General features: G+C 41.5%; 4 protein-coding genes and 1 long non-coding RNA gene across 18 annotated transcripts; 2 read left to right on the top strand and 3 right to left on the bottom strand.

Annotated features, from left to right (window-relative positions):
• Positions 1 to 63848: 63848 nt before the first annotated feature.
• MAEL (maelstrom spermatogenic transposon silencer) lies at positions 63849 to 184843 on the bottom strand. Of its 5 annotated transcripts, none has more exons than XM_032614130.1 (14): positions 184796 to 184843; positions 153371 to 153455; positions 118769 to 118852; positions 118429 to 118521; positions 116536 to 116635; positions 115461 to 115616; positions 114191 to 114232; positions 94805 to 94929; positions 93992 to 94046; positions 93731 to 93872; positions 68944 to 69006; positions 67960 to 68092; positions 64917 to 64992; positions 63849 to 64387 (listed from the first exon to the last, which is right to left on the bottom strand). In XM_032614130.1, exons 2-14 carry the CDS (start codon positions 153416 to 153418, stop codon positions 64200 to 64202), a joined length of 1305 nt encoding a protein of 434 aa, XP_032470021.1. In that variant the 5' UTR covers positions 153419 to 153455; positions 184796 to 184843; the 3' UTR covers positions 63849 to 64199. The 5 variants fall into 5 exon arrangements, with proteins under 5 accessions (XP_032470021.1, XP_032470053.1, XP_032470043.1 ...); XM_032614141.1 differs by having other exon boundaries at positions 63981 to 64387; positions 64917 to 64989; XM_032614162.1 differs by lacking the exons at positions 153371 to 153455; positions 184796 to 184843 and adding an exon at positions 131687 to 131706.
• ILDR2 (immunoglobulin like domain containing receptor 2) lies at positions 131401 to 187704 on the top strand. Of its 4 annotated transcripts, XM_032614116.1 has the most exons (10): positions 131401 to 131800; positions 147683 to 148015; positions 148880 to 148999; positions 166183 to 166239; positions 169217 to 169363; positions 170494 to 170670; positions 178795 to 178908; positions 183473 to 183689; positions 184827 to 185499; positions 186774 to 187704. In XM_032614116.1, exons 1-10 carry the CDS (start codon positions 131755 to 131757, stop codon positions 186807 to 186809), a joined length of 1920 nt encoding a protein of 639 aa, XP_032470007.1. In that variant the 5' UTR covers positions 131401 to 131754; the 3' UTR covers positions 186810 to 187704. The 4 variants fall into 4 exon arrangements, with proteins under 4 accessions (XP_032470007.1, XP_032469978.1, XP_032469987.1 ...); XM_032614087.1 differs by lacking the exon at positions 166183 to 166239; XM_032614096.1 differs by lacking the exons at positions 166183 to 166239; positions 170494 to 170670.
• A 34757-nt stretch (positions 187705 to 222461) lies between these two features.
• On the bottom strand, positions 222462 to 223397 carry LOC116756592. The gene is made up of 2 exons (XR_004350693.1): positions 223145 to 223397; positions 222462 to 222942 (listed from the first exon to the last, which is right to left on the bottom strand). It is a non-coding gene; the product is annotated as an uncharacterized LOC116756592 (long non-coding RNA).
• Positions 222747 to 241148, top strand: TADA1 (transcriptional adaptor 1). Of its 2 annotated transcripts, none has more exons than XM_032637246.1 (8): positions 222747 to 222962; positions 227342 to 227433; positions 227696 to 227761; positions 232041 to 232138; positions 233613 to 233822; positions 235103 to 235254; positions 237104 to 237266; positions 237711 to 238050. In XM_032637246.1, exons 1-8 carry the CDS (start codon positions 222889 to 222891, stop codon positions 237861 to 237863), a joined length of 1008 nt encoding a protein of 335 aa, XP_032493137.1. In that variant the 5' UTR covers positions 222747 to 222888; the 3' UTR covers positions 237864 to 238050. The 2 variants fall into 2 exon arrangements, with proteins under 2 accessions (XP_032493137.1, XP_032493146.1); XM_032637255.1 differs by lacking the exon at positions 237711 to 238050 and adding an exon at positions 239950 to 241148 and having other exon boundaries at positions 222827 to 222962.
• On the bottom strand, positions 240765 to 256144 carry POGK (pogo transposable element derived with KRAB domain). Of its 6 annotated transcripts, XR_004350691.1 has the most exons (7): positions 255840 to 256144; positions 254234 to 254367; positions 248608 to 248734; positions 247723 to 247821; positions 244883 to 246366; positions 243528 to 243607; positions 241825 to 242649 (listed from the first exon to the last, which is right to left on the bottom strand). XR_004350691.1 is itself a non-coding variant. In XM_032637201.1 (6 exons), the coding sequence occupies exons 2-5, from the start codon at positions 254363 to 254365 to the stop codon at positions 244895 to 244897; spliced, it is 1830 nt and encodes a 609-aa protein (XP_032493092.1). In that variant the 5' UTR covers positions 254366 to 254367; positions 255652 to 255697; the 3' UTR covers positions 240765 to 242649; positions 244883 to 244894. The 6 variants fall into 6 exon arrangements, 5 of the variants coding, with proteins under 5 accessions (XP_032493092.1, XP_032493081.1, XP_032493102.1 ...); XM_032637201.1 differs by lacking the exons at positions 243528 to 243607; positions 255840 to 256144 and adding an exon at positions 255652 to 255697 and having other exon boundaries at positions 240765 to 242649; XM_032637190.1 differs by lacking the exon at positions 243528 to 243607 and having other exon boundaries at positions 240768 to 242649; positions 255840 to 256143.
• Between the last annotated feature and the right edge of the window lie 32214 nt (positions 256145 to 288358).

Below are 288358 nucleotides of genomic sequence, written 5' to 3'. Positions count from 1 at the left end.
ACCTTATGGGGATTGCCTTGTATGATATTTGTTGTGTTTCTCTTGTCGATTTCAATACTTTCTTTGTGTTTAATTTTTGTCAGTTTGATTACTATCTCAGCATGTTCCTCCTTGGGTGTATCCTGCCTGGGATTCTCTGCACTTCCTGGACTTGGTTGACTGTTTCCTTTCCCGTTTTTTTTTTAATTAATTTATTTATTTAGTCTGCGTTGGGTCTTCATTTCTGTGTGAGGGCTTTCTCTAGTTGTGGCAAGCGGGGGCCACTGTTCATCACGGTGCGTGGGCCTCTCATTGTTGCGGCCTCTCGTGTTGTGGAACACAAGCTCCAGACATGCAGGCTCAGTAGCTGTGGCTCATGGGCCCAGTTGCTCCTCAGCACGTGGGATCTTCCCAGACCAGGGCTCGAACCCATGTCCCCTGCATTGGCAGGCAGATTCTCAACCACTGTGCCACCAGGGAAGCCCTCCTTTCCCATTTTAGGAAAATTTTCAGCTATTATCACTTCAAATATTTTCTCTGGCCCTTTCTCTTTCTCTTCTCCTTCTGGGACCCCTATAATGTACATGTTGGTGCACTAAATGTTGTCCCAGAAGCTCTTAAACTGTCCTCATTTTTTTTCATCCTTTATTCTGTTCCATGACAATGATTTCCACTATTCTGTCTTGTCTGTTTTTCTGCCTCGTTTATTCTGTTATTATTTCCTTCTATTGTATTTTTCATTTCAGTTATTTTATTGCTCATCTCTCCTCTGTTCTTTATACCTTCTAGCTCTTTATTAACCATTTCTTGTATCTTCTTGGTCTGTGCTTCCATTCTTTTTCCGAGATTTTAGATCATCCTTACTCTCATTACTCTGAATTCTTTTTTGGGTAGATTGCCTATCTGCACTTCACTTTCTTGTTTTTCTGGGGTTTTGTCTTGTTCCTTCTTCTGAAACATATTCCTTTGCCTTCTCATTTTGTCTAACTTTCTGTGATTGCGGTTTCCACTCTCTAGGCTGCAAGGTGTCTGTCTCCAGTGGGTGAAAATGTTCTAGAGGCTTGTGCAAGCTTCCTGGTGGGAGGGACTTGTTCCTGCCCACTGGTGAGTGGAACTGTGTCTTGTCCCTCTGGTGAACAAGGCTGTGTCACAGGGTGTGTTTAGAAGTGGCTGTGGGTTCAGGAAGACTTTAGGCAGCTTGTCCACTGGTGGCTGGGGCCGTGTTCCTGCCCTGTTGGTTGTTTGGTCTGAGGTGTCCCAGCGCTGGAGCCTACAGGCTGTTGGGTGGGGCTGGGTCTTGGTGACAAAATGGCAACCTCCAGGAGAACTCACACCAATGAGTACTCCCTTGTACCACTGCCACCAGTGCTTGTCCCCACAAGTGACCCATAGCCATGCCCCACCTCCCCAGGAGACCTTCCAAGACCAGCAGTTATGTCTGGCCCAGGCGCCTACGAAGTCACTGGTTTTTCCCTGGGCACTGGTGTACATGAGACTTTGTGTGTGGCCTTTCTGTTTTCCCCAGTCGTATGGAGTTCCTGTGATCACCCCTCACTGACTTACAAAGCCAAATGCTCTGGGCACTCCTCCTCCTGATGCCATACCCCCAGGCTGGGTAGCCTGATGTGGGGCTCAGAACTCTCACTCCTGAGGGAGAATTTCTGTGATATAATTATTTTCCAGTTTGTGGGTCGCCCACCCAGCAGGTATGGGATTTGATTATATCATGAATGCACCCCTCCTAACCTCTTGTTGTGGCTTCTTCTTTGTTTTGGATGTAGAATATTTTTTTGGTAGTTTCCAGTCTTTTGTGTTGATGGTTATTCAGCCATTACTTGTGATTTTGGTGTTTTCATGAGAGGAGGTGAGCTCAGTTCCTTCTACTCTGCCGGCTTGTCTCCAACCCCTTATAGATTCTTCTTTCAAGTATTTTAAACAAACCCATCATGTTTCTATTTCACATTTTCCTCATTAAATCTACACAAAGTATTCCACAGTTGAAAGTCTTAACTGAGCATTGTTTACTCAGTGTGACAATCTTCTATGATTTTTTTTTTCCTCAATCAAAACAAGGCTACCCATGGAAAGATAAGCCATTCTGTTTCCACCTAAAGTTCACTTCCCAGGTTCCCAGAGGCCTTGACAGACACCTGTCAGCCTGGTCTGCTGCCAGGTTAAGGAACCTTTCACACTTTCAGGCTGGCAGCATGCCCCGACTACATGCAGACCTCCCAGGGAGCCAGAACGTGGAGCTCAGCAAACACATGCGGCAGAAAGTGATGTCAGCATCTCAGAGAGGCAGAAGTGTATTTCTGTAGAGACACCTGGACTCATAATTTAGGCCACTTTCACTCCCTCCCCCACTTGGCAATCAAAACAGGAGATGCTTTTGAGCTTTCTTTTGTGCTGCCTAGAGAGAAGGTGGGCTCACTCTGTTAAAGGGCAGTTATCTCATATGGCTCTGAAAAGAGCACACACTGCAGCCGCCTGGGAGCAGGAGCCTTGTGAGATGGATTCAAAGTGTCTCATCTCACCCAGGATCCAGAAGCAGGCTTCCAAGACCATGCTGAAATGCTAAATGAGCCACTTTCTAGAAAAATCCACCTCAGTGAACCACAGCTACTCAGTCTCCCTATCCAAATATCTTGCAGTGTATATTCATGTGCTTGAGGGTATGGGGGAAGGGAGCTGATATATCAGAAGTTCTTGAATAGCCAGTTCAGGAATGCAAGAAGCATTGAATTTTAGAAAGCATATTCAAAGACATGACCCATTTTCATCCTCACATCCACACTCTCAGTCAGACAGCCACACTCTGTTTATAGATAAAGAAACTGAGGCTCAGAAGGTTGATGTGACTTAAGGAGGATTCAGGCAGCTGGTTAGTGACAGAGCTAGAGTCCAAACAGTCTAACTATTTAAGTCCTGGGCTTTATTGCAGAACTTTCTCTTTCAGAGAGATCAAGAACCCCTAAAGAAAGGTTAGTTGCTTAAATACAAGTCTACATGTCATGAGCTTTACTCCTTCCCTTTGGGAAAAATCTATATGGTTTATCAGTTCAGAGCAGCCTTCCTCCTCTCTCAGCATGTTACTTTTATCTTCCTGCTCCCACGTTTCTCTAACTGGCTTTTATTGTCTCCCTCATGTAATTAAAAACATCCTGCAGTCCCTTTGAACCAGTTCCATGACCCAGGAGAGCTCTATGGCTTGGCACATAAGGGTGGGACATGCTAGGGAACAGCCTGGCAGAAGCAACGCCACCACCAAATATTGCCCAGGTCCCCATTAATAGGAATTATTCTCTAGACTAGATGCAGACCAAAGGGTAGGTTGTGTTTGTGTTATTTTTGCTCCTTTAACTTCTCTACAAGGTTGATGCTGTGAAAATAACCTAGTAAGACATAAAAACCAGGGGCCCTGGCGCTGTGTGACTTTGAGGAGTGTTAAGATCTCTGGATCTTTTTTCCTTCCTCAATAGAAGAAGCAAATGAGACAAGATGAGGTCGAAGTTCCTCTTCCAGCACTGAAAGTCATCTTTATGGCAGACACTAGGGATTTTACCACTGATATTTATCCACTAGTGGGGCTGATCCCCAATTTCTTGATACCACAAATGGAAACATGGGGAAAATCACATGAAAGAAGAATATATTCTTTAGGGGTGATATTTCAGCCTGAATCAAGAGAATAATATCATTCTCTCTCCATTAGCTCCCTGAGGTAGGAGAATAAATTCATCATATCTCCAGTGCCTGAAACAGTGTTTGGACATAGCATGTCCTCAAGAAATGCCAGCTGAATTAATGAGTAAAGGAAATTAACTTAATTACCTAAGAAATATTGGATTTCTTATCTCATAATATAAAACCTTAACCAGTATTTGAAAATATCTGTACTTTTGTCCATATACTTGTACGTCATCTGTGATTCTTCATGGTCCCTATACCACTCTTCAATTGTAGTTACACCAGGACCTGAGGGTTCTTTGGTGTATACTGTTCTTGCTAGAATTTGAGGCTGTTAGCAGAAAGATAAGATAATAATATGAAATATAAGGAAAATCCTGACAAGAACATCGTCAGAGATGAACAGAAAATGCACTGAAAAAACCTGAAAATTACCGTTAACCTGTGAAAAGATGCTCAACATCACTGATAAATGTAAATTAAAATTACACTGAGATACCATTTCCCACCTGTAAGTTCAACAAAAATCCAAAATGTGGACCACATACTCTTTTGGCAAGGCGATGGTGAAACAAGCACCTGAATACATAACTGGTAGGAATGCACAATGGCAGAATAACTCTGATAGAGGGGAAATTGGTAACATTTAGCAAAATTATATATGCATTTATCATTTGACCCAGCAATCACATTGGAAATTTATATTTTAAGAATCTAGATTTTAGAATACTATCCTGAAAACGTACTACAAAAATATGATGAGATGTACAAACAAGGTACTATTACAGCACTATTTGTGATAACAAAAGATTGGCAACAACCTGAATCAACAAGAAAACAGTTAAATAAACAGCTTCAGCTGCACAATGAAATACAATACAGTGAAAAAGGGAAGGCTACAATGCAGTGATCTCTAGGGTATATTGTTTTGTTTTGTTTTCTGTTGAACATACGTATTTTTTTTATTGGCATATAGTTGATTTTCAATGCTGTGTTAGTTTCTGCTGTACAGCAAGGTGATTCAGTTATACATATGTATACATTCTTTTTTTATATTCTTTTCCATTATGGTTTATCTTAGGGATTGAATATAGTTCCCTGAGCTATATAATCAGACCTTGTTGTTCATCCATTCTATATGTAATAGCTTGCATCTGCTAACCCCAAACTCCAAGTCTATCCTCCCCCACCTCTCTCCCCCTTGGCAACCACAAGTCTATTCTATGTCTGCAAATCTGTTTCTCTTTTGTAAATAGGTTCATTTGTGTCATGTTTTAGATTCCACAAGTAAGTGATATCATATGGTATTTGTCTTTCTTTTTCTGACTTACTTCACTTAGTATGATAATCTCTAAGTCCATCCACATTGCTGCAAATGGCATTATTTCATTCTTTTTTATTGCTGTGTAGTAGTCCATTGTATATATGTACCACATCTTCTTCATCCACTCCTCTGTCAATGGACATTTGGGTTGTTTCCATGTCTTGGCTCTTGTGAAAAGTGCTGCTATGAACATAAGGGTTCATGTATCTTTTTTTTTAAATGTATCTTTTTGAATTATAGTTTTGTCCAGATACATGCCCAGGAGTAGGATTGCTGGATCATATGATACCTCTATTTTTAGTTTTTTGAGGAAGCTCCATATTGTTTTCCATAGTGGCTGCACCAACTTTCATTCCCACCAACAGTGTAGGAGGGTTCTTTAGGGTATATTGTTAAGTAGAAAAAAACAAGGTGAAGAAAAACACATATAGTATGTTACCATTTCTATAAGAAAGGGAAGATGTGAATATATTTATATATCTATATCTATATATCTACAGATAGAGATATAGATAATATATAGATATACATGTATGTATTTGCTTAAGTTATAAAAACCAATAAAAGATTAATAAAAAATTTTAAATCATTATATACAAAGGGGAAAGGGGAGGAGCTTTTTTGGAATATCCCAAAGATTTGTCTTTAGAAACATACATATTTTTTAAAATTAAATAAAATGTAATCCCTAAAAAAGCAAAAATAAGTGATTATATCTGTGTATCCAGTTAACAGCATAATTGCACAGAAAGGAACTATCTAAAATGACTGTAAAAACAGTAATTTGATCATATATTTCCACTGGAATTAACCCTAAGGACAAAAACAACAGCAAAAACAAAGCCTTACATTGTTCTCAATAATCATATTGTTGGTGGTAGATTTGGTATTGCTATTCTCAGATTTTTGTATTGTAGGATTAAAGAAATGTGATTATTTGGTATCATTAAGAACCAGATATTTTTGGTGTGGTTTAAAGGAGATATAAATGCAAGATTAGTGAGTTTAAGTAAGAGCCTGTAGACCTGTACTTCATCAGCATGAAATCATGATGTATTTAGATTTTAAAAATACATATTTTCTAGTTCTATCTACTTAAGAGGCCCAGACACAGTTCCCGACTATAGGCAGGGGTCCCCAAAACCAACCTGAGGTTCAATGATTCTCCAAAAGAACTCACAGAACTCAGCAAAGTTCTTATACTCACGATTACAGTTTATGACAATGAAAGGATACAGACTAAAATCAGCAAGGGAAAAAGGCACATAGGGCAGACCAGAGACAAGCCTCCAGTTTTCCCCTCCCAGGGAGTCATACAGACAAACTTAATTTTACCAGCAGTGATGTATAGCAACTTGCACAAAGTATTGCCAACCACAGAAACTTGCTCTAGCATTGATGTCAGGATTTTTACTTTAGAGGTCAGTTATGTAGGCATGTCCTCCAGAGGTCAACTGATATATATTGTGTGGCCCAAGGCCCCCACCATAAGTCACATTGTTAGCACAGGCTACCTGGTGTGTCCCAAAGTACTCAATAAACAGACATTCTTATCAGGCAGGATATTCCAAGGGATTAGTCAGAGGTTATCTCCTAGGAGTCAGTCAAGAGCCAAACCTTTCTTTGGAATACGTGGGGTTTGGATAACCTAATTCTGCTTAGTTAGTTCTGTACTGCACACTGACCTAGTACCAGTGAGGCACCACTAGTGGTCAGATTGCATCTTTAAATAAATACTGTTGCCCGCAAAAGAAAATAGGGCTCTTTGGAGAAAGGGCTGTATCCAGGTCTAGGGCACGAAAGGTACAAGGTTAAGTTTAGAACATTTTGTCATACCAGAGAGTAAGGAAGTTATCATAGACCACTGGAATTGTGTTAATAGGATTCAGAAGTCAATCTAAAGTTCCCACTGGCTAAAGATAGCACAAGTTGAGCAACAATAAAGATAATTACTATAATAGATTAAAACACATAAAAATACTTATATCTGTCGTTCATAATGACGCTAAAATAACCACAACAACTCGTCACCTCTGGAAGATGCTAGGAACAGCTCACATCATTAATTTGAAAATAGGTAAATGAAACATTTGCCCTCTCTTTCCTAAATGATCAGGGAAACCAGATAGTTGATGTGGGGTGAATGTGGAGGAGCTTCTCTTTGTAGAAGTATTTCGGCTAAAAAATGGGGGAGGGAATGATAGAATACAGCTATTTTTCAAACACTACTAACCTGGTAGATTCCTGCAATGATCATCACCCCTTAAAAAGAGAGAAAACAAGAGACTGCTCCTCCTATTTGAAGTACAAACACCACCAGTAAAGCAGACTTGAGAAAAAGAATCAAAATGTGCCAAGTGTCTAAATCTAATTACCAGTTCATAGGTGATACAGGGGACAGAGGAACATGTTAAATGACGCCTAGGAATGCAGCCATGCAGTCAGCAAAATCCAGACTATGAGAAACTACAGTACAATTATGGGAAGTGAACTATGGGAAAATACAGAGCTGGCTTTTTCAACCAAAAATTTATAAAAATAAAAAATAAAGAAGGAACTTATAGAATAAAAGAGCCATATCAACAAATCAGAATGTATGATACTTATTTGTGTCCCAATTCAAACTATCAAAGTGAAAAACAAAATGCAAAAGAGAAAATATTTATAAGACAACTGGGGAAGTATGAACACTGATATTATGAAATTATTAATTTTAGGTGTGATGATATTGTGTATTTTTTAAAGACCCTATATCTTTCAGAAATACATATTAATATTTACACATTAAAATGATTCGATATTTGGGATTTGCTTCAAAATCATCTCTTGAGAGGTATGGGGAATGGGTGGGGATATAGATAAAATGAAACTGTTCACGTTTTATTAATAATTGTTCAATCAGGGTGGGAGTTACATTATATATTCTCTCTACTTTTATATGTTTGAAAATTTCTATAATTAAGAGTAAAAAGACCACAAAAACAATAGCCCTGTATCAAATAGTAAGATGGCCCCATTATTTTGACTGAAAAAAGGGAATAATAGGTAAACTCATTCATTCATTTGTTCATTCAACAAATATTTATTGATCACCTACTCTGTGTCAGGCAACATGAAAACAGCAGTGAACAAAGAGGAAGAAAAATTCCCTGCTCCCTTGGAGCTTACATTCTAACGATGGGAAAAGGCAATCATGAAAAATTGAGTTAGTGAAACAAAGTATGTCAGATGCCTTTTTTTTTTTTTTTTTGGCCTTGTGCAGCTTGCAGGATCTTAGTTCCCCCATCAGGGATCAAATCTGTGCCCTTGACAGTGAATGCACGGCAGAGTCCTGACCACTGGACCACCAGGGAATTCCCAAAGTATGCCAAATGCTTCTAAATGCAATAGTGAATGGTAATAAATCTGGATGGGGGCTGGGGAATGTGGGGGGACTTTTATTTTGAAGAAGAGGTCGCTGGGAAGATGACATCTGAGCAAACACTTAAAGGAGATGAGGAGAGAGCTACACAGATTATCTACGGAAGAGCATCGCAGGCAGATGGACCACCAAGGGCGCAGGCCCCATGCAGGAGTGTTCCTGCAGTGCTTACGGAACAGCAAGGAAAAGAGTGAGGCTAGAGCAAAGGTGAGGGTAGAAAGCAAGGTCAAAGAGGTAGTGCAGGGTCTGGGTAGCTAAAGAAAGAATTTTGACTTGTTCGTGACTTGAGATGGAAAGCCGTCAAAGGTCTGTTTGCTTGTTTTTTTTTGTTTTTTGGGGTTTTTTTTTTGCGATACGCAGGCCTCTCACTGTTGTGGCCTCTCCCGTTGCGGCGCACAGGCTCCGGACTCGCAGGCCCAGCGGCCATGGCTCACGGGCCCAGCTGCTCCGCGGCATGTGGGATCTTCCCGGACCGGGGCACGAACCCGTGTCCCCTGCATTGACAGGCGGACTCTCAACCACTGCGCCACCAGGGAAGCCCTGTTTGCTTGTTTTTAAGTAGCTTTATTGAAATATGTATTAATTTCCTAGGGCTGCCATCCAAAATACCACAAACTGGGTGGCTTAAAACAATAGAAATTATTTTCTCGCAGTTCTGGAGTCCAGAAGTTTGCAATCAGGGTGTCAGTGGGGTTGATACTTTCTGGAGGCTGAGCCTCGAGGAAGTGTAAAATTTTGAGGAAGGTGGGCAATGCAGCTAAGACTGAAGAGCAATCAGTAAGACAGGAGAGAGCTAAGACAATGTGGTATCCTGGAAGCCAAGTGAAGAACCTGTTTCAATTGTGTCTAAGACATGTTGCTGGTTAATTAAGAGGAGGAGGGCTGAGACTTTGACCATTCAGTTTAGCAGTATGAAAGTCACTGGTGACCTTGATAGGAAAAGTCACTGTTGACTGAGAGGGACAAATGCCTGATTGGGTTCAAGAAACAATGGGAGGAGAGGAATTGAGGCAAGGAAGAAAAGCTTTGCCCTAAAAGGGAGCCACTAATGGAGCAGTAGAGGAGTACAAGGATTGTTTTATATTTTTAATGGGAGAAATAATATCAAGTGTGTACAGTAATGAGTATGATTGAATAGGGTGGGAAGCATTAAGGGTACCAAAGGAAGAAGGAGAATTACAGGTGCAATGCCCTGAGTGAAAGGGACGAGCTGTAGCCTGGAGGAGTGGTGCTGGCCTTAAGGAGGGTCATGAGCAAGTCGTCCACTCAAACAGGCTGGGGTTGGGAGGACACAAGTATGGGACAGATGCCAGTAACTGGGTAGATGTGGCGCAGGGAGCTTGTTGGAGATCTAGGAGTATAAAGCTAGGAGTGAGGATGGGGAAGGGGGTTTGGAGTTTTAAGGAAAGAAGAAAATGTATAGTCATCTAGAACAGTGGGAGAGTGAGGGACTAGGGACATACAGCAACACTAAGGGCCCCCCGGAGGTGGGGGTCATGAATTTAGAGTGAGACTGGGCAGCATGGCTGTGTGTCTTTCTCCTGCCGTATTCAGATGTGTGGGTGTGGACATAGAGTAGGCACAGAATTGGGTTTAGCAAAGATTTGAACTGTGCCAAAAAAAAGAGGAAGAGATGAGTGAAGGAGGTGAGAATGTATTCAAGGGAGTGATTATAACACTTGATTGTGGTCTTTGTTTGGTAAAAAGCAAAGTGAAGACAAAGCATGGTAAGAGATGGGGGAAATGGTGACTGAATCAACAGGTTGTAGGTTCCATGTGCAATAGAAGAATTGCTGAACTTGGGGTGCCAGAAGGTGCGAGCTAAAAATGTGAGGTGGTGAGTAGAGCACAGAACACTTGAGATGGAATGTATGGTAGGGTTGTGTTATTGGGAGTGCTAAGGACTAGGATATGACTAGGGGCGGGGTAGTTGAAGAGAGATAAAGGACAAGTTCACTGGGGAGAGGATGTCAAAGAACTGAGACATCAGGATTTGAAAAGATCATTTCCGTGGAGACTGAAATCACCTAGAACCATGGCAGAAGTGGCATTGGAGAGTGCGACAGTGAGCCCAGAGCTGAAATTGGCAAGGAATGAGTGGGAGTTCTCCGGTGGGGTAGATGACAGCAGCAAGGAGGGATAGTGAGTGACAATCTGTCAACGGGACATTCAAGCCCAGAGGTCCTTAGGGTTTAGCTTTTAGGGAGGAGGAAGAGAGTGGGAAAATGGTGTTTAAAGAACAATGAGGAGACAGGGAACACCCACCTCGCCTCTAGGCCTCGGGGTATGAGGAAGGTGGGAGAGAAGCAGCTGGCAGTGGAGGGGACTACAGAGCATGACGGGGACGGGACGGAGTGTTCTGAGGAGAGGTGGTGTATATACAGGAGGGTGTGCCCACAACTGCCCTTGAGCTCCAGAGGGCCCAGTGGAAGGGTTTTATGAGATGGGGAGGGCTGAGAGATCAGGTCAGGGAAGAAACGTACAGAGCTGCAGGGGACTTCCGTTGTGCGGGAAGAGGGATGACCTGAGTCTGGTGTTTGGGGCCAGGGTTTGGGGGAAAGGTGGATGATGCAAACAGGAATAAACAGCACAGTGAGATTCGCCCAATAGTCTCAAGGCAGATGGTGGTAAAGCCACCATGTGCATGGGGGGTGGGGTGGGGTCTTGGACCATGGTGACATTTCTGCCAACCAGTACGGAGGAGCCTTGGGGGAAGACATCAGAGCATTCAGAGACCCCTGAAGGCCCTGGGGCGTCAAGGTGAGATGGTCTTACCTAGAATTTACGTGGTGCCAAGGATTTTCGAAGTACATTAACTCTTTTAATCCTCGTAACAACTCCATAAGGTAGGTGTTATTATCACCACTTTTAGAAGAGAAGCACAGAGTCAAATAATTTGCCCAAGGCCATACGGCCAGTAAGTGGTGGAGCCCGGATGTGAATGGAGACTATCTGCCCAGGGCCCATACTCTTAACCACTAATACTGCACATATTTGACATTCATTGAACATTGATTGGGTACCATCTATATGCCCACTTCTCTGTGAATTCCCTAAGAGTGAGGACTGCTGTTAATCTTTTTCTCTCCTGCACCTGGCATAATGCCAGGCACTTAGAAGGTGTTTGAATAGTAAATAAATGAATTAATAAGTAGAAAAATGAAATAAAGGGTAGAGGTTGGATTAAAAATGAATAAAACTCTTCCTTTGCCATATCAGATGTAAACACTTGTTGTAAAGCTATAATAAATAAAATGGAGCCTAAGAACACATGAATAGAGTAGAACAGAGAGTCAGGCATTAGACCTAAATATACATAGGAATTTATGAAAAATCTGTATTTTGAAATTAGTGTGGAAATATGGATTATTTAATAAATGATGCAGGGAAATCAGCTAACCATCTGGAAGAAATACAATCTGAATCCATATCTCACACTGTCACCAGGATACAGTTTAGATTAAAATATAAAACAATGAAATTCTGGAAGTCTGAGAAGTAAGTATGGTGTATATACATTTATTTTTCACCTCAATATGGCGAAGGCATTTCTAAACATAATATAAAGCTCCAAACAAAAAAGACTGATAAATCTGACCAACATAAAAATAAGAATTTCAGCATGGCAAAAACAACAAAGAAGATTTAAAAATATAAGCTGTGGGTTTCCCTGGTGGCGCAGTGGTTGAGAGTCCGCCTGCCGATGCAGGGGACACGGGTTCGTGCCCCGGCCTGGGAAGATCCCACATGCCACGGAGCAGCTCTGCCCGTGAGCCATGGCCGCTGAGCCTGCGCGTCCGGAGCCTGTGCTCCGCAACGGGAGAGGCCACAACAGTGAGAGGCCCGCAGACCGCAAAAAGAAAAAAATATATAAGCTGTGATAAAATATTTGCAATTTATGTCATAAAGGGCTTCTGCAAATCAAAATCAAACTCAGTAGCATAGTGGACAAAGGATAGGAATGCTTAGTTAGCAGAAAAGGAAATATAAATTGCTCTTAAGCATATAAAATATCCTCGGCCTCACTCACATTAAGACAAATGGAACTTAAATTATGCTGCTGTACCATAGTTAAACATAGTTAAACCCTATCACACTGGAGAAAATCAAAGTTTGGGAACATACTATGTGGTGAGTGTGGGGAAACAGGGACTCTTACGTACTTGCATATGTGCAAAATTACATATGTACATACAAGGATATTCAATGCAGCTTTTGTGACAGTAAAAGATAAGAAGTGACTTAACTGTACCTGAGTAGGGATAAGCCACGCCATACAGCGGTGTGTTGCTACATACATGTGCAAATACAGGCACCTGTTAAAAAGCATGAAGAAACTCTGTAGAATGATATGGAATGAGTTCACAGATGCACCAGGTAGAAAAAAACAAGATGCAGGACAGTATGCTATCATTTCTAGTTTTTGAAAGCGAGGATAAAGAATATATGAATGCATGCACGTTTAGTATGTTTCTGTAAGTGTAAAGTATTTCGGAAGGACACCCAAGAAACTGGCCATATTGGGTGCCCCTGGGGAACAGAATTGGGTACATGGTTACATTGGGCACAAGTGGTGTCACGCACTTCATGCGTGGGGATTACCATGTACCCTTTGTATCTTCTGAATTTGTACGCAAATATAGTACCTATTCCAAATAATAGTAGTGATGATAGCTAAAAAGGATGTCTTTTTGTCCTCAAGTTGAGGAGACAAAATATACATTCACTGCTTTACTACAAGATGGAAAGTGTTTGGTGTCCTAAGAGAGGCAAGGATGAGATTATGTTCTGGCTGGGCTGGAAAGACAGGGCTCGTGGAAATTTAGGCAGGAGTAGCTTGTATTTTATTTAAGTATACTTAAATGGAATTGGAACTAGTACCCTAATCTCCAAGTTCAAGTCATGTTCAGCAGCATTTTGGCCTCCAATGAGTCTTTTTTCTGGTTAAAAGCAGGTGCCTGAAAATTTGAAGAGTTCCCAAAGAGCCCTGATAGCATCTGGTAAAAGTCAAGGGTCTAATGTCACTAGTTAAAGCCTTTTTAAGCGCTCATCACCCTCCATTGTAATCTGTTCCGGTGTTAAAGTAGCTGTGCTTAACACTATTGTATGCCATCAGGAGACAGAAAATGTATGTTATTTTTAGCAAATTCCAGTGGTAGATGCTCTTTAGACTCTGCTGGCAGACTTGCCTCTCAGCTCCTGGGAAGCCAAATTTATTTAAATTGCCATCCTTGTCTGTCATCGCAAGTGGAGAAATGAACTTTTTAGAGTCCTCAAACTGTGATGTGCTGTGTGGATAAATTCCCAAGGTGGCATCCAACTGCAGCTGGACTGACAGTTTTGAGATTTTTCTTTTTCCCTAAAGCTAAGTAAGGACACAAAGTTTCAGCTCAGCAGCTGATAAAGACATCTGATTTACTGAGATAGCACACAGAGCTCTCCTGCCTTTATTTTCTAAAATAGAAGTCCATTAACTCTAGCCCGTTCCATAACAACTAGTGTAAACTGTCTTAAAGATTAAGATATCATAATTTGAGAGAAAGTAACTTGCTATTTTACTATTGCTTTAGTCACCAAAAGGCCTCTATTAAAATTGGCTCCTTATTGTCCCTTTAAATGTAATATTTGACACATGCATTCCTCTGCTTTCTCACTCCCATTCCCCAGAGGCAGTTGCTGTCTTGATTCTGTGCTTATAATTTCCAGTTTGTGGCTTGTCTTTTCACATTCTCTGTAGTTTTTTTTTTTTGGAATGAACACAATTTCTTAAATTAATGAAGTCATATTTAGCAATAGTTTATTTTATAGTCCACTCTTTCTGTATTGTGTGTTCAAACAATCCTTATAACCTCAGATATTATTATACATTTTCTTCTAAAATTTAAAAGATTTCCTTTTCATATTTAAATTCTTAGACCAAGTGGAATTGCTTTTTATGAATAAGGTGGGGAAGGGTTTCAACTTTTCCCTTTATGCGTTTATCAGTCAATTTTTCCTGGACAATTTTCTAAATAGTCCCATTGGTCAGAAATGTTACCTTGGTCATATACCGGTTTCGTAAATGCATGGGTCTTGTGATTCTGTACCATTCGTTAATTTGGCTATTACTTTAGTATCTCACAACACTAATTATCATTATAATAAGTTTTATAATCAAATATCTGGCAGAGCAACTCCCATCCTGCTTACCATATTATTCTTCCATAGGTGTGTCCAGGGTTTTCTTCGTCTCTATCTTCCTAGAATTAGCTGTGAAGTCCCACGAAAACAAGGTTGGGACTTTAATTGAAATTGCATGAATCTACAGATCAGTCCAGGAAGAATGAAAATCTTTACAATATTGAGTCTTTCTATAGATAGAAAAACTAGGTCTTGGTTAGTTTTTTGGTCAGATTTATTCTTAGGTACCTCACAGTTTTGTTTTTGTTTTTTTTTTGCTGCTGTAAATGCTGTCTTTTCCCCCCTTTTTATTTTTTTCCCACATCTTTATTGGAGTATGAATGCTTTACAATGTTGTGTTAGTTTCTGCTGTACAACAAAGTGAATCAGCTATATGTATACATGTATCCCCATATCCCCTCCCTCTGGAGCCTTCCTCCCACCCTCCCTATCCCACCCCTCTGGGTCGTCACAAAGCACCGAGCTGATCTCCCTGTGCTATGCAGCAACTTCCCACTAGCTAGCTATTTTACATTTGGTAGTGTATATACGTCAGTGCTACTCTCTCACTTCATCCCAGCTTCTGCTTCCCCACCCCTGTGCCCTCAAGTCTGTTCTCTATCTCTGCTTTTTTACTCCTGCCCTGCCACTAGGTTCCTCAGTACTGCTTTTTAAAATTCCATATATATGCGTTAGCATATGGTATTTGTTTTTCTCTTTCTGACTTACTTTACTCTGTATGACAGATTCTGGGTCCATCCAGCTCACTACAAATAACTCAGTTTCATTTCTTTTCATGGCTGAGTAATAGTCCATTGAATATATGTGTCACATCTTCTTTATCCAGTCATCTATTGATGGACATTTAGGTTGCTTCCATGTCCTGGAGATTGTAAATAGTGCTGCAGTGAACATTGTGGTTCATGTCTCTTTTTGAATTATGGTTTTCTCAGGGTATATGCCCAGTAGTGGGATTTCTGGGTCGTATGGTAGTTCTATTTTTAGTTTTTTAAGAAACCTCCATACTGTTCTCCATAGGGGCTGTATCAATTTACATTCTCACTAAGAGTGCAGGAGGGTTCCCTTTTCTCCACACCCTCTCCAGCATTTATTGTTTGTAGATTTATTTATTTATTTATTTTTTGCGGTACTCGGGCCTCTCACTGTTGTGGCCTCTCCCATTGCGGAGCACAGGCTCCAGACGCACAGGCTCAGTGGCCATGGCTCACGGGCCCAGCCGCTCTGTGGCATGTGGGATCTTCCTGGACCAGGGCCCGAACCCGTGTTCCCTGCATCGGCAGGTGGACTCTCAACCACTGCACCACCAGGGAAGCCCTGTTTGTAGATTTTTTGATGATGGCCATTCTGAACAGTGTAAGGTGATACCTCATTGTGGTTTTGATTTACACTTCTCTAATGATTAGTGATGTTGAGCATCTTTTCATGCATTTGTATATCTTCTTTGGAGAAATGTCTATTTAGCTCTTCTGCCCATTTTTGGACTGGGTTGCTTGTTTTTGGGATATTGAGCTGCATGAGCTGCTTGTATATTTTGGAGATCAATCCTTTGTCAGTTGCTTCGTTTGTAAATATTTTACCCCATTGTGAGTATTGTCTTTTCATCTTGTTTATGGCTTCCTTTGCTGTGCAAAAGCTTTAAGTTTCACTAGGTCCCATTTGTTTGTTTTTATTTCCATTTCTCTAGGAGGTGGGTCAAAAAGGATCTTGCTGTGATTTATGTCATAGAGTGTTCTGCCTATGTTTTCCTCTAAGAGTTTTATAGTGTCTAGCCTTATGTTTAGGTCTTTAATCCATTTTGAGTTTATTTTTGTGTTTGGTGTTAGGGTATGTTCTAATTTCATTCTTTTACGTGTAGCTGTCCGTTTTTCCCAGCACCACTTATTGAAGAGGCTGTCCTTTCTCCATTATGTATTCTTGCTTCCTTTGTCAAAGATAAGGTGACCATATGTGCGTGGGTTTATCTCTGGGCTTTCTATCTTGTACTATTGATCTATATTTCTGTTTTTGTGCCAGTACCATACTGTCTTGCTTACTGAAGCTTTGTAGTATAGTCTGATGTCTGGGAGCCTGATTTCTCCAGCTCTGTTTCTCTTTCTCAAGATTGCTTTGGCTAGTCGGGGTCTTTTGTGGTTCCATACAAATTGTGAAAGATTTTGTTCTAGTTCTGTGAAAAATGCCATTGGTAGTTTGATAGGGATTGCACTGAACCTGTAGATTGCTTTGTGTAATATAGTCATTTTCACAATATTGATTCTTCCAATCCAGGAGCATGGTATATCTCTCCATCTGTTTATGTTATCTTTGATTTCTTTCATCACTGTTTTATAGTTTTCTGAGTACAGGTCTCTTGCCTCCTTAGGTAGGTTTATTCCTAGGTATTTTATTCATTTTTTTGCAATGGTAAATGGGATTGTTTCCTTAATTTCTCTTTCTGATCTTTCATTGTTAGTGTATAGGAATGGAAGAGATTTCTGTGCATTAATTTTGTATCCTGCAACCTTACCAAATTTATTGATTAGTACTAGTAGTATTCTGGTGGCATCTTTAGGATATTCTGTCTGTAGTATCATGTCATTGGCAAACAGTGACAGTTTTACTTTGTTTCCAATTTGTTTTCCTTTTATTTCTTTTTTTCCTCTGGTTGCTGTGGCTAGGACTTCCAATACTGTGTTGAATAACAGTGGTGAGAGTGGACATCCTTGTCTTGTTCCTGATCTTAGAGGAAATGCTTTCAGTTTTTCACCATTGAGAATGATGTTTGCTGTGGTTTGTCTTAAATGGCCTTTATTATGTTGAGGTAAGTTCCCTCTATGCCCACTTTCTGGAGAGTTTTTATCATAAATGGGTGTTGAATTTTGTCGAAAGCTTTCTCTGCATCTATGGAGATGATCGTATGGTTTTTCTCCTTTAATTTGTTAATATGGTTTATCACATTGATAGATTTGCGTATATTGAAGAATCCTTGCATTCCTGGAATAAACCCCACTTGATCATGGTGTATGATCCTTTTAATGTGCTGTTGGATTCTGTTTGTTAGTATTTTGTTGAGGATTTTTGCATCTATGTTCATCAGTGATATTGGTCTATAATTTTCTTTTTTTGTGATATCTTTGTCTGGTTTTGGTATCAGGGTGATGGCGGTCTTATAGAAAGAGTTTGGGAGTGTTCCTCCCTCACAATTTTTTGGAAGAGTTTGAGAAGGATAGGTGTTAACTCTTCTCTACATTATTGATAGAATTCACCTGTGAAGCCATCTGGTCCTGGACTTTTATTTGTTGGAAGATTTTTAATTACAGTTTCAGCTTCATTACCTGTGATTGGTGTGTTTATATTTTCTAATGCTTCCTGGTTCAATCTTGGAAGGTTGTACTTTCCCAAGAATTTGTCCATTCCTTTCAGGTTGTCCATTTTATTGGCATATTGTTGCTTGTTGTAGTCTCTTATGATCTTTTGTATCTCTGCTGTGTCAGTTGTAATCTCTCCTTTTTCATTTCTAATTTTATTGATTTGCGTCCTCTCCCTTTTTTTCTTGTTGAGTCTGGCTACAGGTTTATCAATTTTGTTTTTCTCAAAGAACCAGCTTTTAATTTTATTGATCTTTGCTATTATTTTCTTTGTTTCTATTTCATGTATTTCTGCTCTGATCTTTATATCTTTCCTTCTACTAATTTTGGGTTTTCTTTGTTCTTCATTTTCTAGTTGCTTTAGGTGTAAGGTTAGATTGTTTGAGATTTTTCTTGTTTCTTGAGGCAAGCTTGAATTGCTATGAACTTCCTTCTTACAACTGCTTTTGCTGCCTCCCATAGGTTTTGGATCATCGTGTTTTCATTGTCACGTGTTTCTAGGTATTTTTTTGATTTCCTCTTTGATTTCTTCAGTGATCTCTTGGTTATTTAGCAGTGTACTGTTTAGCGTCCGTGTATTTGTTTTTTACTGTTTTCCCCTGTAATTGGTCTCTAATTTCATAGCGTTGTGGTTGGAAAAGATGCTTGATACGATTTCAGTTTTCTTAAATTTTCCAAGGTTTGATTTGTGACCCAAAATGTGATTTATTCTGGAGAACGTTCCATGTGCTCTTGAGAAGAAAGTGTATTCTTGCGCTTTCGGGTGGAATGTCCTAAAAATATCAATTAAGTCTATCTGGTCTGTTGTGTCATTTAAAGCTTGTGTATCCTTATTTATTTTCTGTCTGGATGATCTATTGGTGTAAGTGGGGGTGTTAATGTCCCCCACTATTATTGTCTTACTGTCAATTTCTCCTTTTATGGCTGTTAGTATTTGCCTTACGTACTGAGGTGCTCCTATGTTGGGTGCATAAATATTTATAATTGTTATGTTTTCTTCTTGGATTGATCCCTTGATCATTATGTAGTGTCCTTCTTTATCTCTTGTAACAGTCTTTATTTTAAAGTCTAATTTTACCTGATATGAGTATTGCTACTCCAGCTTTCTTGTGATATCCATTTGCATGGAATATTTTTCCACCCCCTCACTTTCAGTCTGTATGTGTCACTAGGTCTGAAGTGGGTCTCTTGTAGACAGCATATATAAGGGTGTTGTTTTTGTATCCATTAGCCAGTCTGTGTCTTTTGGTGAGCATTTAATCCATTTATATTCAAGGTGATTATCGATACGTATGTTCCTATTACCATTTTCTTAATCGATTTGGGTTTGTTTTTGTGAGTCTTTTTCCTCTCTTGTATTTCCCACTTAGAGAAGTTTCTTTAGCGTTTGTTGTAAATCTGGTTTGGTGGTGCTGAATTCTCATAGCTTTTGCTTGTCTGTAAAGCTTTTGATTTCTCCATCAAATCTGAATGAGATCCTTGCTGGGCAGAGTAATCTTGGTTGTAGGTTTTTCCCTTCCATCACTTTAAATATGTCCTGCCATTCCCTTCTGACTTGCCGAGTTTCTGCTGAAAGATCAGCTGTTAACCTTATTAAGATTCCCTTGTATGTTATTTGTTGCTTTTCCCTTGCTGTTTTTAATATTTTTTCTTTGTATTTAATTTTTGATAGTTTGATTAATAAGTGTCTTGGCGTGTTTCTCTTTGGGTTTATCCTGTGTGGGACTCTGCACTTCCTGGTTGACTATTTCCTTTCCCATGTTAGGGAAGTTTTTGACTGTAATCTCTTCAAATATTTTCTCTGACCCTTTCTTTTTTTCTTCTTCTGGGACCCTTATAATTCAAATGTTGGTATGTTTAATGTTGTCCCAGAAGTCTCTGAGACTGTGCTCAATTCTTTTCATTCTTTTTTCTTTATTCTGCTCCCTGGTAGTTATTTCCACCATTTTATCTTCCAGCTCACTTATCCATTCTTCTGCCTCAGTTATTCTGCTATTGATTCCTTCTAGAGTATTTTTAATTTCAGTTATTGTGTTGTTCATTGGTGTTTGTTTGCTCTTTAGTTCTTCTAGATCCTTGTTAAATGTTTTTTTGTATTTTCTCCATTCTGTTTCTGAGATTTTTGGATCATCTTTACTATCATTACTCTGAATTCTTTTTCAGGTAGGTTGCCTATTTCATCTTCATTTATTTGGTCTTGTAAGTTTTTATCTTGCTCCTTCATTGTAACATTTTTTTTGTCATTTCAACTTTTTTTTTTTTTTTTTTTGATATGTGGTGCTGTGCTCCTGTCTTACTGGTTGTTTGGCCTGAGGCATCCAGCACTGGAGTTTGCAGGCAGTTGGATAGAGCCAGGTCTTGGTGCTGAGATAAGGACCTCCAGGAGGCCTCACTCTGATTAATATTCCCTGGGGTCTGAGGTTCTCTGTTAGGCCAGCGGTTTGGACTCAGAACTCCCACCACAGGAGCTTGGGTCTGACCTCCAGTCTGGGAACCAAGATCCTGCAAGCTGTGGTGCAGCAAAAAAAAAAAAAGAAAAAAAAAAAAAGGAGCGATACAATAACAAAGGCTAAAAAACAAAATAAAATTAGAAAGATAAAAATATATTAGGAAAAATATAATTGAAACAACTGCAACAAGGTAAAATAAAATCACAACAGAAAAAAAAAATAACAAGGGGGGGGGAACAAGCCAAAAGGAGCAGAGCAATAACAAAGTATAAAGCATAAAGTAAAATTAGAAAAATAAAAGCTTTATTAGAAAAAATAAAAATATAAATGAATCAACAAGGTAAAACAGAACCCCAATCTGAAAGAGGAGGAAAAAAAAAGCCTTGGCTATGGGGGGTGGAGTTTAGGCAGGGGTGGAACTTAGGCAGGGGCGAGGTTTAGGGTGGGATGGAACCTAGGTGGGTGGGTGGTGACATTTGAGCATGGGGTAGGGCCTAGGCGGGGCAACGTTCAAGTGTGGGGTGGGACATCTGCTTAGGACCTTCTGTGGAAGGAGACAGGCAGCACCTCCAAAGGAGGGCCTCTGGAGTGTGGAGTTGGGAGTTTGGAGGTAAGGTCCTTGGTGAGGGTGTGTGGGTGGGGTTTAGGCCCAGTGCAGTTGGAGGGGTTCTCAGAGGGGGTCTCCAAGTGTAGAGGTGGGGGTCTCCAAGTGTAGAGGTAGGGCCCTGGGTGGGGGTGTAGGGGCAGGGCTTGGGCCCTGCGCCACAGGAGGGAGACCCTGAGGGCAGAGGATTAGGCCTGGGAGACCAACAGGCTCCCTGGCGCCTAAGTGGACAGGGAAAGCTCTGGCCACCTTCTGTTCCGTCCCTCCACACACACACACCCCGTCTCCCCAGGGTCTCCCCCATCCCGGCTGGACCCCAAACTGTCGGTGGGTCCCGCCGGGTGTAGGAATGCCTCCCCTCCCCCAGCCACCCTCAGGGGTCCGGGTCCCGGAGGTCCGGCCTTTACTTTTGCTCTCCCTTCCCTCCTTCCCACTCCCTCAGGACCCGCATGGCTGGAGGGGGCCTAGGTGGGCAGAGGATCAGTCCTGGGATCTCAACAGGCTCCCAGGGGCCCAAGTGGGCAGCAGAAAACTGGCCATGCTCCCTTTTGATCCTCTGCCCTCCCAGTGGTCCCCCAATTTCCCCCTTTTGGGCGTGAGATCCCTTCTCCTCCCCTAGCCACCCCTCAGGGGTGCCAGTCCCGTCCCACCTCCACTTCTCCTCCCCACTCACTCCCCCCAATGCCCCACATCCTACACAGTTGCTAGGGGTTCCTCCCGTCCCCTTAGGTGTCCGTGGTCACCCACCAGTGCCTGGTAGGTGTCCTAGTTGTGCAGAGTTGCAAATTCCGTGTCCTCCTAGTCCGCCATGTTGACTCCACCCCCTCCCGTGTTTTTAAAAATGTTTTTCAAACTATTTGTTGCTGATATATAGAAATGTATTTGATTTTTTTATATTGACCTTATAGCCAACTAAACTCTTCTATTTTTTCTACTTTTTCTTTTTTTTCGGCCACACCACATGGCTTGTGGGATCTTAGTTCCTTGACCAGGGATTGAACCTGGGCCCACTGTAGTGAAAGCATGGAGTCCTGATCACTGGACAGCCAGGGAATTCCCTATTTTTTCTACTTTTTATCTGCAGATTCCTTTGAGCTATGTAGACAATCATATTGTGACTAATGACAATTTTATTTATTCCTTTCCAAACTTTGTGCTTTTATTTTCTTTCTTATATTGTGCTTGCTAGAAACTCCAGAACAATGATGAATAGAAGTAACCTAGTACATTTTTTTTGTCTTGTTCCTGAGTTTAAAGGAAAAGCTTTTAAAGTTTCCCCATTGAGAATAGTACTTGCTTTAGAATTTTTGTAGATGCTTTTCATCAGGCTAAGGAAGTTCTAATTCTATTTCTAGTTTGCTTAGAGGTTTTATCATGAGTGGATGTTGAATTTTGTCAAATACTTCTTTGTCCATCTATTCTAATGATAATATGCTTCTCTCCCTTGAACATATTAATGTGATGAATGACATTTATAGATTTGTCTAATGCTAAATCACTTTTGCTCTCCTGAATAAACCTAACTTGGACACAGACTATATATTTTTGTATATATTTGGAATGACATATTCCTCGAAAATTTAGTAGGATTCACCTGTTAAACTATGTGGCCCTGGCATTTTATTCTTAAGAATGTTTTAAATTAATGTTTCAATTTCTCCATTACAGGAAGTGTAGGCTTTCTATGTCTTCTTAAAGCACTTATAGTGAATTACATTTTTCTAGGAATTTGTTTCCAGTTCATCTAGGATTTCAAATTTATTGGTATGAAATGTTCCAGTATTATTTCACATCTTAACCTCTGCTGGTCTGGATTTATGCCTCCTTTTATATTCCTAATTATTGTTTGTGCCTTCTTTTTTGCTTGATTCATCTCATCAGAGTTTTTCATCTATTTTAATAATCTTTTCAAAGAGCCAGCTTGGGCTTTGTTGAACCTCACGGTTGTATCTTTGTTTTCTATTTCACTGATGTTTACTCTTTATTTTCTCCTTTCTCCTACTTTTCATGGGTATATTGTTCATTTTCTAACTTCTTAAGTTAGTTACTTAGGTGCTTAATTTTCAGCCCTTCTTTCCTTCCAATATATTTAAAGCCATGTTTTTTCCTCTCTCTTAATGTAATATGTAGTATTTAATAGAATTGTTATGCAGATTTTTTACTATCAATTTAGTCATAAGTTTTTGGATTTCATTATGACTTCCAAATGTATGAGATACAAAAAAATTTTTTTAATATATACTGATAATTGAGAAAGAACATGACTTGTCAATTCCTTGAAATTTATTGAGACTTGTTTTACAGTTTGGTCCATTACCATTGAAGAAAATTCCATGTGTGTTTGAAATAAATGTAGTTAACAAATTGTCTGTTAGTTCAAGTTTAATTAAAAATTTCAAATATTCTATATATTTACTGGTTTTTAGTATGCTTGACTTACCAAAGACACGTTTAAATCTTACAGCATGATGGTAGATTTGTCAATTTCTCCATTTGTTCTATTACTTTTAATTTTGCATTTTTGGAAACTATTAATGAAGAAAAAATTACTGAATTAATCAGGAAATATAAAAAATCTAACTGAATGATTTTTGCTAAACCCTCCTTTGATAGTAATAACACATTTTTTGGGGGTTGGTATTTCTCTGGTACATATGTACTTGATTATCCTTTTTCATTTTTTCTGCCAATTTGCTTCTACTGTATAGCCTGTAAACAGCATATAACCGGGTTTTTAAAAATCCAGGTTGGCAAACTTTTGACTGGTGAGTTTAGTTCTTTTACATTTATGGTAATTATTGACGTATTGCACTTGATTCTACCATTTCACTTTTTGCTATTTATCCTTTCCCACAACTCCATGCTTTTTCTTTCTTTTCTCCTCTCCTGCTTCCCCCAGGGAGTGAGTTTATTTATTTCTTTATTTTTTAAAACATCTTTATTGGGGTATAATTGCTTTACACTGGTGTGTTAGTTTCTGCTTTATAACAAAGTTAATCAGTTATACGTATCCATATGTTCCCATATCTCTTCCCTCTTGCGTCTCCCTCCCTCCCACCCTCCCTATCCCACCCCTCCAGTTGGTCATAAAGCACTGAGCTGATCTCCCTGTGCTATGCGGCTGCATCCCACTAGCTATCTACCTTACGTTTGGTAGTGTATATATGTCCATGCCTCTCTCTTGCTTTGTCACAGCTCACCCCTTCCCCTCCCCATATCCTCAAGTCCGTTCTCTAGTAGGTCTGTGTCTTTATTCCTGTCTTACCCCTAGGTTCTTCATGACATTTTTTAAAAATTCCATATATATGTGTTAGCATACGGTATTTGTTTTTCTCTTTCTGACTTACTTCACTCTCTGTGACAGACTCTAGGTCTATCCACCTCATTATAAATAGCTCAATTTCGTTTCTTTTTATGGCTGAGTAATATTCCATTGTATATATGTGCCACATCTTCTTTATCCATTCATCCGTTGATGGGCACTTAGGGTGTTTCCATCTCCGGGCTATTGTAAATAGAGCTGCAATGAACATTTTGGTACATGACTCTTTTTGAATTTTGGTTTTCTCAGGGTATATGCCCAGTAGTTGGATTGCTGGGTCATATGGTAGTTCTATTTGTAGTTTTTTAAGGAACCTCCATACTGTTCTCCATAGTGGCTGTACCTATTCACATTCCCATCAGCAGTGCAGGAGTGTCCCCTTTTCTACACATCCTCTCCAGCATTTATTGTTTCTAGATTTTTTGATGATGGCCATTCTGACTGGTGTGAGATGATATCTCATTGTAGTTTTGATTTGCATTTCCCTAATGATTAATGCTGTTGAGCATTCTTTCATGTGTTCGCTGGCAGTCTGTATATCTTCTTTGGAGAAATGTCTATTTAGATCTTCTGCCCATTTTTGGATTGGGTTGTTTGTATTTTTGTTATTGAGCTGTAGGAGCTGCTTCTAAATTTTGGTAATTAATCTTTTGTGAGTTGCTTCATTTGCAAATATTTTCTCCCACTCTGAGGAGTGTCTTTTGGTCTTGTTGATGGTTTCCTTTGCTGTGCAAAAGCTTTGAAGTTTCATTAGGTCCCATTTGTTTATTTTTGTTTTTATTTCCATTTCTCTAGGAGGTGGGTCAAAAAGGATCTTGCTGTGATTTATGTCATAGAGTGTTCTGCCTATGTTTTCCTCTAAGAGTTTGATAGTTTCTGGCCTTACATTTAGGTCTTTAATTCATTTTGAGCTTATTTTTGTGTATGGTGTTAGGGAGTGATCTAATCTTGTACTTTTACATGTACCTGTCCAGTTTTCACAGCAGCACTTATTGAAGAGGCTGTCCTTTCTCCACTGTACATTCCTGCCTCCTTTATCAAAGATGAGGTGACCATATGTGCGTGGGTTTATCTCTGGGCTTTCTATCCTGTTCCACTGATCTGTATTTCTGTGTTTGTGCCAGTACCATACTGTCTTGATTACTGTAGCTTTGTAGTATAGTCTGAAGTCAGGGAGCCTGATTCCTCCAGCTCCGTTTTTCGTTCTCAAGATTGCTTTGGCTATTCGGGGTCTTTTGTGTTTCCATACATATTGTGAAAATTTTTGTTCTAGTTCTGTGAAGAATGCCAGTGGTAGTTTGATAGGGATTGCATTGAATCTGTAGATTGCTTTGGGTAGTAGAGTCATTTTCACAATGTTGATTCTTCCAATCCAAAAACATGTATATCTCTCCATCTGTTTGTATCATCTTTTTTTTTTTATTTAATCTGTTGTTTTTTTTTTTTAAACATCTTTATTGGGGTATAATTGCTTTACAATGGTGTGTTAGTTTCTGCTTTATAACAAAGTGAATCAGCTATACATATACATATGTTCCCATATGTCTTCCCTCTTGCGTCTCCCTCCCTCCCACTCTCCCCATCCCACCCTTCCAGGCTGTCACAAAGCACCGAGCTAATATCCCTGTGCCTTGCGGCTGCTTCCCCCCAGCTATCTACCTTACTACGTTTGTTAGTGTGTATATGTCCATGACTCTCTCTCGCCCTGTCAAAACTCACCCTTCCCCCTCCCCATACCCTCAAGTCCGTTCTCCAGTAGGTCTGCGTCTTTATTCCTATCTTACCCCTAGGTTCTTCATGACATTTTTTTCCCTTAAATTCCATATATATGTGTTAGCATACGGTATTTGTCTTTTTCTTTCTGACTTACTTCACTCTGTATGACAGACTCTAGGTCTATCCATCTCATTACAAATAGCTCAATTTCATTTCTTTTTAAGGCTGAGTAATATTCCATTGTGTATATGTGCCACATCTTCTTTATCCATTCATCCGATGATGGGCGCTTAGGTTGTTTCCATCTCCGGGCTATTGTAAATAGAGCTGCAATGAACATTTTGGTACATGACTCTTTTTGAATTTTGGTTTTCTCAGGGTATATGCCCAGTAGTGGGATTGCTGGGTCATATGGTAATTCTATTTGTAGCTTTTTAAGGAACCTCCATACTGTTCTCCATAGTGGCTGAACCAATTCACATTCCCACCAGCAGTACAAGAGTGTCCCCTTTTCTCCACACCCTCTCCAGCATTTATTGTTTCTAGATTTTTTGATGACGGCCATTCTGACTGGTGTGAGATGATATCTCATTGTAGTTTTGATTTGCATTTCTCTAACGATTAATGATGTTGAGCATTCTTTCATGTGTTTGCTGGCATTCTGTATATCTTCTTTGGAGAAATGTCTATTTAGGTCTTTGCCCATTTTTGGATGGGGTTGTTTGTTTTTTTGTTATTGAGCTGCATGAGCTGCTTGTAAATTTTGGAGATTAATCCTTTGTCAGTTGCTTCATTTGCAAATGTTTTCTCCCATTCTGAGGGTTGTCTTTTGGTCTTGGTTATGGTTTCCTTTGCTGTGCAAAAGCTTTGAAGTTTCATTAGGTCCCATTTGTTTATTTTTGTTTTTATTTCCATTCCTCTAGGAGGTGGGTCAGAAAGGATCTTGCTGTGATTTATGTCATAGAATGTTCTTCCTATGTTTTCCTCTAAGAGTTTGATAGTTTCTGGCCTTACATTTAGGTCTTTAATCCATTTTGAGCTTATTTTTGTGTATGGTGTTAGGGAGTGATCTAATCTCATACTTTTACATGTACCTGTCCAGTTTTCCCAGCACCATTTATTGAAGAGGCTGTCCTTTCTCCACTGTACATTCCTGCCTCCTTTATCAAAGATAAGGTGTCTGTATGTGCATGGGTTTATCTCTGGGCTTTCTATCCTGTTCCACTGATCTATCTTTCTGTTTTTGTGCCAGTACCATACTGTCTTGATTACTGTTGCTTTGTAATATAGTCTGAAGTCAGGGAGCCTTATTCCTCCAGCTCCTTTTTTCGTTCTCAAGATTGCTTTGGCTATTCGGGGTCTTTTGTGTTTCCATACAAATTGTGAAATTTTTTGTTCTAGTTCTGTGAAAAATGCCAGTGGTAGTTTGATAGGGATTGCATTGAATCTGTAGATTGCTTTGGGTAGTAGAGTCATTTTCACAATGTTGATTCTTCCCATCCAAGAACATGGTATATCTCTCCATCTATTTGTATCATCTTTAATTTCTTTCATCAGTGTCTTATAATTTTCTGCATACAGGTCTTTCGTCTCCTTAGGTAGGTTTATTCCTAGATATTTTATTCTTTTTGTTGCAATGGTAAATGGGAGTGTTTTCTTGATTTCACTTTCAGATTTTTCATCATTAGTATATAGGAATGCCAGAGATTTCTGTGCATTAATTTTGTATCCTGCTACTTTACCAAATTCATTGATTAGCTCTAGTAGTTTTCTGGTAGCATCTTTAGGATTCTCTATGTATAGTATCATGTCATCTGCAAACAGTGACAGCTTTACTTCTTCTTTTCCGATTTGGATTCCTTTTATTTCCTTTTCTTCTCTGATTGCTGTGGCTAAAACTTCCAAAACTATGTTGAATAAGAGTGGTGAGAGTGGGCAACCTTGTCTTGTTTCTGATCTTAGTGGAAATGCTTTCAGTTTTTCACCATTGAGGATGATGTTTGCTGTGGGCTTCTCATATATGGCCCTTATAATGTTGAGGAAAGTTCCCTTTATGCCTACTTTCTGGAGGGTTTTTATCATAAATGGGTGTTGAATTTTGTCGAAAGCTTTCTCTGCATCTATTGAGATGATCATATGGTTTTTCTCCTTCAATTTGTTAATATGGTTTATCACATTGATAGATTTGCGTATATTGAAGAATCCTTGCATTCCTGGAATAAACCCCACTTGATCATGGTGTATGATCCTTTTAATGTGCTGTTGGATTCTGTTTGCTAGTATTTTGTTGAGGATTTTTGCATCTACGTTCATCAGTGATATTGGCCTGTAGTTTTCTTTCTTTATGACATCCTTGTCTGGTTTTGGTATCAAGGTGATGGTGGCCTCGTAGAAGGAATTTGGGAGTGTTCCTCCCTCTGCTATATTTTGGAAGAGTTCGAGAAGGATAGGTGTTAGCTCTTCTCTAAACGTTTGATAGAATTCACCTGTGAAGCCATCTGGTCCTGGGCTTTTGTTTGTTGGAAGATTTTTAATCACAGTTTCAATTTCAGTGCTTGTGATTGGTCTGTTCATATTTTCTATTTCTTCCTGATTCAGTCTTGGCAGGTTATGCATTTCTAAGAATTTGTCCATTTCTTCCAGATTGTCCATTTTATTGGCATAGAGTTGCTTGTAGTAATCTCTCATGATTTTTTTTATTTCTGCCGTGTCAGTTGTTACTTCTCCTTTTTCATTTCTAATTCTATTGATTTGAGTCTTCTCCCTTTTTTTCTTGATGAGTCTGGCTAGTGGTTTATCTATTTTGTTTATCTTCTCAAAGAACCAGCTTTTAGTTTTATTGATCTTTGCTATCGTTTCCTTCATTTCTTTTTTAGTTATTTCTGATCTGATTTTTATGATTTCTTTCCTTCTGCTAGCTTTGGGGTTTCTTTGTTCTTCTTTCTCTAATTGCTTGAGGTGCAAGGTTATGTTGTTTATTCGAGATGTTTCCTGCTTCTTAAGGTGGGCTTGTATTGCTATAAACTTCCCCCTTAGAACTGCTTTTGCTGCATCCCATAGGTTTTGGGTCGTTGTGTCTCCTTTGTCATTTGTTTCTAAGTATTTTTTAATTTCCTCTTTGATTTCTTCAGTGATCACTTCATTATTAAGTAGTGTATTGTTTAGCCTCCACGTGTTTGTATTTTTTACAGATCTTTTCCTGTAATTGATATCTAGTCTCATGGCGTTGTGGTCAGAAAAGATACTTGATACAATTTCAGTTTTCTTAAATTTACCAAGGCTTGATTTGTGACCCAAGATATGATCTATCCTGGAGAATGTTCCATGAGCACTTGAGAAAAATGTGTATTCTGTTGTTTTTGGATGGAGTGTCCTATAAATATCAATTAAGTCCATCTTGTTTAATGTATCATTTAAAGCTTGTGTTTCCTTATTTATTTTCATTTTGGATGATCTGTCCATGGGTGAAAGTGGGGTGTTAAAGTCCCCTACTATGAATGTGTTACTGTCGATCTCCCCTTTTATGGCTGTTAATATTTCCCTTATGTATTGAGGTGTTCCTATGTTGGGTGCATAAATATTTACAATTGTTATATCTTCTTCTTGGATCGATCCCTTGATCATTATGTAGTGTCCTTCTTTGTCCCTTTTAATAGTCTTTATTTTAAAGTCTATTTTGTCTGATATGAGAATTGCTACTCCAACTTTCTTTTGGTTTCCATTTGCATGGAATATCTTTTTCCATCCCCTTACTTTCAGTCTGTATGTGTCTCTAGGTCTGAAGTGGGTCTCTTGTAGACAGCATATATAAGGGTCTTGTTTTTGTATCCATTCAGCCAATCTGTGTCTTTTGGTGGGAGCATTTAGTCCATTTACATTTAAGGTAATTATTGATATGTATGTTCCTATTCCCATTTTCTTAATCGTTTTGGGTTTGTTATTGTAAGTCTTTTCCTTCTCTTGTGTTTCTTGCCTAGAGAAGTTCCTTTAGCATTTGTTGTAAAGCTGGTTTAGTGGTGCTGAACTCTCTCAGCTTTTGCTTGTCTGTAAAGGTTTTAATTTCTCCATCAAATCTGAATGAGATCCTTGCTGGGTAGAGTAGTCTTGGCTGCAGGTTCTTCTCCTTCATCACTTTCAGTATGTCCTGCCACTCCCTTCTGGCTTGTAGGGTTTCTGCTGAGAGATCAGCTGTTAACCTTATGGGGATTCCCTTGTGTGTTATTTTCCCCTTGCTGCTTTTAATATGCTTTCTGTGTATTTAATTTTTGACAGTTTGATTAATATGTGTCTTGGCGTATTTCTCCTTGGATTTATCCTGTATGGGACTCTCTGTGCTTCCTGGACTTGATTAACTATTTCCTTTCCCATATTAGGGAAGTTTTCAACTATAATCTCTTCAAATATTTTCTCAGTCCCTTTCTTTCTTTCTTCTTCTTCTGGAACCCCTATAATTCGAATGTTGGTGCGTTTCATGTTGTCCCAGAGGTCTCTGAGACTGTCCTCAGTTCTTTTCATTCTTTTTTCTTTATTCTGCTCTGCAGTAGTTATTTCCACTACTTTATCTTCCAGGTCACTTATCCGTTCTTCTGCCTCAGTTATTCTGCTATTGATCCCATCTAGGGTACTTTTAATTTCATTTATTGCATTGTTCATCGTTGCTTGTTTCATCTTTATTTCTTCTAGGTCCTTGTTAACTGTTTCTTGCATTTTGTCCATTCTACTTCCAAGATTTCGGATCATCCTTACTATCATTATTCTGAATTCTTTTTCAGGTAGATTGCCTATTTCCTCTTCATTTGTTAGGTCTGGTGGGTTTTTATCTTGCTCCTTCATCTGCTGTGTGTTTTTCTGTCTTCTCATTTTGCTTATGTTACTGTGTTTGGGGTCTCCTTTTTGCCGGCTGCAGGTTCGTAGTACCCGCTGTTTTTGATGTCTGTCTCCAGTGGCTAAGGTTGGTTCAGTGGGTTGTGTAGGCTTCCTGGTGGAGGGGACTAGTGCCTGTGTTGTGCTGGATGCGGCTGGATCTTGTCTGTCTAGTGGGCAGGTTCACGTCTGGTGGTGTGTTTTGGGGTGTCTGTGGCCTTATTATGATTTTAGGCAGCCTCTCTGCTAATGGGTGGGGTTGTGTTCCTGTTTTGCTAGTTGTTTGGCATAGGTTGTCCAGCACTGTGGCTTGCTGGTCGTTGAGTGAAGCTGGGTGCTGGTGTTAAGATGGAGGTCTCTGGGAGATTTTCGCCGTTTAATATTATGTGGAGCTGGGAGGTCTCTTGTTGACCAGTGTCCTGAAGTTGGCTCTCCTACCTCAGAGGCAGAGCCCTGACTCCTGGGCTGGAGCACCAAGAGCCTTTCATCCACACGGCTCAGAATAAAAGGGAGAAAAAGTAGAGAGAATTGGTAGAAGTATGAGGAAAGAAAGAGGGAAAGGAGGAAAGGAAGGAAGGAAGAAAGAAGCAAAGAAGGAAAGAAAGGAGGGAGGGTGGGAGGAAGGAAGGAAGGAGGGAAAGAAGGAAAAAAGACAGAAAGAAAGAAGATACAGTAAAAATAAAATAAAGTATAATATAGTTATTGAATTAAAAAATATTTAGAAAAAAAAAAGGGACGGATAGAACCTTAGGACAAATGTTGGGAGCAAAGCTATACAGAGAAAATCTTACACAGAAGCATACACATACACCTTCACAAAAGAGGTAAAGGGGGAAAAATCATAAATCTTGCTCTCAGAGACCACCTCCTCAATTTGGGGTGATTCGTTGTCTAAAGGAGGGAAGGAAGGAAGGAAAGAAAGAAAGAAAGAAAGAACGAAGGTAAAGTATAATAAATATATTACAATTAAAATTAATTATTAAGAAAAAAAATTTAAAAGAAAAACCATGGCCGGATAGGGCCCTAGGACAAATGGTGGAAGCAAGAGTATACAGACAAGATCTCACACAGAAGCATACACGTACACATTCACAAAAAGAGGAAAAGGGGAAAAAAATCATAGATCTCGCTCCTAAATTCCCCCTCTTCAATTTGGGATCATTCCTTGTCTATTCAGGTATTCCACAGATGCAGGGTACATCAAGTTGGTTGTGGAGCTTTAATCCGCTGCTTCTGTGGCTGCTGGGAGAGATTTCCCTTTCTCTTCTTTGTTCTCACAGCTCACAGGAGCTCAGCTTTGGATTTGGCCCTGCCTCTTGCGTGTAGGTCGCTGGAGGGCGTCTGTTTTTTCGCTCAGACAGGACGGGGTTAAAGGAGCCGCTGATTCGGGGCCTCCGGCTCACTCAGGCCGGGGGTTGGGGGATGGGGGAAGGAGGGGCACTGCGTGCGGGGCGGGCCTGCGGCGGCAGAGGCGACGTAACGTTGCGGCAGAGGCCGGCGTGACGTTGCACCAGCCTGAGGCCCGCCGTGCGTTGTCCCGGGGAAGTTGACCCTGGATCCCGGGAACCTGGCAGTGGCGGGCTGCACAGGCTCCGCGGAAGAGGGGTTTGGAGAGTGACCTGTGCTCGCACACAGGCCCCTTGGTGGCGGCAGCAGCAGCCCCAGCGTCTCCCGCCCGTCTCTGGGGTCCGCGGTCTCAGCCGCGGCTCGCACCCGTCTCTGGGGTTTGCGCTTTCAGCCGCGGCTCGCGCCCGCCTCTGGGGTTCGCGCTTTTAGCCGTGGCTCGCGCCCGTCTTTGGGGTTCGCGCTTTTAGCCGCAGCTTGCGCCCGTCTCTGGAGATCCTTTAAGCAGCGCTCTTAAACCCCTCTCCTCGCGCACCAGGAAACAAAGAGGGAAGAAAAAGTCTCTTGCCTCTTCGGCAGGTGCAGGCTTTTCCCCGAACTCCCTCCCGGCTAGTCGTGGTGCACTAACCCCTTCAGGCTATGTTCAAGCCGCCAACCCCAGTCCTCTCCCTGAGCTCCGTCCAAAACCAAAACCTGAGCCTCAGCTCGCAGCCCCGCCCGCCCCGGCGGGTGAGCAGACAAGCCACTCGGGCTGGTGAGTGCCGGTCAGCACCGATCGTCTGTGCAGGAATCTCCCCGCTTTGCCCTCCGCACCCGTCGCTGTGCACTACTCCGCGGTCCCGAAACTGCCCCCTCCGCCTCCCGCAGTCTCCGCCCGCGGAGGGGCTTCCTAGTGTGTGGAAACTTTTCCTCCTTCACAGCTCCCTCCCACTGGTGCAGGTGCCGTCCTTATTCTTTTGTCTCTGTTTTTTCTTTTGCCCTACCCAGGTACGTGGGGAGTTTCTTGCCTTTTGGGAGGTCTGAGGTCTTCTGCCAGCCTTCAGTAGGTGTTCTGTAGGAGTTGTTCCACGTGTGGATGTATTTCTGATGTATCCGTGGGGAAGAAGGCGATCTCCGCGTCTTACTCTTCCGCCATCTTCAAGGTCCCCCCTGTTTGTATCATCTTTAATTTCTTTCACCAGTGTTTTATTTGCATACAGGTCTTTTGTCTCCTTAGGTAGGTTTATTCCTACATATTTTATTCTTTTTGTTGCAATGGTAAATGGGAGTGTTTTCTTGATTTCACGTTCAGATTTTTCATCATTAGTGTATAGGAATGCCAGAGATTTCTGTGCATTAATTTTGTATCCTGCTACTTTACCAAATTCATTGATTAGCTCTAGTAGTTTTCTGGTAGCATCTTTAGGATTTTCTATGTATAGTATCATGTTATTTGCAAACAGTGACAGCTTTACTTCTTTTCCGATTTGGATTCCTTTTATTTCCTTTTCTTCTCTAATTGCTTCCAAAATTGTGTAGAATAAGAGTGATGAGAGTGGGCAACCTTGTCTTGTTCCTGATCTTAGTGGAAATGCTTTCAGTTTTTCACCATTGAGGATGATGTTGGTTGTGGGTGTGTCATATATGGCCTTTGTAATGTTGAGGAAAGTTCCCTCTATGCCTACTTTCTGGAGGGTTTTTATCATAAATGGGTGTTGAATTTTGTCGAAAGCTTTCTCTGCATCTATTGAGATGATCATATGGTTTTTCTCCTTCAATTTGTTAATATGGTTTATCACATTAATTGTTTTGCGTATATTGAAGAATCCTTGCATTCCTGGAATAAACCCCACTTGATCATGGTGTACGATCTTTTTAATGTGCTGTTGGATTCTGTTTGCTAGTATTTTGTTGAGGATTTTTGCATCTATGTTCATCAGTGATATTGGCCTGTAGTTTTCTTTCTTTGTCACATCCTTGTCTTTTGGTATCGAGGTGATGTTGGCCTTGTAGATTGAGTTTGGGAGTGCTCCTCCCTCTGCTATATTTTGGAAGAGTTTGAGCAGGATAGGTGTTATCTCTTCTCTAAATGTTTGATAGAATTCGCCTGTGAAGCCGTCTGGTCCTGGGCTTTTGTTTGTTGGAAGCTTTTTAATGACAGTTTCAATTTCAGTGCTTGTGATTGGTCTGTTCATAGTTTCTATTTCTTCCTGATTCAGTCTCAGCAGGTTGTGCCTTTCTAAGAATTTGTCCATTTCTTCCAGGTTGTCCATTTTATTGGCATAGAGTTGCTTGTAGTAATCTCTCATGATCTTTTGTATTTCTGCAGTGTCAGTTGTTACTTCTCCTTTTTCATTTCTAATTCTATTGATTTGAGTCTTCTCCCTTTTTTTCTTGATGAGTCTGGCTAATGGTTTATCTATTTTGTTTATCTTCTCAAAGAACCAGCTTTTAGTTTTATTGATCTTTGCTATCATTTTCTTCATTTCTTTTTCATTTATTTCTGATCTGACTTTTATGATTTCTTTCCTTCTGCTAACTTTGGGGTTGTTTTGTTCTTCTTTCTCTAATTGCTTTAGGTGTAAGGTTAGGTTATTTATTCAAGATGTTTCCTGTGTCTTAAGGTGGGCTTGTATTGCTATAAACTTCCCTCTTAGAACTGCTTTTGCTGCATCCCATAGGATTTGGGTCGTCGTGTCTCCATTGTCATTTGTTTCTATGTATTTTTAAATTTCCCCTTTGATTTCTTCAGTGATCACTTCATTATTAAGTAGTGTATTGTTTAGCCTCCATGTGTTTGTATTTTTTACAGATCTTTTCCTGTCATTGATATCTAGTCTCATAGCATTGTTGTCAGAAAAGATACCTGATACAATTTCAATTTTCTTAAATTTACCAAGGCTTCATTTGTGACCCAAGATATGATCTATCCTGGAGAATGTTCCATGAGCACTTGAGAAAAATGTGTATTCTGTTGTTTTTGGATGGAGTGTCCTATAAATATCAATTAAGTCATCTTGTTTAATGTATCATTTAAAGCTTGTGTTTCCTTATTTATTTTCATTTTGGATGATCTGTCCATTGGTGAAAGTGGGGTGTTAAAGTCCCCTACTATGAATGTGTTACTGTCCATTTCCCCTTTTATGGCTGTTAGTATTTGCCTTATGTATTGAGGTGCTCCTATGTTGGGTGCATAAATATTGACAATTGTTATATCTTCTTGTTGGATCTATCCCTTGATCATTATGTAGTGTCCTTCTTTGTCTCTTTTAATAGTCCTTATTTTAAAGTCTATTTTGTCTGATATGAGAGTTGCTACTCCAGCTTTCTTTTGGTTTCCATTTGCATGGAATATCTTTTTCCATCCTCTTACTTTCAGTCTGTATGTGTCTCTAGGTCTGAAGTGGGTCTCTTGTAGACAGCATATGTATAGGTCTTGTTTTTGTATCCATTCAGCCAATCTGTGTCTTTTGTTGGGAGCATTTAGTCCATTTACATTTAAGGTAATTATCGATATGTATGTTCCTATTCCCATTTTCTAAATTGTTTTGGGTTCATTATTGTAGGTCTTTTCCTTCTCTTGTGTTTCTTGCCTAGAGAAGTTCCTTTAGCATTTGTTGTGAAGCTGGTTTAGTGGTGCTGAACTCTCTCAGCTTTTGCTTGTCTGTAAAGGTTTTAATTTCTCCATCAAATCTGAATGAGATACTTGCTGGGTAGAGTAAACTTGGTTGCAGGTTTTTCTCCTTCTCACTTTAAATATGTCCTGCCAGTCCCTTCTGGCTTGCAGAGTTTCTGCTGAAAGATCAGCTGTTAACCTTATGGGGATTCCCTTGTGTGTTGTTAGTTATTTTCCCCTTGCTGCTTTTAATATGCTTTCTGTGTATTTAATTTTTGACAGTTTGATTAATATGTGTCTTGGCGTATTTCTCCTTGGATTTATCCTGTATGGGACTCTCTGTGCTTCCTGGACTTGATTAACGATTTCATTTCCCATATTAGGGAAGTTTTCAACTATAATCTCTTCAAATATTTTCTCAGTCCCTTTCTTTTTCTCTTCTTCTTCTGGAACCCCTATAATTCGAATGTTGGTGTGTTTAATGTTGTCCCAGAGATCTCTGAAATTCTCCTCAGTTCTTTTCATTCTGTTTTCTTTATTCTGCTCTGCAGTAGTTATTTCCACTATTTTATCTTCCAGGTCACTTATCCGTTCTTCTGCCTCAGATATTCTGCTATTGATCCCATCTAGAGTACTTTTCATTTCTTTATTGTGTTTTTCATTGTTGTTTGTTTCATCTTTAGTTCTTCTAGGTCCTTGTTAAATGTTTTTTGCATTTTGTCTATTCTATTTCCAAGATTTTGGATCATCTTTACTATCATTATTCTAAATTCTTTTTCAGGTAGACTGCCTATTTTCTCTTCATTTGTTAGGTCTGGTGGGTTTTTATCTTGCTCCTTCATCTGCTGTGTGTTTTTCTGTCTTCTCATTTTGCTTATCTTACTGTGTTTGGGGTCTCCTTTTTGCAGGCTGCAGGTTTGTAGTTCCCGTTGTTTTTGGTGTCTGTCCCCAATGGCTAAGGTTGGTTCAGTGGGTTGTGTAGGCTTCCTGGTTGAAGGGACTAGTGCCTGTGTTGTGGTGGATGAGGCTGGATCTTGTCTCTCTGGTGGGCAGTTCCACGTCTGGTGGTGTGTTTTGGGGTGTCTGTGGCCTTATTATGATTTTAGGCAGCCTCTCTGCTAATGGGTGGGGTTGTGTTCCTGTTTTGCTAGTTGTTTGGCATAGGGTGTCCAGCACTGTAGCTTGCTGGTTGTTGAGTGAAGCTGGGTGCTGTTGTTGAGATGGAGATCTCTGGGAGATTTTCGCCATTTGATATTATGTGGAGATATTATGTGAGAGCATTCTTGTTGACCAGTGTCCTGAAGTTGGCTCTCCCACCTCAGAGGCACAGCACTTACTCCTGGCTGCAGCACCAAGAGCCTTTTGGGAGGTCTGAGGTCTTCTGCCAGCGTTCAGTAGGTGTTCTGTAGGAGTTGTTCCACGTGTAGATGTATTTCTGGTGTATCTGTGGGGAGGAAGGTGATCTCCGCCTCTTACTCTTCCGCCATCTTCCTTACGCCTATTTTTTTATTGATCATATTTTTCCGTATTCCAATTGTTTTCTCTTTATAAATTTAGAAATTATTCACTCTGTTTGTGTTCTCTCAGTGGTTACCCTGGACATTTTGCCAAACCTATTTGATAAGATCTAGTGTCAAATAATATATTAACCTTTTAGTGAACAATTCTAGGAACTTAGAACACTTTAACTTCAACATACTCCCTGTCTGACTTACATGTTATTATAGACCCAGTATTTTAGTGCTGTCCATTTATAAACACCCTGGATTAAACAATATACTTATAATTTTTTATATGAACAATATTTGCTTGGGTTTACATACATGTCTGCTATTTTATATCCTCGCCATTTCTTCTTGTGTCTTTAGACTGTCTAGGATCATTTTCTTTCAGAAGTCCTTTATTGCAGTTCTCTTGATGTTTTCTTTTCTTTTTTTTAATCTATAAATGTGTTTTTCTTTTTTTTTTAATAGTACAGACTGCAAGAGACTGAGTGATTTATTTATTTATTTTTAAATTTACTTATTTATTTATGGCGGCGTTGGGTCTTCGTTTCTGTGCGAGGGCTTTCTCCAGTTGCGGTGAGCGGGGGCCACTCTTCATCGCGGTGCACGGGCCTCTCACTATCGCGGCCTCCCTTGTTGCAGAGCACAGACTCCAGACGCGCAGGCTCAGTAGTCATGGCACATGGGCTTAGTTGCTCCATGGCATGTTGGATCCTCCCAGACCAGGGCTCGAACCCGCGTCCTCTGCACTGGCAGGCAGATTCTCAACCACTGCACCACCAGGGAAGCCCTAAATGTGTTTATCTTATCCTCTTTCTTCAAAGATAGTTTTACTGGGTTAACAATTGTTTCTTTGCTCTCAACGTTTTGAAGATACTATTTCACACCTTCTGATTGCCATTACTGCTTTAGAAGTTTGCTGTCATTGTCCTTTTGAAGGCAATGTTTTTCTCTGGCTGGTTTTGAAGTTTATTTTGGTGTTCATGAATTTCCCTTCAATATCTCTAGGATAGTTTTTGTTTTTTAATTTATCCTGGGGATTCATGTTTTTCATCATTTCTGAAAATTTTCAGCCATTACCTCGCTAAAAACCACCTCTCCTTTATTCTCTCTATTCTTTCTTCCATGGAAATTCTAATTAGACAAATATTAGACTCCCTTTTTCCTCCAAATCTCCTACCTTTCTCTCCTTTTCCATTGTATTGTCTCTTTTTGCTGCATTCTAGGTAATTTCTTAGACCTATCTTCCAGATTTCTTTTTTTTTTCAGCTGTAGTCTTCCACTGAGTTTTTTTTTCACTTCAACAATTTATATTTTTTCACTTCTATAACTTCCCTTTGTTTTTTGTTCTTCAAATATGCCTGTTCATTCAAATAATTATTACTTTCTCTTTGTGAATGAATCTTAAACATTTCATGCATAGCTGTTCTATATTCCATATCTAACCATTCCAGTATCTGCAGTACCTGAATGAGTAATTCCATTATTTGCTGTTTCTGCTGTCATAATGTTTCACCTTTTCCTAGGCTTCATGTGCTTAATGAGCTTACTGCTTGACCTTAATCTGAGGGAATCTTGGAGGACTAAATTGGACAAACATTTCTTAAGAAAGGATTGCCATTTGTTTCTGACAGTGTCCAGGGGGTTTCACCAACCTGGTACTATTTCAGACCCCTGAGACGTGAAAGGCCCAGGCTCAGACTCTCCACCTTGCTCCTGGTCTCAGACCCAGACAAATGATAGCAGTCCTGCTACCTGCATTAAGCTTTGTGCCCATCTTCTACCCCCAGGCCTTCCACAACTTCCTCAGAATTCCCACCATGCAGGAATGAGGCAGACGTGTTTTGAGTGACCACCCTTCCTTTAACAGAGGTCTAGTGTACTGGGTCTAGGAGCATACCTCCCATAGCCCTTTACTCTTATCATCATGAATGAAAAGTCACAGAAACTCACTCATCCTGATCTGCTAACAATGATAGTCTTAGCATCACTATCTGCTTTGAATCCACAAGGACCAACTTTCTCATGCCCTTTAGAGCCCTGTTTATGTCAGTTATCACAAGAACCACCAGATTCCTAGGTCAAATCCCACACTCAAGATTTCTCCAAGGTTCCTGACATCCCTTATTCTGCCCCTTCTACCACTCTTCTCCAATTCCTGAACCTTTCCATCATTCCCCCTAAAATTCATGGTTCAGCAAAACTGCTTTAATTTCAATGTCTTTTTCTGAAGACTCCCTTCATCTTCTTACTATAACTGAAATGTGGATTGCCCCTGAAAGCACAGTTTCCCCTGCAGTCTTCTCAAATGCTGGCCGTTTTTCTCTCACACCCCTGTTGCCACTGGGCTTAGAAGTTGGGGTAGTGTCTCCTTGTTCCTCACTGCTTCTTTCAGACCTATCTTCTTTCTCCCAAAAACCTCTACCTTTGACACTCATGTCATCAGAAAGATTACTTATTACCTCATATTTTGATGTCAATAAGATATGAAAAGGAAATTAAAGGTAGAAAGGCCAGGAAGGAAGAAATAAAATTGATTTTGTTCACAGATGACATAATAATCTATGTAGAAAATCCAAAAGAATTGACCAAAGAAACCCCTGTGAGTTTAATTATAAATTCACAATTATAACAAAGTTGCAGGATACAAGACTAATATACAAAAGTCAATCACTTTCCTATATATCCGTAATGAACAAGCAGAATTTGAAATTAAAAACACATTAGCAGAGCACAGAGAATTTTTAGGGTAGTGAAAATACTCTGTATTATAACGATGGATATATAATGTATCATGTCATTTTACATATGTCCAAACACATAGATTGTACACCATTAAGAGTGAACCCTCAGGTAAACTATGGACTTTGAATGATTATGATGTGTCAATGTAGTTTCATTAATTGTAAACAATGTACCACTCTGATGGGGGATGTTGCTAACAGGGGAGAAGCTATGCATGTGTGGAGGCACAAGGTATATGGGAAACCTCTGTAGCTTCCTCTGAATTTTGCTGTGAATCTAAAACTCCTGTAAAGATGTAGAAAACAAACTTATGGTTACCAGGGGGTAAGCGGGGAGGGATAACTTGGGAGATTGGAATTGATATATACACACCATTATATATAAAATAGATAACTAATAAGGATCTACCATATAGCACAGGAAACTCTACTTAATACTCTGCAATAACCTATATGAGAAAAGAATTTAAAAAGAGTTGATATTCATATATGTATAACTGATTCACTTTGCTGTACAGCAGAAACTAACACAACAGTTTCTAACTATAGGAATTATACAATAAAAAATTAAAACTATAATCAACTATACAGTAAAAAATAAAAAAATAAAGCTACTTTAAAAATTGTCTTTAGGGCTTCCATGGTGGCACAGTGGTTGAGAGTCCGCCTGCCGATGCAGGGGACGTGGGTTCGTGCCCTGGTCCGGGAGGATCCCGCATGCCGCAGAGCAGCTGAGCCCGTGAGCCGTGGCCACTGGGCCTGTGCGTCCGGAGTCTATGCTCCACAACGGGAGAGGCCACAACAGTGAGAGGCCCACGTACTACCAAAAAAAAAAAATTGTCTTTAAATATTAAAAAAATTATTTCCATCAGTACCCCCTAAAAATAAAATACCTTAGATATAAGTCTAACAAAATATGTATATGATATATATGAGGAAAACTATAAAATTCTGATGGAAGATATCAAAGAACTAAATTAATGTAGAGATATTCCATTTTCATGGATAGGAGGACTCAATATTGTCAAGAGGTCAGTTCTTACCAACATTGATTTATAAATTCAGAGTGATCCCTATCAAAATCCCAGTAAGGTATTTTGTAGATATCAACAAACTGATTTTAATGTATATATGGAGAAGTAAAAGACCCAGAACAGCCAACCCGGTACTGAAGGAGAACAAAGTTGGAAGACACACTATCCTACTTCAAGATTTACTATAAAGCTACAGTAATCAAGAGTGTGTAGTATTGAAATAATAGACAATTAGATCAGTGGAACAGAACAGAACCACATAAATAGACCCAGATAAATACAGTGCACTGATCTTCAACAAAGGAGCAAAGGCAACACAATGCAGAAGAGATGTTTTTTTTCAGCAAATGGTGCTAGAACAACTGGACATCCACAAGCAAAAAAGTGAAATCTAGTCACAAACCTTAGATTTTTCACAAAAATTAACTCAAGATGGAGCATATATCTAAATGCAAAACACAAAATGATAAAAACCCTTAAAAAATAACAAAGGAGAAAACCTAGATGTCCTTGGGTATGGTGATGACCTTTTAGATACAATACTAAAGGCACAATCCATGAAAGAAATCATTAAGCCAGACTTCATTAAAATTAAGAATTCTGCTCTGCAAAAAAAAATATGAAAAGAGTCAGAAGCCAGACTGAGAAAATATTTGCAAAAGACACATCTGATAAAGGACTCATATATTTTTAAAAATTTTATTGGAGTATAGTTGATTTATAATGTTGGTTTAAGGTGTACAGCAAGGTGATTCCGTTTTATATATATATGCACATATATATTCATTCTTTTTCAGATTCTTTTCCCATATAGATTATTACAGAATATTAAGTAGAGTTCCCTATGTTATACAGTAAGTCCTTATTCGTTACCTGTTTTATATATAGTACTGTCTGTATGTTAATCCCAAGCTCCTGATTCCCGCCCCCTCTGCCCCTTTCCCTTTGGTAACCATAAGTTTGTTTTCCATATCTGTGAGTCTGCCTCTGTTTTGTAAATAAGTTCATTTGTATCACTTTTAAAAAATTAGATTCCACATATGAGTGATATCATATGATATTTGTCTTTCTGTCTGGCTTACTTCACTTAGTGTGGTAATCTCTAGGTCCATCCATGTTGCTGCAAATGGCATTATTTCATTCTTCGTGGATGAGTAAAATTCCATTCTATATCTGTACCACATCTTCCTTATCCATTGCTCTGTCGATGGACATTTAGGTTGCTTCCATGTCTTGGCTATTGGAAATAGTGTTGCAATGGACACTGGGGTGCATGTGTCTTTTTGAATTATGGTTTTCTCTGGATATATGCCCAGGAGTGCGATTGCTGGATCATATGGTAGTTCTGTTTTTAGTTTTTTAAGGAACATCCATACTCTTCTCCATAATGGTTGTACCCGTTTACATTCCCAGCAACAGTGTAGGAGGGTTCCCTTTTCTCCACACTCTCTCCAACATTTATTGTTTGTAAACTTTTTGATGATGGCCACCTCACCAGTGAGAGGTGATACCTCATTGTAGTTTTGATTTGCATTTCTCTAATGGTTAGCAGTGTTGAGCATCTTTTCATGTGCCTTTTGGCCATCAGCATGTCTTCTTTAGAGAAATGTCTATTTAGATCGTCTGCCCAATTTTTGATTGGGTTGTTTGTTTTCTTACATAGAGCTGCATTAGCTGTTTGTATATTTTGGAGATTAATTCCTTGTCAGTTGCTTCTTTTGCATATATTTTCTCCCATTCTGTGGGTTGTCTTTTTGATTTGTTTATGGTTTCCTTTGCTGTGTATAAGCTTTTAAGTTTAAGTCCTATTTGTTTATTTTTGTTTTTATTTTCATTACTCTAGGAGATGGATCCAAAAAGATATTGCTGTGACTTATGTCAAAGAGTGTTCTGCCTATGTTTTCCTCTAAGAGTTTTATAGTGTCTGGCCTTACATTTAGGTCTTTGATCCATTTTTTTAAAAAAACATCTTTATTGGGGTATAATTGCTTTACAATGGTGTGTTAGTTTCTGCCCCATAACAAAGTGAATCAGTTATACATATACATATGTTCCCATATGTCTTCCCTCTTGCGTCTCCCTCCCTCCCACCCTCCCTATCCCACCCCTCCAGGCTGCCACAAAGCACCGAGCCAATATCCCTGTGCCATGCGGCTGCTGCCCACTAGCTATCTACTTTACTACGTTTGTTAGTGTGTACATGTCCATGACTCTCTCTCGCCCTGTCACAGCTCACCCTTCCCCCTCCCCATATCCTCAAGTCCGTTCTCCAGTAGGTCTGCGTCTTTATTCCTCTCTTACCCCTAGGTTCTTCATGACATTTTTTTCGCCCTAAATTCCATATATATGTGTTAGCATACGGTATTTGTCTTTTTCTTTCTGACTTACTTCACTCTGTATGACAGACTCTGGGTCTATCCATCTCATTACAAATAGCTCAATTTCGTTTCTTTTTAAGGCTGAGTAATATTCCATTGTATATATGGGCCACATCTTCTTTATCCATTCATCCGATGATGGGCACTTAGGTTCTTTCCATCTCCAGGAAATTGTAAATAGAGCTGCAATGAACATTTTGGTACATGACTCTTTTTGAATTTTGGTTTTCTCAGGGTATATGCCCAGTAGTGGGATTGCTGGGTCATATGGTAATTCTATTTATAGTTTTCTAAGGAACCTCCATACAGTTCTCCATAGTGGCTGTACCTATTCACATTCCCATCAGCAGTGCAGGAGTGTTCCCTTTTCTACACATCCTCTCCAGCATTTATTGTTTCTAGATTTTTTAATGATGGCCATTCTGACTGGTGTGAGATGATATCTCATTGTAGTTTTGATTTGCATTTCTCTAATGATTAATGATGTTGAGCATTCTTTCTTGTGTTTGTTGGCATTCTGTATATCTTCTTTGGAGAAACGTCTATTTAGGTCTTCTGCCCATTTTTGGACTGGGTTGTTTGTTTTTTTGTTATTGAGCTGCATGAGCTGCTTGTAAATTTTGGAGATTAATCCTTTGTCAGTTGCTTCATTTGCAAATATTTTCTCCCATTCTGAGGGTTGTCTTTTGGTATTGTTTATGGTTTCCTTTGCTGTGCAAAAGCTTTGAAGTTTCATTAGGTCCCATTTGTTTACTGTTGTTTTTATTTCCATTACTCTAGGAGGTGGGTCAGAAAGGATCTTGCTGTGATTTATGTCATAGAGTGTTCTGCCTATGTTTTCCTCTAAGAGTTTGAGAGTTTCTGGCCTTACATTTAGGTCTTTAATCCATTTTGAGCTTAGTTTTGTGTATGGTGTTAGGGAGTGATCTAATCTCATACTTTTACATGTACCTGTCCAGTTTTCCCAGCACCATTTATTGAAGAGGCTGTCCTTTCTCCACTGTACATTCCTGCCACCTTTATCAAAGATAAGGTGTCCATATGTGCGTGGGTTTATCTCTGGGCTTTCTATCCTGTTCCATTGATCTTTCTTTCTGTTTTTGTGCCAGTACCATACTGATTGATTACTGTAGCTCTGTAGTATAGTCTGAAGTCAGGGAGCCTGATTCCTCCAGCTCCTTTTTTCGTTCTCAAGATTGCTTTGGCTATTCGGGGTCTTTTGTGTTTCCATACAAATTGCGAAATTTTTTGTTCTAGTTCTGTGAAAAATGCCAGTGGTAGTTTGATAGGGATTGCATTGAATCTATAGATTGCTTTTGGTAGTAGAGTCATTTTCACAATGTTGATTTTTCCAATCCAAGAACATGGTATATCTCTCCATCTATTTGTATCATCATTAATTTCTTTCATCAGTGTCTTATAATTTTCTGCATACAGGTCTTTTGTCTCCTTAGGTAGGTTTATTCCTAGATATTTTATTCTTTTTGTTGCAATGGTAAATGGGAATGTATTCTTGATTTCACTTTCAGATTTTTCATCGTTAGTGTGTAGGAATGCCAGAGATTTCTGTGCATTAATTTTGTATCCTGCTACTTTACCAAATTCATTGATTAGCTCTAGTAGTTTTCTGGTAGCATCTTTAGGATTCTCTATGTATAGTATCATGTTATCTGCAAACAGTGACAGCTTTACTTCTTCTTTTCCGATTTGGATTCCTTTTATTTCCTTTTCTTCTCTGATTGCTGTGGCTAAAACTTCCAAAACTATGTTGAATAAAAGTGGTGAGAATGGGCAACCTTGTCTTGTTCCTGATCTTAGTGGAAATGCTTTCAGTTTTTCACCGTTGAGGATGATGTTTGCTGTGGGTTTGTCATATATGGCCTTTATTATGTTGAGGAAAGTTCCCTCTATGCCTACTTTCTACAGGGTTTTTATCATAAATGGGTGTTGAATTTGGTCGAAAGCTTTCTCTGCATCTATTGAGATGACCATATGGTTTTTCTCCTTCAAATTGTTAATATGGTTTATCACATTGATAGATTTGCGTATATTGAAGAATCCTTGCATTCCTGGAATAAACCCCACTTGATCATGGTGTATGATCCTTTTAATGTGCTGTTGGATTCTGTTTGCATTTTGTTGAGGATTTTTGCATCTATGTTCATAAGGATATTGGCCTGTAGTTTTCTTTCTTTGTCACATCCTTGTCTGGTTTTGGTATCAAGGTGATGGTGGCCTCGTAGAAGGAATTTGGGAGTGTTCCTCCCTCTACTATATTTTGGAAGAGTTTGAGAAGGATAGGTGTTATCTCTTCTCTAAATGTTTGATAGAATTCGCCTGTGAAGCCATCTGGTCCTGGGCTTTTGTTTGTTGGAAGATTTTTAATGACAGTTTCAATTTCAGTGCCTGTGATTGGTCTTTTCATATTTTCTATTTCTTCCTGATTCAGTCTTGGCAGGTTGTGCATTTCTAAGAATTTGTCCATTTCTTCCAGATTGTCCATTTTATTGGCATAGAGTTGCTTGTAGTAATCTCTCATGATCTTTTTTATTTCTGCAGTGTCAGTTGTTAGTTCTCCTTTTTCATTTCTAATTCTATTGATTTGAGTCTTCTCCCTTTTTTTCTTGATGAGTCTGGCTAATGGTTTATCTATTTTGTTTATCTTCTCAAAGAACCAGCTTTTAGTTTTATTGATCTTTGCTATCGTTTCCTTCATTTCTTTTTCATTTATTTCTGATCTGATTTTTATGATTTCTTTCCTTCTGCTAGCTTTGGGGCTTTTTTGTTCTTCTTTCTCTAATTGCTTGAGGTGCAAGGTTAGGTTGTTTATTCGAGATGTTTCCTGCTTCTTAAGGTGGGCTTGTATTGCTATAAACATCCCCCTTAGAACTGCTTTTGCTGCATCCCATAGGTTTTGGGTCATTGTGTCTCCACTGTCATTTGTTTCTAGGTATTTTTTTATTTCCTCTTTGATTTTTTCAGTGATCACTTCATTATTAAGTAGTGTATTGTTTAGCCTCCACGTGTTTGCATTTTTTACAGATCTTTTCCTGTTATTGATATCTAGTCTCATGGCGTTGTGGTCAGAAAAGATACTTGATACAATATCAATTTTCTTAAATTTACCAAGGCTTGATTTGTGACTCGAGATATGATCTATCCAGGAGAGTGTTCCATGGGCACTTGAGAAAAATGTGTATTCTGTTGTTTTCGGATGGAGTGTCCTATAAATATCAATTAAGTCCATCTTGTTTAATGTATCATTTAAAGCTTGTGTTTCCTTATTTATTTTCATTTTGGATGATCTGTCCATGGGTGAAAGTGGGGTGTTAAAGTCCCTTACTATGAATGTGTTACTGTCCATTTCCCCTTTTATGGCTGTTAGCATTTGCCTTATGTATTGAGATGCTCCTATTGGGTGCATAAATATTTACAATTGTTACATCTTCTTGTTGGATCTATCCCTTGATCATTATGTAGTGTCCTTCTTTGTCTCTTTTAATAGTCCTTATTTTAAAGTCTATTTTGTCTGATATGAGAGTTGCTACTCCAGCTTTCTTTTGGTTTCCATTTGCATGGAATATCTTTTTCCATCCCCTTACTTTCAGTCTGTATGTGTCTCTAGGTCTGAAGTGGGTCTCTTGTAGACAGCATATATAAGGGTCTTGTTTTTGTATCCATTCAGCCAATCTGTGTCTTTTGTTGGGAGCATTTAGTCCATTTACATTTAAGGTAATTATTGATAGGTATGTTCCTATTCCCGTTTTCTTATTTGTTTTGTGTTCGTTATTGTAGGTCTTTTCCTTCTCTTGTGTTTCTTGTCTAGAGAAGTTCCTTTAGCATTTGTTGTAAAGCTGGTTTAGTGGTGCTGAACTCTCTAAGCTTTGGCTTGTCTGTAAAGATTTTAATTTCTCCATCAAATCTGAATGAGATCCTTGCTGGGTAGAGTAGTCTTGGTTGCAGGTTTTTCTCCTTCATCACTTTCAGTATGTCCTGCCACTCCCTTCTGGCTTGTAGGGTTTCTACTGAGAGATCAACTGTTAACCTTATGGGGATTCCCTTGTGTGTTATTTGTTGTTTTTCCCTTGCTGCTTTTAATATGCTTTCTTTGTATTTAATTTTTGACAGTTTGATTAATATGTGTCTTGGCATATTTCTCCTTGTATTTATCCTGTATGGGACTCTCTGTGCTTCCTGGACTTGATTAACTATTTCCTTTCCTATATTAGGGAAGTTTTCAACTATAATCTCCTCAAATATTTTCTCAGTCCCTTTCTTTTTCTCTTCTTCTTCTGGAACCCCTATAATTTGAATGTTGGTGCGTTTAATATTGTCCCAGAGGTCTCTGAGACTGTCCTCAGTTCTTTTCATTCTTTTTTCTTTATTCTGCTCTGCAGTAGTTATTTCCACTACTTTATCTTCCAGGTCACTTATCCGTTCTTCTGCCTCAGTTATTCTGCTATTGATCCCATCTAGAGTACTTTTAATTTCATTTATTGTGTTGTTCATCGTTGCTTGTTTCATCTTTATTTCTTCTAGGTCTTTGTTAACTGTTTCTTGCATTTTGTCCATTCTGTTTCCAAGATTTCGGATCATCCTTACTATCATTATTCTGAATTCTTTTTCAGGTAGACTGCCTATTTCCTCTTCATTTGTTAGGTCTGGTGGGTTTTTATCTTGCTCCTTTATCTGCTGTGTGTTTTTCTGTCTTCTCATTTTGCTTATGTTACTGTGTTTGGGGTCTCCTTTTTGCCGGCTGCAGGTTCGTAGTACCTGCTGTTTTTGATGTCTGTCTCCAGTGGCTAAGGTTGGTTCAGTGGGTTGTGTAGGCTTCCTGGTGGAGGGGACTAGTGCCTGTGTTGTGGTGGATGAGGCTGGATCTTGTCTCTCTAGTGGGCAGGTTCACGTCTGGTGGTGTGTTTTGGGGTGTCTGTGTCCTTATTATGATTTTAGGCAGCCTCTCTGCTAATGGGTGGGGTTGTGTTCCTGTTTTGCTAGTTGTTTGGCATAGGTTTTCCAGCACTGTGGCTTGCTGGTCGTTGAGTGAAGCTGGGTGCTGGTGTTAAGATGGAGGTCTCTGGGAGATTTTCGCCATTTAATATTATGTGGAGCTGGGAGGTCTCTTGTTGACCAGTGTCCTGAAGTTGGCTCTCCTACCTCAGAGGCAGAGCCCTGACTCCTGGCTGGAGCACCAAGAGCCTTTTATCCCCACGGCTCAGAATAAAAGGGAGAAAAAGTAGAGAGAATTAGTAGAAGTATGAGGAAAGAAAGAAGGAAAGGAGGGAAGGAAGGAAGGAAGAGAGAAGCAAAGAAGGAAAGAAAGGAGTGAGGGAGGGAGAGAGGAAGGAAGGAAGGAAGGAGGGAAGAAGGAAAAAAGACAGAAAGAAAGAAGATACAGTAAAAATAAAATAAAGTATAATAAAGTTATTGAATTAAAAATATTTAGAAAAAGAAAGGGACGGATAGAACCTTAGGACAAATGTGGAAGCAAAGCTATACAGAGAAAATCTTACATAGAAGCGTACACATACACCCTCACAAAAAGAGGTAAAGTGGGAAAAATCATAAATCTTGCTCTCTGAGACCACCTCCTCAATTTGGGGTGATTCGTTGTCTAAAGGAGGGAAGGAAGGAAGGAAAGAAAGAAAGAAAGAAAGGAAGAAAGGAAGAAAAGAAGAAAGGAAGAAAGGAAGAAAGGAAGAAAGAAGGTAAAGTATAATAAAGTTATTAAAATTAATTAAGAAAAATTTTTTAAAAAACCACGGACGGATAGAACCCTAGGACAAATGGTGGAAGCAAGAGTATACAGACAAGATCTCACACAGAAGCGTACACATTCACAAAAAGAGGAAAAGGGGAAAAAATCATAGATCTCGCTCCTAAATGCCCCCTCTTCAATTTGGGATCATTCCTTGTCTATTCAGGTATTCCACAGATGCAGGGTATGTCAAGTTGATTGTGGAGCTTTAATCCGCTGCTTCTGAGGCTGCTGGGAGAGATTTCCCTTTCTCTTCTTTGTTCTCACAGCTCACAGGAGCTCAGCTTTGGATTTGGCCCTGCCTCTGCGTGTAGGTCGCTGGAGGGCGTCTGTTTTTTGCTCAGACAGGACGGGGTTAAAGGCTCCGCTGATTCGGGGGCTCTGGCGCACTCAGGCCGGGTGGGGGGGGGGGGAGGGAGGGGCACTGCGTGCGGGGCGGGCCTGCGGCGGCAGAGGCCGGCGTGACGTTGCTCCAGCTTGAGGGTCGCCGTGCGTTGTCCCGGGGAAGTTGTCCCTGGATCCCGGGAACCAGGCAGTGGCGGGCTGCACAGGCTCCGCGGAAGAGGGGTGTGGAGAGTGACCTGTGCTCGCACACAGGCCCCTTGGTGGCGGCAGCAGCAGCCTTAGCGTCTTCCGCCCGTCTCTGGGGTTCGCGCTTTTAGCCGCGGCTCACGCCCGTCTCTGGGGTTCGCGCTTTTAGCCGCGGCTCGTGCCCGTCTCTGGAGTACCTTTAAGCAGCGCTTAAACCCCTCTCCTCACGCACCAGGAAACAAAGAGGGAAGAAAAAGTCTCTTGCCTCTTCGGCAGGTGCAGACTTTTCCCGGGACTCCCTCCCGGCTAGCCGTGGTGCACTAACCCCTTCAGGCTATGTTCAAGCCGCCAACCCCAGTCCTCTCCATGCGCTCTGTCCGGAAACCGAAACCCGAGCCTCAGCTCGCAGCCCCGCCCGCCCCGGCGGGTGAGCAGACAAGCCTCTCGGGCTGGTGAGTGCCGGTCGGCACCGATCCTCTATGCGGGAATCTCCCCGCTTTGCCCTCCGCACCCGTCGCTGTGCACTCCTCCGCGGTCCCGAAGCTCTCCTCTCCGCCTCCCGCAGTCTCCGCCCGCGAAGGGGGCTTCCTAGTGTGTGGAAACTTTTCCTCCTTCACAGCTCCCTCCCACTGGTGCAGGTGCCGTCCCTATTCTTTTGTCTCTGTTTTTTCTTTTTCCCTACCCAGGTACATGGGGAGTTTCTTGCCTTTTGGGGGGTCTGAGGTCTTCTGCCAGCCTTCAGTAGGTGTTCTGTAGGAGTTGTTCCACGTGTAGATGTATTTCTGGTGTGTATCTGTGGGGAGGAAGGTGATCTCCGCGTCTTACTCTTCCGCCATCTTCAAGGTCCCCTGTGATCCATTTTGAGTTTATTTCTGTGAATGGTATTAGAGAATGTTCTAATTTCATTCCTTTACATGTAGCTGTCCAGTTTTCCCAGCACCACTTGTTGAAGAGACTGTCTTTTCTCCATTGTATATTCTTGCCTCCTTTGTCATAGATTAATTAAGCAAAAGTGTGTGGGGTTATCTCTGGGCTTTCTATCCTGTTCCATTGATCTACTTTTCTGTTTTTGTGCCAGTACCATACTGTCTTGATTACTGTAGCTTTTTAGTATAGTCTGAAGTCAGAGAGCCTGATTCCTCCAGCTCCGTATTTCTTTCTCAAGATTGCTTTGGCTATTCAGGGTCTTTTGTGTTTCTATACAAATTTTAGAATGTTTCGTTCTAGTTGAGAAATGCCATTGGTAATTTGATAGGGATTGCATTGAATCTGTGGATTAACTTGGGTAGCATAGTCATTTTGACAATATTGATTCTTTCAGTCCAAGAACATGGTATATCTTTCCATCTGTTTGTCATCTTTGATTTCTTTCATCAGTGTCTTACAGTTTTCAGAGCATGTCTTTTGCCTCCTTAGGTAGGTTTATTCCTAGGTATTTTATTATTTTTGATGTGACGGTAAATGGGGTTGTTTCCTTAATTTCTTTCTGATTTTTCATTGTTAGTATATAGAAACGCAACAGATTTCTGTGTGTTATATTTGTATCCTGCAACTTTATCGAATTCATTGATGAGCTCTAGTAGTTTTCTGATAGCATCTTTAGAATTTTCTATGTATAATATGTCATCTACAAACAGTGACAGTTTTACTTCTTTTCCAATTTGGATTCCTTTTCTTTTTCTTCTCTGATTGCCATGGTTAGGGCTTCCAATCTATGTTGAATAAAAGGGGAGACAGTGGACAGCCTTGTCTTGTTCCCGATCTTGGAATGCTTTCTGCTTTTCACCATTGAGAATGATGTTAGCTGTGAGTTTGTCATATGTGGCCTCTTATGTTGAGGTATGTTCCGTCTAGGCCCACTTTCTGGAGAGTTTTTTATCATAAATGGGAGTTGAATTTTGTCATAAGCTTTTTCTGCATTGATTGAGATGATCATATGGTTTTTATTCTTCAGTTTGTTAATGTGGTGTATCACACTGATTGATTTGTGGATATTGAAGAATCCTTGCATCCCTGGGATAAACCCCACTTGATCATGGTGTATGATCCTTTTAATGTATTGTTGGATTCAATTTGCTGGCATTTTGTTGAGGATTTTTGCATCTATGTTCATCAGTGATATTGGCCTGTAATTTTCTTTTTTTGTGATCTTTGTCTGGTTTTGGTATCAGGGTGATGGTGGCCTCATAGAATGAGCTTGGAAGTGTTCCTTACTCTGCCATTTTTTGGAAGTTTCAGAAAGTTGTTAACTCTTCTCTAAATGTTTGACAGAATTCACCTGTGAAGCCATCTGGTCCTGGACTTTTGTTTGTTGGCAGTTTTTAAATCACAGTTTCAATTTCAGTGCTTGTGATTGGTCTGGTCATATTTTCCGTTTCTTCCTGGTTCAGTCTTGGAAGGTTGTACCTTTCTAAGAATTTGTCCCTTTCTTCTAGGTTGTCCATTTTACTGGCATGTAGTTGCTTATGATCCTTTGTATTTCTGTGATGTCCACTGTAACTTCTCCTTTTTCATTTCTAATTTTATTGATTTGAGCCCTCTCCCTTTTGATGAGTCTGGCTGAAGGTTTATCAATTCTGTTTACTTTTTCAAAGAACAAGTTTTTAGTTTCATTGACCTTTTCTATTGTTTTCTTCCTATTTCTGCTCTGATTTTTAAGATTTCTTTCCTTCTACTCACTTTGGACTTTGTTCTTTCTCTAGTTGCTTTAGGTGTAAGATTAGGTTGTTTATTTAAAGGACTGTTATCTTACTTGTACAAAGAACTCTCAAAACTCAGCAATAAAAAAATGAACCCAATTTAAAATATGTTCAAAAGACCTTGAGAGACACCTAACACACTTTATTTTTTTATTTTTTAACATCTTTATTGGGGTATAATTGCTTTACAATGGTGTGTTAGTTTCTGATTTATAACAAAGTGAATCAGCTATACATATACATGTGCTCCCATGTGTCTTCCCTCTTGCGTCTCCCTCCCTCCCACTCTCCCCCTCCCACCCCTCCAGGCTGTCCCAAAGCCCCGAGCTTATATCCCTGTGCCTTGCGGCTGCTTCCCCCCAGCTATCTACCTTACTACGTTTGTTAGTGTGTATATGTCCATGACTCTCTCTCGCCCTGTCAAAACTCACCCTTCCCCCTCCCCATATCCTCAAGTCCGTTCTCCAGTAGGTCTGCGCCTCTATTCCTGTCTTATCCCTAGGTTCTTCATGACATTTTTTCCCCTTAAATTCCATATATATGTGTTAGCATACGGTATTTGTCTTTGTCTTTCTGACTTACTTCACTCTGTATGACAGACTCTAGGTCTATCCATCTCATTACAAATAGCTCAATTTCATTTCTTTTTAAGGCTGAGTAATATTCCATTGTGTATATGTGCCACATCTTCTTTATCCATTCGTCCGATGATGGGCGCTTAGGTTGTTTCCATCTCCGGGCTATTGTAAATAGAGCTGCAATGAACATTTTGGTACATGACTCTCTTTGAATTTTGGTTTTCTCAGGGTATATGCCCAGTAGTGGGATTGCTGGGTCATATGGTAATTCCTTTTGTAGTTTTGTAAGGAACCTCCATACTGTTCTCCATAGTGGCTGAACCAATTCACATTCCCACCAGCAGTGCAAGAGTGTCCCCTTTTCTCCACACCCTCTCCAGCATTTATTGTTTCTAGATTTTTTGATGATGGCCATTCTGACTGGTGTGAGATGATATCTCATTGTAGTTTTGATTTGCATTTCTCTAATGATTAATGATGTTGAGCATTCTTTCATGTGTTTGTTGGCATTCTGTATATCTTCTTTGGAGAAATGTCTGTTTAGGTCTTCTGCCCATTTTTGGATGGGGTTGTTTGTTTTTTTGTTATTGAGCTGCATGAGCTGCTTGTAAATTTTGGAGATTAATCCTTTGTCAGTTGCTACATTTGCAAATGTTTTCTCCCATTCTGAGGGTTGTCTTTTGGTCTTGATTATGGTTTCCTTTGCTGTGCAAAAGCTTTGAAGTTTCATTAGGTCCCATTTGTTTATTTTTATTTCCATTACTCTAGGAGGTGGGTCAGAAAGGATCTTGCTGTGATTTATGTCATAGAGTGTTCTGCCTATGTTTTCCTGTAAGAGTTTGAGAGTTTCTGGCCTTACATTTAGGTCTTTAATCCATTCTGAGCTTATTTTTGTGTATGGTGTTAGGGAGTGATCTAATCCCATACTTTTACATGTACCTGTCCAGTTTTCCCAGCACCATTTATTGAAGAGGCTGTCCTTTCTCCACTGTACATTCCTGCCTCCTTTATCAAAGATAAGGTGTCCATATGTGCGTGGGTTTATCTCTGGGCTTTCTATCCTGTTCCACTGATCTATCTTTCTGTTTTTGTGCCAGTACCATACTGTCTTGATTACTGTTGCTTTGTAGTATAGTCTGAAGTCAGGGAGCCTGATTCCTCCAGCTCCTTTTTTCGTTCTCAAGATTGCTTTGGCTATTTGGGGTCTTTTGTGTTTCCATACAAATTGCAAAATTTTTTGTTCTAGTTCTGTGAAAAATGCCAGTGGTAGTTTGATAGGGGTTGCATTGAATCTGTAGATTGCTTTGGGTAGTAGAGTCATTTTCACAATGTTGATTCTTCCCATCCAAGAACATGGTATATCTCTCCATCTATTTGTATCATCTTTAATTTCTTTCATCGGTGTCTTATAATTTTCTGCATACAGGTCTTTCGTATCCTTAGGTAGGTTTATTCCTAGATATTTTATTCTTTTTGTTGCAATGGTAAATGGGAGTGTTTTCTTGATTTCACTTTCAGATTTTTCATCATTAGTATATAGGAATGCCAGAGATTTCTGTGCATTAATTTTGTATCCTGCTACTTTACCAAATTCATTGATTAGCTCTAGTAGTTTTCTGGTAGCATCTTTAGGCTTCTCTTTGTATAGTATCATGTCATCTGCAAACAGTGACAGCTTTACTTCTTCTTTTCCGATGTGGATTCCTTTTATTTCCTTTTCTTCTCTGATTGCTGTGGCTAAAACTTCCAAAACTATGTTGAATAAGAGTGGTGAGAGTGGGCAACCTTGTCTTGTTCCTGATCTTAGTGGAAATGCCCTCAGTTTTTCACCATTGAGGATGATGTTTGCTGTGGGCTTGTCATATGTGGCCTTTATTATGTTGAGGAAAGTTCCCTCTATGCCTACTTTCTACAGGGTTTTTATCATAAATGGGTGTTGAATTTTGTCGAAAGCTTTCTCTGCATCTATTGAGATGATCATATGGTTTTTCTCCTTCAATTTGTTAATATGGTTTATCACATTGATAGATTTGCGTATATTGAAGAATCCTTGCATTCCTGGAATAAACCCCACTTGATCATGGTGTATGATCCTTTTAATGTGCTGTTGGATTCTGTTTGCTAGTATTTTGTTGAGGATTTTTGCATCTATGTTCATCAGTGATATTGGCCTGTAGTTTTCTTTCTTTGTGACATCCTTGTCTGGTTTTGGTATCAAGGTGATGGTGGCCTCGTAGAAGGAATTTGGGAGTGTTCCTCCCTCTGCTATATTTTGGAAGAGTTCGAGAAGGATAGGTGTTAGCTCTTCTCTAAACGTTTGATAGAATTCACCTGTGAAGCCATCTGGTCCTGGGCTTTTGTTTGTTGGAAGGTTTTTAATCACAGTTTCAATTTCAGTGCTTGTGATTGGTCTGTTCATATTTTCTATTTCTTCCTGATTCAGTCTTGGCAGGTTGTGCATTTCTAAGAATTTGTCCATTTCTTCCAGATTGTCCATTTTATTGGCATAGAGTTGCTTGTAGTAATCTCTCATGATTTTTTTTATTTCTGCAGTGTCAGTTGTTATTTCTCCTTTCTCATTTCTAATTCTATTGATTTGAGTCTTCTCCCTTTTTTTCTTGATGAGTCTGGCTAGTGGTTTATCTATTTTGTTTATCTTCTCAAAGAACCAGCTTTTAGTTTTATTGATCTTTGCTATCGTTTCCTTCATTTCTTTTTCATTTATTTCTGATCTGATTTTTATGATTTCTTTCCTTCTGCTAGCTTTGGGGCTTTTTTGTTCTTCTTTCTCTAATTGCTTGAGGTGCAAGGTTAGGTTGTTTATTCGAGATGTTTCCTGCTTCTTAAGGTGGGCTTGTATTGCTATAAACTTCCCCCTTAGAACTGCTTTTGCTGCATCCCATAGGTTTTGGGTCGTTGTGTCTCCATTGTCATTTGTTTCTAGGTATTTTTTTATTTCCTCTTTGATTTCTTCAGTGATCACTTCATTATTAAGTAGTGTATTGTTTAGCCTCCATGTGTTTGTATATTTTACAGATCTTTTCCTGTAATTGATATCTAGTCTCATGGCGTTGTGGTCAGAAAAGATACTTGATACAATTTCAATTTTCTTAAATTTACCAAGGCTTGATTTGTGACCCAAGATATGATCTATCCTGGAGAATGTTCCATGAGCACTTGAGAAAAATGTGTATTCTGTTGTTTTTGGATGGAGTGTCCTATAAATATCAATTAAGTCCATCTTGTTTAATGTATCATTTAAAACTTGTGTTTCCTTATTTATTTTCATTTTGGATGATCTGTCCATGGGTGAAAGTGGGGTGTTAAAGTCCCCTACTATGAATGTGTTACTGTCAATTTCCCCTTTTATGGCTGTTAGTATTTGCCTTACGTATTGAGGTGCTCCTATGTTGGGTGCATAAATATTTACAATTGTTATATCTTCTTCTTGGATCGATCCCTTGATCATTATGTAGTGTCCTTCTTTATCCCTTTTAATAGTCCTTATTTTAAAGTCTATTTTGTCTGATATGAGAATTGCTACTCCAGCTTTCTTTTGGTTTCCATTTGCATGGAATATCTTTTTCCATCCCCTTACTTTCAGTCTGTATGTGTCTCTAGGTCTGAGGTGGGTCTCTTGTAGACAGCATATATAAGGGTCTTGTTTTTGTATCCATTCAGCCAATCTGTGTCTTTTGGTGGGAGCATTTAGTCCATTTACATTTAAGGTAATTATCGATATGTATGTTCCTATTCCCATTTTCTATATTGTTTTGGGTTCGTTATTATAGGTCGTTTCCTTCTTTTGCATTTCTTATCTAGAGAAGTTCCTTTAGCATTTGTTGTAAAGCTGGTTTGGTGGTGCTGAACTCTCTCAGCTTTTGCTTGTCTGTAAAGATTTTAATTTCTCCATCAAATCTGAATGAGATCCTTGCTGGGTAGAGTAGTCTTGGTTGCAGGTTTTTCTCCTTCATCACTTTCAGTATGTCCTGCCACTCCCTTCTGGCTTGTAGGGTTTCTGCTGAGAGATCAGCTGTTAACCTTATGGGGATTCCCTTGTGTGTTATTTGTTGTTTTTCCCTTGCTGCTTTTAATATGCTTTCTTTGTATTTAATTTTTGATAGTTTGATTAATATGTGTCTTGGCGTATTTCTCCTTGTATTTATCCTGTATGGGACCCTCTGTGCTTCCTGGACTTGATTAACTATTTCCTTTCCCATATTAGGGAAGTTTTCAACTATAATCTCTTCAAATATTTTCTCAGTCCCTTTCTTTTTTTCTTCTTCTTCTGGAACCCCTATAATTCGAATGTTGGTGCGTTTAATGTTGTCCCAGAGGTCTCTGAGACTGTCCTCAGTTCTTTTCATTCTTTTTTCTTTATTCTGCTCTGCAGTAGTTATTTCCACTACTTTATCTTCCAGGTCACTTATCCTTTCTTCTGCCTCAGTTATTCTGCTATTGATCCTATCTAGAGTACTTTTAATTTCATTTATTGCGTTGTTCATCGTTGCTTGTTTCATCTTTAGTTCTTGTAGGTCCTTGTTAACTGTTTCTTGCATTTTGTCCATTCTACTTCCAAGATTTCGGATCATCCTTACTATCATTATTCTGAATTCTTTTTCAGGTAGATTGCCTATTTCCTCTTCATTTGTTAGGTCTGGTGGGTTTTTATCTTGCTCCTTCATCTGCTGTGTGTTTTTCTGTCTTCTCATTTTGCTTATCTTACTGTGTTTGGGGTCTCCTTTTTCAGGCTGCACGTTCGTAGTTCCCGTTGTTTTTGATGTCTGTCTCCAGTGGCTAAGGTTGTTTCAGCGGGTTGTGTAGGCTTCCTGGTGGAGGGGACTAGTGCCTGTGTTGTGCTGGATGAGGCTGGATCTTGTCTCTCTAGTGGGCAGGTTCACGTCTGGTGGTGTGTTTTGGGGTGTCTGTGGCCTTGTTATGATTTTAGGCAGCCTCTCTGCTAATGGGTGGGGTTGTGTTCCTGTTTTGCTAGTTGTTTGGCATAGGTTGTCCAGCACTGTGGCTTGCTGGTCATTGAGTGAAGCTGGGTGCTGGTGTTAAGATGGAGGTCTCTGGGAGATTTCCACCGTTTAATATTATGTGGAGCTGGGAGGTCTCTTGTTGATCAGTGTCCTGAAGTTGGCTCTCCTACCTCAGAGGCAGAGCCCTGCCTCCTGGGCTGGAGCACCAAGAGCCTTTCATCCACACGGCTCAGAATAAAAGGGAGGAAAAGTAGAGAGAATTATTAGAAGTATGAGGAAAGAAAGAAGGAAAGGAGGAAAGGAAGGAAGGAAGAAAGAAGCAAAGAAGGAAAGAAAGGAGGGAGGGAGGGAGGAAGGAAGGAAGGAAGGAGGGAAAGAAGGAGAAAATGTAGAGAGAATTAGTAGAAGTATGAGGAAAGAAAGAGGGAAAGGAGGAAAGGAAGGAAGGAAGAAAGAAGCAAAGAAGGAAAGAAAGGAGGGAGGGAGGGGGAAGGAAGGAAAGAAGGAGGGAAAGAAGGAGAAAATGTAGAGAGAATTAGTAGAAGTTTGAGGAAAGAGAGAAGGAAAGGAGGAAAGGAAGGAAGGAAGAAAGAAGCAAAGAAGGAAAGAAAGGAGGGAGGGAGGGAGGAAGGAAGGAAGGTAGGAGGGAAAGAAGGAGAAAATGTAGAGAGAATTAGTAGAAGTATGAGGAAAGAAAGAAGGGAAGGAGGAAAGGAAGGAAGGAAGAAAGAAGCAAAGAAGGAAAGAAAGGGAGGGAGGGGAGAAGGAAGGAAGGAAGGAGGGAAAGAAGGAGAAAATGTAGAGAGAATTAGTAGAAGTTTGAGGAAAGAAAGAAGGAAAGGAGGAAAGGAGGAAAGGAAGGAAGGAAGAAAGAAGCAAAGAAGGAAAGAAAGGAGGGAGGGAGGGAGGAAGGGAGGAAGGAAGGAGGGAAAGAAGGAAAAAAGACAGAAAGAAAGAAGATACAGTAGAAATAAAATAAAGTATAATATAGTTATTGTACTAAAAAATATTTAGAAAGAAAGAAAAAAAAAAAAAAGAACAGATAGAACCCTAGGACAAATGTTGGAAACAAAGCTATACAGAGAAAATCTTACACAGAAGCATACACTTACGTGTTCACAAAGAGAGGCAAAGGGGGAAAAATCATAAATCCTGCTCCCAGAGACCACCTCCTCAACCTGGGATGATTCGCTGTCTAAAGGAGGGAAGGAAGGAAGGAAGGAAAGAACGAACGAAGGTAAAGTACAATAAAGTTATTACAATTAAAATTAATTATTAAGAAAAAAAAATTTTTTTTTAAAAAAAACCATGGATGGATAGAGCCCTAGGACAAATGTTGGAAGCAAAGCTATACAGAGAAAATCTTACACAGAAGCATACACATACACGTTCACAAAGAGAGGCAAAGGGGGAAAAATCATAAATCCTGCTCCCAGAGACCACCTCCTCAACCTGGGGTGATTCGCTGTCTAAAAGAGGGAAGGAAGGAAGGAAAGAAAGAAAGAAAGAACGAAGGTAAAGTACAATAAAGTTATTACAATTAAAATTAATTATTAAGAAAAAAAAATTTTTTTTTAAAAAAACCATGGACGGATAGAGCCCTAGGACAAATGTTGGAAGCAAAGCTATACAGAGAAAATCTTACACAGAAGCATACACATACACGTTCACAAAGAGAGGCAAAGGGGGAAAAATCATAAATCCTGCTCCCAGAGACCACCTCCTCAATTTGGGGTGATTTGTTGTCTAAAGGAGGGAAGGAAGGAAGGAAAGAAAGAAAGAAAGAACGAAGGTAAAGTACAATAACGTTATTACAATTAAAATTAACTATTAAGAAAAAAAAAATTTTTTTTTTTAAAAAAACCATGGACGGATAGAGCCCTAGGACAACTGTTGGGAGCAAAGCTATACAGAGAAAATCTTACACAGAAGCATACACATACACGTTCACAAAGAGGGGCAAAGGGGGAAAAATCATAAATCCTGCTCCCAGAGACCACCCCCTCAACCTGGGGTGATTCGCTGTCTAAAGGAGGGAAGGAGGGAAGGAAAGAAAGAAAGAAAGAACGAAGGTAAAGTTCAATAAAGTTATTACAATTAAAATTAATTATTAAAAAAAAATTTAAAAAAAAAAACCATGGACGGATAGAGCCCTAGGACAAATGGTGGAAGCAAGAGTATACAGACAAGATCTCACACAGAAGCATACACGCACACATTCACAAAAAGAGGAAAAGGGAAAAAAATCACAGATCTCGCTCCTAAATTCCCCCTCTTCAATTTGGGATCACTCCCTGTCTATTCAGGTATTCCACAATGCAGGGCACATCAAGTTGATCGTGGAGCTTCAATCCGCCGCCTCCGCGGCTGCCGGGAGAGACCTCCCCCTCTCCTCCCTGCTCTCACAGCTCACAGGAGCTCAGCTTTGTACCCGGCCCTGCCCCTGCGCGCAGATCGCTGGAGGGCGTCTGTTTTTTCGCTCAGACAGGACGGGGTTAAAGGAGCCGCTGATTCGGGAGCTCCGGCTCACTCAGGCCGGGGGTTGGGGGATGGGGGAAGGAGGGGCACTGCGTGCGGGGCGGGCCTGCGGCGGCAGAGGCGGCGTGACTCTGCGGCAGAGGCCGGCGTGACTCTGCGGCAGAGGCCGGCGTGACGCTGCACCAGCCTGAGACCCGCCGTGCGTACTCCTGGGGAAGTTGTCCCTGGATCCCGGGAACCTGGCAGTGGCGGCCTGCACAGGCTCCGCGGAAGAGGGGCGCGGAGAGTGACCTGTGCTCGCACACAGCCCCCCTGGTGGCGGCAGCAGCAGCCCCAGCGTCTCCCGCCCGTCTCTGGGGTCCGCGGTTTCAGCCGCGGCTCGCGCCCGTCTCTGGGGCTCGCGCTTCCCGCCGCGGCTCGCGCCCGTCTCGGGGGCTCGCGCCCTCAGCCGCGGCTCGCGCCCGTCTCTGGGGTTCGCGCTTTTAGCCGCGGCTCACGCCCGTCTCTGGAGTTCCTTTAAGCAGCGCTCTTAAACCCCTCTCCTCGCGCACCAGGAAACAAAGAGGGAAGAAAAAGTCTCTTGCCTCTTCGGCCGGTGCAGGCTTTTCCCCGAACTCCCTCCCGGCTAGTCGTGGCGCACCAACCCCTTCAGGCCCTAACACACTTTAAAATTAGATTGTCTCTTTATTGTTGAGTTGTAAAAGTTCTTTATATATTCTGTACACTAGACCTTGCTAGATAAATGATTTGTAAATGTTGGGTTGGCCAAAAAGTTTGGGTTTTCTGGTAACATCTCATGGAAAAACCCAAATGAACTTTTTGGCCAACCCAATATTTTCTTCCATTCTGTGGGTTGTCCTTTTACTTTATTAATAATGTCCTTTAACACACACAAGGACACTTTTTCTGGACTTAATTTTGATGAAGTCCAATTTATATAATTTTCTTTGGTTACTTGTGTTTTCGGTGTCCTATTAAGAAACCATCGCCTCATCCGAAGTCATGAAGATTTACGCATATTTTCTTCTAGGAATTGTATATAGTTTTAGCTCTTACATTTAGGTCTTTCATCCATTTTGAGTTAATTTTTGTGAATGGTTAAGGTCCAAATTCACTCTTTTGAATGTAGATATCCAGTTGTCCCAGTACCATTTGTTGACAAGACTATCATTTCCCCCATTGAATGGTTTTGGCACAATTGTTAAAAATCAATTGATATAGATTATTTCTGGATTTTCAATTCTATTCCATTGATCTATGTGTCTACTAATTTTAGTACTGCATTAATTGTTTACTGCTTCTATGAAACTGAGTTTCTCGAAGGCAGGGGCAACATCTTTATTCTTCTTAGTATTTTTAACCCAGCTGTTAGTAAAGCCTTAAAACATGCTCACTAAACAAAGTTAATCACTTAGTTTTGAGGAAAGGAATGGGAATGAAGTTCATAAGACAGGTGGGCTCCTTTACTCATGGAATACTTTATCATTTGATGTGGAAATGAAATTCTGGCATACCTTCTCCATTACTTCCAATGATTCTAACATGTACTGAACACCTTTCTCATACAGAAATATGGGCACCGCAAAGTTTGTAATTGGGTAAAAGATAGGTCTTGAACTCAACAGTAATTAAAAGCTGTAAGTATTGTCAGATAACACAAAGAAAATGCTACTGGAGTTGCAGCAGAAATCACCTTCAACCAGGATATGTTATCATTCATCAGGTCTTCTTGAAGGGTAGTTAATACTTTTGAATTTACTGCCAAAAGAATTTTGAAAATAGAGGACAGGAGTTTGAGAAAAACAGCCATTTGAATTTTACTACTAATATAGTTTAGAGTTTTAATTATCTCTGAAGGGAAAGACCAGTTATTCTCCTAAAATAAAGACGTGGGGCCTACTGAATTGTTTTGGTTTGACATATTATAATATACCTCAAAAGTACAGCACAACCAGAAAAAATTTTAAAATACAAGTTGAATGATTGATTAACACGGGATTAAAGTCATATGGCACAGAACAAGTCTTAGGTACCTAAGGCCATAGCTCTGAATTATAATTTTAGGCTTTCCCTCCACATTTTAAAAAAATTTATTTTATTCATTTATTTTTGGCTGCATTGGGTCTTCGCTGCTGCACGTGGGCTTTCTCCAGTTGCAGCAAGCAGGGGCTACTCTTCCTTGCAGTGCGCAGGCTTCTCATTGCAGTGGCTTCTCTTGCTGCTGAGCACGGGCTCTAGGTGCACGGGCTTCAGTGGTTGTAGCATACAGGCTCAGTAGTTGTGGCTCACGGGCTTAGCTGCTCCCCAGCATATGGGATCTTCCTGGACCAGGACTTGAACCCATGTCCCCTGCATGGGCAGGCGGATTCTTTACCACTGCACCACCAGGGAAGCCCCTTCCCTCCACTTTTGAAGCCAACCCAATTACTGTCATGGTGATTTTGAAGAAAGAATGGTCTCAAAGCTTATATGTAAGATTTAAAAACCAATCTGCTAGTAGAAAATGTAGTATATAAACTTACATTCAATGACCTATTCTTTGTTTAAAGATCTGATTATCAGAAATAGATGAACAGGAGGTGAAAGTGTGGATATGGGTAACATGGTCTTTGGAGTCAGACCTGGTTAACAATTCCTCCATAAAGTAACTATACGACCTGAATCCGAGTTGTGTGTGTGTCTGTAAAATGGAGGTACCTCCTTCCTCAGAGTGGTTATTAAGGATTTTACAAGATGATATGTGTGTGTGTGTGTATATGTGTGCATATATACATCCACAAAGTAGGTACTCAGTAGTTAGTAAAGGAGAATATGGGTATTAAGATAAACCAGAGTCCTACGACAGACACCAAGTGATTCTCTAGGGTTTTGAGCCAAACAGACCTAAATTAGAATGCGATCTCTGCCACTGCCATGTATGGTCTTACTGTGGTTCCAAGTAAAAAGGGTTACTACATCTCTTCTCCTACTCCAAGGCTATATAACAGCCTGAGTAGCGAACCTGAGCCAGTTTAAGCCAGTCACAAACAGGGCACATACTTGACTTCATATACATCTACTTAGTATATGCAAAGAGATTTGTGGTCAAGTGGACCTGGAATCTGGTCACTATCTAGCCATGTTATTTGGGGAAAATTACATAATCTCTTTTTGGCTTCTCATCCTTCAAATGACTTTTGCCAAAGTCAGCATATTTCAAAGACTAAGTAGCAAAACTTTATTTTTGTTAAAGGCTGATTTTTCTTAGGTATTTGCAATGAAAACAGCTGCAGGTCTCAAGGGTACAGTTCCACATTTCCATAATGGAAAGAAATAGATTAAAACTATTTAAAAACCTTTCATAACAGATACTTAATACTTTTATGGTAGAGAAAAGATACCAAAATATAATATTCCCAAAAGCACAACTCTGTAAAAGCTAGTTTTATTCTTATAGGACTCAAAACTTTAATGGCATTCCCATAATACAGTCAGAAAGTAGAACAAGCCCTCAAGAAAAAAGCAAAAATGCCAAGATCTTCTCCAACCACAATTATTTTTAATCTATGAAACAGAATTTCCTTACAAATTAAGTAGTTTTTAGAGTAGTGACATTTATTGTTGATGTGGTCTGTTTAATATGACTGTAGTCAGAACGGAAGTCGGGTCCGTTGTTCTTCCAGAAATTGAAAAAAGTATCATCATTAAGATAAGGAAGAGAAAGATTTGGATTCATCTTTTTGGGACATGTAAGGTGAGAGTGAAGTCTCACAGTTGCAGAATTTGTGGATATTGCTGGAGGAATTGGAGATGCTCTCTAGTAAGCGGGTAATCCCTCTTCCCCGAACACTGCTGTTTTGGCCAGATGTTTTCACCCCAGAAGGGGAGTCACCTAGGATATTAAAAATACAAGAAAAGAAATACAGCAGTTTTATAGTCTTAGAGATCCCTCAATTGACTCATCCTACTGCAGGCCTTTTCACTAAGCCATGATTAAATGGATCGTCAATAGGGGAGATAGTTCTTAGAGTAAAGGCAAAAAGGCTGAACAAGAATATTCTTTTTAAGTCCTGGAAACCTTAATTGAAGTTCTTCAGGGACCATTTGAAATTTCATGTCACTAGCTCTTTTAAACTTTACCATTTCCCCAAAAGACGCCCTCATATCAAAACTATAAAACTACAGCTGCTACAAAAGTAACAGGTTTTATTTTAAAGGCCCTGAACAAAATTCTGAATAAATTAAATTTTATCAAAGTGATACAAAAATCTACATATCCAAATTAAGTGCTTATGCCAAGTAAAACTCCCAATTCAACAAGATTCTTATACCCTAAAGCCAACTTAGATCATCTGTTTTCAGGATCATAAAAAGACCCTAAACTCTTTGAGGTGCCTTCTTATTAAATATAAGATGCTTACCAGTGGGTGTGTTTGATCTCTGTTCCTGATTAGAAGAGCTGAAATGAGAGAATCCTGGACTCTGAACCCTTAGCTTCTATAAGTAACAACAACAACAACAAAAAAAAAAACAGGGGAAAACATGTTTATTATCGGATCATCTACTTCAAATTACTCTTTAAATACAAATTAACACCCACTTTTCCAATGTCTGATCAACTTTTGAAGAGTACTGCTGTGAAGGGGAACAGAGGGCAATCTTTGAGGGGGAAATTACAGGGCCAAAAAAGGGTGTTTTTTTTTTAATATGAGATTATAGCAGGTTTCCTGATAAGAATGACTCAGAACAGAGAGAAACCCTGATGAAATTATTAGAGCCATGTCCTTAGGTAGGTAAGAGAATGAGAACAGAGAAATAAAAGGATTGGTCTTAGATAGAAACACAGACAATTCATGCATTAGAGTATATGGTAGATGCAATGGTAGGAATATGGAAAACCTCGATTGCTTCTATCTTCTCAGAGAAGGAGGGGATACGAGCATCAGCTAGAACAAGGATGAAGGAAGAGGTGATGGAAGTTTGAAGTGAGAGAAGATGAGAAATAACTGTCTAGGAGAGTGGGAGATTAATCAAACTAGAGAAATGGACAACTGCCAGGCAAGGTTAAGGGCTCACTTGAGGTTGGTGGTGATGAATATTTAATAACACCAGTCAGTATGGTAGTTTCTTTTCAGCCTTGGTTAGCTTCAAATATATAACAGAGTAGGTGAAGAGTTGATTTAATGAGGGTTAGTGTTTGTCAACCAACTATGATGAAGAATGAAGGGCCAGTGGAGTTCATAGTGCAAGTGAGTGAAAATAATGGAGCAAGGAATCTAAGCTGGGAAGGAAGGAGGTGAAGGGCAAGGTGGGGAGAGGAGACGCAAGGCTGAAGCACCTGTCTATGTGTGAATGGTACCCCTGGAGTTGTGCCATGCAGTGACCCTGCAAAGGAGGGCAGAACAGTGGAGGCATACAATGAATTGAAGGTCCCAGGAGAGATCAAAGAACTGTTGGCACTGATGTACCAGAGAAAGACAGTGGTAGTCAGAGAGTAGGATGCCTGAAAATGAGATTATGGGGAGATGCCATTGGGGCCTAGAATATGATCACGGGAGTGGATACTTGATGTATGGCAGGGGACAGGATCACTGGAGAAGGGCAAATCAAGGAACTGAAATGTCAGGCAGCTGGAAGGATCATCTATAGGGAAACTGAAATCAAGAATTCTGCCAGGAATATTGTTTGATCTCCTGGCTCAGTGTTGCTCTAAGAATGAGGATGACCAACTCAGGGGCCTATTGAGTCCAAGAAGGGGTTATCAGGTACTACAGCCTGAATGGCATGTGATTCAAAGCCTAGGGATTTTAGGGAGAAGGCAGAAAGAAGTCTAGAGGCCATAAAGTTAAACAAGGACAACTACTTCAAATCTAAGCCTGTGATAAATGAGAGAGAAAAAAAAAGTGTCGCTAACAGGGAAGCAGTATCTTTAGAGGACAGCCAAGTTTTAGTTACAACCAAGGAGGAAAACAGACCTTCCCAAGAGGAGGTTGAAGACATGAGATTTTGCTGATAACTGAGATTGAGAAGACCCACAAAGTTTTTCAGGAGTTGGGGAAGGATTAAAAACAGAATCAGCCTAACAAGATGAGTGTGGCAGATGAGCAAGGATCTAGGTATCCTGAGCTTCCTTCCACTAGTGACTGATGTGAACCATGAAAAGAGGGGTAATGAGACAAAATCTGGTAGTCTCAACACAGATGGTGATGATGGGGCTAAGGCAGTGTTTCTCATCCTGGGTACTACTGACATTTTAGGCTAAATAATACTTTGCTCAGGAGGCTGTCCGTACATAGTCAGGTGTTTAGCAGACTTACTGGTATCTAACTACCCGCTGTATGCCAGTAGCACCCCCTCCCCAGCTGTGACAACCAAAAATGTATCCAAGTGTTGCCAAATGTCCCCTGAAGGACACGAAATAGGTCCTAGTGGAGAACCACTGGGTTAAGGGTTAACAGTAGACAGGAGAGAGAAGAGTCTTGCCCAGAGATTATATGGAGAGCTCTTTTTTATTTTTAAAATTATCATGGAGTAAGACAGACTTCTTTGGTGTGTACAAGAGATTCGTGAAACCACCATTGCAATCAGGATACAGAACCATTCTATCACCTCAAAAATTTCCTATCCCTTTACAGTCATACCCCCTGGGAACCACTGGTACGTTCTTCGTCATTATCATTTGTATTTAACAATGTCATATAAACGGAATCATACATTACATAACCTTTTGAGACTGCTGCTTTTGCTAAGCGTAAGTAATGCCTTTGAGATTGATCCTAATAGTTGTTTTATCAATAGTTCATTCCATTTTGGGGTTCCCTTTTCACTATTTTATTAACTATTTAAAAATAGAACATAGTAGATAATAAATGTTACTAAGTCAGAGGTCTTAGTACTTTCATATACTGCTGCATTTAATCCTACAACGACTACTAGCCCTTATTATTATTCTTGTTCTACAGATACGGAATCAGCACAGAAAGTTCAAATAACTTGCAGAGTCACACAGCCTAGGTGTAGCAGAGCCTGAAGTGAAATTTAGGAATTCTAACTTGAAAGAGCCCATACTCTTAATTGCTATGCTCTTGGTAGTGTAGAGAGGCCTACTAGTAAGTAAATACCAAGGAGGGAAGAGGGGTGGTAGGGAAATTAGATAGCCTCTAATCAAATCCTGAAGTAGATATTTAAAATATCTACTTCAAAAATGTGTGTCACATAATTTTTGGAATAATTGTTTGGAATAATTGTTTGGATGTGTTTTGTATAAACACTAATGCTAATTTTAATTTTCTTTGTTAAGTACAGTAGGAGAATATACAAGGAAGAAAAAGGATTTTTTGTAAGATCCAACTGGATTAAAAACTGACATTCCATGAAGGATCAAAAAAAATTTTCAACAGAAGAGAGAACCAAACAAAGGCCTGATCTTGAGAGACTAGCAGCCCCGAAAAGTGAGCTCCTTACCTGGTAACGCCCTGCATCCAATACAACCATTTTGGGTGTCACACTATTGCCGGCCTCATAATCTTGAAGTGGTACATGAGCCTCTGTGAGCTGGATTCCAAAGAGAGTGGCCAGAGAATTACTGATGCAGTATCTTTAAAAAGGAATTTAAAATGTTTATTATCAGAATCTTATCTAATTCATTCTAAAAGCATTCACATTTAAAAAATTTCTGACAAAGCATGTGAGATATTGTTGTAAATTGGGAAAAAAGAAATTTAGAGATTTGGAGAAAAAATGGGAATAGGTAGCAGTACGTATCATAAAACCGGTCATTACTGGTAAGCAATACTTTGATTACCAAATAAAATTTCAGATCCATTATAAGTGAATGGGAATGAGGGGGAAGAGCACCAGAATTCTCAAATATTTAAGGCAGGGAGAGGCAACAACAGCAACAGGGCAAAAACTTAGAAACACTTATTCATCCTCAGATCAACTATCATCAGCTGTGTAAAGGGATTACCAGAGCTTCCACAGAACTGAGGCTGCAGGTACTTTCCCTACAAAATGAGGAGAAAAGGGTCTATATGTTTTCAACACCTTCACAAGGAAGTGCTGTTCTTAGAGCTTCCACAGAACTGAGGCTGCAGGTACTTTCCCTACAAAATGAGGAGAAAAGGGTCTATATGTTTTCAACACCTTCACAAGGAAGTGCTGTTCTTAATGACAGTAGGGAACTTCACTTTCCTACAGGAATCCTAGAAGAAAAAAATTTCAATAGGTGCTTCTGAAGGCTCAAATTGCTCAGGTGGTAACCACCAGACAAGTAGTGACATGGGCAGAAGAATACAACATAACTAAAAAAACCTTTGTTTTAAAAGACAGTTATGGAAATAGAGGTAAACAGTGATGCACCCTGAATGCCAAAGCAACAACAAGCAAAGTTGCAAAGAAGTCAGTGCAGAATAGAGCATTAGGAAGAAACTCCTTTCTCCAACTTACGCAATTTTCTTGCAAACAGCTAAAGCACAGAGGACAATATCATTGTCTTCATGCCACTTGCACCTGTACAGAAAAAAAAAAGACTTTAATATCCTCATCTAACTGAAGCAGCACTGCTTATGGGTTTTTATGTGCCAGATTTCTACCTTAGTGTCAGTTTCTTAACTATTACTCAAAGATTAAGGTCTCTAATTTAACATATAAAAAGTAGACTTTTTTAAAAACAAGTTTTTAATGTTACCTCCTCTGATGCAAATTCACGACACATTACAAACATGCAGCTATAACAGATTTTACCTTGAAAATCTATATATGTATTTATATATATATAGAAAATCTATATATAGAGTGTAGTTAACATATACTCATTAAACACACATTTACTGAGGACATACTACTTACCAGGCATTGTCCTAAGCACTAGAGATACAGTACAGAATGAAACACTCTCTCTTATGCACACAAAACTTACTTTTTAATGGGGAAGTCAGATCAAAAGATATGTAGGTATAATAACATAGTAAGTTAGATGAGTTCTAAGAAGGAGAAAAACAAGAAAAAGACATGAAATGCAAGAGAAGGGTGACATTTTAGATAAGGTAGGCAGGAAAGGTGTCACTGAGGAGTGGATGTTGGAGTGAAGACGTCAAGAGGGGATGTTGGAGAGGAAATGACCAACAACATACTTTCATGACAAGAGCCACTATAAACCTGTATATCTTTCCCCTGAGTGCATAAGTTATTCGAGACTCAACAGTACTACCTGTATAATAGAAACCTTCTCTGAACTTAGCAAAAATCTTCACTTAGAAATTATAAACACGCTAAACAATAAGTGTAAAAAGTCCATTATCTGCACATGTTATTTAACTGAATGGAAGGCTATCTAAAAATAAGATTAAGAATTCCCCACTGCTTTTACAAAAAGTGATTCAATAAATATGATTCATAAAACTAACTCTAAAATGAAGGCTTAAGTTAAAACTAAATCTAAATCAAGGCACCAGTCCCTCCCACTGGGAGGCCTGCACAAGCCTCTTAGACCAGCCTCACCCACCAGGGGGCAGACACTAGAAGCAAGAGGAACTACAATCCTACAGCCTGTGGGACTACAAACACAGAAAGTTACACAAAATGAGACGGCAAAGAAATATGTTCCAGAGGAAGGAACAAGATAAAACCCCAGAACAACAACTAAGTGAAGTGGAAATAGGCAGTCTACCTGAAAAAGAATTCAGAATAATGATAGTAAAGACCAAGATCTCAGAAAAAAAATGGAGGCACAGACCAAGAAGATACAAGAAATGTTTTAACAAAGAGCTAAAAGATAAACAGAGCTGAACAATAACTGAAATGAAAAATACACTAGATGAAATAAATAGCAGAATAAATGAAGTAGAATGGATAAGTGAGCAGGAAGACAGAATGATGGAAATCACTGCTGTGGAACAGGATAAAGAATAAAAAGAAATGAGGACAGTTTAAGAGACCTCTGGGACAACATTAAATGCACCAACTTTTACATTATAGGAGTCCAGAATGAGAACAAATTTGAAGAGATAATAATTGAAAACTTCCTTAACATGGGAAAGGAAACAGTCACCTAGTCCAGGAAGTGCAGAGAGTCCCAGGCAGGATAAACCCAAGGAGGAGCATGCTGAGACACATAGTAATAGAACTGACAAAAATTAAAGACAAAAAGAAAATATTAAAAGAAACAAGGAGACAAAAAAACAAACAACCCAATCAAAAAATGGGCAGAAGACCTAAAGAGACATTTCTCCAAAGAAGAAATACAGATGGCCAGTAGGTACATGAAAAGATGCTCAACACTGCAAATCAAAGAAATGCAAATAAAAACTACAATGAGGTACCACCTCATGCCACTCAGAATGGCCACCATTAAAATGTCTACAAACAGTTAAATGCTGGAGATGGTGTGGAGAAAAGGGAACCTTCCTACAGTTGGTGGTAATGTAAGTTGGTGTAGCCACAGTGGAAAACAGTATAGGATGTTCCTCACAAAACTAAAAATAGAATTACCATATGATCCAGCAATCTGACTCCTGGGCATATATCCAGACAAAATTACAATTTCAAAAGATACATGTACCCCTATGTTAATAGCAGCACTATTCACAACAGCCAAGACATTTAAACAACCTAAACGTCCATCAACAGATGAATGGATAAAGAAGATATGGTACATAAATACAATGGAATACTACTCAGCTATAAAAAAGAACGAAATAATGTCATTTGCAGCAACATGGATGGACCTAGAGGTTATCACTCTAAGTGAAGTAAGTCAGAAAGATAAAGACAAATACTATATGATACTATATGATATCCCTTATAGGTAGAATCTAAAATATGACACAAATGAACTTATCTATGAAACAGAACAAACATCAGGGACATAGAGAATAGACTGGTGGTTGCCAAGGGAGAGGAGGGTTGGAGAAGGTAGGAGTGGGAGTTTGGGATTAGCAAATGCAAACTGGTGTATACACAGAATGGATAAACAACAAGGTCCTACTGGATAGCACAGGGAACTATATTCAACATCCTGTGATAAACCATAATGGAAAAGAATGCGAAAAAGAAGGGGTGTGTGTGTGTGTGTGTGTGTGTGTGTGTGTGTGTGTGTGTGTGTGAAGCTCAGTCACTGCTGCACAGCAGTAATTGACACAACATTGTTATTCAACTGTACTTCAATGAAAAATAAATTACAATGCTTAAAAAAAAAGAGCAACAAGGGCAAAGCAACAAATAACATCCAAGAGAATCCCCATAAGGTTATCAACTGATTTTTCAGCAGAACTCTGCAGGTCAGAAGGCAGTGGCATGATATATTTAAAGTGTTGAAAGGGAAAAGCCTGCAACCAAGAATACTCTACCCAGCAAGGCTCTCATTCAGATTTGATGGCAAAATCAAAAGCTTTACAGATAAGCAAGATCTAATAAGAGAATTCAGCACTACCAAACTAGCTTTACAAATAAATGCTAAAGGAACTTCTCTAGGCAGAAAAGAAAAGACCACAACTGGAAACAAGAAAAGTACAAATGGGAAAGCTCACCAGTAAAGGTAAACAAACATACAGTAAAGGTAGGAAATCATTCACACACAAATATGATATCAAAACCAGCAACTGTGAGAAGAGTACAAATGTAGGATATTGAAAATGCATTTGAAATAAGGGACGAGCAACTTAAAACAATTGTGTATATATATACATAGTGCTATTTCAAAACCTCACAGTAACCACAAACCAAAAGTCTACAATAGATATACACACAAAAAAGAAAAAGGAATCCAAACATGACACTAAAGATAGTCATCAAATCACAAGAGAACAAAAAGAGGAAGGGAAGAGAAAAGACCTACAAACACAAATCCAAAACAACTAACAAAATGGCAACAAAAACATATCAGTTATTACGTTAAATATAAATGGATTAAATGCTCCAACCAAAAGACAGACTGGATGAATGGATATAAAAACAAGACCTATATATATGCTGTCTACAAGAGACCCACTTCAGATCTAGGGACACATACAGACTGAAAGTGAGAGGATGGGAAAAGGTATCCCATGCAAATGGAAATCAAAAGAAATCTGGAGTAGCAATACTCATATCAGACAAAATAGACTTTAAAGACCGTTACAACAGACAAAGGAGGACACTACATGATGATCAAAGGATCAATCCAAGAAGAGGATTTAACAACTGTAAAAATATACATAGCCAACATAGGAGAACCTTGATGTAGCAGCCATAAAAGATGAAATTGACAGTAACACAATTAACAGTGGGGGATTTTAACACCTCACTTACATCAATGGACGGATCATCCAGACAGAAAAATCAATAACAGAAGACAGGCCTTAAATGTCACATTAGGCCAAATGAATTTAACTGATATTTATAGAGCATTCCATCCAAAAGCAGCAGAACACATTCTTCTCAAGTGCACATGGAACATTCTCCAGGACAGATCACATGCTGGGCCACAAAGCAAGCTTGGGTAAAGTTAAGAAAACTGAAATCATATCATCTTTTCTGACCACAACACTAGGAGATTAGAAATCAACTATAAGAAAAAAACCTGTAAAACAACAAAAACACACAGAGGCTAAACAATACGCTACTGAACAACCCATGGATCACTGAAGAAATCAAAGAGGAAATCAAAAAATACCTACAAATGAAAACAAAAACAGGATGATCAAAAATCTATGGGACACCGCAAAAGCAGTTCTAAGAGGGAAGTTTATAGCAATACAATCTTACCTCACGAAACGAGAAATCTCAAACAACCTTAACTTAAACCTAAAGCAACTAGAGAAAGAAGAACAAACAAAAGCCAAAGTTAGTAGAAGGAAAGAAATAAAGATCAGAGCAGAAATAAATGAAATAGAGACCCCCCCCAAAAAAAACCCAGAAAAGATCAATGAAACTAAAAGTTGGTTCTTTGAAAAGATAAACAGAATTGATAAGTCTTTAGCTAGACTCAAAAAGAAAAAAAGGGAGAGGGCTCAAATCAATAAAATTAGAAATGAAAAAGGAAAAGTTATGGTGGACACCACAGAAATACAAAGGATCATAAGAGACTACTACAAGCAACAGTATGCCAATAAAATGGACAACCGAGAAGAAATGGACAAATTCTTAAGATATAACCTTCCAAGACTAAGTAGAATAGAAAATACAAACAGACCAATCACAAGCACTGAAATTGAAACTGTGATTTAAAAACTGCCAACAAACAAAAGTCCAGGACCAGACGGCTTCACAGGTGAATTCTATCTAACATTTAGAGAAGAGTTAACACCTATCCTTCTGAAACTGTTCCAAAAAATGGCAGAGTAAGGAACACTCCTAAACTCATTCTGAGGCCACCATCACCCTTATACCAAAACCAGACAAAGATACCACAAAAAAAGAAAATTACAGGCCAATATCATTGATGAACATAGATGCAAAAATCCTCAACAAAATACTAGCAAACTGAATCCAACAATACATTAAAGGGATCATACACCATGATCAAGTGGGGTTTATCTCAGGGGCACAAAGATTCTTCAATATCCACAAATCAGTAAGTGTGATACACCACATTAACAAACTGAAGAAAAAACATGATTATCTCAGTAGATGCAGAAAAAGCTTTTGACAAAATTCAACACCCATTTATGATAAAAACTTTCTAGAAAGTGGGCATAGAGGGAACATACCTCAACATAATAAAGTCCATATATGACAAACTCACAGCTAACATCATTCTCAATGGTGACAAACTGAAAGCATTCCCTCTAAGATCAGGAACAGAACAAGGCTGTCCACTGTCTCCACTTTTATTCAACATAGATTTGGAAGTCCTAACCACAGCAGAGAAGAAATAAAAGGAATCCAAAAATGGATTAATTATAAAATTAATACACAGAAATCTGTTGCACTTCTATATACAAACAATGAAAAATCAGAAAGAGAAATTAAGGAAACAATCCCATTTTCCATCACATCAAAAAAGAATAAAATATCTAGGAATACATCTACCTAAGGAGGCAAAAGACCTGTACTCTGAAAACTGTAAGACACTGATGAAAGAAATCGAAGATGACATGAACAGATGGAAAGATATACCATGTTCTTGGATTGGAAGAATCAATATTGTCAAAATGACTACACTACCCAAGGTAGTCTACAGATTCAATGCAATCCCTATCAAATTACTAATGGCAGATCTAGAACAAAAGATTTAAAATTTGTACAGAAACACAAAAGACCCTGAATAGCCAAAGTAATCTTGAGAAATGAAACGGAGCTGGAGGAATCAGGCTCTCTGACCTCAGACTATACTACAAAGCTACAGTCAACAAAACACTGCTGGCAAAAAGACAGACTTATAGATCAATGGAACAGGATAGAAAGCTCAGAAATAAACCCACACACCTATGATCTATTAACCTACGACAAAGAAAGCAAGAACATATAATGGAGAAAAGACAGTCTATTCAATAAGTGGTGCTGGGAAAACTGGACAACTACATGTAAAGGAATGAAATTAGAACATTCTCTAACACCATACACAAAAATAAACTCAGATTAAAGACCTCAACGTAAGACTATATACTATAAAAGTCTTAAGAGGAAAACATAGGCAGAACACTCTTTGACATAAGTTGCAGCAATATTTTTATGGATCCATCTCCTAGAGTAATGAAAATAGAAACAAAATAAACAAATGGGACCTAGTTAAACTTAAAAGGTTTTGCACAGCAAAGGAAACCATAAACAAAACAAAAAGACAACCCACAGCATGGGAGAAAATATTTGAAAATGAAGTGATCAACAAGGGATTAATCTCCAAAATATACAAACAGCTCATGCAGCTCTGTCAAAAAAGCAAACAACCCAATCAAAAAATGGACAGAAGATCTAAAGAGACATTTCTCTAAAGAAGACATATAGATGGCCAAAAAGCACATGAAAAGATGCTCAACACCACTAATTATTAGAGAAATGCAAATCAAAACTATGAGGCATCACCTCACCCTGGTCAGAATGGTCATCATCAGAAAGTTTACAAACAATAAATGCTGGAGAGGGTGTGGAGAAAAGGGAACCCTCCTACACTGTTGGTGGGAATGTAAATTGGTACAACCACTATTGAGAAGAATATGGAGATTCCTTAAAAAACTAAAATTAGAGCTCTCATATGATCCAGCAATACCACTCCTGGGCATATATCCAGAGAAAACCATATTTTGAAAAGATACATGCACCCCAATGTTCACTGCAGCACTATTTCCAATACCCAAGACATGGAAGCCATCTCAATGTCCACTGACAGAGGAATGGATAAAGAGGATGTGATACATATACAGAATGGAATATTAGCCATAAAGAATGAATCAATGCCATTTGCAGCCACATGGATGGACCTAGAGATTATCATACTAAGTAAATAAGCCCAGCAGAAAGACAAAAATCATATGATATTGCTTATATGTGGAATCTAAAAAAATTGATACAAATGAACTTATTTACAAAACAGAAACAGACTCACAGACTTAGAAAACAAACTTATGGTTACCAAAGGGCAGAGGTGGCAGGGGGGATAAATTAGGAGGCTGGGATTAACATATATACACTACTACATGTAAAATATATAATCAACAAGGACATACTGTATAACACAAGGAACTCTATTCAGTACTCTGTAATAACCTATATGAGAAATAGAATCTGAAAAAGAATAGAGGCTTCTGGGAAGATGGCAGTAAGACGCGGAGACCACCTTCCTCCCCACAGATACACCAGAAATACATCTACACGTGGAACAACTCCTACAGAACACCTACTGAACGCTGGCAGAAGACCTCAGCCCTCCCAAAAGGCAAGAAACCCCCCATGTACCTGGATAAGGCAAAAGAAAAAAGAATAAACATAGACAAAAGGATAGGGACGGGACCTACACCAGTGGGAGGGAGCTGTGAAGGAGGAAAGGCTTCCACACACTAGGAAGCCTCTTTGCGGGTGGAGACTGCGGGTGGCGGAGAGGGAAAGCTTCGGAGCCGTGGAGGAGAGCACAGCCACAGGGGTGCGGAGAGCAAAGCGGGGAGATTCCCGCACAGAGGATCAGGGCCGACCAGCACTCACCAGCCCAAGAGGCTTGTCTGCTCACCAGCCGGGGCGGGCGGGGCCTGGAGTTGAGGCTCCAGCTTTGGTCGGAGCACCGGGAGAGTTGGCGGCGTGAACACAGCCTGCAGGGGGTTAGTGCGCCATGGCTAGCCGGAAGGGAGTCCGGGGAAAAGTCTGGACCTGCCGAAGAGTCAAAAGACTTCTTCTTCCCTCTTTGTTTCCTGGTGCGTGAGGAGAGGGGATTAAGAGCGCTGCTTAAAGGAGCTCCAGAGATGGGCGCGAGCCGCGGCTAAAAGCATGGACCCCAGAGACGGGCACGAGACGCTAAGGCTGCTGCTGCCGCCACCAAGAAGCCTGTGTGCGAGCACAGGTCACTATCCACACCCCCCTTCCGGGGAACCTGTGCAGCCCGCCACTGCCAGGGTCCCGGGACAACTTCCCCAGAAGAACACACAGCGTGCCTCAGGCTGGTGCAACATCACGCCGGCCTCTACCACCCCAGGCTTGCCCCGCACTGCGTGCCCCTCCCTCCCCCCGGCCTGAGTGAGCCAGAGCCCCCGAATCAGCGGCTCCTTTAACTCCGTACTGTCTGAGCAAATATCCGGCGACCTACACGCTGAGGCAGGGCCAAATCCAAAGCTGAACCCCTGGGAGCTGTGAGAACAAAGAAGAGAAAGGGAAATCTCTCCCAGCAGCCTCAGAAGCAGCAGATTAAAGCTCCACAATCAACTTGATGTACCCTGCATCTGCGGAATACCTGAATAAACAACGAATCATCCCAAATTGTGGAGCCGTGTGGATGAAAGGCTCTTGGTGCTGCAGCCAGGAGTCAGTGCTGTGCCTCTGAGGTGGGAGAGCCAACTTCAGGACACTGGTCCACAAGAGACCTCCCAGCACCACATAATATCAAATGGCGAAAATCTCCCAGAGATCCCCATCTCAATGCTAAGACCCAGCTTCACTCAATGACCAGCAAGCTACAGTGCTGGACATCCTATACTAAACAACTAGCAAGACAGGAACACAACCCCACCCATTAGCAGAAAGGCTGCCTAAAATCATAAGTGCACAGACACCCCAAAACACACCACCAGACGTGGACCTGCCCACCAGAAAGACAAGATCCAGCCTCATCCACCAGAACACAGGCACTAGTCCCCTCCCCCAGGAAGCCTACACAGCCCACTGAACCAACCTTAGCCACTGGGGACAGACACCAAAAACGATGGGAACTACGAACCTGCAGCCTGCAGAAAGTAGAACCCAAACACAGTAAGATAAGCAAAATGAGAAGACAGAAAAACACACAGCAGATGAAGGGGCAAGATAAAAACCCAACAGAACTAATGAAGAAGAAATAGGCAGTCTACCTGAAAAAGAATTCAGAATGATAATAAACATGATCCAAAATCTTGGAAATAGGATAGACAAAATGCAAGAAACATTTAACAAGGACCTAGAAGAACTAAAGATGAAACAAACAACGATGAACAATGCAATAAATGAAATTAAAAATACCCTAGATGGGATCAATAGCAGAATAACTGAGGCACAAAAACAGATAAGTGACCTGGAAGATAAAATAGTGGAAATAACTACTGCAGAGCAGAATAAAGAAAAAAGAATGAAAAGAATTGAGGACAGTCTCAGAGACCTCTGGGACAACATTAAACGCACCAATATTCGAATTATAGGGGTTCCAGAAGAAGAAGAGAAAAAGAAAGGGACTGAGAAAATATTTGAAGAGATTATAGTTGAAAACTTCCCTAATATGGGAAAGGAAATAGTTAATCAAGCCCAGGAAGCACAGAGAGTCCCATACAGGATAAATCCAAGGAGAAATATGCCAAGACACATATTAATCAAACAGTCAAAAGTTAAATACACAGAAATCATATTAAAACAGCAAAAGAAAAACAACAAACAACACACAAGGGAATCCCCATAAGGTTAACAGCTGATCTTTCAGCAGAAACTCTGCAAGCCAGAAGGGACTGGCAGGACATATTTAAAGTGACGAAGGAGAAAAACCTGCAACCAAGATTACTCTACCCAGCAAGTATCTCATTCAGATTTGATGGAGAAATTAAAACCTTTACAAACAAGCAAAAGGTGAGAGAGTTCAGCACCACCAAACCAGCTTTACAACAACTGCTAAAGGAACTTCTCTAGGCAAGAAACACAAGAGAAGGAAAAGACTTACAATAACAAACCCAAAACGATTAAGAAAATGGGAATAGGAACATACATATCAATAATTACCTTAAATGTAAATGGACTAAATGCTCCCACCAAAAGACACAGATTGGCTGAATGGATACAAAAACAAGACCCATATATTTGCTGTCTACATGAGACCCACTTCAGACCTAGAGACACATACAGACTGAAAGTAAGGGGATGGAAAAAGATATTCCATGCAAATGGAAACCAAAAGAAAGCTGGAGTAGCAATTCTCCTATTAGAAAAAATAGACTTTAAAATAAAGACTATTAGAAGAGACAAAGAAGGACACTACATAATGATCAAAGAATCGATCCAACAAGAAGATATAACACTTGTAAATATTTATGCACCCAACACAGGAGCACCTCAATACATAAGGCAAATACTAACAGCCATAAAAGGGGAAATGGACAGTAACACATTCATAGTAGGGGACTTTAACACCCCACTTTCACCCATGGACAGATCATCCAAAATGAAAATAAATAAGGAAACACAAGCTTTAAATGATACATTAAACAAGATGGACTTAATTGATATTTATAGGACACTCCATCCGAAAACAACAGAATACACATTTTTCTCAAGTGCCCATGGAACACTCTCCTGGATAGATCATATCTCGAGTCACAAATCAAGCCTTGGTAAATTTAAGAAAATTGAAATTGTATCAAGTATCTTTTCTGACCACAACGCTAAGAGAGTAGATATCAATTACAGGAAAAGATCTGTAAAAAATACAAACACATGGAGGCTAAACAATACACTACTTAATAATGAAGTGATCACTGAAGAAATCAAAGAGGAAATCAAAAAATACCTAGAAACAGATGACAATGGAGACACGACGACCCAAAACCTATGGGATGCAGCAAAAGCAGTTCTAAGAGGGAAGTGTATAGCAATACAATCCTACCTTAAGAAACAGAAAACATCTCAAATAAACCACATAACCTTGCACCTAAAGCAATTAGAGAAGGAAGAACAAAAAAACCCCCAAAGTTAACAGAAGGAAGGAAATCATTATAATCAGATCTGAAATAAATGAAAAAGAAATGAAGGAAACAATAGCAAAGATCAATAAAACTAAAAGCTGGTTCTTTGAGAAGATAAACAAAATAGATAAACCATTAGCCAGACTCATCAAGAAAAAAAGGGAGAAGACTCAAATCAATAGAATTAGAAATGAAAAAGGAGAAGTAACAACTGACACTGAAGAAATACAAAAGATAATGAGAGATTACTATAAGCAACTTTATACCGATAAAATTCTTAGAAAGGTATTACCTTCAAAGACTGAACCAGAAAGAAACTATGAACAGACCAATCACAAGCACTGAAATTGAAACTGTGATTAAAAATCTTCCAACAAACAAAAGCCCAGGACCAGATGGCTTCACAGGCGAATTCTATCAAACATTTAGAGAAGAGATAACACCTATCCTGCTCAAACTCTTCCAAAATATAGCAGAGGGAGGAACACTCCTAAATTCATTCTATGAGGCCACCATCACCTTGATACCAAAACCAGACAAGGATGTCACAAAGAAAACGACAGGCCAATATCACTGATGAATATATATGCAAAAATCCTCAACAAAATGCTAGCAAACAGAATCCAACAGCACCCAACAGCACATTACAAGGATCATACACCATGATCAAATGAGGTTTCTTCCAGGAATGCAAGGATTCTTCAATATAAGCAAAACAATAAATGTGATAAACCATATTAACGAATTGAAGGAGAAAAACCATATGATCATCTCAATAAATGCAGAAAAAGCTTTCGACAAAATTCAACACCCATTTATGATAAAAAAAAACACCCTGCAGAAAGTAGGCATAGAGGGAACTTTCCTCAACATAATAAAGGCCATATATGACAAATCCACAGCCAACATCATCCTCAATGGTGAAAAACTGAAAGCATTGCCACTACTATTAGGAACAGGACAAGGTTGCCCACTCTCACCACTCTTATTCAACATAGTTTTGGAAGTTTTAGCCACAGCATTCAGAGAAGAAAAGGAAATAAAAGGCATCCAAATCGGAAAAGAAGTAAAGCTGTCACTGTCTGCAGATGACATGATAGTATACATAGAGAATCCTAAGATGGTACCAGAAAACCAGTAAAGCTAATCAATGAATTTGGTAAAGTAGCAGGATACAAAATTAATGCACAGAAATCTCTGGCAGTCCTATACACTAATGATGAAAAATCTGAACGAGAAATCAAGAAAACACTCCCATTTACCATGGCAACAAAAAAAAATAAAATATCTAGGAATAAACCTACCTAAGGAGACAAAACACCTGTGTGAAGAAAATTATAACACACTGTTGAAAGAAATTAAAGATGATACAAATAGATGGAGAGATATACCATGTTTTTGGATTGGAAGAATCAACATTGTGAAAATGACTCTACTACCCAAAGCAATCTACAGATTCAATGCAATCCCTATCAAACTACCGTTGGTATTTTTCACAAAACTAGAGCGAAAAGTTTCACAATTTATATGGAAACACAAAAGACCCCGAATAGCCAAAGCTATCTTGAGAACGAAAAACGGAGCTGGAGGAATCAGGCTCCCTGACTTCACACTATACTACAAAGCTACAGTAATCAAGACAGTATGGTACTGGCACAAAAACAGAAACAGATCAATGGAACAGGATAGAAAGCCCAGAGATAAACCCACGCACATATGGTCACCTCATCTTTGATAAAGGAGGCAGAAATGTACAGTGGAGAAAGGACAGCCTCTTCAATAAGTAGTGCTGGGAAAACTGGACAGGTACGTGTAAAAGTACAAGATTAGATCACTCCCTAACACCATACACAAAAATAAGCTCAAAATGGATTCAAGACCTAAATGTAAGGTCAGAAACTATCAAACTCTCAGAGGAAAGAAAACATAGGCAGAACACTCTATGACATAAATCACAGCAAGATCCTTTTTGCCCCACCTCCTAGAGAAATGGAAATAAAAACAAAAATAAACAAATAGGAACTAACGAAACTTCAAAGCTTTTGCACAGCAAAGGAAACCATCAACAAGACCAAAAGACAACCCTCAGAGTGGGAGGAAATATTTGCAAATGAAGCAACTGACAAAGGATTAATCTCCAGAATTTACAAGCAGCTCATGCAGCTCAATAACAAAAAAACAAACAACCCAATCCAAAAATGGGCAGAAGACCTAAATAGACATTTCTCCAAAGAAGATATACAGACTGCCAACAAACACATGAAAGAACGCTCAACATCATTAATCATTAGGGAAATGCAAATCAAAACTACAATGAGATATCACCTCACACCAGTCAGAATGCCCATCATCAAAAAATCTAGAAACAATACATCCTGGAGAGGGTGTGGAGAAAAGGGAACACTCCTGCACTGCTGGTGGGAATGTGAATTGGTACAGCCACTGTGGAGAACAGTATGGAGGTTCCTTAAAAAACTACAAATAGAACTACCACATGACCCAGCAATCCCACTACTGGGCGTATACCCTGAGAAAACCATAATTCAAAAAGGATCATGTACCAAAATGTTCATTGCAGCTCTATTTACAACAGCCAGGACGTGGAAGCAACCTAAGTGTCCATCAACAGATGAGTGGATACAGAAGACGTGGCACATATATACAATGGAGTATTACTCAGCCATAAAAAGAAACGAAATTGAGTAATTTGTAGTGAGGTGTACGGAAGCAGAGTCTGTCACAGAGCGTGAAGTAAGTCAGAAAGAGAAAGACAAATACCGTATGCTAACACATATATATGGAATTTAAGAAAACAAAAATATCATGAAGAACCTAGGGGTAAGACAGGAATAGAGACACAGACCTACTGGATAACGGACTTGAGGATATGGGGAGGGGGAAGGGTGAGCTGTGACAAAGTGAGAGAGAGGCATGGACATATATACACTACCAAACGTAAGGTAGATAGCTAGTGGGAAGCAGCCGCATAGCACAGGGAGATCAGCTTGGTGCTTTGTGACCGCCTGGAGGGGTGGGATAGGGAGGGTGGGAGGGAGGGAGACGTAAGAGGGAAGAGATATGGAAACACATGTATATGTATAACTGATTCACTTTGTTGTAGAGCAGAAACTAACACACCATTGTAAAGCAATTATACCCCAATAAAGATGTTAAAAAAAAAAATCTTCCAACAAACAAAAGCCCAGGACCAGACGGCTTCACAGGCGAATTCTATCATACATTTAGAGAAGAGCTAACACCTATCCTTCTCAAACTCTTCCAAAATATAGCAGAGGGAGGAACATTCCCAAACTCATTCTACGAGGCCAACACCACCTCGATACCAAAACCAGACAAGGATGTCACAAACAAACAAAACTACAGGCCAATATCACTGATGAACATAGATGGAAAAAACCTCAACAAAATACTAGCAAACAGAATCCAACAGCACGTTAAAAGGATCATACACCATGATCAAGTGAGGTTTCTTCCAGGAATGCAAGGATTCTTCAATGTACACAGAAGAATTAATGTGATAAACCATACTAACAAATTGAAGGAGAAAAACCATATGATCATCTCGATAGATGCAGTGAAAGCTTTCGACCAAATTCAACACCCATTTATGATAAAAACCCTGCAGAAAGTAGGCATAGAGGGAACTGTCCTCAACATTGTAAAGGCCATATATGACAAACCCACAGCCAACTTCGTCCTCAATGGTGAAAAACTGAAAGCATTTCCACTAAGATCAGGAACAAGACAAGGTTGCCCACTCTCACCACTCTTATTCAACATAGGTGTGGAAGTTTTAGCCACAGCAATCAGAGAAGAAAAGGAAATAAAAGGCATCCAAATCGGAAAAGAAGTAAAGCTGTCACTGTTTGCAGATGACATTATACTATACATAGAGAATCCTAAAGATGCTACCAGAAAACTACTAGAGCTAATCAATGAATTTGGTAAAGTAGCAGGATACAAAATTAATGCACAGAAATCTCTGGCATTCCTATACACTAATGATGAAAAATCTGAACGTGAAATCAAGAAAACACTCCCATTTACCATGGCAACAAAAAGAATAAAATATCTAAGAATAAACCTACTTAAGGAGACAGAAGACCTGTATGCAGAAAATTATAAGACACTGATGAAAGAAATTAAAGATGATACAAATAGATGGAGAGATATACCATGTTTTTGGATTGGAAGAATCAACATTGTGAAAATGATTCTACTACCCAAAGCAATCTACAGATTCAATGCAATCCCTATCAAACTACCGTTGGTATTTTTCACAAAACTAGAGCGAAAAGTTTCACAATTTATATGGAAACACAAAAGACCCCGAATAGCCAAAGCAATCTTGAGAACAAAAAACGGAGCTGGAGGAATCAGGCTCCCTGACTTCAGACTATACTACAAAGCTACAGTAATCAAGACAGTATGGTACTGGCACAAAAACAGAAACATAGATCAATGGAACAGGATAGAAAGCCCAGAGATAAACCCACGCACATATGGTCACCTCATCTTTGATAAAGGAGGCAGAAATGTACAGTGGAGAAAGGACAGCCTCTTCAATAAGTGGTGCTGGGAAAACTGGACAGGTACGTGTAAAAGTACAAGGTTAGATCACTCCCTAACACCATACACAAAAATAAGCTCAAAATGGATTCAAGACCTAAATGTAAGGCCAGAAACTATCAAACTCTCAGAGGAAAGAAAACATAGGCAGAACACTCTATGACATAAATCACAGCAAGATCCTTTTTGCCCCACCTCCTAGAGAAATGGAAATAAAAACAAAAATAAACAAATGGGACCTAATGAAACTTCAAAGCTTTTGCACAGCAAAGGAAACCATCAACAAGACCAAAAGACAACCCTCAGAGTGGGAGGAAATATTTGCAAATGAAGCAACTGACAAAGGATTAATCTCCAGAATTTACAAGCAGCTCATGCAGCTCAATAACAAAAAAACAAACAACCCAATCCAAAAATGGGCAGAAGACCTAAATAGACATTTCTCCAAAGAAGATATACAGACTGCCAACAAACACATGAAAGAACGCTCAACATCATTAATCATTAGGGAAATGCAAATCAAAACTACAATGAGATATCACCTCACACCAGTCAGAATGCCCATCATCAAAAAATCTAGAAACAATACATCCTGGAGAGGGTGTGGAGAAAAGGGAACACTCCTGCACTGCTGGTGGGAATGTGAATTGGTACAGCCACTGTGGAGAACAGTATGGAGGTTCCTTAAAAAACTACAAATAGAACTACCACATGACCCAGCAATCCCACTACTGGGCATATACCCTGAGAAAACCATAATTCAAAAAGGGTCATGTACCAAAATGTTCATTGCAGCTCTATTTACAATAGCCAGGACGTGGAAGCAACCTAAGTGTCCATCAACAGATAAGTGGATAAAGAAGACGTGGCACATATATACAATGGAGTATTACTCAGCCATAAAAAGAAATGAAACTGAGTTATTTGTTGTGAGGTGGATGGAACTAGAGTCTGTCATAGAGCGTGAAGTAAGTCAGAAAGAGAAAGACAAATACCGTATGCTAACACATATATATGGAATTTAAGAAAAAAAATGTCATGAAGAACCTAGGGGTAAGACAGGAATAAAGACACAGACCTACTGGATAACGGACTTGAGGATATGGGGAGGGGGAAGGGTGAGCTGTGACAAAGTGAGAGAGAGGCATGGACATATATACACTACCATACGTAAGGTAGATAGCTAGTGGGAAGCAGCTGCATAGCACAGAGATATCAGCTTGGTGCTTTGTGACCGCCTGGAGGGGTGGGATAGGGAGGGTGGGAGGGAGGGAGACGTAAGAGGGAAGAGATAATGGGAACATATGTATATGTATAACTGGTTCACTTTGTTATAAAGCAGAAAATAACACCACTGTAAAGCAGTTATACTCCAATAAAGATGTTAAAAAAATAGATATATGTATATGTATAACTGAATCACTTTGCTGTACATCTGAAACTAACTCAACATTTTAAGTCAACTGTACTCCAATAAGAAAACAAAAAAACTAAATCTAAGTCCTTACGTGCCCATGTGGAATCAAGTAATTTTAAATTTCCAGTTAGTTTTGCCCGTTGTTCAGAACTTAATCCCCAGAGTACCTACTTCATATACACATGTTCCATTGGAGATCATATTTTAAATGAAAGCAGTTAAAAAACTAACAATGTATCACAGTATTAAAACAAACTACAACAAACCCATTAAAGTCTGACTCCAGGGAAAAACGTCTCCAAATCTAGTTATACTATTAAAAATGACATTATTTGGATGTGTTTTTATTTATACTTATTGGTCCTCTTCCTCCAAATCTTCCCAAAATGAGTGAATTTTCTAGCAAAGGAAGATTCATATTCTAAAAATCTAACGGTTATCAGAACAGCTCTGTAAACTCTGTTACACTATTAATATTCATTATGCAGCCTGAAATATAGCTTCAATTTGAATGATGTCCAACGTTTCTTTTATGAAATTCCATTCCAAAGTAGTAACATAAGGTTGTAAGTGAATATGTCTGCTAAGTTCGCAACTTACTCCCAAAGTTTCACCACCACGTCATTCACTAAAATAATGTGCAGCATAAAGGCCTTTTTTACACGCTTTTCCTCTTGATTTCCAATAGTCTCAGTGATCTCTTTTCCTCTTATTTCACGGTTAAGTTTCTTCTCCTTTTCAAGGATAACCCTGCCTTTCCCTTTCTCAGGAACCACTGTCATCTGACAGTTACAGATGCTCTTTGCTCTAGTCAAACTGACTCACTGTTTTTTTCTTAAACGGTCTCTATGCTTTCATTCCCGAGTCACTGTTTTGGCCATTTTCTTCTCTTGGAAAGGTCCTTCCTTCAACCCAAATCTCTGCTCACAGGGACAGAGGAGATGCTCAATAAATATTCGTTGATTAAATAAAAGCTGCCTTGTTTCAGTCAGCAGGTCACAGTGAATTAATCCAAGGACAATTATGACAGGAAGCAACAAGGAGAATGGGGTATCTATAAAGGTTATATACTCTAGCCTTCAAAGTAACATGACAGTCATTAACAGCCTGCTTATTTAAGATTCTGATACTTTTTGTGTAACTGTATTCTATTTCACCAATATAAAACCCACCCATTTCTCCTAGAGCTAGAGACAACATTTATCAAAAATTTATTACAAACTTTAATGTCCTTTAAGTACAAGTTTAAGAGCAGTGTTTGAAAAGAGTCCTATCTGCTTATATTAACTAACAGATTCTAACAATAGTTCCTATTGTCTGCTACAACCAAAATTCCCTTGTAAAATACTATATATTGGAATCTTACAATATTATGAAGCTCAGGAAAAGGTAGACCCATCCTTTCCAAAGCAGTTATTATTAAAGTTCTTAAAGTACTATGTAACAGGTTCTATCTTTAATAAAATCCCATGGCACAGACCTCCAAAAATGTCTTACACCAAAGCTACTCTATTTTTTTTTTGGCAGTACGTGGGCCTCTCACTGTTGTGGTGTCTCGCGTTGCGGAGCACAGGCTCTGGACGCGCAGGCTCAGTGGCCACGGCTCACGGGCCCAACCGCTCTGCGGCCCAGACCGGGGCATGAACCCATGTCCCCTGCATCGGGAGGTGGACTCTCAACCACTGCGCCACCAGGGAACGCCCTGCTACTCTACTCTTGTTGCAGCCTATACGTACTCTGAGACTCAACACCATTTCTTCTATTCTAAAACATGATTTTTTCACATTTTAACTGAATGCATTTATTGGACTGCATCATACAATTTAAGGTATTCTACAACTGCTACTGCCTAAACATGTACAAATTTATTATTTTTTAAAGCAGTAGTATGTAGTACTTTATTTTTATTTTTGTTTTTACTGCAGTATAGCTGATTTAAAATATTATGTTAGTTTCAGGTATACAGCTTAGTGATTCAGTATTTTTGCAGATTATATTCCATTACAGGTTATTACTAGATAATGGTATAATTCCCTGTGCTATACAGTATATCCTTGTTGTTCATCTATTGCATATATATTAGTTTGTATCTGTTAATCTCATATCCCTAAATTTGTCCCTCCCTCCACCCTCGTCCTTTTGGTAACCACTAGTTTGTTTTCTATATCTGTGAATCTGCTTCTGTTCTGCATATATCTTTGAGTATTATTCTGGATAACCAAACAACTGTAATCCTTCAACATTTTAGTCAATAAACCATTGAGAAAGTATTGGTTTGTCTCTGAAACCTTCTACTGGTATCATCTGATAAGATCAAGAAAGAACCAGCATCAAAACTTGCAGAAAAGGTGTCTGTGAGTGGCTCGGGAGAAAATCCGGAGACAAAAGTACAATTCCCTTTTAAGAAATGCCATATCACCACCCTGGATGGCACAGAGACAACAATGTATGAAAACATGGACAATGAATGATTCTGAATGTGAAATTTTAGGAATACTTTAGCCAGTAGCTGAGGCAATGGTACATAAATCCAAATATCCTAACACATCATCCATAAACTTTTAAGCCTAACAAGACTAAACAAAACAAAGTATATACCTGCAGCATAACTAAGAGAAGCATAACTACAAGACTACAAGACTCAATTACCAAAAGAAAATCCTTACTTTCCAATGGAGTCATTTCTCAAGTTCACACCCAAGCCTCTATATAGCTTTATAGAGAGGGTGGAGCCCAGAAAACATGGGGGAAGAGAGAGAAGGGAAATTGAGAGCCCAAGATTAAATTATAACCATTCCCACAATGAGACGGTTGATAAATATTCAGAATCCTGGTAGATCAGAGCACTGGCTACAGGAAACTGACTTAAAAGTGCCTGAAGACTCTAGAAGGCAGCCTGGAAGGCACTGTTTCTTGGCAGCAGAGGGCAAGAGGAAGGGAAGGAGTCCTTTAGAGACTGTGTGAAGGGGGAAAAAAAGCACAGAGGGGGAAACTTAGGATTTTCCAGGACAAAGAAAGCAGGAAAAAAATGGAAAGACCCACAACGACACTGCCACCACCCTGAAAGCATTCTAAGAAACCCTACTTTGCTACACTGACAGAAGAGGAAGCACTTGAACTACAAATCTCAAACCAATGTAAAGGAACAACAGAAAGCCACTGCAAGAGGTAAACAGAAAATGAGAATCACTATAGTTGATAACTCTCCCCATCCCCAACCCCTCAAAAAACCATGAAGAAGACGAAAACTATAAAACAACAGTATAACATAACATTCTACATTGTTATTAATATATGACTCAAATATCCTTAAACAAAAATTTTGAAGATACAAAAACATGGCCTGAATAAGAAACTTCAAAACTAAGAACAGAAAGAAGAAGAGTTGACAAAACTCAGGAAAGAAATAAAAATCATATAGGAAAAGAACTGAATTACAAACTGCCTAAGGAAGAACAGATTCAAATGAGACGTTAGTAAGGGAAACTGAAGAAAACAGAAAACTACCATGAGAATAAGAGACTAAAGAAAGAAGAAATAAGGGTCAGAAAAACCATAATGAAAGGTAAAGAAGACCAATCATACATAATTGGACATCCTTAAGAAAAATTAAATGGAATAGAATATTAAACTACAATCTAAGAAAAATCTCCAGAAATTAGACCTGATTCTGCATACTAAAAGGGCCTGCCAAACACCTGGGAAGACTGACCTGCAGTAATATACTCAGAGAAACAGTCCAGTAAAACTATTAGACTTTAAAGATGAAAAACCATTCTTAAGGTCTCCAGGCAAAAAGAGCAAAATAACTTAAAAGATCAAGAGAATTAAATTAACAAACTTCTAAGAAGCAACATAAAGCAATACAACAATGCAGCTGTACTTTCTAGAAACTCAAGGAAATAAAATGTAAACCAACAGAAAAAATTTTAAACATGCAAGAACAGAGTTACTGCCATTCCCAAGAGCCCTTGATCAATCTACTAGATCAAGATTCAGCAAACTTTTTCTGTAAAGGCATCAAATAACACAGGCACTTATAGCTATAGGAGATATAATGAGACATACACGGAAACAGTAGTAATGAGACTTCACAGCACTCTCAATATAACACAGATCAAGTAGACAAAATATAAAGAGATAAGGCAATTTAAACATAATAATGTAGAGCTTATGGATACTTGTCAAATGTTGCACCCAGATAAACACATATTCTTCTCACATACCCACAAAACATTCACAAAAATTGATTATATATTTAGTCACCAAAAAAACTGCAAAACACTAGTAACTTCCATAAGGTAGAAATATTACAAACAATACTTTGATCACAATGCAAAGACGCTAGAATTTACTAACAAAAACCAAAAAAGCTTTCCATCTGGACATTTAAAAGCCTCATATTAACTCCTGGGTTAAAGAGAGCTGAAACTACAGAATTTTTTTAAAAAATGACAAAATACTACGTCAACAACTTATGGGATGCACTGCAAGACATGTTTAAGAGAAAATTAACTCTACTGAACACTTAACAATTTAAAGAAAACCCAAAATTAACTAAATAACGAGCCCAAAAATCTAAAAAAAAGAACCACAAAGTACCAAGAATATAGAAGCAGAAATAAATGAGGAAGAGAACAGAAAATTAGCAGATCTAATAAACTGTTGTTTTGAAAAAAACAGACAATGCACTACGCTAGCATGATTTAGGGGAAAAAGGTAGAAGCACAAATATATAAGAAACAATGAGATAAATAACCAGTGAAACAAGGAATTTTAAAAATTATAAAAGACTAGTTTGCAGACTTAATTTTAAACAAATTTGGAAAACGTATATAAAATGCATAATTTCCTAAGGAATTACAGATTACCAAAATTGATCCCATTAAAGTTAGAAAGCCTAATCAAATCAATTTTCATAGAAGAAACAGAGAAATTTTTGTGGGAACTGCCCCACAAAAATTCACCAGTCCCAGATAGGCACAATCTGTGTGAGAAAAATTTTAAAACAGACTTGAAAGACCCAAAAGTAGATCTGAACAATGGAAAGACACCTCTTGCCTTTGAACAGAATTCAACATTATATAAAGGTTTCAGTTTTCCAAGTTAATTTATAAAGTTAATGCAATCCAAGGAACTTTATGGAGCTAGACTGAAGAGTGATACTTCTGAATATACTTTGTTTCAACTATGCTAATACATTCCACATTCAAAATATAATAAAACCAACAAATATGGGCAAAACCAAAAATGGAATAAAACGAGGAAACAGACTTAACTATATTTCAAATGAATAATTTAACCACATTGAAGGAGAAAAAAAGAACCAACTCCAATAACTTCTGAACAAAGTATTTTGACTACCTTCAGACTAAAACAACTGAAAGAAGATTCTAAACTGTTAATATGCCTTTTTTTAAAATAGTGGTATCACTTAATTCTAAAACAACTTAATGCATTCTAGGACTGGACAAACAAAAATGTTGAGCACCAGGTTTTTCCACTCAGAAGGGCAACACAAAAATGGAAAACTGGAAAATTCTATGGTTTTATATTGGAATTGTAGGTTCAGCATGAACTCATGGTGAGATAAAGACAGAGGGAGAGAGAGAGGAAGGAGCAAGCAGGTGAGCCTAGCTGCATAAAAATGTTTATGAAAGGTATGTATACACATATATTTACTAGCTCTTTCCACTAAGGGGAACTAGAATCAATGACAGTCTAATAGGAATGAACACCCAGCACCCAGATTCTATCTCCTAAATGCACACTCTTCCACTAAAAGGAATCAAGGCTCCTTGGAGAAATGGCTAATTCAAAGCTGAGGCAGGGAAAAGTACAAGATGAACCTGAAATATATGGAGCTGGAAAGCAAAGAAGCACTCAAAGAATGAGGCAGCAATGTAAACAACAACAACAACAACAAAACCCAAACAAAGAGACCACTGCTTTGAAGGGACTTCCACTGGCCATAAAGGAAACAATCTGAGCATAAAAATAAGTTAATAAGAGATTATGGCCGACTGAATAAGATATAGGAATACATGAGTCCATACTCATAAATAAATGAAAAAAAGTCAGCAAAGAGGAAAAGCTCCTTACAGTAGAATGCTAACTAATAAATGTAGAAGCAAAAATCAGATTAGAAGTACTTCCCTGGTGGCACAGTGGTTAAGAATCCACCTGCCAGTGCAGGGGACATGGGTTCGAGCCCTGGTCCGGGAAGATCCCACATGCCGTGGAGCAACTAAGCCTGTACGCCTCAACTACAGAGCCTGCACTCTAGAGCCCGTGAACTACAACTACTGAGCCCGAGTGCCACAACTACTGAGCCCAAGTGCCTCAACTACTGAAGCCCACGTGCCTAAAGCCCATGCTCTGCAACAAGAGAAGCCACCCAATGAGAAGCCCGCAAACCACAACGAAGAGTAGCCCCCGCTTGCCGCAACTAGAGAAAGCCTGCGTGCAGCAACAAAGACCTAAGGCAGCCAAAAATAAAAATAAATTTTAAAAAATCAGATTAGAAAGCCATCATTTCACAAAAATAGTAATAATCGACCCAGGCAAAAATCATCAATGGATGTTAAAACTAGCAGAGTAAAGTTTGAGGAATAGATTATCTACCAAATCTCAAAGAATCTCCCAACAGAATATTAATTATAAGGTAAAAAAGAGTAAATTTTCAATAGAGAAATTTGGCAGACAATATCTTAAGCAAATGATCAAAGCTGTCAGTAGTGAGACTGACATCAGATGCCTCCAGATATGACACACTGAGAAGACACATCACTTTTGTGGTACTCCTGCTAAAAATATATAATCTCAATCTAATCATGTGGAAATACAGGCAAACTCAAACTGAGAAACATTTTGCAAAGTAATGGGCCTGTACTCTTCAAAAAGGTCAAGATCATGAGAGTCAAAGACTGAGGAACTATTCCAGATTAAAGGGCCTAAAGAGACATAATAACTAAATGCAACATGTCGTCCTGGCTTGGATCCTAAATTTTTTTTTTTTTGGCTATAGAAGACATTATTAGAACAACTAGCAAAATATGAATATAGCTTTTAGATTAGACAGTAGTACTGTATCAATGGCAATATCCTGTTTTGATAACTGTATTGTGGCAATATACATGACCTTGTTCTTAGGAACAACACATTGATACTCAGGGGTGAAAAGGCATCATGATAGCAACTTGCTCTCAAGAGGCTGAGAAAAAGAAACAGTGTATGTATATTTAGAGAAAAAGTTATAAATATATAAAAATATTAAGTTAGAGAATCTGAGAATGGTACATACAACTTCCCTGTACTAGAGTCTTGCAACTTTTCTGTAAGCCTAAAATTATTTCAAAGTAAAAAATATACTTTCAATTTATTTCACTTTTTTTTTTTTTTTGCGGTATGCGGGCCTCTCACTGTCGTGGCCTCTCCCGTTGCGGAGCACAGGCTCCAGACGCGCAGGCTCAGTGGCCATGGCTCATGGGCCTAGCCGCTCTGCGGCATGTGGGATCTTCCCAGACCGGGGCCCGAACCTGTGTCCCCTGCATCAGCAGGCGGACTCTCAACCATTGCGCCACCACGAAAGCCCTATTTCACATCTATATTTCTTATAACTACAAGAATTCTATGTAATAAAGTGTCTATACAAATAAATACAAAATATTCTTTCATTAGTACAGAAATTCTAAGTGATAAAGCACTGTCAGTTTATTTGGTAGTTTTTTTGTTTTTATTGATAGACGAAGTAACAATGTACCTTACAATCAATTAAATCTTATATTCAAGGAAATACAATGATTCCAAAGTTTCATAGGAAAATATTGTTTAAAAAGGCAAAAACTAATCATACCATATTTTTTCAGTTCAGAAAACAGTATCACTATCACAAAATCACTATAAATACCTTGTGTTGCTAGAATAATCCCACATGGCCACATCTAGGAAGCTCCGAACCCAGGTCTTAGAGGGCTCCTTGAGAAATTTTTGCTGGTAGATCCCTACTACAAGATCCTCTACAGTGAGAAGTTCTAGATCTTGCCTGATTTCTTCCATTGGTAAACAGAAACATACATACAATTAGTAAGTTTAGGTACACAGAACATGTACATCAAAATGGAAACACAGATATTAAAATGCATTTGAGCAGTGACCCAGTTTAACTAACCTGATGACTTCTCCATATGCTTCAAACACCAGTTGACTCTGGCTCTATCATCAGACTGGAGAAGGGAAAAAAATTTTAACTTATTTTCTCCTATCTTCTGTTACTTTTAATTAATGTGGTCCTTTCAAACTGGGGGAAGGGGAAGGAGGAGGGGTAATGATGGTGAGAAGGGAGAGACTGAACAGTCTGTGACAACTAAACAAGAACTGTAAAACAGAGCAACATATTCTAGAAAATACTGCTAATAATAACCAGTTATGCTCATAAAGCAATGTTAATATACTTTATGAACAGCAAGTGAGACTTAGGGTAAACAAATGAAGAAACCAATGTTCAGAAAAAGATAAATAAGGTGATTTGTGTTCATGGTGACACTAATAAACAGTAAGGTTAAAACCCAATTCTATGACACCCAGCCTAGAAGAACTTAGACAAAACAAAGAATAAAGATTACAAAAGGAAGATCAAGGGACTGCTACAAAAACAATTTTGAACAAACAATTCTCTTGCGTAGGAGAATAGGTGTACAGACTAGAAATCCATCCTTCAGAGTAAAAACAATTGAAGATATTTCAGAAGGAGGAACTAAAAACATGAGATTGACCGAAGCTGAAATACATTCAGTTTTTGCAGTCTTCAAAATCCCTCCAATACCAGAGATTTAGAAGAAAAAGCATTATACCTAATTACATTCAAAATAAGAATGAACATATATATTTTAATACACAGGCAAAAGTTATTTCTTTGGGTATCTTTCATGGATCTTTTGGTTTCTAAGTAATGACTTAAAAGAAATTCTTATGTTGAAATTACCTTGCAGTAGACAGGTGGCCAGTTCCCTGGATTTGGATGAATGAATCTATAAAGGTTTTGTAACACCATTGCTTGGTCATGCCCGGATTCAAAGTTTGAAATAGGAATCTTGTGACTAGAATCACCTGAAGGAAATAAAAAGTAGGTAGGAGTTAAAAATTTGACTAAGACAAATATTATGGAGTAGGTATAGAAGTAAGGGTACAGGAAGGGAGTAGTGGATAACTCATATTTAAGCACTTGTACCAAGCCTGCTTATGGTTAGGTACTTTACATATTTTATCCCATAATCTTATGAGGTAGACAATATACACATATTAGAAAAGAGATAACTGAGAAACATAGAAGTTAGCAGTAAGTTAACTGAGAAACACAAAAGTTAGCAGTAAGTTAATAGCTGGTGAACAGTGGAGTCAGGACTCAAACCGAGGTTAAGCGAAAGAGCCTATATAGTGTTTTCACTATTCCTACGTGGCCTTTCATGAATGTGGTTTATTAATAAGGCTGGAGACCTTGATAGTAATGACTGCTTTTTAAAAGACTGTACGATGAATACTTCTACTTCCAGTAAAATATGGACCAAGTAATTCAGACCAAACTTCCCACAAAAATTTAGGATGTCAATAGCACCTGCAGTAGCAAGGAATTATTAGATCAAGATGCAAAATATAAAATCCAGAGAGGTGAGTCTAGCTCTGGGGGCAGTTTTCCCCCTGGAGTAAGTTGCTAATTCCAGAAGAGGAAGTTTAATGGCTGAGATAAAAAAAACTAACAGGGCAGGAACACAACTCCTCCCACCAACAGACAAGCTGCTTAAAGTCTTCCTGAGCCCTGAGCTGCCTCTAAACACACCCCTTGACACAGCCCTGCCCACCAGAGGGACAAGACCCAGCTCCACACACAGTGGAGCTGGCACCAATCCCTCCCACCAGGAAGCCTGTACAGGACTCTTAGACTAGCCTCACCTACCACAGGGAAGACACCAGAAGAGGAACCACAAACCTAAAGCCTATGGGGCCGTAAACACAGAAAGTTAGACAAAATGAGATGGCAGAAGAATATGTTCCAGATGAAGGAACAAGATAAAAACTCGAGAAGCACAACTAAGTGAAGTGGAGATAGGCAATCTACCTGAAAAAGAATTGAGTGTAATGATAGTAAAAATGACCCAAGATCTCAGAAAAAGAATGGAGACACAGACCAAGAAGACAGAAGAAATGCTCAACAAAGAGCTAGAAAATATAAAGAACAAACAGAGTGGAACAATACAATACCTGAAATTAAAAATACACTGGGAAGAATAAACAGCAGAATAAATGAGGCAGAATAATAGATAAGTGAGCTGGAAGACAGAATAGTAGAAATCAATGCCACGGAACAGAATAAAGAAAAAAAGAATGAAAAGAAATGAAAACAGTTTAAGAGACCTCTGGGACAACATTAAATGCACAAACATTTGCATGATTGGGGTCCCAGAAGGAGAAGAGAGAGAAAAAGGACCTGAGAAAACATTTGAAGAGACAGTAGCTGAAAAATTCCCTAACATGGGAAAGGAAACAGTCACCCAAGTCCAGGAAGTGCAGCGAGTACCATATAGCATAAATCCAAGGAGGAATGTGCCGAGACACATGTTAATCAATTTGACAAAAATTAAGGACAAAAAGAAAATATTAAAAGCAACAAGGGAAAAGCAACAAATAACATACAAGAAAATCCCCATAAGGTTATCATCTGATTGTTCAGCTGAAACTCTGCAAGCCAGAAGGGAGTGACATAATATACTTAAAGTGATGAAAGGGAAAAACCTACAACCAAAAATACTCTACCCAGCAAGGTTCTCATTTAGATTTGACATAGAAATCAAAAGCTTTACAGACAAGCAAAAGTTGATAGAATTCAGCACCACCAAACCTGCTGTACAACAAATGCTAAAGGAAATTCTCTAGGTGGAAAAGACCACCAGAATACAAGAAAATTACAAACAGGTAATCTCACCAGTAAAGGTAAATATACAATAAAGGTAGGAAATCATCCACCTACAAACATGGTATCAAAACCAGCAATCCTGACATGAGGAGAGTACAAATGCAGGACACTGGAAATGCATTTGAAACTGAGAGACCAGCAGCTTAAAACAAACTTGTATGTATATAGACTGCTATATCAAAACCTCATAGTAACCTCAAACCAAAAATCTACAATAGATATATACACAAAAAAGAAAAAATCAAACACTAAAGATAGTCATCAAATCACAAGAGAACAAGAGAAAGGTTAGAAAGAAGACCTACAGAAACAAATCCAAAACAACCAACAAAATGGCAGTAAGACCATACATATGGGTAATTACCTTAAATGTAAATGGATCAAATGTTCCAACCAAAAGACACACCCTGGCTGAATGGATACAAAAACAAAACCTATATATATATATATATATATATATATATATATATATATATATCCTACAAGAGACCCAATTCGGATCTAGGGACACATACAGACTGAAAGTGGTGAGAGGATGGAAAAAGGTATTCCATGCAAAAGGAAATCAAAGGAAAGCTAGAGTAACAATACTCATATCAGACAAAGTAGACTTCAAAATAAAGACTGTTACAAGAGACAAAGAAGGACACTACATAATGATCAAAGGATCAATCCAAGATGATTTAACAATTATAAATATATATGCAGCCAACACAGGAGTGCTTTGATACATAAGGCAAATGCTAACAGCCATAAAAGGAGAAATCGACAGTAACACAATTAAGAGTAAAGAACTTTAACTCCCCACTTAAATCTATGAATAGATTATCCAGACTGAAAATCAGTAAGGAAACACAGGCCTTAAATTACACGTTAGACCAGAAAGACTTAATTGATGTTTATAGAGCATTCCATCCAAAAGCAGCACAATACTCATTCTTCTCAAGTGCACATGGAACATTCTCCAGGAGAGATCACATGCTGGGCCACAAAGCAAGCTTGGGTAAAGTTAAGAAAACTGAAATCATATCAAGCATCTTTTCCAACCACAACACTAGGATGTTAAAAAAAATCAACTATAAGAAAAAAAAATGTAAAAACCAAAAACACTCAGAGGCTAAACAATATGCTAGTAAACAACCAATGGATCACCAAAGAAATCAAAGAGGAAATCAAAATATACCTAGAAGCAAATGAAAATGAAAGCATGACTATCCAAAACCTATAGGACTCAGCAAAAGCAGTTCTAAGAGGTAAGTTGACAGCAATACAATCTTACATCAGGAAACAAGAAAAATCTTAAATAAGCAACCCAACCTTATACCTAAAACAACTAAAAGAAAAAGAACAAACAAAACCCAAAGTTAGCAGAAGGAAAGAAATCATAAAGATGAGAGCAGAAATAAATGAAAGAGAGGCAAAGCAAACAACAGAAAAGATCAATGAAACCAAAAGCTGGTTCTTTGAAAAGGTAAACAAAATTGATAAACCTTTAGCCAGACTCAAAAAGAAAAATAAGGAGAGGGTTCAAATCAATAAAATTAGAAATGAAAAAGAAGTTACAACAGACACCAAGGAAATACAAAGGATCATAAGAGACTACTACAAGCAAGTGTATGCCAATAAAATGGACAACCTAGAAGAAAAGGACAAATTCTTAGAAAGGTACAATCTCCCAAAACTGAACCAGGAAAAATAGAAAATATGAACAGACCAATCACAAGTATTGAAATTGAAACTGTGATTTAAAAACTCACAACAAACAAAAGTGCAGGACCAGATGGCTTCACAGGTGAATTCTATCAAACATTTAGGGAAGAGTTAACACCTATCCTTCTGAAACTCTTCCAAAAAATGGCAGGGGAAGGCATACTTCCAAACACATTCTATGAGGCCACCATCACCCTGATACCAAAATCAGACAAAGATACCACAAAAAAAGAAAATTAGAGGCCAAAATCACTGATGAACATAGACACAAAAATCCTCAACAAAATACTAGCAAACCAAATCCAACAATACATTAAAAGGATAATACACCACGATCAAGTGGGATTTATCCCAGGGATGCAAGGGTTTTTCAATATCCACAAATCAATCAGTGTGATACACCACATTAACAAATTGAAGAAGAAAAACCACATGATTATCTCAATAGATGTAGAAAAAACTTCTGATAAAATCCAACACCCTTTATGATAAAAACTCTCCTGCAAGTGGGCATAGAGGGAACATAACAAACCCAACATCATAATGGTGAAAACATGAAATCATTTCCTCTAAGATCAGGTACAAGACGAGGAGGTTGACTCTCCCCACTTTTATTCAACATAATTTGGAAGTCCTAGTCACAGCAATCAGAGAAGAAAAAGAAAGGAATCCAAGTTGGAAAAGAAGTAGTACAACTGTCACTGTTCACAGATGACATGATACTATACATAAGAAATCATAAAGATGCTATGAGAAAACTACTAGTGCTCATCAATTCGGTAAAGTTGCAGGATACAAAATTAATACACAAAATCTTTTGCATTTCTATACACTAACAACAAAAGATCAGAAAGTGAAATTAAGGAAACAACCCCATTTACCATTACATCAAAAAGAATAAAATACCTAGGAATAAATCTACCTAAGGAGGCAAAAGGCCTTTACTCTGAAAACTATAAGACACTGATGAAAGAAATCGAAGATGAAAAACAAACAGATGGAAAGATATACTGTGTTCTTGGACTGGAAGAATCAATATTGTCAAAATGACTATACTACCAAAGGTAGTCTACAGATTCAGTGCAATCCCTATCAAATTACTAATGGCAGATCAAGAACAAAAGATTTAAAATTTGTACAGAAACACAAAAGACCCTGAATAGCCAAAGCAATCTTGAGAAAGAAAAACAGAGTTGGAGGAATCAGGCTCCCTGACTTCAGACTACACTACAAAGCTATAGTCATCAAAACACTATGGTGCTGGCAAAAAGACAGACTTATAGCTCAATGGAATAGGACAGAAAGCCCAGAAATAAACCCATGCACTGATGGTCAATTAATCTACGACAAAGAAGGCAAGAATATATAATGGAGAAAAGACAGTCTCTTCAATAAGTGGTGCTGGGAAAACTACACAGCTACATGTAAAGGAATGAAATTAGAACATTCTCTAACACCATACACAAAAATAAATTCAAAATGGATTAAAGACCTCAATGTAAGACTGGATACTATAAAAGTCTTAGAGGAAAACATAGGCAGAACACTCTTTGACATAAGTTGCAGCAATATCTTTTTGGATTCACCTCCTAGAGTAATGAAAACAAAAATAATAAATAAATTAGACTGAATTAAACTTAAAAGCTTTTGCACAGCAAAGGAAACCATAAACAAAAAGACAACCCACAGAATGGGAGAAAACATTTCCAAATGAGGTGACCAACAATGCATTAATCTCCCAAATCTACAAACAGCTCATGCAGCTCAGTATCAAAAAATTAACAACCCAATCAAAAAATGGGTAGAACCCTGAATAGCCAAAGCAATCTTGAGAACGAAAAATGGAGCTGGAGGAATCAGGCTCCCTGACTTCAGACTATACTACAAAGCTACAGTAATCAAGACAGTATGGTACTGGCACAAACACAGAAATACAGATCAGTGGAACAGGATAGAAAGCCCAGACATAAAACCATGCACGTATAGACACTTTATCTTTGATAAAGGAGGCAAGAATATACAGTGGAGAAAAGACAGCCTCTTCAATAAGTGGTGCTGGGAAAACTGGACAGCTACATGTAAAAGTATGAAATTAGAACACTCCCTAACATCATACACAAAAATAAACTCAAAATGGATTAAAGACCTAAATGTAAGGCCAGACACTATCAAACTCTTAGAGGAAAATATCGGCAGAACACTCTATGACATAAATCACAGCAAGATCCTTTTTGACCCACCTCGTAGAGAAATGGAAATAAAAACAAAAATCAACAAATGGGACCTAATGAATCTTCAAAGCTTTTGCACAGCAAAGGAAACCATAAACAGGACCAAAAGACAACCCTCAGAATGGGAGAAAATATTTGCAAATTAAGTAACTGACAAAGGATTAATCTCCATAATTCACAAGCAGTTCATGCACTCAATAACAAAAAGACAAACAAAAACCCAATCCAAAAATGGGCAGAAGACCGAAATAGACATTTCTCCAAAGAAGATATACAGATTGCCCACAAACACATGAAAGAACGCTCAACATCATTAATCATTAGAGAAATGAAAATCAAAACTACAATGAGATATCATCTCACACCAGTCAGAATGGCCATCATCAAAAAAAATCTAGAAACAATAAATCCTGGAGAGGGTGTGGAGAAAAGGGAACACTCTTGCACTGTTGGTGGGAATGCAAAGTGATACAGCCACTATGGAGAACAGTATGGAGGTTCCTTAAAAAACTACAAATAGAATTACCATACGACCCAGCAATCCCACTACTGGGCATATACCCTGAGAAAACCATAATTCAAAAAGAGTCATGTACCAAAATGTTCATTTCACCACTATTTACAATAGCCAGGACATGGAAGCAACCTAAGTGTCCATCAACAGATGAGTGGATAAAGAAGATGTGGCACATATATACAATGGAGTATTACTCAGCCATAAAAAGAAACGAAATTGAGTTATTTGTAGTGAGGTGGATGGAACTAGAGTCTGTCATAGAGCATGAAGTAAGTCAGAAGGAGAAAAACAAATACCGTATGCCACCACATATATATGGAATCTAAGAAAAAAAAAAGTTCATGAAGAACCTAGGGGTAAGATGGGAATAAAGACACAGACCTACTAGAGAATGGACTTGAGGATATGGGGAGGGGGAAGGGTAAGCTCTGACAAAGTGAGAGAGTGGCATGGGCATATATACACTACCAAACGTAAAATAGATAGCAAGTAGGAAGCAGCTGCATAGCACAGGGAGATCAGGTCGGTGGTTTGTGACCACCTAGAGGGGTGGGAGAGGGAGGGTGGGAAGAGATATGGGAACATATGTATAACTGATTCACTTTGTTTTAAAGCAGAAACTAACACACCATTGTAAAGCAATTATACTCCAATAAAGATGTTAAAAAAAATGGATAGGTTGTTTGGCCTGAGGCAACCGAACACTGGAGCCTACCTGTGCTGTTTTGTGGGGCTAATGGCAGACTCTGGGAGGGCTCACACCAAGGAGTACTTCCCAGAACTTCTGCTGCCAGTGTCCTTGTCCCCATGGTGAGCCACAGCCACCCCCCACCTCTGCAGGAGACCCTCCAACACTAGCAGAGATAAAGCTGTCCATGAATCATCTTTGGAGAGGATGTGCAGATGCCAGTGTCTATTGGTGCTGGTGACTACAGCAAGAAGAGTTTCAGAATCTCCCTCAGTTCCTGACTTAAAAGGGCTTAGGATCACAGAAGCTTCTCCAGAAAAGACTCTTGCAATCTCCTTCCTGGAGGGTAAAAACCCAACAACCAATATTTGGAAGCTAAGTAGAGGAAGCAAACTAGAGTATGCAATGTGATAAAACTGAAAAAATTCAACAACTTGGGGTAAACAAGATTTGGTATCTGGATCCCAGCTCAGAGGCAGGCCTGCCAAGCTTGCAGCGTTGCTCTTGGGGTAAATGTGTTAACCATCTAAAGAGCATACACAGAGCTTTGAGACTAGGGCAGTGCGAAAGTACCACTGGATAACTTCTCCATCGGTGAAGGAACCATCCAAAGCTGCTACACAGAAAAAGAGAACTACAATTTTGGGAAGTGGTCGAAAAGTAAAAGTTACTATTAGAATTGCCATGTGGATGAAAGGCTCTTGGTGCTGCAGCCAGGAGTCAGTGCTGTGCCTCTGAGGTGGGAGAGCCAACTTCAGGACACTGGTCAACAAGAGAGCTCCCAGCTCCACATAATATCAAACGGCGAAAATCTCCCAGAGATCTCCATCTCAACGACAGCACCCAGCTTCACTCAACAACCAGCAAGCTACAGTGCTGGACAGCCTATGCCAAACAACTAGCAAAACAGGAACACAACCCCACCCATTAGCCGAAAGGCTGCCTAAAATCATAATAAGTCCACAGACACCCCAAAACACACCACCAGATGTGGACCTGCCCACCAGAGAGACAAGAATCAGCCTTGTCCACCAGAACACAGGCACTAGTCCCTTCCACCAGGAAGCCTACACAACCCACGGAACCAACCTTAGCCACTGGGGACAGACACCAAAAACAACGGGAACTACGAACCTGCAGCCTACAAAACGGAGACCCAAACACAGTAAGATAAACAAAATGAGAAGACAGAAAAACATACAGCAGATGAAGGAGCAAGATAAAAACCCACCAGACCTAACAAATGAAGAGGAAATAGGCAGTCTACCTGAAAAAGAATTCAGAATAATGATAGTAAAGATCATCCAAAATCTTGGAAATAGAATACAGAAAATGCAAGAAACATTTAACAAGGACCTAGAAGAACTATAGATGAAACAAACAATGATGAACAACACAATAAATGAAATGAAAAACACTCCAGATGGGATCAATAGCAGAATAACTGAGGCAGAAGAACGGATAAGTGACCTGGAAGATAAAATAGTGGAAATAACTACTGCAGAGCAGAATAAAGAAAAAAGAATGAAAAGAATTGAGGATAGTCTCAGAGACCTCTGGGACAACATTAAACGCACTAACATTCGAATTATAGGGGTTCCAGAAGAAGAGAAAAAGAAAGGGACTGAGAAAATATTTGAAGAGATTATAGTTGAAAACTTCCCTAATATGGGAAAGGAAATAGTTAATCAAGTCCAGGAAGCACAGAGAGTCACATACAGGATAAATCCAAGGAGAAATATGCCAAGACACATATTAATCAAACTGTCAAAAATTAAATACACAGAAAGCATATTAAAAGCAGCAAGGGGAAAACAACAGATAACACACAGGGGAATCCCCATAAGGTTAACAGTTGATCTTTCAGCAGAAACTGCAAGCCAGAAGGGACTGGCAGGACATATTTAAAGTGATGAAGGAGAAAAACCTGCAACCAAGATTACTCTACCCAGCAAGGATCTCATTCAGATTTGATGGAGAAATTAAAACCTTTACAGACAAGCAAAAGCTGAGAGAGTTCAGCAACACCAAACCAGCTTTAAAACAAATGATAAAGGAACCTCTCTAGGCAAGAAACACAAGAGAAGGAAAAGACCTACAATAACGAACCCAAAACAATTTACAAAATGGGAATAGGAACATACATATCGATAATTACCTTAAATGTAAATGGACTACATGCTCCCACCAAAAGACACAGATTGGCTGAATGGATACAACAACAAGACCCATATATTTGCTGTCTACACGAGACCCACTTCAGACCTAGAGACACATACAGACTGAAAGTAAGGGGATGGAAAAAGATATTCCATGCAAATGGAAACCAAAAGAAAGTTGGAGTAGCAATTCTCATATCAGACAAAATAGACTTTAAAATAAAGACTATTAGAAAAGACAAAGAAGGACACTACATAATGATCAAGGGATCGACCCAAGAAGAAGACATAACACTTGTAAATATTTATGCACCCAACACAGGAGCACCTCAATACATAAGGCAAATACTAGCAGCCATAAAAGGGGAAATGGACAGTAACACATTCATAGTAGGGGACTTTAACACCCCACTTTTACCAATGGACAGATCATCCAAAATGAAAATAAATAAGGAAACACAAGCTTTAAATGATACATTAAACAAGATAGACTTAATTGATACTTATAGGACACTCCATCCAAAAACAACAGAATACACATTTTTCTCAAGTGCTCATGGAACATTCTCCAAGATAGATCGTATCTTGGGTCACAAATGAAGCCTTGGTAAATTTAAGAAAATTGAAATTGTATCAAGTATCTTTTCTGACAACAATGCTATGAGACTAGATATCAATTACAGGAAAAGATCTGTAAAAAATACAAACACATGGAGGCTGAACAATACACTACTTAATAACAAAGTGATCACTGAAGAAATCAAAGAGGGAAGAAATACCTAGAAACAAATGACAATGGAGACACAACAACCCCAAACCTATGGGATACAGCAAAAGCAGTTCTAAGAGGGAAGTTTATAGCAATACAAGCCTACCTTAAGACACAGGAAACATCTCGAATAAACAACCTAACCTTGCACCTAAAGCAATTAAAGAAAGAAGAACAAAAAACCCCAAAGTTAGCAGAAGAAAAGAAATCATAAAAATCAGATCAGAAATAAATGAAAAAGAAATGAAGGAAATGATAGCAAAGATCAATAAAACTAAAAGCTGGCTCTTTGAGAAGATAAACAAAATAGATAAACCATTAGCCAGACTCATCAAGAAAAAAAGGGAGAAGACTCAAATCAACAGAATTAGAAATGAAAAAGGAGAACAATTGACACTGCAGAAATAAAAAAGATCATGAGAGATTACTACAAGCAACTCTATGCCAATAAAATGGACAACCTGGAAGAAATGGACAAATTCTTAGAAATGCACAACCTGCCTGCCAAGACTGAACCAGGAAGAAATAGAAACTATGAACAGACCAATCACAAGCACTGAAATTGAAACTGTGATTAAAAAGCTTCCAACAAACAAAAGCCCAGGACCAGATGGCTTCACAGGCGAATTCTATCAAACATTTAGAGAAGAGGTAACACCTATCCTGCTCAAACTCTTCCAAAATATAGCAGAGGGAGGAACACTCCCAAACTCATTCTACGAGGCCACCATCACCCTGATACCAAAACCAGACAAGGATGTCACAAAGAAAGAAAACTACAGGCCAATATCACTGATGAACATAGATGCAAAAATCCTCAACAAAATACTAGCAAACAGAATCCAACAACACATTAAAAGGATCATACACCATGATCAAGTGGGGTTTATTCCAGGAATGCAAGGATTCTTCAATATACGCAAATCTATCAATGTGATAAACCATATTAACAAATTGAAGGAGAAAAACCATACGATCATCTCCATAGATGCAGAGAAAGCTTTCGACAAAATTCAACACCCACTTATGATAAAAACCCTGCAGAAAGTAGGCATAGAGGGAACTGTCCTCAACGCTATAAAGGCCATATATGACAAACCCACAGCCAACATCGTCCTCAATGGTGAAAAAGTGAAAGCATTTCCACTAAGATCAGGAACAAGACAAGGTTGCCCACTCTCACCACTCTTATTCAACATAGTTTTGGAAGTTTTAGCCACAGCCATCAGAGAAGAAAAGGAAATAAAAGGAATCCAAATCGGAAAAGAAGAAGTAAAGCTGTCACTGTTTGCAGATGACATGATACTATACATAGAGAATCCTAAAGATGCTACCAGAAAACTACTAGAGCTAATCAACGAATTTGGTAAAGTTGCAGGATGCAAAATTAATGCACAGAAATCTGGCATTCCTAGACACTAATGATGAAAAATCTGAACATGAAATCAAGAAAACACTCCCATTTACCACTGCAACACAAAGAATAAAATATCTAGGAATAAACCTACCTAAGGAGACAAAAGACCTGTATGCAGAAAATTATAAGACACTGATGAAGAAATTAAAGATGATACAAATAGATGGAGAGATACACCATGTTCTTGGATTGGAAGAATCAACATTGTGAAAATGACTCTAGTACCCAAAGCAATCTACAGATTCAATGCAATCTCTATTAAACTACCACTGGCATTTTTCACAGAACTGGAACAAAAAATTTCACAATTTGTATGGAAACACAAAAGCCCCCAAATAGCCAAAGCAATCTTGAGAACGAAAAACGGAGCTGGAGGAATCAGGCTCCCTGACTTCAGACTATACTACAAAGCTACAATAATCAAGAGAGTATGGTACTAGCACAAAAACAGAAAGATAGATCAATGGAACAGGATTGAAAGCCCAGAGATATGCCCACCCACATATGGTCACCTTATCTTTGATAAAGGAGGCAGGAATGTACAGTGGAGAAAGGACAGCCTCTTCAATAAGTGGTGCTGGGAAAACTGGACAGGCACATGTAAAGTATAAGATTAGATTACTCCCTAACACCATGCACAAAAATAAGCTCAAAATGGATTCAAGACCTAAATGTAAGGCCAGAAACTATCAAACTCTCAGAGGAAAACATAGGCAGAACACTCTATGACATAAATCACAGCAAGTTCCTTTTTGCCCCACCTCCTAGAGAAATGGAAATAAAAACAAAAATAAACAAATGAGACCTAATGAAACTTCAAAGCTTTTGCAGAGCAAAGGAAACCATCAACAAGACCAAAAGACAACCCTCAGAGTGGGAGAAAATATTTGCAAATGAAGCAACTGACAAAGGATTAATTTCCTAAATTTACAAGCAGCTCATACAGCTCAATAACAAAAAACAACCAAATCCAAAAATGGGCAGAAGACCTAAATAGACATTTCTCCAAAGAAGATATACAGACTGCCAACAAACACATGAAAGAACGCTCAGCATCATCAATCATTAGAGAAATGCAAATTGAAACTACAATGAGATATCATCTCACACCAGTCAGAATGGCCATCATCAAAAAACCTAGAAACAATAAATGCTGGAGAGGATGTGGAGAAAAGGGAACACTCCTGCACTGCTGGTGGGAATGTGAATTGGTACAGCCACTACGGAGAACAGTATGGAGGTTCCTTAAAAAACTACAAATAAAACTACCATATGACCCAGCAATCCCCACTACTGGGCACATACCCTGAGAAAACCATAATTCAAAAAGAGTCACGTACCAGAATGTTCATTGCAGCTCTATTTACAATAGCCCGGAGATGGAAGGAACCTAAGTGCCCATCATCGGATGAATGGATAAAGAAGTTGTGGCACATATATACAATGGAATATTACTCAGCCATAAAAAGAAATGAAATTAACTATTTGTAATGAGGTGGATAGACCTAGAGTCTGTCATACAGAGTGAAGTCAGAAAGAGAAAGACAGATACCATATGCTAACACATATATATGGAATTTAAGAAAAAAAATGTCATGAAGAACGTAGGAGTAAGACAGGAGTAAAGACACAGACCTACTAGAGAACAGACTTGAGGATATGGGGAGCGGGAAGAGTGAGCTGTGACAAAGCGAGAGAGAGGCATGGACATATATACACTACCAAACGTAAGGTAGATAGCTAGTGGGAAGCAGCCGCACAGCACAGGGAGATCAGCTCGGTGCTTTGTGACCACCTAGAGGGGTGGGATAGGGAGGGTGGGAGGGAGGGAGACACAAGAGGGAAGAGATATGGGGACATAAGTATATGTATAGCTGATTCACTTTGTTATAAAGCAGAAACTAACACACCATTGTAAAGCAATTTTACCCCAATAAAGATGTTAAAAAAAAATGGATAGAAGGCCTAAAGATGTATTTCTCCAAAGAAGACATACAGATGGCCAAAAAGCACGTGAAAAGATGCTCAACGTCACTAATTATTAGAGAAATGTAAACCAAAACTACAGTGAGTTATTACCTCACACTCGTTAGAATGGCTATCATCAAAAAGTTTACAAACCGTAAATGCTGGAGAGGGTGTGGAGAAAAGGGAACCCTCCTAAACTCTTGCTGGGAATGTAAACTGGTACAACCATTATGGAGAAGAGTATGGAGGTTTCTTAAAAAACTAAAAATAGAGCTGCCATATGATCTAGCAATCGCACTCCTGGGCATATACCCAGAGAAAACCATATTTCAAAAAGATACATGCACCCCAGTGTTCACTGCAGCACTATTTCAAATAGCTAAGACACGGAAGCAACCTAAATATCCATCGAAAGAGCAATGGATAAAGATGTGGTACACATATACAATGGAATATACTCAGCCATAAGAAAGAATAATATAATGCCATTTGCAGCAACATGGATGGACGCAGAGAATATTATATTCAGTGAAGTAAGCCAAAGACAAATATCATATGATATTCCTTATATGTTGAATCTAAAAAAGAAAAATGATACAAATGAACTTACTTACAAAAAGATTCATAGACTCAGAAAACAAATTTATGGTTACCAAAGGGGAAAGGTGGGGGGGGGAGGGATAAATTAGGAGTTTGGGATTAACATATACACACTACTATACATAAAATTGATAATTAACAAGGATCTACTGTATAGCACAGGGAACTCTACTCAATACTCTGTAATAACCTATATGGGGAAAGAATCTGAAGAAGAATAGACATATGTATAACTATATCAGTTTTCTGTATACCTGAAACTAACACAATGTTGTAAATCAACTATATTCTAATATAAAATAAAAATTAAAGAAGCAGCTGTGGTATATATATATGCATAGGACTACTACTCAGCCACAGAAAAGAACACAATTCTGCCATGTGCAGCAACGTGGATGGACTTGGAGGGCACTATGCTAAGTGAAGAAGCCAGACAGAGAGAGATCAATACTGCATGACATCGCTTATATGTGGTTCTAAAAAAACAAACTAGTGAATATAGCATAAAAGAAGCAAACTCACACATATAAACAACTAACCAGTGGCTACCAGTGGGAGAGGTGCAATATAGGAGTGGGGGAGTAGGAGGTACAAAGTACTGGCTGTAAGACAGGATCAAGAATGTATTGTACAACATAGAGAATGTAGCCAATATTCTGTAGTATCTGTAAGTAGAAAGTGATCTTTAAAATTGCATAACATTTGGGGCTTCCCTGGTGGCGCAGTGGTTGAGAGTCCGCCTGCCGATGCAGGGGACACGGGTTCGTGCCCCGGTCCGGGAAGATCCCACATGCCGCGGAGCGGCTGGGCCCGTGAGCCATGGCCGCTGGGCCTGCGCGTCCGGAGCCTGTGCTCCGCAACGGGAGAGGCCACAACAGTGAGAAGCCCACGTACCGCAAAAAAAAAAAAAAAAAAAAAAAAAATTGCATAACATTTAAAAATTTAAAAATATAAAAATACATAAACACCCCCTCAAGAAAAACCCAAATCCTGAGATTAGAATCCTGTGGTTCCAAATCCTGAGATTCTAAATCTCAACAAGCTTTTTGTGAAGCATGATAAACTGATTCTGAATTGTATGTGGAAAAGCAAAAAGTCAAGAATAACCACAATATTCCAAAAGAACACAGTCAAGTAAATATGATCAAAATATCACGTTTAACATATGACATGGGCACCAAAAAACAAGCAGGTCTATAAAACAGAAGATATCAGAAAGACTCATGCATAAAATGAAACGTGATATGATACAGGTGGCACGACATATGGGGAAAAATTGATTATTCAATAAAATACGCTGAGACAACTGATTATCCACATGTGAAAAAAACGGAACCGAATCTTTTCCTCACATCATACATAAGTCAATTCCAGGTGGAATAAGAACTTGGAACTATAGAAGAAAATAAATATATCTTCATGGCCTTCAAGTAGAAGGGAAATCTTAAATAAGACCAAAAAACCCCACAACCATGATGGAAAAGATACATTTACTGAACTAAAAATAAAAACTTCTGTTCACTAAAATACACCATAAAGAGAGTTAAAAAAATGCAAGGCACCAACTGCAAACAGGTATCTGCACACAATTAAAACAATCAATAAAAACATATTATAAACTTCCATAAACCAAAAAAAGATGAAAAACAATCCAATGAAAAAATGGGGAAAAGACACTGTTGAGTTAAAAAAAAATACAAGTAAAGAAATATACACAATATGTTAAATCAAAGTTCAAGCAGAATTAAATACACCATTTAAATATGTATTTATCATAAAATTATTCATAAAACAAAGGAACAAACACAAAATTCAGAACAGTGGTTCTCTTAAGAGGGAGGATGAAATCAGGGAAAAATACAGGGGTCTTCAATGATAACAGCAATGTGCTATTTCTTCAGCTGACTGATCAGCAGGTGCACTGCTGATCATTAATACTCTTTCCACCTTCAGTGAATGTTATGATGTTTTTGTGTATGAAGCTTCATTTTAAAAGCTGACAGACCTTTTGTACAGGAAGCTAAAAGCAGTTTCTAAGGCTTTGCTCCTTTTAAAGCAGAGCTTCTCTCTCAAAAATCATTAATTAGTGAAATAAATAGAAGCAGAGTTGCTCTGGGGAAGTGTGGGAGAATGAGATGGGCCCAAACCTCCTACCTCCTCCTCCCCACTCCAACACACACATACAGAACCTGCACTCCCCTTCAGAGGAACATACGGGTTGTGGGGGGGGAGTCTGTATCAAAATCTCTTCCAATCTTGAAATTCTTCGATATTATGTGCTAAACCATAATGCCCATGAAGCCTTCGCTTGATTTCACTTGTAACTACTTCTTAAAAGGTCAGATAGCACAGGAGCATTTGAAACATCTACATGCACATTCCTTAACTTCTAATCAAATTGTAACCACGTCAAATTTTAATTGCTTCAGTGTGTTACTGTATGAAACACGGTCTTTTCCTAAATATCAGCTTGATTACACTAGCCTGGGCATTTTTAGTTATTATGTCGACATAGCTGTCACTCTAATACACTCATTTGTCTTATTTAACTGGCACATTTCTCAGGGTTATCAAATTGGCAATTTAAGACACGCTTAAATTTGTGAGCTCCAAGGATCTTAGGTTTCCTGAATGAAAAACATTGTGCTCAGTTTTAATTAGTCTGAAAAAAAACTCAAGAAAACATTCCTAGAGTCCTTAATAGGTTTGTTTCTAAGAACCACACTTTCTCTACGAATTGTGAAATTTTTTGCTCTAGTTGTGTGAAAAATGCCATTGGTAGTTTGATAGGGAATGCACTGAATCTGTAGATTGCTTTGGGTAGTATAGTCATTTTCACAATGTTGATTCTTCCAATCCAAGAACATGGTATATCTCTCCATCTGTTTGTATCATCCTTAATTTCTTTCATCAGTGTCTTACAGTTTTCTATAAGACCTTTCTATACAGGTCTTTTGTCTTCTTAGGTAGGTTTATTCCTAGGTATTTTATTCTTTTTGTTCCAATGGTAAATGGGAGGATGCTCAACATCACTAACCATTAGAGAAATGCAAATCAAAACTACAATGAGGTATCACCTCACACCAGTCAGAATAGTCATCATCAAAAAATCTACAAACAGTAAATGCTGGAGAGGGTGTGGAGAAAAGGGAACCCTCTTGCACTGCTGGTGGGAATGTAAATTGATACAGCCACTATGGAGAACAGTATGGAGGTTCCTTAAAAAAACTAAAAATGGAACTACCATACGACCCAGCAATGCCACTACTGGGCATATACCCTTAGAAAACCATAATTCAAAAAGAGTCATGTACCACAATGTTCATTGGAGCTCTATTTACAATATCCAGGACATGGAAGCAACCTAAGTGTCCATTGACAGATGAATGGATAAAGAAGATGTGGCACATATATACAATGGAATATTACTCAGCCATAAAAAGAAATGAAATTATTTGTAGTGAGGTGGATGGACCTAGAGTCTGTCATACAGAGTGAAGTAAGTCAGAAACAGAAAAACAAATACCATGTGCTAACACATATATATGGAATCTAAAAAAAAAAAAAGGTTCTGAAGGACCTAGCAGGACAGGAATAAAGATGCAGATGTAGAGAATGGACTTGAGGACACGGGGAGGGGGAAGGGTAAGCTGAGATGAAGTGAGACAGTGGCATGGACATATATACACTACCAAATGTAAAACAGATAGCTAGTGGGAAGCAGCCAGATAGCACAGGGAGATCAGCTCGGTGCTTTGTGACCACCTAGAGGGGTGGGATAGGGAGGGAGGGAGGGAGACACAAGAGGGAGGAGATATGGGGATATATGTATATGTATAGCTGATTCACTTTATTATAAAGCAGAAACTAACACACCATTGTAAAGCAATTATACCCCAATAAAAATGTTAGAAAAAAAAGAACCACACTTTCTGTTAATCAGTTAATTTGGAAAGACTGTAAAAATAAGCCTTTAAAAATAATTTTTTTAAAAATTTAATCAGAAACAAAATAAACAGTAAAGGGACATTCTCACAAATGAGTGTCTGGCACATAGAGATTCCAATGCACTCATCAGATGAACAAACCAGAAAAGGAACTTAAGTAAAAATGTGAAATTAATTCACCAGCTAAGTTTCTATTTTTGGTTTTACCACTGCCTATTTTGTCAAATAACCTCAGACAATGTAACACTTGAGATTAGCTAGGTTCACACCTCAAAGTTACAACAGAATTTTTTTCAAAGCTACAAACTTACTAAAAAAAATTGCCTTAAACTCTTTGTTCCAAGGCCTACAGCCCTGATCCCAGGCAAACAAAAAAAGGACTAGGACATATTTTTCACTAAGACTGGAAAAAACTCAAAGGACATAACCAAAAATGAGTCTAAAATATTCTTTTCACTTATAAAGAACAATATAAGTATTACAAAACAGCTGCTTGTTATGGCAGATTTGAAAAACTTATTTCTAATTTCAAACACTTCTACTGGCTAATTGCCTACATTTTTAAGAAAAAAACTGACATTTTGAATAAAACTTAAAAAGCAAACCTATTATCATGATTTTCATTTGAATCAAATAAGAAACTGGTTAAAATCTAGTTTCTAGAAAAGAGTACAAGAGCTTAGATATACAGTCACATCCTTTGGTTGCAAAATACTTAAAATAGAAACCCGTTTTCCTCATCTGAAAAATTAATTCATAGCTGTTTTGCTGTATAACATTCTGTTATTTTTGAAGTATCAACTTTTTTTTTTTTTTTTTTTGCGGTACTCAGGCCTCTCACTGTTGTGGCCTCTCCCGTTGCAGACCACAGGCTCCGGATGCGCAGGCTCAGCGGCCATGGCTCACGGGCCCAGCTGCTCCGCGGCATGTGGGATCCTCCCAGACCGGGGCACGAACCCATGTCCACTGCATTGGCAGGCGGACTCTCAACCACTGCGCCACCAGGGAGGCCCAGTATCGACTTTTTATCCCTTAATTTTGAATGGATATTCCTGTGAATGGCCCTAAATCTAGGTAACCTGATACCTGTTAAAAGACCTACCTATGCACCTGGCGGGTAAAAGCCGCTGATCTTTAAGCCAAACGATATAAGCAGAAAAAAAGAAGAAAGTAAAAACACAATCTCCATAAAGGGAAAAGGATATTATCCTTTCATTCTATATAATTATAAAGTTTTTGAGGATTACATACACCATCTACCACTTCTATGAAGATTCTCCAACAATAATTTAGGTTATTCTTCCCCCCAATCAATGTTTTATGTGTCTGTTTAAAGCAGCATCTTAACCAGGTACACACAATGCCTATATTCTACCCCATTACTTTATACTTACTTGCAGCCTGACAATGAAACCGAAATCCTCGTGGAATTTCACCTGTAATACAAAATATTTTATTGAGAGAAGCAGAAATCTGGAAGCTCTCCGGTTGTGCTACAGTAATATTCCACAGGATAACCAAATCATAACATAGGTACTTGTTACTGCTATGTGAAATTACAGAAGATTAAACCCTCCTAGGGGACTTTTTTCCTAACCAAAGCTATTATGACTATCAAAGAATCTTGGTATATTGTCTAAGCTACTTTAAAAAGCAGGTTATTCCTCACAGAGAAAGAAATACTAGGTAAAGAAAATTTGTGCTAAAGGAATCTTAGCCAGGGGTCCACGAAGAGGCCACAGGGATTCATGAGGCCCTTGATATAGCAAGGTATTTACGTATTTCTTGGAGGAAAAAAGTCTCCAAATTCTATTTTTTAATGTCTTACACCCGTACAGAAAAAAGTAGTTTTTTGATGTGTCCTAAGCAGCAACTCTCCTAAGTGTTAAGTAGGAAAATTTTTCTTGTTATCTCAAAACAAGGAAAAGTACTGGACTGTCCTAATGAATTTTAAAGCAATTGATAAAACTGAAGATGAAATTCTTCTTTTCCCAACCTCTTCTCCTTTACTCTTCCCCCTACACATTCCACCCACTTACCTTTAAAGGTATAGTACTCCCTTAACTACTCTTTACCAACTTGGGAACTGAATCAATTCCTATGTCTTCATTACTAATTGCTTTTGATGGGGTGGAGTAGGAGGAAGAAAAAATAGTGAGAATACCCGAGAGCCTATTAAATACTACGCTATTTCCATACCTTCTCATGTCTTCCTTAGAACAGGCCTCCAATAGGCATTATCCCCAATTTATAGAGCTAATAGGTTCAGAAAGGATAAGTACTTTGCTCAAGGTTATAAAGCAATAGCAAGTTAAAAACTGGTGACTGTGGAGGTGAAGGATGGGGTAAAGAAAAGAGCAAAGGTATAAGAAGCTTTCAGGAAATTCTAAGATGTAAGACTGCAAATAAGCAAATAGCAGTCTACACATTTTTCAAGCATTCTATCCACCCAACTCTAATGCTTACTTGAGGTTAAAAGACTAAACCAAAAACTCTGTGTCAACACTTAGTTCTAAAGTTTTTCATCCAATTATTATGAAGTCCTGTGTTACACTTTAAGAACTTACCTACACAACTGCTTTTAATAAAAATACTATTATCAAATAAGGTCAATATAAAAAACAACTTTTAAAGATCTAGCATCTACTCTAACTGGCCACTTACCAGGATTTATAAAGCTGTGGAAATCTGCCATAATACCTTCTTGGAGAGAATATTTAACACAGCCTATTTCACAAGGGAGGAAGCGCTGTTCACAGTGAGGAGGTAGCTCGCCATGGCTAAAAATGTTCAAAAAATAAAAAATGCCTCCAAGGACAGCTTAAAAAAAAAAAAAAGAAAACACGAAAAGATGAGCATTTCGCATTTACCCCTTTGACAAAACCAAAAGTTTTAGAACCTTTCTCCTTGTGTTCCTATATCCCTAAATGAGCTGGAAAAGAGAAAATAAATCAGCTATACCAGGTAAATTAATCAATTTTTATAATTACACTTATCAAGGATTAAAGTAGTAACCACTCTTTGCATGAAGTAACAAAATTATTCAAACTTGCAGCCAGCTCTACGTAATTTAGCTGTACATAAGCCCTGAATCTCAGGAATGACTTAAGAAAAGCTGTGACCCATACTCAAGAAATATAAGGGCTAGGGAAATAAAACCAAGTACAATCAGTGTAGAAAAACTGATATAAACTATGGACAATTTAGTTCACTCTTTACTTTTTACCAATATACACAAGACCACTTAGATTCTCTAAAGAAAGAAAGAAATGTGAGAATGTAAGGAGGTCTTATTTACCAGGATTGGCCACACTTAAGATGCTGAAGATTAAATTTTTAACAAAGAACATATTTAATAAAAAACAGCCAGAAGGAATAGGAAGGACTCTGATTAGCTATGTTTTTATCTAGGCTAGCTCAATTTATCTTTACTTTTATAACAAGTGTATGTAAGTGTCTAGCTATAAACACTTAAATCCAAAAAGTATGTTTAATAACATATGAAGTGGTAGAAAACAAGAGACCAGATTTTTGCAAAAAAAAAAAATCTCCCGTGTTACTTCAACGAAAGCACATTACCCGATCTTTTACAACTTTAGTGCCATCGTGTTCAAACACCTGTAGTCAATTACTTTGAAAGGCAGAATCAAAATGAACAGAACACACGTTTACTGATCAATATATCATAGTATTTTAAGCACCCAAATTTATCTAAGCAAACATTTTAGGATTACTCTACCTTGATCACTTTTTAGAGACAAGCCTGACATATCCAGGGGTGAAACATTCTGCTTTGGTACAAGCATGCCCGGACTCCTCAGTGGGGTGGAAACAGGTTTCTAAAGAAAAAGGTAATCATTGGCCACATACTTAAACTCTTGCTGGGCACTTTATACCATACATTTAAATTTAGTAAAATAACTGCAAAACAACCCACAGATTACTTTGGTAACCTCTCCAGGCCAATAAACCCAATGAGTATATAAATAAATAATCGTCAACAAAACCAACACCCAAAGGCAGACAATGGCAAAAATCTATAAATATTTTGTATCAAAAGGCTGAGTGGTAAATAACCACTCCAATTACTGCTGAAAGCCATTTGCCCACTACTGATAATCTAAACTAATCCTACTGGGTCACACAATACATGCCTGTCCAGTGGCCAAAAAAATATTTCCCAGGACTTCCCTGGTGGCGCAGTGGTTAAGAATCCACCTGCCAATGCAGGGGGACACGGGTTCGAGCCCTAGTCTGGGAAGACCCCACATGCTGCGGAGCAACTGAGCCTGTGCGCCACAACTAGAGCCCACGAGCCACGACTACTGCAGCCCGCGTGCCTAGAGCCCGTGCTCCGAAACAAGAGAAGCCACCGCAATGGGAAGCCTGCGCACCGCAACAAAGAGTAGGCCCCACTCACTGCAACTAGAGAAAGCCCGCGCACAGCAACAAAGACCCAATGCAGCCAAAAAATAAATTTATTAAAAAAAAACATTTCCCAAAGTACTCTAATATTATTTGTTCTTCACTCAAAGTAAAAACCAGATTGTGCTGACTCCAAGTCTCAATGACGTATACATACAACGTGGCTTTCATTTTGAGGGGAGATGTCTTAAGACACTGTAGTGAGAAGTAAAAAAAAAAAATTATGGTTCGCAAGTACATATTCAACTTATTAGAGCGTCTACTCAAACACAAAGCCATAAAATAAAAATCAAACCTAAAACAAGCAAAACTCTCTCGAATTTCAATCCAATATTAACAGTTTATAATAAGGAATAGAATTTTTGCTATGTAAGAATGGGAAGAACACAGAGGGAGGAGGGAAATTCCACAATTACCTTGCCTTTTCTTGATATGAATCAGCAACAAATTTTATTTAGTGCTTTAACATCCTGCTACACACAAATTAACCCAAATAAACTTTATACAACTCTCACCTGTAAGACACAAACATTCACAAACATCCATAAATCTTGTTATTTCCATACTTTAAACACAGAAACTGGCCTTGTTCCAGGTGTCATTCAAAAAAAGAGAGGGGGTCTTCCCTGGTGGCGCAGTGGTTGAGAGTCCACCTGCCGATGCAGGGGACACGGGTTCGTGCCCCTGTCCGGGAAGATTCCCACACGCCGCGGAGCGGCTGGGCCCGTGAGCCATGGCCGCTGAGCCTGCGCGTCTGGAGCCTGTGCTCCGCAGCAGGAGAGGCCACAGCAGTGAGAGGCCCGCATACCGCAAAGAAAGAAAAAAAACAGAGAGGGGAGCAAACTACTTTCAAACATTTGAAAAAGGGTTCTTAAATCATAAAGGAGTTGAAAGAGACCCTTAGAGGTCATCTAGTACAAACCCTAAATATCAACGCTCCCTTTGCTAATCACGGTCAACTGGGTGCAGGTTTTCTAAGGGGATTTTCCCTGGCCTTCACCATCAAATGATACCCAGGTGTGCCCTAGTACCGGAGCCTGCTATTTTTTTTTACCAGGCATTCTCTTACGTGAGGAAAAAAATGAAAAACTCTTCTTTGCATTCACCCAAATCACCCAGTCATCTACCATTGCCATTCACTCATCCAGCATTTACTGAGCATGCCTACGTGCAAGGCAGGTGACTGCTCTTCTCTGGCTAACTTTACCTGCTTCTCCGAAGGCCCAGAGTTTTTTCCCTGGGCAGCCCTCCACTCTCGAGCCATTTCTGCATATTTCTTCTTTTCCTCCTCCCTCAGGAGCTTGAGGAGATAGAAGGGGGAGACAAGCAGCAGCAGTGAGGGCCTACTGCCCAGGGCCCAGCCTGTAGACGCCTGCACATTACAGGGAGGCGGAAGCGGCGTCGGTTGCCCTGAGCCGCGGAAGGGTGGGGGTGGGAGTGTCCCTCCTCCTCCAGGAGGGGCCCAGGGGTCACTGGCCTCCTCGAGTCTTGTTTCCCTCCCATTTGCTCAACCGCCCGACCCTGGGCTCACTGGCCTCCAGCCTTACCGCCCAGTCAGCGGAACAGTAGGGGATGGCATCAGCGACGTGAGCCACGGGCAGGCCTCTCCGCCGTAGTTCGGGGATCTTCTCCTGCACGAAGAAATAGTAGGAATTGCGACTGGCCCTGCGGTTAGGCATGGTGGGCGTGGTACAGGCCTCAAAGGGGGCCAGAGACAGTGCCACCCCCACCCGCCCTCGTTCGGCTCACGCTCTTAGTAACCGAGGTGGAGGCCTGCGCGCGCAGGTCCGCAGCTCTCAGCCAATCAGGGCACGATGCGCAGGCGCATTGGCCTCGCCAGGAGAAAAACAGCCCGAGACTGTAAGATTCCCCCTCTTGCGGCCTTGGGGGAGGGTGGGGGCGGGGAGAGGTCACAGGTGAGGAGTATTCTGATTGTCTGGGATGAGTCGTTGGCGGAGGTCTTATCACGTGGAAGGCTTGGAGCAATTTCGGTATATTATTGCGTAACATCCATCAAAATAGGTAGAGAGAAAGAGGACCAGCAAGTGCTTCAGGTTCTTCGATGTTTTACAGCTGTAAGGGGCCAAATCTGTGCTGAGAATTGTGAAAGGTATTGGGTGGGGGGACAGAGTGAGGAACACGACTAACGATCTTTTCCCTCAATAAGTTTACAATCTAAGGATGAGGGAGGCGGGTAAAATGATGAAAACCACCAGTATGATTTGATTTGGGTTTTCCCCATTCTTAAATGACATTATTGTTTCAAAGAACATGGTTCTTAAAAACGCAGTTTTTCTTAAGTGTTCGGAAGGAAACATACAGTAAGAGGCTGAGATTTTAAATAATGTCTTTGAATAAAGTTTTATAGATTTCCTCATAAAGGTCTGGTTTCTTTATTTTTTGGTTGTTTTATTCCTAGAATATATTTGGAACTATTACATGTATTTCTTTTTTCCATTATATTTTCTAATTAGTTAACGCTGGTGTGTAGAGAAGGTATTGATCTTAGTGTTAATCTTGTGTATTTAGTCACCCTGCTGAACTCTCAAATTGGTTCAAATAGTGCCAATCGATTTTCTTGGATTTTCTAGTAATATGTGCTTCCCGCAGAAATTCCTATCTGTGTTCAGTTTATTGAGTATGTGTATACGTGTTGTATGTATATGTTTTAAAATCAAGAACAGGAGTTGAAATTTTATTAAATGCTTTTTGTGCATCTTTTCAGATGACCATATGGTTTTATCCTTTAATTGGTTAGCTCAATAAATGATATTGCTAGATTTTTCTAACGTTAAAGCATCCTACCATTCCTACTACTATAACCTCTTATTGATCATGCTTGGCATTGCTTATTTTTTAAAGCATACTTAATGTGGGACTTTTGCTTCCTTGATTGAAGTGATATTAAATTACAGATGTTTTTTCATGATATCCTTACAAAATGTTGGTATCAGCGTTGTAATAGCCTCATAAAATGAACTGCTATCTTTTTCTCTGTTCACTTTGAACAACAGATGGAATTATCTATTCCTGGACACTTTGGTAGAACTTCACTAGTAAAACTCTTTGATCATAGTATATCTTTGGAGGGTGGGGTTGACCTTTGATTACCATTTCAATACTTTGCATGGTTATTAGTCTTTTCAGGTTTCCTACTTTTCCTTCAACCAATTTTGGTAATTCATTACTTTTTATAAAATTGTCTATTTCATTTAGGTTTTCATTTATATTGCTGTAAAATGTTGGCAAGAATATGACACAACTAGAATTTTCATACAGTGGCAGTTTCTTACAAAGTTACACATACATTTATCATAGGACCAAGAACTTCCACTCATTTAGGAGAAATGAAAAAATATATCCCTTTGGAAATGAATTTCATAGCAGCTCTATTTATAAGAGCCCCAAACTGGACAACCCAAGTGTTCACCAAGAGATGAACTGATTTAAAAATTGTGGTATATCCATAGTAAACTGCTATTCAGGAATGAAATGCAATGAACTATTGATATTCAACATGGATGAATTTCAAGATAATTTTGCTGAATGAAAAAAGGCATACATAAAAGGATAGATACTGTATGATTCCACTTATACAAAACTCAAGAAAAGGCAAAACTATCATTTGGAAATCAGATCAGCAGTTACCTAGGGCCAAGAGGTAGACAAAGGGGATTGACTGAGAACTGACAAGAGAACTCCTGGGTTGTCAGAAATACCTTGATTGTGGTGGTAGTCATTACAGGTGGCATATAGTTGTCAAAACTCCTCAAATAATACATTTAAAAGGTGTGCATTTTATTGTGTGTAAATTATACTTCAATAAAGTTGATTTAAAAAACAAAATTTATTGGCATAAACTATTTGCTTGTAATTTAAAATAAATATAATTCCTAATGTTATTTATACCTTGTCTTTTTTCCTCTTAATACTTGCCAAAGTTATTTTATTGATCTTAAAAATAAACAACTTTGGGTTTTATTGATGAACTTTACAGTTTTCCTATTTCTTTTTATTTCTGCTTTTAAGTTTACAGAGTCCCTCTTTCTATTACTTCAGGCTAGTTTGTGGTTCTTTTTCTAGTTTCTTGAATAAAAAACTTCAAGTATTTTCAATTTCTGTTTACTATCTTTCTAGTTTTCTTATTTTTCCTTTTTCTGCTTTAGTTGAATTGATCAGTTATTTTTTGCTCTACTTTCTCTTACATTGGTTTCAAGTTATGCATTCTATTTTGCTTCATTCAGTAGCTACCCATATTTTTAAGACACTTGTTTTATTTTATTTTTTTAAGATACTTGTTTTAAAACATATTTTTATAACAACTTATACAGTTAATAGGTACCTATTACCTATTAGACAAATAGACCCATTCTTCCCAAATAGACAAGAAGCTTAGAAAGCTATTGCTTCCCCTCACTTAGTATCCCAACCCACTGCTCCACCACCCCATTGCCATCTCCCACGTTATTATCTGGGATTTTAGTTCCAGACTGCTTTTTTATACCAATGTTGAGACATGATGGAAGTACAGTAAGTTAAATACGTATATCTAAAGCATACAACTTGATGAGCTTTAACATATGTGTACGGCTGTGAAACCATCACCACCATCAAGATAATGAACATATCCGCCCCCAAAAGTTTCCTCACTACCCCCCTTGGGCTGCTTAAAGTTGCCCCATAGTTCACTAATATTCTTTTCATTTTTTTCCCTTCAGTCTTTGTTCTTTGCATTTTATTTTGCATTTTCTACTGCTATTTCTTCATGTTTGCTAATCTTTTCATCTGTAGTGTCTAATTTGTTACTAATCCCATCTAGTGTATTTTTTGTATCAAATCATTTAGTTTTCATCTTCAGATTTGATTTAAATCTTTTTTATATCTTCTATATTTCTACTTAACATGGTCTATCTGTCCTCTGCCTTTAACATGGAATGTAGTTATAATAAGGAATATAGTTATAATAAGTACTAAATGTCTTTGCCTACTCACTTCATCATCTGTCATTTCTGGGTCTGTTTCTACTGGTTGATTTTTTTTCCTTATTATGGGTTGTATTTTGTCCTGCTTCTCTGTAAGCTTGGCAATGCTTGGTTGGATGATGGTTGTAAATTTTACCCTGTTGAATGCTGCATATTTTTGTATTCTTATAAATATTCTTGTGCTTTGTGTTATGTTATTTGGAAACAATTTTAGTCTAGTTTTTCCTCCTTTTGAGGTTTGCTTTTATGCTTTGTTATTCGGAATCAGAGCAACCTTTAGGACTAATTTTCTCCTCTGCTGATATAACACCCTTCTGAGTACTCTTCCTGACAACCCATGAATTTGGAGGTTTTTCCACTTTGGCTAATGGAAACACAGACTATTTCTAGCCCTGTGTGAATTTCAAGGATTGTTCCTTCTAATCCTTTCACGTTGTTCTTTCCCTGGCACTGTATAGTTTCCTCCCACACATGCACTGATCAGTATTCAGCTGGAGCTCCAAGGGAGATCCTCAGCAGATTTCCAGAGCTTTTTCTTCGTGCTGCTCTCTCTGTCTGGTACTCTGCCCTGTGAACTCTAGCCACCCTGGCCTACCAGACACCCAACACCATCTCCTTAACCCAGGGAGACCACAGGACTCTGCCTAGGTTACCCCTCTCGATGCTGCATTCTGGATCCTCTCTCTGGGCAACAACCTGGGGCAATCACAGGGCTAACCCTGTTTCTGTTCTTTCAAGGATTACTCATCTCTGCTTCCTGATGTCCAGTATCTGAAAACATTGTTTCATATATTTTAACCAGTTTTTTAGCTGTTTCAGGCTGCTGGATAAATTCATTTCCTGTTACTCCATCTTGGCCAAGATCGCTTTATCTTATTTTAAAAATTCAAAATAACATTTGGATTTAACTGTTAAATGTTTAAATAGGTGATCGGAGGCAAACCTCTCCGAGGAGGTGCCATTTAAAATGAGCAAGGATGCAAAGGTACAGAGCTAGTCATGCAAAGAGCTGAAAGAAGAGCATTCCAGACAGAGGGAACAGCACATGAAAAGGCCTCATGCAATAAAGAATCTGTTGAATCCTCAGAACAGATGGAAGACTGGTTGGCGCTGCTGAAGTGTATCCAGTCAGGTGGAGAGTGGTGCATGCTGAGGATAGAGTGACCAGCAGAGATTTGGGCATGGCCAGTGTCAGGGGTTCAAGTATTACTCTAATGACGTGGGTGGTCATTTAAGGGATTTTTTAAAAGTGTCATTATATAGTTTACAGTTTAAGAAGGTCACTCTTGATGCTACTCGGAGAACAGGTTCAAATCAGCAAGAAGGGTCACGAGGAGATGAGTTAGGAGGCTTCTTCAGGAGTCCACGTGAAATGATGATGACCTAGAACAGAGACATGGAGCAGAAATGGAGAGGTGAGGACGGTTTCAATTGTACTTTGTGGAAAAACAGAACTAGCTGATGGATTGGCTGCAGAAGTAAGAGAAAGGGAGGAATCCTAGGGTTTCGACTCGGGTAACCCAGTGGCAAGTGGTGTCTTTTCGTAAAATAGCGAGGACTGTGCTAGTGCCAAAGAGGGTCCAAAGCTCCTCATAATTCTATTACCTCCTCCTCTCCTTCTTTGATACAATTGATTTTTTTTCCAGTTTTACTTAAGTCCTACGTAAACAGAACAGTTTTTCCCTTTTTCCAACCACATTGATCTTCCTATTCAGAAATTCTAGAGGGGGACAGGTTTTTGCTGGGGCCGGGGGGATCAAGAATCCAGTTATGGACATGTTACTTTTGAAATGCCTATTATATAGTCAAGTGGAGATGTCAAGCAGGCAATCGGCTAAGTCTGGAGTTCTGGGCTAGAGATAGAATTTGGAAGTAAGCCACATAAAGCTGGTACTTAAATTCATGGAAATAGATGCGACTGCTTAGGCTGAGAGTGAAGAGAGAAAAAACGGATCCAGGATGGAGTCCTGAGGAACACCAGCATTTAGAAGTCAGTTAGAAAAAGAACACCCAGGAAAGGTAAGGAAGAAGGAATGTCTGAGGAAGCAGGGAGAAAACCACGGAAACTAAGAGAAGAGTTGCTGAGAGGAAGTGCTTCATTCATTTAATAAATATTAAGAGTCTGCTGAGTGCTAGGCTCTATTTCAGGCACGATAATAAGTTGAACAGAACAAACCTAATAATGAGGAAGGCAGACAATAAAGAAATAAACAGCTATGTATATAATAAGATGTCTGAACATCTTATTGGACAGTAAGTCCAATGAAGAAAGATAATACAGGGTAAGGGAATAGGAACTGATGGAGGGGACAATTTTAGGGTGGTCAGAAGAGCCTCTATTTGAAGAAATGAAATTTAAGCAAACACTGGAAGTGAGGAAGCAAACCATGAAGATGTCAGGCAAAGAGCGTTCCAGACCAAGGGAGTAGAAAGTGCAAAAACTCCAAGGTGGGCACACATCAGGGGTGTTTAAGGAATAGCAAAGTAAGTCTGTGGTTGGAGTGAAGTGAGCAAGGGGGAGAGCAGAGAGGATATTGCAGAGGGAGCTTGGGCCAAATCATACAGGGCTTAGAAGATCCCTGTGAGGATTTTCGATTTCAGTCTAAAGGGGTGAGAAGCCATTGGAAATTTGGATGGCTTCTACTTTTTTTTTTTTTAAATATTAAGTATGAGGTGTGATTTTCAGCTGAGCATTATGAAACCACCCCAAAAGAAACAGCATTTTAGGAAAATGTTTTTCCTCATGCTATTTTTGTCCTGATGCTAGTTTAAATTAAGGCCCTGGCAGTACGGTTAACATGCATCCTCCAACCCGTGCTAATAATAATAGTAATAATAGCTAACATTCACTGAAAGCTACCGTGTCAGACTCCCTGCTAAACACTGCACAGCGTCATCTCGTCTCTCCTCTTCATAACAACCCCATGAAATAGATTCAATGATCATCCCCATTTTGCAGAGTGAGAAATTGAGGCTCAGAGTGGTAAAGTGCCTTCCCCAGGCCACACAGCCCATGAGCGGCTCTGACCTCTGTGAGATCCCTTCTTCTTTAACATAAGTATTCCAAGTTGTTCATTATAGGTGCTCAAGGATGTTTATTACACGGTGCTTTGCCAAAGCAAAAAAAGGGAATTTCCAAGTTCCCCATCATCTCTAGATATTGCCTGAATGCACACCACATTCTTGAATAACGCCCCCTGAAGTCTGGTGATTCCTTGGCTTGCTCAGGCTATACACACGCAACCTGTTGTCAGGTCATGTGGATTCTACTTCTTGTGTCTCCCTGTAATGTCTCTCTTACATACTATTTGCTTCTCATTCCTGCCACGCTATAGCTTAGTTCTGGTACTTGTTCCTTCTTGGGCTCTTGTGATGAGCTCTCCCATGGAAGAGGCCTCTGCCTGTTGTCTCTCTTTCCACCAATACATCCTACATCCTGTGGCCACAATAACTTGGCTGACATACAGGTCTGATCTTGTTCTTCTGCTTAGATATCCTTATGGGTGGTCCATTGCCTGCAGAGTTCAGTCCAGACCTGATAGCCTGGATCACCTTGGTCCGACCTCAGCCAACTTTTCCAGCCTCATTGCTGACTCATATTCCTGGCAGCTGGCCCCACTCTCATCTCGGCCCATTGCTTATGCATCTGCACTACCTCCTGCTCCATTTCTGCTTTTAGAAATTCTGCCCAGATCATGTTTAAGACTTAGCTCAGAGGTCACCTTTTCATGAAGACATCTCTGACCAGCACTCCAGACAGGTAACTGACCCCTCTCCCTTTGTTCCCAAACCATACCTAGAACATGTCCTAATATGGGCCCTGTCACACTATCACATTTAAAGGCCATGTGTCTGTCTCTCCCCCACCCCAACACACACACACACACACACACACACACACACACACACACACACACGGCTACAACTCAACTGTAAGCTCTTTGACAGAAGAGGCTGTGACTCATCCATCTTTGAATTCCTACTCATCTTGAATTTCTAGACAGCATAGTATCTAAAATACAGTAGGTGCTCAGTGAATGTGTATGGAATAAATAAATGAATGAATTCAAGAGAGAAGAGAAGATGAGGAAAAGGGAAGAAGGCCCTGGAACAGGTTGTAATTAATTAGACAGAAATACATATTGATCATCTCTGTGTATAGGGCACCCACTCAGAATCGGGTAGGTGTACGGAATTAACGATTCAAGAGAGAGCCTCACCCCACAACTCCAACACAAAGGTCAAGCTTTCTGTTCTTTAACACTAGCTTTCCAGGGTCCGCAAATGACCCTTCCGTTGCTAGAGCTGCTTCCCTTCGCGCTGTTCAGTGTTCTAACTCTGTTGTTCCAGCTGCCTTACCTGCCTGTTTTCTGGGGGTGAGGTCATTGGATGACATACTTATTCTGGCTCACTTCCCTCTCTTGGGCTCTGTCTTTGACCTGTGCCAGGGGAGAAGGCCTCTAGGAGAATGCTTAGGGCTGAGAAGCAATCTTCTGGCTTAATCGCCAAGACCTAGAATCCAAAGCCTGGATAAAATACAGAAAGACAGGCCCCCTTCATCATTCCCCCTTTGGGCTAAAGGATGCTGCTTGATCACTGGAATCTGCTCTGCTGCTAATCTGGGGGGCTGTTGATGCTGTGCTGGTTTCCTAAGGAGGCTAACACTGAAACAAAAACAAAAGCAGAAACTGGAGATAGGGCTCCTAAAAGAGAAGCAGCCTTACTTCATCTTTGGCTCTGTAACTCACAGAGAAATTATAGGATGAACTGTCAGTCACTAAGGGCTCCCAGGGCTTCAACTGCTCATAATTAACTTGATTAACAGCTCATGATTGAGACAGAATGAGTGCAGGTGTACATTTGGGGGCTTTGTATCTGGCTAAAGATACAGGCCTGATAAAACACCCGTCACACCTTCCTGTTGACTCTCTCCTTCCTCCAGGGATGTCCTAGAGACTGAGTAGATTGTAGCACAGCTGTATCTTTTGTCCAAGCAACTCTTTCTTCATTGTAGAACTATTAGAGCATGTAGAAAATCTAAAGAAGAAAATATAAATGAATGACTATCCTATCTGAGATAACCATTATTACTCTTTTGTTGTTTCCATTATTTCTTTTAAATACATTTTCCATATTTGAGACCATGCCCTAAATGTAGTTTGATGTTCTGCTCTTTTTGTCTGCACATTATCCTTGGATAGACCTCTGTGGGGATAGCATAGAGAGCTAGCTCAGGTGGGAGGCGCCCACCGTTGGTGGGGTCTGGCCTCAGCACGGGGCAAGCAGACATCATGGAATTCTGCCCCCACTGCACCACCGCAGTTTGATTTGAAGCCTGAGACAGCACGCTCTTGGGTTAAATCTGCTTCCAGTATGTGAAATTTTCAGTACATGCTCCCAATCTTTTACTTATTATATACTTACCACTGTTCTTGGCAGTAGAGCTTTTTAAAATTCTTTGGCATCATGCGCTTTATATTTGCATTTCCTTTCTTTAAAGCATTTTCTTAATGAAACAATTTATCCTGCAATATGAAACGGCTTCCAGATTGAAAATGTTTCCAGTTTCCAGTACAGGGTGCCTAGAGTCTCCAGTATTTGTTTATTTATTTTAGTTTATCACTTTAATTTAGATTTTTTTAAAAAAATTATAATTCATTGCAGGTGGTTTTGAAGATATGGGGGATGGGGAACATTAACAAACTGAAAAGGTAGCACAAGGGAAGGAAAGAGGGACAAAACTCAGGTAAGAAACATGGTATCTGTTTTAAAGTCACACCTCATAGATTCCTCCTGGAAGAACAGATCAGAGAGAAGTAGAAACGTGATATTATCTGTGTGCTTTAAAAAGATCTACGTTCAGCAGAATTCATGCGCATGCATGCCTATGTGCCTGCAATGAAATCATGTTTTAAAGAGGATTCAGCTGCATTATATTTATAACTATGTGGTTGCTACCAGCTACCAGCCTGTCTCCTTGCGGTGGTTCACTTCTCTTTTCTCCATGTCCTAATTCTGTTCTAAAGGGTGCAACTTTGGCAAAGCCGCCTGTCAGTCCACACCCACTCCCCATCATATACAATTCCAGCTGTGGCTTCCTGGGAATCCTGATCTGGTCCCACACAGGACTATATTCTGACATTTTGTCTCTGGTTGCAGCAGAACGTTTGAAGTGTTGGGGATCCGGACCCTTCCCTTGGCGGTGAAAAATTCATCTCTATGGGGGTCCTGTCCCATTTGGCCAGGATAAACGGACCACTGGAGCTTAACCAGATCTGAATCTGAGGCTCATTTGCAAACATCAACTCAACAGCCTCCCAGAAAAACAAAAAAGTGATTAAGTAATGCTTCTTAAACATTAGCGAGCTTCAGAAGAATGTGAGGAAGGCAGTTAAAATGCAGATTTCCAGGTCCCACCCAGAATTTCTGATCTCATAGTTTTTAGTAGAGACTGGTAATCTGCATTTAAGCAAACACTTTTATGTGATTCTGATGCCGAAGTTCAAACACCACACTTGGAAGAGCACCAGGGTTCTGCTGTCATATCCTGCTACCTCCACCAATACAGCAAAATCATACCATTGTCCCACCCTCCTCCTACCTCCATCCTTTAGGCTGCATGTTTTGGATCATCAGGTGTACCCTTAAAGTTCCTCTTAACCCTCCGTCACCTTGGTAATAACATGCATTAGGGAGGGGTACACACCATGATTTAGTCCAGTTTAGCATCTCCTTAGGGATGGCCCAGGCTCCACCCACTCAGGAAGATGCTGATCAACTGTATCTCTCTAGCTAGAAGATAGACATGCAGGGTGCTACACAGAAAATACATTCCCTGGAGGGTGGACAAGGCCCCTGCCTTCTATGATTCACTCTGGCACAAACTTTTCCCCAAGTGCCCTGACTCCTTGCTGACAAACAAACTCCAAGCACACATTCAAAGCTCACTTCTGTGGGCTCTCACTTTCCACTTTCCATGCACATCCAGGTTCCCTTAGCTCAGTCCATCCCCCATTTCCAATTTCTCAACTCTAATGTCCAAGTTTTGCATAAAATACCATCGTTATGTATGCTTAAATACTAAACACTATTCAAACTCTTATGCTCTGTGTTCATGGGCACATATGCATATACACACACACACACAGTAAATGTGTGTAAATAATCTGTAGATGATACAAATACATCATCATATCAATCCTCTGGTCTAGAGGTCAGTTTTATAGTGCAAAGGGAATATGCTTTGAGCCACAAGATCTCAGTTCAAATCCTACCCTTGCCACCTGCTAGCTACCTGATCTTAAGAAGATAATTAAATTCTCTGGGCCTGAGTTTCCTCATTAGGATTAACCGAGAGAGCTTGTGAAACATCTAGGACTGTGTCTAGAACCTAATAGGAAACCCACAAATGTTAGGTATCTCCTTTATTTCGATTTTCCCCTTCCTTCCTTCCTTCCTTTCTTCCTTCCTCCCTCCCTTCCTTCCTTCCCTCCCTCCTTCCTTCCTTCTTTTGTATATGAAAGAAAATAATCCTCCAAATTTCTCTCACACAGCATATTAGTCAGGGTTCTTAATTGCAAGCTTCAGAAATCATCTCTGGCCAAAATAAGCAAAGAGAGAATTTACAAGAGGATATGGGGTGGCTCACAGAATTGCCAGGAAGTCTGAAGAGCCAGGTGTAGAAAGTGAGCTGGAACTCAGAGAGGCTACACAACCAAGAGCACAGCCAAAAACCACACATCACAGTAGTCTGATGGCCTGACCTCTGCCATGGCTGGCCTGTGAACACTGGACGCCAGCTGCCCACCTCAGCAGCAAAACTGATTCTCCGCTGACTCTGCTTCTTGCCTCATGTGCTCCAGGTTCAAAAAGCTCTGAGTGAGAGGGTCCCCAGTTGGGCAGACTGCTCTAGACTTTTTGGCTTCCATAGTTGGGATTCCTTGAAAATAAGAAGGGAATTGTGATGTCAGGCAGCCATGAAAGACCAGAGTCAATTCTCACCATTTCTGATGTTCACATCTCATCCCCGTCTCACATATACATTCATTCATTCCTAAGCATCTAGAGTCTCTCTCCAGGAACTCTCCTCAAGCCTAGAACCACTCTGTTTTCAGAGGAATTTTCTACCTTTCTGCCTTGTCTCCTTTCTTTCCTCTGCCCAGAATTCCCCCTGCCCTGTCCCCTTTCCACCCCCAATCCCTCAATAGCACAAACCTTGCCCATTCTGCAAATACCAATTGGGAGGTTACCCCTTCTTTACTGTGGTGTTGCCCACTCTCCCCCACTCCCCACTAAACTGCTCCTTCCTTCATGTTCTGAGGGCCCTTTCTCCAGATCTCCATCATAGCATTTGCTCTGTTTTACTACCAGTATGTATTTTGTGTTCAATGTGCTGATCTACCTCCCTCTCCGGGCCCCAAGATGAGGCCCCTTAATGGCAGGAAGTCTCTCTTCCTCATCTTTGTAGCCTTGGTTCTTAGCACCTAGTAGATGCTTAATATGTTCGTTAACATACACATTTCTCGGTTGTCTCGAAACACATACATTTAGAATCCTTTCCTACACACACAAGATCCTTTTAAGAAACGGAGTAATCCATGATAATGCGCCCTGCAAACTGTAAAGTGTTGTACAAATGCGCCTGATTTTAGCCAAAAGGCCGAGAAGCGATTAAAGGTTGTACAAATGTGAGCCGTATAATTGTTCATTTCATTCTGGTTTTACATATTTTCTGTTAAAGAGCTGCACGCCCTTATCTCATAATGCTTTAACCTCATAATGTTTTAACGGGAGAAAGTTTCGACGAGGGATTCCCGCCTACCTTTTCCAATTCTGCTGAGCCCCTCGGTTCCTTGCACTGTCAAAAAGGGAACCGAACGGAGGGGCAGGACAGGGGGGTCAGCGAAAGCGCACACCCTTGCCAACAAGTTATGCCAAGTCCCCGCAGGTCCCTCTGTCCCAGTTCAGAATGTCCCTGGCCACGTGCGTACCCAGACTCCCCCTCCTCGAGTCCCCAACCCCGCTTCTGGCTCGGGTTCCGAACGCTGGCTTCGCTGGGAGCAGCCGCACTGATCGCTCCCGGCTCCGCGCAGCCCGCCCTGCCGCCTCCCCCGCGCCCCCTCTCCCCCCTGTACTTTGTCACTCAGCGCTGACCTGCGGCCCGCAGGGGCGTGCACGTGACCGAGAAACTTTGGTAGCCCCGGGGCGGCTGGCGGCGGGGCCAGGAGCCGGCGGCTGAGCTTCCCCGCGCGGCGCGCTCTGTGGCCGGAAGGCGCTCGGTGGGCCGAGCTGCCTGGGCGTGCGGGTGCGCCAGCCCGCGGGGAAGGCGCAGCCGAGCGCCGCGCGGACCCCGGGAGCCCGCGGCAGCGCGCGTGCCGCCGGCGGCGCGGTCAGCCCGGGGCCCCGCCTGCGCGGCCCGGGCGGCGGCGCTCAGGGACGCCGGGGGTCCGCTCGCGCCCGCCGTCGCCTCCGCCACTCGGTTACCTCGATCCTCCCGTCTCTGTCGCTTCCCACTTCCTTCACTCCTTAATCTGGATGGGAAGTTGGGGAAAATGGACAGGGGCTTGCTGGCGTGGGTTGCTCTCTTCTGGCTAACAGGTAAGAGGCGTTTTCTACCGAGACGGATAACTTTATATGTATTCCGGTACTGGTACTGTTCTAACCCTAGCCCACCGCACCGCACCCCCAGTTACCCACCATTGTGCTTAAAGCTGCTTAGCAGGCTGGTGGTAAGTGGGGGGAGGGGTGTGTGTGTGTGTGTGTGTGTGTGTTAGAATGATGGGGGAGGCGGGGAGAAACCCCATATCAAGTGAGCTGGATCGAGATGCAGGTGTTTTGACTCATTCGAGATATGAGATTGTTCTTTCCAGTGTGCATTTCTCCTTTCATACAACGGTTCTTCCTCGGTCTTATCTTGACTTTGTAATGCTGTGAGTCCTGGGGAAAGCCTGGTTGGGAAAAAAAAATGAAAGCTCGGAGGAAACTGATTAATTAAGAGAACTGGTTTTCTGGGGGTTGTAAGTAAAGGAGTGTCTTCTTAATTCCTTCCCTAGAGAAGCCGGGAGCCCCAGGGGCATTCTTCAGTGGCTCCCAGGTGTGCAGGGGAGCGGGGATGAGGAAGGACATGGGGATGGAGGCTTCATTGGTTGTGGAGTTGAGGGTCCCACTCGCATTTGGTACCATTTGGGGAGTGGTCCCATAGAAGAGAAGAGCCTTCCTCCCTCCATAAACAGGTGGGAACACCCTCTAATAAAGATAATTTGCAGAGATATTCAGAAGGTAGGGCCTTGCCTTACCATTAGAGTCACTTCCTCTAGCTGAGACCTCTGTGTTTCCCCCTCCCTTTTGGTGAACTTTCTCCCCACCCTCCTGGGGTCTGGTACGGCTCTGGTTCCTAACACGCGTTCCCACAGGATGATCTGTGAGTTTGAGAGATAGGTGGCCGGGCTGAATGGGCAGCCCTGAGAGATTCACAGAGCAGCCCTGCCTTGGGTGGAGGTGGAGGGGTTAGGAAGGCTTGGGTAGTCTGGACTGGGTCTGAGGCAACAACTCAAAGCAAGGTGGAACCAAGTGATGGAGGAGAGGAACAAGGGAGCAGAAAAGTGGTGAAGACAAGATGGGGTAGTGAAGGGCAGGAGAGAAAATGGAAAATAGCACCAAGAACAAAGTTGTGCCCCCTCTGGGAGCACTGAAGACTGGGAAAAATCAAGTCAGTAGGAAAAGAGGAACAAGATAAAAATATCTAAGGCAAGTGACTAAAAGAGGGTAAAATACATTTAAGAAGAAAGACAAAACCACTATGTCACTTAGCTTCAGAATAAGATTATAGATTGCCTCAGTTTTTCTTTCTATTCCTAATGAAGGGTCCCTAACACTGGCTTTTGCCCCCTGCGGGGCTTAGGTTTGGGGAGGGGTCCCTCAGCAGAGTTAGCCTCTTCTCTTGGCTGCTGTGAGTTCATCCCTCCCACATTATTCAAATATGAATCATCTCTAATTTCAGGGATTGCCTGATCCATGTCTCCCCACTCCCCTGGCCTCCTAGTGCCTTCTACTTCCACCCTCACTGATTCTGAACGTCCTTAATTTGCCTCTACTTCTCAATTATCATATTTGAGGGGAACTTTGGCCTCAAACCTTTATCACCGCCTCCCTGAAGTCCGCTAGGCATCTGGGGAGGGGTCCCCAAGTCAGAAGTGCTCTTCCAGACACCCTGGGGTATACCCAAACAGAGCTCTCTAGGGATTTGCAGGGCATGGGGCAGAAGGGGAACATATAGCCCTTGCTAGATGGCTGACAGCTTTTCATGAAATGGTCCCTGGGACCATCGAATTCAGTCCTCTCAGTTTATACACATGGAGGCCCAGAGAGGCAATGTGCACACAGCAAGTGTGTGTTGGATCGGGCGCTAGACCCAGTCCTCCCAAACCCCGGGCCAGTCCTGTTTGCACTCTCTGAGCTTTGTGGTGTGTGTGTGGGGGGGGGGTTTGTTTTTGTCTTGAGGGGAGGTGCTGCTTCATCTGGTCTGTGCTTTCTCCCATCCGCACCTGGAGAGGTTGCTCCTGCCTGGAAGCAGGCAACAGGTTAGTTATCAGGGCCATCCCAGCTGTCAGAGGGCTGGGACTTCCAGCCTCTGCAAGTAAGCCTGGCTCCAGAGATCCCACTGGCATCCCCTGGTCCCAGTTTCCCCTTCCCCCCGCATCCCACTGTGGACAAGCCTCAGCCTCAGCAAAATGAAGCAGCTAACAATGGCGGCTGGGGAGAGGGAGGGAGGGAAGAGAGAGGAGCAGCAAGGATGAGATGGATTCAGACTCATTGTTCACAGAGCAAAGGTAAGACATTTCAGTCCAGCCCAATCAATGAATCCTCTCTTGAGTGGGTGGTGGAAGGGGAGGGAGAAAGGAAAGGACAGATTAAAAATGAGTCAGAGAGCCAGGAAAAAAACCACATTCATTCTCCCTCTCCCTCCCTTTCTCTCTCTTCTCTCTTTATCTCTTCCTCTCCTCCCCCCCCCCTCCCCGGCCCTTAGTTTTCTCTCTTTTCATGCAGGCTGAGCAATTTCTAATCAACACTTCAAGCTTTTTTCCTCAGACTCTAGCAGCTCCTTCCTCGTCCTTCATTACAAAAATTCTGTATTTTTTTCTGCTGTATATTTAGCCTCGTGATTTCTCATTGTCATTGTGATGCCGCTTCCTGTAATAAATTGTTTTGTTGTTGTCTTTGTCGTTTTGCACAAAACAAAATGCTTACCAGCTGCTGTTTTAGCAACAGGTGCCATCTAGCAATAGGACTTGAGGAGGGTTCACTCTGTCTTTGTTCTTGAATACGGATGGCGTTTCAGCCCTTCCTGGCAGCAAGAAACGCCAGAGCTGTGGCGACACTCTGGGAGCGGGCAATTCGTCTTCCTGGAGACTCTTTTGGGTCTCTCTGTGACGAAGAATGCTTGTTCTATTAGCATTTCTTTTGGTACCCTTTTGGTTGTATTCATTCATTTATTCATCCTTTCTCCAAGTCTGTATTGAATTCCTGTGGTTTCTAAGTATTATGATAGGTGCTGAGAATAAAGAGAGAAAAGACACAGTCCTTGCCCTCAAAGAGTTGTCAGTCTAGTCAGTGAGTCAAATGAGTTTTCAGGTATCTTGATATGGAGGTAAGAGGTCCTATGATAAGAGCCATGAGAGCCGCACAGGTGCTACGAGAGCACGGATGAGGCATAGGTGCCTGAAACCTGGGGTGGGAGTGGAGCAGCTCGGAAACAAACTCCCAAAGAGGTGATGGCTGAGTAAATACATTTATTCACGCACAGTCAGCTGCTGAGTTACTGTCACATCCAGGCATTGTGCTGGGGTTAATAAGACAGCCCTGCCTTCAAGGAGCTTACAGTTTGATGGTGGAGACTCCGGTGATGGAACTGTGATCACACAGTTATGGAATACCCTGTACAAAGGCCATGATAGAGATCTGCACTAACTGTTGTGGGTGCCTCATGGTGGCTTCTAACCCAGCCTGCAGCAGGCAGGGAGGTATCCAGACACAGTGGCTGGTTTGGTTTGCATTCAGGTAGACGCGTGGTGACCATGAGAGGATGGGCTTGGGTATGGAGGGTTAAAGTGTAATTAGCCCTGGAGAAGGAAGAGTTGCTTTTAGAGATTCCTGACACCTTAATTTCCATCATCTCCTTTCCGATCCTGTATACTTTTCAATTTTTCTCCCTCCTCTGTTCTACTTTCCTCCACGGAAGAGACCTTTTTCATACCGGAGCATCTTCTTCCAGCATCTTGTCACAGCCCTCTCCATGTCCCACCATGCTCAGCCTGGGTGCTTCTCTCTAGACTAGGAGAGGGGGGTTGTTTCAGTATCCCCATTACTCTTTAGATTCATGATTCTGCTGAATGTCTAGTTTATACAGATTTGGGTATTAGTTCTAGCAACACTATGCTAGAACCATGCTGTGGTCTTAGTTCAAGTACCTAGTGCTTAGTACAGCATTAGTAGCATTAGTACCAGGACTTGGTTAGTGGAAAGAACCCTGACCTGGGATTTGAGGATTGGGTTCCAGTCCCATCTTCTTCACAAATTAACTGTATATCCATAGGATCGGGGTCTTATGATCCGTTTTTTTTCTTTTTGGCATGTAATTTAATTTTTCATTGAGATATAATTGACATGTAACATTAGTTTCAGGTGTACAACATGAATTCATGTTTGTATATATTATGAAATGATCACAACAATAAGTCTAGTTAACATCCATCACCATATAGAGTTACAGATTTTTTTCTTGGGATAACTTTCAACATTTATTCTGTTAGCCACTTTCAAATATTCAACACAGTATTATTAACTATAGTCATCGTGCTGTGCATTATATCCTCAGGACTTATTTATTTTATAACTGGAAGCTTGTACACTTTGACCCCCTTCACCCACCCACCACCTCTGGCAACCACCAATCTGTTCTCTGTATCTATGAGCTCGTTTTTTTGTTTTTAAAGTTTACATGTATAAGTGAGATCATACAGTATTTGTCTTTCTGACTTATTTCACTTAACATAATGACCTCAGGGTCCATCCATGTTGTCACAAATGGCAAGATTTTATTCTTTTTTATGACTGAACAATATTCCATTGTGTGTACATGTATATAAATATAAATTTTATATATATATATACACACATATAAAAAATATACATGGCACCTTCTTTATCCATTCATGAAGCGACGGACACTTAGGTTGTTTCCATATCTTGTCTATTGTAAATAAAGCTGCAGTGAACATGGGGTTGCATGTATTGTAATCTTTTGAATGAGGTCACATATTAGGTCACTTTCAGCTCTAAGATTCTATGGTTCTGAACTTTTCTCCACTTAATTTTGATGAGTTGGAAATCAAACTTACAAAGCAGTAGATCCTTAGTGAGGAGCCATGGAGGGAGCCCCATTTGTCTTCAGCCTTTCCCTGACCACTAATGATTGGAATGAAAAATGGCAGCTGGAAAGGGAGAGCTCTTGTTACCATCTTCAGAGGAACAAGTGGAGTAGCACTGAGTGCTTGGTGGACAGGATAGGGTCCACTCTGAACAATTAAATGTAGTCATACTGGGGACTGCTGAAGCAAGGCAAGTGCTTTGGGCTAGATGAGATGAATCCTACTCTAGCCAACATGGCCCTAGAACGTCCCTTCTAGTCTCAACTTCTTGTTCCAGGACACACTCACCTCTTCACCCCTTCCAACTATTTTAGCTCTTATATCAAGTTATCGCCAATCAGGAATATAAAGAAAAGTATGATCTGATTGTTGCTCTTGCTTATTTAGATACTGTAATTCTTTTCTATGTGTTAAATAGCTTTCATGGACATTATCCCTTTTGATCCTTCTAAGTAAGTAAGGCTGATATTACCTACCTGTACATAAAAGGGAGTAAATGACTTGTCTAAGTCTATGGTATCTTACTGATTACCATAAGAAATAGTGTCACTGACTTACATATGACTTGGTTGTTTCAAATGCCTGAATCCAAGAGAAACATTATTTTCTGGTTAAGGTGGGTAAAACTGGAACTCCTGATTTAAGGGAACATACATGGTATCTGTTATGGGGCATTGGGTAGTGAGGCTCAGAGTTCATAGAACTCAGGGAAATATTACAGGGAGAAGTGATAAAGAATAGCATTTAGTATTTCTAATTAAATCCTAAGATCTACAGGAAAAGAGTGAATGAGGAGTGCTCTAGTGAGGCTCAGGAGAGCAGTGGATGTGACCCTGTGACAGCAGAGACTGCTGGCATGTCAGAGCCCCTCTGGGACTAGGGGCTGGTACTGTGCACCCAGGAGCTACACAGGATGTCACTGTGGCATATATATGCTTAAAATCTTGGTCTTCAAGATGGCTTTTGGCTTCCTGAGAATGAAAGAAGGCATTTTAGATAACTAGAGCTCTTTATGGGCCACGAAACAAGGAAGAACTCAGAAGAACATGCTGCTTCCCTGTTCTCCTACAGCAGCTAGAGCCCTGCAGGACGTGGTTCTCTAAAATAGGAGTAGAACCTTCACATTCAACTGGGATCCTGCATCGTTACTCCTCCTTTGCCCTTGGCTCGTCAGGGGGCTGTTGGGGGAGAGGCATGAGGCTCAAACTGACCTGGATTTGAACACTAACCTTATTTTCTTTAGCTTTAAAGTGGGGAAGCTAACTTACCTTATAGGGTTGTTGTGATAATTAAAATAATTATGTACAACTCGTAGCACAATATTTGGCAAATAGTAAGCTCTCGATACTTATTATGAACCCCAAATAGGAATATTAGTCAGCATTTTGATGCAGCAACAAGCAACCCCATAATCTCAACAGCTCACAACACCAAACATTTAGTCGCTCGTGTTATATGAGAGCTGCAGTCAGTTGCAGGTCAACTGTAGCCAATTGGTGGACTTGGCTCAGTTCCAAATGTCTTCTTATTCCAAGGCCCAGGATGAAGGAGAAGCCACTATCTAGGCATGCTGTTCTCATGGTGGAGGACTCAAGGTGGGTAGGGGGAGGGCACAGAGCCAAACCACACAAATGCCTTTTAAGCTTCTGCTTGGACAAGTCTTATGGCACATGTACTCATATTCCATTGACCAAAGCATGTCATATGGCCAAGCCTCTAGTCATTGGAGTAGTAAGTGTACTCTACCTCCAGGGAACAATCTAAGAGTGAGGAGGGAAAACTAACTGGGAGCAAATAATACAATCTATCAACTGAGTTAAATCATTCAACAAATGTGTTGAGTACCTACTACGTAGCAGACTTTTTAAAAGCCTGAAGGAGAGAGCTTGTTATTAATGGCAGAGACAGATGACTAAATAGGAACTTCTCAGGCAAGGTGATGTGATTCTCTAGGGTAATATGACTGTAATAAGAGCAAGAAGAAGCATATACAGGAAGTGCTAGCTGAGGAAGTCTGGAAAGATAGGTAGGAGTTACTAGAGAAAGAGTGGGACGGAGGGAAGGGAAATTTACAGAGGAAACAGCATGTGCAAAAGCCAACAATCAAAAGAGGGCATGATGTTTTTCAAAAAGTACAAATATTTTAGTATGGCTGGAGAATTTAGTGGTGCAGGAGAAATGGAAGAGAGTGGCCCCATCTGAAATGAGCCCTTGTACCTCTGAATGCCTAGAGGGAGTCTTTAAAAGGGTGAGAGTAAAGGAGTGCTGTGATCAGATGTGCATTTTCGAAATATCATTTGCACCTCAGTGTGAAGGGTAGATTAGACATAGGCAGACTTGCAGCAAAAACCAGCTAGAAGACCCTTACAGAAAGAGGGGCAAGATATGATGAGATCCTGAAGTCTTGTGGTGCAGTGGAGATGACAGAAGTGGACAGAGTGACCAGAGATGGAGGAAGTAGTCCATAGTCCTGGGTTGGTTGGATGTGGAGGCTGAAAGACAGGAGTATCAAAGATGCCTCCAGGTACCTGGCTTGGGTCTGCTGGGGATGCCATTTGTGGACGTGAACTAATACAGGAGGAGAAACGTGTAAGGGAGGGAGAGACAGGTTCAGTTTTTTTCATTAGATTAGTTAGAGTATAGCCTAAGATGCTATAACAAAAAGACCCTAAAATATAGTAACTCATACAAAATTGTTCCTTTTTTTCTCTCTCCTGTAACAGTAGAGATCTAGTGGGACTGAGTCTACCATTCCCAACATGTGGCTCCCAAGACTGCTCCAGTGATAGTTACTCTTCAGCAAGTAGAAGCAAGGAAAGCAGAGGGTCAGGGCAAGTAGTTTATTTTTAGAGAGGTGACATGGAAATTACACGCATCACTTCTCCTCACATACCTTTGTCCTGAATCTAGTCCCATGGCCACAATTAGCTGAAAGGGAGGCTAGGAAATGTAGTATGTGGCTGGCTTGGCTGGCCAGATTAAAACCTGGGAAGTTCTGTTACTAAAAGAAGGGGGCAGTTAGCATCTCCATCTATAGAATGATGAGTTTGGGGTGCTTGTATAACATCCAGATGGAGAATGAAGTTATATATTTGGGTCTGGAGCTTGGGTGAGAGATCCAAACTGGAAATACAGGTAACAAGTTGATAAAAGTGCAGAAGAGCTTTCATACAGGAGCTTTCTCCGTCCAAATGGCTGATCCATCCTAGAAGTCTGACCCACCTGAATGAATCAGGACAGCTTCCAAAGCACCTTGGCCCTGCAGGGTAGAGACTGACCTCTTTTAGTACTGCTTTAGTCATATTGGAACAGCATGTGGGCCAGCTAGACGTTACCCACGAGCTCATTTCAGATCTCTGGAAGACGAGGCAATCAGACAGAAAGGAGATATGCTTCTTGCTTTCATCTGCACAGTGGTGGCAGAGAATGGGAAAGCATGGCTCCATGGGACACACAGAACATATGCTTAATGAATGGCAAGCTCGGTGTGCACAAGCGCTAGAGTTATTGGCAGCAAATAATAACTAGGCCATGAGCAATGCCCACCTGGGCGAGGGCAGCACCAGTGTCTACTTTAGCCCCATGGAGAGGGGGGAGATACTGATGCCTTTTAGGAGTCTTGGGGAGAAAACATGCAAGAATGCTGTCATATTTTTTATTATCTCAAGATAGTACATCTGGTCACCCTAACCCTAAAATGGATCAAGCCATTAGGTACTATGGTAGCAAACAAGAGAAACTGATTCTGTCCAATTTAAGCAGGAAAGAAATTTATTGAAAGGAAATAGAGTAACTTACAGGACTAATAGGCAATCTGGAGAACTAGGCTTAGAGAATAGGCAAACAGCAAGGAAATGTCTACTCTTCTTGGTAAAGGCTTTTTTTTGTTTTTTTTTTTTGCGGTACGCGGGCCTCTCACTGTTGTGGCCTCTCCCGTTGCGGAGCACAGGCTCCGGACGCCACGCAGGCTCAGCGGCCATGGTTCACGGGCCCAGCCGCTCCGCGGCATGTGGGATCTTCCCAGACCGGGGCACGAACCCACATCCCCTGCATCGGCAGGCAGACTCCCAACCACTGCACCAGCAGGGAAGCCCGGTAAAGGCTTTTTTATTTTATTATTTAACCCAACTATATCAAGAAGATGAATGGTTTCTACTTCTGGGGGAAAAAAGGTTCAAGCTGTGTTTTGTCTTTAAAAATTGAGCCTGTGGGTCATCATTTCCCAAAATGCTTTGCTTCCCATGCTGACATTGCTACTAAGGGATGGACACGCCACGGACCAAACCCTAGTGGAGATGCTCGGACACTCCTTATTCATCTCTTACACTTAGAAAACCTGCCCATTAATTGTTCCTAAAACAATGTCCTAGGAAATTGGGACAGTATGTTAAAAACGTGAGGACAAAAAGATGAATTTCTTAAAGATCTAGCTTAAAGGCAGGAAAAGGAAGATGTGTATTGTCATACTGAATGAAGAAAAAACTTAGGAGTCTGAAAGCCAAGATATGCTGGTGAATGGGCAATTCTGAGGTCAAATCCCACTTCTGGGAGTTCAAGAGTTAAGGGATGGGTGAGCTTGATACAAAATTTCTAAAGATGCCTGTCTGTGGTGATGATAATTTTCCATGATCTTTAGCAGCAATCTTTGTTTCTCTAAAATGGGGCTGTGCTTATAGATCTGCCTCTCAAAGATGCTGGCAGGAATAGCTTACAACTAGTGGGGAAAAGGAACTTGCTTTGAAAAAAATGAAAGTACTAAAATAAGAACGGCATTTCTGTAGATACTGCTTTTGTTATCCTTGCAAGAACACAATTCGTCATGTATAGAATCCTTTTCTTTACGTGAGAATTGGGGCAGGAACTTATTTTGCCACATGCAGTGAGACATTGTCTGCACTTGGAGCTGATCCTCCCTGGCCTGGTGACTTGGTACCCCTGGTGACTAGCTGAGATGGGAGCTGATGCTCTGAGCTGTCACTCATCACTCTACTTTTAGGCAGCTTTCCTAGTTATTGACCAGAATCCATTCTCAGCACTGAGGACCACCTGCTAAGAAAGGCCCTTCAGATTCACTTGTTCATTTGCTCATTCCACATATTCATTCCATAAAATAGAGCTTGCTGTATACTGAGGGTACAGAATCAACCAATCCTGGTCCTTGCCCTCAGGGACCTTAGAGTTAGAAACCAAGTTTATATTGAATTTCTCAAGCTCAGAGACTGGTCTTTTAAATCTATGTTCCCAGAATGTAACATTGTATTTTAAAACATGTTTTTGAATGAACTTGTATTAGATAGCCAAGGGCGGTTTTCCTGAGGATCAGGGGAACAATAAAAACAGAAGGAATGGTCTGGTGGTCTAAGAATGATGACTCCCTCCTCTGCAAATGTAGAAAACCACCTGTGATCTTCAACCTTCAATATGTCTTCTGGTGCTTCTTTCAGTCAGGAATCCTAATTTTTACAGATGTGTTCTATATAGTATGATATAGGACATACTTCACTTACTTCACTCTTTCCAGTTTTTTGGGATACTTGCTTTATTTTGTAGGATGAAACATGGATTCTTTCCATATTCCTGTATATGTTCTTATAAGAGCTTAAAAACACAAGTCCCTTATGGTGTCACCCCTGCCTGGACTCAGAGTCCCAGCCTTCCCATTGTGCCAGCACGTGTTTGTTCATGTGTGTGCATGACACACACTCAGTGCTTCTTTCAGTCTACCTCCCAGAAACTCCTCAGTTACATGCCCTGATGTTTCCCCAGGATGGGAGAATAACATATTTATAGTCAAAGAATGGAAAACATCTCAGTATGCCTGGAACTTGCATGGGCCCAAATCATGGAGAAGACCTTACATGCCGTGTCAAGGCATTTGGGTTTTATCCTAAAAGGAATGGGAAATCATTGGAGGCCTTATAGCCTGACATGATTCGATCTGTCTTTTAAAAAAAAGAATATTCTAGATAGAAAAAATGTGGAGAGTACATTGGGCTGGAAGTAGGGAGACCACTGAAGAGGCTATTATAAGACCAAAAATGTAATGAGGACTTGTGTAAAGTGATAGTAAGAGCTTTGGGGCCAGTCAGCCTGGGTTCAAATCTGTCACTTGCTAACCCTGAGGTGTTTGGCAAGATACATACAGTTTCTGAGGATCAGTTTCTTCACCTGTAAATTGGGTGTAATGATAATACCTACTTTACAGGATTTTTGGAGAGAATTTATTAAGATACTCCATGAATGGCACTTAATACAATTTCTAACATACAGTAAGTGTTTCATAATCACTTCCTGGTAGAAGGAATAGAAACTTGATTTATTCCCACTAGGAGTGACCATGGGAAAAGAGAAGGGTCAAATTTGAGAGAGATTTAGAATTAGTGGCCACTGAATATGGTTAGAGCCAAAGAGGAGATGATCAAAGCTATGAGTTCTATCTACGATGATAGGACAGCGAGTATACTGGCAAAAGAGCTAGGGAGACAAGAAAGACTGGTTTATAAGCAAGAGTTGAGGTGGGAAAAGAGAAGATGATGAACAAAGTTTAGATATGTTTAATTTGAAGTATCTGTTAAACATGAAGATGAGGTCTCATGGAGTTGAGGGTCTGAGACATAACGGGTAGTTGGAACCATGGGAGAATAAGATTTCTTAGATCAAATGCACAGGTGAACATTACAAAGAGGCTGAAAATTTTTAATTTATTTACCTGGCATTCAAAGGTATTCTTATTAGCCTGTATAGACTCCAGCATAAGAAGTACTAGGTTTTTGGCATCTGACAGGTGGTAACATAGAAAAACAAAAAAACATCTATAAGAGGTGGGACCCAAGTTCAGGATACTAACCTAGCCCCAGGGCAGATCTGTTGGGAATTGGAGTCAGAGGGAGGGTGTTCCCAGGCCAAATCTCAGTGTCCCTGGGGAACTGTCAATCTTGGTCCTCATCCAAATTAGCTACTATCTCTGAAGGGCCCGATCTGGGGTAGGAGTGGGTGTCCCATGAGAGGTAGTTTTTGAAGTTGGGTGGATAGCAAGGTTACAGTTTCAGATATGGATCAGTCATGTGTGAGGATATAGGGAACAAAACCTAATCCTCAGGAGAAGGGCTTATATCAGAGCCCAGGCAAGCAGAATGGAACTCTGGGCAAGGCTTTGGTACCAGTGGATTGCAAATCAGGTGGAAACACAGTCTCACATAAACACGGGCTGAGGGAAAGACATGTGGCTCAGTGGGTGTAGAAACACCTGCCCTCGCCCAGAACCCAGGGTTAGGGCCAGAAGAGCATTCTAGACCTTACCCTCCAGTGGGAATGGGGTTCCTAATAGGTTTGGCCTGGGCAGGCTTGGGACCTGCGTGGCATTCATCCTACATTTTGATGCTTCTAGAGCTAACACAGGGATTGGCATCTTCAGCTTTCTCTCTAACTCTTCACTTTTATGGTCCTCAAAGATCCAATAAACTGACATTTCCTTGAAATTCCTAGATCCGTCCTCTCCAGCTATCCAGATCTATCCTTAGCTTAGATTCCCAAGGTTTCCATTATACCTGCATATGTATACATCTCTGTGTATGTGTACACACACTCAGGGTACCCTCGGTTTCCAGCTTCCAGGAGCAGCAACAGCTACATTTATTGAGTGCTTACTGTATACCAGTGTTATCCTAAGTGCTTAGGACAAAATCTTTTTTTTTTTTTTTTTTTTTTTTTTTGTGGTACGTGGCCTCTCCCGTTGCGGAGCACAGGCTCTGGACGCGCAGGCTCAGCGGCATGTGGGATCTTCCCGGACCGGGGCACGAACCCGCGCCCCCTTCATCGGCAGGTGGACTCCCAACCACTGCGCCACCAGGGAAGCCCAGGATAAAATCTTATTTAACCCTCAAACAGCTCCATAAGATAGTTACTATTATTCTGGTTTTACCAGTAAGGAAACTGAAAGTCCTAAGACTTAAGTAATTTGCCTTATGTCATGCAGCTAGGAAGTGGTAGGGCTTGGATTCTGACTTAGGACTCACTCTAAAATCCATGCCTTTAATTATCATGCCGTAAAGAGGCAGATGTTTCTGAAAACATATTCTTTATTCTTTGGAACATGAACTTATGTGTGTGTCATAGAAGCTGTGAATTGACTAACCTCTATTAATAATTAAGGGAGTGCACAATTTTAAAAAATAATAATTAAGGGAGCTGAATGGCTTGGTCAAGTAGCTAATCCATTAACAGAGAACAGAGCTGAGGAGGAGGTTATTCTTAGTAATCATCTAATGAAGAAAACCCCATACTTAACTCTCTCAAAAAAACCAAAAACAACCCTCCCCCCCAACACTTTTGTCTGCACCTGCCTCCTTTGCTGGTTTCATTTATCTTGGAGTGCTAAGGAAATGTGATTTCCCAAGAAGAGCCTGAACAGGTAGCAGAGAAGAAAGGTGGTTGGTCAACTACCGAGCATTGTGCTGGGAACAATGCCTGTGATTGGTTATCCAGTCTCAACCACTGCTAACTGAAGACACTTCAACTCTCTGTCCCATTTTGTTACCTGGAAAACTGGAGCGTGAATAAGGTTTTGAAGAAGAACTACAAGGTTAAAAATTAATGCAATAGAATTTAAGGAGAAACTGTTAAAAAAAAAAAAAAAAGCCTTTTCCTCATCCAGGTGTGTGAGTTGGAAAGAGTGGAATCAGCCACACCAACATTTGGAGGTGGTGAAGGGAAGCAGTGGAGCCTGGGAACTAGGGTTCTTTTCTGAGCTGGGATTCTTTTCTAGGAATTATTTGCCCCTCAGTGGGGCTGATCTACATAATTTGGCTGTAATCAAACCTATTAGTGGTGGATGTTCATCGAGATTCAGGAGCCTTAGAATGGGAGGTGAGGCAAAAGGCAGGAAAGGTGAGGTAGGATTTGCATTTGAGATCTCCCCTCTACTGGTCATGGTCAAGGTTCTCTGTTACAGAGTTCACTCTCTGCAGGCGCCCAGAGAGAGAGAGAAGGTTTGTTAACAACTGTTGAGTAAGGAATATGTGGGTCATTTTATAGGTGAGTATTGCTTAAGAGGCTTCATTAAGGTCTCACCATTAGTACAATGGCCAGATGAGATTCAAAGCCCTATCTTTTGATGCCAATGCTCTCTTACTATACTATGCTGTTTATAAGTCATTTAACCCGTTTTCTCTGCAAAGTCCTAGAAATTCCCATGTTAATAGTCATTCATTTGCTCACCCATTCCTTCATTTATTCCATAGTAGCTATCGAGCACTTAGGTTCGAAACACTAAATCTCAAATATTCTGTTGCATTCTCTTCCCAATTCCATAGAATGCAGAAACCTTTTCTTCCTAACAGGAATTAGAACCTAGTTTTCACAGTGCTTTCATGGAAGAGAGGCACTGGTCTGGAACTCAGAAGTAGGTACAAATATGGTATCTTGCCCTGTTAAGAGAGCTTCTATAAAGACGGTTTCATGAATAAGTGCATGTTTGAGCTGTGAGAGTGAGTTTGCTTTGTGGGATGTCATTGGGACCATGGGCAATAGTGAAGAACAGTAGGCTTCCCCTGGAAACGAGCCCTTTCTTGTATGTCTCAAGTCCACCTGCAATTCTAGGGTGAAACTCTTTGCCTCAAGCTACCTGAAGCTGGCTTGGCAGGCTCCTGGATTCAACTCTGAACCTCTTTATCATGTCTTTCTATTCATATTCCATTTTTCTGCCTCTCATCGTGATTCTACTTCTGCTTCTAACCTCAGATCAAGCTAGAAACTCTTAACTCTCCCATTCACCTGAAGAAGTTATGTTCTCTTTGCCTGGAATTTCTAGATCTTACCATTGAGTTCATAGAAGCCCTTTGCCTCTCAAACACTCCCCTGGGCTTTCATTCACTGAAATTTCCCTCTCTTTCTTGGACCAAACCTCAAACTGATCTTTTTAAACACTTAAACTTCTCATCTACTTTCTAGTCTCCCCCAACCCTTTTTTGGATTACCCTTCAAAGCTTTTGAACTTAGTCTACTGCTTTTGATCCAAAATTCTCCATTCCTCTCAAAGCCTTCTTTTCCCCTTAATCTCTGTCTTGTTTGCTGGGTCACCAGCTGGAGGGGAAGTCACTTCCTCCTGAAGTCATATGTCCTGGCTTCACTGTCCTCATTTATCAAATAGCTGTTGAGTATCTATGGGTTTCACCCAGGACAGCAAGATAAGACACATTCCTTACCTGACCCGACAAGTCTGATGGAGGCATGAAAATAAGTACAAAATTATTACAAAATTATTATAGTAAATGTCTAGAGGAGAATGCTGGGGATACTGATGGCACAAAGGAGGAAGTGACAAATGGATTGACTGGTCACAGAAGACTTGACAAGAAGCCTTTGAGTTGGTTTTGACAGATGGAAAAGAGTTTCTCAGGAAGAGAAGTGAGGAAAAAGCATTCCATAAACAAGAAATATCACATGCCAAGATCTAGAGGTGTGATATACCACGTCCCACTTGGGGGAACCGTTAGTTTGGTATCATCGGAGGTTGGTGCTCAAATGGAGGTGCTGCGAGATGTGAGGCAGAGGAGGAATAGTTGATGGGGCACCTTAAATGCCTTGCCAAGAACTTTGGGTTTTATCCTGAAGGCCATGGAGGATGAGTGAAGGGTTTTAAGAAGGAGAGCCATAACAGTCAGATTTAGAAAGATAACCTGAACTTATAGCAAGGAGAATGGACTGCATGTGGGCAACTGCCTGCAGGGAGACCAGACGAGAGATTATTGCAAAATTATCAGCAAGAAATGAGGAGAGCGTACACACAAGTAATGGTAGTGGGGTTAAAGAAGGGGAAGGAAATATTAAAGATGTTAAGAGGTCAAGTTGACACGACTTTGTGACCAGTTGGACACTGGGAGTGAAGGCAGGTTTCTGGACAAGGCAACCAGGTAGATATTGATGCTCTTCATTGTGATGGAGAAAACAAGGGGAGAGACAGGTTAGGGAGGTAAGGTGGAAAGGCACACCTATGATATGTGAGGTGAGGTCCAGGACACTGATACCATTTGGACATGTTCATTCTATTTTGCAGCCATAGCTGGAGGCCTTCAGGTCACAGTGCCCGACAAGAAGAAGGTGGCCATGCTCTTCCAGCCCACTGTGCTTCGCTGCCACTTCTCCACGTCTTCCCATCAGCCTGCAGTCGTGCAGTGGAAATTCAAGTCTTACTGCCAGGATCGCATGGGGGAATCCTTGGGCATGTCTTCTCCCCGGGCCCAATCTCTCAGCAAAAGAAACCTGGAATGGGACCCCTACTTGGATTGTTTAGACAGTAGGAGGACTGTTCGAGTGGTAGCTTCCAAACAGGGCTCAACCGTGACCCTGGGAGATTTCTACAGGGGCAGAGAGATCACAATTGTTCATGGTAATAATGTCTCTGTTTTGAATCTAGGGAAGATTGGTTCCATTCTTCCCAGATACAAGAGGATGTCAGCCTTGCGCCCTTTCAATCCCTCAAGACTTTGATTTTATGGGGGATGGGAGTATCAAGAAACCTAGCAAATTGCTTTAATGGGATGGCGTGGAGAGGAAGGATGGAGGCTTGTAATATCAAGAGAAGACAGAGATGAGCTTTGGAAATAGTCTTTCATGAGCCTGACCTCCAGCCTGAGGAATTTATTATCAGAACTGAATTGAAATGGGTTCTAGTGAAAGCTTTCTCAGTCAAATACCTCACACCTTGACACCAGCCTTTATTGCCCTTTCCTTAACTCAGAAAGCAGACTTCCCTAAGAAGTTCCTCTGCTGGGAGATGGGATGTATGTGTACAAGTTTCAGAGCCAGGTAGATGCCATGGCCCAAGCCTCAGGTAGTTTTACATCAGTTCCACCCTTTTTCCTGCCCCCTACAGCTTTGGGCAAGGAAAAGTTCCAAATTTTGAAGAACTCCTGTGAACCCAGCTCATTTCCAGGAGTCCAGGTTAATTCTGGAATTTACTTGGCTTTCAAGGGCCTCTGCAGACCTGGTTGAAAGCAGTCTTCTATTCCAGAAACCAGACTGGAACTAAACCAGTTTCTGGGGGCGCTCTAATTCTCACCCCTTAGGGATGCTAGCTTTTATTACTGTTTCGTTGTTTGTTTTAAATAAAGCAAACATCTCGTCAAACACCATCCGGGTAAAGAAATATAACAGTACAGACACCCAGAAGGGCTGCCCCCCCCCCCCATTGTTTAGTGTTTTTCTTCAGAGGACAGAGTTTAGGACCCGGTCCTTCTCTTTGTGATAACAGATGCAGATCTTCAAATTGGAAAACTCATGTGGGGAGACAGCGGACTCTATTACTGTATCATCACCACCCCTGATGACCTGGAGGGCAAGAACGAGGACTCGGTGGAACTGCTGGTGTTGGGTAAGTGACAACCCTCAGTAACATTTTCATCTTAGACTGCTTGCACTGTTCCCTCTTCTCGCTTCTCCTCCCTGCATGTGTTAGCAGGTTGCACGTACAGGCTTTACCTTTGGTGCACAGACAAACCAGTTTTAGAATATGTTCTTTATGAGCAGTAGTTGTATTTATTATATTTTGTTTCTTGGTGTCTATGGCCCACATTTTACCATTTTCCTGAATGTTTCTTCTGCTTTCTTAGTTTTTTCCCCTCCTTTCCACTTGCACCTTTAACCCTGATTTCTCTCTGCTCTTATTCTTTACATATGCTAATGATTGAGAAAAATGCCAGAGGCCTTTGAAGCAGGGTAGAGGCAGCTGAGAGATAAGAATTCGCTGGTGTGCTAGGCTCTCCTGAGACAAAGGAATCTTTTCCCATTCAATTATCTCCACTTAAGACAATCCTAAGGAAAGATGGCTGTAAACTTTTAATAATAAAAGGTGCTCAGTGAAAAGAGCTATGGGGGAGACGTAATAGTGTTTAATTGGAAGGCAAATTTCTTGAAACCTAAAAGTGTCCAAGTTATTCGCAAAGCAACTATAATCTAATCCTTATTAATATTAATTTCTTCATAAATGAAAACTCATTACTTTTGGGTACTTTTCTCTTTTGTGGATTGGAGGAATATCAGTGGGAGATGACCTCCTTGTATGAAACTGAAAATTGAGCACATATTTCGTGCTCTATAAATGTTGGCTGGACAAAAAACTTAGAATAAAACATACAGAAATTAAGAAAAGGAACAACATTAATTGTAGGATAAAAGGTAAATCCTTGAAGCCATTTTACATTTTTTTGTAGCTTCCAAGAAACCAGGTCTTAACAATTTGGGGGGAATATTTAAGGTGCTTTCTTTTAGAAGCAAATGAGGTTGAAGGTTAATTTTTACCCTCTGTGGGAAACACAGTGCCCCAGGAGAAAATGGAATTTGCTTAAGATTTTTAGTTTTACTCTATCATGACTTTGACAAATCAACTGTACTGCTTGCCTTAATTTTATAGTTTACAAAATGGATTAAGGTAATAATTATTTATTAATGATTAACCCTTTAATTAATAAAAATTAGCCCTTTTTAGACAGTTAGATTAATTTCAAATACATGTTTACTCAAATACATGAGTCCAGTATATGAAGCTTAACTGCTGTGATCTGTAAAAGAATGGGAAATACGACATATATTCCAAAGGAAATAAAAATGTAAAAGGTTTATATTGACATTGTAGAAGACTACAGGGCAATCAGATTCGGGATCTGCTGTGACTCTGTAGGGAATAAAAAGATAAATTTCTGCCTAATAACACAACTCTAATGGCTAAGTTTGAAGGAACAAGTGGCTCATTGAGCCTGCAATTAGCTAATTGTGAACACAGTTATTTGGCCAGTGCAACCATTTGCAGCAAAGTAATTGCCTGTGCAGGAAAAGGAGGCCAGGTAAAAGCCACTTTAAATAATTTGGTCCCAGATCTGCAAATGTGGGGAAATAAATAGAGTGAAAGCCTTGTCGTCTGAGGATGTGCTGAAGTGTATGAAGGGCATTGCTCTGGATCAAAACATACAAAGCAACTTGGGCAAAGATGCTGTCCTCAGCACCACAGGGTGGGTGAAAGGAAGACTCAGATGAAAATGGTCAACAATGATGGAAGAAAAGATAAGAACAGAAATCAGTGTTACCCTAAAAAGAACCATAAAGGGAAAGTGGGGATGCTGCAAATCAGCTCATCACAGTAGAAGCAGCATATCTGTGAGATAAACAGATACATACTAGGGTTCTTGGGGAGGAGAAACACGTAATTCTGCTATATTCCACATTAATTAGAAATTTATTCTAAATAATTAGAAATGTTCAAAGCATGGTAAATTTGCCATGCTAGTTGTGTTAGTTAATTAAAGGGGTTAGTTTGAAATCTATGAGAATTTTCTGGGTGCAGGAAGTACTGTATTTACTTCCAAATGCAACATTCTGAGTCTTCTTGGTCTTGACACCCCTTTATGGAATTTTTCAAAGTACCCTCACAGTTTAAAAAATGCTAATTATTTGGTGGTTATATCCTGCAGGCCCATTTGTTAGGTATTCTTTTTACGTGAGACTGGGAGAGCAACCTGATTTCTGAAGTCATCCTCAAGGAGATTAAGACCTCAGTGGGAAGATAACGGAGTCCACAGTTTGCTAATTACAACCTCCATAAGCCACTGAACTTAATATGAGGAATGGTAGGAGGAATTGGGAGGGTTTTGGTCTAGTGAAAGAGGACTTGGGAAAGGGAACATGGGATATCTCCAGATATCTGAAGTGAAATTGTATAGAAGAGAGATTGGAAACCTACTCTGTCTGTGTGGCTAGGAAGTTACAAAGGGAGTGAGTCCATCTCAGAATAAAGAAAGAACTGTTAACAATCAGAGAGACATCTAAAGATACAATCAGTGTTCTTAGGAGTAGTAATTTCTATATCCTTAAGAAGGTGGAAGATTTTTTATGAGTTATTATATCAGGCATTTATGTATAGGAAAAGGTGTTCAACTCAGTTATTTTTGAGTTTTATTTCAATTTGAAAATTCTTGGTTTAAAAAGTAGATGAATGTGAGTGATGTGCCTACCTTGATAAATGAGAAAATGACCTCCCAGTAATTCGGTCCTCATGACAGAGATAAAAGAGTTACAGGTTGGTTACAAGAACATACAGGGTGGTGCTCACTCACAAGGAAGCCAGCAGGAATAAACTGTGGTCTTTTGCAGTAGGTCAGGGTTAAAAGGACTAATTCCACAAGAATGAGGATAAACTATTTTTTTTTTTTTTTCCCGGTATGCGGGCCTCTCACTGTTGTGGCCTCTCCCGTTGCGGAGCACAGGCTCCGGACGCACAGGCTCAGCGGCCATGGCTCACGGGCCCAGCCGCTCTGCGGCATGTGGGATCTTCCCGGACCGGGGCACGAACTCGTGTCCGCTGCATCGGCAGGCGGACTCTCAACCACTGCGCCACCAGGGAAGCCCGAGGGTAAACTATTGATGGAGGCTTGAAGGAGCTGAAACTTGAGCTCTTCTTCAAGGATGATCAGGACAGAGGAATGAAATTAGATCTCAGGGTCAAAACAATAATTAGCAGCAGGGTGGACAATGCCTTAGAGAGGAGTGCTAGAACAGAGGGATGGGTTATGGGGAGGTACAGCAGCACGGGTGAAAGGGTATGAGATTCTGAAGCAGAGTAATGAATTGAGAACAAACAACACAGAAACATTTCTAAGATGGAATTGATCTTGATGGATCTTGGTGACTAATGCATTAAAAAAAATGAGACAGAGGGATGAGTCAAAAGGACACCATGGTTTCTAGCTAGCTGGGTAGCCAACTGTTCCGTCAACCGAGAGAGAGGCCACAGTATGGAAAGCAGGTTGGAGAGGCAGGAGAATGAGTTTGGTTTAAAAAAAAAAAAAATGGTATAAATGAACTTATTTACAAAACAGAAATAGTCACAGATGTAGAAAACATGTGGAATTTGAGAGGCCTGTGGGACACCAAGGTGTAGATGTCTTGCTGACAATTAGAAATACAGGTCTGGAACTCAGTGGAGAAACTAGGATTAGAGATAATAGATTTGAGAGTCATGAATGATAGTCACAACCATGAAAGGCTAGATGAGTCACTCAAGAAGATTATATAAAATGGAAAGGGTCAAGGACAGAACCTTATCAGTCTTATATTCTAGTCTGACTTCATGTGAGTGGCCACACGGGTACTGCATGTATATTTGTCTTGATTTCCCCTACGACATCGGACGCTTCTCAATAGCCCTAGAACATGAGCTCTTCAGAGACAAGAACCAGTTCTCATTCACCTTTCTATCTGCAATGCTTAGCAGAGTGTCTAGAATAAAGAAGCTTGAATGAATGTTTTTTTAAAATGATAAATGGGCAGAATCTGTAACCAGTATTTACTTTGTGACCCTTAAATGTTAATCAGTGCTGAGTATATATTTGTTGACTTATGAAGTATTTATATAATAAATGTCTACAGTCTCAAGTGATATATAACATGGTTTAATCTCATCGGTCATGATTCTTTATCTGGGTATTTTAATTTTTACTAGTGACAGAACCATCTGGGACTATGGTTGAAAGCAACAGAAGTAGACTTTGGCTAACCTAGGCAGGAAAGGAATTCATTGGAAGGATATCAAAATTGAAAGAAAGGCTGGAAAATCAGTCTCCAAAAAGGATAATATATTAGGGTAACACTTACTAGCTTCTGTAAAAACAACCCCCGAATCTCAGTGACTTGCCACCATAGAAGTTCATTACATCATCTTGTCATAGTCAGATGTGGGTTAGGAGGCTTTTACCTGGGCAGCTCCCTTCCAAGTATGGCGTAGGGGTCTAGGCTTCTCCATTGTTTTAGTTTGCTGTATTGGAGAACTTTGCTCCCGGCTGCACAGAAAGAAAAAGTAAGGAAGGTCATTCATGGGGGACTTTTTAGGGGTCAGTTCTGTCAGTGACATGGGTTACTTCTCCTGTTATTTTGTTTGTGTCCAGGAAGAAAGTAAAAATGTTTTGATGAACACAGCACCATTCCTGCCCCGCCAGAGACGCTCCAGGGTCTATGTAGCAAGAATTAATAGACAACGTGTTTAGGGCTCCATGGACATTAAAAAAATCAACTCATCTCTTTTTTTCTGATCTTGCATTTCCTCACTCAAGAATCAGTCTCAGGAGAGAGAGTCCAGCTGGTCCAGTTGGGTAGGTGTCCACTGCTTAGCATTAGGAGATTAGAGGCTCTTGGTGGCTAGTCCATCAAGATACACAGAAGAATTAATTCCCCAAAGTAAATTGGGGCACTGTTACAAAAAAAAGGGAGAATGTATGTGAGATGCCCCAAAAAGCAATAAATATCCACCAAAGTGATGCCATTACTACATCTACTACTAACATTAATGTACACTGATAATAATTTGACTTCGCAAAAATTTTCTATTATAACCTTGTAATGTACGAGAGCAGGCATTATTTCCCTTGTTTTCCAAATGCAGAAATTAATGTTCAGGTTTTATAATTATTATCCCCTTCCAAAAGAGTGTCTTTGATCAAACCCAAGTGTTTTGATTCCCAGCCTCATCTCTTTCCACGATACCACACGACCTGTCTATATTAAGAAGCTATAGAATGCTCCCCTGCATAAGTCATGTTTTTAAAAATGTTGTTGCTGCTTTAGGCCATAGGTAAAGATTTTTACTTGTCCTAGATCTGCTTTAGTATCTCATTTCATTTCTCAGTGAAACCTATAACCAATGCCTATAACCACTAACCTGGGCCCTCACTTCCGAGACATAGCTGTTTTTGTCCAGATTGTGTACCTCCCCACTGAGCATGACCCACCTTCTTTTCCCCATACATCTGAACCATCTACAGATCGCTTCAGATGCTTCTTTCAGAGGTTTCAGAAATATCCAAAGATGTGATTCAGAGAAATGGGAGGATAACTGCTGACTCAACACTAAATGCAAACACTATACTGAACACTCTTTAGTCTCTTTTTGATGATTCAGAAGGTAGAAATGCACGTGGTGTTTAGGGTGCTTTGAGATGACAGTGACAGGTACCTTAGAAATATTTAGACAGATGTCTGGGATCGTAGGGCCATACCAGAAGACAGTCACAGAAGGTGGAAGTGTCCAGAAATCTGCCACCCTGAGATTAGACATTGGTCTAGGATCAGTGGCGGGAACAGTCTGTTTATAACCTGGAACCATGCCACTGTTTGGATAGGAATAAAGTTCCCTCGGTCAGCTCCAGCTGGCAGGAAAAGGACTTCACCATTCAGGAAGGCTCAAGTAGGGAAGTTGTTGTTTTAAAATCTAAAAGCAGCTCGCCTTGTTCTTACTTCTTTCTATGCACAATATAAGGGCCTGACCCCTTCTTTCTGATGTGTCATGTGGTAGCTTGTTTTTTAAGGGCCAAGGAGATAAAGGCGGGGAAGGGCCCCAGTGGAAATATGGCTGGATGAACACTTGTGCCTCTGGACCGAGAAAAGAATAACAAGACGTGAGCCGAGAGTGTTCAGAAGTAAAGACTTTCCTAATGGTAAATTACAATTTTTGGAAATTATGGTTGGCTGAAGGAGATTATAGAGACTCCCTCTCTGATGAGCTTTCAACATGGAACAGGTTCTCTTGTCCAAAATATTAGGATAAGCAAGATGGCTTTAGCATTCTTTCTATAATTTTGCCTTTATCTAAAAGATCCACAGATTGCAGAACTAATTCTCTGTATAGGGTGATGCCCCAAATACTGCTGTCCTGTTTTGTTTTAATATTGTTTCTGTTTTAGAAAAAATGGTATGTTTATTATAAAAATTTCAAACAAAACGGAAAAAGAAGAAAATCTCTCTTCAAACTCTCACCATCAGAGCTAACTATTGTGTTCTTCAGAACTCTTTTAATTGCAAGGGATAGATTCTCAAACTGGCTTAGGGGACCTTTTTGGCTCAGGTAACCAATAAGTCCAAGGGTATTCCTAGCTTCAAGCATGGCTGAGTCCCAGTGTTCAGATTATGTTTTAAAGAATCTCTATCTCCTCTGTGTTAGCTGCATTCTTGGGCAGGCTGTCTGCAAACCTGGCCCCGAGCAGGTCTTTAACACCTTTGCTCTCAGGAGGATAAACTGCCTCTCTCCACAGTGTCAGCAAACGTCCTGTTGTTGCGGGGTGGCATGTAGGGTACCACCAGCCCCAAATGAACCCTATGAATTGAAGGCAAAAGGGTAAAAGGACCAGCTTCCTAAAGAGAAGTTGGACATTTGTTTCCAAATGAAGAAGAAAAGAATGCCAGGCAGGCAAAAACACACAGTGTTAATATTTTGTGGAATTCATCAATTTCTGCTTCTTTTTAGGCCAAATGCCATGCTATTTCAGGAGGCCAGAAATAGGCTTGTTCCCAGCAGGTCCTTGTGAGTAGGCGCTAAGTTGGGATTGATTATTCCCTGTGAAGAATAATGCCACAGAATGTGAAGGTAATGCCACAGAATTACCTTTGTTTTCCTGTCGTGCTTCTATTTTTCCTTCCATTTCCTCCTGTGACTTATCCAGAAGTAAACATATATTACCCAGACAAGAGGTGGAGAAACAGGCATGCATTAATTTTTTTTTAAAAAATCACATTATTCACAATACTGCACCTGAAAGTGTTATTCTGGTCTAAAATCAACCTTTCTGCCCATTAGTATTAAAAAGCCATTAAGAACATAATAAGAAATCAGGGAATTCTTGGGAGGGGACATCTCGGCATTTGTGATGGGCTTTAGGGATTTTTGATGGAAGTCTGTTTCTATGGCTGTGCAGAAATACTCAGGCACTCACCCCCGTGTCAGTGCTGCCTCCATTTGAATCCTGTCCTACCTCCACCCCCAGGTGGAGTTCTGGCTGTTCAGAAAGGCTACTTGTTGCCAAGACTCCCCTTCTCTTCCTCTTTACCAGCCCTAGCCTGTGCTGCTAACCAGGAGATTTGCCGATTAAAAGGACTTCAGCTCAGAGAGTTCCCATGGCAACAGCCTCCTCCTCGGAGGTCTTTGTTGCCTGCTCAAACTTTGATCTCTGAGAGTGGCTGCTGCTGTTTCTCTCAAAGATTTACAACAGAGGAAGAGGGGGAAAGAATTGGAGGAGAAGAAAGAGAAGTTGACTCCTGGCAAAAGGGAGAGAAGGAATTAATTACCGAGTCACACTCTAGCCATAAATCTGGGGGTTACTCCTTTGGAATATCTTTCAATTTGGGCTGTGCCCACATTTTCCTTTGCAGACTTGATTATACTTCAGATGTCTTGGCTTCACATGAAAGACGTCAAGGGGAGTTGATTCCTCTAGCAGGATGGACCTACCCTATCTATCTTCGGATTTCCTGAAGACCTGAGATAACTGCACTGCCTCCCATGAAAGGGGTGGGGCACAAAACTTATAATGGGAGGGAGCTTTTTAGGCCTCAGCCCCGCTGGCTTTTCTCCCAGCTGGCCTACTCTGCCCTGAGCTTACCTAGATGCCTCTGTGGGTTTTGGTTTTGAGAAGAACCAGAAAACTGTTGAAGGGGTGGAGGAGAAGGAGGAGGCAGAAAAGTCAACCAGGCATCAACTAGCCTCTGATTCTGGTTAATGGCTGCCAAAAATGAACTTTCTACCATCTGAGCAGTGGAGTGGGGTTTGGGGTTGTTCCAAAGACTAGGGATCATGCCTTTTACCCTTTGCAGGAAGCCTCTTCTGGCCTTCAGACCTCTCCACGGCATAATCGCAACCTTGCTCTTTGATAGGCACCATGCGATAGAGTCAGTTTTGCTTCAAGCGTGATTTGCATTTGAATTATGATTTAACTTTTAACCAGTCTCTTTTGCATACTATGTCCCTAGCACAGTGAGGATACAAAATTTTAAAATGGCACTGTTTTGTCCCTATGAAAATTACTGTCTTTTGGTAAAGATAAGCATTATATTTCTGAAGCAATGAGAGAACAATACAAGAAAAGATTAAAACTATATTAAATATCTAGGCTACTGATTCTCAAGAGGGGCCTCTTTGGACCCCCACCCAGACGATACTTGGCAATGTCTGGAAACATTGTGGTTGTCCCGTCTTGTGGGGTACCATGGCATTCTAGTGGATAGAGACCAAGGAGGCTGTTGAATATCCTACAACGCACAGGGCGGCCCTCCTACCCCCAACAAAGGATTATCTGGCCCCAAATGTGAATAGTGCCAAGGTTGCAAAACCCTGATCTTGGCCAAAGGTCAATCTGGTTACTGGATAAGATCCCCTGTGAAGAGCACGGGCTTTGGGGTCAGATATCTGTGGACTCAGTGCATCAATATAACCTTCAGTAAGTCAATGTTGAGTCTCGGTTTCCTCATCCGTAAGAATGGGGGAGGGAAAATGAAAGTCACGTGGAAGACCTAGTATGAGGATTAAATAACACAGAATACGAACTCAGTAAATGTCAGTTCCCTTCTCCTACCGTTTCCTATACCCCACATCTCATTGCCAGGATGTCATCCCTAATTTGAGGGAACCCTCTTCAGGGAATTCTGTGTTCCGGGACTCCTCCTAGAGAGCTGATTTTCTTTTAGCCCATTCCATGGGCAGAGGCTTTAATGAGCCATCTGTTAATTGGCAATCCTATTACTAATAGATTCATGTTTTCTCAGTGACATCTGTGCAGTGCCTTGCGAGTGGTGACCCTAATCAGCCCTGTGGGAATCTTCCCGCTAGTGGGTTTCAGGGTGTTCTGTCCCAGCATGCCGACTTTTGGTTGCTATGTTTTGGTAGCTGTTGGAAGCCCCCGTTTCTCAGTTAATTACAGGGTGTTTACTACCTAACCTAAATACAAGGATTAGGTCACAGAGACCATTTGATGAAGTCTGGAAGGGTTTGGGGAGCACCTAAGACTTGGATTAGGATCTAGATGGGCCTGGAAAGACTTTTGATAGTGTGACCTTATCATTTATTGTCCAAATTAGAATACCCTTGAGAGTGAAAAGGGGAGACTTTTACTAATTTATGTCAAGACAACAGCCATACGGGTATGATGGTCACCCCATCTTTAGAGATGATCACCTGGAAAGTTCTCCTTTTGATTGAAGAGAACAGAAGATCCAGAGGAGCTGGGATCAAACTAGTTTCAGCTCACCTTCACCTGCTGCACCCTGGGTGTTAGCTGGCATTCTAACTATGGGGACCTAGGGATGCGCACATCTCCATTCATTTACTGGAAGCAAAGGGGCCCAGCAAAGAGGTGGTGGTTTGCAGTAACAGTTGTTCACTGAATAACGTGTGCTGAGATTTCTGACGGGTAAACGGTGTCCTTTAAGGTTCTTCACTGCCCTGGGTTGTGAAGAGAACAAACGAGGTGCTGAAGGCGCCGTTTGCCCTCCCCTCATCCCCCAGCCACCCAGTCCCGCTCTGCGACTGCTCTCCCCTCCCTCCCCCGCTCCCTCGAAGCCTTTATCCCGCCTCACTATTTTTGCTTCACTTGTTGCTCATCACTGTGGGAGGAAACTCGGCCTTCAATTAGTGAGCATTCCTGAAGCCCGCGGTTGCCGTGGTTACCCAGGCGGGAGCTGGAGCAGCTGGGTCAGCCTGCCGGGCGCATTGTAGTCGACAGAGCCGGGAGGCGGCAAAAATGCGAAGCCGGTGCGCGGGAGGGAGGGGACGGGCCCCGCCGAGGGGAGGCCCTGGAGGCCCGCGGGAGAGCGGGTGTCGCCGAAAATCGGCTCAGCCCTGGAAAGAAAGAATGGCAGCCCTTGAAAGCCGGTCAGGAGACAGCCATGGCATTTTTCTCCAAAGCCAGCTGCCTCTATTCAAGTGTGCAGGTCTGAGTTCACACGGTGCAGTGCCTCAGAATTTGCTCTGGGAAATGCTCCGTGCTCACGCCCCTCACACCGAGAGGGGGCTGGCCACGGAGGAAAGGGCAGGAACTCTGACAACCCGAGACCTACCAAGCTGTGTGCCCCTCCGTGGCTGCCGTGGACCACCTGGGCTTTTTGGGTTAAGGAAACTAGCCGTTCTTGATATCTTTGCATCTGAAGTGTCTGTGCAGGTCTGATGGTTGGAGCACAGGGAGCTCAGGAAATCACACTGGGCACCAAGAAACTCAATTTCCTCCCTCCATTAAATCCCACCCTGCTCCATATCATTTTGGAATCAAATCTAACTGTCTTAGTCATTTCATCTCAGGCCAAGTTGAGCACGTTATATTACTAATAACACTTTGCATCTACTCACTCTTGAGGGCTAGGGGGTTGGATCACTATAGCACTTTGCAAAGGCAGAGTGCTTTGCAATCATTTTTATTATTGTTTATTAGTTTATAGCAGCATGGTGAATGCCTTTTAATTAGCTCATACTGTGTTATGATGTATTCAGTAATCATTTTCTGGTCACAGCTTTAAAAGGTGCTGAAATTGTTAACCATCTCCAACACTCCTATATCCAGACATTATACTTTAATTATGTAAGTAGAGCAGTAATGCCACAAACACAAATTTCTGTGTTGCTCACTGCAGATACTAGGAGATTAGAAATGCTGCACATGTCTAACATTTCTAAATTAAGAATAAGCAAAGCTTGAGGGGGAGTGAGATACTGGGGAAAAAAGACAGGGATGGGGGTGAGTAGACCCAGGTTCTACTCCTGGTTTATTAGGCAGCTGTGTGACTTTGGGTAAGATTCTTATGCTCTCTGAGCCTCAGGTTCCTGAAAACATGGAGTGGGTTATGGATTAGATGACCTTGGAGATCCTTTCTGGCAATACAATCTGATTTTAGAATTCTGTGTGAATAGAAGTCAGTGCCTTAGGCCAAGCTTATAATCACTGCCGAAAAGCCTGAAGCATTTATTAACAGTTAATTGTAGATGGTCTGATACTACTCATTTTGTGGAGAGAATTCACTGTGAGAATTATTCACTATAATTTAAAGTGAGCTAAAACGAAAGGGACAAAGAAAGAAATACACACGTGAAATGCTTAAATACATAGTTTACATATAAAAGAAAGGGAGGCTATATCCACATTTGTGATGGATAATCGTAATCTTTATTTATTGAATGCATGGTTGCCATGGGAATATAGAATAAAAAGAGGGATGTGTGTGCCCTTGGGAAATTTCCAATTTGGGGGGATTCCAAACAGCCATAGAAACAACTTTACACTTAAAAGGGCCAGAGAAAAACATCTGCTCTCCTCAAAGATTTAGGAGAGAAACCTTTTAAAGGGTTAGGATCTGAGAGGTCACGGGTGGATACAGTACATCCCTGAAAATGGATCCAGGGCATCTTAGGAAAGCCTGGAAGTGGGATGAAGCCCAGATGTCCATTAAGCAGAAGGGAAAAGAAGGGAACCTCAAGAGGCTGGGGAAGAAAAACATTCTAGATCATCCCGAACAGAAGGTTCATTTGTATGATATATTGGCAAAACTGAAAAGGACTCCAAGTTAGTACGTTTCAAAGAAATGAATGGAGATAACTGTGCTGTCAGCAGTGTTGACATCACAAGGACAAAGGAAGTATTGTTTTCCCTTCTTTTCATAAGGTCCAATGCATTAAATAATGTGTCTTTTGTCATCAAATAATTGAGTAGCCGATCTAGGATTTGAAAACAAGTTTGTCCTACATCTAGAACTTGGACTAATGATCAGAGCTTGGATTTAAGTTTTAAGACTAGAGACAAAAACCAATTTGGGGCGCATATTGTATCTCTCTGTAATGGCCACCTTGAAAATACCCTAGCCTCGTGGCTTTCAGCTTGTGGGGGTGGGATGAGGCAGTGCTTCAATCCCCTGAGATGGCAAGATGGCATTTGGGGATATTCCAGTGAGTAGAGGATGCTCCTGGCATTGAGCCCTGAGTCCAGGGGTGCTAAACGTTCTCCATTACATAGAGTAGTGCTGAATGAATGAATGGTTCCTTCATCTGCTCATTAAGAGTCCATTTGAGCTGGATAAAAGGCACTAACATGAGCAGTAAATCAGAAGCCCAGCGTAGAAAACAATGGGGATTTACTACTGGGAAAAGTTTAAGGTCCTGATGGGTGAGGTACCTCCTCATGCCACGCTGCTGGGGAGGCAGCGGGGTTTCCATCCTGCTAGCGGAGGCACATGTAAAGGAATCACGGCAGCTGAGAGACAAGTGCTCTCATGAAACCGGGACCATGGAGGAGGATGCAGCCTCTCACGGCAGTATTCTTACACGGCTCTGTCGGAACATATTTCAGAGTCTTCTAGACTGTGTGTGGTAAGAATCTGAATGAAGCAGAAGATTGAGAAGTTCATTAGCTGGTTATCTTAGTAAAGAAGGTAAGTACATCCTGCATTGAGGGCCTGACCGGCCAAGAAAAGGGTATCAGGACCTTGGGGGAATGTCACCGGGACATGGTTTGTTGTGAAATATGTGAAGATAATGCCATGGGTAGGAGAGGAGTGGGAAACCAGGCAAGGACTGTGTCTCTGGGGGAACCTGATGTCAAAAATGCAAAAAAAAAAGCTAATGAAAACAGGGAATTTGGCAGGAAGAAAGTCCTTTGACCTTGGTAAGTCATGTGACCCAGAAGCAGAGAAGTAAAGCCGAATTCTTAGCCTCACACTGCTGGACAAGCTGCGTGGGCGAGCCTGAGGCTTTCAAGCACAGGGATCAAGTCTTGTTCTTCTCTGCGTGTCCACCAGGCACAATATACATTTCTTTGTTGAATGAATGAATTGGAGACATTCCAGAAGTGAACTTGTTCTCAGGAATATGTACTGAGAGTTCAGTTGGGGATAACTTCAAGGTGTCAGTGGCAGAAAACAGCTGAAACAGGGAATTATATAGGTAAAATCTGTAAGTTGTTTTATCAAAGTGATTGTTTCTGCCCTCGTCATTCAACCCAAAATACATGAATGTTTTGGGCTATGATGTTTGTGACCGTATGGAATGATACTGACACTTGCATGTGTGCGTGTACAAACTAGTAGTATGCCTGACTCATTTGGTCTATTCATGTGGAAATTTCTTAAAAGTAATGGATTCTGCAAGGTTTGGGGAAAACTCTTTGAAGTGCTTACGTGAAAACTGTACTTTCTACTCATAGTTTGAGCTGGGGTTTGAAAAGAGTAAATTTGGCTTTCTATTTGCTGGGTCTGTTTTCCATCCTTTTCTTAGACATTAAAGTGACTTGTAATTGCCACTCTAACTGAATCCTGGAAGAATGATCGTGATTCACAAGTGTTGGTAAAGTGCTGCTGAAATCTGGAATGTATTTACTGCAATTGTTTGGACTGTCTAACATCGGACCTTCATTGGATGTGACAGGATAGAGTAGAATAGGAAGAAAAGTTAGAGCATTTCTAAGTGGCAACAGCATTTTTTAGGAATTGTTAAGCAAGAAGCTGGAAGCAAAATGACTTTTAGAAATATAGGATTCCAGCATAAATTCACCAACATCTGAAAATCAGGATATTTCACATAAAAATCTGGGGTCTGGCTAATCTTGAAAAATAGGAAGATTTGCAACCCTGAAGACACTTTTCTGTGAGGCAACAATTGGCTAGAGGTGCGTAGAAGCAGCCCCTACAGACACAATATGCCATTTGCCACACGCCCAGCTGCTCCCAGTTGTATTACATTTGACCAGCTGCCCTTGTTTGCATTATCTACTGGTCTGTATAAACATATAGAATTGAGTTTGCAACTCTGATCACTGAGTATCAGATTTGAGAACTGAAAATGTTATGGATGGGTGACCATCTAAATAATTGTCCAAATTAGAGCCCTTTGGAATTAAAAGGGGTGCTATTAATAATTATACCAGGACAACAGGCATAAACCAGGACTGTCCCAGACAAACCAAGATGTATGGTCTCCCTATTTATGGATCTCTTCATTCAACCGCTTCACTTGACTCATGAGAAAATTGGGTCCTAGAAAGAGGAAGTAATCTGTCCATAGTGGTCACCAAGTAAACTAATGTCAAAGCTGCCTTCAGCACCCTGACTCCCAGCCAGTCTACTGCTTACTCCAATAGAATATGCTCTATATAATATGTGTGAGTACCATATCCTCCTTGAATGTATGGATTTTTTTATAATTAATTATTATCACATAGCTAATTTCCTGTGAGAAATTGTATGCAAAGCGATAGCTTATATCATCAATAACATTTCTGTTATGAACGTAATTAATGATTTGGGCTACAGCACATACAGGGATGTTTAAAACAGTGGTAGGCTTGACAACCAGAGAGTAAACACAATAAAAGCTTCTCATTTTACTATATACAGTAAGATATATTTAGAAGTACTAATCTGTCCATATTAAAAAAAAACACCATTAAGTAAGCATCTGATAACTGCTTTGCTAAAAGCACAGTATATTGACTTTTTTTTTTAATATTGACTTCTTGATCATTGGCTGTTGGCTGTAATTAATACTAATTATGCCTTTAAGAGATGTCCAAGATCCCAAATCCTTGACCACCTGTCTATTGCCTTGTTGAACTTCCAAGAGATATTTGTACAGAGAACATTCCATGTGAGACCAATGCATGCTCTTAATCACTTGCTTGGACTTTGGCCCCAAATCCCTGTCTGGTCGCCTATCCTAGGGAAATGGACTAGACCACGTGTGAGCCTTGGGGAACCTCCTAGCCCTTCATGTTGGCTTAGGCCAAAGGCTAGCCCATCTCTCCTTCAAGATGCCCTTTTCCAATGACCTACTTGGCTCCCACTTGACTTTCCAAGAGACCTTGCAAGCACCAAACCACTCTTACCGTGCCAGCTGCACAAGACGGAAGACAGAAAGAAGGAAACCCTTCTTGCCAAAACCTAAAACAGAGCTAACTTCAGGACTTCCCTGGCGGTCCAGTGGTTAAGACTACGAGCTTCTACTGCAGGGGGCATGGGTTTGATCCCTGGTTGGGAAACTAAGATCCCACATGCTGCATGGCATGGCCAAAAAAATAACTAAATAAAAAATAAAACAGAGTTAACCTAGTGGCCCACTCCATGCTTTCTTTTCCTTGGAATGTACTCTGGTACTGATTAACTTTTCAAATGTGGGACCATGACCCATGCAGGAGACATGACTGGGACACATTTTACCACACTGGCCTTGTATAGTTGAGGAGAGCCAAGAAAAATAAAGTGAGCAAAGAGCCCTTTTACCTGACTCCCTAAAACCTTGCCCCTGCTGCAGCATCCTCTCCTAGCGCCTTGGAAGAACTTTTTTTTCTTTGACTTTTGTCAGAGCTGCTTTTCTATGGGGTGATTTGATAGAGGAGAGGATCAGTGACCAACTATGACCTTTAGACTCAAAATATAAACCACACACATGGGTAACTTTTTCTCTAATGCACCTCAACAAACTTCAACAGGAAAAGTTGTTTTCTAATGAACCAAAGAGACCCCTAGACCCCTAGAGGTGTGTTTTCTAATGGTGATGTGTGGCTACAGAGCCTTTGAAGTATTAATATTTTGGCTACATTGGTACAAGTAAAAATATTACGAAGGTAATTTCATCTTTTTTAAAAAAAAAACTAACGTGATTACTAGAAAAGCTAAAATTACTGGTCGCTCACATTATATTTCTACTGGACAGAGCTGTGCTAGAAGCATATGTCATGCCCATAAGTGAAGTAAGATTCAGTTGCAGGCTTAGGAACCATAGTGACCTTTTGCCATCACAAGCCTCAAAGGAAGCGAGTTTGCTAGTTGTTTCCCAGTGCAACTTGTTTCTTAGCAAGGCTGCACTGTGATAGAGAGAATCTGGTACAGGGCAGAAGTCCTATTACAGCCTTTATATTTATGTGGATATTAGAACGTGGTGGAAGCATTCAGCACTCCTTTCTATATAAACCAGGCTAGTTTTTAAAAGGACTAACCTCCTCCCCAACCTCTTCCAGTGTGTTGTTTCCTGCACAGCTCTTTGCTTCTCAGAGCCCCGAGGGGCACCTGTTCTGACACCAGCCCTTAAGCTTCTGTGCCATATCACGCAGAAGGCACTTGGGTCCATACCATGCCAGCTGTGGGTGCCATATGGAAAAGCCATACCATACACATATGTACAGAGTATTTCTGAAGCCAGAAGGAGTGTCGAAGAGTGTATAACTGATCTAGCTTTATCATTTCCTTGCCTTTGAAAACTTTAATCATTGAAATATCTTTAGGCTATAAATAGAATCATGTAGGGAGATAATTCTGAGTTAAAACCAAATATGTACTTTTGTTTTTATATGGACATGGGACTGTGTATGGATGTACGAAAATGTAGGTTGAACGTTTGGATACAGACGGGTTTGACTTTCCAATAATATACGTGGAGTAGGATATATAAATGAATGGAGATGGTATATGTCAGTCTGCTCAAGCAGGTTTTTTCATATTTGAAGCAGAGATTTCCTCCTTCTATAATAGTTGGAGAGAAATTTCTGCTTCTGCTTCTGCCTGGTTTAGGTGCAGAGTTCTTAGATGGCTGCCAAAGATTGATGGAGAAGGTCATTCTCTTGACTGAGCCCAGCCTTGGTGACGTGCATCTCAGGACACAGACAGCATGGATCAATGGCCCCATGTAGGGATGGTGCTAACTGGAGCTAGGCTTCAGGCTGTGTTTTTCCTTTGGAGTAACCTCTTTACTTCTTCTTTTCCTTCCACTTCTTTTAGGCAGGACAGGGCTGCTTGCTGATCTCTTGCCCAGTTTTGCTGTGGAGATTATGCCAGGTATTCAGTCATTTAACTCTGTATTTGCTTAATTTGCTATCCCTCCATCTGTCTTGCTTCTGCATTAGTTACTAATTGCTCCTTTAATTTATTTGTACATTTGTCTATATATGTCTGTGGTATCCTCCAGGATGAAATTAAGCCCATTGGAAGAGCCTTCAAATTGTATTTCTTCTGTTACTAGGCCCTAAAAGAATAATGGTAATTAAAAATAGGCTGAGGGCTTCCCTGGTGGCGCAGTGGTTGGGAGTCCGCCTGCCGATGCAGGGGACACGGGTTCGTATCCCGATCCGGGAAGATCCCACGTGCCGCGGAGCGGCTGGGCCCGTGAGCCATGGCCACTGAGCCTGCGCGTCCGGAGCCTGTGCTCCACAACGGGAGAGGCCACAACAGTGAGAGGCCCATATACCGCAAAAAAAAAAAAAAAAAAAAAAAAAAAGATGTTAAAAAAAAAAATAGGCTGAGATGGGGACCCAGTCCTTCAGTGTCAGGTATGCAGGCCTTTTCGCAATCTCAGTATCTCAGCTGCACCCAGATAGCTATAAGTATCCTTGACGGAATGGTTATTAATCTGCATTCCTTATTCCCTAAGTTTTATGTTTACCCATTCATTAGTGTACAACCATGTTACTCTGAATTGCCTTCTATAACTTTATCAAAACATTTTTTCAAACCTTATGAAAGCTATGCACCCCTCCTCCCTTGAAAAGTACACATTTAGAGATCTACATTGCTTTGTATACAATTTCAGGGGCTTCTTGGCCCCCTAAGTCCCTGGGGTCCATGGACCCTATCTCAAGGACACCTGCACCGAATGTACACCTCTGTCTTTTTATGTAGCTTCTGTTGGACATACCAGCTAGACAAGCCAACATCAGTTTGATGCTGCACTATAGCCCATCGTGGAAGGAGGATTAGAGAGAAACAAGAATGAACTATGGGAGAGGACATAACCAAAGGCAGGGAATAGGAAAGGATATGATTCAGCCTTGCTTTGGAGAGCTTCTGCCAAAGGGTTAAGAGCTGCTTAATAACTGAGAGCAAAAGAGAGAAACAAGATAATCCTGGCGATTGGTTTTGACTTGATTCAGGTTTTAAGAAGCATGCAGAGTCTTCACAGTTGAGCTTCACTAATTATTCTTCTGTGAATTCTCCTGATCCTTTCCCATGAGCTGGCCAACCCAAATACAGACATTCTTTTCACCGATGTCGATCCCAAGGACGCAAATAAATATTTCTTTGTGATCCGCCTTATCCAGAGTTCCATCAATTTGTACGCATTTGCTCATCACAAAAAAAAACACTGTTAACACTGCATTGCTTCCTACTAGATGTTATATCCCACAGTCCCAAGGAAAAGTTACTGTATTTTTCATATCTGGTCCTGGTCTCCCGAATTTCTCTCCCTTTTGACTCCAAGAATCCTTTCATGGATAACATTCTTTGTTTCTCCAAGGTAACCTGCCAGTCTTTTATCCTTGACTGCCTGACCCAAGTTGTAGCCACCATACCACACATCTCATCTAATCCTCAGGGCCCATATCTATCTCAGGCCGCATTGTGTTATTATGTTAGTGCTAAGGAAGGGCCAAAGCCCTCATCTATCTACTGTCCTCAGCAAGAATGTTCTCCAGAACATTCTAGCTGGGTACAAGGCCTTCTCACTTCCTGAATAGAGGGTGACCTGGTTATTTTGAATGTATTTCTGATGGGTGAGTGAGGAGGACCATTCAGGAAACGTAAGCTGTTTGTTTCCTCCCTGAGGAAATTATGTTCTAGACAAAGGTCAAATAACTTTATCATTATCACAAAACCCTTTATATAACCAAAATAGCACATTCGCAAGCTCCAACGGAATGTTCCGTTTCACTGAAGGAATATTTAATAACTAAAATTCAAACAAAACAATGTGTACTTGAAGTTGATTGCAAAGGGAGTTTTGGTAGATGGTTTTCAATCAAAATGAATTGCTTTAATCTTTTGATTTGAAAGGAAATCATGGCTCATTCCAGTCCTTCCCAGGCCCCCCGCAGTGGGACATTGGATCCTATAGCCAAGTCCCAAAGGCATGACATCAGGTCACTCCAGGGCCACAGTCATTTTTAATCTAAGCCAGATGGATTGGTTTCCTTTCTCTTAATCTCTTGGATGGGCAAATGAATTAATGAATGAATTTCACTGGCAGAGCAGTGAAGATAGCAGACGTTAACAAACATGGTCAGATATACACGTGAGAGCCTTCCCAGTCATCCCAGTCCTGAGCCACTTTAGTCCGTGGTCATGCTGGCTGTGTAGCGCGGTCAGCTGGGGTGTGATCAAACCATTCTTGGGGAACAGGGACAGGATCTTCTCTTCGGAGCCTATGTCTCTAGTTTTCTTTAGCAAAGGGTTTTGATCTCAGCACTGATGCTGAGTACAGGAAAGATGTTAAGAGGCATTCAGTAGGGAAAACAGATGAATACACAAGGGACATGGACCACTAAATATGTTCTGATTTAGACCATCTAGACATAGAGAACTTTTTCTCAGGACTTAACACTTTTAGGGACAAGATTAACTTGGCTACAAAACATACGAATTCACAGAACCCACCATTTAATAGCTCAGGAAGCAAAGTTCCCCTCTACCTAGCCAGGAATCTCTGCTCTTGTCCCATAGGTGTTCTGACACTACAGTTGGTAAGGTAAGCCCTTTTTCCAGGAAGGGGCCCTGAACCTCCGCCATCACTTTGTACTGGTCATTATGTGTGCTCAGTATGACCCCGGTAACCTTCCTTGCTGTCCACGCCCCAGCCCTGGGAGGGTCTGCACTTCTCACTCTCAGAGTTCCTCCTTAGTCTGGGGGCTCTGTGCCCTGTTACGAGATACTGTCTTCCCCCAGGTCCCTCCCACTCATCTCACAGGGAGGCACTGGTGAGAGGGGGCCTGTCCTGGAGGGGGGCCGCCTCGAGTGTGGGTTTCTCTGTGCGTCCTTCCAGAGTGGGTGTTTGTTGGCCTGGTGACCCTGGGAGTCTTCCTCTTCTTCGTCCTGGTGGGGATCTGCTGGTGCCAGTGCTGTCCTCACAGCTGCTGTTGCTACATCCGCTGCCCATGTTGCCCAGATTCCTGCTGCTGCCCGCAGGCCTGTGAGTAGAGTGATGAGTGTGGAGATGTAGAGTGATCAAAAGAAATGTCACCTTGCCATCAGACAGCTATGTGCCCTGAGCGCCTTCTCCACCGCCTCTCCTTCCACCCCAAAAGCGATCGTTCCAGACTCTCCTCTGCTGGGAGGCCCCAGCTTCCTGAGATGACCATTCTTGTTTGCCTTCTCACCTACAGGCACCTCTCCATGCTTCTGATTTACACCTATCACCCCAGCATTTGGAATCCTCACTGACACTATTGCTGAAAGGAAGGGCAGGTTCAGGATGGTGAGGTTGCGGGGTAAGGCTTTTGCCCTCTCCTCGGGCATCCAAACTAGAGAAAACCTTCACTGATCATGCCTTGTGCGTGCAGAGAACTCCTCCTTTTTACCAACAGCGTGTGCAAACCACAGCCTTTGGGTCCCATCCAGACACAGATGAGTTGTATTTACTCCTATGACAAAATGGTCCACAAAGGAACTAGTCCTCCTTTGGGGATTCACAATTTTACCTCCCTGGCCAAGCCCATATAGGCAGTAAGTTTGGCACCCTGCCATAAACATCTTGAAGGAGAGAGACACAATGTATATCTTTCATATCCTTAGGAACACAGCAGTTTCCACGCGAGGAGTCAGATTGTTTGCTCTGCTTTTGAGCTCACAGAGCGGGGCCGTGTGTCAGCACATAGCTGGCTTTGCCTCTCTAGAAGAGGTTGGGAGCCTCCTGGAAGCAGCTCTGGGCAGCCCAGTGCTAGGCCTCCTCCAGAGGGGCTGAGGCAGCCTACAGCAACTTGGTTAAGAGTGGGCTGCTGCTGTCATAGGGGAGGCTGCTGTGACAGCTCCCAGCACTGCTTAATTACTCAGTTGCCAGGTACTACTAAACACTGTAATTCCTTATGTCATCGCTGGAGGAGTCCAAGAGAGTGGGGGAGAGGGGTTCCGATGAATCAATTCAGGACTAGTAGAACACACACACACACACACACACACACACACACACACACACACACGCGCGCACACACGCCCGCGCATACATCCAGGAGCTCCCTTAAGCACACCCTCAGGAATTTTTGGTGTGAGGGTTGTGGAGGGTGGGATGATGTAATCTCTCTTGCTCTTCATCTCCCTCCACAGTGTATGAAGCAGGGAAAGCAGCAAAGGCCGGGTACCCTCCCTCTGTCTCCGGTGTCCCCGGCCCTTACTCCATCCCCTCTGTCCCCTTGGGAGGAGCCCCCGCATCTGGCGTGCTGATGGACAAGCCGCATCCACCTCCCCTGGCACCAAGTGACTCCACTGGAGGAAGCCACAGTGGTAAATCTAGTTCCCGACTGCCCTGCCCCATGCTCCTGTCTGGCTTCCACTCTGGTTCCTTGCTGCTGAGAACCATCTGTTCAGTGACACTTCTTTGGACAATGATTATCTCCATTCTGGAAACGGGAGCCTGCCAGCTGTGTCAGATATCTCCTGGAATGCATGCCAGGCTTTCCAAGGGCTGCAGGACATAGCTGCCCCTTGCTTTCTTCCCAGGCTCCTCAATAACTAAAATCATAAGAAAAAGAGGCAAGGTGTACCCCTTGCATGTTGATCATTCAATTAATAAATAGTTATCTCTTCCCTACCTAGTGCTCAGGACTCTACCAGGTACTGTGAGGAACACTCAGACGTGTAGGACAAGGTTTGTCTAACAAGCAGTGTGGCCCAGCCAGGGAAAGAAAATGGACCTTTAGTGGGACAGTTAGACGCTAAAGCGTATGGTACTGGCAGTTCAAAGGAGAAAGAGCTGGGATGGTTACAAAGTCTTCAGGGAAGAGGGGAGATTAGAGATGGGCCTAGAGGAATGAGAAGGATTAGGAAAGCAGAGACACACAGGCCAGCATGGTGGAAGCCCAGAGCTAAAAGAACACAGTGTGTGTATTTGACAGTGTCTAGCTTGTCTGTCTGACTGCAAGACAGTGGAAGAATATGGTGGAGCCAGATTAGGGAGGGCCTTGAAACCCCTCCCAGAAGAGCTGGGGCTTGGTGCCATAGCAGATGAGATCCACTGCAGGGCAGGTTCCTGAGTGGAGAGGTGACATGTTGACAAAGCAAGTGGTAAGTAGGAGAGAGTAGAATCAGAGACCTTGAGCTGAGGTGTGATTGAAGTGGGACATGTGAGTGTCTGGATTATGATGGAGACAATGGGTGTTGGAATGAGTGGACGAATCTGAGAGATGCTTTGAAAGAGCAAGCAGTTAGATGTTCGGAGGCTTCAAAATGAGCCCAGCTGTCTAGTGGTGCATATCCTAGACAGAAATGAGATAACTGGTAAGGAGAGTTTATTTGGAAGAAGATTAGCCCCGTTGAGGGCATGATGAATTCGAGGTTATAGGCAGGGGTAGAGGAGTATAGAGACATTTAAATGTAGCCTTCCTGGAGGCATCTGAACAGGACTACAGAGTAGTAAAGGTTAGAACTCTGTACGTAGTATGTTTAGGAGGTGATTTTTAAATCCCTAGGCGTGAATGAGCCACTAGAGTTGATGAAACAGACATTTCTCCCCTGGAGGTATCTGGACAGCCTTCAGTGGGGAGCAGGGAAGAATGTCTAGTCCATTTCAAGAACTGTCAATGCTCCACCCTGGAAGGAGTGGATATCCTCAGTGAGTAATTGGTATTTGTGTTTTTTCTCTCTCAGGAACTATTAGCAGGATTCTGATGTCTGAGACTGGGAATGAGTCACAGACTGAGAAGTAAAAGTTAATGATCAAGGACACACAGGGTATTAGAGAGATAAATACAATACAGTCCATTTCCCCAAAAGATAGAGTGGGCAAAGGAGGCATTAATAGGACTTGTCTCATGCTCTGTTTGCAGCTTGCCTTTCCCCCCCAATCTTCTGTCTCCTTCCTTCCCATCAGAACCCTTTCCCTCTTACTTTTTATTGAATGGATTCTCATAATAAAATGACTCTTATTCATAGAATGGCAAATACTTCTTCTCTCCTGTCTTCAGCCCGTTTCCAGTTCCTGCTTTTGCACATGCAGTTCAGTCATTTGGGCTCCATCCTGCCATACTAACCAACTGCAATTAGAAGTGGCTTAAAAAATAGAAAAAAAATTATTTCACATAGCAGGAAATTCCAAGGTAACGTGGTTCTGGGGTTGGTTAATGGAACAGTTCAGGTGGCATCACTGTAGGACCTAGTTCTTTCCGTCTTCTGTTCTGGCATCCCGAGTGCATCCTCTGTCCTCCCGGGCTGGCTCCCCTCCAGATTCCATAATGACTGCCACCGTCCCAGATGCTAAATGCATTCAGAGATGGAAAAGTTATGCTCCTTCCTTGTGCTCCTTTTCTCAAGAGTGAGGAAAACTTTTCCAGAAGCCTCTTCCCCTTCCAGCAGACTTCTCCATGTCATTTTATTGGCCAGAATTGTGTCCTGTCTCCATTCCTAAACCAGATTGGCTTGGACCAACCAAGACTCATCACTTAGGCCACAACACCTATTCACCTTGGAAATGAACAAAGTCAGGATTCTGTCAGCAGGGGAAAAGGGGAGAATGCACAACCAGTGCCGGCCAAGCTAGTCCGGCTCATGTTATCATTTTCTGGCTCGTTGAGTCAGGAGTGAGTTCTTCACGATCCTCACTGGGCACATTTCTGTACTCATGGTACCGTGGCCAGAATTACTGATGGCGTTTGGCTATTTCTCCTTTAAGAAAAGTGGCTTAAGCCACTCTTCCATGTAGATTGTCCTTTAAAGAATGTCAGAAGTGTTAAGAAATGCTGATTTATAAAGATGTAAATTGAGCCTATTTTTTATCTTTATGCTACTTCAATTTTAGGGTAATCATCTAGCAACAGTAATTTTTCAGATTACATTTGTACACAATACTCTTTTGAACACTCTGTGTAGTTGAAAAGGCATCTTTGATGAGCTACGTATAGTATAGCCAGTTAGTTACCGAATGGGCAAGAGGTTAAGAGGCACCCTGATTCCTTCTCCCATTCTTCATAGCGGCTACCTGCTATGTGTGTTTGTTACCTGTGTTACAAAAAAAGATGACTGTCTCCTCCTGTCCTGCTCTGGAGCCATCCCCTTCAGCTTTGTCAAGGTTCTCTCTTTGCTGAATCTCCATACCCCACCCCATTCCCACCTCACGTCTTTAGCCTTTCCTTCCTATCAGCGTTCAGAACACACTCGGATCTCTCCCATTAAAATACAACAATTTGCAAAAACCCTATAGTCCTCTGATGCTACTTCCCTATCCACGTTATCCTCTTCACAGCCAAGCTCCTTGATAGAGTTTTGAATCTTTAATGTCTCCATTTCCTCTCCTCAACTAACTTCTGTCTTGCTATTGCTTTCACCACTCCAAAGACCAGCGCTTGCCAAGATCGCCTTATTGCTAACTCGAATGGATGCTTCTCAAAGCTCGCCCCCTTGACTTCTCAAAAGCACTTGCCACCCCTGACAATGCACTCATATTTCTTTGCCCTCCTCAACACTGTACTTTGGAGTTTTTCCTACCGTTTTCACTATATCCTGGCTGTTCTTTCTCTGCACATCCCCCAGATGCTGGTGCTCCTGTTTGTGCAAGGTCCTCTCTCTGGGAAATCATATCTAGTCCATGGCGTCAGTCATCATCTATATGTTGATGACTGCCAGTCTTTATCTCCATCCTCTCTCCTGTTCCTCAGTCCCATATATCCACCTGCCTTCTGAACATACCCACCTTAATGTACTACAGGCCTTTCCAGCTCAACATCTATCTAGGAAATGGAATGAATCTGCTGTTTCTCAACCTCAAACCAACTCCTACATTTCTTATTTTCTGTGGATGGCACCGTTATCTACTTAGTCGCCCAAACCAGAAGCAGGGGCTTGATCCTTATCTCTTCCTCTCCCTCACTTCTCTCATCCAACTGGTCACCAAGTCCTTCAGATTGGACCTCAAAATAACCTTGAATTGGTCCATCTCTACTCAACTATCCTAGTCATTGCCACCATCATCTCCCACCTTGATTAATGCAATTATCTTTTCCCTTGCTTGAATCCATTTTATTTTCACATCTACCTGGTCTCCACTCATCCTTCTTGCAAAAGAATTGAATAGGCAAGTAGGGTTCTGAAATATCATTTTTCAAACTAATAAGGATGTGTGTCTATATATATGCCTACTGTATGTATACAGAGAATATGCAAATTTTAAGCATCACTTCTCCCACAACTGAGCTGCTGTCATCCTGGGGGTGGAATCTGGCAGCTGTTCCATTATCCATAAACAGCCTTCCTTAGCTTATTAAGATAGGACAGGAAGAACAAGGCTATATCCATGGATATCTGCCTTACAGACTTCTTTTGCAAGTTTTACAAATTGGATTTGGCTTTAAAGGGGAAATTAGCTGAAAAATAGTTGAGCCTTAATTGGGTCAGAAGTATCAACTCAAATCTTTTAACAATAAGAATTTTTGAAATTATAGTTTGGCATCAAAATGAATATCCCAATAGTCCCTCTCCAGTAAAAATCAAAGTTGGCAAGGCTAATAACTTAGAGGAGCTGAAGTATGAAAATCCACACCAACCAAAGGACTTGGACCAGACTGAACTTCAAAAGGGAAATAAATCATCCATCGACCCTAAACTGAAATATCACCAGGAAAAAAGTCATTTTCCAAAAAATGCTGGTCTTTGGCCAATAATGTAGTACATTTCTTATTAAAATATCACCACACATCAGAGAGTTCTCTGATCTTCAGACAAATTACAGATAAAAATCGGCTTGACACCATTCTATTTGTTTTCAAATCAAGAAAAATTTAATGAATGCGTACAAATTTTCTCTCAAGGAGTTTATGGTCCAGCAGAGTGGTTTCTGGGGGCTTGTGAATGGAAATCAAATGAGTGAAAAGTAGAAAGGAGCATATGATAAGACTGTTCTCTGATGCCAGCTCAGAGAAGGAAAAGTCTCATCTGCTTGGAGGGATCAAGAAAGGTTTTCTGTGCTCCTGAGCATATACATGACACAGAGCCAGGTTCTATCACGATGAGAGAATTAGTTATAGTGTGCCACCTATCGAATATACAGCTTTCAATTAAAAAAGGAAAACCAACGCCTCTTAAAGGGAGAAGTGCCTAGCTTTTTTAGCTACTGAAACCAAACGGATGGTGCCTCTAAAGTCTAAACATCAGTACTCTGCCTCTGTCCTTTTGGACAAAGTAGAGGGATTAAGATTTCTGAAGTCATGAGCTGGTGTGACTTAGAAATCAAAGCTGAAAGTATCTAGGACAGTGGTTTCTCTTTACAATGCCAGTACTGAAAGGCGAAGCTGCCATTGTCATTTGAGGCTGTGAGTAGTTATTGTAACTTTGCAGGGGCATGATAACTTATGCATACATGATCAAATCTGTCTCATAATGAGGAGTGCAATTTGTTATAATGACACAGAAAGCAATCTAAGCGCCGGTCCAAGTTGCAGTTAAGGGAGCAGTTTCCAGCTGTTGCTCAGGATGGCAGCCATCTCTCACTGCCAGGGGACAGTTGGTACATTGTTTCCTATAGCGATACTCTTCCCCCCTTTATCTCAGTATTACTGAATGTTTGCCATACAATGCTTCACATATTAAGAACACCTAGATAAAGCCACAGCTGCAGGTAGAGTAGACCCTTCCCTAATGCCTATAAACATGCCCATTTTCTTTACTAAAAAAATAATCATCAATAAAACAACAAAACTTACCTAAACCTTGCTGCTCCCTCAAGCTACCATTCAAGCCTTCCCCTTCCTGGTGAAAATTCTCCAACAAACCCATCACATGGCCTTTTCTGCCTTACTTTGTAATTCTTTGTAATATAGTTTTTATTCCTGATGTTCATTCATTCATTCATTCGTACAAACACATGTGTTTTGAGTGTCTGCAATGTGTCAGGTTCTATGCTAGGTGCTCAGGATGCAGAGATAAACAGAGAGAATTGGTCCTTGACCTCAGGAAGTTTACGATCTAGACAGGGAAACTACTGAAAATACTGTTTCTAAAGAAAGCATTAACCCTACCCCCAGCCCCAGGCTGGCACCGATTCAGCTCAAACAAACATTTAAGTGCATACTATGTATAGAGCACCATCCTGGGCTTTAACACTGAGCTAGAACGATAAGCAGTCTTTTCCCTCAAGAATCTTTGGGAAGATTAGACATTTATACAAATCATTTGAAACCGATGAGAATATATTAAGGGCCATGATGAAAGTTCAAAGTAAATGATTTATAAGTTAGGAGTGGGATAGAGAGAGAAGGGAGAGAACTTTTCTAGCTAGAGAAAAAGAAAGCCTTTTGGATGAGGTGTCATCTGAGCTGCCCCTAATAATTACAGAGAACTCAAAGTGCGCCACTGATTTGGTCTTTGTTGTCTCCTTTCTTTTTTCTTTTTCTTTTTGGTTTATATATTTGTCTTTTTGCTATGAGATTATTTAAAAGGTGAAAAGTATTAGCTGTATCTTACAGACATGAAAACTGAGTCCTGGATAGGTCACCACTTATTTGAGGTCCCTCAGTAAGTCCAGTGGCATGCCTACAAGATGCCCAGTTCCCCATTTCCCATCCCTGTGTTTCATCCATCAGACGTAACTGCCTCAGAACAGACATAGCAGTTCTGTGGGATAATTGCACTTTAAGTGAACTGTCTGTACTATGTAAACACCTCTGCAGAGATGGAGGAGTGTGTAGCTCGATAAATAAAATCATTTCTGCTAATAATTGCTTCTGCATACGGATCATGGATCTAACCTCCGGGAGAAGGTGTACTAAAAAGCGTGTGCTGAGATTCATTTTTTTTTAAGTAATTCCACAATTGGAGCTGAATGTGGACTGCCCATCCTGTTCTCATATAGAAAACCAGTGCACCTGCAAATGGATGTGTGGGCGTCTTCCCAGTCTTCAATGCCAGGGCTGTGATTAGAGTCTGTGGAAGATATTTTAATCTTCCACGTACATGCTTGTGTGGGGGGCTCTGTCCACAGCCAGGGTAACATGACCAGAGTACAGAAAGCAGGATTTTCTCCAGAGGTGCATGCAGTCGTATGGTTTCTTTATGGTATTTGCCCTACTCTGGGAACACAGAATATTGGAGGTGGGTCATTTGCTTCCATCCCACTGTACAGTCCTGATGGGCTGTAAGGTAGGACCGTGCCTCAGATGACACTGCCTATGGCACACCTAAGAGCATTTTCTACTCTGGGCTCTTCCTTTTTGTCTTCCTCTCCTATCTCTCCATACTGTCTCTGCTCCTAGACTCCAGAGAGGCAAGATGCCCAGTATGGTTGGGCTTCAGTCAGACTACATGGTTCCGGTCCCAGAACTACCACTTATTCCTGAGCAAGTTATAAAACCTCTCTGAACCAAAGTGTCCTCAACCATGAAATGTGGCTACTAACAGTTAACTTCTTTATGTAGCTGTGAGGAATCAATGTCCATGTAGAGCATTTAGCACAGTACCTAGCACATTTCAGTGCCCAATTAAGTGTTGTCTATTACCCTTATTGTTCTGTCCCCATCCCATTCCTTTCACTCTTTCTTGTTTTCTCTTTCTCTTATCTGTGAAGATTGGACCTGCCCGTGTCTGATCACCCTTGGGGCTGGTATTGGACTCGACTGATAAGTGACATGGGGCTTCAACAGCCTTTGCCTCTGACAATATGAGTGACGGGAATGTAGGAGATGGTATTATCTCTCATGCTTTAGTTTTGTTTTTTATTAAGCCCTGAAAATAACACCTGCCTGTAACCACATAGCAGCAGGTTGAATTAATCATGTCAAAAATATGGTAATCCCTTTCCTAAGAGGAAAATGCTAAAGAAATAATAATGGAACCATAATAGTAATCCATGTATTTTGCATTTTATTTTGTACTAATATGTATAAAGCCTATAATCTAATATTAGCTCTTATGCATCACCTAGTTACGGAATTTTTGCACAATCTCCCAAGCAACTAGAGGCTTTTAGGCCACCTGTGTCAAGGTCCCTGACGTTTGGGTATCTGTTTTAAAGCTACATGTGCTTCCACCAGGCGAAGGTATGAACCTCAGACTGTAGAGTGATCTGCGGCCCTAGTCTAGAGAGTGGTCTTTTTGTAGTGTGAGTGTACTCCCCCAAACTTTGAGAAGATGAGCTTTAAGTAGAGCTATAAGAGGTCAGGAGGTAGGAAGCAGAGGTTAACAAATGACTAAAAATATACTGTAATAGAATTTTGTTGTTGACCTGCCGATCCTCCATTCTAATGGAACCATCTGATAAAGGGGATCTGGAGTATGGTTCCATATATAGAACTACAGGTTATGATTTCTGGGTGATTTCAAAACGAGTTGTTATTAGTGGGACCCATGTTTTCTACTCGGTAAAATAAATGGAAGCTGCCTTCTCCTGATTTTTTTCACCTCACCTTCTTGTCTGTTTCTCAACAGTTCGCAAAGGTTACCGGATCCAAGCTGACAAAGAGAGAGACTCCATGAAGGTCCTATACTATGTCGAGAAGGAGCTGGCTCAGTTTGATCCAGCCAGAAGGATGAGAGGCAGATGTGAGCATCTGTTAGTTTTACGTGATCTGTGCATCGTGCTAAACGGGATTTGGGGGTGACCATACGTGGGCAGGCCTGAGCTTTCAGGGTCAGAACTAGTAGGGGTGCTGGTGATACCACCCTAAAGAAAGTAGCTTTGAGTATGTAGAGGAAAGAAAAAAGGGATTCTGGTATGAAAAATAGAGCAATCACAGGGAACTATATTCAGTATTCTGTAATAAACCATAATAGAATTTTTTTTAAAAAAAGAGCAATCATGTACCATCTTGGTTCCTGTTGTGTCTCTCCATGGGGCAGTCAGTACTGCTGGGGCTGTGCAATCCTGGGGTTGGAAATATTTTATTAAAACAGCCTTTCCCTACTACTCCCTTTAAAATATATTCAAAATAATGACCTAGGATGTGGAAGCTTGAGTATCAGTTTTTTCCAACATGAAAGGCCCTAGCATTGAACGACAGTCCAGCTGCCCGACTTGCCGTTATCACTGAAAGTGAAAGAGCAAGTCTGCCAAAGAAATGAAGTTAAGTCAGAATGAGAAAGACAAATACCGTATGCTAACACATACATATGGAATTTAAGAAAAAAAAAAATGTCATGAAGAACCTAGGGGTGAGACAGGAATAAAGACACAGACCTACTAGAGAATGGACTTGAGGATATGGAGAGGGGGAAGGGTAAGCTGTGACAAAGCGAGAGAGAGTCATGGACATATATACACTACCAAACGTAAGGTAGATAGCTAATGGGAAGCAGCCGCATAGCACAGGGAGATCAGCTCGGTGCTTTGTGACCACCTAGAGGGGTGGGATAGGGAGGGTGGGAGGGAGGGAGACACAAGAGGGAAGAGATATGGGGACATAAGTATATGTATAGCTGATTCACTTTGTTATAAAGCAGAAACTAACACACCATTGTAAAGCAATTATACTCCAATAAAGATGTAAAAAAAAGAAAGAAATCTCGTAAAAAAGAGGCCTACATTCCTTTGAGATGCCCAGCAGCAGAGGCTGAGGAGCCAGCAAAGAGGCTGCCCCTCTTGTCCAAAGAACGTTTTAATTACTGAGTCTGTAGGTGTCAGGGCCCCAACCCTTAACTCACCCACAGCCCTTGGAGATTTTGCAGCTGACACAGCTGATTCTTTTTTTTTTTTTTTTTTTTTTGCGGTACGCGGGCCTCTCACTGTTGTGGCCTCTCCCGTTGCGGAGCACAGGCTCCGGACGCGCAGGCTCAGCAGCCATGGCTCACGGGCCCAGCCGCTCCGCGGCATGTGGGATCTTCCCGGACCGGGGCACGAACCCGTGTCCCCTGCATTGGCAGGCGGACTCTCAACCACTGCGCCACCAGGGAAGCCCACAGCTGATTCTTGATTTGGATTCCAAACTACCATCTGTCATGAGAGGCATCACAGGGCAGGTCTGACACAGACAGGCTAATTATCAGAGGGTGCTGGCAGGCCTGGGAGTGAGGTCACTACGTTTCTCTCTTTGAACCCTCCTCGCCTTGGAATCCACGAGAGACTTGATGGCATTGTTGGGGAAACAGTACCAGACTAGAGGAGCTTTATTCAGATTAAAGACAACATATTCCTCCCAGTTTGCAATTCTAATTTCATCCTGTCTGAGTTGCATCCATTGCTGCCTCCACCCACCACACTGGTTATAAAAAGACCATCTCCAGATTGGAATGTCAGGAATGCAGATGTCACTGCACTTTGACAAGCTAGTTGTAACAGTGTTGTCATGGATCTCTGTAAGCAGACAGAGACAGAGATAGTCAGAGATCAAGGAGAAAGGGCCCATGGAGGAAATCTGTGAATCTCACACACACAGAGAAAAAGTGAAAAACGGAGGTTGAAAATAAAGGGTGGATCCCAGTTTAGGTGATGTCTTCTGTCTGCCTGGATTAAAGTGGTCTCCAAGGGCTGGCTGGCCATAAGGTAATGACCAAGGAATCTTAGAGTCCAAGGGATGGCCTGGGTCGACAGATGAGGAAACAGAAGCCGAGAGGGTTGAAGTGATAGAATCAGGACTAGAACCCAGCTCTTCTGATTCCCGTCCTGTGCCTTTTTGTTAAACTAGAAACTTTGGAGCCAACTGTGGATGGTGCCGTAGCTGCAGCGGCAGTTTCTAGTCAAAGACTACAGACTTCTAACTCATAGGACTTTAGGATGTTGGAGCTGGAAGAGACTGAGGCTGTTGAATCTACCTCCCTCATTTTACGGAAGAGGCAAGGGAGGCAGAGGGGGAAAGTAACCAGTGCCAGAGCTCAGTGTCGGGGCCAGAACTGGAGCCCAGCACTCCTGAACCTGCTGGTTGACGTTACCATAACTGCAGAGAGATGAAGTAGGAATCTCGTTCTCTTTAGTTTGAGAGGTTCTATTCCTGAAGAGCAAAGTAAACCCTGGGGTGGATCATGGACATAGGACACTCTTGAAGATCTCATCATAAAATGAGTCTCATAGTTTCAGGTGTGGCAAGGGAGTAATAGATTCTGTAAGAAATAGGAGTTTCAGGGTCAGGCCCATGAATTTCCCAGCCAGTGTGATCCTCATTTGCCTGCCCCTTGTAAATAGGGGGTTGCTCTTAGGATATTTCAGTCTGGAATCAGCAAACTACGGCTCCCAGGGCACATATGTTCCACCTCCTGTTTTTCCAAGTAAATTTTCTTGGAACACAGCCATGCCAATCCACTTCTGTATTACTTATGACTCCTTTCATGTTGCAATGGCAGAGTTGAATAGTTGTGACAGTATGGCTTGCAAAGCCTACAATATTTACTATCTGGCCCTTTACAGAAAAAGTTTGCCTATCCTGCTCTAGAGTTCCATTATTAGGTGTCTGTGAAGTGGGGTATGTTGATGTTCATGTTCACTGTGGCAGAAATTTTAGAGCAGCATACAGCCTGGACTGTCCATCATACGAATGGTGAAACAGAGCTAGCCCTGAGTATCTGGAGAAGTGAAAACTGTCCATTATTCCCTGAAGTTTAAGGAAAGGTCTGAATAAATAATGTCATTTTTCAATAAGCACACTTGGTGCATTTAAAGCTCTCTTCTGTATGGTTCCCGGGAGATTGGAGTTCGCTGGGATCATGAGAAAAGAAAGGTTCTAGATTTGATTAATCAATAGGATCTGAGTTGTTTTCCTTTAAAATAGGCACGGACTAGTCCATTCTCCTTACGGGGCAGAAAAGGCTTATAATTAGATTATAATTCAAAACCAGCTGATCACATGACCAAACTGAACGGCATTCCTGGTCAGCCTTGTGTCCTGGTAAAACAGGACAAGGAGGCTGTGTTTATGCTGCGGGGGGAGACCCTCCCTTCCCTTCATGGGTGGGAACCAGCAAAAATTCTCTGCTCCTCTAAGGACCATTGGGGATATAGGGAGGAGACGAGGTAGAGGGGAAACTGAGACACACATTTGTGCTTCCCACATCTGATCTCGCTTTACCTCTTGCCCAGCAGCCGGGCCCTACACCTTATAAGTGTTGATTTTGATAACAGTTTGAAGTTCAAAGGATTTTTGGAAAACGAATGGATTCAGTTACATTACAAATAGATTCGCTAGATTTATTTTTTAAGTAATGTGAAATTCAACCCATTTCAAAGTTTTATAAATAAATAGTTTCCTTTTTCTTTTTTTTTCTTTCCAGACCGTGACTCTGGTCCTTATTCACAAGTGCTTTTGTGAAAAGCTACTTAGGCCACCCTAGGAAATGAGCAGGCTGTGACCATCCCCTCCCTCTTTACATTTTTGGGCTAGGACCAGAGTATAAGCGGAGGCCCAGAAGCCCTAAGTGCAGCCCAACCTTCCCCTTTTCTTCCCGCACCTCCAAACAGCTGTCCTGGCCACCCATGGCCCCATACTCTTTGGGGAGTGGAAGAGGTCTACTCAGGCCCTGGAAATGGACTTGGTATTGTTTGGGGAAGATAGTCCAGGTTCCTGGATGAACATCCAGAGCGGGGGTGGATGGCCACTAGGCGTGTACACCCCCTTGGCCCTGTGGACTCCTCGCTCTGTGGGGAGGGGCACAACTGCAGGAAGCTGGAATGGGGTGCCTCTAAAGCGGAGGTGTAGCACTGACTCTGAAGGCCCCACCTTGGGACTCAGCCAACAGTAGGGAAGATCCTGTGGTCTGTGGCTTCTCTCTCTTTTTGCCCCTTTTGCCCCATGCCTGGGATCATCATGGCTCATCACTGAATTAAACAAGAAGAAGAAAAATATTTGAGCAAGGATGCTGATGTACTAGGAGGAGACCAGCTGTAGAGAGCCCAAGTTCTGGGAAGCCTGCCTTAGGTGGAACAATAACAATTGTTTTCCTATTCCAAGAACAGAGCATGTAGGAAGCCTCCCTCTCTGTAGGCAAGTGGGCTTCCAGCTGGAGCCAGTTCCTGCCGAGCTAAGAATACAAATACCACTAGCTCAGGTCTACAACCCACCCTGGACAGGATTGAGGCCCTCGGGTGGGAGTTTCCCAAAGCCTCTAGTCTCAGCCGTTAACCGAGTTCCCATTCTGCTCTATGGGTAGGAAGCTCTGTCATGCCTGGCTTTTGTCCCTGCAGATAACAACACCATCTCGGAACTCAGCTCCCTGCATGAGGAAGACAGCAGTTTCCGCCAGTCTTACCATCAGATGCGAAGCAAACAGTTCCCTGTGTCTGGGGACTTGGAAAGCAATCCTGACTACTGGTCAGGTGTCATGCGAGGCAGCAGCGGGACAGGCCGGGGGCCCTCGGCCATGGAGTATAACAAAGAGGATCTGGAGAGCTTCAGGCACAGGTGAAGATGGCTGTGGCAGGGCAGCGCTGGTGCTGGGCGTGAGGGGGCAGGAGCTGGGAGGCAGGGTGCATGTGAGGCTGCTGTGATCCAGCAGCATCTCTGTCTGCCCTTCTAGGTTATTCTGCCACGTCTCTCTGTGGGCTGTTGAACATCCCTTTCCCACATTTATTAAGCAAGGGAACACTTGGGACACCATGGGCAGAAGTAATCACTCAAGGCTCTTTGAAGAGGGTACTCTAGACCCCTTAATGAACCTTGTTAACATTTCTCTGCTCTTCTCATGTTTTATCCTATAACCTCTAAAAAACCCCACCCATCACCTCCATCATTTTTGATCATTTGTTTTGTGAAAGGTCAAGTGCCAAACGTGTTATACTGTTGCATTTGAGTCTCCTAATTCTAAAAGGGAGGTACTATTAATGTCCCCATTTTAAGTTGGGGAAACTGAAACTTACAAATGCTAAGGAACTTACCCTGGGTCACATGGCCAATGAATGTGGGGCGGCCAAGTTGTCTGTCCAGTTTTGTGTAGCCAGTGCCCACCGGACAGCACCTTCCCCACTCACCTAACCTGTATCTGGAGGGGCAGTAGATACTATTGCTTTTCTCTCAAAGTACCAACTGCAGGCTCCCTCTTGCCTGCCACCCCAAGAGGTAACTTGCCCTCGGCTCTGAGGAAGGAAAAGGCCTCTGTTTGTCACCAAATATTACAGGGACTCCGTGGGCCACTGCTGTGTGTACTGCAGGCCCACATCACCCACGCTGGCTTTGAGGGTGTGAGGAGTGAGTCAGGAGGCTGTCAACTAGAGGTCACATCGTAATGGCCGAAAGAAGGCCCAACGTGTGTTTCAGCACCGTGTAGATCACGAAGTATTTTTATCCACACAACCCCATCTTGATCCTTAACGCTAACACTCGAGATGGGCATGGCCGCCTTGAGCTTGTTGTTTGTTGATTCTGAGGCGTGAGAGATGCCCGAGGTGATTCATCCACCCAGGAGCGGAGCCGTGGTTCGGACCTCGGTCTCCTGACAGGGGCCCCAGACACGACAGGGGCCCTTAGATCCCCGCTCCCCGCTCAAGCTCCCTGCCTCGCGCACGGCTTACCTGGACTGACCAGCGCCTCCTCTCCCCGCAGCCAGCAGCGCTCCAAATCCGAGATGCTGTCGCGGAAGAACTTCGCCACCGGGGTACCGGCCGTCTCCATGGACGAGCTGGCGGCCTTCGCTGACTCCTACGGCCCGCGGTCCCGCAGGGCGGACGTCAACAACCACGAGGCCCGGGGCGGGAGCCGCTTCGAGCGCTCAGAGGCGCGGGCGCACGGGGGCTTCTACCAGGACGGCTCGCTGGAAGAGTACTACGGACAGCGGAGCCGCAGCCGGGAGCCCCTGACCGACGCGGACCGCGGCTGGTCCTACAGCCCCCCGCGCCGGCGGCCGCCCGACGACGCACACCTGCCCCGCCTGGTAAGCCGCACGCCGGGCGCCGCCCCCAAGTACGACCACTCGTTCCGGGGCGCCGGGGTGGAGCGGCAGGCGCTGCCTGAGGGCGCCAGCCGCGGCGGCAGCCTCGAGACACCGTCCAAGCTGAGCGCGCAGCTCGGCCCGCGCAGCGCCTCCTACTACGCCTGGTCGCCGCCGTCCACCTACAAGGAGGGAACGCCGCAGGGCGAAGAGGAGGACGCGCCCGACGACGCGCTGCCTCCCTACAGCGAGCGCGAGCTCAGCCGGGGCCCGTCCTACCGCGGCCGTGACCTTCCCTACCACAGCAACTCGGAGAAGAGGAGGAAGAAGGAACCCGCCAAGAAGACGGTGAGGCCCAGGCAGCCTCCACGGGGTCTGGGCGGGGAGCCAGCGTGCACTATCGCTGTCCAGGAGCCGCGGGGCTGGGGAGGAGGGAGAGCTGAGAAGGAGGGCCCTGCCCCAGACGCTGAGTGGGGCCCAGGTGGAGGGAGCGAGGCCTCCTGCTTGGGGAACGCAGGTGTCAGGCTGGTTTGTCCCTCGCTTCCCTTTATCCAGGACCAGGTGAAGTAAGTGAGTGTTGGCCCTGGAGCATTGAAAAAAGGCAGAAGTAGCAGGTGCGTAGGTGTAGAGTATTCGAGAGCATTAATGACGAGCTTTAAGAAGCATTTAACATCAGGGTTTCGAGGGGTCGTTACTACCACAGGCCTTTAGGTGGGCTTCTGAGGTCTGCGTGCAGACGATCTATGCTCTATGCATGCTTATATGTGCCTTCCTCTCCATCCCTTATCCCTTTTAGGGTGAGGGTTTGTAACTTGCATCAAATGCCCCAAAGAGTCCACATTCCCCAGGTTAGTAGCCATCGGTGTTCATGAAGGACAGCTCACTTTTTTTCCTTTGATGTTTTATTGAGTGTAAACTACCCTATGCCCAGTATATGTGAAGGAAGTCTTTCAGTCCCTGCCCAGCTAATTGTCTCTTCTGTAAGTGGCCTTACTTAGACTTTGTTTTCTTTTTAAACGCCAAGAGCAGCTCATTCCATCCCTCAGCCCCCAAATGTGACCTCAGAGGTTGTTGGGGGACAATCACAGATGTGGGTTCCCAAGGTGCCTTTGTACTCCAGAGGCCACTGTCCAAGCCTGGATGCTTCTGCCCCCTCCTCAGTTACCCCGCCTCTCCCGCCATTTTGTTTTTCATGATTCCAAGCTGCACATTTTCTTTAGTGTGTAGTGTGGGGAGAGAACATGAACAGAAAAAGGTTCTGGCATGATTATTAACCCCTCCAAACAAAAACTGTGATGACCAAAGTACTGTGAGTAGGGAAGGAACTTTCAGGTGATATCAGGTTTATGGTATACCATCCGCACTCCCTGTTGTGGAACAGTAAACATTGCAGTTATCCTTAAAGGGGTGAGAAGTTATTCTGTGGCCGTGGGACTAAGTTTCATGAGATGTATGTTGGCTTCAGCGCCAGTTAAGGCTCAGGGACAGCAGTCACAAGCCTAATGAAATGCCCTAAAAGTCAGGGTGTGCCAGGCTCTGAACAGGTGTGGACTCTGCCCAGGGAACCATCTGTTGTGTTGGGTTGGGTTTCTTTAATCAGGTTCTTCCTGCTCTTCCCCCAGAGTGACTTTCCAACCAGGATGTCCCTTGTGGTCTGATGTTTGTTTTCAAGACAACTCTCTGGATGACTAGAAATCAGAAGCAGAAAACGGGAACAAGACACAAATCCAAGAAGCAGCAGGCCCGGGACCTTCTCTGGCCACCACCTTGGAAGATTTGCTGATCTTTGCTTTGGCAAGGGATGGGGGGCAGCCTTTCAGGGAGGCTGATTGCAAACCTCAGTGCCCATCTAACTAGTCTGAGAAACTTATCAAGAAAACAACTACGTGTGAGCACATTCCCACACATGGAGTTTCTCACCCACAGAGTTCATCCTGCCCAATCTCCTTCCTTAGCCAAACCAGGATTCCTTTTCTAATTCTAAAAGGGAGTTAGCTCTGGACTGCTAACTTCCAGATAATGCCTATGCCTACAGTCTGCTTTTCTATACCTCCTGTGCTGTGCTTAGGGACAGAATTGATTACTACTATTAGAAGGAATTCACTGACAGCGGAAGATAACTTCAGACAAAATATACCTTTTAGCCCCATTACCTCCCAGTCACTAGTCAATGACTGTTGTTACACTGAAATCAGGCCCGTGGTGAGCTCAGTGACAGTGACCTGTGGGACAATCACAGAAATGGCTTCAGTGTACTCTTCTGAATGACAGTTCTTGAGTGGCTGGAACAAAGCAAGAGCTGTCGAAGTGGTATTTCTTCTTCCATCCTGAGAACATAAACTGCTTTTTCTCTTTTGGCACAGCAACGTCTGAGTCTTGGACATCAAGGGCTCTGCCTGTCCTCTCCTCTCCTGGACTCTCCACAGGTTTTGGTGCCACACACAGAGCCCTGCCTCCCTCTGCACTCTGATTAGGTTGTCATCAGGTGCCTTTTGATAAATGATTAAAATATACACATGAGGGCTTCCCTGGTGGCACAGTGGTTGAGAGTCCGCCTGCCGATGAAGGGGACACGGGTTTGTGCCCCTGTCCGGGAAGATCCCACATGCTGTGGAGCGGCTGGGCCCGTGAGCCATGGCCGCTGAGCCTACGCATCCGGAGCCTGTGCTCCACAACGGAAGAGGCCACAACAGTGAGAGGCCTGCGTACCACCAAAAAAATAATAAAAAATAAAAAAATAAAGTATACACATGAAAGAGAAGAGGGAGAAAAAGAGGAGAAGACAGTAATGCAAAATAGAGAAGAATGAGAAGGAATCTAAGAAGAAAAGAATATATTGTCTCATTATAATTTGAATATGGGCCATTTCCCCCACAGACTCCCCTGGATCTTCTGTGTGTTTTATACTTTGTTTACCATGAGTTGTTCCTGCCATCCCAGCTTCATCATTCCAGGATACCTGAGTGTGGGACAGGCATCCCTGGGCCTCACCAGGCTGCCACTGTAGATGCTCTTGGGAGATGAGAGAGATTATCCTTCCTTTCTCAGGAAGGAACACTTCCTACTCCCACCCTTGCCTAAATGATAGATTTTGCCTAAATCCCAAAGCTAGATCTCTCTGGATTTTGTAATTTCTACAGATTGTGAAAAATGGCCACTCTTCCCTTCTCATCAAGAGGTGCAGTCTGTTCCTCAACCCCTTGAATCTGGGACTGTCCATGTGATTTGACTTGGCCGGTGGCCCAATAACAGATGTGACACAAGCAGAGACTTGACAAGTTCTTGTGCATGGGGCTTGTCCTCTCTTGCTGCCCTTGGGAAACTTGCAGCCACTACCAGGTGAATGAGCCTGGGCTAGCGTGCCACATAATGAGAGAAAGGGGCCCGGTTACCCCCATCACCCTAACTGACAGCCTATCAACTCTCAACTGATTGCAAACACATGAGGAAGCCCAGCCAAGACCAACAGAAGAACTGCCTACCTGAGCCCAGCCCAAATCGCTGATTCCTACTCAAGGCATGAGAAGTTGGTGCACTCTTTAAATGTTCATTTCTCTTCAAGGAAAACCTGGCTTTTTCTTCTTGTCTGAATGTTTAGCCCTAAAACCCTGACTCCATCTAACCTTAGGTATCTCTCAGTCTCCACTTTCTTTGACAGACCTTTTTCAAAGCTTTTCATCCCACGCTTTTATGGTGGGATACATGGTTGGGTCAAATCACTGGAGGACGATGATGCTTGGCGCTATCCCTCTGCTCCCGGCAGCGGTCCATCCTCTATCTATGGATCCACGGACAACCTCTGAAAAAGGCTTCTTCTTCAGCATCCCCTTGGTCTCTCCAGAACTGTCTGACGGGAGCTAGGCCCTTTTCTCAGAGTACCATTCCTCTGGTATCCATTTAATTCATGGCATTTCCAAACCAGTCCTATGTGTGCAAGGAAATAAAGAAGTGGCTAGGTGAGGGTCAGAAGGATGAGTTGTTATCATTGCCTGGGGGAGAACTGGCCTGCCAAAGGACTTCACAGTGGCCTTGGCCTGTGTGAGTGGAACCAGAACAGTTCAGCCCAGTGCTGGCACTTCCAAGGGCTGGAAGACACAAGCCATAACCCGGGTGCTGAGTTTTAGACTTGCTGGTGTCCCTGGCCTCTGAAAGCTTTAGCTCTAGTCTGTCTTTTTGGGCCCCGATTCCGATGGAAAAAATGATTAAAACATCGTTTCTTAGTCACCAGCTTTGGATTTCAACTTGCTCAGGCAATTTTAGAGAATCTTGGGTAGCTGCGGTAGCTACTATCTCATTATACTGAGCACTGTGTCAGGCTATTCACCACCAAAGAGCCCCATAGCACCAGCCGCAGAGACCAAAAATACTGCTTTTATTAGTCAGGGGCATGTATGATTTTGGTGAACATTGAAGGGAGCCATGGGAAAGAATTATTAAAATTGGAAGCCTGCAGTCCCCAAACAACAGAACTACAGACAGACAATAAAAAATACAAAGATGATAACAGGTTACTGAAATAACCTGGGGAGATGGGACCAGGTTGTCCTCTGAAGGGCTGCATAAATCACTCGGACCTCCAGGCCTCCAGTCGAGAGAGAAAACAGTCATTTCTGGGTATGTGGACAGGAGATAAGGTTGACTGGACAAGTAAAGGCAAACTGGCCATCCTCGGCACCCCAGCTTTTCTCAACACATCCTTCTGTTTATTCTCCCCTAAATAGTCTGTCCTGCATAGGAAGTGCTTATACATGTGAGCTTCCTTCCTAGGTGTTATTGGGGGTACAAGATAAGACTTGTGTAAGACTTGGTCTCCGTCCATGAGGACCCTGCCATTGAATAGGGGGAATAAGACATGCCCAAGAAAGAACTGGGAGATTTTATGCATATAATATGAAATATTGCTATGGATAAATTACAACAAACCCAGAGAATTAAAGGTTTTTAATTTAAATGGGTATATTTTGATATTTGTGTTGTGTGTGTTTGTCCATCCACACTATTTTTTTTTTTTTTTTTTTTTTTTTTTTTTGCGGCACGCGGGCCTCTCACTGTTGTGGCCTCTCCCGTTGCGGAGCACAGGCTCCGGACGCGCAGGCCCAGCGGCCATGGCTCACGGGCCCAGCCGCTCCGCGGCATGTGGGATCTTCCCGGACCGGGGCATGAACCCGTGTCCCCTGCATTGGTAGGCGGACTCTCAACCACTGCGCCACCAGGGAAGCCCCATCCATACTATTTAAAGATATGCTCAGTGATCTGAAAAGCCAATATTAAAAAGTCTGAGCTGAAAGAGGTGAGTTAGGATGGGGAGGGTTGAAAAAGCAGAGGCCCCAGTGGGATGACGCATGAGAGTGTTTGCCTGTGAGTCACAGCTGAGTCAGGGACATGTTGGATGAGGGGGCATGGATGCAGGTGGCAGGTAGATGAACTTCTCTAGGCCATGCAGAGACTTATGAGGAAGCTGGGGACATTCGTTGGACCTAGTGCTGATGGGGGAGCTCTCCAGGGGTTCAGTTGTGCAGCCATGAGTGTTGCTGTCCACCTCCACTAATGCAGAGAACGTCTTGCAGAGATGATTGGCCTCATCTCCATTCTCTGCACCTGGCACGGGACTGTGCAAACTGGGCATGAGAAGTGGCTGCCACTCTAGCCCACAGCTCTCCACACTGAAAAGACCTAGCCACATCTGTAAATATTTCTAAGTGACAGTCTGAAAGACTTCCTATAGGTAAGCTGATGAGACCTTAGGCAGCCTTTGAGAGAGGCTAAGTTCACAGATAGTGTTGTAACTCACCCCCTCTTTTCTTTATAGATGGAGAAATAAGCCATCGCTGCCATTAGTGAAGTCAAAACCCTAATTGGGTCTTTTCTGTTGGATCAGTGTTTCCCCAGATTGCCTAACCATATGAATTACTTGATTGCTGTTGAAAATGTATTGTTGGGCCCTGCCTGGGAGATTGACAGGGTGGGTCTGGGGCTAGGATTTGTACTTTTTTTTTTTTTTTTTTTGCGGTACGCGGGCCTCCCACTGCTGTGGCCTCTCCCATTGCGGAGCACAGGCTCCGGACGCGCAGGCTCAGCAGCCATGGCTCACGGGCCTAGCCGCTCCGCGGCATGTGGGATCTTCCCGGACCGGGGCACGAACCCGTGATCCCTGCATCAGCAGGCGGACTCTCAACCACTGCGCCACCAGGGAAGCCCGGATTTGTACTTTTAACACGTATTTCAGGAGAGTCCTATGATCACCTGTATTTGTGAAATCTTACACTAGATCATACCTCATCACGTGCCCCAAAACACTTGGTCGTGAGGCTTCCTCAGGCTTCGAAATTTTTTCTTCAAATGTCCTGGTGAGGTCGCTCGTTCTCCCTTGGGGCTGGCAGTAGCGAACCCCCCAGCAATCTGGCTACGATGGTGGTGACTGGCTCGCCAGTGTCCAGGGGTAGGAGAACGGTGTGAGGCAGAGAGAAAGGAGGGCTAGGAACACGCCCCAGAAGGCTGTTCCAGTTGTTCCAGTCCTAGAATAGAGATCCTGTTGTGACAATCTCAGATCTGAGAACAAGAATTACAGGTAGTTTTCTCATTCCCTTGATGTCATTCTGAGCAAAACTTAGATCATGAATAGGAAGAAAAGAGACCATTGGGGAACTGGCAAAAATAAATCACTTTTTGAAGCATTCAAATCTTCAGCCTGGCTGGTCAACACCTACCTCCGCCTTTAGACCCAAAGTGGGATGGGCAAGAATCTACGTTATATATCCTTCCAACATCAGATTTAAATGCTGCCACAATCTTACAGGGGTTTGAAATTGATTTATAAGATGTACAGATCCAGATTCACCAAAATAGGGGCCAGATACTTAAAGAAAAAAGTGCCTAGTTTTTTCCCGCCAGTATCCTTCCTCTCTTCGCCTGGGAAGCCACTCCGTGAAGCTCCAAATAAGGGGCTTTTAACAACAGAGACGAGCAAGGATAGCGTGGAGCTGCTTTAAGAAGCAGCCTGAGCTTTAACACTGCCTGAGGGTAGTAAGAATAAAGTTTGTATTATTTTTCTGATATAGCACTGTTTACAGACCACTTTCACATACATTATCGCATTTGACCCTCACAGTGACCCCTGTGGTAGAGGCAGGGTGGACGTGGTGGTCCCATCAATGTAACACTGAGGCTGAAAAAGGCTAAGTCATTTGCCTATAGTCAAGTAAGTTTTAAAATCATAGAGCCAGGCCTTCTGACCATCTGTCAAGGGTTCTTTCCAATTCCTATAATACCCGTGGAGTGGAATCAGCCCAGCATCTGGGGAGAAGAGTCCTGGATGCAATGCTCACTTATGGCATCACCAGGGTGAAGCTGTGGAGACGGGCACTGTGGCTCCTTCATCCTCCTAAGCACTGGTCCTCAAATACTGCTCTGAGAGGGAGTCAGCTCTACTCAAGGAGATTTTCATTTTCATTAGCCATGCTGGAGGGGAAAAGGCTTTGATCAAAATGTGCTTCAGATTTTAGAGTCCTTCCTGAAGAGGAACTTCTGAGCCAAACTACAAATTCATCTAGACTCAGAATTCCGGGGCTTGGGGGTGACCTGCCTGGAATGAACTATCTGTCATCTTCACTGCATTTGGGGATTTAAGGTAGAACTAACAGGGGCCAGATATAGAGGTAGCCAATACAGCAGTTTAGTTAATAGTTATGTTAGGATTTCTTGGTGAGGCTGGATACAGGTCCATGTCGTCTGGCTCATTTCTTCTAGGGAGGCTAGAAGAGATACAAACTTGCCTCTTACCTTGGCTTTCAGAAAAGCCACTCTATTAACGAAGGTATTGGGCACTATCCAATGAGAATTTTCCTTGTGGGAATAAAGGAAAAGGGAGTAGAAGGAACAACAGGACGAAGAAAGGTCAGAAAGCTCCTTCATGAGAGTCACCTGCCCAGTTATTTTTGTGGCATCAAAACTGAAATATTTGTATCACTGTCGCCCATGACTTTTCTTCAGTGTCAAACATACAAAGTGAATTTGTAACGTTTAAACTAAATAAAGGATTTTCACCTATATTGGTTATGAAGAACTCAGGATTTAGCACAGCTATGCTTAATCATGATCTGACATTAAATGACCTCAGCAGGGGAAGAAAAATCATACAATACATGACCTCCTCAGGTTGTTTTGAGCACTGTAATGGGGAATGAATACTGTGGGACTAGAGGCAAGTACTGACAGAGTGTAATGTATGTTTTTATAGATTTTAATAAGCTACAGCCCGGATACATTCTGTGGCCACTCTCCCCACTCTCCACAGACTGTCTGACACTCAGGAGTTGAGGAGTGGGAAAGATGATTGGACGAATGGGATGGTTCTTAGCTCATTTTCAAGAAGGGTCCAAGCATTTGCCTGCTAGAAATGGCACTTGGGGAAGGGAGGAAGGAAACTATTTGTGGGAAGACATTTTAAGTTCTGAAGAGATTTGAAAAATTCCACAGCATCATAATTTAGAGAAGGCAACTTAAAACTTTTGTTAGCAAAGGAAGTGATAAGTACCCCCAGAGAACAATTAATCCTCTCTTCTTGGCCAGGCCCTCTCAAGGGACTTCCAGACTTTAGGGCTCTGGTTGAATGGAAAATTTGTCCTTGCTTGAAGCATCTGGACTCAGTTTTCTTCTTTTAATGGTTAACTTTAAAATGTTCACATGTAGATTTAATTTAAAGTTAGACACTGAAACAGTTTAACTCTGATTACCTCCTCTGAACTTTCTGTGATGTTACCCATTGCTTTAATTCTATCTTGCTTTTCAGCTTTTATAAAATACGGTGTTTGACTTATAAAGTGTTCGTTTAGAATCACCTACATGTTTTTTCTACACATCTTTTCCTCCTGCATTTCAGATCTGCTTTTGAAAACGTCTGCATTCTATCCGAAGGAAGTTTTCTTTAGTGATGGTCTGTTGGTAGGATACTCTGTCAGTTTGTATTTGTTTCAGACAAAATCTTTACTTCATTCTTGTTCTTGAAAGATAATTTTACTGAGTATACAATTTTAAATCAATAGTTATTTTCTCTTGGCACACTGAAGATATTATTCCACTCCCTTCTGCTTTTGTTGTTGCTTTTGAGAAGCCAGTTACCAATCTAATTATCCTTCCTTTGCAAGCAATCTGTCTTGTATCTCTGGCTATTTTTAAGATTTTCTTCTTTTTTCTAGTGTGTGTGTGTGTGTGTGTGTGTGTGTGTGTGTGTGTGTGTGTGTTTTGCTTAATCAACATGTGACCAGTTGTGGATTTCTTTTTACTTATTCACATTGGGATTTGTTGTGCAACCTGAATCGATGGATTTTTCATTAATTATGGAAAACGCTCAGCTATTAACATGTCAAATATTTCTTCTCCTCTTTAAACTCCCTTTTGAGAATTCCAATTGAATGTATGTTAGACCTTTTCATTCTATTCTACATATTGCTTAAATCTATCTTTTGTATTTTTCATCTCTATCTTTCTGTGGTCTCTTCTGGGTAATTCCTTCAAGTTTATCTTCCACTTCACGACTTTTCTCTTTAGTTTCCCCTAATCTCCTTCCTTTGAGTTTTAATTTCAATTAATAAATTTTTATAAATTTTTCATTTATAAAAATTCAATTTAATTCTTTTTCAAATCTTCACAGTCATTGATGATAGTGTTTTGTTCCTTACTGTTGTATACAATTCCCTCTTATTTCTTTGAATGTATTAAATGTACTAATTTTATACTTTATACCCAATAATTCTAATATCTGCAGTCTTTGTGGGTCTAATTTTGATGTTTGTTACTTCTGCTAACTCTCACTCATGGTTTCTTGTTTCCTTATATGTTTTGTAGTTTTTGATTGTGAATTCACGTTTGGTAAAATGTCATATTGTATTGATGCCAGTCAAGAAAGACCTTTCTTGCTCCTTACCTGTCCTCATTCTCTCCATAAAAACTCCACATCTACATACATATACACAGCAACCCTGGGGGGTCCAAGAAGAAGTGATTGAGGGAAGAAGCAGTGGAAGTGCTTAGTGGGGAAAATCTAGAAGGTACATGCATTTCTCTCTAATGCAAGCTTCTAGAGTAAAATGAGCCTACAATAGGGGAGAGCAAGAAGCTTTAACTTTACAAATTGTCCAGTTTGATCATTATAAAAGAATTATTATTTTAATTATGGGAGTAAGACTTTTTGGGCGAGTTAAAAGTGAACAGAATGCCATGTATCATTCAAGAGTAACCAAAGAAATTATGGATCTAGATTTCATTCAAGAAGCAAGGAAGGAGTAGACCCATAGTATGGATTAGAATTAGGTAGTTGTGGGGAAAAATCAACTATTTTACATTTTAACCCTACTGATTTCTGTTTGCTTAATGTAAAAGTCATATTTTTATATACATTCCATTCAAGAAATAAAGAAGTAGGCTGATTTCAGTTAGTCTCTGAAAAAAATCTTGGTAGAGACATCCTAATAATACTCATCACACCATTTAGGTGAAAGTTACATTTCTGCTGAATTAGTATTAAGCATTTCCTGAATGCTCATCAGGTGGCCTGAAATGACTCACCAAATATGGCAGGAGGTGTAGAGGTAGCTAGCAAGTTGCTCAGAGAAGGGGAGTGAGTTAGCCTGACACGCCATCTAGTGGCACACATATAAAGGAACGCCTCTAGTGCTAACTTTCCAGGACTAAAGGTATTGAAGTGTGCCTCCAGTGTCTAAGAGTTGTATCCTTAAAAAGTTGTGTATGAATTCACTTATGGAAAATCAAATTAAGTGCATTAGGAGTTCTTTATTTGGAAGTGATGAGTCCTTCTGTATGTTTTGCAAGTTTAGATCTTTCCATGTTATAGTTTCAGGGTAAACGTCTGTGGGTACCACTTGGGGAAAACCTCATGTTTCTTGCTTGGTACGAAGTGGAAATGAAGCACATTCCTCCCCTTGATTTAAAGCTATTTTAATGTGTTCTTTTTTAACACCATTGAAATATAAGTACTGAAGTCAGCTCAGACTCAGATGCTACAGAATTACAGTGAAGTCATTTCTCATTTACAAACAAAAATTATGTCACTGAACTGTGCAACCAAAGGATTTAAACCGTCCATTCCCTGGCCTTTGACTGTAAAAAAATGAATCAATCTCTCTCTCTCTTTGTCTCTCTCTCTCTCTCTCTCTTATTCTCGCTCTCACTCTTTTGCTCCGTCTCTAAAAAAACAAGCAGAGAAGATTCCATAGTCTCTTACATTAAATCACTTTATATAAAAAACAATCCTTGCGGGGCTTCCCTGGTGGCGCAGTGGTTGAGAGTCCGCCTGCCGATGCAGGGGACACGGGTTCGTGCCCCGGTCTGGGAAGATCCCACATGCCGCGGAGCGGCTGGGCCCGTGAGCCATGGCCGCTGAGCCTGCGCGTCCGGAGCCTGTCCTCCGCAACGGGAGAGGCCACAACAGTGAGAGGCCCGCGTAACGCATAAAAAAAAAAAAAAAAAAAAAAAAAAAAAAAAAAAAAAAAAAAAAAACAATCCTTGCTCTCAAGAGACGTTTTCTTATATTTTGTTTACATATCTTGGGCTGCAGCCCAGCACCAATGTATTCTTGGCTTGTTTTGTTTTTTTCCTGAGATATTCAGTCTCCAATAGAGCAAAGCCAGAGAGAGAGAGATGCCAACTTCTTTTTTTTTTTTTTTTTTGCGGTACGCGGGCCTCTCACTGTTGTGGCCTCTCCCGTTGTGGAGCACAGGCTCCGGACCCGCAGGCTCAGCGGCCATAGCTCATGCCAACTTCTTTTTAGCACTGTTCTTATAAAAGCCCTTTGCTCAGCTGAATGGAATTCATTTATAATGGACATTAGTACCATCCCCTCTCTCCCATAGCCTCTTGGTGTTGCTGCAGTGGTTCAGGCAACTGGCTTTTCTTACTCCTTCATGCCAGAGAGACAGCCACTGAAGTTCCAGCTGAAGTTGCTTTCTTTTTGCAGCAGTATTAGTCAAAAATCTTTTGGTTGCAAATGACAGAAGCCCAGCTCAGGCTAGCTTAAGAAAAAAAAGGAAGAGATGGACGCTGTGTATCAGAAAGATCCTGGGATAGATCATGGGATGGAAGAAGAGCTGTAGGAACTGAGGGAAAATCTAGGTTGTGATGCATTCAGATTCCCTCCCTGTCTATCACTCACATCTGTTTGTCTTTTTATATCTACATTTTTCTCCCATTGAGGACAGACCTTCTCTACAAGGCAGGAATATAGTCACTAGCAGTCGAAGAGTCACAATTTTCCAGCTCACATGGCCCCAGATAGGTGAAGGGTCTTACCCGTGGGAACAATCTTGGGGAAAGGCTGTGACTGACCCATACTGAGTCATGTGCCCATCTTTGAGTTCATTCTTGTGGCCAGAGAGATGGCAAGTCCGTTTATGACTAGAAGGATGAGACTCAGTGATGGACTGGATAGTGGGATAAGAACATTTCTCCAAAGGAGGGAGGGATGTGTTATGAATAGAAGTAGGAAAAGGGATGCTGGGCAGACAGAATACCATAACAACGGGCATCAACTACTGCATGATGAAATATTCTTCTCCTACAGTCATGGAGCCTTGAACACCCCTCAGGTGTGATATCCCTATCCAGGGCATTAGGGGGCTGTTTTCTTTGCAATTCAGTGAAAATTCTCACCAGAGCCTTCCACACACGGGTGTATCTCCTTGGATACACTCTGCTCATTCTAAGTTGAGAAATCTGTCTCTGCGTCACTGCCTTAGTTAAGACTTTTCATCTCTTTCCTGGGTTAGTCTAATATCCCCCTTTCTTCCCTCCCACCTCCAGTGTTGTCCCCTAATAATTCACCTTCTACTTTGTTGTCAGAAGTTCTAGCTAGTTTCAAGAGAAATACTTGTTCAGCAAAGTGCCTTCTCCTTTCCTCTCCAAGCTCTGCAGAACTGGGGACTTCTAGCCTCCCTATCCATCTCTTTATTTTTTTCTGTACTATCAGGAGAGGAGAACTAACTGGATTCCCAAGAATCCCTGCAGCTCACCGGGCCACATTTCACATGTAAACGTGAGTGTTCATGGACCCCACGCTCTCTTTTCTGGTCCTACATCCTCTTTCGTTTCCTGTCTCAGGGTGACCAGCACATCTGTGCTTACTTCCCTCATGGGAGGGCACAGTTGGGTAGACTCATCACTAGGCATCTTGGCCTCAGACCAAAGCTGCATTCTCTCACAAGGCTACTGGAAACCCTGCAGTTAGAGAGATATTTGTCCCTCGGAGCCCTCATTTGACTTGTACTCTTTGTGTACATGTATGTGGCATTGGTCATGGGCAAACAGGGCTGTGCCACCCCAAACCTCTAATGGTACAGAGGACATTTGTTGACTAAAAAATATTTGTACATGCTATAGAAAGTTTACTGATGTATGTATCTGTACATATAATTTTTATGTTAGATTATGTGACTTTAAATATATCTTTTCAAAAAATTCATTAATTGCTTCTAGGCAACCAATATCTCATACCCATCTGACCATAGATTTACACTTTCCATTCCAGCATTTGACACAGAAATTCAAACAAAATACTGAACAAGTTTTAACAAATTTAGAGCAGCAGTTTCTTGAGGGGGAAGAAATCCATTTATTAAGAGATATTCTCTCAAAGAAAAGCAAACACCATGTCCAAGGCCTCCGCATGAGGAGAACTTGGAGAGCGCCCATAGAGATTCTTCAGATTTAAATAACTCAATACAATGAGTGTGGATTTTCACAATGATCCAAACTCTCGTCATTCAGAGCAGGCCTTGGGGCGTTTTCAAAAGGAAACCTCTTCTCCAGGCATTTGAGGGCTCTTGTGTCCACTTTCAGTGCTTCAGAAGGAAAAGTCTTCAAGAGCTGGCAAACAGCTCTTCATCACAGCAGATGCATCTCTCATTCCAAGAAACTTATCAACACATTTTTTTTGCTCTCAAGGAAATTTGAAACCAAATAAAATATTTTAAATGCTTGACTTATGGAGACCTGGGTTTTGTTTTGTTTTGTTTCTTATAAAGCTGCCAAATGCTTCTCAGAGCATTAGAAAGAAAGTATTAGAAAGAAAAAAGTCTACCTAAAGACTCTCACTGTAAGAATTGTAAGGGATAAAAGGGAACTACTTAACTCTGGCTTGTGGTAGCAGGCACCCTGACAGTAGGCAGTGCTGACCCACACAGAGGACTGGGTGCTGGGGCACTGGGCTGTGTGCCATGAACTGGGTGGGTGCTGGAGCCCCTGGATCCAGGCAAAAATTTTATCAGCACATAGATCATCCAAGAGTGAGAGCTGAACACTCTCACACAGCCATATCACACCATGATAATGACCCTCAGTTACAAAATTCCAGATGTGTAAATATTTCCTAATCAGAAAACTGAAATAAATAAATACATATTTCCTAATTAGAAAACTGAAATTACAATACCCGGCAAGGCCAAAGTCTGACTTTGTCACACCCTGCTTAAAACTTTTCTGGCTCTCCACAGTCTTCTTGACACAAGGTCAAGTGCCTTAGAAAGTACACAAGGCTCTCTGTGGTCCAACCTCTTCCTGCCATTGCAGCTTCACTGCCAATTTCTACTTCAACTTCTCTTTTTTCTTGGCTGTGCTCTCATATGCAGAATCATTAGGAGCACTTGAATACACTGTGTTGTTTTGCATCTCTGTGCCTTTTTTGCAGAATGCCTTCCTCACCCTCTTTGGGCACCTCCTTACACATGTTTTAAGATTCAGTTTGGGTGTCACATCCTCTAGGAATCCCTGCTCCCACCAGGCTGAGCTAAAAGTCCCAGTTCCCTGCTTCCCCAGAAGTGTTCATCCTGTCGCTGCACTCAACATGAATTCAAAAGAATCCCTTTTTGTGTCTGTCCACCCACTGAAATCCAAGTACTTTGAAAGTATGCTTTTTCTATCTCCTTCAGATCACTATGGTGCGTGGTACACAATAAGTTCTCCATCGTTAGCTGAACTAAACCAAAGTGGGATCATGTTATGATATTCTGAAAGCTCTGATCGCAGGAGGGCTGGAGAGCAGTCACTCCCATGCTGGTTGAATATGCCCAAACCCTTCCATATCCAGGTCACTGCTCAGCCAGGACAGACGACCTCAGTCACCTTGAGGGTTTCCTCCTAGCCATACGCTAAAGCAGAGGTTGGAAAACTTTTGAAATGGACTTGCCAAGATACTGGTCCCTTTCTCAGTGACATGTAAGCCTAGGGGAGTTTGGAGGGCAGGAGATGGGGATTGTGTTCACCTGTAAGCCATGGGCGAGAGGCCGAAGATTTTGGAGGTAGAAACAACTGAGGCCCTATACTGGCTGCCAACCTCAGCTGTTCACTCCAACTGAGGATTTATATCCATAGAGGATTTATATCCATATGGATTTATATCCATATCCATAGATGCTGTTGTGACTGAGACATGAAAGAAGTTACCAGTCTCTAGGCCACAAGCTGTTTGTGTGTGTTTTCATCAGCACCTAGACCAGCCGTTACTATCCCCAAGCTCATGAGAACCACGAAGTATTATAAGCTATATATCCAAGACAGAGATATCAGGATTGGACGACTCAGGAGGGCCTGGAAGACATCCTGTCCAGGTAGTGGGGAAGATGGAACACTGAGCTACTAGAGAAACCTACTCAGGCTCTGACCTCCTCTGGGTCTGCTCCCTTCCTCTCCACCATATCGGAGCCTCAGTTTCTTTTAATCTAAAAGGCAACAAATCAATGTGACAGGCAGAAAATATCAGTGTTATGAGCACCTCTTAACCTCTTTCTCTTTCAGTGTACACCATATTGGGAACAGCCAGCTCAGCATCTGCAATTCATGATATAAAACGAGGTAATGAGTGAAGGCAGAGCCCAGAGGATCCTGGTCTGGCTCAGTGTGGGAGAGAAAAGGGTAAAAGATAATGGTCAAGATGAGCTAGGAGATTTTGGAGAGGGGGAAGGAGATTTGGGGTGTAAGGTCTTGAGGGAGATATGAAAAGAATATTTTAAAGATTTTATTATTTTATTTGTTAAGAATGAAATCCCTTCTGGCATTTTTGAGGAACTTTAGTATGTGTTAAACTGGTTATAACAGAATTTTAAAATCTCCCTTCTTAGCAAGATCTCTGTCTTGTCATCTAGCACAAAGGGATTTTTTGGTGGCTTTTTTGAGGAGGTGTTTCCATGCTTAGCATGAAAACCAGGGGAAGAAATGACAAGATGCCCTATTGTGTAAGTGAAGGATGGAGGACTGATGGTTGTGGAGATGAGCTCCAGAGAACAGCCCCTGGATCCCCAGCAATCTTCCCACATCGCAAAGCCTCTCCCTGACTCCTATCATCGGCCCTGGCTGTCTGGAATATTACTTCCTATTTCGTAAAATTTTAGATTGTTCCATGGCATGTTTATGTACATTGTTATCTGATTCATAACAAATCTGTGAGGAAAGCATAACAGGCATTTTTGTCCTCTGTTTTACAGATGGGAAAATGAGATCACAAAGAGGGGAATGACTTTCTTGAGGTAATTTTTAAAAAGACAACAGACACTGGAACTAGCACCCAGGTATCTTGAAGCCTGGTTCATTAATCCCCATGACACTTAATTCTTTTTGTTTTTTTAATTTCTCCTTACTTCTTTTTTTTTTTAACATCTTTATTGGAATATAATTGCTTTACAATGGTGTGTTAGTTTCTGCTTTATAACAAAGTGAATCAGCTATACGTATACATATATCCCCATATCGCCTCCCTCTCAGGTCTCCCTCCCACCCTCCCTATCCCACACCTCTAGGTGGTCACAAAGCACCGAGCTGATCTCCCTGTGCTATGTGGCTGCTTCCCACTAGCTATCTATTTTACATTTGGTAGTGTATATATGTCCATGCCACTCTCTCACTTCGTCCCAGCTTACCCTTCCCCCTCCTCATGTCCTCAAGTCCATTCTCTACATCTGCATCTTTATTCCTGTCCTGCCCCTAGGTTCTTCAGAACCTTTTTTCTTTTTTTAGATTCTATATACATGTGTTAGCATATGGTATTTGTTTTTCTCTTTCTGTCTTACTTCACTCTGTATGACAGACTCTAGGTCCATCCACCTCACTACAAATAACTCAATATCGTTTCTTTTATGGCTGAGTAATATTCCATTGTATATATGTGCCACATCTTCTTTATCCATTCATCTGATGATGGACACTTAGGTTGCTTCCATCTCCTGGCTATTGTAAATAGAGCTGCAATGAACATTGTGGCACATGACTCTTTTTGAATTATGGTTTTCTCAGGGTATATGCCCAGTAGTGGGATTGCTGGGTCATATGGTAGTTCCATTTTTAGCTTTTTAAGGAACCTCCATACTGTTCTCCATAGTGGCTGTGTCAATTAACATTCCCACCAAGAGTGCAGGAGGGTTCCCTTTTCTCCACACCCTCTCCAGCATTTATTGTTTGTAGATATTTTGATGATGGCCATTCTGACTGGTGTGAGGTGATATTTCATTGTAGTTTTGATTTGCATTTCTCTAATGATTAGTGATGTAGAGCATCCTTTCATGTGTTTGTTGGCAACCTGTATATCTTCTTTGGAGAAATGTCTATTTAGGTCTTCTGCCCATTTTTGGATTGGGTTGTTTGTTTTTTTGATATTGAGCTGCGTGAGCTGCTTGTATATTTTGGAGGTTAATCCTTTGTCAGTTGCTTCATTTGCAAATAGTTTCTCCCATTCTGAAGGTTGTTTTTTTTTTTTTTTTTTTTTTTTTTTGCGGTACTTGGGCCTCTCACTGTTGTGGCCTCTCCCGTTGCGGAGCACAGGCTCCGGACGCGCAGGCTCAGCGGCCATGGCTCACGGGCCCAGCCGCTCCGCGGCATGTGGTATCTTCCCGGACAGGGGCACGAACCCACGTCCCCTGAATCGGCAGGTGGACTCTCAACCACTGCGCCACCAGGGAAGCCCCTGAAGGTTGTTTTTTTGTCTTGTTTATGGTTTCATTTGCTGTGAAAAAGCTTTTAAGTTTCATTAGGTTCCATTTGTTTGTTTTTATTTCCATTTCTCTAGGAGGTGGGTCAAAAAGGATCTTGCTGTGATTTATGTCATAGGGTGTTCTGCCTATGTTTTCCTCTGAGAGTTTTATAGTGTCTGGCCTTACATTTAGGTCTTTAATCCATTTTGAGTTTATTTTTGCCCATGACACTTAATTCTTACTTCATAAACAAGTGTAGAGATTGTGGAAGCACATATTAAAAGGGAAGTGCTGTGAAAAAGCAACATAAATTAAAGGAGCTGGGAACATTGAGTGTCCATTAACCCAGGGCTGGAGGCTGATGGCCAGCTCACATGGGATGCTGGGAGGGACTTACAGACCCACTGGCAGTGAACAATCGAGAATTAAATCCCAAGAGAGGTCTATAGACTGGGGCAATGGGCCATGTCTAATAGAATAAATTTAAGAGGAATAAATGCAAAGTCTTAAATTTTGATCTAAATGATAATTGCACAGGATGAGATGGGGAGAAATTGCTTAGGATCCTTTTATCTTCTTACTCAATTTGCTTTCAAAACGGTTTGTTGGGCACCCATCATGTCTACATGATGTTCTTGACCAAATAACTTCAGTAAACAAGAACCAGACAAATAAAGCCCTATTCTGCTGGAGCTCTGATTCCAGTGAGACAGACAGCCAGTATGGAGATAAAGAAATGATTTCATACAAGTATCAGTGTAATGAATAAAATAAAGCAGAGTTACAGACATTAATTATTAAGAGGTAGGACAATAGTAGAAGGGTGGTCAGAGAAGGCCTCTCTAAGGAGGAGACATTTTCAAGCTGTTACCTGGAGGATAAGAAGGAACCTAGATTGCAAGGATCACTGGGCAGCGTTCTAGGCAAAGGGAAAGCAAGTGCAAGGGCATGTAGGTAGGAAGGATTTCAGGATGTTTGAAGGACAGAAAGGAAGACACTGTGGCTCAGATTAGTGAACTAGGAAGGCAGCAGGAGATGGTGCTGGAGTGCCTGCAAGGGCCAGGTCATGTAGGCTTTGAAAGCCACAATAAGCATGGCACACTGCTAATCATCCTCCCAAAATCTGTTCTCCTTTTCCTCCTGGGCACAAGACTTTAATCTGGACACCTCGCCAGACACAGTTTCCCAGCCTTCTTTTTGTGAGGTGCAGCCATGCCACCAATGTTATTGCCAAAGGGATATGAGCAGAGGAGATGTGTGCGACACCCACCCCGCTTGACTGAAAGGAAAATGCTTATCTTTAACTTCCTCTCTTTTTCCTTCCCTTGCGTGACCAGCCATGCAAATAAGGACAATACGCTTTTTGCTTAAGGGAGGATGGAGCAAGAAGATGGAAGGAATCTGGGTCTCCGAAGGACCTCGTGGAGCAGAACTGTCTTTCACTCTTATGTGAAAGAGAAATAAACTTCTGTCTTATTTAAGTCACTGTATATTGAGATTTTTTAAAATAGTGATGTAGTCTTTACTGTAACTAAATCAATGAGATATTTGGATTTTTTTTCAAAGTGAGAAACCATTAGAAAGTTTCAAACAATGAATAACACGAACTATGTTTCAAAGAGATCATTCTGACTTCTGCATGGATAACAGACTATAGGAAGGCCAAGGTGGGAGAAGGGGAAACAGTTAGAAAGCTATTGTAGATTTTATATGAGAGATAACAGACTAAGATGGTGGCATTGGAGATGGAGGTATAGGATGGATTATGAATATATTCTGGAGGTTAGAGCAAGCAGGATTGCTGCTTTATTAAATTTTGGAGGTGGTGCAGGAAAAGAAAAAACCAAATATGATTCCTAAGTCTCTGACTTGAATAACTGATGAGAGAGTGATAGGATTTCCTGTGGTGGAGAAAATTAAAGTACAGGGTAGGATGGGATGCTTTGGTAGCAAAAAAACCAAAAACCAAGAAAACAAAAACAAGAAATCTTGACACAAACTGGCAAAAATAATAAGCAAATTTATTAGCTTACAAAATGTAGAACAGCTATAATGTTTGGGTGTTTCAGTGGCTTAAGTATGTTATCAATGGCCTCTTTCTAACTTTCATCTTTGCCACCCAAGTTTAAGCTTCATCCTGAAGCTAATTTACTTTGGGGTCAGCAACTGGGACAATGTGTTTCTTTGCTCATAACCAACAGGAATGGAGAGAGAAACCATTCCTCTAAGCATATAATACAGGTCCTTCCTGCTAGCCTGAATTTGCTGACTTAGGTCTGCCATGTTCTGATTGGTTTAAATGAATAAGGACCAGAGTTGGAGCCACTGGCGTCTGAGTCATGACTGATACGTGGAGAGTAGTGAGTGACACCTGGGAAAAATCAAGTTCTGTTGGGAAAGACAGGAGGAAGGATTGATTAAGAGTTTATGTGTGTGAGCTTTAGCTCTTTGTTTCTTTCTCCCCATCTGTGAAGTGGGAGGAAAATATAACTGCAGCCTTAGCAGACGGAGGAGGAGAGATTTTTATGAAGAAAACTAGAACAAAGGTCTCATTTGCACCAAGAGGGAAGGCTTGTTCTAATACCAAAGGACCCATAGGGTAAAACTGCTGCACGGATGATATAACGTGAATATCAGTGACTTCATTTTTAATATGTTTTTATAGAAGTATAGTTGATTTACAATATTGTGTTAGTTTCAGGTGTACAGCAGAGTGATTCAGTTATACATATATATATTCTTTTTCAGATTATTTTCCATTATAGGTTATTACAAGACATTGAATATAGCTCCCTGTGCTATACAGTAGACCCTTGTTGTTTATCCATTGTATTTTATGTATAGTAGTGTATACCTGTTAATCCGAAACTCCTAATTTATCCCTTCACCACCCTTCCCATTTGGTGATCATAAGATTGTTTTCTATGACAGTGACTTTATTTGGGTGATACAAATAAACTGAGACCGATGAGTCTAAGCAACCCTGGGGGAGAGCCAGAGCAGAAGACGGCAAAAGAAGACTCTTGCTGGGGGCCTCCCTGGTGGCACAGTGGTTGAGAGTCCGCTTGCCGATGCAGCGGACACGGGTTCGTGCCCCGGTCCGGGAGGATCCCACGTGCCACGGAGCGGCTGGGCCGGTGAGCCATGGCCGCTGAGCCTGCGCGTCCGGAGCCTGTGCTCCGCAACGGGAGAGGCCGCGACAGTGAGAGGCCCGTGTACCGCAAAGAAAAAACAAAGAAGACTCTTGCTGGTCCTCATTTTCTGTGTCTTAGAAACCCAGTGTTGTGGTCTAGAAAATGATCATAAAGGATTCTAAAACCGTCTCTCTTTTGTGAGTCAAGCCTCTGATATTTTCAGAAACCAGGCCTTGAATACGAAAAACAAACTGTGACTGTGCCGTAAGGGGCAAAAGCAGCCTTAGTCCAGGATGAGGGAGGTCAGGGAAGAGAACCAGCAAGAATAATGTGGTATCAAAAGCCGCACCTGCTGTCCAGGGAGACTGATTCTGGGTGGGCAGCTTTCTTGCTTGTGAGTCTATGAATAAGAAACTTGTTCAAAAGGTGCTCCCCATTAACCATGGAGAGGAACTGTCTGAAGAAGTTCTTGGTTAAATTTTGTGATAATCCCGGAGCACGCAGTGACTATAAGATTGATGCGGGTCGGGAGGAAGGGGGCAGGAGTTATCCCAATCATAGGTGAGGCTGCCAAGAACCTAAGTAACCAGGGGACATGAAGCACCTGGGCTCTACCCAAATAGTTTGCATCAGACACATAGATAGAGTCTGAACCCCCATTAGCCCCAGATTGTACCCCCCAAGCCATCCACTCCAATTGCTAAGGATGGAAGGTGGCCAAATAGATCAGACAAAGCTATGAAGCTATCAGTGCTTCATGTCTGATTTTGAATCTTCTTTGGGTGTGTTCCACCTATCCTTTTATATTTCTTTAGGAAGAGTTTGGTGTATTGCATTCTAAAAATCAGAGTTAAGAGTTGCTACAAAGGCAGAATAAAGAAGGCAGGAAAACAGAAAAGAAGCAATCTTTATATTACCCTTAGAGATAAACTGGGAGTTTTAACATAGGAGTAACGGTAACTTACACTAGCCACGCCACCCCTAAGACAAAAGGCCTGCCCTTTGACCTAGTTTTCCTACCTGTGTTGATGGAGTCACTAATCCTAGTTAGTTAACCTGAGTCCTAGGAGATCATCACAGACTTCTCTCACCCTTCTATCCCAGCACAGGGGTGAAATGTCCAGTTCCCAGAGTCAGACTTCTTGGGTTCAAATCCCATCTTTGCTATTTTCCAGCTCTGTGGATTTAGGCAAGTCATGGAGTCTTTCTGAGGCTTGGTTTCCCCGTTTTTGAATGAGCATAAGAACACCATCTGCTTCATAGAATAGCACAGGCTGTGACACATAGCAAGAACAAAATAAATGTTAGAGTATGTTATGATTGGCCAATCAGTAACGGAGTCCTGTTGATCATACCTTTTAAATATCTCTTGTATTTATCCTCCACGGCCATCTTAAAGTGCAATGCAATGAGTTGAAAGGTTTATTTGTGGTGGGTGGGCTGGTTGTCGTGAAAGGAGAAATTAGAGAGGGAAATACACTCCCAGTGGGAAGTGCAGGAAGGGGCAGACATGGACAGTCCTGGCTTTTTGGAGGGGGTGATGGGAGAGACAGCACTGGGGGGCAGGGTATGAAAGGAGAGCAATCAAGAGAAGAGAAGCTGAGAGGCTAGCACGAGTGTGGAGCTTGGGTGAAAAAGATGTCTAAAGAGAATTTTTAAAGATTTTTTTTTCTGTGATGCCCCACACAAACATCTGTATTGTAAGTTCAAGAAAACTTAGTAAAGATTTACATTATTGTTCAAATCATTTGGAGTCAGATCTGGATTTTTTTTAACTTTACACAGTCCAAAGATGGTCTTGGGAGTTCCCTGGTGGCCTAGTGGTTAGGATTCAGCACTTTCACTGCAGAGGCATGGGTTCAATCCCTGGTCAGGGAACCATCCCACATGCCACGCAGTATGGCCAAAATACAGAAAGAAAGAAGGTGGGGTGGGGGGGAGAAAGAAAAAAAGAAGGAAAGAAAGAAAGCAAGGAAGGAAGGAAGGAAGGGTGGGAGGGAGGGAGGGAGGGAGGAAGGAAGATGCTTAAAACAAACAAACAAACAAACAAAGATGGTCCTTAACTGACCCAGTTTTACTTGGACCATGCACAGTGCCCAGATGGAACACACTGAGGGTGTTCTGAGCAGCACAGGACCAACATCTTCCCTGTGGAGACCAGACTTCCGCCTGCACAGCCCACGACCACCGGGACTGCAGTGGCACTCCCGGCACACTACTGACACCTTGTCAACCAAAATCATTCAAGATTTTTCACATACACTATTAGTTTTGTTCTACATATTTCACATGGAGGCGTCAAAAAATCTATTCCAGTCATCCAGGCCTCCTTTCAGTTTCCTGAACCACCTTATTCATGGCTTTTCTTCATTTTTAATATCTCAGTTTAAATATCCTTTCTTTGGATAAGCCTTCCCAGTCATCCTGTCTGGTCCCTCTGTCCATCACCTTGTTTCCTTCATGGAATGTAGCATTATCTAATTAGCTTGAGTATTTATTGGTTACTTCTTGATTGTGTCTCTTCTCCAATAGGAGAGAATGTAAGCTTACATGGAATATAAGCTCCATGAGGACAGGAATCTTATATTTTGTTCATTTATCACTGTAGTCCAACACCTTGCTGGGAATTGCGTACTAGACAAATATCTGTTTAAAGAATTAAGGATGATGTTATATAAAACACACACACACACACACACAACGGTGTTCCCTTTAATTATCTTATTCTGCCTAGGGATAGAGCACTCAAGTAAAAGACTTAGAGTCAGAAAATATTAACACTACTGGTAACAGAGATCTCATTTCATAGATGAGAAACCTGAGGCTTATCTTATTTTATAGATAGCTGTCCAGAGCCACACAGCTTGTTAGGGTCTGCAGTGGATTGATTTGTGGATCCCTCAAAATAGTCACAGAACCTGTGACTGTAACCTTATTTAGAAAAAGAGGGCTTCCCTGGTGGTGCAGTGGTTGAGAATCTGCCTGCTAATGCAGGGGACACGGGTTCGAGCCCTGGTCCGGGAAGATCCCACATGCTGCGGAGCAACTAGGCCCGTGAGCCACAACTACTGAGCCTGCGCGTCTGGAGCCTGTGCTCCGCAACAAGAGAGGCCGCGATAGTGAGAGGCCTGCGCACCGCGATGAAGAGTGGCCCCAGCTTGCCACAACTAGAGAAAGCCCTCACACAGAAATGAAGACCCAACACAGGAAAAATAAATAAATTAATTAATAAACTCTTACCCCCAACATCTTAAAAAAAAAAAAGAATCTCTGCAGATGTAATGAAGTTAAGTATCTCAAGATGAGACTATCCTGAATTATACTGGTGGGCCCTAAATCCAATGACAAATGTCCTTATAAAAGACAGAAGGGAAGACACAGAAAGATCGAGGTGACAGCCATCTGAAGAAGGAGGCAGAGATTGGAGGTGTGCAGCCAAAACCCAAGGACCGCCTAGAGCAACCGGAAACTGAAGAGTCAAGGAAACGTTCTTCCCTAGAGCCCTCAGAGAGAACACGACCCTGCAGACAGATTGATTTCCAATTTCTGATCCCCAGAACCGCGAGAGAACAAATTTCTGTTGTTTTAAGCCTTCAAATTTGCGGTAGTGTATAAATGAAGCCACAGGAAACTAATACAATGGCACAGCAAGGAACTACTAGCCATACTTCTTAACCGGTGCACTTTCCATGAGCTCCTGCTTCCCCAGGGTGACTAGGAATAATTACAATGTGATCAAGTTCCAAGTGAAAACCCAAACCTTTAGCCCCCAAGTCTAAAGGCACTTAACTCAGGAGAAGGTACAGATCTGAAACCCAGGCAAAACCCCCAAAGCTGAAACCCAATGAGGGAATGTCTGAATTCTGAATCCAGGGAAAGTTGCTTTCTTAAACCACCAAGAGAGGGAAACTTTGGGCTCTAAAAGTGTCCCGCCATTCAGTTAGCCATGGGCGGGCCTTGTTGCTCATGGGACCACATTTCTTCCCAACGTCCATTCCAAGAAATTGGAGCATCAAGAAACCGGGCTCTGTTTGCTCAGGTCCACCCCCAAGACACAGCCCATCTCTGCACAACTGTGCTGAACAAAGGTCCCTCTTTCAAGATTCTTCTCCATATCCTAAGGTAGGAGAATGTGCTTGAGCCAAAAGTGGACAATTTCCTCTGCCAGCTCATTAAAAATGCTGGCCGGCACACCAAGGGTCTTTAACAAGCAGTCAGTGTTTACGAGAGGATTGACATCTAATTTCTCTTGTATAATAATAGCATTTCATAAAACTCCATGTGAAACTCACTGAGCAGTGCTTTTCACACTGCTTTGTGCATTTGAATGACCTGGGTATCTTGTTTAAAACGCAGATTCTAATTCAGTAGGTCTTGCTGGGACCTGGGATTCTGCGTTTCTAATAGGCTCCCAGGTCATGTTGTTGCTACCAGGTTTTGAATGGTACAGAGTATCAAGGAATAGAGCCAATCCTTGCATAGTCCTTTGACAAGTGGCCATCTTTGGAACCTCTATGGATTTGTTTTCATTCTGCTTTCGTAGAGCTTGTCTCAAAATAAAATAATTCTTCCTCTTTCCCTAGACCACAAGCCCATATTCACAGAAGTGTCAGAGCAAGGGAAAAGGAGGTGGTATATGATATGTAAAATACATATACATAAATATAAATATATATACATATAAAATAATATAGATGTATATGACACATATATATGAATGAAAGGATATGAAAAGTGCTTTAAAAATCTAGATGTTTGGCATTAATTTAAAAGCCAAAAAAGAAGAAATATTTTATTTTTTGAAATCCAGTTTCTTTAATGGACAAATTCTTGAGGACACAGTAAAAAGACTTACAACTCATCTTGAATGTATTAACCTCTGTCAGCTCTAAGATGGATTTATATTAGGTTACCTCCTCAATTACAATTTACGCATAGTCACATGATCAAAAGAATTTGGTTAATATGTAAGTGTTCAAATTCCTTTAGACTGTAAACAAATATGTCTTTTCATCTTTATATCTTTAACACTAAGCACATACTAGGTGCTCAGATATTTGTTGGGAAGAAAAATGGACGTCTTTGGCATTTAAAAACATGAACTCTCACCATGTTATATTATGCTCTCTGCTTCCAGAAGAAAAGATAGAAAGGGCAAGAGTCATGTAGGCAGATTATCAGATAAAAATCGGTGAGAGAAGAGGATGAACTGTGCACAGGGCAGGGGAAGGTGTGCTTAGAGCTACCTGTTTATCCAGCTTCTCCAGATCATTGGCTCAACATTAGGGCAGGTAGACAGTTCTGGGGGCCAGTACAGGCCAGAGTGGGAAGAGCATGAAGAAGAAGGAATAACTTGGGTGGGGTAGAAAAGACAAAGACACAGGAAGATCTGCAGAGTGGGAGGGAAGTGGATGGAGGAACAAGGAGCCTTAGAGGACAACAAAGCAGAAAAATTCCTATTTCAACCTCCTGTCAATGGAGCACCCCCAAATCTTTACCTCCAGCCCAGACTCGCTCCTGGATTTCAACTGCGTTGCTTTATAGACATCTCAACCCTGAAGACAACAGACACCTCAAAGGTGACAGGTGTAACACCAAATCCACTCTCCCCTGCTCTGACTCAGACCTGCATCTCCTGTTGTGTTCTTTATATTTTTAATCTGTGGAGTCATCCTTGACTTGTTCTCTTTCACCCTGCCGTACAATCCTGACCCTAGCTAGACAGGTTACATTTCACAGGCTAAGGGCACATTCTTCCACAAGACTGCCCTCACGTCAGGTGCCAGCCACAAGCTCAGGGGTAACCACTTCACCTGCACTCCTAACCAACTAGCTATAAATTGGAGGGTCTCCCATGACCGCTTCAGGTTTGATCATTTACTAGAACAACTCACAGAACTCAGGGAAGTGTCGTACTTCTGATTATAGTTCATGATAAAAATCAGGACCAGCTCAAAGAAGAAACCACAGGACAAGGTCCCAAATGTGAAGCTTCTGTGTCCTCAGGATGCATCGCCCTCCCAGCACATCAATGTGCACCACCAACCATGAAGCTCACTCAAGCCTCAGTGTCCAGAGTTTTTATTAGGGTTTCATTATGCAGGCAAGAGTGCTGGAATCATTGGCCATGTGACTGAAATCACTCTAATCTCTTTTCCCCTCCCCAAAGTTCAGAGGTCTAGCTGATAGCACTTGGCTCCAAGCCCCAACCTCCTAATCACACGGTTGGTCTTTCATGTGACCATGGTTGGCATGGCCAGTCCCTATCCCGACACTCAGTGGCCCCACCATGAGTCACCGTATTAGCATAAACTCAGTTGTGGTCCAAGGGGCCCATCATGAATAACAAAGACACTTGGGAAAGTCCAAAGACTTCAAGGTTACCTCTTGGAAACCAAGGGCAAAAGTCAAATTCTTCATTGTACAACACACCCCCACAGCCAGTCCATTACTAAGCCATGCTAATTTCCTCTCCTACATATCTTTTCAATTCAGCTCCCCCATTCCATCTCTACTGCCTCTTTGAGGTCTTTATCGGCTTTCATGTGGACTATAGCAAGAGCCTTCTAACTGGTCACCTTACTTCAAGGTGCACTCTCCCACCAAGCCATCCTTTGCTCTACTATCAGAACTGTAATTATAAAACCTCAACCCAATCACATTCTTTTCCTGCTTAAAAACTCTCAATGGCTCCCAGCTGCTTACAGCAGCAAAGCCTAACAGAAATACAGTGGGAGCTTAACACATTAAAGGTTCTGGTAGTCTCATTTTTAAAAAGTGAAAAGAAACAGGTGAAGTTAATTTTAGTAATATATTTTATTTAGCCAACACATCTAAAATATTATCATTTCAACATGTAATCTATCCATCTATCTACCTATATATTTTAGACTACTTCCATTTTTAAATTTACATAAATAAAATGACTAAAACAAAAAATTCTGCCCTTCAGTTGCACTGGCCATATTTCACATACTCAAGAGCCATATATGGTTTGTGGCTATCCTACTGGTCAGCTTCCTGCCCATGATGTAAAAGCCCTTCATGTGCTGCCTCCTGCCTGCCTTTCATCCTGTCTCCTCCCACCTGCCCCTCCTGCCCCCAGCTCAGGTACCTTTTCCTCTGGCCACACCGAATCACCACCCCAAAACAGACCAAGCTCTTTCCCACTTCACACCTTTGCACACGCTGACCTGTGTCTGACTTGTCTGCCTTAAAACCTCTGTCTCTCTCCTGTGCCAGGAAATGTCACATACATTGTTGAGTATTAAACCCCAATTTTGCCTCCTCTATGAAGACTTCTCAGACCCTCCAGGCTGAGTCAGTCATGCTCACCACTGAGCTTCTGTGGTGCTTTAATGCCTCTATTCAAGCAAACCATATTTTCTGCATCAAAGATTGTAACACATGATTTGATACATCAACTGACAACTAAGCAGACTTTTTAAAAATCAAGGATAAATGTTTTTTGGGATTATAGTACTTATCATGTTATATTGAAATTTTGTTCGTACATGCCTGGGTGGTTAGCTCTTCAAGGACACAGACTGCTCCTCCTTTTTTTTTTCTCGTTTTTTTTTTTTTTGTGGTACGCGGGCCTCTCACTGTTGTGGCCTCTCCCGTTGTGTAGCACAGGCTCCGGACGCACAGGCTCAGCGGCCATGGCTCACGGGCCCAGCCGCTCTGCAGCATGTGGGATATTCCCGGACAGGGGCATGAACCCGTTAGATTAAACAGGACAGACCTCTCTCCCTGGATACAGCAAACACTCCTGGGGGCAGTAGTATGTAGACCAGTTAGTTATATATCCTGTTGTTCTTCCCCTTAACCTTCACTGCATTGTGCTTAATCAAAGCACTCTTAGAACGTTTGTTCCTATTCAAGTTATACATCATTGATGACAATGAAAATTGTTACCAATTGTACAAAGGTTTGCAATTTTGACAGAGTTCAAAGACTCAGACTAAATATATGAAACAAGCTTGGAAGGAGAGGCATCTTCCAAGTAGACGCTGATCAGGGAAGTTTTCTGGAGTTTCTGAGAGTGCACCTCATATAGGTACTGCTTGATTCAAGATTAAGTCTTATATATACTACCAGATGTAAAATAGACAGCTAGTGGAAAGCAGCCGCATAGCACAGGGAGGTCAGCTCGGTGATGTGTGACCACCTAGAGGGGTGGGATAGGGAGGGAGGGAGGGAGATGCAAGAGGGAAGAGATATGGGAACATATGTATATGTATAGCTGATTCACTTTTTATAAAGCAGAAACTAACACACCATTGTAAAGCAATTATACTCCAATAAAGATGTTTTAAAAAATTGAGAAATAAAAAAAAAGATTAAGTCATTTAAAAAATATGCCATAGGATGGCTGATTTTCAAGTTTGGTAGTTTCTTACAAAACTAAACAGTCTGACCATACGTTTCAGTAATCACACTCTTTGGTATTTATCCGAAGGAGTTTAAAACTTATGTACACACAAAAATCTGCACATGGATCCTTGTTGCAATTTTATTAATTGCCAAAACCGTGAGACAACCAGGATGCTGTTCAGTAGGTGAATGGATAAACTGTGGCATATCCATACAATGGAATATTATTCAGCACCAACAAGAAATGAGCTATCAAGCTGTGAAAAGACATGTAGGGATATTAAATGCATATTGCTAAGTTAAAGAAGCCAACCTGAAAAGGCTACGTACTGCATGATCCCAAACACATAACATTCTGGAAAAGGCAAAACTGTAGAGACAGTAAAGAGATCAGTGGTTGCCAGGGGCTGGGGCATAGGGAGGAGTGAGGGAGGAGTGAATGGGCAGAGCATGGAGGATGTTTAGGGCAGTGAAATTATTCTGTATGATACTATAATGATGGAAGCATGTCCTTCCGCATTGGTCAAACCCCACAGAATGTACACCAAGAGTGAACCCTAATGTAAACATGATAGGAACGAGTCAACGTAGGTTCTTGGATTGTAACTAATGTACCAATCTAAGGCTGGATGTTGATAGTGGGGTAGGTTGTGTATGTATGGGGGCAAGGGATATGTAGGAACTCTTTGTACTTTCTGCACCAGGTTGGCCTTCTTAACTGAAAGAAAACTCTCTAGATGAGGAAAATATTACACCAGAAAATGGGAAACTGACTAGGATCTGGCCGACCTAGTTTCAGGCCCAACTCTTTCACTTACTGACTGTGTGAAGGTGGACATCTGTGAGCCTGGTTCTTTGAGAATAGAACAGGCAAACCCTTGGGTTGGATGAGCCCAAATCTCCCTTTGACCTTTGTGATTTAGTACAGCCCAACAGCAAAGGAAGTACTTTTAGCCTTCATGGTCTATGTCCTCTCTGAAGCAATTTACCAGCTATCCTTGCTATATTTCCATTTGGCAACTTGTTTATTATAATCTTCATTTCATGTATGGTGCTCATATTCTCAGTTTGCCCTCACCCACACCCCACCCTAGATTAAAGGACTCTTTATGCCCTTTTCTGCAGACTGTGTCTTCTGTGGCTCTCTTGCCATTTGAGATCAGAGAGCAGGAAAAGGAGGAGACCAGGGTATTTCTTCCCCATTCCTTCTCTGATATATTAGTTTCCTAAGGTTCTCAAAACAAATTACCACAAACTGTGTGGCTTAAAACATTAGAAATTTCTTCCCTCTCACAGCGCTGGAGGACAGATGTCTGAAATTAAGGTGTCAGCAGGGTTAGTTCTTTCTGAGGCTCTTGGGGAGAATGTGTTTCATGCTTGTCTCCTGGCTTCTGGTGGCTGCTGGTGACCCTTGGCATTCCTTGGCCTGTAGAAGCATCACTCCAATCTCTGCCTCCATTTTCTTTTCTTTTTTTAAATTTTATATTGGAACATAGCTCATTAACAATGTTGTGTTAGTTTCAGGTGTACAGCTAAGTGATTCAGTTATACATATACATGTATCTATTCTTTTTCAGATTCTTTTCCCATTTAGGTTATTACAGAATAGTGAGCAGAGTTCCCTGTGCTATACAGTAGGTCCTTGTTGGTTATCTATTTTAAATATAGTAGGGTGTACACGTCAATCTTAAACTCCCAAACTATGTCTCCCTGGGCTCGAGTGGGCAGGGCAAACGCCCTCCTCTGCTGCTCCTCTGGTCTGGGGGTCTGGGAGGGCCGCTCCTGCCTCCTCTCCTGATCTTCCAGGCCTCCCTCCTATGTCCCCAGGACAAATGTGGGCAGTGAGGGGGAGATGGGGGCCTTGGAGGGCAGGGGACTGGCCTGCAAGCTCAGCAGGCTCCCCGTGCCCGAGTGGGTGGGGCAGTCGCCCTCCACTCCTCCTGGAAGGCCCCTCCCACCTGCCTCTCCTGATCTCCCCAGCCTCAGGGGCACCGATCTTGTCTGGCCTCCACTTCTTCACCCCCTCAGTCCCCCTACATCCTACCGGCTCACTCTGGGGTTCCTCCCGCCTCCTTGGGGGTCAGAGTTCCCCACCAGTGGCAGGCAGGTGCCCTAGTTGTGGGGAGATGCTAACTTCGCGTCTTCCCATACCACCATCTTGACTCTAAAATTAATTCTTACAGTGACCCTTAGGTAAGTACTATTCCTATTCCCACCTTGCAGGTGTGGAAACTGAAAGAGTGATTAAGTAACTTGCTCAGAGGCATACACCTAAAATAGGAAAAGTCAGAATTCAAACCTCAGGCAGACTAGCTCTAGAGCTTGTACTTTAACACTATGCTATCTTGCCTCCATGGCATTCCAATGCATGAACAAAAGAAATTAGATAACATAATAAAGGAAATAAGTAACAGACATAAAAGGTATCTTTACAAGAGCATCAAAAACTTTCAAAGAAATTATGTATAAAGCTAACAAAAGATATGCAAGACAGAGCTCCTTACTGTGGAGGAAGCCCTGGCTTCCAGCAGGCTTGCAGCTTCTGACAGGGGTAAAGAGTGCGCTCAGGACTCCTGCAAGTACATAGGATGCTCTGTGTGGTACAACTGTCACTGTAACTTCCGTTAGCAAATCACCTCCTGGATTTCAAACAATGAGCCCTGGCCTAATATTCTACAATTCACTTATCAATTTCCATTCCTGGCACCTGACTTTTCAGGGCAACAGCAGAGAACATTCCCTCTTTCTCGATCAGCACTGTGGCTTTCCCTCCTTCCAGAGGGTGACGTGTGGAGCCTAGTCTCCATCCAGCATAGTCTCCCTATGTTATTAGCAACTCCAGAGACAGTGCGTCAGTTTGGAATCTCCACCTGCCCCCAGTGCCAAAGCTGTCTCCAAAGCTTGACCTCCATCACTATACAAAAAATATCTTTTAGCACCTTGGAGAAGCTCTTATCTATAAGAAGCCTGGCCAAAGACTTCAGCCAAATTTTCCAAATTCCAGTTTGGCAGGCTGCTTACAGAGATTTCTTTTTCAACATACACAGTTTAATAATTCATATTCTGAAAAATTTACAGAATGATCCCATAAATACCTCTGATATTATGCCCAGGACTAACTTCATCCTTAATAGGACCCTGTTTCATAACAGACTGTCTGCAGCATTCTTACTACTAATATAGGACCAACGGGGTCTTTGCTGTCAGGCTCCCAGAGTAAGAAGAGGCAACAGAATGAAGAGAGTTTCTGAGATTCCCTTCAAGGCATAGAAATATCCTGGGGATACCTATGGAACTGTGCTCAAGGTTGGTTCTTTGTGTCCTCAGAAGCTAATTAGTCATCCAGCTCGGCCGCGTAGTCTGCCCTCTTAGCTGAAAGGTAAACTCTACTGTATCTCTATTCTCAGTTGATTGTCGTAATTCTAAATCTTCTTTTTTTTTTAAGTTTATTTATTTATTTTTGGCTGTGTCTGGTCTTTGTTGCTGTGTGCGGGCTTTCTCTAGTTGTGGTGAGCGGGGGCTACTCTTTGTTGCGGTGCGCGGGCTTCTCATTGCAGTGGCTTCTCTTGTTGCAGAGCACGGACTCTAGGGCACACAGGCTTCAGTAGTTGCAGCACACGGGCTCAGTAGTTGTGGCTCACGGGCTCTAGAGTGCAGGCTCAGTAGTTGTGGCTCACAGGCTTAGCTGCTCCTCGGCATGTGGGATCTTCCCGGGCCAGGGCTCGAACTGGTGTCTCCTGCATTGACAGGCAGATTCTTAACCACTGCGCCACCAGGGAAGCCCTCTTCTTTTAATTGCAACAATACTTATACTTTTCCTTATACTCCTCTAACTGGGGGAAGAAAAATTGCTAGGATAATTTTAAAAATAGATTTAAAAAACTAGACTAAGCTAATATTTGTAGAGTTTAAATTTTTTAATGTACTGTACTGTTGACTGGCTTCTAAATATCTTCTATCTACATTACAGATCATGCCTCTTCTTTCTATTCCTTAAACGTCTGTTCCTCTATTGTAAGACTCACTAACTCCAGGGAAAATGCTTTCATCAAGTTAATTACAACCATGATAGTGCCAAGACACATTGTAAAAACAGTGCTCACTTTTCAGTATTGTTAGGGGTTGCTTAGGTGTCTTTTATCACTAGAATCCCTAGATGCCTTCCATTTCTCAGAGTCCTAAAAGTTTAATCTCCAAGAGCTTCTAAAAAAAGGAAAGAGAAACTATAATTAACTCTCTGTAGTACTATTATGGACTGAATATTTGCCTCACCCCACCCCATCGTGGCTATATTTGGAGATGGGGCCTCTAAGGAAGTAATTAAGGTTAAATGAGGTCATAAGGGTGAAGCCCGGATCCAACAGATTAGTGTCCCTACAAGCAGAGACACCAGAGCACACACACACACTCTCTCTCTCTCTCTGCCCCTCCCCTCTTTCCTTCTCAATCACCCTCTCTCTCCAAACACATACTGAGGACAGGCCATGTAAGGACGTTAGAGAGATGGTGGCTGTCTACAAGCCAGGTGAAAGTCCTCACCAGAAACCAAACTTGATGGTGGCATCTTAATCATGGAGTTCCAGCCTCCAGAACTGTGAGAAAATAAATGTATGTTGTTTAAACCACTTGGTCTGTGATGTTTTGTTATCGCAGCCTGAGCAAACTAAGTACCTATAAAGCTTCAGAGGATTTTAAGCTGGGGCCCATGGATAGTACTGTGTTCTATAAAACTGTTTTAAATGTAATCATATGTAGTTTATGGATTTAGAAATATTATTCTGAGAAGGGCTCACCAGACTGCCAATGAGGCCCATGGCACAAAATAAAAGATCAAGAACCTCTTTATATCTTATTTGGGCAGACATAAAATAAGTATATGTGGTGTCAGTGTGATATGCCTCTCCAAGTGTTTTCAACCATAAATTCTACTAGGACCTAGTACATGCTAGTCTATAACCTTTAACTATATTAATATCTGTAGATCAATATAGATATAGAAGAGGAAGACTATTATGTAGAATTTTCTAAAATATTTAATTCTACCAGATATGTTGAGTGCGAGCCACTATGTTCTATAGTATAACTGTATATATAGGTACCATATGTGTGTACCATACATACCATAGTATACTACATAATAAGTATTACAAATTGTTGTGAACATTATGAGGGTAATTTCAACGGGCAACTAAAATATTATCAATAATATTTTAAAGCTGAACTGTAAGAGTCCTTCCAATAAAGCAGAGCTGCTGACGTCTGAAATGGAAACAACTCACACCTTTGCAGTCAGTGCTTCGAGAAGAAAGCTAATGAATCAATGCCAATGAGCAGACTAGGAAAGTCAATCAAATATTTCTGCTGCACTAGGTGCTAGCCAGAATAAAGAATGAGTCAGTGGTTTATATACAGGTCTAAGGAACCTAAATGTCATATCTGGGAGAAATCATTATCATCATCATCATCGTCACCTCCAGATCTGAGATATCTCACAACTCCATCAACATCAAATCCTACCACCAAAAAAACCAAACAAACCAGTGCTTTATAAAATAAAGAATTGGGAAGAATTAAGCAAGCAGAGGCCAAGCTTTCATGGATATGCAAGTAAAATAGCTATGAAAATAGCCTTTCTGAGGGGTTTTCCTTTGCATTGCATTTGTACACAATTATATTTATAATTTATATAATTATATTTTGAAAGACGTTGCATAAGAATAGGCAATATATGAATAATACTACCAACCTTCAACAGTTCATCCTAACGACATGGAAAAAATATGGATAATATAAATAAAGGGAACTCTTATTTTATATAGTCTGTGACCAATATCCCATTGAGTTGACTTTACTAGTTACTCTCAGACTAGCCTGCATTTGGGGAAGAGCAAGTTGCTATAGAATAATGATTTTAAAAAGATGTAAAAAACTAGATTAAACTAACATTTGTAGAATTCTTTACATTTTATAAACGACTTTCACACACATTCTCTGAAGCTATTTAATAGTTGTCTATATGTGGTATACATTTTTACAAGCACGTCTATAACTAAAAGATTTAAAATTAGTTTCTTTAAAGTAAACTACCAAATTACAAATGGTTTTAGTATTGATTTCTATTAAGTATATTGTTCGGTCAGATGTCTGTTTGTGTTTGTTATATTGTCTAACACTACAGTTTAAGTGGACATTTACCTGAATCACTATACTGAAATTAATGCTAATTGGTATACAAAGTGATGAAGGAGAATGGACTATTTAATTGAGCTAGATGTGTAGAGGTATGCATGTTTTCAAGCATCGATTCCAAGAGATAAGAGTCATATTTTTCTTAGTGGACAGGTAGCCATAGAGATGGGGTAGCCATACAGTGGGGACAGTTCCTGGAAGATATACCCAAACATCTGTGCCCCTTCCTAGTCCTATTGAATGGGTCCTTTAATACTTGAACCTGGGCTTCCCTGGTGGCGCAGTGGTTGAAAGTCCGCCTGCCGATGCAGGGGACACGGGTTTGTGCCCCGGTCCGGGAAGATCCCCCATGCCGCGGAGCAGCTGGGCCCGTGAGCCATGGCCGCTAGGCCTGCGCATCCGGAGCCTGTGCTCCGCAATGGGAGAGGCCACAACAGTGAGAGGCCTGCGTACCGCAAAAAAAAAAAACAAAAAACAAACTTGAACCTGATTGCAAAAAATGTAGGTAGCCACCCATAGGTCTCAAAACTAGCAGAGGGGAGATATATATAAAAGGACTGAGTCATGTGGTTTGTTATAGAAAGTGAAGTAACTAGAATGCGGAGTGCATACTAAGGGGTGATGGACAGGCCTGGGTGTGTGTGAGGTGGACAGGTCGGCTGAGTCCAGGTCATAAGAAAAATTGAATGCCAGGTTAGGGAGTCTGGAATTTGTTCAGTAGTCAGTGGGGAGCCATGGAAAGCATAAGTTGATAACTACTTTTTAAAAAGTCAAAATTTCTTTAGAGTTTTATGACACAGATAGGAAGACTTTACCTGCCTTGTTCATCTTTGTATCCCCAGGACCCAAAAGATTGCCAGGCGCATAATAGGAATTCACTATATATTTGCTGAAGGAATGGAGGAGCCTGAAGGAGTCTCTGTAGAGAAATTACACGAGATTTAAAAGCCATTTAGGATTATTTCAAATTTGGGGGAGGCAATTTGACCATATGCACCAAGACTCTTATAAATACTCCTGTCTTTAAATCAGTAACTCTATTTGTGGGACTCTGTTCTAAAGTAATAATCCTAAATGAGGAAAAGCTTTATGCATAAAGTGTATTACAATATTGCTTTTAATAGAAAAAAATGGACATAATCAGCCTAACAATTGGGAAACAAGTTACTGTGTGCCTTCCTCCTGTGCGGTATTTAATATGCTGTCACCAAAATTATGATTATAAAGACAATACCAGAGGAAAACATTTATATTATTAAGTATAAATATAACAAAACTCTACCAAGATGCACAATTGAAGATAGAGTATGATTATAAATTATGGGAAGGGGGAATCTCTCTCAGTTAAAAGGGTTTTTCCCGGGGTGGTAACATTTTGTTTTCTTTCTTTTCCTCTTATCCTTCTGTGCGTTTTCCTGTTTTTCAAAATTACTTCATTCACTCAGCAAATATTTACTGAGAGCCCATTATGTGCCAGGCACTGCTCTAGGAACTTGGGGAAACATCAGTGAACAAAACACAAATCCTGTCCTCACGGAACTTACACATTTTAGTTGGAGAAGGCAGAAAATTAACAAGATAAGTCAATTAAGTGGCATGTTAGATGATTAGTGATCGGCAAAAAAAATAAGGCAAAGAAAGAGAATAAAGTCAATACTACATTTACTTTCTGACCTGGAGGGGGAAGATATTCATCCAGGTAAAAGGACCGAATTCGGAACTTGCGCAGCGGTAAGACTGAGAGCCCGGGATACGCCAGCCCTGCAGGTGACGCTGCAGCCCGGGCCGGGCGGGGCGGGTTTAGGTGGGGCGCGGGAGCGCTAGGTGAAGCGGGTCACGTGACGTGAGGGGGCGGGAGCAGGAGGACCACGAAAACACCGAGTTTGGCTCAGCACTTTCTCTCCAGAAAGGCGGGCGGAGCCGAAAACCAAACAAACGTCTTCTCAGAGCTTGGGGGCGGGGCAGGCGGGAGAAGACGGAGCCTCCAGAGCCGAAGCCTTCGCGGAGTTGGTTTTTCGGTTGCTGGTCGTTGTGGCCGAGGGGTCTGAGGTCGGGCTGAGACGTGGGGAGCAATGGCGACCTTTGTGAGCGAGCTGGAGGCGGCCAAGAAGAACTTGAGCGAGGCCCTGGGGGACAACGTGAAACAGTAAGAACTCCCCGGACGCAGCCTCCGGGTTTCCGCGCGGGTGCTCCCCCAGCTTCGGGCTGCCGACCCACTATGGAGTTGTCCCCCACGGCCGCGAGGCCTGTGCAGCCCTCGCGTAGCGGGTGGCGGGGCCTCTGGGTTTCTCGGGCCCGGGAAGGGGCCGGCGGGCAACCCCGACTCACCCAGCTGGAGGGGCCGGGCCTCCCTGGTTCCCTCCGGAACCTCGCGGGCGCCTTCGCCCGAGGCTGTGCCCTGGGTGGGGCGGGAAAAGCTAACTCCACGCTTTCACGCCCAAGGGCCTGTTGGGCGACTGCGGCCCGTGCGAGGGTGCGGGACGCATGTGGCTGACTACCGGCCTGGTCTGAGCCGGCGCCGCGCAGGCGGCCCGCTCCCGAAGGGCTTCCTGGAGGCAGAGGCTTATTGAGCGCGGGTGTTGTGGAGGCACTGTCGGTAAGAGCGTGGACAGCAATTTCGGAAGGCAGACAGACCCTCTGGTGAAATAGTCACCGAACAATACTGCAGTTATAGTGATGAAAGCAGTAGCAGACATTTACTGAACACCTTTTAAGCGCTGTAAATGTACTATCTCATCTAATCCTCACAACAGAGATGTGAGGTAGGTGCAATTATCGTTCCCGTTTGATAGATGAGAAGACTGAGATTTTGAGAGGTTAAGTAACTCTTCAAAGTCATGGCAGGATTGGGGCCTTTGCATCTGATTTCTGGCTCTGATACCTTACAGAGGGTTGCAAAGGACCCCAGAGACTCTCAGACAGACTTTCACCCAGGTTATAGCAGGGGACCGAGTACACAGTGGGGTCAGATGCTGAAATGGCCGAGTGTAAAATCAATAACTCAATACAAGGCTGAAGTCATAGAAGGAACCCTCCGAGGCACAAGGTCAAGTTTGGAAATTTTCAAAACATTGTTATTACAATTTTATTTTTCTAAAATATAAGAAGCAAATTTTAAACGTTTAAAAGTATAAGTCTTGTGTTGTTGCTAGATGGTTTCTACACGTTTGCATTACTCAACAGACACTCACTTTGAAATGATGTTTCTGGAGGAGCAAGGTGTTTGGGGGATCTTTCTTTTTCTCCAGCACTTTCTCCTTCTCATCTTTCTACTTTTCATTATGACTGGAGATTGAAGTTACTTAACTTGGATGTCATACGTGATCTTTGGAGTTTTGCCTTCTTGTGAAATTTTGGGGTGGCAGAGTCTACTTTTCGCCCTCGCAAGATAGATATGCAGAATTCTCATGTAAGACTTCTTAGAACACTCATGGCCTAAATGGAATAACTAAGAACAAAATATAATTTTTAAAGATTATTTTAATAGTAGGAACGTTAATAAATCAAACTACAAACGCTAGAATTAAAATTTAATCATCTAATCTGTTATTTTGGCATAATTATTTAATTTTTTGTAAACATTGATTCCCAAAGATAAAATGTTCTACCTAAAGTTATATTTTAATATTCATGTTGACTTTGTCTCTTTCCTTGCTTAATTAAAAATTCTTAATTATTTTAATGAGTAAAATTGACAGCTTTTACCTTCATTAATTACTATAGCTTATTTTTGTAATACAGCTAAAATTTACACTTTTTAAGCACAAAAGACTTTTCACTCGGTTACATCTAAGATGCTTACAAATATTTGAAAGTGAATGTTTCCATGTTACAATAAACCTGGCTTGTGTGTATAATTGATTGATTAGATGCGATGGTGAACTCTGATACCACACTCCTCCCACAAGCTTGGAGTACCAGAAATGTTGAAGTTAGCATTTCCTGTTTGGTCTTTAAAGGTCAACACTGGCTATCAAACGTTGGTCACATAGAGCTGCCAAAGCTAATTTGGTGCATCTTTAGCTGAATCTCCACTAACAACGCAATCAAAATATGCTTTTGTGCCAGGAACAGTTAATGATACAGTGTTGTTCTCTAGTAGTTTCTTCCATTCTCTCATTGTCTTTTCCCCCTTCTGCTCCTTGAAAAGCGCTTCTTGGTTGAACAGTCTGTGATATTGCTATACAGTAATTTCTCACATTTCCTCCATGAGTAGTTAGCTTTGGTTTGTACAACGTGACCATTTAAATGTGGTCCTTGTTCGTAGGTAAAATATATAATAAGGTGTATAAGGAACTCAGATATGAGTTGCTTTCTATTTATGCAGTGGCCCTAATGTTCTTTATGTCAGGTTGTGTGCCCATGTCAGCTTGTAGAAAGAAATGAGCTTTGCTGGCTAACTCACTTTGTATAGTACCCAGTAGAGTTCTGGGTTCAAATGGGTGCCTAGTTTTTCGGATGATTTAGCCATATGTTATTTAATTTTCTTCAGGTATCTCAAGTGCTTCCTAGTCTGACCCATTTATACTCATCACCCATCATCCTCACCTACATAGAGGTTGACTAACTTTGTTTTTGGTATTTTTGAGGAAAACAGTCATTTGTCCATGGCTATACAGCAAGTTAATACAGGGACCAGGATTGGGGAGCGAGTCTTCAACTTGATAGCCAGTGTTGGCTATTTGGGCTAGAAAGTTTGCCACTGGAAAAGATAGACAGCATCATGTTGGCAGAGCCTTGCCTTAGTTCTGGAACAAGTTCATACACCAAATATAAATATATTTGCCTCTTTCTTATAAAATAGGAACACAGGGCTTTTAAAATAATGAAGTTTTTCTCATGTTACTATCTTCTTTTGTTGTATAAAATGGGATAGGAAAAGACTTCTGTTTTTCTGTGGAGCTTTATTTCATATTTTAGTTGTTCTTTGAAAAAAAAAAGCAGGGGTTGGGGCATTTAAGTGTTTGATGTTGGGAAGTTATTACTGACTGCTGGGTGTGACTAGTCACGTGGAACATGGTGCCAGGCTCTAGAACTAACATGTTTTGCTGTTGAATGAAATGGGTCTTGGGAAGCTTTAAGACGCCACTAAAGCTACGGGTTTTCTCCGGTGTGGGGGGGAAGGGGGGGATGAGAGCAAAGCATAGGAACCCAGGCAATTACATATATACTTAGTCAGACTTAAGCTAGTCTACATATGGGAGAACAGGAGAAACCCTGCCATGGGTATAATAGGTCAGTGAGAGCATTAAACCATCTCGTTTAGGAATCGCTGCTTTTTTTTTGTTCTTTTCTGTTAGAAACTCAAATGAGCATTAGAAAGTAGTTAATCGTGAATTGAAAGTGATTGTAAAACATACTAAGTAATTTTTAGCTCTGTTTCTTGAAGGAGGAGTAGCTTTCTTCAGCACGGAAACAAGGGGTGTGGATGTGAAAAGTAAAGTATTTTACTCCGATTTCTACTAATGTTGTTAAGGTATAAAAGATTGGATCCTTTTTTCCTACTAGTTAACTAGTAATTTTTATGATTAGTGGTTGGTTTTCACTTTAAAAACCACTAAGTTTCTCCTATGCTCAGGTATTTTTCTTTGTGGCGAGCTGTTTTAGAATCCCATTCAGCCAGGATAGATTAAAACTTGAGTTCATTTGAAAGGAAAGAGGTTGCCCAGAATTGGTATTAATGCCCATAAAATACATACACATTTTAAAATATAAATCTTTTTAAAATTGAGGTATAATTGACATATAACTGTATATTAGTCTCAGGGGTACAACATAATGATTCAGTATTTGTATATATTGCAAAATGGTCACCACAGTAACTCTAGTTCACGTCTCTCACCATACATAGTTTAAAAAAATTTTTTCGTGATGAGAACTTTTAAGATCTCCTCAGCAATTTTCAAATATGCAATATTTGATAATTTTAATAATACTTTAAAATATAAATCTGAAGTGTAGGTTTCTGGTGAGCAGGTCTTTTAGAAGGGCAGCAGTGAGAAAGGAAAGGTACAGCAGTGGTTTTTGGCTGGTTGACTCATGAGTCTGATTCTATGACTACTGCTCAGTCCCTTTTAGGGAGGACTTTCCGTCTTCTGATGGTATTCTGATTCCTAAGTAGCTTAAACAACAGAGATTTATTTTCTCACAGTTCTGGAGTCTAGAAGTCTGACATCAAGGTGTGAGCATGGTTGTCTTCAGAGGCCTCTCTTGGCTTTTGCCTGCTGTCTGTCTCTCTGTGTCCTAATCTCTTCTTACAAGGACACCAGTCACACTGGGTTAGGGCCCACCTTGACGACTCCATTTTTACTTAATTACCTGTTTAAAGGCCCTACTTCCTAGTACAGTCACATTCTGAGGTACTGGGGGTTAGGGCTTCAACAAATGAATTTGAGGGGAATACAGCTCAGTCCATAACACTAGGGAATGCAAAATTTCCTTCCTTCCCTGGGAGTTGAGGCAGATAAGGTGAACTTGGGGAAGAAGCAAATCCTGAGGCTCTTAATATTGTTTCTGCCTCTGCAGATACTGGGCTAACTTAAAGTTGTGGTTCAAGCAGAAGATCAGCAAAGAAGAGTTTGACCTTGAAGCTCATAGACTTCTCACACAGGATAATGGTAAAATAATTACCTGGGGAGTTATTTTACTGTTCTGAAGTTTTCCCAGATTTGCAATAAATTAAAAGTTTATTTAAAATTTTTTTAAAATTTTGGTTTTAGTGGTATGTAAGGTCATTTAAATAATGTGGATATTTAAAATTAAATGGAAAGAATGACAGAGTAGGGGATATCCAAAGTCCTTAAAAGCTAGACTGAAACAGTGGGTTCCTTATGTTGTAAATATTCTGTATTTGACTTGTGACAATCTTCCCTTTTTCAGTCCATTCTCACAACGATTTCCTCCTGGCTATTCTCACGCGTTGTCAGATTTTGGTGTCTACACCAGGTAAGGGAGTGGAAACACCTCCAGGGATGTCAGTCAGCAAAACCACAGAATGCTGGGCTTACTAGACTTTCACTTCCTTTAACAGACTTGTTTGCAAATGAAATGTTCTTTGAACTGCTCAGAAGAAACATTTTATTGTGTAATACAGATTCTTCTGTAGAACCTTTTTAAAGCAGGTGATTTCTCTGTCCTTTCACTGACTTTTGGTCTTTACCCCCCATTCAGCTGGGTTTAGATTACTTAAATAAATGAGAGGTGAGGAGGAGGGTAGGTGGTCAGGAGGAAGAAGCAGAGGAGTGAAGGGAGGGAATTTGGTGGTTAGGAGAGCGTTTCCATAGATATAGGGAAGGTAAAGTACTAGCACCTGGAAGGTTGGAGCTTCAGCATGTGTTTGGCAAACTATTGGTGAAGAACAAAGGTAGTAATAGCAGCATGTTGGGGAGGTATGTGGATGCTAAGTCTGTCACTTCAACCTAAATAAATAGGTATAGACAGAATGATTCCTTTGTCCCTAATTTTTTGGAGCTTAAGTGGTACAAGTCCCCTCTTTCAATTTTATTTTAATCAGTCAAAAAAAAAAAAAAACTAAATGCATTAAAACTTTGCCTCATGATAAAGCTTATCCTGGGCTCTTGTTAAAAACTTGAATTTACAGGTACCTCCTACTGTAGATTAAATTGAAGTTTTTGTTGTTTAAAGGGCCTGTGGTGATTCTGATGATCATTTATTAAAAGCCCGTGTTATCTAGAAGTGACTAGTATTTTGTATCATCCCCTTCTGCTAAGCTCTGTTGTAAGATAGAGATTCAGATGAGATCTCCTAAAGGCTTGTTCTCCACACTCAAAGAAGTCGCCATTGGTGTGAAGAATAATAAACAGTGAGCGTTTGTTTACGGAGGTTGGTGTTAGAGAGGGAAGGCTGTTTTCCACCCCTCACCACACCCCTCACTGCACATTCTACACTGTGTCACATTTCTAATGTTTAATTTAAATAGAAATGGACTTTCGCCAGTTAGATCATAAAGATAATCCACTTCATTGTATAAAGTTTAATTTGATCAGAAAAGCCAACATTGTAAGGATTAGATCTTACTTTTTAGGTAGGTATATTCTAAAGTGGCACCCACCCAAAAGGTTCAGTGGGATGATCGGAAATAAAAACCTTGGTTGGGGCTTCCCTGGTGGTGCAGTGGTTGAGAGTCCGCCTGCCGATGCAGGGGATGCGGGTTCGTGCCCCGGTCCGGGAAGATCCCACATGCCGCGGAGCGGCTGGGCCCGTGAGCCGTGGCCGCTGAGCCTGCGCGTCCGGAGCCTGTGCTCCGCAACGGGAGAGGCCACAGCAGTGAGGGGCCCGTGTACCGCAAAAAAAAAAAAAGTAAAAAAAAAAAAAAAAAAACCTTGGTTGATAGGAGTCAAGGGGCTTGGGTTCAAGTTTAGGTTTTGCCACTAGCTTAGATAATGTAGTTAATTACTGAGTGTTCTTAGCATCCACATTTATAAAATAGAGAGTAGTATCTACCCTGCAGGATGATTAAAAAAAAAAAAAACAGATGAAAGAACATGCAAAAAGTGCTCTTAAAAAAAAAAAAGCCAAACAAATACGTAGTGGTGTTAGTATAAGTTTTGATTTTAATTAAATAAAGCCTTTGATATTCTTGAATGTTTGTTGTTGGTTAAAAATAAATGAAGAAACATTGGAATTTAGAAATTATTTCTCAAACACCCAAAATGTCTTCCCTTAAAATGAACTTAATATTTGCTGGCAACAAAGAGGTGATTTCTATTAAAAGTAAAGTATAGAAATACAGGTTTTTATACTTTACTAATTGTGATCAGGTTGGTTACTGTTTTTCTAAGTCAGGCAGGAAAGATGCTTTTAATAATGTTATTTATTGAATACTGTAACTGCAGTGCCTTAGACGCTTTACGTGCATTATCATTAATCCTCACAACAACTCTTCAGAGGTATTAGCCTCTTTTTTATATGCTAGGAAACAAACTTCAGAGGAGAGAAAACAAAACAAAATAAAAACGTACCTGAGGCCCTCTTCAGCTAGTAAGTAGAAGTGTTGGATCCAAACCAAAATCTGACTGCTGCTGTGAAGGCCTCCTTCCTTGGGGTCAGAGTCAGTCCTTGCCATGCTTTGCTTCCTCACCCAAGGTATATTTGGCCACTCAGCAGCAGCATCGCCTAACATCGAGTTCCATTCATCAGGGAAATCATCTAAGATTGACCGGCCTTACCAGGTGTGATCTAGGTGTGCCAAAGACACTTAAAGCGATGGAGAAGAGGAACTTGACTTCCCAAACAGTTCTTTTTTAGCTGAGGAACCAGGAAGATTTTTTCAAAGCTTTACGAACTCATTCTTCCAAAAACATCAAGATGAAATAATGTTTTGCTAGAATGATGGGTGATTTTTTTTTTTTCTTTTCCTAAAAAAATTCTTTGGGATTTTTTTTTCAAGTGTACTGTAATGAGCTTGTATAACTTTTGATTTTTTTTTTAACACTAAACTATATCTGTTCATGGTTTAAAAAAATATAGTACAGAGGGTCTTAGAATGAAAAGCTTCCCCCTCCTAGACCAGCTTGTTCTCAAAGACAACTGCTTTTGCTTTTTGTTCTTCTTATGGGACGTCAGTGGCTCCGTATAGTGTGCTGAAACGTCTTTCTGGATTGACTGGTTTTAAACATCCGTCTTGCCTTATTGCTCTGTGTTTTGTGAGATTTCCTCAATTCTTTCGTTCAGCCCTTCTGTCCAGTGCATTCTTTAATTCGGCAATTTTTGTAGCGTCTTCTTTTTGTTTTATGGATACCCATCTTCTCAAACTTCTCTGAGGATATGAATTAGAAATTATTCAAGTTCTTTGTGTTGCCTGAATCCTTTATCTCTAGGATCTCAATTTTTTTTTTTTCAGTTTAGTCTTTCTTACCATGTTACAGCTTATCATCAAATGTCTGAGAATCCACATTTACGAATGAAGCATAAAACCTGGAGATTGTGCTTTAGAGTGAGCTGACGGGAGGCCAGCCATTACAGTGAGGTTCCTCAAATGCCAGCTGCAGAGAACTGTGCTCTAGGGTACCAACATTCATACCAGCTACCCAGTAAATCCCAGAAATTTTGTTCTATTTAACTAGAGAAGAGTTTGCCATTCTCCTTTCCCTGCCACCTGTTTATACTGCACTGTATACAGGAGTGAGTGGGGCTGGTTTCATGGGGCCAGGAACTGTCCATGAACTTGGAAGGGCCTGCACTTGGTTTAGTGCTGTACTGTGGTTGTCTTGAAATTCTTAACTTTTGAGCAAGGAACCCTGCATTTTTGTTTTGTACTGAGTTCAGTCCTGGGGGTGAGGGAAGGGGTTTCTATGGATGACTTTTCAATATAGATCTTCCATTAATCTTGTTTTAAGCTGTACTATCCCTTCTGGTTCGCACTGCACTCACCTTCTCCAAATCCAGATTCTTTGTGGATATCTACTAGTCAGGTTTATTTACTTCCACCTATTTACCAACCTTGCCAACTTAGGTCACAGCTTCCAAGGGTCCGCTTTGTAAGTTGGCTCCTTTTTAGCCCATCTTTGAAATTTGTTGAGATCTCATCTTGGTCTGCCACTCGTTTTGCTTTTTATCTGTGTTCTGGATGTGTGCCATTTACTTTTTTGTGTGTGTGTGGTACGCGGGCCTCTCACTGTTGTGGCCTCTCCCGTTGCGGAGCACAGGCTCCGGACGCGCAGGCTCAGAGGCCATGGCTCATGGGCCCAGCCGCTCCGCGGCATGTGGGATCTTCCCGGACCGGAGCACGAACCCGTGTTCCCTGCATCGGCAGGCGGACTCTCAACCACTGTGCCACCAGGGAAGCCCCCATTTACTTTTTTCTACTATCATATTTAGTAGGGTCTTGGAAGAGAGAGGAGACAAATACATGTGCTTATTTCACCATCTTGAACTAGAAAACTCTGTCCTGCTTTTATAATACTACTGCTACTAGTAAGCAAACAAACACCCAGTAAACAATGAAAAATGTGAAAAACAAATTTGTCTTCCTAAAAGAACAATTTTGGTTACAGCTAGAGAAAAACATGTGATTTGAGAGAAGTTGTGTTTAGGGAAGGAGAATGTTTTGTTTAGAGAAGGAGAATGAGAGATCTGAATTTAAGCATTTGTTCATTTTCATCATTTGAGCATTTCATACTTTTTTAGCCTAAAGTGAAAACAAACTTAGCAGTTATCAATTGTCATTCTTTTCTCTTATGATTGTTATTTTTCTGTCTTATAGAGGGTGCTGGATCTTTACCCTGGACAGGGGGTTCTGCAGCCAAACCTGGAAAACCAAAGGGAAAGAAAAAGCTTTCTTCTGTTCGTCAGAAATTTGATGTAGGTTGTTTAGTAGATCTTGGTAACGACTGATTTAAGCACTGGTGTGATGGAACTGGCTTTAGTTTTTTAATGAATATTACAATTCTGGTAGTAAAGTTGGAAAAAAAGGGCATGATTTGGGGAGAAAACGGTGTTATTATATTTGAATTTGGTGAAGAGGGTTTCAAAGATTGTGTCTGAATTTTTATTCCAGTTTGTTATTGTGTAATTATTAATATGTTATCATTAGTACCTAATGATTTTTCAGTAATTCAACAACTATGCCTGTGTCCTTTTTCCTCTTAAATATCTTTGTGGAATGAATAATGTTTCTCAGATTGAAGACTTCTGTTCCAAGGGTCCAGGAGGCCCAGAGGCCTCTGGCAGGATGCTGCTGACGCCCCACTAGGCCTTGAGCCTTCTGGGGATCCTCAGAGAAATCTTGAAGGCATTGGGCTATAAAATTTGTAAACATTTTAGAATAACTTGCTTTTTTTTTCCTGGTTTATATCCAGGGAACACAGTTTCCCAAAAGTATCCCTTTTATAGACTTGACTGGGTATTGATAGCTTTATTCATTAACATCAACAAATATTTATTTATTTCTACCTTGGCTCTATGTTTTAAGTCAAGAATATTCGATCTGGAGGGCATCAGTATCTCCAGAGAGGTATACTTGGTTTAAAAAAGCATGTTTGATATAAAATACAGTTTTATACTTACTTGGAAAATGGAAAAACAACAAGTATTGCTTTTATAGTACAAACTTCAAACAGGACAAGCCATATTCGCTTCAAAATCTTGTGAGTTGGGCTTAAGCAAAAGCTACTGAGGCATATCTCCCACTGATTATGGAGAATATAATTGGGCTATCAGCATCTCCCAGAGGGAGGCTGAGATTTTATGAGCGGAAAAGATTGGGAAAAACTATTTTTAAAAAAACTAATGACTGTGTCTTAGAAAGATTCTGTGTTGAGAGTTGTCAGTAGAAGATAATGGTAAGAGTTACACTACCCTACATTATCTTGGAATATTTGTTATTAGATCTGTTATATTGGTTAGCTAGGTTTTTTTAGGGCTTTTCTTAAGCATTAATTATATATTTTTATTTTCAGAATCTGCTTACTTACAAGTATACTTAAAATACTCTGACTTGTTTGAAAATAGTTTTATATCTTCTCCTTCTCCCCAGTTGTTGTTTTTAGCACAGAGCCATATATTCTGTGATTACCGAGGTATTAACTGAATAGAATAAACTGCTATGCATAGTACTGTTATCCCCCATAACTCATGTCTTCATTATTACTATGTAATGGGTGTGAATCTGTGATTAGTTGTGCATGAGTTACTTTTTTTTTTTTTTTTAACTCTTGTGGTATAGTTTTGGTGGCATTAATTTGTGGGATCTCAGGTCCAATTCATAGGTCACTTTTGTTTGTGTCTTATTACTTGCCACATAATGAATAATTTTGAAAAGTTTTCTTGCCCATAGCATAGATTCCAGCCTCAGAATCCTCTCTCAGGAGCCCAGCAGTTTGTGGCCAAGGATCCCCAAGATGATGATGACTTGAAACTTTGTTCCCACACAATGATGCTTCCCACTCGGGGTCAGCTTGAAGGGAGAATGATAGTGACTGCTTATGAGCATGGGCTGGACAACGTCACCGAGGAGGCTGTCTCAGCTGTGGTCTATGCAGTGGAGGTTGGTTTGCTGGTGGCAGAAACACTCTTACAGGTTGAATGTGACGAGCTTGTGTGAGTCATTCAAAGCTGGTACTGCAAGAAAAGAACTAAAATGTGACTCTGATCTCAGAATTGTCATCATTGAAAGTTGTTTTCTTTTGAGGGGAGAAACATCACAATCCAAACAATTGCCTTCAGTTAACAGACTAAACTTTTCAGAAAGGTTACCTGCATAACACTTTGGATGTTTAATTTCTCAACAAGGGGACAGTTTTTAAGCAAAAAAAAAAAAAAAAAAAGAGAGATTGAGAATCCTAAAGATTAAAATCACTTGATGTTGCTGTGGTATGGCGTTTGAAGAGCATTATTAGACTTGGCATCTGAACTGTGGGATTCTCGTCTCAGCACACTCTTTCATTCATTCATTTTACTCATTTAGTTACTCGACAGAACATACACTGGGGTCTAGAGTGCACAGGTACTGACCGGTGACGCTGGGTCATTCCTTTCAATTCTCCGGGCCTCCGTTTCCTTGCCGGTACCTCAGAGATTATAATAGCTTTCTCAAGAAGTTATAAACATTGAATCATAAGTTGTACCATGAAGTCCTGACATGAGCTGATCTTATTGGTAGAACTGAAACATCATCCCTGACCCCAGCACCCCTGTTAATAAGGGTAGGCTGGGACTGGTTCTGTCTCTATTTTCGCAGACATTCTCTGACCCTCTCTTAGGTACTTGGCTTCCACAAGGGCGAAGAGATATTAAATACCTAACTTTCTGTTTATTTCCTATATATCTTTTGTTTATGTGGCTTTTGAGAGAGCCAAGGTTCTTTTTATGCAAGGATTTTAGTAGATTGGGCACTGTAACCAATATGTTCCTGATGGTGAAACATTTTGTACCATTTTAAACCAAGCTTCAAGGTAGTTTGCTGCTTAAAAGAATTACTTATTTTTGTACTTTTATTTAAAGCTATCTGAACATCATTTTTGAGGGAGAGGAGCCAATTCAGAGATATAAAAACTTTAATAAATTTTAAAGTAGAACAAGCCCATCCTAAATAGAACTAAATAAAAATAGCATGTCTCCCTTTGCTCTTTTCTGTACCCTCGTACCCTGGTATGTATGGCTCTGTGGCTGTTTCGTGAATATTCGTCTGGTTTCAGCACTTGTTTGCCTGTCTCACATCTCCATCCACTAAATGCCAATAAACATTTTTTGGTCAAAGGAAGTTTTATGGTTTGCTTTTAAAGGGGAGTTCATGCTATTTTTCTCTTTTTTTTCTTGTTTTTACAGAATCACCTTAAAGATATATTGACATCAGTTGTGTCAAGAAGGAAAGCTTATCGATTACGTGATGGTCATTTTAAATATGCCTTTGGTAGTAATGTGACCCCACAGCCATACCTGAAGAACAGTGTAGTAGCTTACAACAACTTAATAGAAAGGTATGTGAAGTTTCTTGTGATCTTTGCATCCATCCTTCCTAATTGGTTACACTACTCTTCGGTAATAGACCACTGTTAAAGTTGGTTACTGGGGCTCTGTGCGTCTAAGGTACCTCTGAGAGCAGTATGGTTTTATTTTCTTGCATCCTTGCATGATAACCAGTGAATTCGTATGGTACTCTTTATGTTAGGAGTGAAGTTGTAGAGTTTGGCCGCTGCGTGTGGTTTAAAGTGAGTGCCCCCCACTTTCCGAAGTACAGTGGAGTAGTTCCCTGGGGCAGTGCGTCTGGATGGTTCCTGAGGGGTTATCACCTGACTGGTGGGGGGAGTGGGCCGGCTCTCACTCAGGAACGTGGCCTGTGCTTGTTGGGTCAAGGTTGGGTTTCTTGATGGTGGGAGGAGGAGCAGTAGGTGTCTCTCCAGGTCCTTTTCTGGCTTTTTTTAGCTGTAGCTCAAGATAGCGGCCTGTGCTGGGTGTCGTCAGGTTGCTCTTGGCATCCTCTTGTGCAGTTCTGGTCTCTCAGCTCTGATCTCTGGAACCTCTCTGTCTGCACTCCACTGTGGGCTCCCAGGACCTCTCTGATATTCTGAGTCATCCCTCTGAGATGACCTGGATTACCTTCATCCCTGTGTTGTCCCTTTTCAGGGAGAAGAGAGGTAAAGAGATGACAAGGGAGATAAAACTTCAGAGAAAAAAGTGTGATTGGGAAGGCTGGCAGGAGTGACGCTGGGGAAGAAGTAATGGGCAGGGAAGGCAGGAGGAGGAGGGGTGTGGGGTGGGAAAGCCGAGCAGGGAGTTGAAGAGAGCAGATAGTGCTGACACCATGGGGAGGGCATGGTGCTGGTGCCTGTTTCATGGCCCCGAAGACCTTGAGACGGCTCACAGGGCTCATCTTGAAGATCACTGGCTTAAACTGGGTTCACTATTTAGATTGCCATAGGTGAGGATTTACTTTCTCAATCTCATTCAGGCATATCTGTTTGGGATTATTTGTTCTCATTTGTGAGTCATTCTTCTCTAGAGAAAAACAAACCAAAAAGAGTAAAAGAGTGGCCCCTCGTAGCGGGCGAGCACTGGAGCGGTGTGTGACCCTGCTGGGCCTCCAGCTGCCCTCTCCCCCTGCCAGCCTGTCCCTGTGAGGCTCCTATCTCACCGTCGGCCGCTTGTTTCTCTATCAGCGCTGCCTTTGTCTGCTGCCGGAGCCCACGCTCGCGCTCCACTTGTGTTTTCGTTCTAGTTCCCTCCTCACTGTTGTTTCACCTGCGTGTTCTCCAGAATTGCATAGGTTATCTCCTACTGTATTACGATACAAAAATTATGTCTGACTTCCCAGCTGATGTTATATCTGGGTTCTATTTTGGGAAATTGGCAAGATCTGGATGAATTTTCTCCACCCTCCATTTTTGCCTGTTGCTTTTTTTGTGCTTTATTTTCTTTTCTTGTTATTTTTGATCCTGTTGTCTCCAGTATCATCTACCTTCCTCTCCAGGTTGGTTGTTTCCAATTTCATTTTCCTTTAATGAAGGTCTGTTACTTTTTTCCAACTAGAAGCTCTTCAAGGGCAGGGAACAATTTTGACTCAGTATCCTGACTTAGTATTTTAGCACTGTGGAGGGAGAAGGGTAAATGCAGTTGCACTGCATTTTATTTCCAGCCCAACAGATAGGCTGCCTTTAAAAATTAAAATTATAGACTACTTGTGTATACACTGGCTGAAAGATAACTGGATTTCTGATTCACGTTGAGATATATTTTATAGGAAGTATTCTAGCAGCCCATCCCTATTCCGTTTGTTCAGTTGTTTCCATCTTACTTACTGGGAATATTTCTGAAACATTTTGCTTCCAGCCCTCCAGCCTTTTCTGCTCCTTGTGCTGGTCAGAATCCAGCGTCGCACCTGCCTCCTGACGATGCTGAGCAGCAGGCTGCACTCCTGCTGGCGTGCTCGGGGGACACGCTACCCACGACTTTGCCTCCAGTGAACATGTACGACCTTTTTGAAGCTTTGCAGGTAACTCTTGGCTCCTTAAGGTTTACCTGGATTTATGGATAGGCTCAAAGTTTCTTCAAGTCTACAAAGATATTCACTAGCTTTTCCATTTCCTGGCTTTTGTTTTTCAGTTTCTGTTGTTTGTTATTAAAGCCATTAATAGTAACCTAATCTTTCAAACCCCCGGCTCAAGAGTCCTTCCTAACTTACCTCCTGCATCTCTCACCTCCCCAGTGAAAGAAAAAAAATCTCCTTGTCCCCTTATTTCTATCTCAGAGCCTTGTGATTTCCTTGTTTTCTTGTTATCTGATTTGGGATTAATTAGGTTCTGGCTTAAAACGTACAGGTTTGTGTGTCTTTTGTGTGAGTGTTTTGTTGACACAGATCTTACTTTCATTTTCTGTGTTGGAAAAATAAGTATACTGAAGTATAATGGGAGACGTGCTGATATGTTTTCAATCCCAGGTACACAGGGAAGTCATTCCTACACACACTGTATATGCTCTCAACATTGAAAGGATCATTATGAAGCTCTGGCATCCAAATCATGAAGAGCTGCAGCAAGACAAAGTCCACTGCCAGCGCTTGGCAGCCAAGGAGGGGCTCTTGCTCTGCTGAATTGGGATTGGAGGGTGTGGGACCCTCAGCAAATTCACTGATGATTGGGAATTGAATGCTTTTGGGGGCCACATTTCAAGACTGAAGTGTGTAGAGTAAATATAACCTTTCCTATGGAAAGGTGATAGTACATTTTGTGTTGCTACTGTGAAGCCATTAATAAATCTGATTTTAATAATGACCCGCATCTCTGTATGTATGTGTGTGTGTGTTCCCAGTTATGGGAATAGGCACTGAGAGAGTTCTGTGCCCGGAATGGTGCTGTTTAGGCATCTGAGGCCTCGTATCCTGTGGTCTGCATGTGAGGTAGGTGACATCCTAGAACAAAGAAGCTGTTATAACTTAGTCCCCACGATCAGCAGGACATCTCTGTGTTTGGAGACATCACGTATTCTGTATCTGGCAAGTCTAAAATTTCTGCTTTCCTCCTGAAGAAAGAACTGTGCTTTTAACACAGTGTTAAAAGTCGGTTATCATTTTTAGTGACCAGTTTTATATATATATATATATATATATATATATATATATATATATATATATATATTTTTTTTTGTGACCAGTTTAATTTTTAACAGGTATACGTAGTTGCCTAAAGATTCATTCCAACTCCATAGAAAATAAGACTTAGAAATGCTGTGCTATTAGAGAAAATAAAGTCCTTTCTTTAAATTAAAAACCAAATCAAAACAATCTCTTAGAATGTAATTAACCTTATAAAATATCTTCTCATAACTCGTTTCTTTTATAGAGTTGTTAATGCCCAAAGACTTTGGCAGGTTCATCTTTTAATTATTCCTATAGGAGTCCATGTGAACATATTGGATTTATACTTGGTAATTCTCCTATTCCTATGAAATATCTTTTTCTATACTTTCAAATGGCAGTGTTACTAATAACTGTTTGTTTGTTTAGAGATATGTTGCTTTTTATTCAAGAGATGTTATTGGTGGATACATTAGAATGTACAGATGGGTTTACGTAGGTCTGAATAATATATGTATAGATATGTATATATGGTTCAATATCTGGATCTGTGTATTTGGTTTTGTACTTTAAATGCGACGAATAAACCTTTTGGGAGAAAACTTTTTTTGTTTATTAAAGTAAACATATAAAGAATACCACCTTTTACAGAAATATGAAGAACCTTGCTTTCTGAGATCTTAGCAGAGACTTTTCAAAAGAACGTACTACATGAGAAAGATTAAAAGCAGGTTCCAATTAAGGCATGTCATTTCTTCCTCTTGTGATATGTAGGTTAAGACTAAAAAGAAAAAATAAACAGCCTAGTTTCAGTTCTTGGCACAAGTCTGGAAAGTCCTTTAGAGTTTTCAATAACTCAAGAATTTTTAGGGTTTGTAAGAATTTGAACTGGTATCTAATTGCATATAGTGGTTTTGGCTTGGCCTATCCATGTATCTGAGTCTTAATGCTAAGTATGTGTTAAATTTCATGTGTTCCATAGATGGAGAGGCAGCTAGAAGCCTCAGACATGCCCTGCTGCCCACTGCAGTGGCAGGTTCCATAGAAATCTGTATAGCAGAGGGACCTCCAAACAGAAAAATTCCTCACTACTCCGTAGGACCTGGCCTAAGTCCCTAGTTGCCTACTCTGGTGGGACCACAGGACACCAGGACTCTTTTTGCCTCCAAGTTTCGGGCCTACACTCCAAGATCTACTTTCCATGCCAGTTTCCCTCAAGCATCATTTTGTACAGTGGAGAGATTGGGTTGAGGGCAAGGCAGGCAGGTAGATAGAGTGATACTTAGGATTTTTCAAGAGAGCCAGAGTTCAAATGCCTTGTTCCACCAAAGGTGGCCTCCAGCTGTAGCACCGTGGTCAACTGTGGGATCCTGAGTGCAGTCTTTTCTATAATTAGGTTCTTAAGAAATCATGAGTGCTTATTATCAAGCATCATTTAGAAAAATAACTATTTCAAAGAGGAAAAAAGCTACTAGAAACCAGATAATTTCGGGCTTAGAACAGAGCTTAGTTTTCCTGTAGGGATTTCAGTAATTGTCTTTTAGCTGTAGGTGTATCATTGTGCAAAACCAGGTTTGATAAGGCCCACCTTATTTTCTACCAGGTACCAGAGTGCTGGCTTAGCACACATTCTTATCCCCTGTCACCCATTGCTGGGATCAACCAAGCACATAATTTCTCCGACACTTCTCCCATTGTCTGACGTGATCACGACGTTCCTGATCGAATTTCATGAAGCGTCTTCTAAATGATTGCTCACTTTGACCGTAGGTAAATACCTGTTTCCTCATGTCGTTTGACTCAGACCAGAATGCCTCCAGTCTGAATAATGGTAAGGAAGCTTGGTTTTCGGGGTCAGACTTAGATGCTGTGGCCAACAGATTGGTTCAGCATTTAATTCTCACGGTTTAAAAAAGGAAAAATGTCTAGATTATTCTTGGAGAGTAGATTAATATTTAATTGAATCTACGGGCATGGTAAATTGTCAAGACTAAAAGCACACCATGAAAGGGCATATAGGTTCATCATACTTTCATTTTGAGAGAAATTTATGAAAACAGGACACAAGTTTTCTGTTCATCAAGCTACATGTTTCCATCCTTTTAAAATTAATATCCCTTTATGAATTTCCTTCGTGTGATTTTTCCTATGAGCATCCAAAACATGACTGATTGAGGGAAAAAGCTATTTTTGCCAGGGCCCTTTCCCCCACCTTTAAAAGCCAGTTTAAAACCACATGTAACATTTGTCTTTAAAGACACCGACATTACTTACACTGCCATCCCATGAACAGACTTTTTTATTTCAAGGGTGTAATATATTGGTACCAAACTGAGTGGAGAATAAAGTGTAAATGAAGAGTTTGAAATGTGACTTTTCACAAGGCTAGCAGATAATAAATAAAACCACCAGAGCCTATTGTCTTTATTATCAAAGTTTATTGTCGGAGTCAGTTCCTATCTACTGGGGAGTACAACTATGTCTCAATATGTGCTATAGTAACTCTAGGGTAATAGCCATTCTGCAAAATAGTTGTACTGGGGCTCTGTTAGGCATAGATCATAATAAAGTCAGTGGAAGAATGAGCCCAGAAAAACCCTGACAGTAGAGCCATTCCTCTAGGGAAGTTCCAGTGCTAAGCAACCTGTAAGGCATCATCTATCAGCTGACGATGAGACTCAAGGAGGTGTTGGTAGAATGAAACAGGAGTTGAACCCATTTTCTACTCTTCCCTGCAAGACAACTATGGCTCCAATGCAGGAACCAAAACTTAGGTCTTATAAAATCCTTTAAGCTCCCAAAGCAAGTAAAATAGGACATAAAGAGGAAAGGGCCAGGAACCAGGATAGTGGAGGATAAATTAAGCGTAATTGGTGGGAATGAAAACTTCTGGAATGAAAAGTAGCTGGATTTAGATGCCGTTTGAGATGACAAAGAATACAGTACAGGTAAGAGCAAATGGGGAAATGATTCAAACATTGAAAGTTATTCAGATATCAGAAGTTAAGTGAAATTTCCCCTCTTAGAGGAAAACTGGTTTTAAAAAATGAGGAAGGTGAATCACTAATAGGAAAATGAGTACCTGAGTAGAAATAGGTGTTTCAAAATGCCAAGAACAGTATAATATACAAATGAGCTGGGTCTACAGGAAGGAAAAGTGGTTATGGTAACCTGTTAACCAGATCTGACATTGGAATGACATTTCTAACAATGGCTTTGTCTATGAGGTTCTGGCATATTTTTCGTAGCACAGGTAGCTTTGAAGGAATGTTTTCATAACACTCAACGTATGTGGGAATGCACATTACTTTAGTGTAAAAATTCAAAGACCTCCCACCTATTTCTGCAGGATAGAAGTCTTCAAACAGCTGTGGCTAAAGACCCACGCCCTCTCACCACCCTTGCGATAAAAACATTAAAGGAATTGGAATTAACAAAACAAGTATCAGATGAGTCACTGAGCTTTGTACCATGTAGACAGCAGATAATTTATGGTGACTTTTGCAGGCAGCCTGAGAAACAGAAGAGCTTGTGTACTAAATGCTACCCTATCATTAAATATAATAATAATGAAAAACAGGGCCATTAAATGAGACCCTAGAAAAAGTCTAGCTGCCAACCAGATTGGGAAGATAAATGAAACGGCATAGTTTATTTTAATCTGTATCTTCCACACTAACCTAGTTTGTCTACAGAAAAGCCATCTGCTGGCACCAGGCCAGTACGTCTGAATTTTGTTGTTGTTATTAGCATCTCATTTTTCCAAAAGAGGAATGTGTAAGTAGCAGGTGTACATAAATGACCATTTCTACAAAGCCTTCTCTGCAGTCTTGACCTGTTTGGGGACAGGTTCTACTGATGGAAGCATTTTTAAAGGCAGAAGAAAAAACATTGACTTGAGGTTTCCTCCACAGAAAGAATACCAGTGGAGTTGGGCCCGTATGATGAGTCTCTTATTGGCGCTGAACAAATGGCCTCTTCTCCAGGAAATACCTTTGTTCATTCCTATCTACAGGTTTCTTTTGATGGACACATGGAGTAATCTCTAAAACAAGAAATGAGGCAGAAGCAGTTTCTTTTCTAATCATGTCTCTGACGAAGTGAAGGGTCCTAGACTTTTCTGACACCTCATGGACGTGGGGCGAGGGTGGGCAGTGTCCCAAGACAGGATGCTCAGGCTGCTGTCCAGACCCGGGCTGTTCTGAGCCCCATGGCCTTCTCCTGCTGCTCCCTGTGTACCTATGCTGCGAGGAAATCTTCTTGAGGATTTTCCTCCTCAGCTGTTCCAAATACAGTTCATTTGCTGGAAAACAGAGAGAACCTAAGTGTGAGTTAATAACCCTTGGATTTTAGACATGGTATAACTTTTCAAGAACAGATTAGTCAGATTTCCAAACAGATGAAAAGAGTCCGTTTTATGCCCACGTCACCTCCAAAATGTCTTGTTCGATGAGAATCCCTGTCTACTTCTGGCACTTCCTCAGCTCAAAAACAGGGCAGCTGTACAGAGAACTGTGGCTGTCAAGATGAGCCGAAGCTCGTGGCTGGGATCGGACATAAATGCCTACGTTCGTAGCTGTAGCCCGGCATTGTTTTTTTCCCTTTCCTCTTCTGGCGGTTTTTTTTTTTTTTGCGGTACGCGGGCCTCACTGTTGAGGCCTCTCCCGTTGCGGAGCACAAGCTCTGGACGCGCAGGCCCAGCTGCCATGGCTCACGGGCCTAGCCGCTCTGCGGCATGTGTGATCTTCCCAGACCGGGGTACGAACTCGTGTCCCCTGCGTTGGCAGGCGGACTCTCAACCACTGCGCCACCAGGGAAGCCCTCTGGCGGTTTTTGATCCAGTCCTTTGGGTAGCAAATAGCTTAGAAAATAAAAAATGCACAAAAATGTTATCTAACAAGGGGGGGCGGGAAGGTAAAAAGGATAAAAAGTCACTATAATTCAAAGTCTGATATCCAGTGGAGGCAGTGTAATGATTGGCAGAAAAGGGAGGCTGAATTCACGGAGTGGAAGAATAAGGGAACATGAGGGGAAAAAGCAATTTTCGTGATTTCGACTGTAATAGTAAGAACTTCTTGTCTCTGTAATTCTAGGGGTCTCAGAATAACACTGCGGTTCAATGTTAGGAGTACAGTTTGATTTGGGGGCAGGGAAGGAGACATAAGTCACTCTTCAACTTACACAGCATGAAGGGGGGCAGTGGAACAGAAGATTTCTCTTAGCATTTCATTTGGAGAAAGAAGCAAGTAGGACGGAAATACCTAATTATATTTTAAAGGAAAGAAAAACCGTCAAGATACTTTTAGGTCCTCTGTAAAAGGAGTGCTGTCTTCATATTAAACACTGTCTGGAGGAACAAATGAACTGACAATTAGGGAAACGAGAACAAGAAGGTAAATGAAATGTCTGTTCTCTCTGTATGCTGCCCACTGTAGATGGTCGTTCACTCTCTCTCAAGGGGTCTGGGTGGGGAGGCTCACTCCACTAGTGCACTAGTGGTATCTGGTGGCCCCCCACTCCCCACTTCCTTTTTTTTTTTTTTTTTTTTTTTTTTTTTTGCGGTACGCGGGCCTCTCACTGTTGTGGCCTCTCCTGCCGCGGAGCACAGGCTCCGGATGCGGAGGCTCAGCGGCCATGGCTCAAGGGCCCAGCCGCTCCGCAGCATGTGGGATCTTCCCGGACCGGGAAACGAACCCGCGTCCCCTGCATCGGCAGGCGGACTCTCAACCACTGTGCCACCAGGGAAGCCTCCCACTTCCTTTTAAAGCTGTTGCCCTTCTATACTCAACTGAAAATTCTCGGGCCTGTGGTCCTTAGTCTTTAGACTTTACTCACTGTAGTCCGAGATAAGCATTCTGGTTTTTTTTTTTTTGGTGCAGTTTCAATTTAAAAATATCACCCTTCAAACGTCTGTGAAATTATTATAATTGTTCACTCCATGTGAATGTCATGAGAATAAGATGATGGTTTAAAACACACTTTTGAACTCCCAGGGAGAAGCAGGCATTAAGCTATTTCTTTCCTTCCCCACTGGGCTACTGCAGACCACCCCAGGACGGAGACCCGAGGCCTAGGGTACACAGTCCGAAGGCACATGCGTCCTTACGTCCCAGCCCTACAGGCGAGCACGGCCGCTCCAAGTGAATCAGGTACACACACTGGCCCTAAATGTTCAGCACGATTTATAAGGGGAAGAAAAATTTTGGTTTTGCAGACAAAACTTTTTCTTATCGGGGCCGTGTCAGACTATGCTCTTTCAGGCCCAAATAATTTCAGCGATAATTACAGCTCTCAGGTTAAGTTCTGGGAGCTCACTCCTTGTTCACTTCATGCATTATACAAAGTACCCACGAAATAAGCCAAGCAACCAGTTTCACGTAAAGGTGAAAATGCCGATGTCCTGTTACCTACAGCACTGCACTGTGGGCTCGAAGAGTTCTCGGAAACGGAGGAAAATAATGGCAAGAGAAAAGGTGTCTGTGGAACCCAACACGTCCCTCAGGGTAGGCGCTGGGCGGTTCCTCCCGACTGCTTACCTTGGCTTTCCCTCAGTTGCTCTCTGTCAGGCTCTCAGTGTCGCACTCTTTGGGCGGTTCCCCTCCTCCTGGCAGCTCGCTCTCGATTTCCCACAGGACGTCATCCTCGTCCTCCAAGTTGCTGGAGATGTGGCACTTCTTGAACCCCTGGACAATGGATTCGCTTGAGATGCTATTCCATGCCACCATGACCCACTCCAGAAAGAGGCCGAGGGGCGGCTTCTTGGCGTTCCCCGTGGGGCTCAGTGCCAGGTTCCCCGCCAGGAGCCAGTTGGAGTACTGGGCCCGGACACTGTCATTCAGGGGTTTGTAGACCACCACATCCAACACCTGCAGCTGCGAGGTCAGGCCCCCTGGGATGATGACCATGTCAGTGTTCATGCTTTCCATGGAGCTCTTCACCGAATCAGTGGCGTGGCCCCGGAAGCCGTTGAGGATCAGCATCCCTCGCTGCTTGGGCACTGCACCGGTTCTCCGCCTCCACACCACTTCCAACCAGTCCTGCATCAAGTCCTCCGTCATCCATCCGTACCGGTGACAACGGATTTCCATGCCACTGGGGAACTTCCCGGGGGGGATGTATGTGCCCCTCAGAATGATGTACGGAGGTAACTTCCTCCCATCTGCCAAGACACCAAGCATGGCGGTGATTTTCAGTTTCTCCCTGCCTGGCGTCTTGACCAAGACGGGCTTTTCACCCCGGTTGTCCACAGTCACCCTCGAGGGCACCTCTAAGCAAATGGGCGTCTCGTCAGCATTTCCCATCTGAGCCACCTGGTAGTCGTGTGCCCTGCGCAGAGCCAGGACGCTCCGCTGGTAGGTGACGAGCTTCTCGGTCAGGTCTTCCGGCAGCTGCTGGGGCACCGGTACCTTATGCCGCAGAGACAAGTCATACCTTCGCATCATTCTTCGACACCAGCCCAGGCTGGCCTTGAACCCCTTCTCCGGAATGTTCATCTCCTGGGCAATCTCCAGAGCTTTCAGCTGCATGGCCTCCCTGGTGATGGGGTCCCCTTTGGCCTGCATGTATCGAACGTACTCGGCCACGCGCTGGTCCACCAGGGCGAAGCGCCCGTTTTTGGGGCCCCGGAAGGCGCGCCGCATGGCGTGGGCGTTCTGCAGCTGCGGCTTCACTTTGCGCCAGTCACGGACGTTTTTTTCCAGCACCCCGAACTGCTTGGCCGCCTGGCAGTTGTTGGTGCTCTCGGCGTACTCCACCACCATTAACTTGAACCCCGCGTCGTAACTGCGGCGCATGCCCCGGCTGAACTGAAACTTCCCGGCCAGGTCGTCTGCCGAGAGGTCGTACCCGGGGAAGCCCACGGCCATGTAGAAGGGGTACCCCTCGCCCCACTCGGGCAGCTCTGTGATGTCCCGAGGCAGACGGAGGCTATAGCTGTCCAGGTGCTGAGGCTGCGGAAACTGGGAGGCCGTGTTCATCGGGCCCACCCAATCTGGGGGCTTCACGTCAGATTCTTCATTTTCTGGCAGACAGACAGGGAGGGGCAAAGATAGTGCCCGTAAGTAAAATGATTTCTGGCTCATTCCCTGATTTTTTTTTTTTTCTTTTTTTGGTCGAAATACCAAGAATACCTTAATCTCAAACTCACTAGAAGCAGTAGCTCTATTAACAGATAACACTTACGAAGTCCTTACCCCCGTGCCAATTCCCATGGATTACCACATCTAATTCTCACAATAACTGTTTATTTCTTCTTTGCACGTGAGTCTAGAGAAATTAATGCATCAAGGTGGCTGAGCTACAAAGTGGCAGAGTTGGAAACTGAATACAGGCAACAAGCTTGGATCACATACTAACTGTGTGGGCCATGCTTGGGTCAAAATAACCTTTACCTGGACGAGAAGCCAATTATAACCCATATCACCACATAATATTACAGAATTTGTATCATCATGGGCTGAATCATATCCCTTAAACCAAGGAAATCTATAGCAATACCACACTTAGGAAAGTTAAGCTTATAAGGCAGAAGTATGGTTCTTGCATACCAATGTCAGAACTGGGTTTCACTGTATGTTTCTGTTTAGAAGGTGGCCACAGAAGTTGAATACGACTCACGGAAATTACCATATCTCACCAAAACTAAGATGCCATCAATCGCAAGATGCACCATTATATGCCGTTAAGAAAAAAAAAAGCTACTAGTGAAACTATAGCATGCCATCAATTTTAAGAGGCATTCTCAACTGCAGAGATGTTAAAGTGATGAGGGAAAAACGTGTCTTGGAATCAATGAAATACAGCATTTTAAACTATTACTTATAGAGAGAAGACAAATCAAACCACTCAGGCTGTTGGGAAGCTGTATTTTTCCAACTCCTGCCCTCTAACTATATTTCTTGATGAAAGACTGAGTGCTTCTTTAGACATATTTGCTCAAGTATGTACTACAGCTGCTATTGCTTTTTCTATCCAAGATTAAGGAGACAGGAAGCCAAGTAAATAACCCTGGATGCATGCTTCGTCACACTATTTTCCTTAGTTTTCAGAGGTGTGTGGTGTGCCACCGAGGCACCCAGGATGTGTGCTGGACCAAAGCCACACAAACTTCATTTTGGTTCACCTGCATACAAAGGTGCATGTTGAGACTTATTACTGACAGTCGACAGGTGAAGAAATGGAGGCTCAGAGAGGTGGATGAAGTCGCCTAAGGTCACATAGCATAGGAAAGGAGATTCTGAAACTCCAAAGCCCATAATCTTTCTGCCTCACAACCTTGCCTTACTCTTAAATACCCCACAGAATGTACCCGGAAACTTAAAATTCATCTTCATTATTCTCCCATTGGATGGATGTTGAATTGGGTTAATCATAGTACCTGCAAAGGTTCCTCCCTGGAACTGCCATTCGTCAGAATTCTGAGACTCCTCCTCCCTTTCCAACCGAGTGATCATGTCGGGCTTAGGGAATGGGAATTCTGTTTATAGGAAATAGAACAGGTAACAGCTGTGTGTTACTGTCTTGGAACACTGCCAAAATAAGTACTTTATAATACTTAAGAAACCCTCCCCTCCACTCCCACCCCACCACAGTCTTCTCAATATGCAGATTTATGAAAGGTGGGGGGAAAGGGCTCGGGGATACTTAAAGAAAAAATATGATGGGAAATAGGTCTGTCCAAGGGAATTTATGAATCTCTGCTAATGTACTAGCAACAACAAAAAGGAACTGCATTTAGCAGGGAAGTGGGTGGGTGCAGCCACGGATCTAATGAGCACTCTGGTACCCATATGAGCAAATGGGGAGATCCCTCCAAATGGTTACATTCTAATAATACGGTTACATTCCAATAATATGGATATCAATGCTGGGAAGGGAGCAAGGATTCTTTGAGGATATGTCCCCAAGCTTCTAAGGCTGACAGGGTAACAATGAGGCCTGCCTTCCCTCCTAAGGAACATATGAAGCACAGGCCCAGACCCATGGTGACATTTCTTAGATTATGTCTTATTTTTTCTTTTTTTGATGAGAATGCCTGGGTTGAATGAGGATGGTTCTGAGAGCTGGCACAAGCTGCTGAGTAGAAGGACACAATATGTATATCCTGCCTAAATCAAAAACAGGAAATTAAATGGGCACAGGCATTGAGGGGACAGACTCCAAGTTCAGGAGAGAGGGATGTTGGATACACCAGAGAAGAGAGACGTGGAAACAATTCTCTGGGCTCAGAGCTTCTAGGAGACAAAGGAAAACAAAGCTTTACCCAGGGACAGGACAGTTTCATAATTCATCCTCATGACCTCCCGGTACAGGGCCTTTTGCTGCTCCGTCAAAACGTCCCACTCCTCATCGGAAAAATATATGGCCACCTCATCGAATAGGGCTGGCACCTGCAACAGTGAACAGGCCTTTCTCAACGACTAGTAGGCACATGCAGACACAGATCACACACCCGCATCTCACAGGCGAGGGCTTGGGCCCGGGGAAACGTCTCTCCTGAGTCGCACGGCTCCTCTGAGAAGCAACACCAAGACAAAAACAAGGTCTCCCGTGCCCTGCTGAGTGCTTTCCTCCCCCGGCATCCACAGATAAGGAGAGCAGCACCGTGAGAAGAAAAGTCCCCCGTGCTGGTTGGGAGACACTGGATCCTCACATACAGCAGGGAGAGCCGATCACGGCTCAGCCCCCATCCAGAGCCAGAACCAACCACGCTCGAGGAAACACCCCGAGACAGCTGCCCCACCAACACGACCCTGCTCTCTCCCTTGGTCACAGATCCTCAGCCCAGGAGGGTGCTGGGGGCCTCCTGGGCACTAGTCTCCATTTGCAGGGCACTAGCCCCGGTTTCTGACTCAGAACCCAACACTGCCAGGGAGGGGCCAGTGAGAGAAGGGGCTTCAGCCGTGGATTTTCCAATCCACGAGGAGGAGGACAGAAGGGCTAATCAGAGCTTCAATTTATGTAACGAGATACTAGAGCAGACTGCTTTGCTTCCGTGCCTAGACCCGCAGCAGGAAGCCCTAAGGCCAGAGAAGAGCGCTCTACTGCCCGCTCCCGGCTCACCTACCTCCCCATCCCCACGGGCCAGTGGGATGGGGGTGCCTGAGCAGCCAAACGCAGCCAAGCCACCCAGACGGACCCCCTCTTGTTCAACTCTCTGCTTTTCTTTTTACTATGTGTTTTCCTTCAGTCATTAAGAATCCTACTCCAAAGTTCGTCGTATTCAATGGTAAGGGATCTGGGCTGCTGCTTTCACAGCTACCCCCCATAGCTCAATCTAGGGCCTGGGGGATCAGAGTACTGTTTTCCATCTGCTTAGAAAAGTTCAGTGTCTGCACCACCTGCAGCTTCTTCAGGCCCCGGGCCATCAATCATCTAGATCTCCTGGCCCTTCTTCCTTACGCACGGAGCCCACCTCGTCCCTCCCCCCCGCTCACAGCCCCTTCCACACAGGGAGAACCTCCTAGGAAAGGCCCTGTAACTGCTTCCCTTATTCCCCCCACAGCCCCATTTAATTAAGGAGGAAACTGGCTCAGAGCAGCCCCGTTCCTGGCCCGAAGTCACACAGCCAATACCGGCAGGGTTGAGGGTGGGACACAGCACTGTCTGACTTCAAGGCTCCCGCCCTCGCAGAGGGCAGAGGGGCCTCCCAGGTCACCAGCTGGCAGGCCTCCGCTCCCACCCCGCACACGCTCAGCGGTACTCAGCTGCTGCAGTTCCCTGAACAAACCATCCTCGCACCCTCTGTGTCTCCGCACATGCTCTGCTGCCTCTGAGGTCCTCCCCATTCTTGGCCTGGCTGACACCCACCCACCTTCCAAGACTCAACCCAGACATCCTGTTCCCCGGGAAGCTGGTCCCAACCCAGGCTGTGTGCCCTGTGACGCCCTGGGCTGAAGGCTCTGGTGGCACTTATCACACTGCAGAGTCCTCTTGGCTTACCTGTCTGCTTCTTCCACTGGAATATTGGCTCACTGAGGGCAGAACCTGGGCTTATTCCGTTTTGTTTCCCTAAGCCTAGAACACTTCCTGTAGGTAGTAATCCCTTAAAAATGTGTTCCTGAATCAAAGATTTAAGCAAATAACCCCTAGACTTCCCTTCTCTTATTCCGCTTGGAATAGTTTCAAATAATCGTTAAAATGTATCTGTCACAAGACTGAACTTACTCTTTGGAGTAAGAATGGACAAGAATCCCTACTGTAAAATACCAGGAGGTACAAACGAACTGGTCTCTGGGCTGCGCTCAGACTTCATCAATCTGGAAAGCCAGGCAGCCAGGAATTTTCCATCCCACCCCATCCCACTTCCCAGGCTTTTAAACAACTCTCGCTTTGGCCTTTTCTCTCCCTAGGAAATTCCAGATCTAGGCCATACCTATTTATAGGCCCTTTCCCTTTGCTGATAAAACAGGACACAGGACTGGCTATGGCTGTCATTGCAGAGGGGCTACCCACATCGATCCTTGTAGAAGGTAACATGTCCTGGGCCTGGTAAATATATCAGCAGCCCTGGAGTGGTGAGAAGGCAGCTGGAGGCTGAGGCTGGATTCATCTCCTCCCATTTAGGACTGAGCCCCGGAGGATCCTCAGACAAGCCCACATTATGCTCCAGAGGCACGCCGTGCAGTGGCTTAGGAATTCTCCTCACAGCAACCTTCTGCGAGAATTGAGCAAGCCTTCAGCCAGGCCCTGCTGTGCAGGCCTCCCCTCTCTCCACAGAGGCCTTTTATCTAGCCAAGCACAGCAGAAGGTAAACAGGGCCAGCCCTGGGCCAAACTCAGAGATCAGGCAGCCGCCATCCAACCCCTGGACACCCTTGCTTGGCCTCACAGGTAGAGGCCCTCGATCCCCGCCTTCCTCCCTTCCCTCAGAAGGTCAAGGACTCATCAGACAGGTGTTCTTCCTTCAGCTTGTGTGTGCTGCCTCACTCGGTCCCACGAGCTGGCACTCCAACGCTTATCTCCAAGGGTAACCGTCCTAGAGTACTTACACGCTGCCCAGGCTCGCTGCACCCAGCAAAGACAGCACTTAGGGGGCTGGGACTGGTGCACTGATAGAGCGCCTGCTGTATGCCAGGCACTGTGTAGGGCACTCCCTCTTACGTGGTTAAATGTGTTACCTTATTGAATCCTTTAAATAGTACAGGGATACGGCGATCACCACCCCAGTTTTATGGGTGAGGAAACAGGGCTGATAAGTATCTTGCCCAAGGTCACAGAGTTAGCAAGTCGGACTCCCAAGCCCATGCTTTCTCGGCAGGCCACTTAGGCCAAGTGGCCTCTGCCTGGTGGCGGCAGCAAACCCTAGCGTCCCTTAGAAAGACGAGCCGAGGACTTCTCCCTCAGAGCTACTAGGGAGAGAGCTCAGACTCCTGGGCGCAGCACACTCCCCCGCAGGGCTGGCTCGGTCCCCTGGCCCCCTCTGCTTCTCTCACCCATCCCCTCCACTCCTGGACTCCACTGCAGGCTCCAGCTGCAGGAGCTGCTCCGGACTCTGCACACACGAGCTTTCCTCTCCAGTGCTTTTGCTTCTGGCTGCCTGGAGGGCAAGACCCTCCCTTCCCTTGGCTGGTTCCACCTAGGCCGAAGGCTTGGTTCAAAGTACACTTTCCCTTTTTTCTACTTGAAATTGGATTTCTACTCCAGTTCTCCCACGAAATATTACCCTAATATACAGCCTGATTCTTTGGTTGGAAAAGCTTTTATTGATCACTCTAACCCAATCCCCAACAACCAAAATACATATTGGATTCTTTTCTTCCCCTAGTTTTAATGCTCTAGAGCAAGGGTTTTTCCCACCTCTGCATGGCTGACATTCTTGGCCAGATAATTCCTCGTTGTGGGAGCTGTCCTGTGTATCACCGATGGGTAGCAGCATCCCTGGCCTCTACCCAGGAGATGCCTGTAGGATCTCCCACTCCCCAAGCCCCACCCCGAGTCATGACAACCAAAGACGTCTCCACCCAGGCGTCCCTGGGAGAGATGGGGCTGGGGGCAAAACTGCCTACTGCTCCAGACCAGGTCCCTGCCTGCCTTCTCCAGTTCTCCAACCTGCAGGAGAGCACGTCCTGAGCTGACTTCCCTCACAGAACTCCAAATACTGTGCAGTTAATTAGATTTACTTCCCTATCTTCCTCACAAGACTAGTACCCCCGCGAGACTAGGGATCTTGCCTTAATAACACCCAGCACTGTGCTCAGTAGCTGCAGATGGATGGCAGGCTGCCTGGGTGCCACACATGCCAGTCCCCCTCCTCCAGCTCCTCTGGTTACCTCCTTCTTTCCCAGCCAAGCATGGGCTTCACCTTGCTCCTCTCTGTGTTGTCCCAAGACACTCTTATGTGCGCTTCTACTGCACCTGCTTTGCGCACTTCTCCATTCTGTCTAGATGTTCTCGGTTGGCCAATGCAGCCTCAAAGCCATGAGTTCTTGCTCAGGGCTAGATAGGACTGATGCCTGCTCTCCAAAATCTCCCTAGCTGCATGGATCTGAACTGGGGAGGAGGCCAGGGTGGGCTGAGGAGACAAATGCAATCCAGGCTCCATAGCTAGATGAGAAAACCCAGAGCCTGGTGTCATACTGCTTTAAATATTTTTAATTGAAGTATAACATACATACAACAAAATGCAGTACTTTTAAGGTTCCAGCTCAAGAGGTGTTTTTAAGAACAAATGTCAGCGTACATGTGTATCCTAGGGGCAAAATAGATAACCTTGCTGCACCCCATGCAGTGGGAGCGGAGCGGGACTGGATAGTTTGGAAGGACCATGATTCTATGAATACAGATCTCTCACTGGAAACAAAGGATATGTATACTGATGACATTCATACACAGTGGAAAACTAAGCAGAGAAAAGGAATGTCATTGTCATTTTGTTGCTTCTTTAAAATGTTTACCATTCATGCCCAATTATCATGAAGTCCAGTAAGTACTGTGAATAATGTACATAACGATGACTATAAATATCTGTTGCATTTACACTTTTATAAGTTTACTCTAATTCTATCACGCTATGCTGTTTGGATATGCTCCCTATTCACTGCTGCCTACTATCCCAACCCCTCCTCCATCCAGGACCAGGTGGAAATGCAGCTCTCTCCTGTGTCAACTGGCCTCGTCCCATAAAGCTCTCCTCACGTCAGTTCAGTGCCCCAAGACTTACTTAAATGGTTTAAATGGTTCCCTTCAACCAGCGGTAGGTGATAAAGACTCTCTCCTCACCCAAACTTTGGCCAGGCTCCTCTGAGCCCTCTTCTCCACTAGGCCTCTATCTTGGGCACATACACACCCCCCTCCGGTTCTCAGTCTGCCCAGACCAGTTTTAGCAAGAATCCTGCAAAGTCAGTTTAGAAAGAACCCTCCACCGTGGATGTCTCCTCTTGGTAATTTTCCAACCACTGAGCCCTCCGCTCTGCTCCTTGGCTATAAATCCCCCCTTGCTGAGCCCGATCTCTCTCCCCTATTGTGACAGTCTTGAAACCTATCTCAGTAGTCCTGAATAGTCTTCCTTATCATCTTAACAAATGCCAGAACAATTTTTCTTTCACCTAGGCCAGCAGAGATTTAGTTGGTGTCTACAAGGCGCCTGGCATTGAGCAGGATATAGGGAATCCACGGGTACAGGAGAGAGACACAGTCGTGGCCTCTTGGACTCCCGATCCTGATGGTGTGCTTGAAGCTGCGTGCCTGAAGGGACTGTTCCCAGAACCAGTTCCATTCTTCACTGTGCCTTTTAAAGCCACAGAACTGTTTTCTCAGGAATGCAAACACACCGGGCTGGGCTAGGCTATTTTTACTTCCTATGTCTGCTTGAGGAAGAGACTTAATACAAGCCTGGCTCCCAGGCCTGCCCCTCACAGCTGTGTGTGGACTCCACACCTTCTTACTTACCCATCCGCCCTCTGAGCAGATTCGGACTTTCTGCATATCTGTGGGGCCATCCTCCAGGTCCCGGCTCTGAATCTCTTCTTCTTCTTCCTCTTCTTTCAGGGTCAAATTGAGAGGGTAGGCTGTGGACTCCATCTCTGCAAGCAAGATTCAGTTCAGAAAAATCAGGTGCTAGTGTGAACTCTTTAAAGTCTGTGATGGGGGCAGCTCAGGCTACACAAACCGTTTTAGCCCCAAGCACAGTTCAGCTGCAACAATGGAAGGGGACAGGGCCAGGGCTGGGGAGGAAGGGTTTCAGGGAAAGCACCAGGAAGCTGGAAGGTGACATATTTAATTATGATATGAAGAGGGTTGCAGGCAGATAGCATACCTGGCTGCCTTCAAATATTTAAAAAGCTATCTGTGTAAGAGAGACCAGACTGGTTCTGTAGAGACCCAAAGGCAGAGCAGGCCACTGAGTAAACATTCCAGGAAGAGGTTTTAAAGAGTGCATCAAATGGCAGAACTTTCTCACAGCCAGTGCCACCCAAACATGGAATTGGCAGCAAGACAGCGGTATTGGCTTCCTTTCAATGGAGGCATTAGAACACTGATAGAGCACTCGCTCAACTGGGTTGTTCCTACAGGGCCAGTTCAGCATCAGGAGGTTGGGTGGCCCAGAGTACCTGGGTTTCCCAGACTCAAAGGTTCTGTCCATAAGCCAGGTCAGAAAATAAGACTGTTCTGCCTTAAGCGACTTTCCAAGCCCAGGAGTCGGTGATCCTTAGTGAGGGGTAATGCCTGGACACGCAAGAAGGTGCAGCAATCAGCTGGGGCCAGGCTCTGGGGCCCACCGCCACCGGGAAGACTCGCTGCCTCTGGGCCGCAAATTCTCTCTCTTCTGCAAATTCTCTCGCCCAGCTCCTAGGCCAGTACAAAGGGCCGCGCTCCTGTCCTCTAGGGGCGCGGGCAATTCCTAGGTGTGGAGTGAGCGCGCATCTTGTGGGCCGCATCCTCCCGGGCTTCCAAAGAAAAGATCCTTCCGGAGTTCAAAGTCCGCTCCTTCGATATTTTCAAAAAGGACGGGCGAATGCGGCAGGATAGGTATGGGGCGGGTGGAACAGGCTTCAGATCCCTGGAGCTGGGGCCCGAACTTGGCCGCGGCCTCCCCCGCCGGCTCCCGGGAGGGAGATGGGGGGATGGGGGCGCCGCCCCGCGGCGAAGGTGCAGGCGAAGAGGTATCCTCTGCCCCGCCACCGCCCACCCGCCCGGCGCCCCGCCCGCCGCCGCTGCCGCGCCCCCGGGCGCGCTCCGGTTTCTCCAGCCATCTTGTCCCATTTCCCTTTCTCCGCGGCCCCGCGCCGGGAGCGCTCCTGCCGCCCCCCTGCCCGCGCCCGGCCCGACCCATCTCCCCGCCTGGCCCGCTCCCGGCCCCAGCGCACCTGCCGAGCGGCCGGGGCCGGCGCCGCCTGCCTTCCCCGGCGGGCCCGCAACAAAGGCAGTGGCGGCGGCAGTTGCAGCTGCAGCCTCGGGACCCCCCGCCCCCGCCGCGGCCCGACCGCCGGGGGCCCGAGGGAGGGGCCATGCCGCCCCCGGCCCCCGCCCCGCCCGCCCCTCCGCGCGCACTCACCGCCGGGCCGAGAGCCGGGGCGTGGGCCGGGGCCGCGGTGGAGACGCCGAGGGCTCCGGCCCGGCTGTCACAGCGCCATCCTTTCCGTCTCTCCGGCTTCCCGTGCGCGCGGCCCCTCGGGAGGGAGCGGGGAGGACACGTGGTGGGAGGAGGGAGGGTCCGGCCGGGAGCTGAGGGTGTTGGGAGGCGAGGGGAGGAGCGCGGCTGATGTCAGCGGGCCGCGGCGGCGCCGGGGGACGGCGCCCGCGCCAGCTCCCGACCCTCCTCCCGGCGTGGCTTCCGGCCGGTCAGCGCCGCGCGCTCCTCTTGGCTGAGCTCCCGACCCTCCGCCCGGCTCCGCCTCGCTGGCCGGAGTAGTGCTCTCTGCCCTCTCTGCTCCCCCTGGTGCAGTTTCCTGTGCACCATGTGCGACCTCGGCATAGATGAGGCAGGAAGAGCCCGGATTTATGTTTGAACTGAATGTAGCCTGGGTGCACACGTTCATGCGCTTATTTGCATGAACCACTGCTTTGCACTTGCTTGGACGAGCACTCGAGGCACTCTAAGGCATGCTTCAAGGAATGTGTTATGAAGAGTAGACCAGCGAGGGGGTTGGGGGGAGTGAGGAGGGGTCTAGGATCTTTTGGGAAGCATGCATATTCTGGCAGGCATATGTTCAGAATTTCGTACGTAATATACATGCTGAAGGAACTTCCTGATTTTTGTAGTTGTTGCGTGTTAAATCCCAAGTGTGTAATGCCATGGAGGAAGTAACTCTAAAGCAGGATCTTCTCCAAAATGTTCAAAGAATTTGCGTGCAGATCTGTGGACAATACAACAAAAGTGAGCGGAGAAGCCCTGAATCTCTTCTAATTCTAGAAAAAGATCCCGGGTTTGGTATGTTTGTTGGGAACTCATTAAAGAAGAAATTACTCTGACAATTGTTAAAGCGGAAATGTAGGACTTTTTTCGGGATTATTGAGATAGCTGGCAAGACTATCGCAATAGAGCTGAGCTCTCCGGCTCAACTCTGAAAACAGCAAAGACGAGTTGAGGAATTATCACCCACATGAGAGTGAGGAGGTCAGTGGGTGGAATACTAAGAGGAGACAAGAAGGGTAGAGGGACTCTTGCTAAACCAACTTAACGGGATGCTTGCTGATGGCAAGCCAGGTTGATCAGATATCCAGGGTGGGGGGCTCTCTCTGTGCTGGGAGGGCTGAGGACCGGAGGGGGTGTGTATGTGTCCCATGTAGAGGCCTAGTGGAAAAGAGGGTTCAGAGGAGCCTGACTAAAATTTGGTCAAGGAGAGAATTTTGTCAAAATTTTCAGACTGTCCCTGAGAACTGAGTGCCTGCAGGGAAAGATTTCTCCAAGTTTTTGTCGCCATTCCTGTATTTATTTATATGTGACTTTGATTTCTCTCTGCCACGGAGAGGCTACAGTGGAACTGTGGCGCTCTCAATATATAAAATACAGTATGACAATCGCATCTTTGAAGTGTAATTATGGCGGACAACCAAAGACCGAGACCAAAGAGGTCTAATCGGTGGAGAGCAGTCAATTCAAATATTGGGAGAGAGGTAGATATTAGGATTTTTTGTTTGTTTTTACGCACAATCCTTTTTGTGTATAAAGTTAACATTTTTAGAGCAAGTGTGACATCTTAGGTCAAATTGATTGACATTCCCATCTTTTCTGAGAAAATGGCTGGTTCAAATGGAAAGGTGAGGGAGTCAGGAAGGAGAAGAGTACTAGGGGCACTGCTGACAGCTCACCTTCTTATAAAAAAAGTATTGATACAGGTTATGAGATAACCAAAGAGGAATATTATGCTAGGGTTTTAGGCTCTGAGAGCCCCACTGTTCTCATGCAGCTTTGGTTAGGTTTTCCCTGGGAAAGAGCCCAACCAACAGTGTCCTACCTGAATTCTTGACTTTGAACCCACAGCCCCATGATCTCAATTATTGTCACAGGCCCACCTTTGTAGAAGTCCACAACTGCTAACACGACTTACTCATAGGAACAAAGTGCTGGGGTCAGCACAATACACTGCAGACATTCATGTTTGTGGTTAAGTCACATCACTTGTCTCTGCCTGAGTTTCCTCATCTTCGGAAAGAGGGGGTTGAGCTAGTTATTGTCTGAGCTTCCCCTCGCCTCTATCATTCAGTGATTCCTTTCTCTGTAAGCCTTTGGCTTAGTCTGAATGGGGAGTGACTGAAGCTAGTCTTTGAAGTGGTGCATGGCTTTGGTACTTAGGTAGGATGGATATCTATTAGTAAGTGGTTAACAATTATGAACAGAACACCCATGGCATCAACATGGTAGTTCTTTAATGTGATTGGTCTGACTTCATCTTTCCTTCTGTTGAATTTTTGCAATACACAAACCATAGGGATTCCAAAGAGCCCAAGTCCCACAAAATACCTCTTGAACTGTAGTGTCTGCTGGTTAATACACATTTCTGACCTTCAGTACAGACTCCATGGCCCTCAGACAGCATAGCTACTGGCCCCCATTGCTCCATCTCTCAGGGACTGTGGTAGATTGAATTAATGGTCTTGCTTCTTTGTGTTTCTGTGGTAGTACACCCTGCTGTTACATAGCACACCTTGCTGAGGTCTCAGCTGTGCAGAATGTACTTCAATGCCCCTTCACTTGGCATGGCCATGTGACATGCTTTGGCCCATTGAATGTAGGTGGAAGTGACTACATGTGAGTCCTGAACATGGGTCCTAGAAGGTCTCACATATTCTCACTTATCTCTCTGGTAGCTTTTGTCCTCTGCCATGACAAAATCATGCCTAGTTAGTCACTGCCTCTCCAGCCTGGGCTCCAGAATGAGACCTGTGCTGCACAGCCATCCTGTGAACATGAGAAGAGGTCACTGTTTTGTTTTAAGCTATTCACTCCTCGGGAGGCTGGTTAGGTAGCATTTTTGTGGTGAAAGCTAATTGAGACAGTGACAACAGGCAGCCTTGGACTTAGAGCTCCCATCATTGGCCCTCATGGGGATGCTCTGAGGCAGGGGAAAGGAGAGTTGCCATTTCATGGTGGAAATCCTCAGATATGTGGACAAGGGAATCCGAGATTGAGAGTGCAGAAGTAAAGAACCAAATGGGGGGAGGGCATGCAACTGCTGGCCGTATCTTTCTCTTCCCTGGGATTCTGGCACTTCAGAGGAAGATCAAGATATGACCTCTACTTTCATATTCCCAGTAAAGCCTGAAACTATTCCTGGGAGATCGTGATAAAATGGTAAGGGAAACCCTGCTCCGGACAGTTCTTGGAAGGGTTAAAAGGTTCCTGGAGAGGCAGTGTGTTGTTAGAGAAACTCAGAGGATTAAGGAACAGGTAGAGGTCTCTCTAGAAAAAAAGCAAAGAGAATTGTACTGAGTGTAGTACAGTAGTCCCCCCTTGTTCACAGGGGACATGATCTAAGACCCCCAGTGGCTGCTTGAAACCAGTTAGTACTGAATCATTTTCTGTTCATGTCTTCCACCCACAAATTTAATACCTTTTCCATCTTAACTGAGCACTTACCATACACTGTGACCATAATTTTTGCAGTTTGGGGTGCAGCAGCAAAACTAGCATGGGTTTTGTCCTTCATTCCAATTTCATGAATAGAAGATTCGTTCTTACCATATCTTAGCAACCTCAGCATATGATTTTTTTACTTTCCTTATTGAGTTGAGAACTTTCACCTTTTCACTTAAAGGAAGCACTTTGTGATTTCTCTTTGGCATATCCAAATTACCAGCATCACTACTCTTGCACTTTGGAGCCATTATTAAGTGAAATACGTACCACTTGACGCAAGCACTGAGACACTGAGACAGATCAGTCTGATAATTGAAATGGCTACTAAGTGACTAATGGGCGGGATATGCTGGACAAAGGGATAATTCACTGTCCCAGGCAAGATGGAGGGTGATGGTGCAAGAATTCATCGTGCTACTCAGAACAGTGCACAATTTAAAACTTACGAGTTATTTCTGGAGTTTTCCATTTAATATTTTCAGACCATGGGAGACTATGGGTAACTAAAACTGTGGAAAGTTAAACCATAGATAAGGGGGACATACTGTACAGACTACAGACAGACTCCCAAATGTATAAAGGCTCAAACAATAGAAATTTATCTTTCATTTATGTAACAGTCCTCTGTGGGTGTTCCTGGTCCACAGGTGACTCTCCTCCATGCTGTGATTTAGAGACCCATGTTCCTTCCATCTTGTGGCTCTGCCACACCCTCAGGCCTTGTGATTTTCTTCATCCATCAGAGTGAAGAGGAAAGAGAAAATGGAGAATGTACCCCCCCCCCTTTTTTTTTTAGCCCTAAAGTGACACACATCTCTTTGGATAGCTCACTGTGTTCCTGAGCTATGACCTTCACAAGTATTTCTCAGTTTTTTCCTCCTTCCCCGTTAACTGAGACACGATGAAGAAGTTGGACTTGGGTTTTTCCCTTCCTCCAAGTCATTTAGGCTCTGGTAAAACACGAGTTGGTTAAGTTCTGTTAAAATAAGTTTTCCTTAAAAGCAGGCTTTTGTTAAGGAGAATAGAGTACGCTGGGCTTATTTAAAAATGGTTAATTTTCCCCTTCCCCTTCTGGATATATGAAGGGATTTTTCTCCCATATTCACCCTGAGAACCTGGTGAGGCTCCTGGACATAAAACTCAGGAAAGTGTGAGGGCTCCCAGGCAAATTTATCTCTTAAGCTAGTCGGGGCCCAGTCGCCAATAATTAGTCAATTGCCCTTTACATGTTCCTGCAAGGCTCCAGCTGCAGCTTCTGCTCCTAATAAACTATAATCCTCCATATTTGTCTGTCTCTCCAGTTTCCGGGATAGCAGTTTGTCCTGTAACCTCAATTCCCTGATGTATCTAAGACTTGTTGATTTTCAGTTTGTTCAGCTTTTTTTTTTTTTTTTTTTTTCTTTTTGTGAAGATAGGAGGGATGACTTCCAAGCTCTTCACATGTCAGACTGGCTAGGGCTTCTTTAAATAGGGAAGCTACTTATCTTTAACTTGCAGATAAGGCTATGGCAAATCTCCTACTTTACCTTTATCCTCAGAGATGACACAATTCAATAGCTAGCTTCCTTTACACCAGTGGAGTTGAGCTCAGTACAGCCCATTCATGCTGGTTCTTCTTACCTCTCAGTGTATATGTTATGTCTACAACCCTCTCTCATTCTCTTCTATAATATTCATTTATTGCTCCTAGTCTCAGCCTCTGAGGTGACACAAAACAAATCTAACATAACAGCCTTGTCGATATTTAAAAACTTCTGTTTTGTTCCTTCAAATCTCCCCTAAATGTTCCTGTTTTCTTCAATAGCTCCTCATAGGGCATGGTTTCATGCCCTATGTCCTTTGAGATTACTTATGATCTATTGTAGTTCAGGATTTTCCTGAGATCTTAGTAATACCATAATCCTCAAAGTAATTTTCCCACATATATTTTTGTGTGTATTTAGTTTTCTCTTCTTTCTACACTCAGAAGAGTCTTTTTACTGGAAAGGAAAAAGCAAACTAGTTCTTTGGCAGAAAACAAATTCTTCCCTAGCAGTGAATGCTAGGTCAGTTTCTCATGTGTCTTGTATAAGGGAAACTGAATGATATAATACTGTCCTCAACAACATTGTTTGAGAAAATGTAGTCTCAAAATTCAAATAATGTAGCTGTCAGCTTTTGCTGCACAATGGGATGTGAGTGGACATATGTGAGCAGAGAAATGACCTGTGTTTGCACAGTGGGGCTTGCCTCTGATACTCCAATGGTTGGCTATGAAGAGTTTTCCCTGGGTTTTCCCTCCTTGAGCCTGGTCTCTGGACCACATGTGGATCTGACCTTAACTCAACCCACAGCCTGGAACCAAGTCCAACCAATTCACTGCTTGAAGCAGAGCTGCCAGTGGAGCCCAGCCTAGATCATCTGATCCATAGTTGGCCTAAAGACCAGTGAACATGAAAATAAATACTTTTTAATATAAACCACTAGGTTTTGGGAGATGGGACCAGGCTGATCACTTGAGCATAAGAGGCAAGCCCCACTGTGTAAGTACATGTCAATCCTCTGCTCATATTATAACCACTAACATACTGTTGGTCAAAGCAAGTCACATGGCCAGGCCCGAAGTCAAGAGCTGGAGAAATACTCTCTCTCCACCATGAGGCCATGGTAGGAGGGTTGTCTCAGTCTGCCCAGGCTACCTTAACAAAATGCCATCGATTGGGTGGCTTAAACAGCAGACATTTATTTCTCACAGTTCTGGAGTCTGGGAAGTCCAAGATCAAGGTGCTGGCAAGGTAGGTTTCATTCTGAGGCCTCTTCTCTTGGCCTGTAGGAGACCGCCATCTCACTGTGTGTTCCCATGCACTTTCTTCAGTGCTACATGTGGAAAGAGAGTGAGAATTCCTTCTCTCTTCCTCTTCCTATAAGGCCACCAATCCTATTGGATTAGGGACCCACTCTTTTTTTTTTTTTTTTTTTTTTTTCGGTTACGTGGGCCTCTCACTGTTGTGGCCTCTCCCGTTGCAGAGCACAGGCTCCGGATGCGCAGGCTCAGCGGCCATGGCTCATGGGCCCAGCCGCTCCGCGGCATGGGGGATCTTCCCGGACCAGGGCACGAACCCGTGTCCCCTGCATCGGCAGGCAGACTCTCAACCACTGCGCCACCAGGGAAGCCCTAGGGACCCACTCTTACAACCTCGTTTAAACGTAATTACTTCCCAAAGACCCCATGTCCAAATAAAGTCATGTTGAGGGGCAAGGCTTCAATATATGAATTTTTAGAGGGCAATTCAGTCCATAGTAGGTGTCACTGTATAATACTACCACAAGGGATAAATAATTGGAAACAATAATTCAATCTGCAAAATTATTCATGACCCTCCCTTGTGCAAAATATACTCACACCCATTCCAAGATCCATCCCCACCCCCAAGTCTCATCTAATCACAGCATCAGCTCAAAGTCCAGATTTTCATGACTACATCAGGTCTGCTTGATCAGGAGACCTGTGATCTAAGAAGGCAAGTTACCCTCCTCCCCAGCTCTGCACACCCTGTATAGAATGAGAGCACAGGGACAGGATAACCACAATGGACACTTTGATTTGAAAGAGGCTGAGCAGTCTTTTTTTCTTTTGCGGTACACGGGCCTCTCACTGTTGTGGCCTCTCCCGTTGCGGAGCACAGGCTCCGGACGCGCAGGCTCAGCGGCCATGGCTCACGGGCCCAGCCGCTCCGCGGTATGTGGGATCCTCCCAGACCAGGGCATGAACCCCTGTCCCCTGCATCGGCAGGCGGACTCTCAACCGCTGCGCCACCAGGGAAGCCCTGAGCAGTCATATTTATAACAATTCTGAAAGCCCAGTAGGCAAGTGTTGTCAGGTTTCACTGTCCTGGGGGGTTGGGAATGTCTCTTGGTTAGGCCCTGGGTCTGCTTCTGGGAGCGACTCCGAAGCTCATGTCCTTTACCACTATGGCTCCACACTCTGGGAGGTCCTTCACTTTCCATCATTCTCCTTAGCCTCTTCTGAAGAGGCCATAAGGGAGCATGCCCATCGTGGTGGCAGAGTGGCCTTCTCAACCTGCACCCTGCCTCTCTAAAATATAGAGGCTTACAGATCCTTATTCATTGTGAACACCCTCGGGGTTGTTTTTTTTGTCTTTATACTCTGGGTTTGTGAGGCACCTTTTGCAAACACAGCCCTCCTAAAAACTTTGTGAATTTTCTAAGTATTTGATTACAATCTGCATCATGCATCCAAAGACACACGTACCACTCTTTGGGGGATAAGCGCTCTCTCGCGCTCTCTCTCTCTCTCCCTCCCTCCCTCCCTCCCTCCCTCCCTCTCCCTCCCTCCCTCCCTCCCTCTCGCGCTCGCTCTCTCTCTCTCTCTCTCTCTCTCTCTCTCTCTCTCTCTCTCTCTCTCTCTCTCTCTCTCGACACAGTTAAGGAAATGTGGGGCACTTCAGGCTTCTGGGCCAAGCTTTTTGTTATTTCTAGTGGTCCTTTTGTGTAGTTGGAAGGATCTGCTCTGTGATACTTTAGTCCTTTCCAAGGTCTTAAAAAGAGCTATACTTTTGATTTGGTCTTTTTCTCAAGTCCGTGTTTTAATAGCCACTCCTGTGATTTGATGGGAAATAGTTTCGTTTCCCCTACTCTGCAATTTCTGTGATCTCTATATTCCCTCTAATCTCTGCTTGAAATCTGGCCAGTTTTTTCTCAGCTCATTTCGTAGCTGTCTTTACTCTAGTACTTTATCAAATGTAACTAGTAACAGCTAGTCCACAGCCAACAGTCTGCCTTAAAACTTTGTCCTCATTTCATTAGTTACTTGCCTTTCCAGGAACTACAGGTGACAGTTTTATCAAATATTTTACCGCTATATAAAACGTCATCATTTTCCAGTTGATAACAGTTTCTGGGCCACCTGCTTCCCAGCCCAATTTTTTTACACTTTTGTTATAGCAGCAGCTCACCTCTACTCACAAACTTTCTGTTAGTCAGCTTCAACTGTATTACATATATTCCCAAACTCAGTGTCTTACAAAAACAAGCATTTATTTTTATGCTCATGGGCCTGCATGTCAACTATTGTTTAGCTGATCTCAGCTGGGCTCACCTGGGTAGCTCTGCTTAGGCAGTGGGTTGGCTGCACATGTTTCCAGCTTGTGAGCTGGGCTCAGGTGTGCTCACGTGTGTTTGCTTTAGGTTCCAGATTGAAGGGACAGCAGCTACTAGAAGAAAACTCTTTTCATGGTGGATTACAGGCACACAGGAAGGCAACAGCATCTGTAAGAAAGCACATTTCAAGTCTTCATTTATTTACGCATATCCTGTTGGCCAAAGCAAGTCACGTGGCCGTGCCCAAAGTAAGGGGCAGAGAAACATATGCCCTGCCTACCTTGAGGCCATAGGAATTATGTCTGCGTATGTACAAAGACTGGAAGAAAACATAGAGAAATGAAAATGATTCATATGATAGAACAGTGGAATTGTATGTAATTAAAATTTTTTCTAACATTATTATAAATGTTTTCATAATAATTTTAATTAGAATCCTATGGATCTTAGGAGTATGAAATAATTGTAGAATAATCGTATAATAAAATAAAATATGTCCAGAAAAAAAAGGGTGTGGGCATAAAATACCACAGGAGCATAAAGAATTGGGACCAATAACGCATAATAATTTAGTACAAATTGCAATCTTTGTTTGCTTTTCTGCTGACTTCCTGTTATTAGGAGCCCAAATGATGTGGTATAAAGACATGGCAGGGAGGAGAAGCATTCCATAATCCTCTGATTAGGTCTCTCAGTCTTTTCATGAGCCCGTGTTCCTGGCTTTCTCAGGTGCTTCTCTGCTTCCCACACCTTCACCCTTAAGTGAGACAGGAAGAGGGGGATGGAGCTGGATATTTCCCTTCTCCCAGGTCAGTTGGGCTCTGCTAAAACCCCAAGTTGTTTAGCCTCTGGTAAAATAGTTTCCCTTGAGGGCAGGATTTTGTTAAAAAGAACAGAATAGGGATTGCATTGAATCTATAGATTGCTTTCTTTACAGAATTAGAACAAAAATTTTTACAATTTGTGTGGAAACACAAAAGACCCTGAACGGCCAAAGCAATCTTGAGAAGGAAAAACGGGGCTGGAGGAATCAGGATCCCCAATTTTAAACTATACTACAAAGCTACAGTAATCAAGACAGTATGGTACTGGAACAAAAACAGAAACATAGATCAATGGAACAGGTTAGAAAGCCCAGAGATAAGCCCACACACATGTGGTCAACTAATGTATGACAAAGAAGGCAAGGAGATACAATGGGGAAAAGACAGCCTCTTCAGTAAGTGGTGCTGGGAAAACTGGACAGCTACATGTAAAAGAATGAAATTAGAACACTCCCTAACACCATACACAAAAATAAACTCAAAATGGATTCAAGACCTAAATGTAAGGCCAGACACTATAAAACTCTTAGAGGAAAGCATAGGCAGAACATTCTAGGACATAAATCACAGCAAGATCCTTTTTGATCTACCTCCTAGAGTAATGGAAATAAAAACTAAACAAATGGGACCCAATGAAACTGAAAAGCTTTTGCACAGCAAAGGAATCTATAAACAAGATCAAAAGACAACCCTCAGAATGGGAGAAAATATTTGCAAAAGAAGCAACTGACAAAGGAGTAATCTCCAAAATATATAAACAGCTCATGCAGCCCAACATTAAAAAAACAAACAACCCAATCAAAAACTGGGCAGAAGACCTAAATATACCTTTCTCCAAAGAAGACATACAGATTGCCAAGAGGCATATGAAAAGATGCTCAACATCACTAATTATTAGAGAAATGCAAGTCAAAACTACAATGAAGTATCACCTCACACCAGTTAGAATGGGCATCATCAAAAAATCTACAAGCAACAAATGCTGGCGAGGGTGTGGAGAAAAGGGAACCCTCTTGCACTGTTGGTGGGAATGTAAATAGATACAGCCACTGTGGAGAACAGTACGGAGGTTCCTTAATAAACTAAAAATAGAATTACCGTATGATCCAGCAATCCCATTCCTGGGCACATACCCAGAGAAAACCATAATTCAAAAAGACACATGCACCCCACTGTTCATTTCAGCACTGTTTACAATAGCCAGGTCATGGAAGCAACCTAAATGCCCATTGACAGATGAATGGATAAAGAAGATGTGGTACATATATACAATGGAATATTACTCAGCCATAAAAAGGAATGAAATTGGGTCATTTGTAGAGATGTGGATGGACCTAGAGAACGTCATACAGAGTGAAGAAAGTCAGAAAGAGAAAAACAAATATTGCATATTAATGCATATATATGGAATCTAGAAAAATGGTACAGATGAACCGGTTTGCAAGGTAGAAATAGAGACACAGATGTAGAGAACAAATGTATGGACACCAAAGGGGGAAAGTGTTGGGCGGGGCAGGCATGGTGTGATGAATTGGGAGATTGGGACTGACATATATACACTAATACATATAAAATAGATAACTAATAAGAACCTGCTGTATAAAAAAATAAATAAAATAAAATTTTAAAAAATACAAAAAAACAGAACAAAAAAGAACAGAACACTATGGACTTGTTTCAAAAAACCTACTTGTCCTCTTCCCTTGCCAGAAACATGAGGGGAATTTTCTCTGATCTTTTCTCTGAGGACCTGATGGGGCTCCTGAAGGTAAAACTTATGAATGCTAAGGGCTCCACTAAGACTCAGCCCCTGGAATTTTTAACTTATAGCTGGTCCACACTTAGACTCTAGCAAGTGTTTCTACCCATACTGGCTCCAGCGGTGGACTCCTTCTCCCAGGAAGCTGTGATTCTCTGTATTCACCTGTCTCTCTAATTTTCAGTGTGGCGACTTGCCTTACGGCCTCAATTTTCTCACAGATCTAAGAAGGGTTGTTGATTTTGTTTTTTCAGCCTTTCTTCTTGGGAGGACAAGAATGACCACCTCCAAGCCCTTTACATGTCAGAGAGAAACTGCTTTTCTTATTAGAAAAAAAGAAAACTTTTTCTCATGGAAAAGAATAGAAATTGCTTGAAATTCTCATGACACACATGTAACTGCTGAATATGGTTGTTTCTTAGGAAAAGTTGAGGGAATAACATAGAAATGTAACTCAGTAAAGGTGAATCAGTAAGGTGATAAATGGATGACATTTACTATTTATCCCTTAGGTGTCCAATTCTTGATGTAAGGAGTGAATTTAGAGATTTTGGAGGAGTAGATGGAAGCTAATTTGTGGGTCAGTCTTGTCTGAATAGCATTGCTGCCAGCCTAGCTTTTGCTAGAAGCTTGAAGAGAGATGATTTGCAAATGAGAAACAGAAACGCTGGTGTTTTATATTGCCCACAGGAAGACTCCATGTGCTCAGGAATCCACATCACCGGGGAAGGGCAGGGTGGGACAGAGTTGACATGCAGTGACAAAATTACAAACATTAAGTGACCTGGATAGAAGGGTACCTGCGGGCAAAGCCAGACTTTTCTTTATGAAAGTAATTTTAGATCCGTTTCAGCCCATGCTGGTTGGAATCCTTAAGGTTCTAAACCTCAAGCATGGTAAAGTACTGAATAATTTTTGCCTTGAAAAACTTTCAAGCAGATGTTACTAGTTGTCCTACAGAGGTTATGGAAAAACAGTAGTCCCATGAATCATCTACTGGTCTTTTCTATCAGCATAAATGCATGTTACATGCTTCCCCCTCCTTCTTCCTTAAGTGAGACAGGAAGACAGGGCTGGAGTTGGTTATTTCCCTCCCCAGTTCTCAATCTGCGTCTTACTAGACTATGGTACCTTGTTACATTACTGTCCCCCAAAGGTCATGTGTCTCAGGCTCCACCCCCACGTGATGTCCTTCCACATCAACTCTGGACTCGGCCATGGGGCTTGTGTTGACCAATGAGTCATCAGCAAGTCTGAAGCAAGCAGAGGCTTGATAAGCATTTGTGCATTGATACTGGCTCTCTTGGAGCCCAGTTGCCAAGGAAACAAGTCTGTGCTCTCCTGCTGGAGAGGTGATGTGGAGGAGAATCAAGATGTGGCAGGCCAAACTGACCACCAGATCTATCAATGAGGCCCTCGGGAAAGAGTCAGCTCCCAGCCAACCTGCTGTCTGACTGCAGCTGCTTAAGTGTCCCTAAGCAAGACCATTAGAAGTGCTGCCTAGGAGTGGTGTCTGCATCACGGTGGTGTAAGACAGTTCTCCTGTGTATCCCTCCCTTTTAAACAACGAAATAGGTATCCATCCATGAACATAAGGGCCTCTGTGGGTGTTGTGGGATCTAGCACCACATGCCAAGGAATCTGGGAGAAGTCTTGTCCCCGGTGATTTCAGTAATAGGCAGACAGACCTTGGTATAGGCTGTGGAAACGGGGAGCCAGCAAACCTGCCCAGACCTCTCTCAGCACAGTCAGGAAAAAACCTGGAGAGTGCTGCCCTGGGTAGATATCCATGCATGAAGGAGAATTTGCAAAAGTCCAGCTTTCCCAAGGAGAGATTCCAGCACACTATTCTAGAAAAAAAAAAAATGAGTTTGATTGCAGTGGAGGTGGGGGTAAGAGAAACTTTCCCAGGTCCCCCACCCCTTGAGGTGGGACCTCCATGACAAGGGGGACAGAGGATATTGGGAAAGAAGCAGAGAAGGGACTTCATTCCTGCTGATTGCACTCAGCAGGAAGTCTGCCCACAAGCCTCTGGGAGTACCGAACCCAGGAATCTATCAGATCCGTGGGCACCTCCAAGGCCCCAAGTGCTAAACCCACACCTTCCCCAACTCTGCACCGACACCTGCTGTGCACTTCCACACGAGGCATCGATAGAGAGCCCCAGTAGACTGGGAGCATTCAGAAAACACGCCACTATCTGTGGGCAAGGAGAAACCATAAACTTGAGCTATAGCGCCATCTTCTGGAAAACAAAAGAGAGGTTTCCACTAGCTAGCCTAGTGACTGGTAGGAAGACATAACAGCTTAAGAATCCTGCCACAAGAGGGAGCAAGAAGACAGGAGCAAAGACAGGTACAGAGACAGATTAAACCCCAGATACTAGCGCTCAAATACATAAAATCAGAAATGAAGGAGGAGACATTACAACTAATAATACAGAGATATAAAGCATCATAAGAGACGCTTATGGATAATTACATGCCAACACACTGGATAACCTAGAAGAAATGGATAAATTCCTAGAAACACATAACCTACCAGGACTGAATCAGGAAGAAATACAAAATCTTAATAAACCAATAATGAATAAGGAGATTGAATAAGTAATGAAAACGCTCCCAACACAGAAAATCCCAGTACCAGTTGGGTTCACTAGTGAATTCTACCAAACATTTAAAGAAAAATTAATACCAATCCTTCTCAAACTCTTCCAAAAGATTGAAGAGGAGGGAACACTTCCAAACCCATTTTATGAGACCGGAATTACTCTAACACACCTGATGCAAAAATTCTCAACAAAATATTAGCAAACTGAACTCAACAACACGTTAAAAGGATTATACACCATAAGCAAGTAGGATTTATCCCTGGGATGCAAGGATAGTTCAACATAGGCAAATTAATAACGTGATAGACCACGTTAATAGAACGAAAGATAAAAATCTTATGATTATCTCAATAGATGAGGAAAAAGCATTTGACAAAATACAACATGATTAAAACTTTCAAAAAATTAGGTAAAGAGGGAACATACCTCAACATAACAAAGGCTCTATATAACAAACTCACAGCTAACATTATACTCAATGGTGAAAAGTTGAAAGCTTTTCCTCTAAGATCAGGAACAAGGGTACCCATTCTTACCACTCTTATTCAACATAGTGCTGGAAGTCTTAGCTAGAGCAATTAGGCAAGACAAAGACATAAAAGACATGCAAATAAGAAAGGAAGAAGTAAAATTGTCTTTGTTTACAGATGATATGATTTTATATGAAGAAAATCCTAAAGACTCAGCCAAAAAACTGTTGGAACTCATGAATGAATTCAGGGAAGTTGCAGGATGTAAAATTAACATTCAGAAATCCGTTACATTTCTATACACTAACAACAAAACATCTGAAAAAAAAATGAAGTAAACGATCTCATTCACGATTGAATCAAAAATAAAATACTTAGGAATAAATTTAAACAAGGAGCTGAAAGATCTGTACAATGAAAACTACATGGCCTAATGAAAAACATTGAAGAAGATGCAAACAGATGGAAAGATATCCCGTGTTCGTGGGTCAGAAGAATTAATATTGCTAAAATGTCCATACTACCTAAAGTGATCTGTAGATTTAATGCAATCCCTCTCAAAATTCCAATGGCATTTTTCATAGAAATAGAAAACACAATCCTAAAATTTGTATGGAACCACAGAAACTAGACTAGCCAAAGCATTCACGAGAAAGAAGAACAAAGCCAGAGGCATCACATATCTTCATTTCAAAGTATATTACAAAGCTATAGTAATTTACAAAATATTGTACTGGCATAAAAATAGACAAATAGACCAATGGAACACAATAGAGAGCCCAGAAATCAACCCTCATGTGTATGGTCAACTAATATTTGACAAAGGAGCCAGGAATATTTAATGGAGAAAGGATAGTCTCTTCAATAAATGATGCTGGAAAAACTGGATAACCACATGCAGAGCAATGAAATTAGATCCCGATCTTGCACCACTCACAAAAATTAACTCAAAATGAATTAAAAACGTAAACATAAAACCTGATACTATAAAATTCCTAGAAGAAAACCTAAAGAAGAAACTCCTTGATGTTGGATTGGGTAATAATTTTTTTGATATGACACCAAAACCACAACTAATAAAAGAAAAAAATCAACAAGGGGGACTACATCAAACAAAAAAGCTTCTGCACAGCAAAAGAAACAAAGAATATGAAAATCAACCTACAGAACAGGAGAAAATATTTGTAAGTCATATATCGAATAAGGTGTTAATATCCATGATATCTAAAGAATTCATACAACTCAATAACAACAACAACAAAACCCCAAACAATCTGATTAAAGATAAGTGGATAAGCTGATAGGCATTTTTCTAAAGAGTGCATACAAATGGCCAACAGGTGCCAAAAAAAATGCTCAGTGTCACTAGTCATCAGCGAAATGCAAATCAAAACTACAGTGAGATATCCCCTCATACCTATTAGAATGGGCATCATCAGAAAGACAAAAAATAACAAGTGCTGGCGAGTATGTGGAGAAAAGGGAACCTTTGTGCACTGTTGGTAGGAATGTAAGTTGGTTCGGCCTCTATGGAAAACAGTATGGAAGCTCCTTTAAAAAATTAAAATACAACTACCACAGGACCCAGCAATCCCACTTCAAAGGGATATATTCAAAGGAAATGAAAACAGGAGTTAGAAGAGATATCTGCACACCCATGTTTAGTGTAGCACTATTCACAATAGCCCAGATAAGGAAACAACCTAACTGTCCGTCAGTGGATGAATGGATATACGTATAATGGAATCGTATATAGCCATGAGAAAGAAGAAGATCCTGCCACTTGCAACAACATGGATGGATCAGACAAACACTGCATAATATCACTTATGTGGAATTTTAAAAAGCCCAACTTAAAGAAATAGAAACTAAACTGATGGTGTGAAGGTTACCAGGGACTAAGTAATGGGGGAAAAGGGCAGATGCTGGTCAAAGAGTATAAACTTCTTTCCAAGATGAATACATTTTGGAAATCTAACGTGCAACGTGATGATTATAGTTAATACTGTATTATATGCTTGCAAGCTGCTAAAAGAGTAGATCTTAAATGTTCTCACTACAAAAAAAGAAATGGTAATTATGTGACATGATGCAGATGTTAGCTAACAATATGGTGGTAACCATTTTGCAATATAGAAGTCTATCAAGCCAACACATTGTATGCCTTCAACTTACACAGTATTATATGTTAATTATTTCTCAATAAACCTAAAGGAAAAAAATCCAAAATACTGCCTACTGAGCCCAGTCCAAATTATTGACCTACAGAATCATAAGCAGAAAATGATTAAGTCACTAAGTTTGGGGGTGTTTTTAATGTATAATAGACAGCTGATATGCTCAACTAATTAGCATTTGACAAAGTTGATCATGCTTATTATATATGTATATTTTTTTCAAATTATGGTAAAATATACATAACATAAAACTTACCAACTTAAAAACATTTTAAGTGCATAACTCAGTTACATAAAAAGCATTCACATGTAAAACCACCACCACTATTTATTTCCAGAACTTTTTCATCATCCCAAACAAAAATTCTCTACCCATTAAATAATAACTTCCCATTTCCCCCTCCCCTATTCCCTGACAACCATCATTTTACTTTCTGTTTCTATGAATTTGCCTATTTTAGTACTTCATATAAGTAGAATCATATATGTTTCCTTTTGTTCCTGGCTTATTTCACTTAGCATAAAGTCTTCAAGTTTCATCCATGTTGTAGCATGTACCAGAGTTTCCTTGTTTTTAAGGCAAATAATATTACATTCTATGTATATGCCAAATTTTGTTATCCATTTATCAGTTGATGGACATTTGGGTTGCCTTTACCTTTTGGTTATTGTGGAAAATGCTGGCATGAAGATTGGTACACAAGTATCTGTTTGAGTCCCTGTATGTCTTTCTTTTTAAAACCCCTTCTTCCAGGATGTTTTTTCTCTTATTTCACTAACTGCTTCTTCTCATATTTCTTTGTCATTCTTACCTGCCACACTTTTGAACATTTGAATGCCTCAGAGCTCATTTCTTAGATTTCTCTTTCTATACTCATTTCCTTATTCAGTCTGGTCCCCTGGCTTTAAATTCCCACATTTGAGATGAGACCCACATTTATGTTCCAGCTTGCAACATAACTACAAACTCACACTCAGCTGTCTACCAGAAATACTTATTTGTATGTTTAATAGGCATCTTAAACTAAATCAGTCCAAACTTTAAATCCTGATATTACCCTCAAATTATTCTTCTATTGTTCCCATCTTATCAAGTAACAGTTCCGTCCTAACAGTTTCTCTGGCCAAGTTATTCTTGATTCCTGTGTTTTTCTTTTAATTCATTTGGAAATCCTGTAGGCTGTACCTTCAAAATATATCCCTAGTCGTTCCTCCTCCACCTGAAATGAACCACCAGCATCTGTTACCTAGGTTAGAGAGAGAGAGTAACTTGTCAGAGGTCTTACAGCTGGTTAGTGGTTGCCTTGGCCGGCAGTGACACTGTGCAGGACCCCATGTTGGTACATCAGGTACCCTGTAGGCCTGTGAGAGGCGCTGTGGACAAGGAAAGCCAATCCCATCCAGAATAGGTTTCAATTCAGTAAGGATGAATTGATGCTCCTTCTATGGTGAAAGAGGTCTGATGCAATCAACTTGCCACCAAGTGGCTGGCTGGCCCCTTCAAGCTCAGTGTTAAGCTCTGCTACTGGAATATCAAATTTTCATCAGTGGCAGGACCCTTAGTGAGAAGGAGCCCATTTTGAGGGGCCTCTTCATAAAAGGCCTGATACCATGGCCATTATGGATCCATTGCACAAGCCCAGGAGTGGCTGAGAAAAGAGCCTGACCAAGGAGAGAGGACCTCTGCCAGGTTATTGAGGGACTCCTCTTTCCTGGGCGTCAGTGTGAGAAGCATAGATTTACACGCTTGTGCTCATGCCAACAGGTCCCTCCACATGCCCCCATGTGTCTCCAGTCTTCCAATTTTGCTTCTTCTAGGACCCTGGTCAACCAGTGAATCCATTGTCACTACACAGGAGTCCAAGTATAACCCATCTCTTCCTCCATTCAAGGTAAATAAACAAGCACACTGCTCACAGTTCTGGCCACTGGGAGGATTTCGCTTCACTGCTGCCTTCCAGATCATTCGGGTTCAGCTTTCACCCACATATGGAGGTAATCAATCTGTGTACAGGCCCTGAGATTTTCTTCCTCCATCAGCTGGTTGTAGGCCCCGCTCACCCCAGAAATAAATTGAAGGAAAGATGTCCATGTATCAGAATAGATGACATCGGGTTTTAGACCATCTGCTCATGCAACTTAGTTTTGCTCTCCTGACCTGATCAGGCTGGATCCCAAATATTTTATTTCCATTGTCTAATGATTTGCTTCTGTTCTCTGTGAATCTTATGACTCAGTGGATTTGGTAATTCGGCTCGTTAAGGACAGCTTCTGCAGCTTATTCAGGACACACTGTTCTCATGGCAGAAGGCAGGAACACAAGAGACCAAAAGAGCCCTGCATGTGCATTTAGAATTTCTGGTCACTCATGTTGTATACACATGCACATACACCCCATTGTCACCTGGCCAAGTGTGACAAGGGGGTGTGGAACTATATTTTACCCGTGAAGAGACAGGGCAAGGGAGGGGCTGTATAATGCTCTTACAAGAGAGGGAGCAGAGAGTTGGGAGTAAAATACCATCTGCCACATTCTTGAAGCCTTCTTTGACCAATCCTGCCCATCACGATCTCTTCTTTAGTCTTCCTGTGATATCTATTGTCTAGACCACTCACAGTTTTCTCCTTAGTTGTGTAGAGTTTCTGTTATGCTTTGGTTTGGGTTTATTTTCCTTCCCGTAAGCTTGAGAATAGGAGCCAGGAATTACATTTCCCTTAAATCTTTCAGTACAGTGCTGAGAGCACCTCACTTCCTCAATATAATTAGCTAAGGGGTTGATAACCTCTTTGTGACAAAATCATCAGCCACATCAGTTTTTATCTGGTAGCTCAAGGATCCCTGAAGATGCACTCAGGAGATATTCTCCTCTTATTACTTTACATATATGAGAAGCTACTTCTTTTAAAGGTGATTCAGAAAAGAGCAAGTTCAGAGAAGAAAAAGAAGGCTCAACAAATATTTGTTATAGGCGCATAGATATACTCCTCCTTTGCGGAGCTTACAGTTTAGCATTTACAAATCCTGGGGTATTTTCTGATCATCACAGAGAAAAGACCGATTTCATCTCAATTTCTAAAAAGTGTTTTGGTGAGATGGACATCAGGGGTGTGTTATCTTATTCCCTCATAACATTAATATGGAAAGTCAGTTTATATTTAATCACTAGGTGGTGACATTATGGTGTAGTTAGACATAATGTATTCGGATTCTCTATTTGCCAGACAATTCTAGTCAATATTACCAGCAGCTGTTAGGCAAAGGCGACAACTAGTCCATTAAGCCAGATGTTTCTGATCATCAGAAGCTCTGGGTTGTTTTTTTTTCTTCTGTAAAGTGGATTAATGCAAGAATCTAGTTTGTTTATATAGTTATTAGACTATTAGACTTGTTTATATGTTTATATAGTTATTAGACTCTTTCTTATGTCATCATCTTGAATTAAACAATCTGTGACTAAATGCTAATCTCTGGTTGGCTTCTGTTTTAGCCAAGCTATCGAAGGTCAGGAGACCCTGAGCTGCTCTGTGCATCCCTCTGACCACAAGGAGTGCCTCATGGGAAATGAGAGGCCTCTCTGAACATCAAAAAGGGAGCTGGTGTTTTGCTTGCCCACTGATCTGGAGTTGTGACAGAGATAAAATTGTAATTTCTAAGGCTCAGTCTGGTCTTGCCTTAGGTACCTATCTAAGCCTTATGTAACGTGTAATTTTACCGTCAGAAGGACCTGGATTTGACTCCTAACCCCAGGCAAGTTGTATTTTCCTATTTGCAAAACGTGGGCAATACGAATTTTGCTACCAAGGGCTGCTGAAGGCCTAAGTGTGAATCGATATCTATAACTTTGTCTATATCACATTCATACTCATATCTACTAATAATACTGCCCTGCCATGATAGGGGCACTCAACAATTATCAATGTACTCCCTCATCCCTTTATTCCTCATATCAAACTCTCTTCTAGACAAGCCAGTCTTCTCACTGACTCCAAATATGTTTTTCTCATTCTCACCTTCAGGTAGTGATGAAATAGGAACAAATGGAAAAATGAATATCCTTTCCTCAATCTTCCCTCTCAAAATTCTATCCTTCCTTTGAGATTCACTTAAAACACAGCTCTCTCTCTCTGTCACAATGATCATGTCTTAATATTTTATGGTTCTCTTTTTTTCTCCATTTCAGAGTGGGTATTTTGATTTCCTAAGGAAAGGATCAATTCCTTAGGACCAGAGCTATGTCATGGACTTCAATCGCATCCCCTAATGAATCTAACATAGTGCTAGGCATGTGGAAGACTCAACACACTTAGGTTAGGGATTTGAACCGGAAAAGGGCTAACAGCTCTTTAAGGGTAACGCACGGAAGGAGCGTTTGCCAGTGATATGAAGTTTAGAAGATCATGCCAAGAGTTCAGTTTAGTTATTCTGAATTTTAATTATTCTTTACCCCAGGCTTTGGTGAATTTTTTTCAAGGACCTTCAAGCATATATTAATTGAAACATATAATATTGATAAACATTTTGTAAAGAATAACTTATCTCTCAGAGTCTGCATGAAATAATTCAGATCAGACAGAAAAATTTATGGCTCTTCTGTAAAATGTTTATTTAAAGAATTTGGTTTGAACATTTGTTGTTAGAAGATACCCAGCCAGCCTTCGACTATGCCTTTCTAGGATATTCCATCTTGACTAAATTTTAATCCTAGGTTGTCTATTCTTTCAGCCAGAATCTCCATTGTGCCTGTGGTTATAGACACATAGAAGTGGTACAAACCATTTCTCTTATTTGCCAAAGCTGAACATAAAGAAGTATAATCAGGTTTTGGATCACCTGCTGTTTATATTTGTGTCATTAACTCTCATGTCCTTTCTCCCTCATCTCATCAGTTTTTCACCTAATGGACCGTTGGTCATGACGATGAAATATTAGGACATATTTCTTCAGGATCTTAGAGTCAGGAATGTTTAAACTGCTCCTGGATACTCCTATATTCACTTGATGGACCACTCAATTTTACAATTAACTGACCACTACAGGTATTTGCGCTTTCCAGATAGTGAGGGTAAATAAGAACGCTCTTCCTTCTGACTTGCAGAGAAAAGAGGCAGACAATTGTGTACATGGCATTCTCTGGATATACATCCAGACAAGTAAAAATGAAAATATGCTGAGCAGATTCAGCTATACAGAATTCATTATAAATCTCTAAACCTAAAGAACAGCAATACAGTAATTATAATATATATCTACACTTCTCCTTTACTTTTGTTATCTTTCGCAAAAATTTTTCCTCAAAGTTTCTAAACTCCCAGAAATCTTATGTCTGGATACATACTAACTGATTTTACATTGAACCCATTTTACTGTTTTCTGTTACTAGATTTCAAAACCTCTTGAAAAATAAACTGTTATCATTCAAGTAAAATCAATACTATTTATATATATGTAATTGTTTCAAAATAAAGGTCCTTTCAATGTCACGCTCTGGTCTAAAAGGTAGATAGATAGAGATGGATATGGATCAATAGATATATATCCACAGGTATATTATATACAAACACGTATAATCATTTTTATTATATTTATATTTAGTATATATTTATTGTGTTTTTACAACTAGTTTATATTTAGTTATAGGTATATATATATATATAAATACATATAAGTATATCAGTCTTTAGTTTTCATTGTATTCTAGTAAGCTGAGCATACTATTAACACGTTCCCATAGTACAGATAAATTCATCACTTTGCGGGTTTGGCTGTCTAGAGCCTTGGATCTTCTTTATAACTTGGAGAGAAGCATACTAGCAGAACCGTTAAAAACTTGGGTTTTGTGGTCAGGCAACTCTGATTCTAATGCTGACTCTGCTCCTTACTAAAAGCCTCAGTTTTCCTATCAGTAATAAAATGGAGATAGTAATACCTGTCTACTGAATTGTTGAGAGGATAATGAAATATTCACATAAGTGTCTAGCACTGGGCCTGGCACCTCAATAATTATTAATGCTATTATTGTAACACATCTCTGTCTTTTCTTTCGGGTAACATGTTCTAGCATTTTGTGATTTATTTTCCATTTGTCTCATTTGTTTTTTTCTCCTGACTTTTTCTTTTTTCCTCACTTTCCTGACTTTTTTCCATTAAGCAAGATTTTTAAAATATAACATTTTATCTCCTCTACTACATTTTGGCTAAACAGCTTTGCATTATTGTTTTAGTGATTACAGTAGAGGTTACAATATACACCCCTGACTAACAACAGTCTACCTTAAATTATTCTTTTTCACTTTCCGAACAATGCAATAACCCTACAAGGGTTTAAGCCATTTATTTCCCTCCCACATTTTGTGCTATTTTTGTCATACATCTTACTTCTACACATGTTATAACTACCATAAGATAGCCCCCCACGCCGAGTCTCGGGAACCTGAAGATTATGGTTTGAAATTATTTCTTCATATAGCTCCATTCTAACAATAATAATAATTGGTCAAATTGTTAAGATCATTAAAATAAAATCATTTCAATTGGTTTGGGAAATTATGTCTGTCTTTGCCTTCTTGAGGACCCTGTAGATGAAGTCATTCAAGCTTTAAATCTGTAAACTCTACCATTCCTAGTTTCAGGACCAAGACTCACCAAGGAATGAGGTTTATTATTAGCCTCACTCAGATGCCAGCTGGTGTGGTCTAGGATTAATCCTTCTTGTATAGACCTAAGGCCTGATGTGCTTGGTTGTGTGCCTTTGGAATCTATATACTATAGGATTTGCATTTGTTTACCCTCTTTTCTCTTCCCTTAAATTAACCTCTCTCCTCAGTTGGTTCTATCCATAATGGCTAGGTATCTGTCTCAGTTTACATTATTCATCTACTGCTAGGAGTGAACACTGTGTTTGACTTCAACCTACCTAGTCAGAGACTTAATATTGTGCTTAAATCTTGTCAGATGGCATCTCTGGGGGAAATGGCTTCTTAGCTCTATAACTAGTGGCTGTGATTCTTTTAAAAATAAATAGATTGATCCTTCATATGACAATGCTGCCACTCTTACCACCAGTCTGACTTTGAATTTCACTTGGCACTGGAATTCATTTATTTGAAGGGATGGTCCTCCAATTGGGGCAATTCTTCTTGTCCCCTTTAACCCGGTTTTGGCTTCTCTATCTTCACTGGACCATGTTGCTGAAGTTTTAGTACTTTTCAAAACTGAGCCTTAGAAGTGAAGACTAAACTGAACGTTACATAGAGTAGCAGCTCTCAAAGTCTAGTCCCTCGACCCCTACAGGTCCCTGAGATCCTTTCAGAGTCTGTGGGGGGGAAACTTCATAATTATATCGACTTTATTTGCCTTTTTCACTGTGTTGACATTTGCACTGATGACACAAAAGCAATGAAGAGTGAAAGGGCTGGTACCTCAGAACAAATCAAAGCAGTGGCACCAAACCATACTAGTAGTCATTGCATTCTTCCTTGCCATACATTTGCAGTTAAAAACAAAAAAGCCAGTTTCACCTAACAACGTCCTTGGTGAATTATGAATTTTATTAAATATCAATCCTCAGGTGTTTGTAACATTCTGTGTAATAGACTGGGAAATGCATAAAACATTTCTGCTGCATTCTAAAATATGATGGTTGTCACTAGGGGAAAAAAGCTTTGCAGTTGCTTAAGTTGTGAGCTGAGCTACTGACTTTTCTCATGAAACACCATTTTTATTTGAAAGAATAATTGACATGTAAACTATGGTTGTTTTGACTTGGGTATCTGGCAGACATTTTCTAAAAAAAAAAATGGATGAATTAAACCTGTCACTTCAAGGAAAACAACTGACAGTATTTGTTGTTAATGATAAAATTAGAGCATTCAAGCAAAGGTTCAAATATTGGAAAAATTTATTTGTTACTATAAGCTTGATAGCTTCCTAATACTAAAAGGGTTTTCTGATGAGAAATGTGATTCTTTGATATTGTATAACGTCAACATTTGGAAAATCTGCACAACTCAGGAAACCAGTATTTTCTAATAACCAAAGTATGATGATACAAAATTATGCATGGTTAAAAGATGTGTGCAAAGTGCAAGATAGACCAAAGGATTTTAGTGTACTAAGACTACAAAGAGTTCATTAAGGCAGTTTCAGATTTCATACTGCAAATAATCTGTAAAAAACTATCACTTGTAGAATCTTGTTTTAATGTCTAAGAGGAATAGCCTCAATTATGTGCAAAGGCTAATAAAATATGCTTCCTTTTCCCAGCTATATCTGAATTAGGCTGTCTTTCCTTCATAAACTTCAATGAAAACAGCATATTAGAAGAGATTGAATACGGAAGCAGATATTAGAATCTAGCTGTCTTCTGTCAAGCCAGACATTGAAGAGCTTTGCAAAATGAAAAAATAATGCCACTCTTTACATTTAAATTTCTTTCTTCTGAAAAAGAGTTATTTTTCATTAAATATGTCTATTTTAAAAGGCATTGGGTTTATCACTGTCATTCTTAAATAAACAGGTAAATATTTTTTAAATGTCTCAGTTTTAATTTCTAGTATGGTAAATATCAATAGATGTAACTCACACAAATAATTCTTTTGGCGTTTTCAATAGTTTTAAGGATATAAAGGGGGTTGAGAACCACTAACATTATTGAGAATAAGGGTGGAAATATTGTCATTTTCTAGATGGCTAAAGGTTCAGATTTTCCACATCATTCTAGATAATTTACACAATTTAAATTTTCCTTATGCAAAAAATAGCTAAAGGATAATTTGTTTTGTAAAAGTATTACTCATTAGGGATCACCTGTTAAGGATATGTTTAACTATTAATAGCAAATAACTACACAACAAGACAAATCAAGGCTAGGGGAAAAAAAGTAATCTTCTAAATTAAAAAAGAAGTCAAATAGATATAGAACATCCATTACCAAATTCCCAAGGGCAGAAACTTGAACTTAGATGATTATAAAGAAGGAAATTCTAAGATGGATTGTCATTAGTACAAAAATAAGCCTCTCTTCTCATCTAAAAGAAATTTTAGATTAACATGAATACTTTCACTGATCATAATTGTTGCAGAAATTGAGAAGGAATTAAACAGTTTCTCATTGTAAATATTCATACTGTAGGGTATTGCATTCAGTTTGAATTTGTCAAATTGTTCACAACTGAAGTGTAAAACTCTGGAGGTCAAGTTGTAGATTTATTAAAGTGAGTAGCAGCTAAAACTGGAGCTTGCAGGGCCCCTGTTCCAGTGGTCCAGATACCTTTGTCATTGTCCTTGCTGGTCACTGAGTAATAATTATAGATGTCAGGAATTTTTTATTCTTTCTTCAGTACTGTGAAACCATAAAATACTAAAACATTTATGATGCAAAATTTAACTTCCATACTTAAAAAGTCAAGACATTCTTCATTAGAGACGAGACATTCTTCATTATATGTGGATGACATTCAGCAAGGTAGCAGGATACATGATCAACATACAGAAATATGTTGCATTTTTTTTACACTAACCATGAAATATCAGAAAGGGAAAGTAAAAAAAAAAAATCCTTTGAAAATTGCATCTAAAAAAAATACTTAGGAATAAACCTGACCAAGAAGGTGAAAGACTTATACACTGAGAACTATAAAACACTGATAGAGGAAATTGAAGATGATTCAAAGAAATGGAAATATATCCCATGCCCTTGGATTATAAGAATTAATACTGTTAAAATGGCCATACTATCCAAAGCAATCTATAGATTTAATGTGATCCCTATCAAATTACCCATGACATTTTTCACAGAACTAGAACAAATAATCCTAAAATTTATATGGAATCACAAAAGACCAAGAATTGGCAAAGCAAACATGAGGAAAAAGAACAAAGCTGGAGGCATAACCCTCACAGACTTCAAACAATACTACAAAGTAGTCAAAACAGCATGGTATTGGCACAAAAACAGACATATGGATCAATGGAACAGAATAGAGAGCCCAGAAATAAACCCACACACTTATGATCAATTAATCTTCAACAAAGGAGGCAAGAATATAAAATGGAGAAAAGACAGTCCCTTCAGCAAGTGGTGTTGGGAAAGTTGGACAGCCGCATGGAAATCAATGAAGTTAGAACACTCCCTCACACCATGCACAAAAACTCAAAATGGATTAAAGACTTCAACATAAGACATGATACCATACAACTCCTAGAAGAGAACATAGGCAAAACATCCTCAGACCTAAATCGTACCAATGTTTTCATAAGTCAGTATCCCAAGGCAATAGAAATAAAAGCAAAAATAAACAAATGAGACCTAATCAAACTTATAAGCTTTTGCAAAGCAAAGGAAACCATAAACAAAATGAAAAGACAACCCACAGAATGGGAGAAAATCTTTGCAAATGATGCTACCAACAAGGGATTAATTCAAAATATACAAACCACTCATAAATTCAATAACAAAAGATGCTCAACATTAATTATTAGAGAAATGCAAATCAAAACTACAATAAGGAACCCCCTCACACCAGTCAGAATGGCCATGATCAAAAAGGCTACAAATAATAAAGCTGGAGAGGGTGTGGAGGAAAGGGGAACCCTCCTACACTGTTGCTGGGAATGTAAATTGGTGTAGCCACCATGGAAAACAGTATGGAGGTTCCTTAAAAAACTAAAAATAGAGTTACCATATGATTCAGCAATCCCACTCCTCAGCATATATTTGGAGAAACCTATAATTCGAAAAGACATATATAATAAAGACACCCCAATGTTCACTGTAGCACTATTTACAATAGCCAAGACATGGAAGCAACCTAAATGTCCATTAACAAATGAATGGATAAAGAAAATGTGAGATCTATCTATCTATCTATCTGTCCTACACACACACAATGGAATATTACTCAGCCATAAAACAGATTGAAATAACTCCATTTGCAGAAACATGGATGGACCTTGAGATTATCATACTAAGTGAAGTAAGCCATACAGAGAAAGCCAAATATCATACAGTATCACTTATATATAGAATCTAAAAAATGATATAAATGAACTTATTTACAAAACAGAAATAGACTCACAGACAGAGAGGGCAGACTTATGGTTACCAAAGGGGAAAGTGGGGGGAGGGATGAACTGGGAGTTTGGGATTAACATATACACACTACTAAATATAAAATAGAATAACCAACAAGGACCTATTCTATAGCACAGGGAACTATACTCAATGTCTTGTAATAATTTATAAGGGAAAAATTCTGAAAAAGAATATATATATATTTATTTATATATAATATATAAAACTGAATCACTTTGCTGTACACCTGAAACTAATACAAAATTGTAACCAACTACACTGCAATAAAAAAATAAAGATAAACATACTGTAGTATTTCTGATCATCTTTTAATGCCAACTTTTAAAAAATTACAAAAACATAGAAATAAGGCTACTGAGGTGTAACTGACATTAATTACATCCAGTGGGTTTAAACTCAAATTTATTTTTAGCTTGTTTTTGAAAGGACCCAATAACTAATTATCTCTAATATTTACCTCTGAATTTAAGTCCTACCTTTGTAGTTAGCAAACTGTGTTACAGGAAGAATTTTTATCTGCTTGTGAAAAATCTTTTCTCTCTTAATTACTTCTTTGTCAGCTACCCCTTGAGCTATTAAATATTGTTACCCAGTCAAAACTGTCAAACTGTCTTTGTGAAGCTCATAGGATTATGGTTGTATACATTTATAGACAGAGGATTTACTTCTGCAGGAGACAGAAAATGACAAGGTACAAGATTAGGTTAACCTCAAGTGGAAAAATGTAAATGGTTGTCAGCAGTGAAAAGAAATATCCTTGTCCCATTATAAAAACATCTATATCACTGAATTATTTCAAAGCAGTTGCATGGTCTTTTCTACCTGTCAGAGAGCACTCAAACTTCACAAATTATACATGGCTGAGAGTGCATTTTTAAAAATGTGTCCCAAACATGACTTTACTCAGTGGAGTTTACTTGACTTTCATCTGTTTAGCGATTGTGATCCTGCTTCTAATAAAACCCTTTGGTAGTTGTTTTCTTTTTTCATTCATGGAGTATTGTGAATAAACCAATAAATGTTTATAGAGCATCTGCTATGTGCTGCTTACTTTTCTAGGTGGTGGGGATAAAAAGAGGAAAAACATGGTCTCCTCTCTTTGGATAGCACAAAACAGCCTGACAAGACACTGCGAAATATTATACAAAGGTAGTGCAGAATTGAGGGGCACTACCTCTATTCTGTTCTAAGTGGGGGAGATCGCCCATCTAGTCATCTTATATAAAGTCAATCGCTGCTACTTGGGCAGAACCAATAACTTCTATCACAATTCCCATTGGAAAATTTAGTAAAATATTCTGAAACTGCTGTCCGTATAAAACATCACACTGCCCCCTTTTCTAGTTTTTAAGTTTCTTTAATCTATGACATAGAAAGAACATGCTTCCAGCATCATGTTCTCTGTGGGGTTTACTCTCAATCCAATATGAAAGAGGTTGCGCAGATTTGAAGATGAGATCAAGACTTCCTATATTTGCATCATCTGTTGTACCCACAGGTTGCCGAGTGAGGAGTGGATTAACTGTACACTGTGTAGGTGTTACAGAGGAAGTGTACTACTGGACGCTCTTTCAGGCCAGGTCCAGTCAGGAAGCCACCCTGGAAGCCGGGGGCAGAAGAAAGAACACAGTGGCTTCTGGAGAACACAGAGGTACTGGAGACAGAGCTCAGAGGAGCTAGGGGTAGCATCAGCATGCCGGTGAAGAGAGAAGCTATTCCTAAGAAACTGCATGGCAGAGATCTAGCAAAAAACTATAGAGAAAGAGAGAAATATAGTCAAAGAGGACTCACACTTAACCTTTGAGCAAATGAAAGCAGGTTGAGAATTTACAGTAATCCTGTTATAAAGAAGTAGTGTTTCCAAGATTTTACAGAGAGGAAGCTTTGTTTTTGTCTTTGTGGATGGCGCAAAAATCAGAACGCTTATATATTATTTACTGTTAACATTTTTGGAGAGATATTTCCAGCTTTCAGTGACTTTCTTAACTGCTCCCTCTCAATTCATGCACGCGGGGTTGGGGGCCGGCTCCCAGCAGCCATGTGGGTATAAAATAACTCTGCCCTCTGCCCATGGTTGCTTGGTTTAGGTGTGAGAACTGGACCCAAGTTGACCTAGCCTATTTGCTGGAAATTTAGAACAGGAATTGAGAAACACATTCCCTTCATATTGCTGGGCCTGTTGATTCAAGCTAGGTAGTTATGGACAGCCATATTCTGCATTGCAGGCTGGGAGCAGAGGAAGATGCTCTGTGGAGAGAGGGGAGAAGGAGTCAGTGGTCAGAGCAGAGACATGAGAGAGAGGATCCTGTCTGAGTTTTTAGCAGTTTTCCAGATTCTGCAGCAGGTTCTTCTTGAGGCCAGGCTGTGTGTCTGTCCTATGATGGGTAGTCCTACACATTTTTCAAAGTATCCTCTCTTTTGCTTAATTTAGCCTTGTACTACAGAGGGCCTGAAATGTGTGGCATTCATAATTGATTTAACTGTACAGGATATCACATAGTAGTTCTTATTCCAAGGGTTTCAGTATGAACCTGGTATAACCTGCTGCAGTTCTTCTGGTATTGGTATGGCTACATCACTATGTGCCATGTGACAAGTTGAGTTCTTCTTCCTCTCTCTCTCTTTTTAAAAATTTTTACTTAGCCACAGCAAGCAGAGAAGAAAAAGAAATAAAAGGAATCCAAATCGGAAAAGAAGAAGTAAAGCTGTCACTGTTTGCAGATGACATGATACTATACATAGAGAATCCTAAAGATGCTACCAGAAAACTACTAGAGCTAATCAATGAATTTGGTAAAGTAGCAGGATACAAAATTAATGCACAGAAATCTCTGGCATTCCTATATACTAATGATGAAAAATCTGAAAGTGAAATCAAGAAAACACTCCCATTTACCATTGCAACAAAAAGAATAAAATATCTAGGAATAAACCTACCTAAGGAGACAAAAGACATGTATGCAGAAAACTATAAGACACTGATGAAAGAAATTAAAGATGATACAAATAGATGGAGAGATATACCATGTTCTCAGATTGGAATAATCAACATTGTGAAAATGACTCTACTACCCAAAGCGATCTACAGATTCAATTCAATCCCTATCAAACTACCACTGGTATTTTTCACAGAACTGGAACAAAACATTTCACAATTTGCATGCAAACACAAAATACCCTAAATAGCCAAGGCAATCTTGACAAAGAAAAACGGAGCTGGAGGAATCAGGCTCCCTGGCTTCAGACTATACTACAAAGCTATAGTAATCAAGACAGAATGGTACTGACACAAAAACAGAAATACAGATCAATAGAACAGGATAGAAAGCCCAGAGATACATCCACGCACATATGGTCACCTTATCTTTGACAAAGGAGGCAAGAATATACAGTGGAGAAAAGACAGCCTCTTCAATAAGTGGTGCTGGGAAACCTGGACAGCTACATGTAAAAGAATGAAATTAGAACACTCCCTAACACCATACACAAAAATAAACTCAAAATGGATTTAAGACCCAAATGTAAGGCTAGACACCATCAAATTCTTAGAGGAAAACATAGGCAGAACACTCTATGACATAAATCACAGCAAGATCCTTTATGACTCACCTCCTAGAGAAATGGAAATAAAAACAAAAATAAACAAATGGGACCTAATGAAACTTAAAAGCTTTTGCACAACAAAGGAAACCATAAATAAGACGAAAAGACAACCCTCAGAATGGAAGAAAATATTTGCAAATGAAGCAACTGACAAAGGATTAATCTCCAAAACATACAAGCAACTCATGCAGCTCAATATCAAAAAACAAACAACACAATCCAAAAATGGGCAGAAGATCTAAATAGATATTTCTCCCAAGAAGATATACAGATTGCCAACAAACACATGAAAGAATGCTCAACATCATTAATCATTAGAGAAATGCGAATCAAAACTACAACGAGATATCTCACACCAGTCAGAATGGCCATCAACAAAAAATCTACAAACGATAAATTCTGGAGAGGGTGTGTAGAAAAGGGAACCCTCTTGCACTGTTGGTGGGAATGTAAATTGATACAGCCACTATGGAGAACAGTATGGAGGTTCCTTAAAAAACTAAAAATAGAACTACCATACGACTCAGCAATCCCACTACTGGGCATATACCCTGAGAAAACCATAATTCAAAGAGTCATGTACCACAATGTTCATTGCAGCTCTATTTACAATAGCCAGGACATGGAAGCAACCTAAGTGTCTATCAACAGACGAATGGATAAAGAAGATGTGGCACGTATATACAATGGAATATTATTCAGCCATAAAACGGAATGAAACTGAGTTATTTGTAGTGAGGTGGATGGACCTAGAGACTGTCATGCAGAGTGAAGTAAGTCAGAAAGAGAAAAACAAATACCGTGTGGTAACACATATATATGGAATCTAAAAAAAAAAAAAAAGAAGAAAAAAAATGGTCGTGAAGAACCTAGGGGTAAGATGGGAATAAAAACACAGACATACTAGAGAATGGACTTGAGGATATGGGGAGGGGGAAGGGTAAGCTGGGACAAAGTGAGAGAGTGGCATGGACATATATACACTACCAAATGTAAAATAGATAGCTAGTGGGAGGCAGCCGCATAGCACAGGGAGATCAGCTCTGTGCTTTGTGACCACCTAGAGGGGTGAGATAGGGAGGGTGGGAGGGAGGGAGATGAAAGAGGGAAGAGATATGGGGACATATGTATATGTATAACTGATTCACTTTGTTATAAAGCAGAAACTAACATACCATTGTAAAGCACTTATACTCCAATAAAGATGTTAAAAATTGTTTTTCACTTTTCTCTCTTTACCACAGAAAACTTGCTTAGCCTTCACTTAGTTGTTTATCATTTACATATTACTTTCTCTTCAGTTGTTTGAGACAATTAAAAACTTGTTCCTTTTGGCACCAATGCAGTCATGAACATA

This window comes from Phocoena sinus, chromosome 1, assembly GCF_008692025.1.
Source record: "Phocoena sinus isolate mPhoSin1 chromosome 1, mPhoSin1.pri, whole genome shotgun sequence".
Classification (NCBI taxonomy): Eukaryota; Metazoa; Chordata; class Mammalia; order Artiodactyla; family Phocoenidae; genus Phocoena; species Phocoena sinus.
This window is presented reverse-complemented; position numbering and strand designations above follow the sequence as displayed.

Excerpts from the sequence above, each read along its gene's own strand:
- ILDR2 (XM_032614116.1), top strand. The coding sequence starts at position 131,755 with ATGGACAGGGGCTTGCTGGCGTGGGTTGCTCTCTTCTGGCTAACAG. Across the intron at positions 170,671-178,794 it reads CACTGGAGGAAGCCACAGTG|TTCGCAAAGGTTACCGGATC; the intron begins GTAAATCTAGTT and ends GTTTCTCAACAG. Across the intron at positions 185,500-186,773 it reads AGGAACCCGCCAAGAAGACG|AGTGACTTTCCAACCAGGAT; the intron begins GTGAGGCCCAGG and ends CTCTTCCCCCAG.
- MAEL (XM_032614130.1), bottom strand. The coding sequence starts at position 153,418 with ATGGAGAAGCCTAGACCCCTACGCCATACTTGGAAGGGAGCTGCCCAG. Across the intron at positions 115,617-116,535 it reads GTCTCTAAAAAGTGATCAAG|CTGTCCTTGGAGGCATTTTT; the intron begins GTAGAGTAATCC and ends TTTTTTTTTAAG. Across the intron at positions 68,093-68,943 it reads GCTGTTTGCAAGAAAATTGC|ATACTGCATCAGTAATTCTC; the intron begins GTAAGTTGGAGA and ends TCCTTTTTAAAG.
- TADA1 (XM_032637246.1), top strand. The coding sequence starts at position 222,889 with ATGGCGACCTTTGTGAGCGAGCTGGAGGCGGCCAAGAAGAACTTGAGC. Across the intron at positions 227,762-232,040 it reads GATTTTGGTGTCTACACCAG|AGGGTGCTGGATCTTTACCC; the intron begins GTAAGGGAGTGG and ends TCTGTCTTATAG. Across the intron at positions 232,139-233,612 it reads CTGTTCGTCAGAAATTTGAT|CATAGATTCCAGCCTCAGAA; the intron begins GTAGGTTGTTTA and ends TCTTGCCCATAG.
- POGK (XM_032637190.1), bottom strand. The coding sequence starts at position 254,365 with ATGGAGTCCACAGCCTACCCTCTCAATTTGACCCTGAAAGAAGAGGAA. Across the intron at positions 248,735-254,233 it reads TCTGCTCAGAGGGCGGATGG|GTGCCAGCCCTATTCGATGA; the intron begins GTAAGTAAGAAG and ends TCACTGTTGCAG. Across the intron at positions 246,367-247,722 it reads CCAGGGAGGAACCTTTGCAG|AAAATGAAGAATCTGACGTG; the intron begins GTACTATGATTA and ends TCTGTCTGCCAG.